This window comes from Anomaloglossus baeobatrachus, chromosome 4 (genome assembly GCF_048569485.1).
Source record: "Anomaloglossus baeobatrachus isolate aAnoBae1 chromosome 4, aAnoBae1.hap1, whole genome shotgun sequence".
NCBI lineage: Eukaryota > Metazoa > Chordata > Amphibia > Anura > Aromobatidae > Anomaloglossus > Anomaloglossus baeobatrachus.
Window position 1 is genome coordinate 535949387 of NC_134356.1, and position 288358 is coordinate 536237744.

The 288358-nt window shown below is 43.8% G+C and overlaps 2 protein-coding genes across 6 annotated transcripts in view; one reads left to right on the top strand and one right to left on the bottom strand.

Annotated features, from left to right (window-relative positions):
* Nucleotides 1-31960: 31960 nt before the first annotated feature.
* On the top strand, nucleotides 31961-175197 carry DET1 (DET1 partner of COP1 E3 ubiquitin ligase). 5 transcript variants are annotated; one of them, XR_012752885.1, is made up of 7 exons: nucleotides 31961-31997; nucleotides 51730-52835; nucleotides 88185-88375; nucleotides 106777-106968; nucleotides 160166-160288; nucleotides 172647-175057; nucleotides 175108-175197. XR_012752885.1 is itself a non-coding variant. In XM_075342819.1 (6 exons), the coding sequence occupies exons 2-6, from the start codon at nucleotides 51738-51740 to the stop codon at nucleotides 172834-172836; spliced, it is 1794 nt and encodes a 597-aa protein (XP_075198934.1). In that variant the 5' UTR covers nucleotides 31961-31997; nucleotides 51730-51737; the 3' UTR covers nucleotides 172837-175197. The 5 variants fall into 5 exon arrangements, 4 of the variants coding, with proteins under 4 accessions (XP_075198934.1, XP_075198935.1, XP_075198936.1 ...); XM_075342819.1 differs by having other exon boundaries at nucleotides 172647-175197; XM_075342820.1 differs by having other exon boundaries at nucleotides 51730-52829; nucleotides 172647-175197.
* A 99728-nt stretch (nucleotides 175198-274925) lies between these two features.
* MRPS11 (mitochondrial ribosomal protein S11) overlaps nucleotides 274926-288358 on the bottom strand; it is an 85908-nt gene continuing 72475 nt past the window's right edge. The window contains exons 5-6 of the mRNA XM_075342823.1: nucleotides 287792-287857; nucleotides 274926-275358 (exon numbers count right to left, since the gene is read on the bottom strand). Of these exons, the coding sequence (XP_075198938.1) occupies nucleotides 275251-275358; nucleotides 287792-287857 (174 nt within the window). The 3' untranslated portion in view covers nucleotides 274926-275250. The remainder of the gene's footprint in view (nucleotides 275359-287791; nucleotides 287858-288358) is intronic.

Here is a 288358-nt window from a genome sequence, read left to right on the forward strand (position 1 = left end):
AAAACTTTTTACCGCTATATCAACTAATGAAAATGATAGCTTAGAAATACAAATTATTATAGAATCGTTGATTTTCAGCATGAGCATTGGATTGATGCTGATATTACATAGGTCGATATCATCGGAACTGAAGGAGACAATCATACCTGTGTCAAACAGGAGAAGACCAGGATGAAAAAAAGCAGAAATTTAGTAAGAGGGAGACCAGTTAGTAGAATTACAGTTGACCAGTGCCAAATTTATTGATATTTGTAAAAAGTTAACAACCTGATGCATTATAAAGTGATAAATAGTCCCCCTTCTTAAACTCTAAAGGGTACTTTACACGCTGAGACATCGCTAGCGATTTCTAGCAATGTCGAGCGCGATAGCACCCGCCCCCGTCGTTCGTGCGACATTTGGTGCTCGCTGCCGTAGCGAACATTATCGCTATGGCAGCGTCACATGCATATACCTTGTCAGCGCCGTCACTGTGACCACCGAACAATCCCTCCCTCAAGGGGGAGGTGCGTTCGGCGTCATAGCGACGTCACTAAGCGGCCGGCCAATAGAAGCGGAGGGGCGGAGATGAGCGGGACGTAACATCCCGCCCACCTCCTTCCTCCCGCATTGCCGGTGGACGCAGGTAAGGAGATGTTAGTCGTTCCTGCGGTGTCACACATAGCGATGTGTGTGTAATGCCCCTGTAAACGGGTCGTTACAGGGTATTAAATGTTACCCCATTTTTCCCGGGCAGGAGGAAGAAGAGTCCCCACAACATACACTCACATCACACTGGCAGGAAGGAGTTAATGGCTTTTGCAGCATGAAGTTTTGAGTCCATGACTCATCCTGTCTCATTAATGAGCAGGTGGCTGGACACAGGCAGGTCCCCATGACAACCAAGGGGAGGGGGGCCTGAATAGGAGTGAGTTTAGTGCAGAACACACAGAAAGTTTGTGAGAACGTCAGAGGCTGCAGAGGAGTGCAGACGTCCAGAGACCAGCTCCTGTTGAGGAGATGCTACGAGACCAGGGCTGATAACACCTAGAGGAGGGGAATGGAGCTGAGGACTGGGGTTCCCTGGAGAAATTTGTACCCGGTGGCGGTTGTGTTAGGTCCGCTACCGGGGATGAGAGAGACAGAGAGGCGGCGAGTTCCCAAGATGCTCTATGCCACGGGGACGGCACTAACGCACCGAAAGGGAGAGACCCCCAAAACACCTCACTGGACACCCCTTCCTCCTACCTGCCCGGGACCAACCAAAGGCTACAGACGGCGAGGACCAGCACCCGGGTGCGATGTGAAACGAACTTTAAATAAAGAACAACTGGAACCGCACACCGTGACTCCTGTGAGTAATACCGCCGCACTGTGCCCCCGGTGTCCCTGAGGACTGTTGCCCTGGGTCTCATAAACCTCCCGGGGCCACCCCGCTCCACCCGTGGGGAGCGATTCCATCCGGCTGCCCGTAACACCTGCCTTGGAGAGAGACTGCGCAGCAGCGGCTGAACACCTGGCCGCAAACCACGGGTGGCGCTGCAAGCATCCCCTGACCCCGTCCCGTACCGTTTCCTGGGGGAGAGCGATGATAAGCTCCCCATAAACCCCCTACCCTCCTTCCATCCCTTTTGTAAGACCGGACTGACGGTCGGACTTTCCTTTTATTGAAACCCGCCGGGGGTCACGGAAGCCGGGTCGGGCCACTCACAGCATGACCCCGAATACCACCGGCCCGGTGACCGTGCGAGCCCTGCAAGCCCCGGCGTGGGCGTTTCATGTGTTGCCGCAAGAACGACGAACAACATCGTACCTGCAGCAGCAACGATATTAAGGAAAGAAGCGACGTGTCAACGATCATCGTTTTTGGCTAATTTTGCGATCGTTGATTGTCGCTCCTTGGTGTCACACGCTGCGATGTCGCTACCGGCGCCGGATGTGCGTCACTAACGACGTGACCCCGACAATATATCGGTAGCGATGTCGCAGCGTGTAAAGCACCCTTAACTCCATCCATAATCTATATAAAATCACTTTTATAGTACTTTATGTGCCATATGTACATATGTATGAATAGCTAGCTTCTCACATGTGTATATATTACGCGGTTGGATGGTTAGAGTAAAACAAATAACAGCTCCAACGTCTCCTGAGGTCCTCTGGGCAGATGACAAGGCCAAAAAAAGACAAGCGACCGGATGGCACAACTTCAGAGCGACAAAAATAAATAAAAAACACAATCGGTGGTTTTAGCAGCACACCACCGAGTACTGAACCTCTCCTGTTAACAACGCAGGGAGTCCTGAGGGGAACCGTCCGTGTACATAGGGGGTACACCAAGATGATAGGCTAGTTTCACTGAGCTGCCACAGAACGTCTGGAGTGGTAGGTTAGAAGCGGGATTACTGGCCCTGACTGTGCCTCACCGCGAATCTTGGCGTAACGAGCACCGGACGCCTAACATATCATAGTATCATAGTATCATAGTTTTTAAGGTTGAAGGGAGACTCTAAGTCCATCTAGTTCAACCCATAGCCTAACATGTTGATCCAGAGGAAGGCAAAAAAAACCCCAATGTGGCAAACAAGTTCAAATGGGGAAAAAATTTCCTTCCTGACTCCACATCCGGCAATCAGACTAGTTCCCTGGATCAATACCCTGTCATAAAATCTAATATACATAACTGGTAATATTAAATTTTTCAAGAAAGGCATCCAGGCTCTGCTTAAATGTTAGTAGTGAATCACTCATTACAACATCATGCGGCAGAGAGTTCCACAGTCTCACTGCTCGTACAGTAAAGAATCCTCGTCTGTGATTATGATTAAACCTTCTTTCCTCAAGACGTAGCGGATGCCCCCGTGTTCCAGTCGCAGGCCTAGGTGTAAAAAGATCTTTGGAAAGGTCTCTGTACTGTCCCCTCATATATTTATACATTGTAATTAGATCCCCCCTAAGCCTTCGTTTTTCCAGACTAAATAACCCCAAGTTTAATAACCTGTCTTGGTATTGCAGCCCACCCATTCCTCTAATAATCTTGGTCGCTCTTCTCTGCACCCTTTCCAGTTCAGCTATGTCCTTCTTATATATCGGTGACCAGAATTGTACACAGTATTCTAAGTGCGGTCGCACTAGTGACTTGTACAGAGGTAGAACTATATTTTTTTCATGAACACTTATACCTCTTTTAATACATCCCATTATTTTATTAGCCCTGGCAGCAGCTGCCTGACACTGTCCACTAAAGTGAAGTTTACCATCCACCCATACACCCAAGTCTTTTTCTGTGTCTGTTTTACCCAGTGTTCTACAATTAAGTACATAATCATAAATGTTATTTCCTCTACCCAAGTGCATGACCTTACATTTATCTACATTAAACTTCAATTGCCACTTCTCAGCCCAATCCTCCAATTTACATAAATCTCCCTGTAATATAAAATTATCCTCCTCTGTATTGATTACCCTGCAGAGTTTAGTATCATCTGCAAATATTGAAATTCTACTCCGCATGCCCCCAACAAGGTCATTTATAAATATGTTGAAAAGAAGCGGGCCCAATACTGACCCCTGTGGTACCCCACTATGAACTGAGACCCAGTCCGAGTACGTACTATTAATAACCACCCTTTGTTTCCTATCACTGAGCCAGTTTTTAACCCAGTTACACATATTTTCCCCTATCCCCATTATTCTCATTTTATGTACCAACCTTTTGTGTGGCACCGTATCAAAAGCTTTTGAAAAGTCCATATACACAACATCCACTGCATTTCCCTGGTCCAGGCTTGAACTTACCTCTTCATAGAAGCTGATCAAATTAGTTTGACAGGATCGATCCCTCATAAACCCATGTTGATACTCTGTCATAAGGTTATTTTTCTTGAGATACTCCAGTATAGCATCTCTCAAGAAACCCTCAAGGATTTTACCAACCGTAGAGGTTAAACTTACCGGCCTATAATTTCCCGGCTCAGTTTTTGTCCCCTTTTTGAATATTGGCACCACATTTGCTATGCGCCAGTCCTGCGGTACCGACCCTGTTATTAAGGAATCTGAGAAGATTAAAAATAATGGTCTATCTATCACAGAACTCAATTCCTGTAGTACTCTGGGGTGTATGCCATCCGGGCCCGGAGATTTGTCAACCTTAGTGATTTCGAGGCGGCGGCGTACTTCCTGCTGGGTTAAACAGGTAATATTCAAGGGTGAATTTATGGTATCACTGGTCATGTCATCTGCCACGGCATTTTCTTGTATAAAAACCGTAGAAAAAAATTAATTCAGCAGGTTGGCTTTACCCTCATCCCCTTCCACCATTTCACCAAGACTATTTTTAAGGGGGCCAACACTATTGCTTTTCAGTTTTTTACTGTTTATGTAGTTAAAGAATATTTTAGGAATATTTTTACTTTCTCTCGCAATGAGTCTCTCTGTCTCAAACTTAGCTAACTTAATTTGCTTTTTACATATTTTATTTAATTTTCTATAATTATATAATGCCTCATCACTACCTACCCTCTTTAATTCTTTTAAGGCTTTCTGTTTTTCTTTTATTGCTTCCCTTACAGCTCTATTTAGCCATAGGGGTTTCCTCCTATTTCTAGCATGTTTGTTCCCATAGGGTATATTTTCTGCACAAGCCCTATTCAGGATGCTCATAAAAGTCTCCCATTTGCTTTGTGTACTTTTATTACTTAATACATCATCCCAGTTTATTGCACTAAGATCATCTCTCAACCGTTTAAAATTTGCTTTCCTGAAGTTTAGTGTCCTTGTAGCCCCTCTACTAGACATCTTACTAAAGAATACATGAAAACTTATTATTTTGTGATCACTATTCCCCAAGTAACCCCCAACTTGTATATTTGATATGCGGTCTGGCCTATTGGTTAGTACAAGGTCTAGTAGTGCTCCCCCTCTTGTGGGGTCCTGTACCATTTGTGAAAGGTAATTATCTTTCATTGTTATCAAAAATCTATTTCCTTTGCTGGAACTGCAAGTTTCTGTTCCCCAATTTATATCAGGATAGTTAAAGTCCCCCATAATAATTACCTCTCCGAGACTCGTTGCTTTATCAATTTGCTTTATGAGGAGATTCTCTACCTCTTCCATAATATTTGGCGTCTTATAACACACCCCTATCAGTATTTTATTATTCATTCCCCCCCCCCTTATCTCCACCCATAGGGACTCTACATTCTCAGTACCCTCACATATGTTGTCACGCAGGATGGGTTTTAAGGATGATTTTACATATAGACACACACCTCCCCCTCGCTTATTTGTACGGTCATTCCTGAATAGGCTATAACCCTGTAAATTAACAGCCCAGTCATAGCTCTCATCCAGCCATGTCTCTGATATCCCCACTATATCATAATTTTCTTCCAACAATATTAATTCTAATTCCTCCACCTTATTTGTGAGGCTTCGGGCATTAGTGTACATGCACGTTACGTATGACTCTGTACCTGTATTCCTGCTTACTGTATTAACTGTCCTAACCCTTCCCCCTGTACCACCCCCAATTTCATTACTTGTGCCCTGGTCACTATCTGCACTACATTCCCCTTCTATAAAGTGAATACCCTCGTCCCCCATTCCTAGTTTAAACACTCCTCCAACCTTCTAGCCATTTTCTGCCCCAGCAGAGCTGCACCCTCCCCATTAAGATGCAGCCCATCCCTAGCATAGAATCTGTAGCCAACTAAAAAGTCGGCCCAATTCTCCAGGAACCCAAAACCCTCTTTCCTACACCAATTCCTGAGCCACCTGTTAACCTCCCTGATCTCTCTTTGCCTCTCTGGTGTGGCTCGTGGCACAGGTAGTATTTCTGAAAATACCACCTTTGAGGTCCATGCTTTAAGCTTACAACCTAATTCCCTGAAATCATCTTTAAGGACCTTCCACCTACCTCTAACTTTGTCATTTCTGCCAATGTGTACAATGACCGCTGGGTCCTCCCCAGCCCCTCCCAGTAATCTGTCAACCATATCAGCGATGTGCCGAACTCGAGCGCCAGGAAGACAACACACTGTTCGGCGATCCCTGTCTTTGTGACAGATTGCCCTATCTGTCCCCCTAATAATTGAGTCCCCCACTACCAGTACCTGTCTTGCCTGCCCTGCACTCCTATTCCCCCCCTTACTGGAGCAGACACTCCTCTGGCATTCAGAGGTCATGCCTTGCTGCAGCAATGCTACCCCTGTAATGACATCCCACTCATCTGCCATATCACACAGCACTGACACACACTACAGCGCTGCAGTGTTGCTGAAGCTGCACTATGGCTTCACTGCTCTTCAGAAGCCACAGAGCCAATATGATACACGCGCAGCAATGTGCACCGTCCAGGGTCTTTTAAAGACTAAGCCCTGCCCCAAGCCAAGCACCAGATGGCAAAGGCACCGGCAGTGGATACTCAGGCACCGCCACAACACCAATGACATCATTGACGGCCAATCAGCGGCCGCCAAGTCACCGCAGATGTCATCAACGGCCAATCAGCGGCTGCCGTGTCATCGGTGACGTCAGTGGCGGCCAATTAGGAGCCGCTGCATTATTGGTGATGTCACGCACATGTGCAGTAGCGGGAATCTCGCACTTAGAGCCAGGAAAGGCAGCGGAAAACCACTCATGCGCGGTGGGGCAAAACAGGAACTTAGCCTCCCTCAGAACGAAAAAAGACCCTGGACACCTGGTGCCTAGCAGCCAAGCACCTGGAGTGGCGGACAGGTGGTGCAGGGGAGTCAGCCGACACCACCGCAGGGGATGAGGATGTGGCAGGAGTGGTACCTCCGTCTAGGGTCCCCCACTCTGACGCTCAAAAGCCGCCACTAAGTCGGGAGCCACAACCTCCTCAGCCGGCACTCCGGACCCAAGCCAGCCCAGTCCACTAGGTAAAACAGTCTTCCCGGGACCTGATGGTAATGGTGCCGGCAGCTGCCAAGCGCCTGGAGTGGCAGACAGGTCGCGCAGGGGAGTCAGCCAACACCACCGAAGGGGATGAGGACGTTGCAGGAGCGGTTCAAGGCTCAGACGAACAACGAACCGTAACAATATGTCTTTATTTATATACAAACTTGGGCACTGGTCCAAAATAATTGATTTAAATGAAGTCAGCCTAAAGGCTACTTTACACACTGCGATATCGGTCCCGATATCGCTAGTGTGGGTACCCGCCCCCATCTGTTGCGCGACACGGGCAAATCGCTGCCCGTGTCGCACAACAGCCGTCACACATACTTACCTGTCCGGCGACGTCGCTGTGACGGGCGAACCGCCTCCTTTCTAAGGAGGCGGTCCGTGCGGCGTCACAGCGACGTCACTGAAGCGTCACTGAACCGCCGCCCAATAGCAGCGGAGGGGCGGAGATGAGCGGGACGTAACATCCCGCCCACCTCCTTCCTTCCGCATAGCGGCCGGGAGGCAGGTAAGGAGAGCTTCCTCGTTCCTGCGTCGTCACACGCAGCGATGTGTGCTGCCGCAGGAACGAGGAACAACTTCGTTACTGCTGCAGTAACGATTTTTGAGAATGGACCCCCGTGTCGCCGATTAGCGATTTTGCACGTTTTTGCAACGATGCAAAATCGCTTATCAGTGTCACACGCAACGGCATCGCTAATGCGGCCGGATGTGCGTCACAAATTCCGTGACCCCAACGACTCCGCATTAGCGATGTCGCAGCGTGTAAAGGCCGCTTTAGTCTCACCCATAACATGTTTTTCATAGCTAGAAAAATGGGATGATAAAAATGTATTTAGAAGGGATATTGTGCCAAGAAAAAAACTGCTTGCACATACTTATACAATGTATCTTACCAGCTGTATCCATTTTACATTGGGCAATAAAGAGTAATTTACTCTCAGTGATGTGTAAATCAGAATAAATTCATATTTGGTAGTTTGCTCGACTTTGGCCAAGAAATTTGATTTCCATTACATTTATTTGATACTAAATAAATCTATTTTATTATGCTGTGAATTTATGTAGACCTCAGAGCATAATAAATATAGGGTTTAAAAAAGATATTCCCTTCACCTCTCTCCTGTCTCGCCAACACAGCTCCCCGCTTAAGCGGGCTTTACACGCTACGATATCGCTAATGCGAAGTCGTTGGGGTCACGGAATTTGTGACGCACATCCGGCCGCATTAGCGATGCCGTTTCGTGTGACACCTATGAGCGATTTTGCATCATCGCAAAAACGTGCAAAATCGCTCATCGGTGACATGGGGGTCCATTCTCGAATATCGTTGGAGCTGCAGGTACTAAGTAGTTCGTCGCTCCTGCGGCAGCACACATCGCTCTGTGTGACGCTGCAGGAACGAGGAAGCTCTTCTTACCTGCCGCCGGCCCCAATGCGGAAGGAAGGAGGTGGGCGGGATGTTACGTCCCGCTCATCTCTGCCCCTCCGCTTCTATTGAGCGGCCGCTCAGTGACGTCGCTGTGACGCCGCACGGACCGCCCCTTTAGAAAGGAGGCAGTTCGCCGGTCACAGCGACGTCGCAGGGAAGGTAAGTATGTGTGACGGGACCGGCCGATGCTGTGCAACACGGGCAGCGATTTGCCCGTGTCGCACAACCGATGGGGGCGGGAATGCACGCTAGCGATATTGGTACCGATATCGCAGTGTGTAAAGTAGCCTTAAGTCCTCCACTGGCTTCCTCCAGCTCAGATCTGCAGGACAGGCAACATACCTTTTTGTATCTTCTTGCACTCTTCGCTAGTGCTTCCTATGTTAAATAGGCCTCAGGTGACGAATGTCATGAGGTCAGAATATACACTGCCTAAGGCCTCTTTCACAAGTACGTGCCTCCGGTACGTGTTTAGAAGTTTTCTCACATACCGGAGACACGTACACACGTGGACCTATGTATTCCTAATGTTTTGGACACACGTAAGTATTTTTGAACGGAACGTGTGTCCGTTCCGTACTTACGTGTGTCCGTGTGTTTCTCACGCCGACATCTGTTTTTCTCCGGCATCACGGGTGTCACACGGCCCGCACCCGTACCACACGGATGTAGTATGGAGGCGGTCCCATGTGACACGCGCCGGAAAAACACGTGTCATTATTTTAAAATAAAAAAAAAACACATACTCACCTCCATAAGCCCTGCAGAATCTTCCGCTGCAAACAGTTGCTGCCAACCGACGCTCATTATGAGCGTCTTAAGGAGGTGGGCGTGATGTCATGGGCGCTAATCTTCGCCCCTCCGCTCGGCCGGAAGCAGCATCAGCGGGGAGCGGGCGGGGCTGGAGCCGAAGATCAGTACCCTGGACAGCAGCAAGGACCACGTAAGTGTTAAACTTACCGGTTCTCCGTGTGTTATCGCGGATAGCACACATAGAACACACATGGCCCGCACGTACCGGAGACACGTACTTACCAAACGCAACACGCAAGGAAAATACGTGTCTCGCGGCACGTGCGTGATTTTCACGTGAGTGTGAGAGAGGCTTATGGTGCTAACTAGGCTTCAGGTGATACACGTTGTGATGACATATTGTATATTGCTCAGTCTTCTCTGTCTAGGAATCTCCTACACTCAATGAAAGAAAACAGGAAAAAAGTCATGGAGACCTGAGTCAAAGGCATCTGATTATCTCGAAATTTCTTCTGACAATGACCTGAAACATACAATGTCACTGGTATACATGCAACGTGCACAAGCATGTTCACACTGTGATCATTTAACAGGCAAAAACCTAAGAACAAAATTAACATATACCCTACAGTAAGTAGTAATAGTACACATAAATAACATAGGGCATTTAGTAAACACTGTTTTTGATCAAAGTGTACCCCATTCGGGACAGTTCTATTCTCTAGTACTAAAAGCTCACCTTATGTCAACCAATCTCAATGTAGGTGGAGCTAAGCAGGACTGGGGCCAAGTGTTCAGACATCTGTCCATGGGAAGCTATATAAATTAAATGCCTGGCTCAAAAAAGGAGGCCATGCCAATGTTTGTACAAAGTAGAAGAGACTACAATAAAACTAAAGAAATGAGACAGAACATAAGATGGTATACATGCAACATATAGGAGCATATTCACACTGTGGCCATTTAACAGGCAAAACCGAAAATAGAAACAAAATCAGCATATACTCTGCAGTAAGTAAATAGTACATAGAAATAGCATACAGTTATTGCCGAAACTGTTGGAACCCTTGAAATTATTCCAGAAAATAAAGTATTTCTCCCAGAAAATTATTGCAATTACACATTTTGTTATACACATGTTTATTTCCTTTGTGTGTATTGGAACACCACAAGAAAAAACTGAGGAAAAAAACGCAAATTGGACATAATTTCACATAAAACTCCAAAAATGGGCTGAACAAAATTTTTGCCACCCTTAATTTAACTTAATATTTGCTTGCATACCTTTTGGAATAAATAACTACAATAAATCCCTTCCTATAATCATCAATAATCATTTTACACCTCTCACCTGAATTTTGGACCACTCGTCTTTTGCAAACTTCTCCAGGTCTCTCATATTTGATGCTGCCTTCTCCCAACAGCAATTTTAAGATTTCTCCACAAGTGTTCAATGGGATTTAGATTCAGATTCATTGCTAGCCACTTCAGAACTCTCCAGTGCTTTGTTTCCAACCATTTCTGGGAGCTTCTTGAAGTATTTGGGGGCCATTGTCCTCCAGGAAGACCCATGACCTAGGATGCCCACCCAGGTTTCTGATACCGGTCACTACATTGCAACCGAAAAATCCTTTGTAATCTTCAGATTTCGTGATACCTTGCACACTGTCACCCAGTGCCAGAGGCAGCAAAACAACCCAAAACCATATTTGAACCTCCACCATATTTGACTGTAAGTACTGTGTTCTTTTCTTTGTAGTCCTTACTCCGTTTTTGGTAAACAGTACAATAATGTGCTTTACCAAAAGGCTTCAAATTCGTCTCATCTGTCCAAAGGATGCTTTCCAAGAGACATTTTGGCTTACGTACATTTTGGCAAACTGCAGTCTACCTTTTTTATGTCTGTGTCAGCAGTGGCCCTCCTGATCGCCTGCCATAGTGTTTCATTTAATTCAAATGTTGATAAGCTGACACTGGTACACTCTTAGCCTACAGGACGTTTTCTTCCTGGCTATATACGGCTCCATGGTAGTCCGTAGGGATGAGCGAGTACTACCATGTTTGGGTGCTCGATACTCGTAACGAGCAGTTGGGGTCTATTATGGGTGCAACTCGAGTACCCGAGTATAATAGAATTCAGTCAGGGACTTGAACATTTTTCAAGGAAATCTTGCAGAAAAATGCTTGAGTCCCCCAATGATTTCCAATATACTCGGTATTCCAATCACACCTATCCGAGTATCCAAGCACTTAAGCATAGTAGTTCTCACTTTTAACTAGTATTCAGACTTTTTAGTTTCTCCAGAGTTCTGTATGTTACTTGTTCCCAGTATTCAAGGACCTCTACGTGTACACCTGCGGTTTTCAGGATGTCTTGGCTTTTTGCAGCTTCCAGTTCCACAGTTATCTATTTGCTTGCAGTTTACAGTATTGCACTACCTGCCTGCGATTTCCAGCATCAACTGTCTGCCTACTGTCTCTAGTCCCTCTGCTGTCTGTGCCCTGTGCGCTTCACCCATCTGCTGCACTGATGCCGGGGCTAATTTGCTCACCTGGCTTTTGGGCATAAAGGATTTTCCTCACCTAGTGAATGCTCTAACACTTACAGTCATGGCCGAAAGGGTTGGCACCCTTGAAATTGTTACATTTAATTATTTTGCCAAGAAAATTATTGCAATTACACATATTTTGTTATACACGTTTATTTCCTTTGTGTGTATTGGAAAACACACAAAAAACAGAGAAGAAAAGGCAAATTGGACATCTGTAAGTTCACACAAAACCTCATAAATGGGCCATACAAAATGTTGGCTTCTTTCCAAAATTGAGGGTACACAACCTTGTTTTAAGCATTTGATGCTTGTCAAAACTCTCCTGTGGCATGTAACAGGTATGGGCAGTATGAAAATCACACCTGAAACCAGATAAAAAGGGGAGAAGTTGACTCAATCTTTGCATTTTGTGTGCCACACGAACCATGGAGAAAAGAAAAAGGAGAAGAGAACTGTCTGGGAACATGAGAACCAAAATTGTTGAAAAATATTAACAACCACAAGGTTACAAGTCGATCTCCAGAGATCTTAATGTTTCTTTGTAAACAGTGCACAACATAATCAAAAAGTTTACAACCCATGACACTGTAGATAATCTCTATAGATGTGGACGACAGAGAAAAATTGATGAATGGTTGCAACGTAGGATAGTCCGGATATTGAATAAGCAAACTCAATCAGGTTCCAAGGACTTCAAGCTGTACTGTAGGCTCAGGGTGCATCAGTGTCAGAGTAAACTATTCATAAACATTTTAATTAAATAAAACGCTATGGCAGGAGACCCAGGAAGACCTCACTGCTGACACAGAAACATAAAAGGCTAAACTACATTTTGCCAAAATGTACGTGAATAAGCTAAAATCCTTCTGGGAAAGCGTCTTGTGGACAGATGAGACCAAGATAAAGCTTTTTGATAAAGCACATCATTCTACTGTTTACCGAAAATGGAATGAGGACTACAAAGAAAAGAACACAGTACCTACAGTCAATTATGGTGGAGCATCAAAGATGTTTTGGGGTTGTTTTGCCTCTGGTACTGGGTGCCTTAAATATGTGCAAGGCATCATGAAATCTGAAGACTATCAAAGGATTTTGGGTTGCAATGTAGTACCCAGTGTCAGAAAGCTGGGTTTCTGTCCTAGATCATGGGTCTTGCAGGAGGACAATGACCCAAACATACAGTCATGGCCAAAAGTTTTGAGAATGCTACAAATATTAATTTTTACAAAGTCTACTGCTTATGTTTTTCTAATGGCAATTTGCATATACTCCAGAATGTCATAAAGAGTGATCAGCTTAACAGTAATTACTTGCAAAGTCAATATTGGCTAAGAAAATGAACTTTAACCCCCAAAACACATTTCAACATCATTGCATTCCTGCCTTAAAAGGAGCAGCTAACATTGTTTTAGTGATTGTTCCATAAACACAGGTGTGGGTGTTGATGAGGACAGGGCTGGCGATCAATCACTCATGATTAAGTAAGAATGACACCACTGGACACTTTAAAAGGAGGCTGGTGCTTGGTATCATTGTTTCTCTTCAGTTAACCATTATCTCTAAAGAAACACGTGCAGCCATCATTGCTCTGCACAAAAATGACCTAACAGGGAAGAGTATCACAGCTACAAAGATTGCACCTCAGTCAACAATCTATCGCATCATCAAGAACTTCAAGGAGAGAGCTTCCATTGTTGCCCCAAAAAGGCTCCTGGGCGCCCAAGAAGGACCAGCAAACGTCAGGACCGTATCTTTAAACTGTTTCAGCTGCGGGATCGGACTACCAGCAGTGCTCAGCTAGCTCAGCAATGGCAGCAGGCTGGTGTGAGTGCTTCTGCACGCACTGTGAGGCGGAGACTGCTTGAGCAAGGCCTGGTTTCAAGGAGGGCAGCAAAGAAGCCACTTCTCTCCAGAAAAAACATCAGGGACCGACTGATATTCTGCAAAAGGTACAGGGAGTGGGCTGCTGAGGACTGGGGTAAAGTCATTTTCTCAGATGAATCCCCTTTTCGATTGTTTGGAACATCTGGAAAACAGCTTATTAGGAGAAGAAGAGGTGAGTGCTACCACCAGTCTTGTCTCATGCCAACTGTTAAGCATCCTGAAACGATTCATGTGTGGGGTTGCTTCTCAGCCAAGGGAATCGGCTTACTCACAGTCTTGCCTAAAAACACAGCCATGAATAAAGAATGGTACCAGAATGTCCTCCAAGAGCAACTTCACCCAACTATCCAAGAGCAGTTTGGCGCCCAACAATGCCTTTTCCAGCATGATGGAGCACCTTGCCATAAAGCAAAGGTGATCACTAAATGGCTCATGGAACAAAACAGAGATTTTGGGTCCATGGCCTGGAAACTCCCCAGATCTTAATCCCATTGAGAACTTGTGGGCAATCATCAAGAGACGGATGGACAAACAAAAACCAACAAATTCTGGCAAAATGCAAGCATTGCTTATGCAAGAATGGACAGCTATCAGTCAGGATTTGGTCCAGAAGTTGATTGAGATTATGCCAGGGAGAATTGCAGAGGTCCTGAAGAAGAAGGGTCAACACTGCAAATATTGACTTGCTGCATTAACTCATTCTAACTGTCAATATAACCTTTTGGTACTCATAATATGATTGCAATTATATTTCTGTATGTGATGTAAACATCAGACAAACACAATAAAAAACCAGAGGGCAACAGATCATGTGAAAATATAATTTTGATGTCATTCTCAAAACTTTTGGCCATGACTGTACTTCAAGAAGAACCCAGAAATGGATGGAAACAAAGAGCTAGAGTTCTAAAGTGACAGTAGTGAGTCCAGATCTAAATACTATTGAACACCCGAGGAGACATCTTCAAATTGCTGTTGGTAGAAGGCAGCCTTTAAATATGAGAGATCTGGAGCAGTTTGCAAAAGAAAAGTGGTCCAAAATTTTAGTTGAGAGGTGTAAGAAACTTGTTGATGGTTATAGGAAGCGATTAATTGCAGTTATTATTCCAAATGGTGTGCAGCCAAATATTAAGTTGAGGGTGCCAACAATTTTGTCTGGCCCATTTTGGGGGGTTTGTAGAAATTATGTCCAATTTGCATTTTATTTTAATTTTTTTGCGTTGTTCCAATACACAAAAATGAAATAAACATTTCTATGACAAAACAATATGTGTAAGTGCAATAATTTTCTAGGAGAAAAATTTAATTTTCTGGGAGAAAAATTTAATTTTCTGGAACAATGTCAAGGGTGCCAACACTTTCAGCCATTACTGAATATCCCTCTATGAAACACAGCCTATCAAAACCTCAATCACATACAGCCTATACCCCCATGTACCCCTCTATAATGCACAATCTGCACCACTTTCAGTCATAGAGGCATGTTGGGGTGGGCTATTGCCAATTTTCACAGCATTGTGAGTGGCAGCTGTAAGCACGCCCGACTTTACGAATGACAAAGAAAGAATGAAATTCATTTTCTTTCAGCAACCACATTTTTAGTATGGACAGTACTAACAGAATAGAATAATTTACAGACGTTATTAAAGGAATAAATGACTTTGGGCCACTGACATCCCACTAAAAACACACTTGGGTGCGTGCCCACGATCAGTGTTTGCAGTGTTTTGGACGCAGCATGCTTCAGCTTTGTCCAAAATGCTGCGTTGTGCAGTACAAGCATAGTAGACAAGATTTTTTTTAAATCCTTTGGTCACTGTGCTTGTTTTTTCCGCAGCAAACACTGACCTGCGGAGCGTCTTTCTGACGCGTTTTTGCTGCTGAATTGCATGCTCCTTGATCCGCTATATCCAACTCTTCCAGCTGACCTAGTGAAGGGTGGTTCGATGGGTAATAATGGGGTTAGGGCTAGCTGTATATTATCAACTGAAATCATTATTACTCAGCGAGCCACCGGCATCAGGGCAGCTGGAAGAATTGGATACAGCGCCAGATGATGGCGCTTCTATGAGAGCGCCATTTTCTGGGGCGGCTGCAGACTGCAATTCGCAGCAGAGGGGCTCAGAAAGCTCGGGCTAACCTGTGCTGCGGATCCAATCCCCAGCTGCCTAGTTGTACCCGGCTAGACACAAAAATGAGGCGAAGCCTACATCGTTTTTTTTTTTAATTATTTCATGAAATTCATTAAATAATTAAAAAAAGGGCTTCCCTATATATGTAGTTCCCAGCCGGGTACAAACAGGCAGCTGGGGGTTGGGGGCAGCCGTACCTGCCTGCTGTACCTGGCTAGCATACATAAATATGGCGAAGCTCATGTCATTGTTTTTGTTGTTTTTTGGCAAAAAAAATAAAAAATGCTTCCCTGGATTTTCCATTGCCAGTGAAGGTAACATCAAGCAATGGCGGTTAGCAGCCAGTAGCTGCTTGGATTACCCTTGGTTAGCAATACAAAAAATGCAGCGGGAGCCCATATATATTTTTTTTAATTATTTATTTAAATAACTAAAAACAAAATGGGCTTCCCTGTATTTTGATTGCTGGACATCACAGTGCTGTAAAAATAAATCTTTAAAAAAAATCACGTAGCGCTCCGTGGTAGTTTTGATTCTCAGTGCAGATAAAGCAGACAGCTATGGGTTGCCACCCCCATCTGCCTGGCGTTACCTTGGCTGGCAATCAAAATACAACGAAGCCCATTAATTTTTTTTATTTAAAAAAGTAGTTAAAAAAAAAAAAATTGGGTCCCCCCATTTTTGATAGCCAGCTAGGGTAAAGCAGACGGCTGTATCCTGAAAACCACTGTTGGCAGCTTTACCGTGGTTGGGGATCCAATGTGTAGGTCACCCCAGGTTCTTTTTTTATAATTATTTTATAAATATTAATTACAAAAAAGTAGGGTCCCCCCCAAATTGGATCACCAGCCAAGGTAAAGCGAACAGCTGTGGTCTGGTATTCTCAGGGTGGGAAGGTCCATAGTTATTGGCCCTTCACAGCCTAAAAATAGCAGGCCGCAGGCGCCCCAGAAGTGGTGCATGCACTAGATGCACCACTCCTGGCGCTTCACCCCAGCTCATCCCGTGCCCTGGTGCAGTGGCAAACGGGGTAATAAATGGGGTTGCTACTAGCTGTAAGGTCACCTGACATCAAGCCCAGCAGTTTGTGATGTCATGGCGTCTATCAGATACCCGACATCACAAACTGTCAGTACTAACAAAACAAATAGACGAAAAAAAATGTATTTGAAAAAACACTCCCCAAAACATTCCCTCTTTCACCAATTTATTGTAAGGAAAAAAAATAAGGGGGTCCCACGATGACTCTGGACCGTCTAGAATATGGGGAGGACACGCTCAGGGAACGTATCCCCCATTTTCTAGGAGTGCAGACCCTCCATGTGAGGAGTGTGGGTGCAATGAATCTGCACCCACTCTCCACGGGTCCACAGCAGCAGAGTCCATGTCGTAACTGTTGCTACTAAAGCTGGAATGCCCTGCTCATGAGGTAAGGGCATGCCTAATCAGGAGAACTATTCTACATTTCCAAATATTGGTATTTGCTGATATTATTGCTATTCCACCTACTATATATTGGGGATAGGATCTTGGAGATGGAATACCCCTTTAAGTCCAGTTATCCAGCTGAATGAATACTAAACAGAGCTCGCTATTTAGACATGTTTTCTTGTGGCGTATAACGGACTCTATTGTTTGGTAGTCGTTCATCAGGGCAACAGAAATAGCAAATCCCTCCATTTGTAAATGTAGTATAGCTCTCCTGATCAACTATGTTCCTTACCTCATGAGCAGGGCATTGCAGTAGCTTACAGATGCATGGTTACCACCACTCACTGTGTCTGAACACAGGAAGCTGAGCTGACAGCCGCTCTGTGCATGCGGCAGTGTCTATTGTGAAGGAGGGAGCCGCGGGGATCAATGCTGCACAGGTACCGTGGGACACCCGGGAACACCGGTGGGGTTATAGGGGGTGACCTGGCAGGGCCTGGGGAGCAGTTTTCTGTCGCATGTGTCATGGCACATGCGACAGAAATCAGAGGAGCAGGGTGAATGCGGCCGGTGCGCTGCTGTGCGGGCGGCCATCTTGGATTTCCGGGAGGGGGTCGGGGGGGGCACTTTGGTGACACCGGGGGACCGGAGGGGACCGGGGAGGAGATTTATCTCCCCTCTGACATGTTTGTTCATGCCAGATGGGAGATAAATATTTTTTACCGGCGCTGTCATTTACTGTAACGTGATCACCGGTATACGGTGTGTACCGGTGATCACGTGAGCGGGGATCGGAAAAACCGGCCTGAATCATGATCTTCAGGGTCTCAGCTACCCCTAAAACTCCGGAGATTTTCTGACGCTGGGGGGCACTGTTCACTTATTTCTGCCTGCTGTTTATAAATGGCAGATCAGAATAAGGCTACATTCACACAACCGTTCCGTTTTTGCGGTCCACAAAAAACGGTCTGTTTCTTTCACGGGTGCATCCGTGTGGCATCCGTTTCCGTTCCGTATTGTTAGGTCCGGGTGGTGGATCCACTGGGCCGTGCACCCCACCGGAGGCCTGGGAGCACGGTAGCCGGAGCACTAGCGTGGCAGGGACTGCGTCCCACAGGGGATGGGTAGACCAGTCACTGGGGCTTCAGAGTTCCTGGAGACAGTGCAGGAATCTGGCACAGGTGCCGGGTAGGAATGTCAGGCAATAGTATTGATCACAGGACACAGCACAAGGGGGACCTGAGCACCTAGCTTTCAAGACAAGGCTTACAAGACACGTTGATCAGGCCCCGCCCACATGGCAAGGCCAGTCTTATATACCCAGCACAGCCTCATGTCATATCCTGCTGCAGCAGTGCTGGGCCCATAAGACCAGGTGAGTGGGCGCGGCCCGACCCTATACAGAAGCATGAGTCAGACACATGAGACTGGGGACAGGACACAGGAAAGCACGAGCGGGAGTGGCAGCCGTGACCGGTGGACACGTGGACCGGATCAGTGGGTAAGGAACGGTGCTGTGCAGGTGCGACCAGATCACTGGGTAAGGAGCGTTGCCGAGGCATCGGGAGCGTGACACGTATACGGTCCGTATGTCATCCGTTTGTCATCCGTGCGCCTTCCGTTTTTTTGGCGTACTGCCAAAAAACTGAAGGAGGGAAAATACATAAATTTGTACACTTCATATCAGTCTTTTCTGTCATTTTAATAGCAGAAAGACACATAATGTCCCACTCTCCTGCATTTTGTAATTTTGCACCCTTTGGTGCCTTTCATGTGGCACTAAGGGGTGCTTAGCCTTGTATTTACCAAAAAAGTAAATAAATTTAAAAAAAAAATAACTTTGGGTTCCCTCTATTTTTGTAGCCAGCTAGGGTAAAGCAGACAGCTGCAGCCTGCAGACCACAGCTGGCAGCTTCACCTTGGCTGGTAATCCAAAACTGAGGGCACCCCACGCTGTTATTTTAAATTAAATAAATAATAATAAAAAAAAAAACACGTTGGGGTCCCCCCAAAATTGGATTACCAGCCAAGCTAAAGCAGACAGCTGGGGTCTGATATTCTCAGACTAGGGAGGTCCATGGTTATTTGACTCTCCCCAGCCTAAAAATAGCAGGCCGCAGCCGCCCCAGAAGTGGCGCATCCATTAGATGCGCCAATCCTGGTGCTTTGCCCCAGCTCATCCCGTGCCCTGGTGCGGTGGCAAATGGGGTAATATATGGGGTTAATACCAGATGTGTAATGTCACTTGACATCAAGCCCTGGGGTTGGTGAGGTCAGGCGTCTATCAGATACCCGACATCACCAACCCAGTCAGTAATAAAAAAAAAATAGACGACAAACACAATTTTATTTGAAAAAACACTCCCCAATACATTCCTTCTTTTACCAATTTATTAGAAAGAAAAACAAATCCAGGTCTGCTGTAATCCAAGCGGTTCCCATGACGATCCATACCATAGTCACTGTCCCAGTCCATGAAGAACAGAATGTTCCCCATTGGCTGGGAGAGCAATGCAGTGACCTGAGCTAACATCAATAGGTCAGCCCAGGTCACTGCAGGGCATGACAAGTGCTGCTGTCAGGAGCGAGGTACATTACCTGCGGTGACGATCTCCTGCACTGCTGACAGCAGACCTGTCACTGAGTTCAATGACCTTCCCAGCCAAGTATCGCGAGAGCCTGTGACGTCACCGCTAGTGACAGTCTCAGCCCGCAGTGGGGTTATGTGTGCGGAGTGCGAGGTGGGCAAAGCGTAGCGGGGTAATGTGTGCAGAGTGCCAGATGGGCGGAGCCTAGCGAGGCCATGTGTCCAGAGTGCCAGGTGGGCGGAGCCTAGCTGGGCCATGTGTGCAGAGTGCCAGGTGGGTGGAGCCTAGCGGGGTAATGTGTGAAGAGTGCCAGGTGGGCGGAGCCTAGCGGAGCCATGTGTGCAGAGTGTCAGGTGGGCGGAGCCTAGCTGAGCCATGTGTGCAGAGTGCCAGGTGGGCGGAGCCTAGCGGGGCCATGTGTGCAGAGTGCAAGGTGGGCGGAGCCTAGAGGGGCCATGTGTGCAGAGTGCAAGGTGGGTGCAGCCTAGCGAGGCCATGTGTGCAGAGTGCCAGGTGGGCGGAGCCTAGCGGGGCCATGTGTGCGGGCGTCGGAGTGCAAAGTGGGTGGAGCCTAGCGGGGCCATGTGGCGTTGAGGACGTCAGTGTCGTGGACTGCATGGCTGGGGACAGGTGAGTATGAGTGTGTGTGTGTGTACATGCCGCGTGCAGGAGGGGGGCGGAGCAAGCTGAGCGGGGAAGTGTCGGCTTCCTGCACACGTAACTAGGATAAATATCTGGTTACTAAACAAAGCACTTTGCTTGGATACCCGATGTTTATCTTGGTTACCAGCTTACCGCAGGCTGCCAGCGATGGCTCCTGCACACTGTAGCTGTAAAAAGCCCTGCTTTTGCTGATAGAATCGTTCTCGAACGTAACTCGAACTGTCGAACTTTTAGCAAAAAGCTCGAGTTCAAGTTCTAACTAGAACACCCCCCAAAATCACTCGCACCGCGAACTGGAGAACCGCGAACCGCGCTCAACTCTACTTACCAAGTGTCATGGCATCTTCTGACTCTGCTCACACTGCAGAGTCTGACATATCAACTGGTGCTCTTTGAGTTGCTCAGTTAGAGCTGGCCGTCGTACATTTGTGAGTTTACTAGTGGTCAGTCTAGCAGGAGTTAATTCTTGCTGACCTGTGAATTGCTGCTTGAGTCACGGGTTTCTGGAGTCCTACCACAGCCGCCTCCACCCTTTAAAAGATGGTGGAACTTGCTCTTTCACGCTGATAATAGCTTATGCAATTCCGGTCATACTGCATGAAGATCCAGCTTCTGGTGTACTGCTGTATGCAAGTCTGATGTGTTGTGGAAATACAACAAAGTGAGGAGAATCCAGCTCTTCAGGTGAGAAAAGACTTCAGGACTGTCTTTCTCACCCGAAGAGCTGGATTCTCCTCACTTTGTTGGATTATTTTGGGTCGGGGCAGTGCCTGTCCGTGCTCCAGGGAAGACGCTAAAAGGAGTGGGTTCATACATGGTGAGCTGAATATCATACATATGGAGTTGTGGAAATACATTTGTCGTTTATTATTTCCTCCCTTTTCATTATTTACCTCCTGAGCACGTTTTGTCTATAGCCGTGTAAGTGTTAACTGTGAGTTTTGGCTTCTCCCTGTCTTTTGTGTGAACCACTCCAGTCCCAGCCTTCTTCTGGATTATAGGTGAAGGGGGTATAAGGTGTTGTGCACACGCTGCGGTTTTCACCACGGTTTTGCCATGGTTTTCCTGCAGAAAGTGTTCATAACATTGCTGCAGTCCTTCCCCAGCAAAACCTATGGTAAAATAAAAATGCTGTGCGCACACTGCGTTTTTTTTCACCAACAGGTTTTGCTGCAGAATTTCTGCAGCAAAAAGAATGAGCATGTCACTTCTTTTCCGCAGATACCTGCGTTTTTTGCCATAGATAATGGTCAAAAACCGTAGGGAACAACCCGCGGAAAAACGGCGGCAATACCGAGGTAAAACTGCATGTGGTTTTTGGGTGCAGTTTGCTGCAATTTTTTACCGCAGGTGTGGTAATCTTTCAGGTGGTCCAGAATTTTCTTAAGAAAATTCCATTTTCTAGTGTGCACAGGGTCTTAAACCAGGGCTATTCAGGAGTTAGGGCTAGGCTGGCAGTCCAGACCTCGCCACCTTCAGGCATACCTCTGGAATAAGGGACAGTTAGGGACTCACCTAGCCTGAGGGACAGTTTAGAAGTCCCTTTCCCACTTCAACGTCACCCATCGTGACAGAGGCTTTTGCTTTTCTCCTCTGACATTGGCCAATCAAAATATGGCTAGATTGACAAAGAAGTTCTGTGTTATATGTCCTATTGGTTGAAAGAACAATATGCACCATTAATACCAGGGCGGGGGGCCATAACTTTGTAATGGAGGGTTGCAGAAGAAAAAGAAAAACTGCTCCAGAGTTATTGCAACCTCACCAATTGGAGGAATTAACTTTATTACTCCTGGCAGCATTCAGCTTTCAATCAACAGGGTGTTGCTGGCGCAGGTTCAGTTACTGCTTTGTATAACCATGCTCCCTGCATTGACTGACAACTGCTCAGTGTTAGGGGTGCTTCACACACAGCGAGCTCACTACCGAGATCGCTGCTGAGTCACGCTTTTTGTGACGCAGCAGTGACCTCATTAGCGATCTCGCTGTGTGTGACACTGAGCAGCGATCTGGCCCCTGCTGCGAGATCGCTGCTCGTTACACACAGCCCTGGTTCGTTTTCTTCAAAGGCGCTCTCCCGCTGTGACACACAGATCGCTGTGTGTGACAGCGAGAGAGCGACGAAATGAAGCGAGCAGGGAGCAGGAGCCGGCGTCTGACAGCTGAGGTAAGCTTGTAACCAAGATAAACATCGGGTAACCAAGGTGGTTACCCGATATTTACCTTAGTTACCAGCCTCTGCAGCTCTCACGCTGCCTGTGCTGCCGGCTCCGGCTCTCTGCACATGTAGCTGCTGTACACATCGGGTTAATTAACCCGATGTGTACACCAGCTAGGAGAGCAAGGAGCCAGCGCTCAGTGTGCGCGGCTCCCTGCACACACAGCTAAGCGGTGTGCGCTGGTAACTAATGTAAACATCGGGTAACCATACCCGATGTTTACCTTAGTTACCAGTCTCCGCAGCTTCCAGACGGCAGCTCCGTGCAAGCGCAGCGTCGCTTGCACGTCGCTGCTGGCTGGGGGCTGTTCACTGGTCGCTGGTGAGATCTGCCTGTTTGACAGCTCACCAGCGACCATGTAGCGATGCAGCAGCGATCCTGACCAGGTCAGATCGCTGGTCGGATCGCTGCTGCATCGCTAAGTGTGAAGGTACCCTTAGAATGAGCTGTCAGTCAGTGCGGAAGGGGTGCAGTTACAGAGCCACTTTCCATACAATGACACGCGCCGGCACCACCCCTATGACTGAAAGCTGAACGCTGCTGGGAGGAAAAAAGTTCATTGCCTCCTGGCAGTGGGGTTTAATATACAGGGGCTGAGCAGGTTTCAAACACTATTAACCTGCAGATTAACCCCATATCTGCAGGTTTTTTCACATGACAGGTTCCACTTAGAGGGAACCAGTCATCATGTTTTTCCTATAAGAGCCGGTACCATCGTTATCTTGAGCCTTTTAATCTATTCGTAATAAGACCACTACATTTCCAAGGCAGGGCCGTATACCTTGTAAAAAGATACTGATGTTGTCCTGGATGGCATTCTAATGAGCAGTTCGTTGACGTCTCCGAATCATATCCAGTGCTCCCTCTGCACCTTGTGGCCTCTACATTCTACGTATGATTAATGTACATAGCAGATAAAGTCTCACTGGAGCAGAGCACTTGGCCATGCACAACGGAGGGGGCTTTGCCAGTAGCATGGATGAAGAATGAAGATGTTACCCAATCATTCATTAGAGGAGGGCTGGCATCACAAAGCAGAGAGGGTCATTTAACCCTTTCAAAACACCATAGGAAACTGTGAGAAGTGTCTGTCTGCCCACTTTGATGCCAGCTTATGCTTAGACCTGCCTATGAGGAGCGGAGCTTAATGTGGGACGTCCTTATATGTTTGTATTGGTGGAAGATCAGGGGCCCATAATCATTCAACCCTTTAAAATCACTATTCAAAAAGGTGAAACTGGCTTTCGGCCTCCGTTGATGCCCAGAACTCATTTGGGTGGGTCAGGGCTGTGGAGTCATTAGGCCAAACCTCTGGCTCAGACTCCTCAATTTCCCTGATTTTAACTCTGACTCCGACTCTCTCATACATGTCTCATGTTTGTGAAAAATTCTCTGTAGTAAAATGGTAACATCGGGCTTTTAATCATTTTTATGATACAATATCAAGGTGTTTAGATAGAACATGAAATATATTTATGGGAATACAAGTTTAGAACATAAAATACTTTACTAAATTGTAAATCTGCAATACACAGTGGAGTAAGTGTGAAAAAGTTTTAAAGGAAAAAATGTACTGAATAACATTTGTGCAGTCTATGCATTTGTTCTGAGAAATAGTATCTCCTCCATCAGATCCTCCTTCATAAGGGCACTCAATTCTCACCTAATTATTTTAAGGCTGGAGAAGAACTTCTCTACACTAACTTGGGTTGGTGGCAAAGTGGTGAGCACATGGGCAACATCTCTAACAATCTCGGGGTATAAAGGAATTACCTCATGCACAATTTTGATGAACGGTTGAATTCTTCTACGTCTTTAAGACCAAGTTAAAAATTTGGCTGAAATATAATCAGTTTGCTATAGGAATGGAATCTTTTTCCCTGCGGCAATGCTTTGATGCTCCATGTCACCAAATACTTTTCAAAATTAAACTCCTCAGCTGATGAGGCTAAAGATACAGCAGCAGTAGCACTGGCAGTGCCCAAGTACTCTTGCCAGTCCTGTAGCCCACTCATCTTAACTGCTATCTCTGTCAGGGCTTCTTTTCCATTAGTAAGCTGTTGGTCATCCAGCAGTATACGATAACTTGTGTCCACATACACAGCTGCCAGAAGAATTTTTTTTTTCTAATAGCAGTGTCTCACTCTGTTTCATTGAAGCAGCAATGCCATCTGCGAGGAAACCTCCTCTTTGGGCCAGGCAAAACAGCAAGTTCTTCCACTCCTTTATGAAAATTCAGGGAGTTAAATCTTCAGCTTCTAACGTTTTAGTCACTGTAATGGGTGATGAAGTAATTCCTTGAATTCCACAACCTGTGTCCATTGACCTTCATTTACTGTTACCTTAGGGTTGGCCACATCTACAAGAAAGTGTTTCAGCTCAAGCAAATGCTCAATCATTAAATAAGTGCTGCCCTACTGAGTGGCTTGATTGACAAATGCCCCTTTTCCCGCACGTCTCTTCAAGATGGAATTGTGGCGCCCCTGAGGCTTTAGTCGCCACAGGGTACTGCACCTCACTTAAGGTGCAGTATCCATCTCGGGTAAGGAGGGGGTTAATTACCGGTGTTTTCACATTTACACTTTACATGCAGCTTAGGAGCCTTCTCATTGGGGGGATGGACTAGGGTAGGCTGGGAGGTGGCCATCACGATGCATGGGACTCTTCCGGTCACTAGGACAACCATCTGGGGGCAGTCACCACTTGGGGTAGAAGTAGGAGCAACCTGTACACAATCTGCAGTGAAGTTAAGCCGGGACTTCAGTTCTGGTGACACGACAACACTCTATTCTTCTTCACTCTTTTCACGGGGCCTGAGGCTTGGAGCGGGACGCTCAGCCCGGGTTCCTCACTCCTGGTAGGGCATCTCGTAGAAAGGACACTTTCAAAATACCGGTGGCTACCTCTAACTTAACCAGGATTGGCTGAAGCCCACCATGGCGGTGACCGGTACCTCCCAGGCAATTAGAAACAGTGATTAAAAGACCTGGAACCGCAGCAGCTGACTGAGCCTTTTGATTGCCGTCGCACAGCGCTTCGGCGCCAACGCCCACCACTACTCCCCTCATCATCCTCCCCGGCCGGGGCCCACTCCACTTGTGAGGAGCAGAACCATCCTTGCTGCTACAACCGTCTGCCCCGGAGCACAGCGACAGCAGCGGCGGCTAATCCCTGGCCGTGTACCACAGGTGGCGTCACGAGACAATCATCCTCACCCTCGTCCACTACTGGCATCACGAAACTGGGCAGGGCCACACGTGACATCCCCCGACCATTCACTGGCCTGGCGAAGAGTATCCCTCCAGGCCCCGTGGGGTACTCCACTTTGGCGTCATGAACAGGATAACGTGACCGCAACAAATGGGTACCGTGTGCCTTACAGAACTGTATTAAAACGTATTGCTTGAAAAGAACAGTCGCCATTAACCAGTCTGCGCAGGGGAAAAAGGGGCGTGCCATCGTGGGCGGCACCCTCAAAAGCGCGCAAAGAGAAACATTACTGCCGGAGGTGGATCCTACCACCCTGTGTCAGCAGGCAAGGGTGGAATGGCAGGACGTGTCTATTAAGGAGGAAGATCAGCATACCCCAGACACTGCACCCGTGACACCTGAGTTGCTGGACTCACAGCCTTGCAAGCCTTGCACTTCAGGACAGGAGTGGGCACCGAAGTGCTCAGAGGAAGCGCCCCGGCTGAGTGTCGGTGGGGATGGACTGTGATCTGACTAAAGCATACCCTGAGACTTTCATGATGACACCTTTGCCCCCCGAGTCCTTGTTGTCAGTTTCATTGCCCGGGGCACTGTGACAGAACTGAGAGTGAGGTGGTCATGATCCTGCCCTTGGGGAAAGGTGTACAGAATTGCTGCCTGGGAGTTGTCCCTGGTGGGGAACCTGTTTCCGATCCTAATACCGATTTGTCACTGTTGAAAGCAGGCTGGACATTTTGCTCGAGGATGTCCTTTGAGTACCCAGAGCCAGAGGGCTGGGACCAGCCCTCTGGCACCACCAGAAGCCAAGCAAGAATAACTGTTCTTATATGCACATGCTGATGTTTTATTGCATTGATGATACTGATGAGCGGTAACTGTTTAAATGTTTGAAACTGTTGATTGATGGTGCCTCCCATAAAAGGGGAGATTGTTAATTTGTTTACTTGCATATAAAATGCGGTATACCATTGTTACTTTATTGCAGCCCGGGAGTGCTGCTATTCGCTATGGGGGAATGTGGCGCCCCTGAGGCTTCAGTCGCCACAGGGTACTGCACCTCACTTAAGGTGCAGTATCCATCTTGTGTAAGGAGGGGGTTAATCACTGGTGCTTCCACATTTACTCTTTACATACAGCTTAGAAGCCTTCTCACTGGGGGGGATGGACAAGGGCAGGCTAGGGGGTGGCCATCATGATGCATGGGACTTTACCGGTCACTAGGACAACCACCTGGGGGGCGGGCACCACTTGGGGTAGAAGTAGGAGCAACCTGTACACAATCTGCAGTCAAGTCAAGCCGGGACTTCAGTTCTGGCGACACAACACTACTCTCTTCTTCACTCTTTTCACAGGGCCTGAGGCTTGGAGCGGGACACTCAGCCCGGGTTCCTCACTCCTGGAGGGGCATCTCTTAGAAAGGACACTTTCAAAATACCGGTGGCTACCTCTAACTTAACCGGTTTTGCCTGGAGCCCACTACGGTGGTGACCGGTACCTTCTGGGTAATCTAGATACAGTGAGTAAAAGACCTGGAACCGAAGCAGCTGACTCAGCTTCGGCACCAACGGCCACCACCACTCTCATCATCCTCCCCGGGGCCTGCTCCACCTGTGGGGAGCAGAACCATCCTTGCTGCTACCGTGTTTTTCCAAAAATAAGACACTTGTCTTATATTTTTTTTGCCCCCCCAAAAAAGCACTAGGGCTTATTTTTGGAGGAGGTCTTATTCTTGGAGAAACATGGTTGGGGGTAAGTTTACCCCTCAAGAAAGCAGACTCCCCCACTTCCCAGGAGACTCATACTCACCAGACCCGGACGTCTGCGTGGCTCCCAGGTCCTTTCTGTGATCTCCGGTCGGTGCTGCATGCCGTTCTCCCCTACTGCTGGCTGACACACTGACACACACAGCCCGATCGCAGACACACACAGCAAATCACACACACAGCCGATCGCAGGCACACACAGCCGATCGCAGGCACACACAGCCGATCGCAGACACACACAGCCGATCACAGACACACACAGCCGATCACAGGTACACACAGCCGATCACAGGCACACACAGCCGATCGCAGGCACACACAGCCGATCACAGATACACACTGCCGAACGCAGACACACACAGCCGATCGCAGAAAAACACAGCTGATCACAGACACACACAGATCACAGACACACAGCCGATTGCACACACACACAGCCGATCGCACACATCACACAGCCGATCCCAGACACACACACAGCCGATCCCAGACACACACAGCCGATCCCAGACACACACAGCTGATCCCACACACACACAACCGATCGCACACATCACACAGCCGATCGCACACATCACATCCATCGCTTACGGCCGCAGGTCACGTGTCCCGCTGCAGGTCCTGTTCGTTGCGCTCCACTGCCCTGCCTCTCAGGATTCTGCCGGCGAGAAGACATCGGTGTCACTGGATGAGGTGTGTATTCGATCAGATGTGTGTGCGATCCGATGTTTGTGTGTGTGATTTGATGTTTGCGTGTGATCCGATGTTTGTGTGTGCTATCTGATTATGTGTGCGATCTGACTGTGTGTGCGATCCGATGTTTGTGTGTGAGATCTGGTGTGTGAGTGAGATCTGATTGTGTGTGTGTGATCACTGCAGGTCCTGCCGCTCAGCATCGGGTGAGTGTAATTGCTGGGTGCCGCTGTCTATAATGAAGTGTCCTGCAGTATTTGTAACCTTTTTTAGCTGCACGGACACTTCATTATTGATCCGGGACTAGGGCTTATTTTCAGGGGAGGGCTTATATTTAAGCCTTGCTCCGAAAATGCTGAAAATCCCTGCTAGGGCTTATTTTTGGGGGAGGGCTTATTTTTGGAAAAACACGGTACAACCATCCGCCCCGGAGGACAGCGACAGCAGCGGCGGCTAATCCGTGGTCGTGAACCGCAGGTGGCGTCACGAGACAATCATCCTCACCCTCGTCCACTACTACCCTCATCCTCCCAATCCAACCATCTACACCCTTCTGTGGCCACCTCGGAGTCACGAAAGCGGGCAGGGCCACCCGTGACATCCCCCGACCCTTCACCGGGCCGGCGACGAGTATCCCCCCCCAGGCCCCATGGAGTGCTCCAGAATCAATTTTAGGGGTTCTGGCAGCAATAACCAATTCCCCCACTTTGCCAGTCAGACATCAAGCATGTTCTTCCTGCAGATTATCTCTTATTGCCAGCTGCAGCGTCTGCAGAACACAGCGGATGTGATAAATAGGAGAAATATGAAGCAGATTCAACAAGATCTAATTCTAAAGGATCATTTTGCTGTTTATTGAAAGTTTACACTGCTATAAAGGGAACCTGTCATCAGAAATTTAGCTTGGAACCTAAACGTTTCCCCCTCTGCAGCTCCTGGGCTGCATTCTAGCAATGTTCCTGTTGTTTATGTGCCCCCTTTCTGACCAAAATAAAGACTTTATAAAGTGGTACCTTTTTGTATTCAGATCTTGATAATGGTACACGGAGGAGGCGTCCTGAGATATGAAATGGAGCGATGGGGGACGGCCTAAAGCGACAGGAGGCAGCCTAACGGCTACCAGAGAGCCCGCCCCCGTGTACCATTATCAAGATTTCAATACAAAAAGGTACCACCAAAGTCTTTATTTTGGTCAGAAAGAGGGCACATAAACAACAGGAACATTGCTAGAATGCAGCCCAGGAGCTGCAGAGGGGGAAACGTTTAGGTTTCAAGCTATATTTCTGATGACAGGTTTCCTTTAAGGCTCTGTGCCCACGTGTGCGTATTGCATGCAGTTACACTGCGATCTGCACCGCAGCGTAACTGCATGCGTCCTGTGTCCCCAGCACAATCTATGAAGATTGTGCATAATCCATGCCCACGTTGCGTTTTAGAACGCAGCGATTTGCATGTCACTTCTTTCGTGCGCTCTGCATGCTGTCTCCAATATGTCTATAGGGAGAGGCAGCATCCAGAGCGCACAAATTCTGCAGTCACCGAGGCTTCAGAACGGAGCTTTTCAGCTGCGCTCTGAAGCGCACATGCAGTGACTTTACGCTGCGGTGCAGAGCGCACACACGTGGGCACATAGCCTAACGGTTCCTTCCTCACTCTAGAGTTTCTAGCAACTCTGAGATGATTCTTTGTGTCTTTGTTTTTACCCTTCGGCTGCTTTCACACATCAGTTTTTTTTGCATCAGGCACAATCCAGCTCAAAAACCTATGCAATGGATGCGGCGAAAAAAACCGGATCCGTTGCATAAGTTTTTCCATGCGGCCCTTCCGTTTTTTGACGGATGCGGCTTGATACTGAGCATGCGCAGTGCAAAAAAACCCGGATGCGGTTTTTGCCGCAGGACGCCGCATCCGGCGTCCATAGGCTTGCATTGTAAATCGCGCCGCATCGCATCGGATCCTGCGCGATGCGTTTTTTTTTGCCGCGCAAAAAAACGTGCCAGGCGACGTTCCATCCAGCCGCCGCATGGGCTAAATATGCCGCATCTGGCAAAAAACGGACGCAACGCCATGCGGCACAATATGGCGCTTATAAAAGTTTATGCGGAAAAAACGCAACCGGCGGCAAAAAAAAATGTTTGCGTTTTTTCTGCAAAGTGCCATATTGTGCCGCTCAGCAAAAAACGGATGTGTGAAAGGGGCCTAATCTGTAGAGGAGCTTCACTACTTATATCATGTAGCTGAAGTGCAGCACAGATTTATCTCAACTAAAAGCCTACGTTTATCAGGAATAAAACAGATATACAGTATACAGGACATTTCATCACTTTCCCAAAGTCTTATGAAACAATATTCATCACTCTGCATTGCACCGCTGTCCCCAATTATTGTATATTTTAGGAGTCGGGCCATGTTATAGACTCCGCAGCCCTGACTAGGACGCAGTGAGCTTTATGCCATCATTATCGGTGATGGCGGCAGATCAGTGGCCACCAGTGACCCATTTGCCCTTGTGAGCGCTGGCCGCTGTGATGCTGCGCCCTCCTGTGAGCGCTGGCCGCTGTGATGCTGCGCCCTCATGTGAGCGCTGGCCGCTGTGATGCTGCGCCCTCCTGTGAGCGCTGGCCGCTGTGATGCTGCGCCCTCCTGTGAGCGCTGGCCTCTGTGATGCTGCGCCCTCCTGTGAGCGCTGGCCTCTGTGATGCTGCGCCCTCCTGTGTGATGCTGCGCCCTCCTGTGTGATGCTGCGCTCTCCTGTGTGATGCTGCGCTCTCCTGTGTGATGCTGCGCTCTCCTGTGTGATGCTGCGCCCTCCTGTGTGATGCTGCGCCCTCCTGTGTGATGCTGCGCCCTCCTGTGTGATGCTGCGCTCTCCTGTGTGATGCTGCGCTCTCCTGTGTAATGCTGCGCCCTCCTGTGAGCGCTGGCCGCTGTGATGCTGCGCCCTCCTGTGTGATGCTGCGCCCTCCTGTGTGATGCTGCGCCCTCCTGTGTGATGCTGCGCCCTCCTGTGTGATGCTGCGCTCTCCTGTGTGATGCTGCGCTCTCCTGTGTAATGCTGCGCCCTCCTGTGAGCGCTGGCCGCTGTGATGCTGCGCCCTCCTGTGTGATGCTGCGCCCTCCTGTGTGATGCTGCGCCCTCCTGTGTGATGCTGCGCTCTCCTGTGTGATGCTGCGCCCTCCTGTGAGCGCTGGCCGCTGTGATGCTGCGCCCTCCTGTGTGATGCTGCGCCCTCCTGTGTGATGCTGCGCCCTCCTGTGTGATGCTGCGCCCTCCTGTGAGCGCTGGCCGCTGTGATGCTGCGCCCTCCTGTGTGATGCTGCGCCCTCCTGTGTGATGCTGCGCCCTCCTGTGTGATGCTGCGCCCTCCTGTGTGATGCTGCGCCCTCCTGTGTGATGCTGCGCTCTCCTGTGTGATGCACGGATTCACTTTCTGCGACTTTTTGCGGCAGAATCTGTGGCCGATAATCATTTCCCACCCGTCTGTGCCGGTGTGGAGGGCCCTGAAGTTGATGAGGGGTCTCCCTGAGTGGCGTCTCTTAACCCTTTGATAGCACGCTGTGGTGCCCCGTGTATGGTATGTGGGGGCCGCACTGTATAGATTCACTGTAAGCTTGAAGGAAACACACAACGTCCTATGTGAGCCTCATCCCTGGCAGGAGCCGGCCTCGTGCCCCACACTGCACCTCACTTCCTGCACCGCCCCTCAGGCAGGTCACATGGCCATGACGTCACGAAAGGTCCTTCAGCCGCTAGGATTTCTCACGTCCCCGGTAAGTACGCGGAGCTCCCAGCGCTGGGAGTAATGGCGCTGCTCATCGGCTCCGTGCGTCCGCCCGGGGCACAGCCTCCTCCGGGGGCGCACTGCTTACTCTGCTTGGTGCCGTAGTTAGTTTGCTGCTACTTTGTAGTGTCTGTGGGGGGAGTGTCCCTGCGCCCAGAGGAGTGCGTGTTACCTGCTGCACAGCTGAGGGTTTGTCACAATGGTCTCCTCCGGATACATCTGATACCAGCAGAGAAGTGTTTGGGTTGGTTTTGGAGAGTTCCCAGACTGACTACATGACGCCTGTGTGTACAGGGCACACTCACTGACTACATAACGCCTGTGTGTACAGGGCACAGTCACTGACTACATAACGCCTGTGTGTACAGGGCACAGTCACTGACTACATGACGCCTGTGTGTACAGGGCACACTCACTGACTACATAACGCCTGTGTGTACAGGGCACAGTCACTGACTACATAACGCCTGTGTGTACAGGGCACAGTCACTGACTACATAACGCCTGTGTGTACAGGGCACACTCACTGACTACATAACGCCTGTGTGTCCAGGGCACAGTCACTGACTACATGACGCCTGTGTGTACAGGGCACAGTCACTGACTGCATAACGCCTGTGTGTACAGGGCCACAGTCACTGACTACATAACGCCTGTGTGTCCAGGGCACAGTCACTGACTACATAACGCCTGTGTGTACAGGGCCACAGTCACTGACTACATAACGCCTGTGTGTCCAGGGCACAGTCACTGACTACATAACGCCTGTGTGTACAGGGCACACTCACTGACTACATGACGCCTGTGTGTACAGGGCACAGTCACTGACTACATAACGCCTGTGTGTACAGGGCACAGTCACTGACTACATGACGCCTGTGTGTACAGGGCACAGTCACTGACTGCATAACGCCTGTGTGTCCAGGGCACAGTCACTGACTACATAACGCCTGTGTGTACAGGGCACACTCACTGACTACATAACGCCTGTGTGTACAGGGCACACTCACTGACTACATGACGCCTGTGTGTACAGGGCACACTCACTGACTACATGACGCCTGTGTGTACAGGGCACAGTCACTGACTGCATAACGCCTGTGTGTCCAGGGCACAGTCACTGACTACATAACGCCTGTGTGTCCAGGGCACAGTCACTACATAACGCCTGTGTGTACAGGGCACAGTCACTGACTACATAACGCCTGTGTGTACAGGGCACAGTCACTGACTACATAACGCCTGTGTGTCCAGGGCCACAGTCACTGACTACATAACGCCTGTGTGTACAGGGCACAGTCACTACATAACGCCTGTGTGTACAGGGCACAGTCACTACATAACGCCTGTGTGTCCAGGGCACAGTCACTGACTACATAACGCCTGTGTGTACAGGGCACAGTCACTGACTACATAACGCCTGTGTGTCCAGGGCCACAGTCACTGACTGCATAACGCCTGTGTGTCCAGGGCACAGTCACTGACTACATAACGCCTGTGTGTACAGGGCACAGTCACTGACTACATAACGCCTGTGTGTACAGGGCACAGTCACTGACTACATAACGCCTGTGTGTACAGGGCACAGTCACTGACTACATAACGCCTGTGTGTACAGGGCACAGTCACTGACTACATAACGCCTGTGTGTACAGGGCACAGTCACTGACTACATAACGCCTGTGTGTACAGGGCACAGTCACTGACTACATAACGCCTGTGTGTACAGGGCACAGTCACTGACTACATAACGCCTGTGTGTACAGGGCACAGTCACTGACTACATAACGCCTGTGTGTACAGGGCACAGTCACTGACTACATAACGCCTGTGTGTACAGGGCACAGTCACTGACTACATAACGCCTGTGTGTACAGGGCACAGTCACTGACTACATAACGCCTGTGTGTACAGGGCACAGTCACTGACTACATAACGCCTGTGTGTACAGGGCACAGTCACTGACTACATAACGCCTGTGTGTCCAGGGCCACAGTCACTGACTGCATAACGCCTGTGTGTCCAGGGCACAGTCACTGACTACATAACGCCTGTGTGTACAGGGCACAGTCACTGACTACATAACGCCTGTGTGTACAGGGCACAGTCACTGACTACATAACGCCTGTGTGTACAGGGCACAGTCACTGACTACATAACGCCTGTGTGTCCAGGGCACAGTCACTGACTACATAACGCCTGTGTGTCCAGGGCACAGTCACTGACTACATGACGCCTGTGTGTCCAGGGCACAGTCACTGACTACATGACGCCTGTGTGTCCAGGGCACAGTCACTGACTACATGACGCCTGTGTGTCCAGGCCACAGTCACTGACTACATGACGCCTGTGTGTACAAGGCACAGTCACTGACTACATGACGCCTGTGTGTACAGGGCACAGTCACTGACTACATGACGCCTGTGTGTCCAGGGCACAGTCACTGACTACATGACGCCTGTGTGTACAGGGCACAGTCACTGACTACATGACGCCTGTGTGTACAGGGCACAGTCACTGACTACATGACGCCTGTGTGTCCAGGGCACAGTCACTGACTACATGACGCCTGTGTGTCCAGGGCACAGTCACTGACTACATGACGCCTGTGTGTACAGGGCCACAGTCACTGACTACATGACGCCTGTGTGTCCAGGGCACAGTCACTGACTACATAACGCCTGTGTGTCCAGGGCACAGTCACTGACTACATAACGCCTGTGTGTACAGGGCCACAGTCACTGACTACATAACGCCTGTGTGTCCAGGGCACAGTCACTGACTACATAACGCCTGTGTGTCCAGGGCACAGTCACTGACTACATAACGCCTGTGTGTCCAGGGCACAGTCACTGACTACATAACGCCTGTGTGTCCAGGGCACAGTCACTGACTACATGACGCCTGTGTGTCCAGGGCACAGTCACTGACTACATGACGCCTGTGTGTCCAGGGCACAGTCACTGACTACATGACGCCTGTGTGTCCAGGGCACAGTCACTGACTACATGACGCCTGTGTGTCCAGGGCACAGTCACTGACTACATGACGCCTGTGTGTCCAGGGCACAGTCACTGACTACATGACGCCTGTGTGTCCAAGGCACAGTCACTGACTACATGACGCCTGTGTGTCCAGGGCACAGTCACTGACTACATAACGCCTGTGTGTCCAGGGCACAGTCACTGACTACATAACGCCTGTGTGTCCAGGGCACAGTCACTGACTACATAACGCCTGTGTGTACAGGGCACAGTCACTGACTACATAACGCCTGTGTGTACAGGGCCACAGTCACTGACTACATAACGCCTGTGTGTACAGGGCCACAGTCACTGACTACATAACGCCTGTGTGTACAGGGCCACAGTCACTGACTACATAACGCCTGTGTGTCCAGGGCACAGTCACTACATAACGCCTGTGTGTCCAGGGCCACAGTCACTGACTACATGACGCCTGTGTGTCCAGGGCACAGTCACTACATAACGCCTGTGTGTACAGGGCACAGTCACTGACTACATAACGCCTGTGTGTCCAGGGCCACAGTCACTGACTACATAACGCCTGTGTGTCCAGGGCCACAGTCACTGACTACATGACGCCTGTGTGTCCAGGGCACAGTCACTGACTACATGACGCCTGTGTGTACAGGGCCACAGTCACTGACTACATGACGCCTGTGTGTCCAGGGCACAGTCACTGACTACATGACGCCTGTGTGTACAGGGCCACAGTCACTGACTACATAACGCCTGTGTGTCCAGGGCACAGTCACTGACTACATGACGCCTGTGTGTACAGGGCACAGTCACTGACTACATAACGCCTGTGTGTCCAGGGCACAGTCACTGACTACATAACGCCTGTGTGTACAGGGCACAGTCACTGACTACATAACGCCTGTGTGTACAGGGCACAGTCACTGACTACATAACGCCTGTGTGTACAGGGCACAGTCACTGACTACATAACGCCTGTGTGTACAGGGCACAGTCACTGACTACATGACGCCTGTGTGTACAGGGCCACAGTCACTGACTACATGACGCCTGTGTGTACAGGGCCACAGTCACTGACTACATAACGCCTGTGTGTACAGGGCACAGTCACTGACTACATAACGCCTGTGTGTACAGGGCACAGTCACTGACTACATAACGCCTGTGTGTACAGGGCACAGTCACTGACTACATGACGCCTGTGTGTCCAGGGCACAGTCACTACATGACGCCTGTGTGTATAGGGCCACAGTCACTGACTACATGACGCCTGTGTGTCCAGGCCACAGTCACTGACTACATAACGCCTGTGTGTCCAGGGCACAGTCACTGACTACATAACGCCTGTGTGTACAGGGCACAGTCACTGACTACATAACGCCTGTGTGTCCAGGGCACAGTCACTACATGACGCCTGTGTGTACAGGGCCACAGTCACTGACTACATGACGCCTGTGTGTACAGGGCACAGTCACTGACTACATAACGCCTGTGTGTACAGGGCACAGTCACTGACTACATAACGCCTGTGTGTACAGGGCACAGTCACTGACTACATAACGCCTGTGTGTACAGGGCACAGTCACTGACTACATAACGCCTGTGTGTACAGGGCACAGTCACTGACTACATAACGCCTGTGTGTACAGGGCACAGTCACTGACTACATGACGCCTGTGTGTCCAGGGCACAGTCACTACATGACGCCTGTGTGTACAGGGCCACAGTCACTGACTACATGACGCCTGTGTGTACAGGGCACAGTCACTGACTACATAACGCCTGTGTGTCCAGGGCACAGTCACTGACTACATAACGCCTGTGTGTCCAGGGCACAGTCACTGACTACATAACGCCTGTGTGTCCAGGGCACAGTCACTGACTACATAACGCCTGTGTGTCCAGGGCACAGTCACTGACTGCATAACGCCTGTGTGTCCAGGGCACAGTCACTGACTGCATGACGCCTGTGTGTACAGGGTCACAGTCACCGACTACATGACGCCTGTTTGTCCAGGGCACAGTCACTGACTGCATAACGCCTGTGTGTACAGGGTCACAGTCACTGACTACATGACGCCTGTTTGTCCAGGGCACAGTCACTGACTACATAACGCCTGTGTGTACAGGGCCACAGTCACTGACGGCCAGAAGTAAGTTGGTGCCATTCAACAGTGGTTGTGCCCATAGCCTCACATCAGTCTGTAGACCAGCGCCCAGGACCAACTTGTCTGGGCAGACGAGTGCCCCATGGACCACACACAGGCAGCACTCTGCATCCAGAGCACATGACTGACTCCTTCAGTCCGAGCTGAAAAGATGACAGCGTGCTTTGCTTTATAGTCCATATTACAGGCCAGAATGTCCGCAATGGTCGCTTTTGACCCGTGCCTGCAATGTGGACGAGCACATCTGCTCCTTATTTTCAGTACGTCCGTTTGAACTCTGTCTTATCTAACGTGGAGAGCTGGCGGAAGGGGTGCCATGCCTGGGCGAGAAGGAACTCTATATTTGTGATGTGGATCATGTGACTGGTCGCAGGGTTCATCCGCAAGTAAAGCCAGAGTCGTGTATATGATCCCAACATCGTCCGACCACTGGCCATCCTTATCGGAGCCAGAAAATTCCATCCCAGCTGTACCGTGTGGGCAGCGCCATCCCAGCAGGTCCGCACTTCATGCGTAGAACCTATCCCATTATAGCCTCTCAAATATTTGTTTGGTGACCATTTCTCAAAATAAACTCTAAGGGGCACTTTGCACACTACGATATCGCAGGTGCTATGTCGGTGGGGTCAAATCGAAAGTGACGCACATCCGGCGTTGCTGTCGACATCGTAGTGTGTAAAGCCTTTTACATACGATTAATGAGCGAAAAAGCGTCGTTATCGTATGACTGGTGTAGGGTCCGACATTTCCATAATGCCGCTGCAGCGACAGGTACGATGTTGTTCGTCGTTCCTGCGGCAGCACAGATCGCTGTGTGCGAAGCCGCAGGAGCAAGGAATATCAGCTTACCTGCGTCCCGGCTGGCTATGCGGAAGGAAGGAGGTGGATGTTTACGTCCCGCTCATCTCCGCCCCTCCGCTTCTATTGGCTGCCTGCCGGGTGACGTCGCTATGACGCCGCACGACCCGGTCGCCGGCCAGAGCGACGTCGCAGGGCAGGTGAGTGCATGTGAAACTGCCATAACGATAATGTTCGCTACGGCAGCAATCACAAGATATCGCAGCTGCGACGGGGCGGGGACTATCACTGCAGCGTCGGTAACACATTGTTACCAATGTCGCAGCGTGCAAAGCCCGCCTTACACTTCAGACCAGACGGGCAGATTTAATCTGATTTGGGCATGAAATGCGCTCATCTGTAAAATAGGCAGCGGGAGCAGCGTCTGTCATCTTAGTGTAATTAGTATGTTACTGTTTAGGGCAGTCAGTCAGGCTGGTGGACCCTTAGGCTATGACCGCACTTTGCGTTTCAGCTGCTGTTTAGGTCCGTTTTGAACTGCAGCGTTTTCATGCAAAAATGCATGCGTTTTGATTTTCCTGCAAAGTCTATGGGAAATGGGGATTTCTTGTGCGCACTTTGCTGTTCAATACGCTGCGTTTAATTTGCATAATTTTGGGCAAAAACTCTGCGTTCAAAGAAGCAGCATGTCAATTGTTTTTGCCATTTGGGCTGCGTTTTGCTAACATTGAAGTCAATGAGACGTTGTAAAAAGCAAGAAATATCAAAATTCCAGCGTTTTACCTGCTTTAGAAAACATGCGTGTTTGACTACCAAAACGCATGCTTTTCTGACATCAAAATAATGGCATGATAAGTCCCTTTACACACACACATAGTCTGACAATTAAATTAATGAAAAATATTTTATTGCTATTTTAGCGATATATAGTATAAAACCACTATAATTATATGAAATATAACTATTTTCGTTATTTCAATAATTATAAATGTTTATTTTTTTCCCTTTTTTCATAGTGTTTGATTGTTTAAACGTTATTTAACAGTGTCTTTTGTTCAAAATGCATCTGTCTAAACGCCATGGAAAAGCATGTAAAACGCGGTAAAAACGCACGCGTGTTTACCGTGATTTAATGGTCAAAAGCAACTTTGGCAAAAGCAATTTCTGCCAAAGGATGAGTTTAGAACTGCAACTAGGACGACGCAAAGTGCGGACATAGCCTTAGGGCCGGGGACGGCCGTGTTCCCCTCCGCACAGCCTGCTGCTGCAGGATCGGTTCGCCATAGGACACAAAAAAAGGAGCCATGTGATTGAGGTCTTATTCCACTGGTGGTGGCTACTCCCTTTTCCTGGGAGTCCTGTATTGGCGGCTTCCATAAGCTCATATTCAGACATCCATATTTGATGTGTGCGTTATACCGGGTTTTACACTGAGAACATGTACCATTATAGTCTGTATAGTTCACATGTGGGAGGTGTTTTGCAGACCAAGTGGTCCTCAAGAAAAAATATACATTTCGGAGAACGGAGACGGATGCATCCTCACTGCCTCCCAGCGCTTTTTTCATTGACTGCAAGGAGATCCTATGAAACCTTCATCTTCTTTTCGTCTGTAAGGCTAAATATTTTCATAAGGCCTTGTTCAGACATCAGCTTTCCATGTGACTTCTGTCTGTTTTTTTTAACCGCTAGAGCTCAAAACCTATTAGTCTGTGGGGCTGATATCGAGTGCGCCGTATGAAAACACGGAGATGTGGCTGATGTTGGCTCAAGTCATGGATCAAATTCAACATTGCACATTCGTGCATCTGGAAAAAAAAAGTTGGACGACACTCAGATGATGTCTGATTTTCACACTCTTTTGATAAGAGACGCATGAGAAGATTTCTTGTTCACAAAAATAAAAAAAATGAATGTCTGATGGTAAATACTGACACTGACCAGGCGCTGATGAAAATCTGACTTTAAGGCCTCATTCACACATGAGTATTTTTGATCACTATTCCATCAGGATTTGCCAATACCAGGAGTGTCCCCAAAACACAGAACAGCTGTCAATATCTCAATTCTAGTTTTTCTCTAAGTTCCGCTCATTGCTTTGGCATACGCTCGGGAACTCGTAATGAGCAGTCAGACGCTCAGATGGTCGTCCCTTGAGTATCCGAATATAATAGACTCAATGGAGAACTTGAGGATGTTTCCAGAAGATTTCCTAAAAGATGCTTGAGTTTCCCATTGACTTCCAATATACTCTGTGCTTGAGTCGCGCCCATCCGAGCATTACCTGCTCATTACGAGTACCCAAGCATGGTAGTGCTTGCTTGTCTCTATTAATGAAGCCTTCTACCCATAGGTATAAACAAAGAAAGCCGTCCACAAGTGTAAAGGCTGCTTTACACACTGCGATATCATGACCGATATGACCGATATCGCTAGCGTGGGTACCCGCCCCCATCTATTGTGCGACATGGGCAAATCGCTGCCCGTGCCGCACAACATCGCCCAGACCCGTCACACGTACTTACCTGCCCGGCGACGTCGCTGTGACCGGCGAACCGCCTCCTTTCTAAGGGGGCGGTTCGTTCAGCGTCACAGCGACGTCACTGAACCGCCGCCCAATAAAAGCGGAGGGGCGGAGATGAGCGGGACGTAACATCCCGCCCACCTCCTTCCTTCCGCATAGCGGCCGGGAGGCAGGTAAGGAGAGCTTCCTTGTTCCTGCGGCGTCACACGGATCGATGTGTGCTGCCGCAGGAACGAGGAACAACTTCGTTACTGCTGCAGTAACGATTTTTGAAAATGGACCCCCATGTCACCGATGAGCGATTTTGCACGTATTTGCGACGATGCAAAATCGCTCATAGGTGTCACACGCAACAGCATCGTTACAGCGGCCGGATGTGCGTCACCAATTCCGTGACCCCAACGACTTTGCATTAGCGATGTCGTAGCGTGTAAAGCCCCCTTTAGGCTAGGTTCACATGAGCGCATGTAAAGGCCTCGTTCGTGATCGGCAGGTATCGTGCACCTGTCCTTATGAATAGAGCAGGTGCATGAACACTTTCAATCACAAGTATGGCCAGTAGGTGTGACCTCGTGTACCCCCCCTCATTTTTTTAATGCTGAAATGAGTGTAGAGAGAATCTGCCAGAAGGATCAACCCTCCCGAACTGTCTATAGGGGCACGCAGGTCCTTGGACGTGGAATACTGTGATACCTTGTTATCTATGATCTGATGACTCTAATGGTCACTGGCTTCACATTCTCCTGTGTGTCTGGAGCGGTGTCTGTGCAGAAGGAATTTGAAGCCAGCGCTACCGGTAGACGGAACAGGGGCGATCTGCGCACACCGAGACTTCATGAACGGAGCCTGACATCACACATGTAGCGAGGGGATCAGAGGTGTCGCAGAGCATGTAAATAAGCTCTGGAGGCAGAGTGTAAGAGCAGAGCCGCACTGGCGTATGACTCGCACGAGAGCAGTGAGAGAAAATCTTGAATTGCACTCAGCCCCATGTTAGACAATGCTGCAGTTCAGATCTCTGAGTTTCTCTTCAGCCCTAATCGGACTGAGGAAAAAATCTCAACATGCTGCCATTGTGTGCGAAAGCCATATCACTCACACCCATACAAGTCTATAGGGCAAGAGAAACATCGGACTGCACTCTGATGACATCCAACTGCAGTGCGATATATGCACAGGCTGACAATGGAGGAGATCGGAAGATTAACCCCTCCCTCTACCCTGCTGATGTGATCCAATCGCAAGATCGAGTCAAGGTCACATGAAACTCTGTTCACACTCGCAGCAGAGCCTGAGCCGAGGGTCAGTAGCAGATCACTTCTGATGCTCTCGCATCCAATGCCGTACACTAATGTATGTTCCCACGATGACCTTTTGGTGAGTTTTTGAATCTGCGTGTTTTCGCTGTGCCCAAATTGCAGCGTCTTACAGTTACAGCAGGGTAAATAGGAGTTGTAGATGTCTCCTGCCCGCTGTGCTTCATCTTTACGCTGTGTACACTGACCTGTGGAGCATTTTTCAAATCCACAACTTGTTAATGTCTGAGGGTACGCTGAATTTTCTGTACAGATTTTCCCCATAGACTTAATGTGGAAAATCTGCAGGTAAAAAAGGCACTTGCATTTTCAGTGCACTTCCGCAGTGGCAACGAGTAAAAACCGCATGTAATCCGCACGTAAGGATGTCAATAAAGTTTTGTCAAAACCAAATACCTGGAAGTTTCAGAATCAAAACAGCTTTATTTAAAGCATGACACCAAATGGAGACAAAAAACGCAGCATCAAAATTGTGTTAACAATGCAAGTAACATAATTTACATAATAAGTGCGGAAATTCTGGAACATCAAACATTTACCAAAAGCTCATCATGGGGACGTAGCCTTCGGAAGATCCCTGTTCCTCCTTGAGATCTTAAAGGGGTGGTTCACCCATATTTTTTATTTTCTAGATCAATATTATATTGAGAAACAATGTTTCTTTGTCGCTCCATTGGGAGACCCAGACAATTGGGTGTATAGCTTATGCCTCCGGAGGCCACACAAAGTATTACACTAAAAGTGTAAAGCCCCTCCCCTTCTGCCTATACACCCCCCGTGCATCACGGGCTCCTCAGTTTTTATGCTTTGTGCGAAGGAGGCTGACATCCACGCATAGCTCCACAGCTTAGTCAGCAGCAGCTGCTGACTATGTCGGATGGAAGAAAAGAGGGCCCATAACAGGGCCCCCAGCATGCTCCCTTCTCACCCCACTTTGTCGGCGGTGTTGTTAAGGTTGAGGTACACATTGCGGGTACACAGGCAGGAGCCACATGCTGTTTTCCTTCCCCATCCCTTATGGGCTCTGGGTGAAGTGGGATCCGAATCTGTCTCCAGGCACGGGGACCGTGCTCCCTCCGCAGCCCCTGGGGAATCTGCTGGATAGGAGCCGGGTATCGTCAGGGACAAGGCCCTGCTACTGTGAGGTACTCTGTGTCCCCGTGGGGACCGCGCATGGAGCGCTTGTGCCATACACATTCCAGCACTGCTGGGTGTGTTAGTGCGCCGGGGACTACCGCGCGGCCGCGCTTATTGCCGGCCGCGCTTATAACTTTAGTCCCCGGCTTCTGCGGCCTAGTATCGCATATTCCCGCCCACAGGCCTGCCAGTCAGGGGAAGGGCGGGACGCTGCACAGATCGTCAGCGCTGAGGGCTGGAGCATACATTAGTATCCTCCTCCCCCCTCACTCAGTACACTGGGGCACTAGATTCCCGCACTTTCTTGGGCACGCCCACGGTCCCCTCCTCCCCACAGAACGCCGGCAGCCATTCCTGTCAGCGATTCAGACGCTGGAGAGGAGAGACAACACAGGGAGACCCAGGCAGGGAATCTGGTGATCACACAACCGCTCTGAGCGGTCGGTAAGCAGCACCTGTGGTGCTGGCCCCACTGAGTGCCGAAGTGTATATATATATAGGCTTATAGGCTATACATTTGCACTGTACGGTCGCTCTGTTGATTTTTGGCTATATACCCTCCTGGATTGTTCTCAGAGGAGACAACAGCATGTCGTCCGCAAAAAGCAAGGGTGCCAAAGCACAGGCGTACTTTGCAACCTGTACCTCATGTGCAGCTATACTACCGGCAGGTTCCACTGACCCTCATTGTGTGCAATGCTCGGCCCCTGTGGCACATACTCAGCCGGAGCCTCTGCTACTGGTGGCCCAGGTGGAACCACCTGCTACCACTGTCCAGGTGACAGGGACGGAGTTTGCAGCTTTTGCTGACAAACTGTCTGAGAGTATGGATAAATGGTCTGCTAAAATACTAGAAGCCTTACAGTCCAGACCGGTGATTCAGGCCCCGGGCACTGTTCAATCTTTGACCCCAGGTCCCCCTCAATTGGAACAGCAAAGTGCCCCTGGGGTGACCCATAGGTCCCAGGGTGAGGTCTCTGACACGGACCGCAGTCCCAGGCCGCCTAAGCAGGCTCGCTGGGAAATTCCCTCCACCTCATCACACTGTTCAGGGTCTCTGCAGGAGGACTCTCTGGAGGATGAAGCGGAGGTAACAGATCAGGATTCTGATCCTGATCCTGAAGCCGCTCTCAACCTAGATACACCTGAAGGTGACGCCGTAGTGAATGACCTTATAGCGACCATCAATCAGGTGTTGGATATTTCTCCCCCAGCTCCTACAATTGAGGAGTCAGCTTCTCAGGAGAAATTCCGTTTCAGGTTTCCCAAGCGTACATTGAGTACGTTTCTGGATCACTCTGACTTCAGAGAGGCAGTCCAGAAAAACCGAGATTTTCCAGACAAGCGTTTTTCCAAGCGCCTTAAGGATACACGTTATCCCTTCCCCCCCTGATGTTGTCAAGGGCTGGACTCAGTGTCCTAAGGTGGATCCTCCAATCTCCAGACTGGCGGCTAGATCCATAGTTGCAGTGGAAGATGGGGCTTCACTCAAAGATGCCACTGACAGACAGATGGAGCTCTGGTTGAAATCCATCTATGAAGCTATCGGCGCGTCTTTTGCTCCAGCATTCGCAGCCGTATGGGCACTCCAAGCTATCTCAGCTTGTCAGGCGCAGATTAATACGGTCACACGTACATCTGCCCCGCAAGTGGTGTCCTTAACCTCTCAGGCGTCGGCATTTGCGTCCTACGCCATTAATGCTATCCTGGACTCTGCGAGCCGTACGGCGGTAGCATCCGCCAATTCGGTGGTAGTCCGCAGGGCCATGTGGCTACGTGAATGGAAGGCAGACTCTGCTTCCAAAAAGTTCTTAACCGGTTTGCCATTGTCTGGCGACCGCTTGTTTGGTGAGCGATTGGATGAAATCATTAAACAATCCAAGGGAAAGGACTCATCCTTACCCCAGTCCAAACCAAACAGACCTCAACCACGGAAGGTACAATCGAGGTTTCGGTCCTTTCGGACCGCGGGCAGGTCTCAATTCTCCTCGTCCAAAAGGCCTCAGAAAGATCAGAGGAACTCCGATTCATGGCGGTCTAAGTCACGTCCTAAAAAGACCGCCGGAGGAACCGCTCCCAAAGCAGCCTCCTCATGACTTTCGGCCTCCTCAAACCGCATCCTCGGTCGGTGGCAGGCTCTCCCGCTTTTGCGACGCCTGGCTGCCACAGGTAAAAGACCGATGGGTGAGAGACATTCTATCTCAAAGTTACAGGATAGAGTTCAGCTCTCGTCCTCCGACTCGTTTCTTCAGAACATCCCCGCCCCCCGAGAGAGCCGATGCTCTTCTGCAGGCGGTGTGCACTCTGAAGGCGGAAGGAGTGGTGATCCCTGTTCCTCTTCAGCAACGGGGTCACGGTTTTTACTCCAACTTGTTCGTGGTGCCAAAAAAGGACGGATCCTTCCGTCCTGTTCTGGACCTAAAACTGCTCAACAAGCATGTGAAAACCAAGCGGTTCCGGATGGAATCGCTCCGCTCCGTCATCGCCTCCATGTCCCAAGGAGATTTCCTGGCATCAATCGACATCAAAGATGCTTATCTCCACGTACCGATTGCACCAGAGCATCAGCGCTTCCTGCGTTTCGCCATAGGGGACGAACACCTTCAGTTCGTGGCACTGCTTTTTGGCCTGGCGACAGCCCCACGGGTCTTCACCAAGGTTATGGCAACAGTGGTGGCAATCCTACACTCTCAGGGACACTCGGTGATCCCTTACTTAGACGATCTGCTTGTCAAGGCACCCTCTCAAGGGGCATGCCAACACAGCCTGAACATTGCTCTGGAGACTCTCCAGAGTTTCGGGTGGATCATCAATTTTCCAAAGTCAAATCTGACACCGGCCCAATCACTGACATATCTTGGCATGGAGTTTCATACTCTCTCAGCGATAGTGAAGCTTCCGCTGAACAAACAGCGTTCACTACAGACAGGGGTGCAATCTCTCCTTCAAGGCCAGTCACACCCCCTGAGGCGCCTCATGCACTTCCTAGGGAAGATGGTAGCAGCAATGGAGGCAGTTCCTTTTGCGCAGTTTCATCTGCGCCCACTTCAATGGGACATTCTCCGCAAATGGGACAGGAAGTCGACGTCCCTCGACAGGAACGTCTCCCTTTCGCGGGCAGCCAAGGCTTCCCTTCAGTGGTGGCTTCTCCCCACTTCTCTGTCGAAGGGGAAATCCTTCCTGCCCCCATCCTGGGCGGTGGTCACGACGGACGCGAGTCTGTCAGGGTGGGGAGCGGTCTTTCTCCACCACAGGGCTCAGGGTACTTGGACTCAGACAGAGTCCTCCCTTCAGATCAATGTTCTGGAGATAAGGGCAGTGTATCTTACCCTAAAGGCGTTCCAGCCGTGGCTGGAAGGCAAACAGATCCGAATTCAGTCGGACAACTCCACAGCGGTGGCATACATCAACCACCAAGGCGGGACACGCAGTCGGCAAGCCTTCCAGGAAGTCCGGCGGATTCTACTGTGGGTGGAAGCCACAGCCTCCACCATATCCGCAGTTCACATCCCGGGCGTAGAAAACTGGGAAGCAGACTTTCTCAGTCGCCAGGGCATGGACGCAGGGGAATGGTCCCTTCACCCGGACGTGTTTCAGGAGATCTGTTGCCGCTGGGGCATGCCGGACGTCGACCTAATGGCGTCCCGGCACAACAACAAGGTCCCGACATTCATGGCACGGTCTCAAGATCACAGAGCTCTGGCGGCAGACGCCTTAGTTCAGGATTGGTCGCAGTTTCAACTCCCTTATGTGTTTCCTCCTCTGGCACTGTTGCCCAGAGTGTTACGCAAGATCAGGTCCGACTGCCGCCGCGCCATCCTCGTCGCTCCAGACTGGCCGAGGAGGTCGTGGTACCCGGATCTGTGGCATCTCACGGTCGGCCAACCGTGGGCACTACCAGACCGACCAGACTTGCTGTCTCAAGGGCCGTTTTTCCATCTGAATTCTGCGGCCCTCAACCTGACTGTGTGGCCATTGAGTCCTGGATTCTAGCGTCTTCAGGGTTATCTCAAGAGGTCATTGCCACTATGAGACAGGCTAGGAAACCAACGTCCGCCAAGATCTACCACAGGACGTGGAAGATATTCCTGTCGTGGTGCTCTGCTCAGGGTTTTTCTCCCTGGCCATTTGCCTTGCCCACTTTTCTGTCCTTCCTTCAATCCGGATTGGAAAAGGGTTTGTCGCTCGGCTCCCTTAAGGGACAAGTCTCTGCGCTCTCTGTGTTTTTTCAGAAGCGCCTAGCCAGACTTCCACAGGTACGCACGTTCCTGCAGGGGGTTTGTCACATCGTCCCTCCTTACAAGCGTCCGTTAGAACCCTGGGATCTGAACAGGGTGCTGATGGCTCTTCAGAAACCACCGTTCGAGCCAATGAGGGATATTTCTCTCTCACGCCTTTCGCAGAAAGTGGTCTTCCTAGTAGCAGTCACTTCACTTCGGAGAGTGTCTGAGCTAGCAGCGTTGTCGTGCAAAGCCCCTTTCCTGGTGTTTCACCCGGACAAGGTGGTTCTGCGTCCGGTTCCGGAATTTCTCCCTAAGGTGGTATCCCCCTTTCATCTCAATCAGGATATCTCCTTACCCTCTTTTTGTCCTCATCCAGTTCACCAATGTGAAAAGGATTTGCACTTGTTAGATCTAGTGAGAGCACTCAGATTCTACATTTCTCGTACGGCGCCCCTGCGCCGCTCGGATGCACTCTTTGTCCTTGTCGCTGGCCAGCGTAAAGGGTCACAAGCTTCCAAATCAACCCTGGCTCGGTGGATCAAGGAACCAATTCTCGAAGCTTATCGTTCCTCGGGGCTTCCGGTTCCCTCAGGGCTGAAGGCCCATTCTACCAGGGCCGTGGGGGCGTCCTGGGCCTTGCGGCACCAGGCTACGGCTCAGCAGGTGTGTCAGGCGGCTACCTGGTCGAGCCTGCACACTTTCCCAAACACTATCAGGTGCATACCTATGCTTCGGCAGATGCCAGCCTAGGTAGGCGAGTCCTTCAGGCGGCGGTTGCCCACCTGTAGGACGGAGCCGTTTACGGCTCTATTATGAGGTATTATTTACCCACCCAGGGACTGCTTTTGGACGTCCCAATTGTCTGGGTCTCCCAATGGAGCGACAAAGAAGAAGGGAATTTTGTTTACTTACCGTAAATTCCTTTTCTTCTAGCTCCAATTGGGAGACCCAGCACCCGCCCCTGTTCCCTTCGGGCTGTTGTTGTTTGTGTACACATGTTGTTCATGTTGAATGGTTTCAGTTCTCCGATATTCCTTCGGATTGAATTTACTTTAAACCAATTTATAATTTTTTCCTCCTTCTTGCTTTTGCACCAAAACTGAGGAGCCCGTGATGCACGGGGGGTGTATAGGCAGAAGGGGAGGGGCTTTACACTTTTAGTGTAATACTTTGTGTGGCCTCCGGAGGCATAAGCTATACACCCAATTGTCTGGGTCTCCCAATTGGAGCTAGAAGAAAAGGAATTTACGGTAAGTAAACAAAATTCCCTTCTTCTCTCAAATACCTTGATGTATGGCAATAGTGCCTGTGAGAGGTGCTATTGCAGACCACTGTTCCCCGCTCTGTGACCTCGGGGATCCGGTGACGTCACGTCAAGTTCCTGACACCGCGGCTGGCCGCAGTGTCTGTGAGTGACTGGGTATTGGGCAGTGTTTCACCGCTCGTCACAGCCCATCTGCTCCCTCCTCCCTCACAGCAGAGCGCTGCAAGCAGGAGACACACTGGGCTGTGACGAGCGGTGAAACACCACCCACAGCTCAGTGAGTCAGGAAGACTGGGGCCGGCCGCATGGATGTGACGTGTCCGGAACTTTGACGTGACGTCACCGGATCCCCGAGGTCACGGAGCCCGGGTGTCAGGCGATGGGGAACAGCGGTCTGCAATAGCGCCTCTCACAGGTACTATTGCCAACATAAGCTTTTTGAGAGAAACATTGTTTCTCAATATAACATCGATCTAGAAAATAAAAAATATGGGTGAACCACCCCTTTAATGCATATTTTACGTATTAAGAAAATTGTAGACTTCCCTGGAGTAAGACATCGGATCACAGCTAGCAAGGTATCATTTTATTCAGCTTCCTATGCTATACATGCTCATATAGACAGCTGAGGAGGGATGATCCTACAGACAGATTCCCTATCAGAGTTTGACACTTTTTGCACCTCACTATACACTTTTGGAAAGTTTAGAAAACGTATTATGGCTAAGGCTAGGTGCACTCTGTGTATGTGATGTGTACTGTAATGTCGCCATAGGTGACCACCACATGGAGGCCAAAGGTGGTTCTTTCAGCCTCTCCTTGGCCGCTATGTGACTGCATACTGTTTAACTGTATAGCAAAGACTGCAGTGGGTCTTTACAATGTTTCTTTCCAGTGGGTCCCATTGGAGGACAGATGCGTGGGCACAGTCCAGAATACCTCTGTATCCACTAAGTGTGCCTGTAAAATACACCAACTCTAACAAAGGTGTGCCCCAGTACTTGGGCTCCTATTGGCGAACATGACAAAAATCATATTTGGCATCTGACTCAAAGGAGAATGTTAGGCTGAGGCGACACTGGGATTAGTGCGAGTCCTCGCATGACACTCGGCTTACACTCACAGCATAGCGGGAGCCGAGTGTCATGTGACTGTGGTCAGATCAGACCACAGCTTCAGAAGCCTGTGTGCATGACGCATCTTACGTCAAACACACTCGCCGGTCCTGCGCATGAGCACTATAATACTTTGATCTGACCTGCTCAGGGCAGATCAAAGTGCGCCTGCGCAGGACCCGAATGCCGGCGAGTGTGTATGACGCTGGACACGTCATGCACCGAGGCTTCAGAAGATGGAGGATGAAGATGGCCGAAACAGGAGTCGCCGAGGACGAAGACGTCCATTTGAGCCAACTCCACCGCAACGACCGTTAAGGTAAGTATTATAAAGTGTTTTTTATGTTCTACACAGCGGCCTGGGCTCTTACAGTTAGGTCCAGAAATATTTGGACAGTGACACAATTTTCGCGAGTTGGGCTCTGCATGCCACCACATTGAATTTGAAATGAAACCTCTACAACAGAATTCAAGTGCAGATTGTAACATTTAATTTGAAGGTTTGAACAAAAATATCTGATAGAAATTGTAGGAATTGTACACATTTCTTTACAAACACTCCACATTTTAGGAGGTCAAAAGTGATTGGACAAATAAACCAAACCCAAACAAAATATTTTTATTTTCAATATTTTGTTGCGAATCCTTTGGAGGCAATCACTGCCTTAAGTCTGGAACCCATGGACATCACCAAACGCTGGGTTTCCTCCTTCTTAATGCTTTGCCAGGCCTTTACAGCCGCAGCCTTCAGGTCTTGCTTGTTTGTGGGTCTTTTCGTCTTAAGTCTGGATTTGAGCAAGTGAAATGCATGCTCAATTGGGTTAAGATCTGGTGATTGACTTGGCCATTGCAGAATGTTCCACTTTTTTGCACTCATGAACTCCTGGGTAGCTTTGGCTGTATGCTTGGGGTCATTGTCCATCTGTACTATGAAGCGCCGTCCAATCAACTTTGCGGCATTTGGCTGAATCTGGGCTGAAAGTATATCCCTGTACACTTCAGAATTCATCCGGCTACTCTTGTCTGGTGTTATGTCATCAATAAACACAAGTGACCCAGTGCCATTGAAAGCCATGCATGCCCATGCCATCACGTTGCCTTTATCATGTTTTACAGAGGATGTGGTGTGCCTTGGATCATGTGCCGTTCCCTTTCTTCTCCAAACTTTTTTCTTCCCATCATTCTGGTGCAGGTTGATCTTTGTCTCATCTGTCCATGGAATACTTTTCCAGAACTGAGCTGGCTTCATGAGGTGTTTTTCAGCAAATTTAACTCTGGCCTGTCTATTTTTGGAATTGATGAATGGTTTGCATCTAGATGTGAACCCTTTGTATTTACTTTCATGGAGTCTTCTCTTTGCTGTTGACTTAGAGACAGATACACCTACTTCACTGAGAGTGTTCTGGACTTCAGTTGATGTTGTGAACGGGTTCTTCTTCACCAAAGAAAGTATGCGGCGATCATCCACCACTGTTGTCATCCGTGGACGCCCAGGCCTTTTTGAGTTCCCAAGCTCACCAGTCAATTCCTTTTTTCTCAGAATGTAACTGACTATTGATTTTGCTACTCCAAGCATGTCTGCTATCTCTCTGATGGATTTTTTCTTTTTTTTCAGCCTCAGGATGTTCTGCTTCACCTCAATTGAGAGTTCCTTAGACCGCATGTTGTCTGGTCACAGCAACAGCTTCCAAATGCAAACCACACACCTGTAATCAACCCCAGACCTTTTAACTACTTCATTGATTACAGGTTAACGAGGGAGACGCCTTCAGAGTTAATTGCAGCCCTTAGAGTCCCTTGTCCAATTACTTTTGGTCCCTTGAAAAAGAGGAGGCTATGCATTACAGAGCTATGATTCCTAAACCCTTTCTCCGATTTGGATGTGAAAACTCTCATATTGCAGCTGGGAGTGTGCACTTTCAGCCCATATTATATATATAATTGTATTTCTGAACATGTTTTTGTAAACAGCTAAAATAACAAAACTCGTGTCACTGTCCAAATATTTCTGGCCCTGACTGTATATACAGCATGTTAGAATGCTGTATATAAGAACCCAATGGTGGTGGCTGCCGCTTATAGGGCAAAAAATTGGTGACCGGTTCCCTTTAATCCTTTAAAGAAATTCAGAATAGCTGTTATGTTACTTGTTGTTTTTTTGTTTTGTTTTTTAGATGAAGTTATGTTTAAGATGGATCATGACTCCCCCACTATTAGACCTAGAAGAATACAGAACCAAAATGTAATCCATCGCCTCGAACGTCGGAAAATCAGCTCTGGGAAGCCTGGATCTCACTGGCACCAAGTTCGCATTTTCCATCAGAATGTCTTTCCTAACTACACAGTGGTCAATGTGGAAAAGCCCCCTTGTTTCCTGCGCAAGTTCTCCCCTGATGGTAGATACTTTATTGCCTTTTCTTCAGATCAGACCTCTTTAGAGATTTACGAGTATCAGGGCTGCCAGGCAGCTGAAGATCTTTTAAATGGCTACGAAGGAGAAATCTTGGCAAATTCTAACGATCAGCGGTCGGTGAACATTCGAGGACGATTATTTGAGCGTTTTTTTGTTCTCCTCCATATCACTAATGTGGCTTCAAATGGGGAGCACTTGAACAGAGAATGCAGCTTATTTACTGATGACTGTCGATATGTCATTGTGGGATCAGCAGCCTATCTTCCTGAGGAACCATATCCACCTTTCTATGAAATTTATCGTAATAGCGAGTCTGTGACTCCCAACCCGAGGTCTCCGCTGGAGGACTATTCCCTTCACATAATAGACCTCCACACCGGCAGACTCTGTGATACAAGGACCTTTAAATGTGATAAAATCATCCTCTCACACAATCAAGGCCTGTACTTGTATAAAAACATATTGGCTATCCTTTGTGTACAGCAACAAACCATTCATGTCTTTCAGGTGACGACAGAAGGCACCTTCATTGATGTACGGACTATAGGGCGATTTTGTTATGAGGACGACCTATTGATATTGTCTGCTGTTTACCCCGAAGTTCAGCGGGAAACTCAAACTGGAATGGCAAATCTATACAAAGAGCCATTTATTAATTCATTGAAGCACAGACTTCTGGTATATCTATGGAGGAGGGCAGAGCGAGATGGGAGTGCTACGGCAAAAAGGCGTTTTTTCCAGTATTTTGACCAACTGAGACAACTCAGAATGTGGAAGATGCAACTACTGGATGAAAGCCACCTATTCATCAAGTATACCAGCGAGGATGTGGTTACTCTACGAGTCAACGACCCATCACAGGTACAGGTATAAAGAAATTCCTAAATTACTATCATGGGGGTGGTAGCAATTTATTTTAAAGGGGTCATCCAACATGTAGAACAATTTTGGAAGCAAGAGAAATGTTTTAAAACCCTTAAAGGGGTGGTCCCAAGGTCAAGTCATTTTCCTCCTAACTCTATTTGATGCCATAATCTAAGCTATTTTCTATTATACTTGCTTTAACAATCCCTTCCCTTTACCTCACTAGTCTTTCTAACTGCTTTTCTATATATTTTTTTTTATTTTTTTGTCTGATGACGCTTTGTTTGGGAATTTCCAGTGTATTTTAGGATATTCAAAGCGTAATTAGAGCATGGGGCAGAGGCTGCAGTCACTGCTGCATCCTCTGCCTCCTCCCTCTATTGAAGAGTCATCAGTGACGCTCGTTTCAGGGGATGCTCTGTCCCTGCGCACTGTGCTGTGCACACTGTACGCTCTGTTGTCAGCTTAGATGAATAGTAACAAGGCGCCAACAGCACAGTCATACCCTTCATGTGGAAGTCTAGTGCCACCCCCGCAGGTGACATCACTAGTCTCTACTAGGTGTTTTGCTACCGCCCTGTTGCCTGCTTATTACTATTCATTAGGTGATGAGCAAGCATTCCTGCCACTGCTCGTCACTTGATTGAGCATCAGAGTTTCCCTTTGACTTCCATTGTACTTGATCAGCCCCCCAGAATCCTGGTGCTCAATTGAGTAAGGAGCAGTGGCGAGCACCCTCGCTTATCACTACTATTTATCTAAGCTGACAACAGAGTGCACTGTCACGGTGCACATCACACAGTACACAGTGATGAGCCCCTGACTACAGCCTCTGCTCCTTGATGACGTTCAGCATTCCAGTATACACTATGAATTCTCAAACAAAGCATCATCAGCCAGGGAGTGAAGAAAAAAATAGAAAACCAGTGTAGTGAGAAAATGATATGAAATTTTTCATGCAAGTATATTAGAAAATGGCTTAGATTATGGCACCAAATAGGGAGTTAGGAGGGAAATGATTTTGCCTTTGGACCACACCTTTAACATCCTGTGATTTCAGTAATCCGCAAAAGAGGAAAAGGTGGCTCCACTCCAAGGTCCATGAAGAGGATTTATTAGTACAAAAAGTGTGCATAAAAAAGGCAGTGTCAGAGCTGGGTGCGAGCTCCCCCAGGACTACGGCCGTTTTGCGCTGACCCGTAGAAGTGCATGGTTAGCATGAAATGGCTGTAGTGCTGGGGGAGCTCGCACCCAGCTCTGTCACTGCGTTTTTTTTTATGCACACTTTTTTTTTGTACTAATAAATCCTTTTCATTGACCTTGGAGTGGAGCCACTTTTTCTTCTTTTTTGTGGATTACTTGCTGGATATCTGCCTCGTTTGAAGTGTGCCCCTCTGAGCATGTTTGATTTTCGGATCCGGAGCAGCTTTTCTCTGGCCACCCAGCTATGAATGGTAAACCCTGGTAGTGCAGGATCCATTCTTTGTTTCACTGATCCTGTGATTTAAGTTTTCATCACGTTTTGTGTATACAGGAGTTGAGCCCTCCATACCGAGCAGACGCCGGCTGTTTTTCACAGCCGACATCTGCCTCTAACAGGAGAGTGACTAAAGCTAGCTTCTATTTTTGCTGCATAACCATTTATATGCGGCTCTCAATCACTGATGGTGTCAGTTACATGGCATTTTTGCTGGTTTCTAAGTGTCCCAGGTCCTGTTTGCCCCACCAAGCAATTATGGTGAGCCATTGGGTTGCCATGGCAGCTATGAGCCTGCTTATTGCCCCCATTGCCTGCCATCTTATAGGAAAATGTCAGTTATACTATATACTGTAGGATTGCAGTTTATATTATTGTCAATCAGGTTCTAAGGGGACTAAAAATAAAGAAAAAATTGAAATAAAACTTGAAATCATCCGCTGATGGATATGGATATATATATATAAAAACCACAAACCGTATATGACCGGATCCTATGGATGTGCAACGCATGCAACTGCAATTGTTATTTTACTGGATCCTTCTACTTTTTATGGCTGCTGCGATGGATGCAGCGGGACACAGAATTTAATCAGCCGCACTGCAGTCAGCTGATCGTGAGTCAGCTGAACTCCTGCTCTCACAGCCCACACGCTGCGATGGATGCGGGTTAACAGCAGTTAACTGCTGCCGATCACGTGTGATCGTGTGCGGGCTGTGTGGTCAGGAGTTCAGCTGAGTTCAGGTCAGCTGACTCCAGTGTCTCAAGATTACTTGTTCTATGTTCCCCTGCATCCATTGCAGCGTCTGCGGGCTATGGAATTCACCTGAGTTATGCAGCTGGCACTGGAGTCAGCTGATCTGAACTCCTGACCTCATACCAGCAGAACAAGTAATCAGATCAGCTGACTCCAGTGTCGGCCAATTACTTGTTCTGTGTCTCACTGCATCCATCACAGCGTGTGCGTGCTGTGAGGTCAGCTGAGTTCAGATTAGAAGACTTTACTGCCGGCTGAACTCAGCTGACCTCACTGCCCACACATGCTGCGATGGATGCAGCGGGACACAGAACAAGTAATTGGCCGACACTGGTGTCAGCTGATCTGATTACTTGTTCTGCTGCCTGTGTGGTCAGGAGTTTGAATGAGTGAGCAGTAAAATGCTCGGGTGTTCGATGGGCAAAGCCCATGTCGATTATTCTATTTTTTTTTGTATAAATTCATTAAAAAAAAAAACCCCAAACACATAACCCTAACCCAAGCTTTCTGGGCCTCCCCGCTGCGAATTGCAGTCTGCAGCCGCCCCAGAAAATGGCGCTTTCATAGAAGCGCCATCTTCTGGCGCTGTATCCAACTCTTCCAGTGGCACGCTGGGTAATAAGGGGTTAATGGCAGCTTTGTTTTGCCAGCTAGTATTAAGCCCAAGATTGTTAATGTGAGGCCAAGTTTGACCTGGTTATTAAGAATCTCCAATAAAGGGTTAAAAAAAAGACACCACACAGAGAAAAAATACTTTTTTTTATTAGAAATAAATACACAGACACCCTTAGGGACTCCCTCTTTATTACTCCCTCTCACCCCTCCACGATCCTGGTCTTCTGTCACCGATCTAGCTCTGCTGTATCAGAAAACACTGGGGAGGGACTACTTTCTGGGCATGCTCAGTGCAGACAACAGGATCCTGTCTATCAGAAGCGGTGACTTCCAGTAGAGCAGGATCCGGTGCTCATTCAACTACATTGCAGGTACCGCCGCAATATGAGGGATCCGGTGACATGCAGTATTTTGACCGCAGTCAAAAACGCAACAAGTAGCGTTATTGAAACACTGTAAAATACCGCAAAACAACGGATCCAGTGTGTGCCGCATGTAACTGTATCTTGCCGCGATTCCATTGCAAATGCATTGAACTAACAATGCATTTGTAAAAGATCTGGTTTTGCAGCAAAAAAAATCATTTGTGCCGCATTTGAAAAAACGCTGATGTGAAAGCACCCTTATGTGTTTGCTTTTTTTTTGTTTGTTTTTTTTATATTTTCACCGTCATTTATTTTGGATAAACTGGAGAGGGAAAATTGTAGCACTTAAGACCCCATTCAGACATCAGTTTTTCCCATCTATGTTCCATCTTGGTTTTCAAACAGATAGAAAACGTAGCCATTATAGTCTATGGCAGTCATGGCGAGACCCTGCCCTTTCCAGACACAGTAGTTGGATTGATCTTACTGGAAAAATTGCAGCATATTAGACAGAGATTAGCATGGAATGCAATCAGATGTCACCCTGTAATCCACATCTACATTCCAAAGTCTGAAGATCTTGAAATCCCATAAAGATGTGCGAGTTGCTACTCTCCCCTTTCATTGTGTAGTTCTGTCCCCTTCCTGTGCAACTTCCTGGTACACATGTCCCCCTTCCTGATATATATTTCCTACATTCTGGTATATTTGTCCACATCATGGCCCCATCCTGGTAAATGTACCCCATCATTGTAAATGTACCCCATCCTGGCATGTTTCCCCCATGCTGTTAAATGACCCCATCCTGGTAAATGTACCTCATCCAGGCATGTTCCCTTATCCTGGTAAATGTCCCCTTTCCTGGTAAATGTACCCCATCCTGGCATGTTTTCCCCCATTCTTGCAGTCATGTTTACCCCAATCCTTGCAGTCATGTTTACCCCCATCCTTGCAGTCATGTTTACCCCCATCCTTGCAGTCATGTTTACCCCCATCCTTGCAGTCATGTTTACCCCCATCCTTGCAGTCATGTTTACCCCCATCCTTGCAGTCATGTTTACCCCCATTCTTGCAGTCATGTTTACCCCCATCCTTGCAGTCATGTTTACCCCCATCTTTGCATGTTTCCCCCATCTTTGCACGTTTCTCTCCATCTTTGCACATTTCCCCCATCCTTGCAGCCATGTTTTCCCCGTGCTCTGTTTGCCCCGTGCTCTGTTTGCCCCGTGCTCTCCATGTTTGCCCCGTGCTCTCCATGTTTGCCCCGTGCTCTCCATGTTTGCCCCGTGCTCTCCATGTTTGCCCCGTGCTCTCCATGTTTGCCCCGTGCTCTCCATGTTTGCCCCGTGCTCTCCATGTTTGCCCCGTGCTCTCCATGTTTGCCCCGTGCTCTCCATGTTTTCCCCGTGCTCTGTTTGTATGCCCCGTGCTCTGTTTGTATGCCCCGTGCTCTGTTTGTATGCCCCGTGCTCTGTTTGTATGCCCCGTGCTCTGTTTGTATGCCCCGTGCTCTGTTTGTATGCCTCGTGCTCTGTTTGTATGCCCCGTGCTCTGTTTGTATGCCCCGTGCTCTGTTTGTATGCCCCGTGCTCTGTTTGTATGCCCCGTGCTCTGTTTGTATGCCCCGTGCTCTGTTTGTATGCCCCGTGCTCTGTTTGTATGCCCCGTGCTCTGTTTGTATGCCCCGTGCTCTGTTTGTATGCTTGCCCCGTGCTCCCATGTTTGCCCCGTGCTGGCTCTGTCCCCCCACACCTTGGCACAGCCGCACAGAGCTTAAAAATAAAAAAAAAACTCACCTTCAAGCCCCTGCTACTCTGCTGCTGCGTCCTTAGTCACTTCAGTTCCCGCGCGGCCACAAGATGCCGGCGCCGCCTACTGACGCTCCTCCATCTCCTAGGCAACATGCCTGCGGCCCAGGAGAGGAGGCGTGTCAGAGCGAGGAGAAATGTCTCCTCTGCTAAACACCACTTTGAGCTGCTGGCGCGATCACACCGGCATTTCAAAGTGGCGCATTGAGGCGACAGCGCACGTGCCAGCAAAAAGGGCTCTGTGTGCCCAGTCTGGCACGCGTGCCATAGGTTCGCCATCACTGGTCTATGGTATTGTTAACGTCTCTGGTTTTTTTTCAGGCCAAGTATTTGCAAAAGCAAAAAAGAAACCGTGCATTTTTGATCTGAGTCCTGGATCTAACTTGCCCAATTGAGTTAGTGGGACTATTAACACTAGAAGTCCCAGGAATTTCGAGCTCCATAGGGTTCCAATGGTAGAAATGTCAAATGACCCCTCTCTGGGACTTCTAGTGTTAAAAAAATAAAAATGGACAGCACACCGATCCCATCTGTGTGTCTTCTGAGTGCTGGCTTTTTGATTCCTATATACAAATCTCTGTTGTTATTTGAAGAATGCGGGTGAAGCACTCAGATACTTGAATACTAGTAAACTGGAGTCCATTGCCCATGAGGAATGAGATGATTGCCCAGGAGCGCGCTGCCAGAAGCTAGTGTCTGGCTATGCATCATGTAGCAGGTTATAACAGCCAAAGGGGTCTACTAAGAGCTAAAGACTCTTGTTCTGAAGGGCGTGAATAAGGCTAAGGACACACAGCGAGTAAAACTGAGAGTGGAAAGTGATAAAAAATCACATTGACTTGGAACAATGTTACTCTATGGGGCAGTTCCCATGAGCGTTTTTTGTTTATTTTTTTTATCAGCCCTTATCTGATATATAATCGCAGCATGCTGCGGGTGGAATCCGATTAATTTTCTCTCGCACCCATGCAAATATTTGGGTGTGAGAGAAACCTCGTACTGCACTCGCATTACAGTGGAGTTTAGTGCAATATACGCATTAGCTGATAATGGAGGAGATAGGAAGATTAGTTTCTCCCTCTCCTCCGCAGCTGTGCTCCGATGGCAGGATTACATCACAGTATAATGACACTCGGCTTACACTCCAGCAGAGCGGGAGCTGGAGGTCATTAGCATAACTCATCCGATGCTTTATGCCAGTGTGTCCTTAGCCTAATTATGAGACTGCAATAATCATTAAGTGTGTTATTTTGTTAAATTAGTTACATTGTTCTTGTTTGTTTGATTTATTGCTAACAGCAGAAATGTTATAAATTTTGTTAATAAACCTACCATATTTTTCAGTCTATAAGGCGCACTTTTTAACAATAAAAACTCCTGCTAAAAAGTGTGTGTGTCTTATATTCTGGAGGCAGCTTCCTGTGATGGAGAACGTGGACATCAGGTCCCCCCGATCAGAGCGCTGCTCTCTCCTCCTGCTGCACACTGATCTGTGTGATCGAAGCAGTTCAGGAGAGAACTATACCAGGAGCTGAACAGAGGCGGCACCATCTGAGCAGCTTAAGGACCTTCTAACTGTTTAACTCCTTTGACTTTAGAACTTTTTCAGGTCATGTGATAAGTCACACGACCTGAAAGGTCCTAACGTTAACTATGGAAAGTCCTTCAGCTGGTGCAGCCTCTGTTCAGATCCTGATCAGGAACCGTGAGAGACGATAATGTATAATGTGTGAGAACTGCAAGTTGTGGTAATGTGTGTGCAAAACTGCATGTAGCAGAGTTGTATGTATGTCTATATATGCATGTATCAGAGATGTATGTGTGTCTATGTGGCGCCCTGGACTAGCCAGGTCGTCACAGGTAACACACAAACACCCCCACCCCATTAGACAGTTACATTAGCCAAACACAAAACCCTTGTTAACTCCCTCCAGGGTCTGATGTCCACACCAGGTGGGGCGGAGCCAAGCGGTTGGCCCCACCCACCGAGGAGTTCACAGGCTTGGAGGCGGGAAAAGTGTCAGAGTAGTTTTGGAGTTTGAAGTGTGAGGAGTAAACACTTGGGTGTCTGGGTTTGTGGCCCAGGTACTGACAGCAAGGTTGGCAGACGGTGGTGGCCTTCTGCAGGAGTGGTGAAGCAACGCGGAACCGTAGTACCGGGGTCGGGCGTTGGCCCGCCGGTACCGACCGTTGAGCGAAGTGAAGCCAGCACACACAGGCAGGGCCATCGGACCCCGACCAGGCTTGGAGCCGCCGACAATAGTCAAATCCGAATGTGACCGGAACCCCAGGGGTTTCCTAACAGCCAAAGACCCGATAGAAGGCAACCGCCCACACCATGAGGGTATACAGCTACCGCCTAAGGCTAGAGACCCAAGGGCCAGCGCCTGCAGGCAAACGGGCTCCTCTGGCATCCATACACTGGGGAGCGGACTACCGTTGGGGATCCACCGTAGTCAAACAAGTACATCAAGGTGCAGGGAAAGTCCGGGGAGTGACACTGCAGCCGGCTGTGGGACCCGTCCATCCAGCCATTTGGTTTACCGAGGACTTTGTGCATCTCTTGCTGAGTGAGTACACCCGTGCCATCCGGCACCGCGCCGCGCTGTCCCTGCAACCCTGCACCTCACCAACCCTGCTTCCCCGTCACACCACCGGGCCCCGGGACCACCGACCCCCTACCCCCGGAGGGGGAAAACAACATCCCAGCTGCTCCATACCATCGCTCCCGGGATTCCCGTCACCAGCAGCGGTGGTACCTACCTTCACCACAACCCGTGGGTGGCATCACGGACTAAATCCCCCAAACCAACCACCCCTTCCACTCACGGGCAAGGAGCGCCGCTCGAGTCCCCGGATCCAGCCCACCGCTCGAGCCACCGAGCAGCCGCAGCAGCGCAGGACCCGAGCGTTAGCGAGCGCAGCGGCGGCGTCCTCCCCGCCCGCGACATCTATACGTGCATGTAGTTTACATGTAGCAGAGCTCTGTGTGTCTGTGTATGTTGCTGAGCTGTGTGTGTCTATATCAGCATGTACCGTAGTTTGCATGTAGCAGAGTTGTATGTCAGTCTATATGTACTTATAGCAGAACTGTGTGTGTCTACATCTGCATGTAGTTTCCATGTAGCAGAGCTGTGTGAGTCTATGTGTGCATATAGCAAAGCTAAAATTAGTGCTAATGATCCATCTACGGTAGTTTACACCACCAGGGACGTTTTAATTAATAGTACAAATGTTTTTCGTATTTTCTCCTATGTAACGCTAGGGTGCATCTTATGATAACATAGTCTTATAAGTGAAAATATGGTAATTTGTAAAGTGGGCTTAATAATTGTGATTACAACTGTATATATTGATGATATGGCTGTATTTCTAGTTCACTCATCTGTGAAGACTACACATGATATTTATCACTGAGCTGCAGGATAAATTAGTCATGTGTGATTGTTGGGGTCAGACCTCTTTGTCTTCTGGGTCTCAATGAGGGTCTCAATGTTGCATATCAATGGATCAATAGTTGTGCATTCGTGACAGCTGTTCCATTAATTTCCATGGGACCTTAAAGGGGTTGTCCGACATAACAAAAATGTTTGAGTTTAAGCTAATCTGTGCTGTATTGTCATATAAATCACACCTACATTGTTATTTTTTGTTTTCTAACTTTTGTTCCTCTTGAATTATACCTTTATTCTGTGCAGCTTCTTGTTTACATTCAGCTCCAGCAAACATGACCACTTCCTGTGCAAAACCTCCCAGTCACAGCTGGCACCGCCCGGCCTCAGTGTCCAGCCCCACCCCAGTGTCCAGCCGCACCCTCTGCCCGCCCCCTGCACACACATTCCCTGTCAGTATATTCTGCCCCAGCACTGACCTCTCATCACTACAGGGCAGGACACTACAGGGCAGGACACTGCAGGGCAGGACACTACAGGGCAGGACACTGCAGGGCAGCACACTGCAGGGCAGCACACTGCAGGGCAGCACACTACAGGGCAGCACACTACAGGGCAGCACACTACAGGGCAGCACACTACAGGGCAGCACACTACAGGGCAGCACACTACAGGGCAGCACACTACAGGGCAGCACACTACAGGGCAGCACACTACAGGGCAGCACACTACAGGGCAGCACATTACAGGGCAGCACATTACAGGACACTACAGGGCAGCACATTACAGGACACTACAGGACAGGACACTACAGGGCAGCACATTACAGGGCACTACAGGGCAGCACATTACAGGGCAGCACATTACAGGGCACTACAGGGCAGGGCACTACAGGGCAGCGCACTACACTACAGCATTGCAAATAACAGCCCCACATCTGGCTCTGCACCCCACACCACATCGGGCTCTGCACCGCACACCACATCAGGCTCTGCACCGCATACACACACATCGGGCTGTGCACCGCATACACAAACATACATACACACACACACACATCGGGCTGTGCACCACACACACACACACACACCACCCCATAGGGAGTACATGCTCACCCGTCATCGGTCCCCGCCGCTCCTGCACGTTCGCGCGCTGTCTGTGCTCTAGACATATCAGCATAGTGGTGACGTCACCGCTGTGCTGAAGAGAGCTCAGACAGCGTGCAAGATGAGAAGCAGCGCTGCGCTGCTTCTCATCAGCACTTTCAAATGTACCGGCATCGGTGATCTGTGATGCCAGTATATTTGAATGTGTGATCCTGAGCAGGGGGCCCGGTGCTGGAGCTGACACCATGGCAGCCGCCGCCAGGCCACGGACCCTCACAGCAGTGCAGGGGGAGGTGCGGGGGAATGTGTGGGAGGGTGCAGGGAAGGAGGCGGGGCTCATCACACTGTACAGCCCAGCAGGGAGGCGACATGCTGTTTCCACATTTGCATGTCAACATGGCCCTGCCCATGTAGACGTGCAATGACCGGAAGCAGCAAAATCGCGGCAGGAGCGGTCACATGACCGCTCTGAGCCGGGGGAGAGGGGCTGACAGCAGGGCAGGTAAGTGGTCTCTATCTACTTACCTGCCCCAATGTAGCCCAATAGGGAAATAATAAAAAAAGCAAATTAAGCCGGATAACCCCTTTAAGGAGTTCAGTCCCATAAAAGTGAATGGGAGCAAGTAAACTTTGCAGCTTAGTATAAATATGTACTTATACAATTAGTCCCTACTGTAATCTGACAAGGCTTTTCAGGATGTAAGACCCAGAATCTTTTGTCAGGTTTCTTGTTGTCATATGATCAGTCCCTTAAATAATGAACATTTTTGGTATTGCTGCATGCATAAAGGTACTGTCACACATAACGAGATCACTAGCGAGATCCCAGCTGAGTCACGGTTTCTGTGACGCAGTAGCGATCCCGTTAGCGATCTTGTTATGTGTGACACCTACCAGCGATCAGGCCCCTGCTGTGAGGTCACCGGTCGTTGCTGATTGTCCTGGACCATTTTCTTCATAGGTGATGTCCTGCTGGGCAGGACACATCGCTGTGTTTGACACTGTGTGACAGGGTCACAGTGACTGCTGAGATCGTTACACAGGTGGCTACTGCGACCTGTATTGTTCCTGCATCGCTGGTAAGGTCTGACTGTGTGACATCTCACCTGCGACCTCCCAGCGACTTACCAGCGATCCCTATCAGGTCGCATCGTTTTCGGGATCGCTGGTAAGTCGTTGTGTGTGACTGGCCTTAACTGTCCAGACTATTAAAATATAAAAATATTTATCCTAAGGTGACTGCCAAAATAAAGAGACAAATTGAAATACTAGAACGAGTTGCTCATTTTCAGTCATTACACTTCCACCAAAAAATGCAACAATAAGAGATGAATGTTTAATTATAAAAGAAATTGGTACATGCCATATAAACTACAGCTCCATTCACCCGACAAAAAAGCAAGTCCTTACTCGGGTCCATCGAAAATAGCAACATATACCAAATATACAATAAATACTTATTAATTTGCTTGCCCCAAAATCATGCTGAAATGGAGAGTTACGATTCAGGCAACTTTTTACAGAACAATGATCACCATGTAAATAAACTCTCTCCCTCCCTCCTTGTTTGTTTGTTTTTTTTTCTATTTGCCAATTATTCACCTTTTTTTTTTTTTTTTTCCCTTTTATTTAATGAATTCCTATATGGCTGCAGTGATTATTTTGTAATGTCCAAGCCATGCCTTTTTTTTTTCTTTCTGGAGAATTGCAAATATTCCAGCTTAGTGCCCGTACATTGTGCTCAGCTCATGCTTCTGGCGACACACACCCTGTACATTGTTAATTGGGCTCCTCCTGCCACAGTAATGATGCAAATATAGTTGCTTGCGGCAGTTTAAGCACAGTAGATCTCAGAAGGAGGGCGGCATTTGGATTTGTGAGCACAGATTTCCCTGAATTTTATTTGGGGAGTGAGAGTCGTCACTTTTCCAGAGTCTTTATTCTACCAGTAACATGGGAACCAGTTATATTTCCAGTGACAGATGACTGACTTGAGTGGGGCTGTTTTTTGCTAGATAACTAAGGGGTAGAGCTAAGACTGACCCATGGATGTTCGGATTTGGCCGGACATTAGTTAAAAGTTCAGTTCAGGACCCAGATTTGACCCAATACTCCACATAAATCAATGGAGACCAAACTTCTGTGCTGTAAAATAGTCATATTAAGAGCTAGGGAGCTGTAGAAAGAAGCAAAATTGGGCAATTGCTCTGCAAACGTGGATAAGGAATAAAAAATAGATATGGGTTTCTGCCTATATTTAATAACTGTCGCAGGTAAAACAGACACCGGCAGGCTGCAACCGTCTGCTGTCAGCTTTACCTTGGCCAGTTACAAAACATAGAGGTGATCCCATGCCATTTTTTTTTCTTTTTCTTAAATTATCTAAATAAATAATAAGAAAAAGTCATGCGATTTTGTCCTATTTTTTTTTTTCAACCAGCCAAAGTAAAGCAGACAGCTGGAGGCTGGTATTATCAGGTTATCAGGCTGGGAGGGCCCGTGGTTAGTTGGCCCCTCCCAGGGTTAAAATGGCAGGTCGCAGCTACCCCCGAATTGGCGCAGCCATTAGATGCTCCAATTCTGTCACTTTGCCCGCCTCGTCTCAATTGCCCTGATGCGGTGGCAATCTGGGTAATCGGGCCCAGGGGTTATTAATGGATAGGCGTCTATTAGACACCCCCATTACAAACCCAGTAAGTAAGGAGTTATTAAAAAAAAAAAAACCAAAACACACACACAAAGAAAAGTTCTTTGTGAATGAAGACTTCCCCCATACGCCCAATGTAATCCAGTAATAAACACTGCCTTGTTCATCAATTTATTAATGAAGGAGAAATCCTGGAAGTTCCAACATAATCCGATGGTGTAATGCCCTTGATGCCCATTGATTCCTATGGAGTTTCGTTGTGAGAAGCTCCATAGGTCATTGCCTGACAGCAGCAGCCCAGAATTTCTCACACATGTGAATTGCCTCTCCAGGAAAGGAGACAAACTCAAGCGCCACCTATTGGAAGTAGCGATCCTAAAAGTCAAAATTGGCCTTTTGACAAGCCTTTTCATATGACCTAGGATATATGCCAGATCAGAATCCCAATTTGCAGACAGTGTTTTGGGGTGATTGCCCCTCGTCAGTGCAAAGTATGGGGTATCTGAAACGGCTTATGAGAAGCTATGTGGGGACCTCGGGGGAAGACTAATCTCCTTAGTCAGACTGGTTTGTCAGGTCTCCATATCAGTGGTAAGGGGACTTATAGCTGCAATGCCTCTCTGGGAATTATTCAAATTGTCTCTCCAGGAAAGAAGACAAACTCTATCGCCACCTATTGGAAGTAGCGATCCTAAAAGTCAAAATTGGCCTTTTGACAAGACTTTTTATATGACAATGTGAAAAAATGTGAAAAATTCAGGGCTGCCGCTGACTGGGAGTGACCCATAGAGCCTGATTCTGAGAAGGTTTTTCATAACGAAGCTCCCTAGGAATTAATTGGCTTTGTAAGATATTACACCATTGGATTACATCGGAACTTCCAGGATTTCTTTTGAAGTAATAAATTGATGAATGGGGAAGTGTGGGGCGGTGTTTATTACCAATTAGATTACGTTGGAAGCTAACGTCAGGAATATTTTTCTTTCAATAAGGCTACTTTCACACTTGCGTTGAACGGCATCTGTCAAAATGCGTTGTGTGCCGCATGTGACGGATGCCTTGCAAAAAAGTGTGATAATAAAGGCAACGGATTCCAGTGAAATAACGCGTTGCGTTAAGTTTTCTTTAGCCGAGAGAGCCCTCATCATCACAGCACATACCGCGACACTACCGCCCACATCATCACCGCACACATCCCGACGCTACCGCCCACATCATCACCGCACACATCTCGACACTACCGCCCACATCATCACCGCACACATCCCGACACTACCGCCCACATCACCGCACACATCCCGACACTACCGCCCACATCATCACCGCACACATCCCGACACTACCGCCCACATCATCACCGCACACATCCCGACACCACCGCCCACATCATCACCGCACACATCCCGACACCACCGCCCACATCATCACCGCACACATCCCGACACTACCGCACACATCACCGCACACATCCCGACACTACCGCCCACATCATCACCGCACACATCCCGACACTACCGACCACATCATCACCGCACACATCCCGACACTACCGCCCACATCACCGCACACATCCCGACACTACCGCCCACATCCCGACACTACCGCCCACATCATCACCGCACACATCCCGACACTACCGCCCACATCATCACCGCACACATCCTGATACTACCGCCCACATCATCACCGCACACACCCTGACACTATCGCCCACATGATCTCCGCACACACTCCGACACTACCGCCCACATCATCACCGCACACACCCCGGCACTACCACCTACATCACCGCACACACACACTACCGAACTCATCACCGCGCACACACCGGCACCACCTCACCCATCACCGCACATGCAGGCATTACCGCACCCATCATCACCGCACGCACACAGGCATTACCTCAGTGACGTCCCCGCTGACAGTGCGATTCACTTCAGTTGCTGCGTGGAGCTCACAGGAGCGGCGGTGTTCTACTGCCACTCCTGTGAGCTTCATGTAGCAGAGCTGGATGCGTCAGGGGACCTCGTGTAGATCACGCCGGACCTGGAGGGGTATTTGGGGATTTTAATAAAGTGGTGTAAGAGGGTGGATTTTTTTTGTCTTTTATTCCAAATAAAGGATTTTTTCGGGTGTATGTGTTTTATTTACTTTCACTTACTGGTTAATCATAGAATGTGTCTCATAAACGCCTGCCATGATTAACCTAGGACTTAGTGGCAGCTATGGGCTGCTGCCATTAACTCTTTATTGCCTCGATTGCCACCGCATCAGGGCAATTTGGGATGAGTCGGGTAGAGTCCTGGAACTGTCACATTTAATGGATGCGGCAATTCTTGGCGGCTGCTGGCTGATATTTTTAGGCTGGGGGGCTCCCCATAACGTTCGGCTCCCCATCCTGAGAATACCAGCCTTCAGCCATGTGGCTTTACCTTGGCTGCTATCAAAATTGGAGGGGGACTGCACGCCGTTTTTTTAAAATTATTTATTTATTGTATTGCACGATATAGACCCGCCCACTGGCGGCTGTGATTGGTTGCAGTGAGACAGCTGTCACTCAGTGTGGGGGCAGGTCTGACTGCAACCAATCATAGGTGGGCGGGGGAAGCAGTAAATACTAGATGAAATAATGAGCGGCCGGCATTTTCAAAAGAGGAGAAGCCGCCAGAGAAGTGACAAAGAGGAGAAAAAGCATGGGCTTAAAAGCACTCAACTCACAGAATAATAATAAAAATTGCAAAATTTTATTGATTTTTAGCATAAAAACATTTAAAACCAAAAAAGCCACCATCACAAAGATATATTGTGCACAAAATGTTACATCACATAATATCAAGGCATATAAGTAAAAAAATAGTGCAGATTTTTCAATCAGTACAAATACCTATAATTATTGCAAACAGATATGCCCTTATGCACTATGCAGACCTGGCCAGAGTATAAAGATATAGCAGCAATCCAATGCCAACAAATTGCACAAAGATAATCAATTTATACAATGTTGTCTGCAAATGCATCAGTAAGTATAACAACCCTATCTAAGGATATACCTGGGAGGAGATACCCATAGAAACCAGCCATATGGTAAGTTCACACAGTGCGTTTTTCGCAGCGTTTTTCAGGTGCGTTTTTGCTCAGGAGATTGCATGACTTTGCTTCCCCAGTAAAGTCTGAGTTTTCATTTTTGCTGTCTGCACACAGCGTTTTTTTTAGCTGCGTTTTTGTGCTACACACAAAAACGCAGCATGTCAATTATTTTTGCGTTTTTCACTGCGTTTTCCACCCATTTAGTTCAATGAGATGTTCAAAAATGCAATGAAAAATGCAAATTGCAAATATAGCTGTGTTTTAGTGCGTTTCTATGACTATAAAAATGCAGCTATAAACACAAGGGGTGGACAGTAAAGTGACATGTACAGGAAGATGATTCCTTCTGTCAGTAAATACAGAAGCGTGAATCCTCCCGATACCGTCACCGCTGCGTCCACCTCGCGTCCTGTGCGTGTATGCTCCCGTGCGGCGCCATGGCTGAGCAAAAGGTGGAGGCAGCTGTGAAATCAAAAGTGAACAGCAGAAAAAAAAATGTCATACTCATGTGTCTGCAGACTCCCAATGCCATGTCAGCTCCCAGCTCCTCTCCCGATACCGCCGCTCCGGCTGTGTGCAGTGTCCTCGGGCACGTCCGATGGCTGCAGGACCTGGCGATGGATCACCTGATGTGGTCACCTGACGCGTCAGCTGATCGTAAGTCTCGCGGTGACACCGGCGCCCCGCCGGCTTCACCTATCTGCTGATGCCGTTAGGAGACTTCATCCCTGATTACCAGAAGCTCCTGCAGCGATCAAACGGGATAAAACTCCGCTCCAGGAGCTGCTGGTAATCAGCACATAAGTGAGTATTTTTATTTTTTATTTTTTTTTTGCACTGATGCTTTAGTTGATTGTATAAAAGCCGTTTATACAATCAGCTGCTGTGTCAGGTGATTCACATCCTTGATCCTGACACATCATCTGATCGCTTTGCCTTCCAGCAAACCGATCAGATGATATTGGATCCGGATTGGACGGCGCGGGACCCTTGGCCCAGGATTACTGCGGAGGGGGGTTCTTTATTTCAATAAAGATGGAGTCACCAGTTGTGTTGTGTTTTATTTCTGATAAAAATATTTTTCTGTGTTTTTTTTTTTTTTTTTGTTTTTTTTTATCATCTTTACTAGAAATTCATGGTGGCCATGTCTAATATTGGCGTGACACCATGAATTTCGGGCTTCGGGCCAGCTGATAATATACAGCTAGCCCTAACCCCATTATTACCCAGCAAGCCACCCGTCACCAGGGCAGCTGAAAGAGTTGGATACAGCGCCAGAAGATGGAGCTTCTATGAAAGCGCCATTTTCTGGGGTGGCTGCGGACTGCAATTCGCAGCGGGGGTGCCCAGAAAGCGTGGGCACCCTGCACTGCGGATTGCAATCCCTAGCTGCCTAATTGTACCTGGCTGGACTCAAAAATTGGGCGAAGCCCACGTCATGTTTTTTTTTTTTTTTTTTAATTCATGAAATAATTTAAAAAAAAAAAGGGCTTCCCTATATTTTTGGTTCCCAGCCAGGTACAAATAGGCAGCTGGGGGTTGGGAGCAGCCCGTACCTGCCTGCTGTACCTGGCTAGCATACAAAAATATGGCGAAGCCCATGCCATTTTTTTTGGGGGGGGGGGGCAAAAAACTCCTGCATACAGTCCTGGATGGAGGATGCTGAGCCTTGCAGTTCTGCAGCTGCTGTCTGCTCTTCTGCATACATTATTGGATGGAAGATGCTGAGCCTTGTAGTTCTGCTCGCCCTGCCTCTCCCTCCAGCATACAGTCCTGGATGGAGCATGCTGAGCCTTGTAGTTCTGCAGCTGTCTGCTCTCCTGCATACACTAGTGGAGAATGAAGAAGGAAATGACATCAGACTTTTTTTTTCTTTTTTTTTTCTTCAACAATCTTTAATGGCATTGTTCACTGATAAAAAAAAACCACATAAAACCACAGTGAGCAAAAACGCAGCAAAAAACGCACCAAATCGCGGTAAAAACGCACCCATGTTTTTTTGTAGCAGGTGCGTTTTTGTGCGTTTTTTTCCACAAAAACACAGTGTGTGAACCTAGCCATATACTCTCAGCTATTCAGTCACTCAGGATAAACAGAGCCTGCAGATAGTGATGGTGGTTAATCACCCAGCCCTACACGTGTCGTTCACTAAAGAACTTCATCAGGGAAAAGAGGTGTGTGAAACCATTACAAACATACAGTACATATATATAGACAGAAAATCAAAGATTCAAACAAAACCGGTGTGTGGTGCTGTTTTCCAGCTGATCAGCGTCAGGAAGTTCCCCATACATAGTTACATAGTTACTTAGGTTGAAAGAGACCTAGGTCCATCTAGTTCAACCTTCCTCCACCAGTTCTACATTTAGTCACTAAGTCATTTATAACCAACAATGTTGTGTGTACTGAGGAAATCATCCAGCCCTTTTTTAAAAGCTGTTATAGTATCTGCCATTACTACCTCTTCCCCATACGCATGTGTTGAAAAGATCTATCTACCACACATGCGTGTGTTTACGCAAAAGGACTAGTAGTGAGATTCACAAAGGCACTTTACGTTCACAGTGCTCAAATGAGTATTTAGTAGCGCTTCCCCCTCCTCTTCTCCTCCCCTGCTTGCATGCAGCCCCATGCGTCCATATACTTATGTCCAAATTGAAATGTACAGATTAATATAGGGCATTATGCCAAGTATTGCACCTAAGAAGTTTGTACACCAAAAAATATGATATTGAAAACATCCTATTTATGTTTGTCGCTGGGGCCTGTTCATTGCTAACCTTTGGGCTTGATGTCCGCTGTCAGTTCACAGCTGACATTAATCCCAAAACTTTTACCCTGATTGCCACTGCACCAGGATAATCAGGAAGATCTAGGCAAAATGCCATAATTGGTGTATCCAGTGGCTGCAGGCTCCTATTTTTAGCCTGGGAAGGGCACAATAACCATGGACCTTCACAGCCTTGATTCCAGCCCCCAGCTGTTTGCTTTACCTTAGCTGGTTATCAAAAATAGGGGGGACCTAATACAGTTTAAAAAAATAAATAAAATTAAATGATAATAAAAAATGGCATGGGGTCTCCTCTTTTTTTGATGACCAGTCAATTACTTTGGTCAGCCCTCAGCTGACAGCTGAGGGCTGAAGTCCGTAGTTGTCTATTTTACCTGTGCTAGTTATCAAAAATAGGCTGGAGCTCACGTCATTTTAATTTTTTTTTTTATTGTTGATGGCAACGTACAGGTATTTTCCCCATACAATAAAGCTTGATTTGGTTGCGCTGCAGCCTTTAAGCAAACTTTATTAGCACGTGAACAATACCCTAACTCGGACACAATTTTTTTTTTTTTATAACTCTGTTCAAGTGCGAGGTCCGGATACCTGCTGTACCAACCCTCTGAAGAAAGTTGACACTGAAACACGCGTCGGGGTGGGCTCAACATGGACGCACGCACATCACCCTCATCCCCTTATCATTGACCAGTTGTTCCCCTGGGCTACAAATGTCCACTGTGCGTAAATCCCTCTGAACTTGGGGAGATGGCCAATGCTGATACTTTTCTAGTACATGTGCTTCCAATGTTTCTGATGTAGCAGCAGGATATGATGAGATACCTTTGTACATTGAATTTTATTATCTACCCATATTTGCTGCTATACAACAGTTACCTCTGCTTGCCTTACCATGTACACCTGCATTCTTGGTTTACCATTGAGTAAATACCATATCTATGCTAGCTGTATTACCCGACGTTGCCCGGGATAGTAAGTAACTATTCTTAACTATAAAAAAAATGATTTTGCACATAAAAGTCACAAATTAAACAAGCGTTACTACCAAAATCATATTAACTCACACGTAAGCTGTCCTATACTAACCCAATGTAAGTGCTCAGCAGAGAGCGCGCAGGATAAATGTGAATCGAGTATTATTGTGACTTTTGAGAGGTAGAATTATCAAATGGACAGCACTACCGGAATAGTTCTTATTTTTAGTTTTTTGTGGTTCTCTGCACGGTGTAAGTGATAACATGATCTTAGGGGTACTTTGCACTTTGTGACATTGCTAGGCATCGGCTAGCTATGCAAAGCGCGATAGTGCCCGTCCCCGTCGCACATGCGATATCTTGTGATAGCTGCCGTAGCAAACATTATCGCTACGGCAGCTTCACACGCATTTACCTGCCCTGCGACGTCGCTCTGGCCGGCAAACCGCCTCCTTCCTAAGGGGGCGGGTCGTGTGGCGTCACAGCGACGTCACACGGCAGGCGGCCAATAGAAGCAGCAGAGGGGCGGAGATGAGCGGGACGTAAACATCCCGCCCACCTCCTTCCTTCCACATAGCCGGTGGAGGCAGGTAAGGAGATGTTCCTCGCTCCTGTGGCTTCACACAGAGCGATGTATGCTGCCGCAGGAACGAGGAACAACATCGTATCTCCTATTGGTGCGACATTATGGAAATGACCGACACTACACAGATCACCGATTTTTGACACTTTTGTGATCGTTTATCGGCGCATCTAGGCTTTACACGTTGCGACGTCGTTACCGGCGCTGGATGTGCGTCACTTTTGATTTGACCCCGACGATGTCGCAGCATGCAAAGTACCCCTTAGTCTTTGGGTCAGCACGATTACAGCGATACCAGATTTATATTTTTTTTTTTATGTTTTGCTTGCATCACACAATTAAAATTATTTTTCTAAGAAATAGTTTGTCGCGAAATCTGAGAGCTGTAACTTTTGTATATTTCGTGAATAGAACCCTATGAAGGCTTATATTTTGTGCAACAAGTTGAATATTTATTTATTTTTTTTTTTATATAGTATTTTGGGATATACGTCCTTTGATCGCTTTTTATTCAGGTTTCTCAGACACCGAGTGAATAAAAATTAGCAAATCAGTTATTTTTTGTACTGTTTATTATGTGGTAAAGTGATAAGACATTTTTTTGTGTGTCAGTAGAATGAAAAAGCAACATTTTTGTTGTGTTGCCTTATTATTTTTCACTGTATTGGCCGTATGGAATAAATAAAAAACAGTTCGGTTTGTTCCGGATTCGGCAATACCAGTTATGTGTACTTTTTTGTAATCTTTATTATTTTTTTTTTTTTGCGATTTGTGTGCGCTTTTTATGTTTTATTTTCAACATATTTTATTTCACTTTTTCACCTAGACCCACTGTGGGACATGCATATTTGTCACTTTGATCACTGGTCTTGGGTGTTGCAATACTCATGTACAGCAGTACATGACAACTGTCAGCTGTTCACTGACAGCCTATTAGACCCTGCTTATAGCAGGATCTAACAGGCTACCGTACCCTGAGGGCATCAGATGACCTCAAGGTACTATGGCAATGATCAGCATCCACGATTATGATCACGGGAACTGGTCCTGCCAACGTTGTAACCCCCTTTAAACCACTTAGATATCGCTGTCTTGATTGACAGTGATATTTAGGAGGTTAAACGTCCACAATTGGTTAAAAAACTGGATGGAGTCGATGCCCATGTGTGACCGCTATTTACGTATTCTCAGTCACCTTTCTAAAATGGCGATGAGGAAATAAGGCCCCTTAACAGCTGCCATTTTTATGCATATGTGTTGATAATGGGTTAAACATACTTCAGATCAAAAATGCACCTTGTGAATGAGATTTTTTGCTGGTGCTGTAAAATGCTGTCCTTATTCTACCTGAAAAAATTGCTGGCAGTAAAACCCTATTGTGAACACGTGTTTAAATGGAGTGTACCAGATAACGGCCTTTTTTTTTTTTTTTAGAATCCTTCTTTTGTGATAAATGTAGGCCACACAGGGATTTGTGAGTGCTCTCATGACACTCTGCACACGCTCACAGCACAGTGGGAGCCGAGTGTCATGTGAATGTGATCCGATCATGCTATCAGATCACAACTGCAGATGAAAGGGAGGGATTTATCTCCTTATCTCCTCTGTTGCCGGCTGATGCGAGAATCGCACTGCACTTGCGTTACACCGGTGTACTACGAGTGCAATGCAAGGTTTCTCTCGCCCCATAGACTTGAATGGGTGCGAGTGAAACAAGCTCGCATTACACCCGCAGCATTCTGCGACTGTTTTCTCTGTCCAATTAGGGCTGAGAAAATAATCGATCATGGGAGCTGCCCCATAGAGCAGTATTGGTCTGAGTGGAATGTGATTTTATCGCATTCCACGCGCACCGTTTTTCTCGCCGTGTGTCCTAGGCCTAAATGTTTTTTTAAAGAACAAGAATTTAAAGTTTAAAAAAAGGCCAGTGTGAAAATGATTCTTTTCCCCTCACCCATGACAGCACCACGTGAGAGAGGGATCCGCCCAGCAAGGACAGGAAACTTTTCTGAATAAAAGGGCGGTACTTCTCCCCTTCGTCAGTTGGTTTCCTGTCCTTTGATGGGAGACCCCTGTTCTGTAAACCGGCGGTAAAGAAGAAGGAAAGAGAAGAAAAGTCGCCTACGTACCCAGCCCCGTCCGGTGTCTGGAAGAGCAGGGTGAGTCCTGTAGCACCGTTTTTCGGGGCTGGAAGCGCCGTCCACCTGCCCTGGGGGGTCCTGGTGTCCGTGCGGGAGGGGGCGACAGGAACCGCTCGGGGGGCTCCCGGTCCGCTGCTCCTTCCCCCCCGCTCTGCGCTCCATGCTGCATGGAACTTCCGGGTACGCGCACACGCGATGGGCACGCTGGGAGATGGAGGCTGGCCTTCCGATGACGTCACCGGATGAAGATGGCGGCGCCCATGCAACGCTGCGGTGCATTCGGCCTGCCATTCCGGTATACAGGCACTCCTGGCCGTGCACCGTGGGGAGCGGGGAGGAGCCTCACCTGGGACCGGAAGGCGGAAGATTAGGGGAAAAACTACTCTCCTGGCGCTGTCAGAGGCTGGTACCTGTGCTCTGCAATGGACACGGATGAGCAGCAGCGCTCTCCCGTGCGTCGTCAGCAGGGCAGGAAAACGGATGACCGGAGCGACACTGGTCGGACGGGCCGTGGCAGCCATGACAGCAGATCCTCCCATGACTCTACAGCACCTGTGAGACCTGTGGATGTTCCGAAACAGCCTTCAAAACCGGTACCCTTCATTCCTATGGTGGTGAGTGGATCTTCGTGAATGTCATCATACTCATGGCTCCCTTGGGGTTTTTTCTCCCCTGCTTTTGTCTACCCTTCTTAGGCCCCTAAGAAATCCATGTCCAAAAAGAAGCATAAGGAATGCCCCCTATGCAGGGAACCCCTCTCAGAGGAGTGGCACAAGAAGTTGTGTCAGGGGTGTATCCGTCGCACAATTGCGGAGGAATCCCCGGGACTCTCAGCGGACGTCCGTTCGGCTATCCGCTCAGAAGTACAGGATTCCATGAAGGCTTTCTTAAAAAAGAAAAATTCGAAACCTGTAGACTCTGCCCCTTCTTCCTACTCCTCCTCCGGTACGGCCTCAGACTCAGACTCCTCGTCCTCAGATGGTGATATGGGAGGCAGACCGTGCTTCTCCATTGACGATATAGGGTCCCTGGTCAAATCAGTCAGGGCTACTATGGGGTTGACGGAGGAGAAATCCTCTAGATCCCTGGAGGATGTGATGTTTGGAGGTCTGGAAGATAGGAAGAAGCATATCTTTCCGGTCAACAACAAAATTGAGGCACTTATTCAGAAGGAGTGGAAGCGTCCGGTCAAAGCAGGCTCTCTCCCCTCCTCCTCCAAACGGAAATATCCCTTTGATGAGGACAAAGCAGCCGTTTGGGACAAGGTACCCCGGATCGATGCTGCCGTTGCGAAGTCCTCTCGGCGAGGAGACATTCCCCTAGAGGACTCGGGTACGTTGAAAGATCCCCTGGACAAAAAAGCGGATGTCATTCTTAAGCACCTATGGGAGACATCTGCGGGGAGCTTGAGGCCGGCCATCGCAAATACCTGTACAGCCTGTTCTCCCATGATCTGGCTCCAACAGGTTGAGGATCAGTTGCGGGATAACACCTCCCGTGACAAGATCCTGTCAAAATTTCCGCTTCTCCAGGGGGCTGTAGCCTTTTTGGAGGATTCCTCAGCGGATGTTATTAGGCTGGGAGCTCGTTCTGCGGGATTGTCTAATCAGGCCAAACGGGCATTGTGGCTGAAGGGCTGTCCAGGAGATCTGCAATCCAAACACAAATTGTGTGCGGTGGCCCTGTGACTGTCACCTGCTTTTTGGGAAACAGCTGGAGGATGTGCTGGACAAAGCGTCAGAGGGCAAAAAGTCCTTCCCGAGATTCCACTCTGGTTCCTCCCGTCCTTTTCGGAGGCAGAGATTCTTCAAAGGCGGATAATTGGCGGTGGGAGCGCAGACCGAAGCGGGACTCCGGCTTCATGTTCGGGGGCGCCCCAGCCGCCTCAAAGAAGTCTGCCCAGTGACGCTAAATTCAAAAAATAATAAAGTCTGGCTCACTATTGGTGTGATAGGTACACCGAGGAAAATATCAAGTGCCCAGTGACGCCAGGCTGCCGGTCGGAGGACGCCTTTCTCACTTTCTGGAGCAGTGGGAAAGCATTTCCTCCAACCCCTACGTTCAATCCATTATCAGAGACGGTCTCCAGTTCCAATTTCTACTTCAGCCACCACAGCGTTTCGTCTTCACTCCTCTTCGGGGGTCACAGTCGGAGCAACATGCTCTGGAATCGGAAATTCGGATGTTGATTGGGAAGGCAGTCCTGTGCGAGGTGCCCGTGGCGGAAAGGGGAAAGGGGTTCTATTCCCCCCTCTTTCTTGTAGGAAAGCCAGACGGTTCCTTCCGTACAACAATAAACCTCAGACGTCTCAACCAGTTTTTCCAGTATTTCCCGTTCAAGATGGAGTCTGTTCAGTCGGCCATAAAGCTGCTGTTCCGCAACTGTTATATGGCAGTGATAGACTTGAAGGACGCCTATTACCATGTCCCTATCCATCCTCATTCTCAGCAGTTCCTGCGAGTGGCGGTTTCCATCAACAACTTGGTCAGTCATTTTCAGTTCCGAGCCCTCCACTTCGGGCTCTCTGTCGCCCCCAGGATTTTTACGAAAATAGTGGCGGAGATGACTGCTAATCTACGGATACGGAATATTCTGGTGGTTCCTTACCTGGACGACTTCCTGGTGATTGGGAACTCCAAGCGCAATGTGCGGCTCATCTCCAATACCTTCAACAGTCTCTACAAGACCTGGGTTGGATGGTGAATTACGAGAAGTCCCGGATGGACCCGGTCACGATTCAATCATTTCTATGTCTTAAGGTAGTGTCACACATAACGAGATCGCTAGCGAGATCGCAGCTGAGTCACCGTTTGGTGACGCAGTAGCGATCCCGTTAGCGATCTCGTTATGTGTGACACTTACCAGCGATCAGGCCCCTGCTGTGAAATCGCTAGTCGTTGCTGAATGGTCCAGGTCATTTTCTTCAAAGGCGACGTCCTGCTGGGCAGGACACATCGCTGTGTTTGACGCTGTGTGACAGGGTCACAGTGACTGCTGAGATCGTTATACAGGTCGCTACTGTGACCTGTATTGTTCCTGCATCGCTGGTAAGATCTGTCTGTGTGACATCTCACCTGCGACCTCCCAGCGACTTACCTGCGATCCCTATCAGGTCGCATCGTTTTCGGGATCGCTGGTAAGTCGTTGTGTGTGACTGGGCCTTTACTCTCAACTCAGTGTGTCAGCAGTGCCTTTTGCCAGCAGAAAAGATTCGGAGGGTTTCAACCTTGGCCCGGCGGGCGATCCACCATCCCAGGATGTCTCTGAGGCAGGCTATGTCCTTGCTGGGTACTCTGACCTCTTGCTTCCCGGCGGTCCCATGGAGTCGGGTCCACTCCAGGGCTCTCCAGTGGCAGGTTCTGTATGCCCAGAAAGCATTAAACGATTGTTTAGAAGGGGTCGTCACCCTGTCCTGGGCGGTCAGAAGCTCTCTCCTCTGGTGGACGTCCGTGGACAATCTGTCTGTAGGTGTTCCCTGGCTACCTCGGGACCGGAGGGTGGTCCCTACCGATGCCAGCCAGTCCGGCTGGGGGGCTCACCTTCTTGAGCACATTTCTCAGGGATGGTGGTCGCCGCGGGAGGCGGCGCAACCCTCGAATCTCCGGGAGCTGTGGGCGGTGGAGCGTGCCCTACACGACTTTCTCCCTCACCTTCGCGGGCGGCATGTTCTGGTCATGTCCAACAACCAGTCCACAGTCTCATATGTCAACCACCAAGGGGGCACGAGATCCCCATTACTCATGCAGGTTTCCTATAGACTGTTTCTCTGGGCAGAACAGCATCTTCTCTCCCTCTCGGCTCTCCACATCAAAGGAAGTCTCAATGTCACGGCAGATTACCTCAGCCGCCATCACCTGCGACAAGGGGAATGGTCCTTGAATCCTCGGGTCTTTCGACAGATAGTGACTCTCTGGGGCTTGCCACAGATAGACCTCTTTGCCACCAGACTGAACAGGCAGGTAGTGCAGTTCTGTTCGCTAAGCCCCTCGGACCAGCCCTTCGCAGTAGACGCGCTACAGGTTCCATGGACCTTCAGACTAGCTTATGCGTTTCCTCCGATTATCATGCTGCCGGCCGTTCTGCAAAAAATCAGGGAGGACCGGGCGAGGATACTTCTTATCGCCCCCTTCTGGCCCAAACGACCATGGTTTTCTCTCCTAAGGGCAATGTCTGTCACGGATTCCTAGGGTTCTGCCGGAAGTTCCGGACCTGTTAGTACAGGGACCAGTATTCCACGCGCAAGCGAAAGGATTCCATTTATCGGCTTGGAATTTGAAAGGTCGCTGTTGAGGAGCAAAGGTTTTTCCCCTGACCTTATTTCTACTTTGTTGAAAAGCCGAAAACCTGTTACCACCAAAATATATGGGAGAGTGTGGCAAAAATTCCTGCAGTTCTCTGATGGTCCCTTGGGTCCGGAGGCTCCTGTTGAGTGCATTTTAGAATTTCTTCAGAAGGGGTTTGATCTGGGGTTAGCGGTGAACACTCTCAAGGTTCAGGTCTCTGCCTTGGGGGCCCTGTACAATTGTAACCTGACGGCCAACAAGTGGATTAAACGATTTATTATGGCTAGTGGTAGGACTAGGCCAGTGGTCATACCAAAGGTTCCTCCCTGGGACCTGAACTTGGTCTTGGATGCCCTCACGGGACCCCCCTTTGAACCCCTGACTAAGCTTTCCCTGAAATTGCTTACCCTGAAAACCGTAAAATGCTAGTCGCATTAACCTCGGCACGGCGGATCAGTGATTTGCAGGCCCTGTCAGTAGTGCAGCCTTACACTCAGGTCCTTGAGGATAGTCATCTTGCGACCGGACCCAGCGTATCTCCCCAAGGTTGCTTCTCATTTTCATAGAACGCAAGAAATAGTCCTGCCCTCGTTCTGCAGCCGTCCCACTAATGAGGGGGAACGTAGATTTCACACCCTAGATGTACGCAGGGCCCTCCTACACTATCTTTCGGTCACACAGGCAGTGAGGAAGACACAGTCATTATTTATCTCCTTTCAGGGTAGTACCAAGGGTCAGGGGGTGTCCAAGAGTACTATCGCTAGGTGGATTAGGGAGGCCATTGCTTTAGCCTACTCCTCCAGTGGAGCGCCTGCTCCGGAGAACATCCGGGCCCATTCCACCAGAGCGGTGTCTACCTCCTGGGCTGAACGTGCACAGGTATCTATTGAACAAATTTGTAGGGCCGCTACCTGGTCCTCACAATCTACTTTTTTCCGGCACTATCGGTTGGACCTATCCTCCTCGGCTGCTCTTTCGTTTGGTAGGAGGGGGCTTGAGTCGGTGGTCCGTCCCTAAATGGGTTTCTCTGGAAATCTCTCACGTGGTGCTGTTATGGGTGAGGGGAAAACACAACAGTTACTTACCGGTAGCCGTTTTTTCCAGAACCCATGACAGCACCCTTATATTCCCTCCCTTTCTCATCCTTGGTGTGCACTTTTACGGTGTGCTTGTGGGTGTTTAGTGGTGGTGGAGTAAGTTCTAACGATTGTTGGAGGTCTTCTTATTTTCGGTAATCAACTGACGAAGGGGAGAAGTACCGCCCTTTTATTCAGAATGGTTTCCTGTCCTTGCTGGGCGGATCCCTCTCTCACGTGATGCTGTCATGGGTTCTGGAAAAACAGTCTACCGGTAAGTAACCGTTGTGTATTCTTGCTCTGAAGGCAGAAAAGGCAATGGATGAGCATAGGAAATGTTTTACACAAGAGTGACCAATGCCTTAGGCGGGCTTTGCACACTACGACATCGCAAGCCGATGCTGCAATTCCGAGCGTGATAGTCCCCGCCCCCGTCGCAGCAGCGATATCTTGTGATTGCTCCCGTAGCAAACATTATCGCTACGGCAGCTTCACATGCACTTACCTGCCCTGCGACGTCGCTCTGGCTGGCAACCCGCCGCCTTCCTAAGGGGGCAGGTCGTGCGGCGTCACAACGACGTCACACGGCAGGCGGCCAATAGAAGCGGAGGGGCGGAGATAACCGGGACGTAAACATCCCGCCCACCTCCTTCCTTCCGCATAGCCGGCGTGAGACGCGGTGACGCAGGTAGATGTTCCTCGCTCCTGCGACTTTTCACACAGCGATGTGTGCTGCCGCAGGAACGAGGAACAACATCGTACCTGTCGCTGCTGCCAAATTATGGAAATGTCGGACCCTACACCGATGATACGATAACGACGCTTTTCCTTTCGCCACGACAGCACCCACGAGAGAGGGATCCGCCCCCTTCAGGACAGGAAACCTACAGATAAAAAGGGGCGGTCCCCCTCCCTCATCAGTTGGTTTCCTGTCCTGGAAGGATCGGAACCTACCATACCTGGGTCTAGGAGTCCGTGCGGTGTCTAAGGGAACGGCGGAGCTCAGGATTCCAGAAGCACGGTCGGTGGAGCTCCCCTCGTGGACTCCATCCTCCGGTGCATCCCGTCCTCTTTCCCTCGGCTTGGCCTGATCCTCCGGGGAAATGACGCCTGCAGGATCGCGCCGGTAAGTAGGCTGTTCGTGGAACGGTGCTCTCCCTGTGCTGCATGATTCCAGCTCCTTCGGGATTGTGGAGCGTGTGCTGGGGGGGGGCGTGTCCGGATACTGCCACGTCAGCTCACGCGCGAATTCCTGCAGGGACCCGGAAGTGAAAGGACACTTTTGGGTGAACGGATGGCTGAGTGACTCGTGGACTCCTCCTGATGACGTGTCTGGACGGGCCGGTGAGTCGCTGTGTGCGGTGAGTCTGGCGCTTCCCCTGCACCGCGTGCTTACAGTAACGTGTACGCGCGCGGGGGGGAGGCGTGTCCGGGACTTGCTGCGTCAGCACTCGTTGCCTCAGCGTGGCAGAGCTGCAGGAGTGGTGAGGATTAAGAAGCGGGCTTCCTTCCTTTCTATTTGAATCATCAGTGGCAAGGCTGCTTCTACAAAGATGGGAAGTCCCCGCGACTCCCCTGCCCGGGACACCTCTCCGCCCAGAGATGCCGCCCACCTCCTTCCTTCCGCATAGCCGGCGTGAGACGCGGTGACGCAGGTAGATGTTCCTCGCTCCTGCGACTTCTCACACAGCGATGTGTGCTGCCGCAGGAACGAGGAACAACATCGTACCTGTCGCTGCTGCCAAATTATGGAAATGTCGGACCCTACACCGATGATACGATAACGACGCTTTTGCGCTCGTTAAGCGTATCAAAAAGGATTTACACACTACGATATCGACTGCAATGCCGGATGTGCGTCACTTTCGATTTAACCCCACCGATATCGCAGCTGTGATGTCGTAGTGTGCAAAGCCCGCCTTAATGTGAAAAGTTGTCGTGTTTTAGGAGTTTATCCATTAGTTGTAAGAACATAAGTATTTCCTATAAAAAGAAACTATTCCTAATATATTCATGGAACAATCAGTATTTATATTGAATCATATTTATTATGAAATGATTTATTTTTATTTTGTCACTTTCGTTTTTCAGCATAATTTCCGTTCTGTTCATTTGGCCTCGAATGGTAAAGGTGACAGCCAGAAATCAGCAGTTTGGACTTAGTAAACCACTTTGGTTGTGTTAAAGCTGTTAATTTGCTTTGTGCCCTCCTTACTATTTTGTCTTTCAATCATGCCATGCCAAGTACACATTAAATGCTCTTAGAAACGTCTAACGTTTTAAGAAAAAAAAAAACGTTGGGCAAAAATTACTTGTTGGAAGATTTGGTAATGATAAAGCTGTATGTTAACCCCTTAACTCTGAGGTCATTTTTAGTGGCAACTTTTTTTGTTTTTCACAATTCCCACCTTCCAAGAGCTGTAACTTTTTTTATATTTCCATACACAGTCATTTGTTGAGAGCTTGCTATGTGCGGGACAGATTGCCTTTTAAAAGGAACCTGTCACCGAATGTTTATAGTACTCCTCTAACGGTCAGGGTGTCACCGGGGTACTGCACTCCTATCTCTTTTGGTGCAGAGCTCAACCCCCCCCATGGTTCTGGGATCCTAACCTTTGGTATTGCTCCATCAGCATTCAAATCCTAACCACACCTCGCACCACACCCTGTGAGTGGTTAGGCTGGAACAGGGCCACTCGCCTAGGGGTCAGGCAGACTGGTAGGAGGGGCTGAGTCAGAACAGTGGTAGCCCTCATAGAGTGAGGAGCTGAGGGAGTTGGAGCTCCCTGGGAGACATTGGCTAGGTCACAGATGGTGGTCTGGGACCGGCGGAGTCGGAGACCTGGTTGCAGGGTATTAGAGAGGCGTGCCAAACTCCGTTTGGGAGAACGGTTGGCACCGGAAAATTAGTAACCGAACCAGTACCGAGCACAGTGGTGTACTGGACCCTAGATCAGGGAGTAGCTTCAAGCAACCTGATAATTAACCTGTGGAGGATAGTCTCTTTATGAACTTTCCCCAAGAGCTGAGAGATTGAAGGCATCAACACAACGAGGGGGATAGGGCTTTCCAGCTTATGTGGCCCACTGAAATCCCAAGTGTCATCCATCGAGAGCACAGCTCCTCTATAGGGAGCAGAACCCCGACAGCTTCAGGCCCAGGGGTCACTCAGAACATCTAAATTCTAGTGCATAGAGGCAGGTTACAGGCAATCATCAATACCAACGGGAGCGGACTCCCAGACTAGCTCCCTTGAAGTGGCAGTGGAACCCAGAGACTTGGTTTACTACTGTGTCAGAGTCTGCTTTATCGTCGCATTAACACTACCACATCCTGAGTGAGTACACTGCCTTCCCCTGCGTCCAACCTGCACTACACTCCCCTACACTCCACTATCCATAGTCCCGGGGCCTCCCCTACCCTTGGAGGGAACGTCATCTGGCTGCCCCGCTCCATCTCCCCCGGGTACTCCCATCGGCAGCGGTGGTACTCCCCTTACCGTGAACTACGGGTGGCGTCACGAACATTAATCCCCTACAAATAGCCCCCCTTTCATTTTTGGGTGTCCCCGAGCCCCCGGGTCCGAAGACCCTCGAGCCACAGCAACCCCTGATCCGAGCAGTCCGATTGCTGCAAGGGCGGTACATACACACAATCCGACATTGAAGTCCCGCGCAGGCGCACTACAATACTGTGATCTGCCCTACTCAGGGCATGCGCAAGACTTCAATGTCAGCTTGTGTGTATGATGTAGTACGTGTCATCGACACTAACTTCAGAAGAAGGAGGACACAGATGGCCGAAAGAAGAGGCGCGGACCCGGAGAATGGAGATGCCCATCCAACCAATCTTCTCTACACCGACCGTTAGGTGAGTATTACAAACATCCGGTGATAGGTTCCCTTTTAATAGCACCATGTAATTGATTAGAAAAACAACAGCTAAGGGTTTTGGTTATTTTTTGATTGAAAGGTTTTTTTCTTGTTTTACAATGTCCACTATGTAATTAAAGGAGTTTTTAAGAACTTTTATATACAATCAGTATATTATATAGGATCATCCATGTCAGACATGTGGTGGTCTGACTGATTAATGGCAGTAATTATTGAAAAAGTTATCAAAGGAAGCGGTCGGGATCAGAGTCTTCCAGCTATTGTATCAGAATGTCAGTTGTAAAATACTGCTAAATTATTATCGAATAGTGATGAGCGAGCACTACCATCCTCGGGTGCTCGGTACTCGTAACGAGCAGTTGGATGGACACAACTGGAGTACCTGAGTATAATGGAAGTCAATGGGGAACTTGAGTATTTTTCCTAGAAATCTTCCAGAAGAATGCTTGAGTTGAGGCCGGTGTGACTATAAGGCTATGTGCGCACACAGCGGTTATTTTTTTGGTTTTTTTTTACGCTGTATTTTTGTGCGTTTTTGGCCACAAAAAAAAGCACCTGCGGCAAAAATGCACCGGTAAAAAACGCATGCGTTTTTACCGTGTTTCGGTGCATTTTTGGCTGCATTTTGCTGTGTTTTTGATCACTACGCTTTGGTGCGTTTTTCCGCAGTAAAGAATTGGCGTCCATTTTTTTTTATTTTTGGCTCAAAAATGCAGCTAAAAAAAAAAGTTGTGTGCGGACAGTAAAAATGAAAAGTCATAGACTTTGCTGGGGAAACAAAGTCATGCAGTTTTGAGCCCAAAAACGCACCCGAAAAACGCCTAGTGCGCACATAGTCTTAGGCTCTATGCACAGGTTGCTTTTTTTCTGTGCTTCTTTTCTGCACACAAAAAAGCATGTTTTGGCAGGAAAAAAGAAGTTGAAAAATTACGCATTTTTTATTGCGTTTGTGCATTTTTCCACTTGTGTTTTTTCCTGCTTTTTGTGCTGTAGTCATGGCGATCCCGTGGGTTCAGGCGCTGCTGATGTTACACCCGGGACCTGGCTCTCACTGCCCGAAGCGGTGCCCGCACCACTCATGGCAGTTTAACCCCATGCTGCGATCAGTGCAGTGCAATATATGCACAGGCTGATAATGAAGGAAATAGGGATATTAGTCCCTTCCTCTCCTCCGCAGCGCTTGCCCCTCCCCCCCGGCTGTAATGCGATCTCAGGATTGCTTGACACTCTGCTTACACTCCAGCAGAGCGGAGCAGAGTGTCGTGCGATGCATTCGCAGTAGTGCTCATGTGGCCCCAGCCTTAAAGCACCATTTCAGCTTTGAAAAAAGAAAAATAAACCTCTGGAGTGGTGCTTTAACGGATTTCAAACATAAGTTTATCGTGTCCGGAGCCCATATATACCACCTATTCCTAACTTTTGGTGAGTAGTTAAACTTATATAAAATGTAAAAAGTTCACTCTACAGTGATATTTTATCCTGAAAGTAGGACGTTTCAGTTGAAGCGTGCAATGGTGATTTCCTCATCTCAAACAATTTATTGAAACAAAAGTCAACATTGGTCATTATAACCCCCAAAATGTCAATGTCTCAATAACTTATGTGGCCTTGAGTATCGATTACACCTTGACAGAGAGGCGTCATGCTGTTCACAAGTGGAGCTATTGTCTGCTGTTCTTGAACTGCGGCCCTGAGGTTATTGAGGTTTTGGGTTACTGAGGTACGGCCTCTGCACTCAGCTGATCTCATAAGATTTCCATGGGATTCAGGTCTGGAGAACGTGCAGGCCGCTCCACTTGAGATACCCCAGTCTCCAGCAGCCGTTCCCTAATGATGCAATGACGATGAGCTTTGTTGTCCATGAAGATGAAATTAGGCCTGTGTTGTTCATGTAGAGCACAATAACTGGATTAATAATGTTATTCAGGTAGTAACGACTGGTCACAGTACCATTCTCACACTGTAGGGCAGTTCTGTATTGATTAGACACCACTGCCCACTACCACCAAAGGCTCATCTAATAACATCAGTGGCTAATTCATAGTGCTCTACTTGATGTCTCCAACATTGTTGGTGGCCATCATTTCTGCTCAGCGTGAGTCAACTTTCATCTGTGAACAGCACTGAGGATCACTGGTCCCTTGTCCAGCAAGACAATGACATTTGTGCCTGATAATGTGGTCAATTACCCTTGCAGGTCGTCTAGTATGTAGACCACACTGATGTTTATTGTTTTGCATGATCTGATCTTACACTTGGGTGCCTTTCACCTCCCTTAAATGTTCTTGGAGTTGTGTGGCATTTATCATCTGGTTCAAAAGGGCATTGTTCACAATGAAGCAGTCATCAATGTGGGATGTGACCAAAAAATGTCTACTTTTATGCCTTTCTGTGGCCACTAGTGCCAAGGATGCTAGCAAGGACATTGGGTTATGTAACGCTTAAAACTGTACCCATCTTTTATTTTTTTTTTATATTTGTAGGTGGTACCTAACATGAATCAGAGTAATGAGGGTCTTGGTCTTGAGATCTCCATTGATCTCTCACAAAGTTCAGAGCTTCTTTCTGAGTGTGCACACTCAGAGCAGTATACAGGCTGCATAGAAAGTCTATGTGATCATAATCCATTCTGTATGGTCATGGGGCCTACAAAAAACTCACCAGCACCTCCTAACAGAATGAAGCAAGTGTGAACAGGTGCAAGTTGCTGTACTGCATAGTTACAAACAGAAGAGTACTGCAGCACTCTGTAAATGCTAAGATGTATGCAAAAACTGAATACTGTATATGAACATTGGAATACTCTTCTAATGTGAAGGTACTTGGTGCAGAAATTTCTGTGCAAAGTACCTTCATTTTATAAGAGAATTGCTGCTATAGCATACAATCTAAATGTCATATATTGTATACAGTGTGTCCACCCATATCCTGTCGACCACCATTAACTTGAGAACGGCGGCAGCTATAGACATAGAAGTGGTGTCTAGGTATAGTAAAGTAGCCATTCACTACGCAATGAAACCACCTATAGCGCCCCTGGTGGAAAACAATGGAGTTAGCATTTTTATCTTGAAAACGGAACGAGATAGAGAAAAAAAGTGAATTACAAAGTTGTAGGGCATCATCAATTCAATACGAATCGACACCTTGCATACAGAAATGCTATGATATGAAACCCCAAGGGCCCCCCTCCCCCAAAAAAACATTGAATGCTGGTCACACACATGGCGCTCATTTAACTTTGATGCTGAAAGTGGCCACCGTCAGCTGCAATGCACATCTGGACTCTGGACAGCATACTGTATCTTGCTGCACATTGTGCAATATGGTAGGTGACACGTTTGCACAAGCATCTGTGATACATCGTCGTAGGTCCTGCAATGTTGGTGGAGGGGTCGCATACACCTGCTGTTTGATGTGACCTCACAGAAAGAAGTCCAATGGGGTCAGGTCAGGTGAGCGTAGAGGCCACTCCATGCAGCCACCATACCCAATGACTTGTAGGAAGATCTGAGGTATCGCTTCATGTCCACAGACTTGTGAGTTTTACACATTCTAATCATAGCATTTCTGTATGCAAGGTGTCGATTCGTATTGAATTGATGATGCCCTACAATTTTTTATTCCACTTTTTTTCTCTATCTTGTTCCGTTTTCGATATAAAAATGCTAACTCCGTTTTCCACCAGGTGGCGCTAGATGTGGTTTCATTGCGTAGCGCATGGCTACTTTACTATACCTAGGCACCACTTCTATGCCTATAGCTGCCGCCGTTCTCAGGTTAATGACGGTGGACAGGATATGGGTGAATACACTGTATACAGAGTGCTGCTGTATTCTTTTATTAATTTGCGGATCTTGGTACTTTTATGCCAGAGTGGGTAGATCTTTGACAAGGCACGGCAAGATTTAGGACTGGAGTAACGTTTCTGTCAGTGGTACACAGCAGTTAGGAGTACAAAACGCCAGGTCTTAATGAATTGGACCCAAGGACTGTCCTTTGCGTCTCACCGCCTGTGTGCGCGCACTTGGGCAGCTCAGCGCTTCTGAGCAGTGTCCTGCAGAGCAGCTTTCTGAGCAATCGGTGTGAATCTCGGGACCCGAACCTGCTACATGTTTGTAGTGCTGATCATTTAGATGAAACATTGTAGGTACTCTATAAGTGTGCCCTTAAATTTTTTGAGCAGCATAAAATTGTCATTTTAGAATAATGTCGCTTATTGACCTCAAACTATTTTTGAGAAAACAAAGAAAGAAAATAAAATGTACAAAAGTGCAGCAGAAAATGTCCCATTACATAGTCGATGGTATATTGTGAAGCTTTTATTCTGGACTTGTTTTTTTGTCTTCTCGCAGCCCTCTTTTTTTGTGGTGTATAATATGGTTACCACAGAAGTAATTGCAGTCTTTGAGAACACGTCCAATGAGCTGTTGGAGCTGTTTGAGAACTTCTGTGACCTTTTCCGGAATGCTACTCTTCACAGTGAAGCCGTGCAGTTCCCCTGCTCTGCCTCCAGCAACAACTTTGCCAGACAGATCCAGCGCAGGTCAGATATTCAGCTTTACAGCTGTATTTCCATCTCGTATCACTTTTGCTAGAATATGCCATCACTTTATGTTCATTGGGGATCAAGAATAACTGCCGAAATGCCATTGTCACAATTGACAGCAGCATCTAAGGGGTTTAACTGCTGCGATCAGCGCTGGCTCTCTTTGATAATGGTAAATTTATGTCAACATACTTTGTGTTTATTTATAACAATATCAGAAATTTGACAGATGTAAAACATTTTTACTATTTTAAAACTTTCATTATCCCTTTATTCCAGATATTCATATCACATAAAGCCTGCTTTACACCATACGATCCAGCATACGATATCGTATGCGATCGTACCTGCCCCCATCGTATGTAAAGCACGTTCAATTTGTTGAACGTGTCGCACAAACGATTAACCCCCGTCACACGTACTTACCCGTCCATACGACCTCGATGTGGGCGGCGAACATCCACTTCCTGGAGTGGGAGGGACGTTCGGCGTCACATCGACGTCAGGCGGTAGCCGGCCAATAGAAGCGGAGGGGCGGAGCTGAGCAGGACTTAAACATCCCGCCCACCTCTTTCCTTCCGCATCGTGGGCCGGGAGCCGCAGGACGCAGGTAAGAGCTGTTCATCGTTCCCGGGGTGTCACACACTGCAATGTGTGCTACCCCGAGTACGATGAACAATCTGACGTTCAATTCATGAGGAATGAACGACGTGCGTGCGATGAACGTTTTACCGTTGAATCGCACGTAGCTGTTACATGCTACAATGTAACTTACGATGCCAGATGTGCGTCACTTACGACATGACCCCGCCGACACATTGTAAGATATATTGTAGCGTGTCAAGCGCCCTTAACACACTAAATAGTTATTAAATAGCATTTACCGCGTGTGTGCTTTACATCAGCGCCATTTTTAAAATGTTATTTTATATTGTTAAAATTTGAAAAGGTTTAAAAATGTACTCGCAATTTTTCATTTTTTTTTTTCAAGGAAATTTACAAAACGTATATTTTTTTGGGGGGGGGATCTATTTAGTTTTGAAGTGACCTTATGGGACCTATATATTGAAAATCCCCCCAAAGTGACACCATTTTAAAAACCGCGCCTCTCAACATATTCAAAACTGCTGTCAGCAAGATTATTAACCCCTTAGGTGCTTTTCAGGAATACATAGTTGCATAGTTACATAGGTTGAATAAAGACCTAGGTCCATCTAGTTCAACCTTCCTCCACCAGTTCTACATTTGGTCACGAAGTCATTTATAACCAACAATGTTGTGTGTACTGAGGAAATCATCCAGCCCTTTTTTGAAAGCTGTTATAGTATCTGCCATTACTACCTCTTGTGGTAGGGCATTCCACAGTCTGACTGCTCTAACTGTAAAGAACCCTTTCCTATTTAGCTGTCGGAATCGCTTTTCTTCCATTCGCAGTGAGTGCCCCCTGGTCCTTAGTATTGTCTTTGGAAGAAATAAGTCATGTGCCAGTCCTTTATATTGACCACACATGTATTTATACATATAAATGAGATCTCCTCTGAGACGTTTTTTTTCTAAGCTAAACATATCCAACTTTTTCAACCTGTCATCATATGGGAGGCCTCCATTCCTTGTAATAGTCTAGTTGCCCGCCTTTGAACTGACTCTAACTTTAGAATGTCCTTTTTAAAATGTGGAGCCCAAAACTGGATCCTATATTCCAGATGTGGCCTTACAAGTGATTTATAGAGGGGTAACAATATGTTGGGATCACAGGATCTAATCTCTCTTTTTATATACCCTAAAATCTTGTTTGCTTTAGCAGCTGCTGCCTGACATTGAGTGCTGCTGCCCAGCTTATTTGTAATGAGAATACCCAAGTCCTTCTTCTGTTCTGTATTCCCCAGTTTACTTCCATTTAATGTATACGCAGTTATAGGATTACTATGTCCTAGGTGCATTACTTTACATTTATCAACATTAAATCTCATTTGACAAGTATCTGCCCAGTCTGACATCTTATCCAGATCTTTTTGTAATATTGTACTATCAAGGTCAGTTTTTAATATCCTACATAGTTTGGTGTCATCAGCAAAGACTGACACTTTACTATCAATCCCATCCACAATGAATGAATTCAAAATGGCATGACAGGAAAGAAAAATGTTTTTACCACCTAAATGTTGCCAACTTCTGAACAGGTCACCACCTCTGGCTGACGCTAATTCCGTTATTAGGCCGTGAATTGCCATGACAGTCATAAGCACCACTTAATCGTGATCTCAGGGTGCCGATGGGGTTAAAGAGGGAGCCCCCACATTGTTACCCATCTAGATGCCATAGTCACTTTTGACAGCAGTATCTAAGGAGTTAAAAACATATGGTTATTGTCTACACTGATCTTGGCCGATGCAGCAGGGTGACAGCTATAGTGTACAGCCGACAGCTGTAGCATTTTCATCCCTTGTGGGGATGCTATTGTCTTTGTTTAGTAAAAACGGGTATTGGTCACCAAAGGGTTAACTCCAAACTTTAAGTGCATGCACACATCCATTATATGTGTACGGAAAGGGTCGCCAAGGAGTTAAAAAAAAAATTGCTGGGTTGAATATGAAACTATGTAATATGACATGAGATTGTACATCATTATTCTCTGTAAGGTTGCCCATAGACATTACATTACAGTTGGTGAATTCTCCAGAAAGCACAGAAGTATGGCGGCCCCCCCAAACAAAGGATGGGATAATGAAGACTAAAGGCGCCGTTACATGCTACGATTTATCTGACGATCTCAGTACCGATGTGACACGCCCAGATCGTTGTTATGATTTGCCGAGATCGCTCATAGGTAGTTTAGTAGCAGTCACACGTACACATCTCACAAACGACACATTGTTCAGCGATTTATATTGTTTGACCAAGGCGGTCGTGTGGATGTTGTTCGTCGTTGACAGGGTGTCAAACGTAGCAATATGTCTGCTGCGTTCCAAACGATGAACAATATTTTGAAACTGAACGACGTGTCAACGAACAACGATTTTCAACCTATTTGCGATCATTCGGAGTCGCACGTAGGAGTCACACACAACAACGTCGCTAACGATGCCGGATGTGTGTCACGAAAACCGTGTCACCGACGACATATCATAAGATAAATCATAGCGTGTAACGGGGCCTTAACACAATGCGTTTGCTCTGCAGGGAGATTAGCCACTGTTAAGTGTCTGGCCACATTTCTCTCCCTCCTTTTCATTAAGAAAAAAGTAATCTTGGTTGATGTTCCCAATAATAGTTAACAAGGTAGTACTCTATTAATAAAATAACATGTAGCACACTCCCCTCCTGTCATTTCCTTGGACCTAGTGTAGGACAATCCAGTAGTTAGCTCCGGAAGTGATGACTTTGCCATCCAGTTGTCCACAGGACCACTGAAACCCGTAGCTGAAGTGGTCTGGTGACAGGAACAGCGTCTCTCTGGATATGTCTCTGATGACATGCTATTCACATGAATGCTGCAGCCACAAGCTTCAATGGTCCTGAGACCACCTTCAGCGCGGTCATTACTTCTTGATGCCGAGGACTGATGCACCTGTGGGATCCTTAGGGATGACAATAAACAAGTATGCCTCCTTTCCCTTTTTTTTTTTTCTTTTTTTTTTATTACCTTCCATGCCTTTAAAAAATAAACAAAAGAAGAATGCCAGATGATCCTAATACATATAATACAATAAGGCTATGTTCACACACTACGTTTTTTACCTGTGTTTTTGGTCCATTTTTGCTGCAGAAATTTCCTGAGAAATTCTTGTAACCTTTCTGCAGACATTCCCCAGCAAAACCTATGGCAAAAAAAAATTAGCTGTGCACACACTGCGTTTTTTTTCTTAAGAAAATTCTTTCACTAAATTTTCTTAAGAAAAAGAATGAGCATGTCACTTCTTTTTTGCAGCTAACTGCGTTATATCACTCTATTGACTGTAATGTAATCATGAAATAGCGCAGGAATAACGCAGGTAGCAAGTGATGTGCGTTATTCCTGCGTTATTCCCGCGTTATTTCGCGTTTTTGGGACATAGTGTACTTCCCTGCCCTGCGTTTTGCAGGGAAGTGATGTCACTAGGACAGGAAGAGGAAGAAGAAGAGAAAAAAAAAACCATGTGCTCCGCTGTATTTTTACCTTCCAGCCGAGGTAAACACACAGCGGCGGCCCGGTATTCTCAGGCAGGAAAGGGCAAGGGACAAGGTTAAAGTCCCCCCTCCTCCTGCAGCCGAGAATCTCAGCCGTAGCTGCCCCGGGACTGTTGCATCCATTATGCGACAGTCCCGGAGTGTCCCCGGCTCTTCCAGATGCCGTGATGCGGTGGCCATCCAGGTAATAAGGAGTTAACGGCAACCAATAGCTGCCGCTAAGTCCAAGATTAGTAATGGCAGTGTCTATGACACGACGTCACTAATCTGTAAGTGAAAGTAAAGAAACACACACACACACACACACCAAAAAATCCATTATTTTGAATAAAAGACAAAAAGCCCCCTCTTTCTCCAGTTTATTAACCCCTCCCAAAGACACAGCTCCGACGTAATCCACAGCGATGTACTGCGGCGCTTCTAGCCCTGCTCCAGCCGCGTGTGACAGTTGTCCACGCAGCCTCGGTCAGGGAGCGAGTGCTGAATGCGGCTCCTGAGCGAGGCTGCGGGTAACTACAGGACATTTCTCACGGCCGGTGATGTGAACACACTACCAGCCGCGAGAAGTGCAGTGTGTGGGGGGAAACATAATAATTAAAGCTGGAATATCTGTCTGTCTGTCTGTCTATATCTATCTGTCTATCCCTCTATTATCTATCTATCTTTCTATATCCTATCTATCTATTCCCCTAAATATCTATTATCTATCTATATCTATCTATCTATCCCTCTATTATCTATCTAACTATTCCCCTAAATATCTATTATCTATCTATTCCCCTAAATATCTATTATCTATCTAATCCCCTAAATATCTATTATCTATCTATTCCCCTAAATATCTATTATCTATCTATATCTATCTATCTATTCCCTTAAATATCTATCTATCTATCCCTCTATTATCTATCTAACTATCTATTCCCCTAAATATCTATTATATATCTATCTATCTATTCCCTTAAATATCTATCTATCTATCCCTCTATTATCTATCTAACTATTCCCCTAAATATCTATTATCTATCTATTCCCCTAAATATCTATTATCTATCTATTCCCCTAAATATCTATTATCTATCTAGTCCCCTAAATATCTATTATCTATCTATATCTATCTATCAATCCATCTATCCCTCTATCTATCATCTATCTATCTATCTATCTATCTATCTATCCCTCTATCTATCATCTATCTATCTATCCCTCTATCTATCATCTATCTACCTATATATCCCTCTATCTATCTATCATCTATCTATCTATCTATCTCTGTATTATCTATTTTTTTTATTTTTTTTTTCCTTTTCAACGTTCTTTATTGCTGTAAAGGCATTAAAAAACACAGGAACCAACCTGAAAAAACCCCCACCAAAACGCACCGAAAACACACCAAAAACGCACCAAAAACGCACCTGCGTTATTGGTGCGTTTTTTAACGCAGGTGCGCTAATCCTTCACTCTCAAGAAATGTTTTAAGAAAAATCATTTTTCTAGTGTGAACATAGCCTAAGACTACAAAAAATGTGGAAACCACACAATGGAGTGATAAAGTCCAAAATATCTTTATTAGAAAAGTTCACAAACAGTTAAAAAAGTGGGAAATGCACTTGCATAATTCCCCAAAGTGTGGTGTCCCTTGAAAAAGGTGATCCGAAACAGCTGTTGGGCTTGGACCTAGGACCGGCTTTCTCCCCCCTATCACAGAGTACTGGTATGTTGCTGGGTTTACCCTGAATATGTTTATATTGATTTGATGAGAGATTCGCTGTACCCAAAGATATATCTCTATATCGTTTATAGGGGGGTTTGTACAATGTTAATATTGACTGGCATCAGGCACTTTGTTGTACTAATTGAGTATTTTTGCCTATAACATCCAGTCATCTATACTTTGGCCCTGGTCCCCACGATGTGAGGTCTTTCTTAGTGTCCTCCTTATTTATGTTACTTTGGGGAATTATGCAAGTGCATTTCCCACTTTTTTAACTGTTTGTGAACTTTTCTAATAAAGATATTTTGGACTTTATCACTCCATTGTGTAGTTTCCACATTTTTTGTAGTATATATAGGAGTATGTCCTGTCATCAGGAATCCAATATTTTGGGGATATTACCTGTTTTCTGATATGTATACAGTTGGATATATGTGTGCATCCCCATTTCCCATGAAAATTGTTTCAATAGCCTAAGACTGTAGATTTTTGAGCTACAGTGAGAGAAAGGGAAAGTTCTGGGTGTAAGTGCTTAGGTAAAAGCTGTTCCATTATACAATAGTTCGGCAATAATAATTTGTCAGAGTCTATACAGAATACAACACCTGCCCCATACACCCCCATTAGCACTGGGCAAAAACTTTACATTTATCCAAACCAAAATAAATTTATTTTAAAAAGTATCAGTTGGCCAATCCAAAATATAACTTAGCCTGATATCACATATACAACTCCTAAACTGGTACTGAAGCCAGGCAGAGTGATGTCCTCTTAGAAAGTGTCGCTCGCAGCATAAAGTTTTAAAACCCCAAAACTATGAAGTAGTATGCACAATGGGCATACTTGCAGTATCTGAGACCAGAAAGTGACTTGGCGTGACCGCCCAGTGATAGTGGGCAGATTGGAGACAGTGGGTGGGATCAGCTAGAGTTATTGACCAGGATCGTAGATGGCGTGTGCATGACCAGCTTAGGTGGCTCTGCATTTCTTTTTGCAGCACAGTGGAATAAACATTAATTTTTACATCCACGTGGTCATGGAGTTCTTTATAATACAAGCTTGGGAATTGGGGTAAGACACCCAGGCGTGGGTTGGTGCAGAGGGTGGGGGCAAAGCCCCCCTTGCAGAATTTATTATTAATAATTTAATTATGCAAGGGAGATTTTGCCCCCACCTTCAACCCTCCCCCTTCTCCACCTGGTCTTACCCCCCCCAGGCCACCACTTCTATTTTAAAGAACTCCATGGCCACGTGGACTTACGCCCACAATCTTTGTTCCCACCCACTAACTGGCCGATCCCACCCAGTGTATTTACTCCACCCAATATCTCTGGGCGGTAACACCCAGTCACTTCCGGTCCCTGATACTGCAGAATGTGCGTAGTCTATGGTGGGTGGTTCTGTCACCCTCAGTAGACATGCGGTACTGGCTTAATTTACTTGGCATAATGTGGTATACAGTCTTAAGAATAACAAAGTACACACTCTTTGAATTTTGCTGTTTTAGATATTGTGGCATAATAAAGAAAAAAAACAGGCCCTTTGAAAATCATAAAAATTTGATAAAAACAACCTTAGGTGAACAACAACACATCACAAATTACTCAGTGTCCATTATTTTAAAAAAAAATAGACCATAATGTAGAAGAGGTGTTTGTAAACTTAGGTACACCCTTATCGCTTAGGCTAGGTTCACATTTTCGTCAATTTGTATCAGTCACAATCCGCGGCTCTGGTAAACAACGGAATCCGTTTGTCGGATTCCGTTGTTCCCATAGACTTGTATGAGCGACGGATTGTGACTGATGATGCTGCGTTGCATCCTCCGCCTGACTAATCAGTCATGGAATGACTGACCGCCGGGTGGCAGGAATGCAGCTTGTAACGTTTATTGAGCAGCGCAATCCGTAGGCTCTCTCTGGCTCCCTGCACACGTAACCAGGGTACACATCGGGTTACTAAGCAATGCGCTTTGCTTAGTTATCCGATATTTACCCTGGCTACGTGTGCAAGGAGTCAGCGCTAAGCGGTGTACGCTGGTAACCAAGGTAAATATCGGGTAACCAAGCAAAGTGCTTTGCTTAGTTACCCGATATTTACCCTGGCTACGTGTGCAGGGAGCCCGGCACTGACGTCCTCAGCGCCATGGCCCCGCTCGCCTCCACCCACCCCGCGCTCTGCCCCCCGCACACATTCTCAGCGGCCGAATGATCAGCTGATTACCCGGCGGCCGGCTGCTGTGAGCGATCGGCTGATAACCCGGCGGCCGGCTGCTGTGAGCGATCGGCTGATAACCCGGCGGCCGGCTGCTGTGAGCGATCGGCTGATCACCCGGCGGCCGGCTGCTGGGAGCGATCGGCTGATCACCCGGCGGCCGGCTGCTGGGAGCGATCGGCTGATCACCCGGCGGCCGGCTGCTGGGAGCGATCGGCTGATCACCCGGCGGCCGGCTGCTGGGAGCGATCGGCTGATCACCCGGCGGCCGGCTGCTGGGAGCGATCGGCTGATCACCCGGCGGCCGGCTGCTGGGAGCGATCGGCTGATCACCCGGCGGCCGGCTGCTTGGAGCGATCGGCTGATCACCCGGCGGCCGGCTGCTGGGAGCGATCGGCTGATCACCCGGCGGCCGGCTGCTGGGAGCGATCGGCTGATCACCCGGAGGCCGGCTGCTGCGAGCGATCACCCGCTCTCATTAGCCGGCCGCCTGGAGATCATCTGTTCGCTCTCAAAAGCCGGCCGGCTATTGTGAATGATCAGCTGATCGCTCTCTCTTTTACAACGGAGTCCGACAATGAATTCTAGTTATTATCATCCGTTGTACAACGCATCCGTCAGAGGCGTCAAGCAATGCATGTGACTGATGCAAAACAACGGAAATGTGAACCTAGCCTTACATAGTAATGAAAATGCACCAGTCTGTAATATTTGGGCATGTGCTAACAACATGCCAAAGCGAAGACACCAGCAAACGACCTTAGAGAAGCAATTGCTTCTGCCCATCAATTTAGGAACAGTTATAAGGCCATTTCCAAATAATTTGGAATTCGTTATTCTACAGTGAGAAAGATTATTCACAGGAGTGGACGTCCCATTAATCACAGCTCAAAATGAGACTGCAGTTTTCAGAGAAAATGCAAATATCTCAAGAGCCACAGCTCAGACCCTAAAGGTCTCCGCATGTTACAAGTGACCTGTCATGTGATTCATCCTGTCCTAACGGTGAGCAAATTCGAATCCTGGCTGTAACATTGCAGCCAGGTATAATTTTCTTTGACATTTTCCAACGTTTCAGAGAACATATAGAAGAGCAGCCAGATATTTTTCCTCTGAACGATGTTAGGGACTGATAGTCATACAGGAAACCATTACTCCACATTGTTCCTGCTATACTGTAGGTGGTTTCATAGGCTGTTGATTCATGGCATGTGCTTCATTTTTCACACCCTGCTTCTGCATTTTGTCTTAGTTTTTGTTAGTGAATAACACATTCTAATTTATCTGTTAATCTGAGGCTGTATTTAGCTAATTTCAAGAACCTTTGAAGGGAACATGTCAGGTCCTCTGTGCACCCAGCACCACGAGCAGTTCTGAGTGCATATTGCTAGTCCCTGCTTAACTTTCCCAGCCTATAGTAACATGCATAAAAAGAATAAAGAGATCTTTAGAAAAAAAGTATTTCTAAAGATCCTCTGATATGCTAATGAGCACATGGACTAGTCACAAGGACATAAGTTCCTTAGCCAGTCAGCCTACAGGGGCGTGATAACAAGCTAAGTGGGCTAACTAGCCAGGGAACTAACGCCCCTTCCACTAGTCACAGGCCTTAATTAGCATCTCACAAAGGATCTTTAGAAATCTTTTTTCTAAAGATCTCTTTATCTATGCTACTAGGGACAGTTAGGCAGGGATTAGCAATATGTACTCAGAACTGCTCATGGTTCAGGGTGCACTGGGGACCTGACAAATTCCCTTTAAGGATCAAGTTCTTTTGTTTTAAAGGGAATCTGTCACATGTAAAAAAAAACACAATATTAATCTTCAGGTTTATAGCCTTTGAATCCTGCTGGTGCCTGCACAGTAAATCCTGTTGCTGGGAGGAAAAAACTTCAATCCTCCTGGCAGTGTTTGGGTCTCAGCCACGGGGGGCAGGGTCATTGCGGGTTCAATCACCACTCTGTGTATTGAGAGTGCCAGCTGTAACCGCACCTCCCTCACTGACTGACAGCCAGCCACTCAGCATTAGAGAAAGCTATCGGTCAGTGCAGGGGGTGCGGTGACAGCCGCTGCTCTCCATACACAGAGCAGTGACTGTACCTGCGCTGTCTCTGTGACTGCAACCCAAACACTGATGGGGGAATAGCATTCATTTCCTCCCGGCCTCAGGGTTCATTGTGCAGGCTCCTGGTAGGTTCAGAACCTTATTAACCTACAGATAAACATATCTTCAGGTTAATTGCATTTTACATGTGACAGTTTCCCTTTAACCTCATAACGACGGCCGTACGACTTAAAGCGGCGGCAAAACAGGGTACTTATTCTGTTCCGCCGCTTTAAAGCGGCGGCCCGAAAAAACCCTGTAGCGCCCCCCAGCGACCGAAAATCTCGGGGGTTTCAGCTACCGGGGGTAGCTGAGACCCCCCAGATTATGAATCGGGGTGTTTTTTCTGGACCCCGTTAATGCGATCACCGGTATACACCGTATACCGGCGACAACATTAAAAAAAAATAAATGGCCGGTAAAATTGATTTATTTCTCATCTGACGTGATCAAACATGTCAGATGAGAAATAAATATGAGCCCTTAGTGCCCCCAAAGCCCCCGGTACCGGAGAAATCTATCCAACACCCCCCCCCTCCGGAAAATACAAGATGGCGCCGACGCGCGCTGAAAACTCCCGCCGCCTATCTCTGGTCCCCGGAGCCCCCTCCGGTTCTCCAGAGCCGCCTCCCCCCTCCCCCCTCCGGAGCGTGGAAGATGGCGGCCGCATTCATCCTGCTCTTTCTGCCGCATGTGACACGTCACATGCGGCAGAAAGTTGTCCCCAGGTCCCGCCGTCACCCCCCGTCACCCCCCCCAGCCCCCGGTTTTACGTTACCTGGCTGCTGGTGCTCCGGCCCCGCGATCACGCCGCCTCCTTCTTGAAACCTGGCGGCGCATGCGCAGACAGCGGCTGTCAGCTGGATCCCTGCAAGCAGGGACGCTGACGTCGCTACTGCACAGGCTGCTCCACTGTGGACCGGGGGAGGGTGAGTGAGGTAATCTGCAGCCACACTCCTCACATGGAGAGACTGCTGTTCTAGAAAATGGGGGGTACGTTCTGTGAGCGTGCCCCTCATATTCTAGAATGAGGTTACTGCAGGTCACTCTGCCCTAGGTTGGACCGGGGCAGTGTGAGTGCAGTATTCTCAGATTACTGCACCCACACTGCTCATGGAGAGCTTGCTCTTCCAGAAAATGGGGGATACGTTCCCTGAACGTGCCCCCCATATTCTAGAAGATCCAGAGTCGGCGTGGGACCTCCAAAATGGATTACAGCGACCAAAATTTATTTGTTTTCAATAAATTGGTAAAAGAGGAATGTTTCGGGGAGTTTTTTTTCAAATACATTTTTTTTTTGTCTTTATTTTTTTCTATTACTTGACTGGGTTAGTAATGTCGGGTATCTATTTAGATGCCGTGACATCACTAACCCCAGGGCTTGATGCCAGGTGACATTACAGCTGGTATCAACCCCGTATATTACCCCGTTTGCCACCGCACCAGGGCGCGGGATGAGCTGGAGCGAAGCGCCAGGATTGGCGCATCTAATGGATGCGCCACTTCTGGGGCGGCTGCGGCCTGCTATTTTTAGGCTGGGAAGAGTCCAATAACCATGGCTCTTCCCACCCTGAGAATACCAGACCCCAGCTGTCCGCTTCACCTTGGCTGGTGATCTAATTTGGGGGGGACCCCACGTTTTTTTTTTTTAAAAAAACCGCCTGGGGAGCCCTCCAAATTGATCACCAGCCAAGATGAAGCTGTCAGCTGTGGTTTGCAGGCTACAGCTGTCTGCTTTACCCTAGCTGGCTATCAAAAATAGGGGGGACCCCACGTCGTTTATTTTAATTATTAATTTTTTGGGGGGCTAAATACAAGGCTAGGCACCCTTTAGTGCCACATGAAAGGCACTAAAGGGCGCCAGCTTAGAATATGCAGGGGGTGGGACGTTATATTTGTTTGACATCTATCCATTCATCCATTGTAGCATTTTAGGCTGTGTGCCCACAATCGGGGTTTGCAGCGTTTTGGGCGCAGAGTGTGTCCATAGTGTTTTCCCTGCGTCCATAGGGCTGCGTTGTGCAGTAGAAGCACAGTGGAAGGATTTTTAGAAATCCCGTGCCCACTGTGCTTCTTTTCTCCGCAGCATACACTGACCTGTGGTGCAGCTTCCCGAGCCTCAGCATGTCAATTTATGCTGCGGAGATGAGTGTTCTCTGCAGGTAGCATAGAGCTCCACAGCGGCCTGAACCCAAATCGTGGGCATGGGCAGCTGCGTTCAACCGTGGACAACACTCACATCTCTGCAGGAAGGCTGACACTGTATACTAGACGCCGTGTCGCTGGATCATGGCCACATAGCCTAAAAGTGAGACATTTGTTGCTACAGCAACATTTTTGTGAAGTACCTGTGGATTCAAAATGCTTACTATACTCCTGAATAAAATCCTTCCATTCCAAGCCCTCCCATTTATCCAAACAGAGGTTTTTGGCCACATGTGGGGTATCCCTGTGCTCATAAGACATTGGATAACAACCTGTGGGGTCCACGGTTTGTTGTTGTCTCTTGAAAAAGTGAGAAATTTGATGCTGAAGCAACATTTTTGTGAAAAAAATGAAAAGTTTCAATATGGCAACCTAAGCTTATCAAATTCTGTGAAGTATTCGTGGATTCAAACTGCTCACTATACACCTAGATAAAAGCCTTGAGGTGTCTTGTTTCCAGAATGGAGTCACTTGTGGGGGACCGCCACTGTTTAGGCACCTCAGGGGCTCTCCAAATGCAACCTGGCGTCCACTATTGATTCCAGCCAATTTTGCAGTCAAATGGCACTCCTTCCCTTCCGAGCCCTGCCATGTGCCCAAACAGTTGATTTCCACCATATATAAGGTATCGCCAAACTCAGGAGAAATTGCACAATAAATGTTATGTAAAAAAAAAAGCTACCTGGTTGAAATAACAATTTTGTGGTAAAATTTTTTTTTTTTTTTTTCATGGCTCAACGTTATAAAATTCTGTGAAGCACCTGGGGGTTCAGGGTACTCACCAAACATCTAGATAAATTCCTTGAGGGGCCTAGTTTCCAAAATGGGGTCACTTGTGCGGGGTTTCTGCTGTTTAGGTAACTTAGGGGTCCTCCAAATGTGACATGGTGCCCGCAATCTTTTTCAGCCAAATTTCCTTTCCAAAATTCAAATATTGCTCCTTTCGTTCCAAGCCCTCCCATTTGTCCAAACAAAGGTTTCAGACCACATGTGAGGTATCACCGCGCTCATAAAAAAGTGGTTAACAAACCTTGAGGTCAAATTTTTGGAATTACCTCTTGAAAAAGTGAGAAAATTGATGCTAAAGCAACATTTTTGAGAAAATTATTAAAATTTTCAATATGACAACGTAACGTTAACAAAATCTGTGAAGTACCTGTGGATCTAAAATGCTCACTATACCCCTAGATAGAAGCCTTGAGGGGTCTAGTTTCCAAAATGGTGTCACTTGTGAGGGATTTCTTCTGTTTAGGTACCTTAGCGGACCTGTAAATGCAACATGGTGCCCGCAATCTATTTCAGCCAAATTTGCTTTCCAAAATTCAAATATTGCTCCTTCTGTTCCGAGCCCTCCCATTTGTCCAAACAGAGGTTTCTGACCATATGTGGGGTATCGGCGCACTCATAAGAAAGTGGGGAACAAGTTTTGGGGTCCATTTTGTTGTGTTATTTCTTCTAAAAGTGAATAAATTTGGGTTAGAGCAACATTTTTAGGTAAAATTTAATTTTTGCTTTTTTTCATTCCACATTGCTTTTGTTCATGTGAAGCACCTGAAGGGTTAATAAACTTCTTGAATGTGGTTTTGGGTACTTTGGGGGGTGCAGTTTTTATAATGGTGTCACTTTTGGGTATTTTCTGTCATCTAGGCTTATTGAAGTCACTTCAAATGTGATGTGGTCCCTAAAAAAATGGTTTTGTAAATTTTGATGTAAAAATGAGAAATCGCTGATAAACTTTGAACCCCTCTAACTTCCTAACAAAAAAAAATTTTGTTTCCAAAATTGTGCTGATGTAAAGTAGACATGTGGGAAATGTTATTTATTAACTATTTTTGTGTCACAGAAATCTCTGGTTTAACGGTATAAAAATTCAAAAGTTGAAAATTGCTAAATTTTCAAAATTTTTGCCAATATTCAATTTTTTTCATAAATAAACGCAAAAAATATTGTCCTAAATTTGGTACTAACAAGAAGTCCAATATGTGACGAAAAAACAATCTCAGAATCACCGGGATCCGTTGAAGCGTTCCAGAGTTATAACCTCATGAAGTGACACTGGTCAGAATTGCAAAATTTGGTCTGGTCATTAAGGTGAAAATTAGCTCCGTCACTAAAGGGTTAAGAAGTATGTCCTGATAAGTAAAACCATAGAATTCTAGGAAGATGTGCTTAGCTCTTCCCATTTTCCCATGCCAGCTGCAGTGCCATGTGTTGCAGATGTTGAAGACAAGGCCAGTACATTCTCACTATGCAGGCGCCAGCAACTGCTGCATCCACTTATAAAGATTAGTAGCCAACCATTGGGCAAATCATGAGGGAGGTAGGACTGCAAACCACCTTCATGACTATTCACAGTGTGCGATACATTAGAGCTGTATTTCTGCTGCAAGGGATCTTTCAGTGAGATTTTTTTAAATCAATTTCCATTCTATATATTGCTGTGATGGTGGGTTAGGGGATGTACACTAATGGCAAATTATCTTTTAAAGGGAACCTGTCACCAGGATTTTCCCCTATAGGGTCATTCCGTGTCAAGTGGACCAGTATTAAAAATCGTCCCCACTCGACGTTCTCCGATTTTGCTGAAAATTTATAAGGATGTACATGTATGTTTGAAAAGAGGTTCTGTAAATTTTTAGGGCCAGATCTCAAATATATTGGGCACTGTTGACCTTTTCACTGGAGGCCCCCCCCAAGGCTGCGGCTTCAGCTAAGAGGATTTTGCAAACTTTGGCACATAGCCATTAGAGTTCTATACTGGCTATGATGCTGAAATTTGGCATACTAGCTCAACTTTTGCTGCTAAACGAGATAAAATTATTACCGGCTATGACAAAACAATATTTCGGCCGCAATTTTGTGTCAAAGTAGCTTGCAAAACGCCACGCATAAAATTTATGCCAAACTTTGCCCATATATAACTCAAGACCAAAAACCAATAGGAACTGGTGCTTTACCCTGTACAACAAACATCTACATGACTTTGCATTGCTGCAATATCACGGTCAAAGCATATGTATTTGTGGAAATATTCACACCCACATATGATGAAAAACTTAAAAAAAACGAATTTTACCTATTTTTAGGTCAAATTTCCCAAAAAGGTACTCCTAAAATATATTAATTCTGTTATCATTTGAAAGAGCACATTTTTCTCTACAAGGATCATTGGGGTTTTTTTTGGAGTCTCTCAGTTTAAGAAAAGAAAAATGCCACTGAACATGGTGTTATTTATTAATACGCAATGAATGCTAACTGCACTATTCAAACCCTTGCTCTGGTCCATGGTGGTTATACCACAACCAATTCCCTAAGAATTGGTATTATAATCCTATTAAGAATTGTAATAATGCTGTCTTTCGAGAATTGGCAGCCCCATCGCCTAGGAGCCATGGCCGATAGCCGTGCAAGGCCAGCCGCGGGCGGTCTCTTTATCGCAGGTTCCGAAGCCTGAGGGTGGGTGTCTTTGCCTAGGATCCCAAGCCTAATATTGGGTATCTTTTGTTGGTTCCCAAGCCATAATGTTCAGTCTAAGTAAGTGGTCTGGAATTGTTGCTGAATTTGCAGCATAATGGGTTCAGAGAAGCTGTATTGTCGGCCCATTGCTGTTGCAGCTGGTGCTGGAATTATTGCAATGATCGACTGCTCGGGAATCCAGCATGTATCATTTCTCACAGGCCAGTGAAAGAAGCTAGCTGGTCCATGAGGATGCATAAAATGTATTAATGCATCATGGTCGTCGACTGAAATTTCAGAAATATTTCCAATCCACCAGTTCCTATCGTAAATGCAGGCAATGTATTGCCCTGGCTGGAGGTTTGCAATTGGCACAAAAGGCATTTCTGATCTGACAGATCCATCTACATGGGCAATGAAAGATGAAGGGTCATTTGACACCCTTGAAATGCGAATCTTTTTGTCATCAATTTCATTCTCCATCACTAAAAAATAAATAATATATGCATTAAAATGTAACAATAGTCAATAGGTTTATAGGTTTTTGATTATAATAGACATTGCTAGCAACAATACAACTCTGTAACATGTGATTAGAATCTGAAAATCAAACACAAAATCAATGCATTACGTGCATACATAACACCATGTTCAGTGGCGTTCTTCTTTTCTTAAATGGAGAGACTCCAAAAAAAAACCCCAATGATCCTTGTAGAGAAAAATGTGCTCTTTCAAATGATAACAGAATTAATATATTTTAGGGGTACCCTTTTTGGGAAATTTGACCTAAAAATAGGTAAAATTCGTTTTTTTTAAGTTTTTCATCATATGTGGGTGTGAATATTTCCACAAATATATATGCTTTGACCGTGATATTGCAGCAATGCAAAGTCATGAAGATGTTTGTTGTACAGGGTAAAGCACCAGTTCCTATTGGTTTTTGGTCTTGAGTTATATATGGGCAAAGTTTGGCATAAATTTTATGCGAGGCGTTTTGCAAGCTACTTTGACACAAAATTGCGGCCGAAATATTGTTTTGTCATAGCCGGTAATAATTTTATCGCGTTTAGCAGCAAAAGTTGAGCTAGTATGCCAAATTTCAGCATCATAGCCAGTATAGAACTCTCATGGCTATGTGCCAAAGTTTGCAAAATCCTCTTAGCTGAAGCCGCAGCCTTGGGGGGGGGGCTCCAGTGAAAGGTCAACAGTGCCCAATATATTTGAGATCTGGCCCTAAAAATTTACAGAACCTCTTTTCAAACATACATGTACATCCTTATAAATTTTCAGCAAAATCGGAGAACGTCGAGTGGGGACCACTGGTCCACTTGACACGGAATGACCCTATAAGCTGCAGCCAGCACCAGTGAGCCCTTATATACAGCATTCCAGAATACTGTATATAAGAGCCCAGACCTTTATAATACTCGCCTACGGGGCGGTTCGGTCCGATGGGTGTTGCTGGTCTCAGTCCAGCGCTTCTTCCATCTTGTGGGATCGCCGTCCTCCTGCCCAGCCCCATGTGCATGACGCGTCCTGCGTCATTTACAGAAAGGCCTCCATTGCGCTCCTGCGCATGCGCACTTTGATCTGCTCAGCTGATGGCCAAGCAAAGAACTGTAGTGCGCATGTTTGGCCGGTCTTTGATCTTTCCTCGCTCCTGCCCCTTAAAGTACTTTGCTCTGCCCTCAGCAGGGCAGATCAGAGTGCGCAGGCGTGCAATGGCGGCCTCCGTGTGAATAACACAGGATCGCATCATGCACATGGGGCTGGGCAGGAGAACGGTGAGTGCACAAGATGGAGGAGGTGCCGGACCAAGACAAGTGACACCCATCGGACTGGACCGCCCCATAGGTAAGTATAATAAAGGTGTTTATGTTCTACAGAGCAGCCTGGGCTCTTATATACAATTTTCTAGAATGCTCTATATAAGGGCTCACTGGTGCTGGCCGCAGCTTATAAGGGAAAAACCTGGTGACTGGTTCCCTTTAAGAAAGTAAATTATAAGCAAAGATAGTCTAGTGGAAAATAAGCTAAGCTTTAAAGTGTAACCGTCATTTTCATTTCTATTTCATAAATCAATAGTTGTTATTGATGAGATTCTATGATGATGAGGAGGGAGGAGCTAAAGGAAGAGCTCCGCCCCCTCCTATCTTCATAGAATCTCATCAGTAGCAGCTGCCATCTCGTATCTCAGTAATGGGAAAGTCCTCACTGTATACAGATTTTGCCTCAGAATTGAGAATTTTGATGATGACTGATCAATTCTGCAGAGAAAGAGGCAGATTTATGTGAGAAGACATATCACAAAGTTTCTTATCTTCATGTATTCTATTGATTTATGTAATAAAAATGAAGCCGACGGTTACACTTTACAGCATCTGCCGCTAGACGATCCTGCTAGTAATTGCCGGTATTGTTGTTGTGACCTGTATACATTGTGTATTCTGTTTCTTCTTGTTCCATGTATAGAACATCGTGTCATGGCTCTTTTATTACTGATGCACCGTGCATTAACATGAATCTCTCTGCTTTTAGGTTTAAAGATACAATTGTGAATGCCAAGTATGGAGGCCACACGGAAGCAGTGAGAAGGCTCCTGAGCCAGCTGCCGATCAGCGCCCAGTCTTATAGTGGGAGTCCTTACCTTGACCTGTCTCTCTTCAGCTACGATGATAAGTGGGTCTCTGTTATGGAGAGGCCTAAAACCTGCGGCGATCATCCAATCAGGTACGGCGAAGCCCAGTGCGTCCGGCAATGCTGTGTGTCTATTATCATGTATTGCCTATTATCCTTGTGGATGTCTTGTATTGTAAGACAATGCTTCTCACATTCCTTTACTTATCTCACTTATATGTTCCTGCCACATGTCTAACTTTTTTTTTTTTAACCCCATAGATACATAATTCTCAACAATATTTTCCAAAGCCCATAACATTTTTCAGTGTGTGCAATTGTTTGATCACATTATTTTATATATTAACTTCTCATTTTGGGGGGAAAAACATCTAATTGTGATATTTTATATTTTGTTTCTATACTCAGCATTTACACTTAGGGGTACTTTGCACACTACGATATCGCAGGTGCGATGTCGGTGGGGTCAAATTGAAAGTGACGCACATCCGACGTCGCTATCGATATCGGAGTGTGTAAATCGTTTTTGATTACGAGCGCAAAAGCGTCGAAATCGTATGATCGGTGTAGTGTCAGTCATTTCCATAATTTCGGAAGGTCGATGTTATGATGATGTTCCTCGTTCCTGCGGCAGCACACATCGCTGTGTATGAAGCCGCAGGAGCGAGGAACATCTACCTGCGTCCTGCGACTCACGCCGGCTATGCGGAAGGAGGGAGGTGGGCGGGATGTTTACGTCCCGCTCATCTCCGCCCCTCCGCTTCTATTGGCCGCCTGCCGTGTGACGCCGCACGACCCGCCCCCTTATGAAGGAGGCGGGTCGCCGGCCAGAACGACGTCGAAGGGCAGGTGAGTGCATGTGAAGCTGCGTAGTGATAATGTTCGCTACGGCAGCTATCACAAGAGATCGCAGCTGCGACGGGGGCGGGGACTATCGCGCTCGGCATCACTACCATCGGCTTGCGATGTCATAGTGTGCAAAGTGCCCCTAACAGTAATGTGTAAATTCATCCTGCTACAATGTAATATTACACATCATGAGTCTGGAAATACTTATTATTTGTGTGTTTTGTTTTGTTTTTCTCCATTAACCCCTTGGCATCACAGCCAGTTATGGCAATTTTATTTATTTATTTTTTTTTTAATTTTTGTATTGTCGTGTTCCAGGAGCCATATAATTTTATTTATTAATTTTTAATATCTTTTTGGCGACCGTCATATGAAAGCTTGTTGTATTGTATTTGTCAGTGGAATCATTTTAATCATTTAATCATTTTAAGTCTACATCTAACTTACTGACAAACGTTTATTAACTCTATATGGAGAGGAATGTAACAAACCAGGAACGAGTCAGATTCCTGTATTTCCATGCGGCAGGCCGTGCCGGGTGATGCGGTGCGAGTCACTCGCCAGTGTAACTCGAGCCTTATTCTGTTGCTCAGTACAATGATGGCGATACCAAATTTCTAGAATTTTATTTGTTTCATTTTGTTTGCACAATAAATACAAACTTATAATATAAATCACTTGGTTTTGCATAACAAATTATATGTTGTTGATATTTTGTGGAACATGCAATCTTTTGATCACTTGCAATTACACTCTTTGGGAGGCAAAATGAACCAAAAACTTTACTTCTGAGACTGTTTTATATTTGGTAAACACTATTTCCAATTAGGTATAGTTATGTTGTCTCTGTGTTCTGTGAGTCAACATGCCACCTTTTTGCGCCCCCCCCCCCAAAAAAAAATAGAAATATGCATATATATATATCTATCTAATTGTCTAATTCTGTCTGTCTGTAACGGAAATCCCGCGTCGCTGATTGGTCGCGCCAGCCACCTGCGACCAATCCCGACAATTGCTGCATGATTTGAACCACGCTTCGCTGATTCGCCGCACACAGACACTGCCGCACACAGAAGTCTCTATATACACCCCAGCAGCCTTTATATACACCCCGGCATATACACCCCAGCAGCCTTTATATACACCCCGGCATATACACCCCAGCAGCCTTTATATACACCCCGGCATATACACTCCAGCAGCCTTTATATACACCCCACAAGCCAAAGCCTCTATATACAACCCAGCAGCAGCCTCCAGCACACAGTAAAAAAATAAATGATTATACTCACCTTGCACTTTCTTCTCTTTTCATACTCTGTAGTACTTTCTCCCCCCCTCGCTGGCCCTGCAGGCTGGGAGATGCAGCTGCTTCCTATTTCCTCCTCTGCATGTCCCTCCCACCTCTCTGCTCAGCTGCCTCCGGATTGGATGTGGGTGTTGGTGAGGGAGTGGTGCGGGCAGGCCCCTTAGATACCCGACTGCGGCCTTAGCAACATGACACAGACTGTCACTGAACCTGTATAAGGCCCTGTGCGCACTGGAAAACAGAATTTTCTTAAGAAAATTCCGCAGGGTCTGAAAGATTACCGTACCCGCAGTAAAAAACCGCTGCAAACCGCACCCGAAAACCGCATGCGGTTTGCCGCGGTTTTACCGCGGTATTGCCACAGTTTTTCTGCGTGCGGGTTGGTACATGTGTTTTACTGCATTCACTGCAATAAAGCACATTGAAAAAAAAAAAAGTTCCTTCTGAGATAGATAGTAGATAGAGGACAGATCACTGCATTTCTCCCAAGCAGTAATGTGGTGTTCACATTACTGGCTGTGGGAAATGACCTGTGGGTACCTCTGCTGTCTCGTTGCGAGGCTGCATTCAGTGCAGTGTGTCAGTTGTGGCTGGATGCAAGCGTCGCAGGACGTGGATTACACCGGAGCTGTGTGTTTCGGGGGTGGGGGGGTTAATAAAGGGGCTTTTGTCTTTTATTTAAAATAAAGGATTTCTCGGTGTGTGTTTTTTCACTTTACTTACGGGTTGATCATGTCAGCTGTCACATAGACGCTGCCATGATCAAGCCTAGACTTAAATGGCAGCGATCCGCTGCCATTTAACTCGTTATTACCTGGATTGCCACCGCATCACGGCATCTGGAAGAGCCGGGGACACTCCGGGACTGCCGCATAATGGATGCGACAGTCCCGGGGCAGCTGCGGGCTGATATTCTCGGCTGCGGGAGCGGAGGGCATTAACCCTGGCCCTCGCCCTCCCCAGCCTGAGAATACCGGGCCGCCGCTGTGTGTTTACCTCGGCTGGACAGTAAAAATACAGTGGAGCCCACTTGTTTTTTTTTTTTTTCTTTATGCCCATTTGATTTGTATGTGTACTCTATATATCTGTGTGTGTATTCTATGTCTGTGTGTGAGTGTGATCTGTGTGTGTTTACTCTCTGCTCCGCTTCCTCTTCCTGTCATAATGACATTACTTCCCTGCAAACCGCAGGCAGTGATGAACATTATGTCCCGAAACCGCAAAATACCGGAGGGAATAACGCAGGAAAACGCAATGAACCGCACAGAATTTGCTGCCTGCGTTATTCCCTGCGGTATTTCACGATTACTTTGCAGTCAATGGAGTGAAAACCCGCAGATATCTGTGGAAAAGGAGTGACATGCAATTGTTTTTGCTGCGGGAATCCCACAGCAAAACATGCAGCTGTCAAAATCCGCCTAGTGCGCACAGCTTTTTATTTTCCCATAGGTTTTGCTGGTGAATCACTGCAGAGATGTTATGAACATGCAGCGAAACATGCAGGAAATCCGCGGCAAAAACCGGCAAGTGCGCACAGGGCCTTAGAGAGCAAATGCAGGGGAAAATAATGATCGCGGCGTGATGGCACGATGTGTGTGGATGGCGGTGGGTACGGACGCCGGCCCTGCGTAGTTCACTCATGTTTACTAAACAAGTGTGATGTAATTCACTCATGGACAAATTCTGTCAGTCACAGTGTCACGTAGTTGTCACGTTTACTCAACACGTTCTGTCATTGCCACGTAATTCAAGCAAGAGTGATCACTGGATCAGCAAAAGGAAACAAAGTGTTCATTCCACGCATTGATTCATGTCCTTCGGACACCGGTCTTCGGTCTTCCATTTAGGCTTCGGCGTTGACAGTTTCCAGTAAAACCAGCATTTGCCATTACCATAAACAAGTCACAAGGTCAAACTCTACACCGTGTTGGCATATATCTACCAGAGCCCGTTTTTGGTCATGGACACCTCTACGTTGCATTTTCAAGAGTTAAAATGAGATCCAACGTCAAGGTTAAAGTTTTTGATACCCCTTTACAAGGAAAGTTGCTTATAGATAGTCAAAAGGTATTCACAAGAAATGTGGTGTACAAAAATATTTTAGGTTGATATTGTTAACTAATATATTATAGTGTAGATGTACTTCTTCCGTCCAATGATTTATTTAAATACAGTTAGATATTCATGTAATAGTTTATATATTTTGATCTGTTTAATAATTTCGTTCAGTTGTATTAAGTTCTATGAACAATAACATTTAATGATGTATATATTTTACCCTGTATATTCATTGCATTATTCTTAAATCTTCATGAATAAAATACATACATATTCTAGAATACCCGATGCGCTAGAATTGGGCCACCATCTAGTATATTATATTTGCCCCTATATTCTGATATCTTGCTTTTTTTTCAGTATATGAAGGTGCATGTGGGTGTCTTTTTCTGAACAAGCTGTAATTTTTATTGGTGCCATTTTTGGGTATATGGGACTTTAACACTTTTTATTTTATTTATTTATTTTAAGCCATGAACAAAAAAAATAAGAATTTTGCAATAGATTTTTAATATTTTATATTATGAAGCTTACCGTACAGTATAATTGACATGTTAGCTTTACTATTACAGTATAATTAACATGTTAGCTTTACTATTACAGTATAATTGACATGTTAGCTTTACTATACATGACATTCAGTTCATATATTTTACTTAATATTTTACTACTTTTGCACACAAAAAAATAATAAACTTCGTTATATTTTGGGAGCAATAACGTTTTAATTTCTTCCATTATAGAAGACTTGTTTTTTACATATCATGCTTTCATTTTTATAGGTAGCATCTTGAGTTACATATGGTTTATTTTTTGTTTTTTTCATTTTTTTTTACGAAGTATATAATTTTTGGTGATGGAAGATGAACATTTAACAGCAATTCTCCCATACTTTTTTCATATATTTATCTTTTAACGCCATTCACCGTGCACAAGATAGTTTTATAAATAGGATTGTTCCAAATTCAGCAATACCAAACGTACTTGTTTCTGTGGGGTTTTTTTTTTTTTTTTTTACTGATAGGCTGATGGATACGGCAAAGCCTCCTTGTTTCCATTGTAACCATAGTCATCCCACAGTTGCATAATAATGGTGCCGATGGGCTGATAAAGGGAGTACTGGTGCAAGAGATCTGTCTTGTCTCCACTCACACAACAAGAGGCTGGCTGGGTTTATTAGCCGCGGATAGCATGGGCACAATTCCTGAGCCCGTGCCCTCTCACTGATGTAATTTTGTAAGCATTTAGGATTCCATTTTTTTTTTAATACCTTTTTTAGTTAATAATTTAAAAAAAAAGGTCTTTCCTGGAATTTCCATTGCCCGTGAAGGTAACACCAAGCAATGGGGTTATCAGCCAGTAGCTGCTTGGGTTATCCTTAGCTAGCAAAAGAAAATGCAGCGGGGACCCACGCATTTTTTTTTAATAAAATAAAAAAAAAAAAAAGACGTGGGCTTCCCCCAATTTTTAGAAAAAAAAAGGATTTCCAGCATTGGAGAGACGGAGAGATGTATTAAAACTTAAGACGTTTATTTAGTCCATTAAAAGCAGAATATCACACACGAGGGCATTGGGGCACACAGTGTGCCCCAATGCCCTTGTGTGTGATATTCTGAAAACCTGACGAATTTTTAAACTTCACTTTCTTGGATTTGAAAGCCTAAACATCTGAGCTGACCACTAATGGTATGTAGATAATCTGACTGATAGTGCCAGTACTGCACTGGCTTTAGGTTATATACGAAAAATCCTGATGTTTGGTTCCCTTTAAAGGCTTAAACACCCGATCCCTGGATTCTCTTATCTGGGCCATTAGAAAGTGATCCCAGCTGTCATTAGACAGCCAATCATCAGTTATAGGACACATGTAACTGCCCTCAAAAGCAGTGCCTAAAAAAAAATGTATTAATATGTTTAATACACTTTTATAGAGTACCATCTTCTGATTGTAACTTCTGATTGGCCGGACATTACGTCACAAAATGTCAGACATGTATTGAGTTGTGACCTCTGGCGCTCTCCGTGAGACACCGGAGCAGCCGAGAGGTTACAAATCGTAGCAGACTGACCAAAGCGGCGGCAGTAGAAGGTGAATATGCCGGAAAGTGGGTACATAACATAGGGCTTGCATTTAAAGCACCACTCTAGCGGTGCAATTAACAAAAACAGTGGAGTGGTGCATTAACTCTAAAGTTCCAGTTGGGGAAAACATTATAAATAATTGGATCCGGTGTCCTGAAGTCATATCCTGATTAAGATTGAACAAATCTGCCGAAATTTGAATGCAGCAGATAGACTGGAATTAAGCTGAAAAATTTCCATTGAATTTATTTGATAATATTTTTATATTTTCCTTATTATGCTGGAAGGTTTCCGATCCCATCTATACTCGCCCAGTTCAGTGCAGTGACTTCCTCCAGCACCTGATTATTTGCTGCTACCAGCACAGATCACCGTGATGTCATGAGGTGCCAGAGGAAGAAACTGTGCTGGATAGAAGACAGCCAGATCAGAATCTGTCTCCAACGGGTGACATTTGACGGCTGGGTAAGTATATATTTTTTTTCTTTAACCCTTTCCTTAACTTTATTGAGCCATTTAAAATTGCTTTTTTTTATTTGTAAAATTTGAGGCAAATTTGCTCCATCTTGACAGATGTGTGAGATGTGTCGCTAGTAACGATGAGCGGGCGTGCTCTATACTCGATCGAGCATCGGGGGCTCGGCCAAGTATCGCAGGTGCTTTGATGTGTAGTTTGTGAAATATCTGACACACAGCGCTGGCTTGCTTCAGTGAGTGTTGGGAGTCGGCACTCTAGTGAAGCCATCTCTGGCTCTCATTCAGCCTCCGCCGGCCGCTATGAACAGTGAGGTATGCGCGGTGTCACTGGGTATTCATTAGCATTCTAGCACGCCATTTGGGTGTACTAACATGCTCTGTGGGCCGACTATCTAAGGGGAAAAAATGCCCTTGGGACTAGTCCCCGCGCACATTAACATAAGATAAAAGATCTTTAGAAATATTTTTCCTAAAGATCTCTTTATCTATGCTAGTGTATACAGGGACGGTTAGGCAGGGATTAGCAATATGCACCTAGAACTGCTTGTGGTTCTGGAAGCATATTGGACCTAACAGGTTCACTTTAATTATCTGACAAACACTATTTAACTGTCAGCCTAACTTTCCAGTTTGCACAGACTTTTCAAAAATGGTGTGCCGTTCTAAAATAACTGAAAGTCTCCTGCAGCAGGTTGTCCATATGAAGGTTAAAGGGGTGACCCTATTAGCCATAGCAAGAGAAGTTGGTCGCTCCAAGTGTGTGATTTTGAGAATATTGCATCTTTACAACATCACAAACTCTTTCTAGTACCTCAAGAAGGCTGGTCACCCTCGAAAGACAAATGCAAGAGAGGACAGGATAATGCAGAGAATCTCCATGGGTAATCGTTTCAACACTGCAGCTGGAATTGCTCGCCAGTTCAGCACTGAACAGGCTAAGGATCTGTCTCGTCATACAGTGTCACAACATTTAAGAGCATTTTGACTGAAAGTCCACTCTGCAGTGACCAAATGTCTCATTAGTGGAAAGAATCAAAAGATTAGACTCAACTTTGGTTGTGTGGACAGAGGAGAAGTGGTCCACAGTTCATTTTAGACTGAACCCAAAGAGTGTTAAGAATTCATTGAAAGGTGGCAGAGGAAGTGTCATGGTTTGAGGAATGTTCTCTGCAGCAGGAGTTGGATCTCTTATACAGCTACATGGCAGAGTGAATGCAAGTGTGGATCAAAACCTTCTTCAACAACACGTGGTTCCTTACTTGCGTTCATCACTCAATGAGCCAGCAGTTTTCATGCAGGACAATGCTCCCTGTCAAACAGCAAAACAGGTAAAGCAGTTCCTTGAAACAGAAAACATTGTAACAATGAAATGGCCAGCCCAGAGTCCTAATATAAAGCCAGTAGAAAACCTCTGGAAAATCCTTGGTCACGTCATGTTATGGCCACGAAACCCACAACAGTCAAAGAACTGTGGAAGAGACTGGAAGAAGAGTGGACCAAAATCACACCAGAGCAGTGTGAGAGACTAGTGATGTCCTGTGGCCGCAGATGTGCTGAAGTCATTCAAAGCAAAAGCCTGTACACATGCTACTGATTAGTGACACTTGTTACCTTCAGAAAATATATATGTATATAGTACTTTTATATTATTTTAACACAGAAAAAAACAATACTCAACGTACATCGGGGGACACTTTTGTTTTTTTAACTTTTTTCACCTGATAGCTCTTACATCTTATAGTTCTACTGAAAGATAACACTTTCTTCTACTAACTTCCATGTGATTTAGTGACTGGAGCATTGGATCTGCTTCTATACCCCCTTAGATGAGCAAATTAGTATGTTTTCTTGTTCTACCGTGTTTACCCGAAAGTAAGACAGTGTCTTACATTCTTTTTTACCCCCAAAAGTCCCACTATGTCTTACTTTCGGGTTATGTCTTATATTGGAAAAAAATCCCACAGCAATCGTAGCAAGTCTCCATGCAATGTACCGTATGGGGACTTGCCGCAATTGCTGCACATGAGGGCACTGAGGCTGCGTGTTTTTGTATGTTGTCCGTGGTCCTGATGGACCACGGACAACATTACTGCAACATTTCTCGGTGGCCGAGTGTTCGGCTGAGCGCCCGACCGCCGGCATGTGACAGCTGTCAGCTGAGCGCTCGGCCGCCGGCATGTCAGGGCACTCAACTGGGCGCTCGGCCGCCGGCATGTCAGGGCACTCAGCTGAGCGCTCGGCCGCCGGCGTGTCAGGGCTCTCGGCTGGGCGCCCGACCGCCGGCATGTGACAGCTCTCAGCTGAGCGCTCGGCCGCCGGCATGTCAGGGCACTCAACTGGGCGCTCGGCCGCCGGCATGTCAGGGCACTCAGCTGAGCGCTCGGCCGCCGGCGTGTCAGGGCTCTCGGCTGGGCGCCCGACCGCCGGCATGTGACGGCTCTCAGCTGGGCGCTCAGCCGCCGGCATGTCAGGGCGCTCGGCTGGGCGCCCGACCGCCGACATGTGACGGCTCTCAGCTGAGCGCTCGGCCGCCGGCATGTCGGGGCGCTCAGCTGGGCGCTCGGCCGGTACTGTAAAGAAGAAAAAAAAATAAATAAATAAATAACGCTTTCAGTTTACTATGTCTTACCTCCGTGACCCAATTCCACCGCAGCGTGACCGTTAGGTAAGTATTATAAAGTGTTTTTTGATGTAGTCACAGCGGCCTGGGCTCTTATATACAGCATGTTAGAATGCTGTATATAAGAGCCCTGTGATGGTGGCCGCAGCTTATAGCCAAAAAAAGGGTTGACCGGTTCCCTTTAACGTTTCTTGTTACGTACATATTGCGTAAGCTGCACACACTATTAGTCCCATGGGAAAGCTCCAATTGTAGCACTTGTAAAGCTGTCAAAATAAAGATGTGATAGTGCTGTTACTGCAAAGAAGAATTACCCACATTCTGCATAAAGGTGTCCCTTGGCGCACCTGTGTCACACCTAGCTTTTGAATACATAAACTCCATGGTGCTCAATAATCCCCCTCAACATGCCATTTACCTAGTCCAGAGCTTATATAGAATAAAGAACGGTAAGATTGTGCATAGTCTCCTGAGCTGTGGATACCCGTGTGTTAATTTCCCATAATCTTGCATTTCGGACCACATTTAGTGTTGGTAAATAAGCGTAACTGCCTTTCAAGTGGTCTTGATTACTAGCTGTTTAAATGATATTTTTAGTTTTCGTTGGCATTGTCAGAAATTGCCCAGAATTTGCCTCGTGTGCTGCAAATTGCTTCACATCAGAGATTTCCAAACATAATTTTGCTAATGTTTTGGGAAGGAAAAGCTTTCCTTTTTAGTACTGGAAATGGAATCAAAACAGCAAATAAACGTAATGGCCGCCTTCAATTACACACAAAACATCTCTGTGATCTCTAATGGGAAGAGCAGGAATTCCAAGTCAGAATCATTTCTCTCGTTCTTTCCATTTCGTACATGGATGCATGTTTTTGTTTTCCTTTCCGGTTCTCTTGGAACGTACCTAAAGCCAAGTTCAAGATCTTCTGTATAGAGAGGTATGAACAGCTGGAGAGCTTTTAGCCATTGCATAAATCAGCGATGTAAAAGCATAAAGCAGTGCAGACATCCTATGTATGTCAGCCCTGATTATTATTCACATTGCTTTCTGGTGTTCTTACACTATTAGAGGAATGTTTGGATGTGTACTTAAAGCTGTTATGCTACCACTTGGGCTAAGGAAATAATCGAATCTCAACTATCGGCGCTGTGCACATTACTATGTGAATTTTAGTAATGAGTGGAATTCTCCACTTAGAGCCCAGGAATACACCGCTTCATGGCTTGTGAGTGCTTAGAAATTGTACGACACTCCTACAAAAACTGATCAAATGGCTCCATTGTCTGCTGTGGCTAGTGTGGAGATCATAATGTAAAGATCTGTAAGGTTTCTCCATCTCCATCCCCCGATTCAGGTTGTCTTACTTTTCTTCTCCTTTTAAGGTCTTTTTGAAAATAATCCTACAACTGCTGCTATAGTAAGCTATACTGTGGCCAACATATGGACTTTCACTTAAAGAGACAGTATATTACAAAAGTGAGTATACCCCTCACATGTTTGGAAATATTTTATTATATAATTTCTTGGGACAACACTGAAGATCTGACACTTTGAATCAATGTAAAGTAGTCAGTGTTCAGTGTAAATTTGATGTGCCCTATAAACTCAACACACAGACATTATTGTCTAATCCGCTGGGAACAAAAGTGAACACATCCCTAAGTGAAAATGGCCATATTGTGCCCCAAGTGTCAATATTTTGTGTGGCCACCATTATTTTCAAGCACTGCCTTAACTCTCTTGGGCATAAAGTTCACCACAGCTTCACAAGAGTCACTGGAATCCTCCTCCATGACGATATCACGGATCTGGTGGATGTTAGAGACCTTGCGCTCCTCCAACTTTTGTTGAGGATACCCCTCAGATGCTCAGTAAGGTGTAGGTCTGGATACATGCTTGGCCGGACCAGCACCTTTTACCCTCAGTTTCTTAAGCAAGGCAGTGATCGTCTTGGAGGTGTGTTTGGGGTTGTTATCGTATTGGAATACTGCCCTGTGTCCCAGTTTCCAAAGGGCGGGGATCTTGCTCTACTTCAGTATGTTGCAGTACATGTTGGCACTCATGGTTTCCTCAATGAACTGTAGCTGCCGGCAGCACTCCTGCAGCCCCAAACCATGACAATTCCACTACCATGCTTGACTGTAGCCCCAAACCATGACACGACCATGCTTGACTGTAGGCAAGACACCCTTGTCTTTGTACTCCTCACCTTGTTGTCAACACACTTGACACCATCTGTACCATAGAAGTTTTATCTTGGTCCCATCAGACCACAGGACATGGTTCCAGTAATCCATGTCCATAGTCTGCTTGTCTTCAGCAATCTGTTTGCAAGCTTTCTTGTGCATCATCTTTAAAAGAGGCTTCTGGTAGGAAAACAGCCATGCAGAGCAACTTGATTCTATGCGCAGCACCCCCCCACCCCTTTTAAGTTCTGCAGCAATGCTGGCAGCACTCAAGCACTCATACGTCCTTTTTTTTTTTTTTTTTTTTTAATGAAACAGCCTCTGAATATGATGTTGAGCACAAACACTCAACTTCCTTAAAGACCCTGTTACACGCTACGATTTATCTGACGGATTCCGTGATGCACATCCGGCATCGTTAGCGACGTCGTTGTGTGTGATAGCTACGTGTGACTCCGAACGATTGCAAATAGGTTGAAAATCGTTGATCGTTGACACGTCGTTCAGTTTAAAAATATTTTTCATAGTTTGGAACGCAGCAGACGTATTGGTACATTTGACACCCTGCCAACGACAAACAACATCCACACGACCGCCTTGGTCATACAATATATTTCTGAATGATTTTGCGCCGCTTGTGAGATTAAGTGTGACCGCTACTAAACGACCTATGTGCGATCTTGGCAAATCGTAACAACGATCTGGGTGTGTCACATCGCTAATGAGATCGTCAGATAAATCGTAGCTTGTAAAGCGACCCTTAACTCGTTTTAAATTCCACTATCCACTTTATCATATGAAGTAAAGGTAAGCCGTAAAAAAAATTCCAAGTGTGCTGAAATAGCAAAAAAAATGAGGTTCTGCAATTTTTTTTTTTTTTTTTTATTTACAGCATTCATTTTATCATAAAACTGACCTAGCATTATTATTCTGCAGATCAATATGATTATGTAGATACCAAATATGTATAGTTTTTATTTAATTTAACTGATGAAAAAAATCTGAACTTCCCAGAGCTGTAATGTTTTAAATATTTGGGATATGGAGCTGTGTGAGGGCTTGATTTTTGCACCCCGAGCTAACATTTTTATTGATATTATTTTAGGGTATACACTGTAATGCCTGTACCGGTATCCCCACACTGTCATGCCCCTCTTCCCAGGCAGTGACTGCCCCGTCCCCGACTCCTGCTGCCGACTCTCGGGGCCTGTGCATGCCGCACGGGTCTTCTGGGAGTGTCGTTAGGGCACATGCGCTGACACGCCTGCTTTCTTAATGGTATGCCCTAACTTGGAAGTACCTCTCAGTCATAGGTACAGTGCCTTGCGAAAGTATTCGGCACCCTTGAATTTTTCAACCTTTTCCCACATTTCAGGCTTCAAACATAAAGATACAAATTTTAAATTTATGAGGAAGAATCAACAACAAGTGGGACACAATTGTTAAGGTGAACTATATTTATTGCTTAATTAAACTTTTGAAAAAAATAAAAAACTGAAAATTGGGGCGTGCAATATTTTTTGTCCTTTTTACTTTCAGTGCAGCAAACTCACTCCAGAAGTTAGAGGATCTCTGAATGATCCAAAGTTATCCTAAATGACTGATGATGATAAATATAATCCACCTGTGTGTAATCAAGTCTCCAAATAAATGCACCTGCTCTGTGATCGTCTTAGTGTTCTGTTTAAAGCACAGAGAGCATCATGAAGACCAAGGAACACAACAGGCAGGTCCATGATACTTTTGTGGAGAAGTTTAAAGCTGGATTTGGTTGCAAAAAAGATTTCCAAAACTTTATAAACATACCAAGGAGCACTGTGCAAGTGATCATATTGAAATGAAAGGAGTATCATACCACTGCAAATCTACCAAGACCCGGCCATCCATCCAAACTTTAATCTCAAACAAGGAGAAGAGTGATCAGAGATGCAGCCAAGAGGCCCATGATCACTCTGGATGAACTGCAGAGATCTACAGCTGAGGTGGGAGAGTCTGTCCATAGGACAACAATCAGTCGTACACTGCACAAATCTGGCCTTTATGGAAGAGTGGCAAGAAGAAAGCCATTTCTCAAAGATATCAATAAAAAATGTTGTTTAAAGTTTGCCAGATGCCACCTGGGAGACACACCAAACTTGTGGAAGAAGGTGCTCTGGTCAGATGAAACCAAAATGGAACTATTTGGGCACAATGCCAAATGATGTTTGGTATAAAAGCAACACAGCTAATCACCCTGAACACACTATCCCCACTGTCAAACATGGTGGTGGCAGCATCATTGTTTGGGCCTGCTTTTCATCACCAGGGACAGGGAAGATGGTTAAAATTGATGGGAAGATGGATGGAGCCAAATACAGGACTTGAAGAAAACCTGTTGGAGTCTGCAAAAGACCTGAGACTGGGACAGAGATTTGTCTTCCAACAAGAATATGATCCCAAACATAAAGCAAAATCTACAATGGAATGGTTTTACAAATAAGTGTATCCAGGTGTTAGAATGGCAAAATCAAAGTCCAGACCTGAATCTAATCGAGAATCTGTAGAAAGAGCTGAAAACTGCTGTTCACAAACGCTCTCCATCCAACCTCACTGAGCTCGAGAATTTTATTTTTTGCAAAAATTTTAAATAAGCAATAAATATCATTCACCTTCACAATTGTATCCCACTTGTTGTTGATTCTTCACAATAACATTAACATTTTTATCTTTATGTTTGAAGCCTGAAATGTGGGAAAAGGTTGAAAAATTCAAGAGGGCCGACTACTTTCGCAAGGCAATGTATTTAAGGCACTCTCCCCTTTAGGTAGGTGGGGGTACCTGGACAACGTGTTCCTAACGTTGCTAGTTCTCGGGTCTCTTTATACCGCTGCTACGATTATTGCACTGTGTGCTGTATTATTGTTGCTCTTCTGGGTTCTAGTGCATGATGACTTTGCTGCTGCTGCCACTATCCATACCTACTACTACTGCTGCTGCTGCTGCTGCTGCAAACTGTCCACACAGCCATTCTTTTATGTTACCGGGCGCTGCTGCTGCAACCACCCATCTTGGCCTTCGCTGCTGCAACTACCCATCTCGGCCGCTTCTACTGCAACTACCCGTCTCTGCCGAAACTACAATACCGGCTGCTGCTCCTAATGTCAGAGACTATTGTAGTATATCCATGGTGCCAGCCGCCAGGGCACCGTTATCCCCTGGAGCTGCCCTTGTCGGCTACCTACCCGCATGTTAGCCTAGTTGCACCTCCAGTGGCTTTAGTGAAGACTCGGTAGCCATTCAGATTTGCTCCTCCAGGTCAGTACTCAGTGCCTTTGGTCCAGTGGAACAACTTACCTGCTGCTTGCCCTGCGAGCATGACATATATGATGTTTTGATTGCCTGTTATTACATTTTTTTTCTGTTGCTGCAAAGGCCTAAAAAACGGTAATCTTGTCGTTTTGATTTTTTTCTGATGACACGGTTTACTGTTGGGTTTAATTTATTTTTTGATAGATTGGACTTTTATATAAACACAGTGATATCAAATGTGTATTTTTTAATTTTCTTTTTTTTAATGTGGTAAAGGGTTATGTGAACTCATATTTTTAAAACTTTTTTCTACTTTGTACTGTACTTTGAACCTGCAAGAGTCTGACCACTTTTTCTATATACAGCAATGCTGTATACGGAAGAAATCACAGTCTCCTATGAATGCCAGCCACTGGCTGGTTATCACAGGAGTACCATGGTGACAGACACGGGGGTCATCCACTGACCAATGGCTGTCATGACATTTATTTTATTTATTTTACTCACTTAGGCTGCTTTCACACATCCATTTTTTGCTGAGCGGCACAATACGGCGCTTTGCAGAAAAAACACAACCGTTTTTTTTTGCCGCAGGTTTGCGTTTTTTTCCGCATAGACTTGCATTGGCGCCGTATTGTACCGCATAGCATTGCGTTGCGTCCGGTCTTTGCCGGATGCGGCATATTTAGCCCATGCGGCGGCCGGATGGAACGTTGCCTGGCATGTTTTTCTGTGCGGCAAAAAAAAGCATTGCGCCGGATCCGGCACGATGCGGCGCGATTTACAATGCAAGCCTATTGATGCCGGATGCGGCGTCCTGCGGCAAAAACCGAATCCGGCCGCCGGATACTTTTTTTGCACTGCGCATGCTCAGTATCAAGCCGCATCCGTTAAAAATTTGGACGGGTCACATGGAAAAACTTATGCAACGGATCCGTTTTTCTTCGCCGCATCCGTTGCATAGGTTTTTGAGCCGGATTGAGCCGCACTGCAAAAACCAGATATGTGAAAGCAGCCTTATATAGCACTATTAATTCCACAGCACAGTGTTTTACTGATGTGATCATCTCATCAGTATCCCATGGCTGCACGCCAATGAGGACTCACAACAGCATGCCCCCCTGCCAGCATGCATTAAATGCCGCTATCTGAGATTAACAGCATTTAACAGGTTAACAGCCACAGGCGGAGTGCCGCTCCACCCATGGCTGTTAGAGGCAGATGAAGACTGAGTAATTCAGCCTTTATCTGCAGGGAAAGATTCAGGATCGGCGTATGAGCTCACATCAAAGGCAGGGAAATGACTCATGACGTGCATAGCAGGGTTAATGCAGCAGTCAGATGTTAGCCAGCAAAAGATAGGCTACTGCAACTTGTTGGCCACTGCTTCATGACTGTCCCTCAAGTTAAAATTTGCCAACCTGCTCCTAATCTTATCCGTAATGCAGGTTTTGTAATACCTTGTGTAGTCACATCCACCCCATGTCTTACCATTGGTTTCTTAGTTCTCTTTCCATACAAAGACCAGTCAGAACAGAATTCCAGCAGTGGCCTAGTGGTTGCAAGTACAAAGGCGCTGCTGAACAAACGTAACAAGTGTCCATTAGATGGCTCCAAATGTGCCACTTTTATTAAGACGCCTTCAAGGGTTAACAAATTGGCACAAATCGCTCCATCTTGGCACAATATGCATAAAGTAGGGATTGCCACTTAATAAATGTTGGCTGTTTTCTCTGAATAGTGACCATTGCTGAGTTCGGCCTCCCTCCTGGTTGCTTTCCGGGGCCATCTCTCTGCTTGTTGAACCTCTTTAGTCATTTTTTCACTTTTATACAAGGTCCTGTGTGTCCTGTATTCTGCTGCTCTATGTCTCGGTCTTCATTCTTCTTTCAGGTAGTATGTAGTGCACAATGTTAGTGCCCCAATCACAGAGACGGAATCCCATAATAATTATAGTGTCATTTGGGACGGGAGTTGAATTTATGACATCTATTCTCTGTAGTGACTCCTCTATACTGCCCAATTCTAGTTGTGGTATATTCAGGGTAGTAGTGATCATTCCCATCATTATCACTGTGTGAGGAGAAATTCAGACAAAAAAACCACACAACACGATATATATATATAAATTTATGTTTGTTTTTTATTAGAAGATCAATAAGCAGCATTGTATTGAAAGTATACTGGCCCTTTGAGAAATTACACAATGGTCACAGTGCCTCTCAGGTGAGCCCCCGTGTGGACTACAGAACCAGCTGCAGTCATTGGGGACCAGCTGAGAGGCACTGGACCCAAAGATCCAGAGGAAGGTGAAGAAACCCCCCGGAGAGTTCTGCCTCAGGGGGGAGAAAAATTCCTTCCTGACCCCAGTTCTGGCGATCGGATATTTCCCTGGATCACGTCACTCCTGCTGCAAATTGCAATATGCCCACAAACACACACATACACACTCACATCAAGACACACATACACAAACACACACCCCTTCATTGCTGCAGCGCTGCAGACAGAAACACTCACCCCTTAATTGCTGGGACTCCACACAAACCCTCACAAATACATCCTTTCATTACCTGGACGCCATACAAACCCTCACACACCCCTCTAGTAGTGGGGTCAAATAGACACTGACACACAGTCCCTTTATTGCTGGGGCCACACAAGCAACCTTTCATTGCTTGGAACACACACACACACACCCCTTCAGTGCTGCAGTTCTGGGAAGCAATGACACACACACACACGCACGCACGCACGCACGCACGCGCACACATACATACCTTCTAGGTCTGAACCTGAAAATTCTTCTCACTTGATAATTGTAGGTCCTTTGACAGCCTTGTGGAAGGGTCAAGAAGAAATAAAAACATGCAGCTAGTTATTGCTTGGAAAAATCATGATGAGTCCATACAGAGCACACTGCTGATCTGTTCCTCATCCTGCTGTGCTGTTTGTGCTGTGCAGCGAGTCCTTCTTCACCCCTCTCCGATGTTGCCCGATCCTCCAGTATTCAGTGAAGAGCTACCTACCTGGACCTCGTCTTCAAGCTGTGACACAAGATGGCTCTGGATTAGAACTTTGTACATTCTATAGCATTTGTGATGTCATGTGAGGTCTATGATATCAAGTGCACTGTGATGTTATGTGCCTTGTGATGTCATCATACCTGGAAGCAAATCAAATTCATTTTAAAACAATAACTTTATTTAATTAAAACCACACACAATTGAATACAGCACAATAAAAATTTGCTATAACGTTAGTCATAAATCAATATATACCTTAGAGGGGGAGGGGCCCAGGATGGATTCCCTAGACTTCCCCTACCTGGCCGCAGAGGTTGGTACTATGCAGAGATTGGTCGCCCCACCTTCTTATAGACGATTGGCTGTCTCGAGCATGGCCCCGCCCATAGAGGCCAGCATACTATTCAGGCCTCGGATGGAAATGAGCCCTGACTGCCTAGCGTGTGTTCCAGCTAATTGTAGGGAGTTTTCTTCCTGGGGACACCATATGTTTACAGGTATAAAAAAGTTACCTTTTGAATACAACATGGTCTATCTGGCTATATGAGCCTCAGGTCCAATTTGGGATGCCCCTGATGAAACCCCTGGCATTTGGAAAGGGAGGAGAAACGCGTCAGGCGTGAGGCTACTCAGGCTAAGTTATTGTGTCATTTGGCACATCAGTTATGCTGTGCAATATTATTTGCCATTGAGTATATTGTGCTTTTTGCTATTGAGCATTATTTGTCATTTGGCAAGTATGATACTATTTGCGTAATGATCTGTTACTGGGCATGACACTAATACATCTCATGTTATTACATATGACATTGGTAATACAGGCAGGGTCGGATTGGGGTGCCAGGGGCCTACCAGGGAAATTATCTCAAGGAGCCCACACAGTAGCTACCATAAATGTTTTTATTACTTGTTCATTTTCGGCTTCTCTCAGTATAACTTGCGCCTTTTAGCAAACTCTACAGTGCGCAAAAAAGAACTGTATTGTGCTCTGCATATATCACAGGATTTATTGTAGCATCTTATTTATTGTAGTTAATAATGAAATCTATTATTTACAGTCAGTTGCAGTTTTTCTTACACACGGACATTCCTTGTCTTAGGAAAACCACGAAGTCCATCAGGAAAACAATATTCAATGTGAAGCAAAATGCTATCCAGCATCTTCAAATGGAAAAGTTTACTAAAATGAATCCCCCTATGCCACCATCTATCCACCATATAGGGTCTGTCCCCACTGACTTAGGAAATCCCCTATAGAGTCAGTATGTTGTGGTGTGAAACATTACCACTCCAATACACTTTTCCATTTGGAGACTGGTGAATATTTGCTTCACTTTAGTCTGACATGTATCTAGTTTTTTCTGTCTTTGTTATCATAGGGGTATCTGTAGCGCCCCTGAGACCCTCAGGGCACTACAGGGAACTGCATCCTCTTGGGGATGCAGGACCTACCCCCTGGGACCTGGAGTGCCAGTGCCGATTCCACCAAAACACGACCAAAATCCTAGTTCTCAACTGCACACTGGCAGACTGATAACCACGGTTCACAATCCTGGACCCCAACAGTTCTGACCACACCCTGTGGGAATCACAGAGAGATGTTATGGGTGCGGCAACCTGGGCACCTGCAATCCAGTTGTCGCGCAAGGACTTGGAGGGACCCCCACGCACCTCCACCTTATCCGGTGCATTTTGTGCATTCCATCCTGACTGAGAAAGAGCTAGCACCACCTGCACTGGAGTGTACCGCTATCCCCTGGAGCACAAATGCCCCTGTTGGAATGTATGGCCTCCGGTCTTTGTCACCAGGTTCTCCTACTGCCTTCTCCAGAATGCACATTAGGAGGAGTACAACGCAGAGGAGATGTTTTCGATGTGGGTAGCCTGGGCATTTGCAAGACACTTGCCCTGTTGGTCGATTGAGTAATCATCCTGCGCATTCTCTACAGCCAAATACCATGGAGGAAGAGTTCTCACCCCTTCAAGTTGACTTTCCTAATGACTCAGACACTCATGGTCGACCACTAGGGGTTTTTGGGGTGCGAGAGACAGCCCCGAGTTCCTCTTACCATCAAAGTAAGCACTTACAGGAGGTTGTGCTGGATGGACAGAGAGTCATTGGATTTTGTGACTCTGGGGCATTTCTCATAAGAGCTGATCCCCGAGTGTTTCGGGACCAGGGATTGTTATTGAATTGGCTGGAGCACAAAGGAGGGATATCCCAAAGGTGACTGTAGATCTGGACTTTGGCTTTGGGGTCAAGCAATGTGTGGTTAGGGTGATGAGCCGGCCTGCTGAAATTATGTGGGAGATCGACAATGCCGATTTTGTGGGTGCAGGAAACACAGTTTAAGTGAAGGAGAACACAAAGGGAAGCTTGTCCTTATAACCCTACTGCTGTACAAGGGACTATCCACAGCTGAGCAACATGGACTTAAGTGAGGTGGCCAGAGGTCTGTGTAGACACAACCTGGTCACACAACCACACAAGCTGAGCGGCCTGCTTTCTCACTTCTTTCCCTTTCACATTAGGTAAGACCCTATTGCACTTGTTTTATCCACAGCTTTATAAAGTATAAAATTCAAGAATAGGTGACGCCTGGAAGGCAACTAAAACTTTTGTAGATCAAGTTTAAAAAAAAAAAAAATCTAAAAAGTGCGATTAAAAACAAATGTTCCAGTTGTTCCCGGAGTGGTGTACGTGTGAATATTTGTACCTATTATTTGGTTGGGTCGCCCCACAGACCACATTCAGTCCTATTATACATGCCAAGAAAGCCAGCTTGTTGCTAGGCAACACATCATATTAAAATCGGCACAAACACTCATTCTAGACCTCGGTTTGAAAGAATGAAAACAAGGTACATACATTTTATTGAATTTTTCATGTTGAGGAGCGGTTTGTCTGCCCAGTAGATTATTTCTACAGTCGCGTAGTAAATTAAAGTAGAGGCATTTTTAATTACAGCAAATTAGTACTTTTATTGCGGTAAAGTGATGTAAAGATCATTTCTGGCTGTGAACGTCCCCGTTCATTTCCATAGATAATCTCCAAAACCTTCCTAAATACAGGCTCCATACAATGCATTTTTTTTTTGTCAGGATTGGCAGATTACGATGAATGAACCTCTTTGTAAGCAGTTTATTCTTCTGGAATATTAATGTAGAAATAATGTCATAAAAGTTTTATATTTTTTCTGATATCTCTTTATTTATATTCATCTTTTTCTTTACTACCTGACAAGCGGACCATTTTATGTGTCTCCTATTCATTATGAGCAACTTGGTGGGAAAAAGCGGATCTGTGAAGTAACGTCCTTTTTTCTTTTTTATTCTTTTTTTTTTTTTTCTTTATATTTTTTTTTTTCTAAAAAAAAAAAAAAATAAAGCTTTTTAGCACTTCTTCTTCAACCCCTTCATCACCGGCCTAGTGTGCCTGTATGTGGGGGAGTCGTACAAAATGCACATTGGCTATATAATCACTCATCTGACAGCCCTCTAGGTCCTCATTCACAGCTCAGTATTTTACAGCGGTGTGTGTGTATGCCAAAGCCAGGAGTGGAACTTACACAGAAAAACTAGAATTGAGAGATTGACACCTGTTCTGTGGTTTGGAGACACTCCTGGTTTTGGCATACAAATACTGATCAATTATACTGATCAAAAATACTAATGAAGTACTGATTAAAAATACTGATGCATGAATGAGGCCTTAGGTGTATCAGCAACTTTAGGGTTCAAATACATGAGTAAACATCAGACGAGCTATCTGATTATTGATCAGATCACACTTGGACCAATGTTATTCATTGGGACACTTCAAATGACTTTTTTGCACTGACAGAACCTGTGTGTGGATAGAAAAAAAAAAAGTGCAGCATGTTGCAATTTCACTCTGAAATCAGACGGGTGGAAAAAAAATCGAATACGAAGCCACAGTTTAGCACCGAATTTTTACGGATACATTACAAACTGTAAATGGACCTGTAAAAGATTAATAGCTGCTGAGTAAAACAAACAATGGATTACCCCGGTATATACGAACAACCCACTTATGACAAGCAGGAAAACAATTCGTCCCATTCTTCTGGGTGAAAATCGGACTGATTTTATATATCTAATATATAAACGTGTGTGTGTGTGTGTGTGTGTGTGTGTGTGTGTGTGTGTGTGTGTATGTCCGCTAAAGGAATTTGCACCGTCACCTTTATAATCACGAAATTTTGCACCGCCACCTCATTTGACTCAGGGAACGTCATAGACTATGTTTTGAGGGGAAAATTTTAACCCCGCACTTTAGTTATTCACCATAAAAAAAAACCTGCTTACATTAAAGTCAATAGAGCTAGGAGCTACATATCATTAATAGAAGCTCTGATTGGTTGCTATAGGCAATGATGGACATTCTTAGTATAGGACAGCTTATGTATCAGGTAATATGATTTTGGTGGAGAGATGGATAGAGAGACAGACAGACAGAGAGAGAGACTGACAGGGAGAGAAACAGAGAGAGAGAGACAGGCAGACAGGGAAAAAGACAAATGGGTAGAGAGAGATAGGCAAACAAGGAAAGAGACAAATTGGGAGGGAGAGTGAGAGATACAGCTACTATCCTTGGCAACGGGTACTACAGCTAGTGTGCGCATGCATACATATATACAGTGCCTTGTGAAAGTATTCGGACCCCATGAATTTTTCAACCTTTTCCCACATTTCAGGCTTCAAACATAAAGATAAAAATTTTATTGCTATGGTGAAGAATGAACAAGTGGGACACGATTGTGAAGTTGAATGAAATTTATTGCTTATTTTAAATTCTTTTAAAAAATAACGAACTGAAAATTGGGGCGTGCAATATTATTCGTCCCCTTTAAGTAAATACTTTGTAGCGCCACCTTTTGCTGCGATTACAGGTGCAAGAAGCTTGGGGTATGTGTCTATCAGTTTTTCACATCGAGAGACTGAAATTCTTGCCCATTCTTCCTTTGCATACAGCTCAAGCTGAGTGAGGTTGGATGGAGAGCGTTTGTGAACAGCAGTTTTCAGCTCTTTCCACAGATTCTCGATTGGATTCAGGTCTGGACTTTGACTTGGCCATTCTAACACCTTAATACGTTTATTTGTGAACAATGCCATTGTAGATTTTGCTTTATGTTTGGGATCATTGTCTTGTTGGAAGACAAATCTCCGTCCTAGTCTCAGGTCTTTTGCAGACTTCAACAGGTTTCCTTCAAGAATGGTCCTGTATCCATCTTCCCATCAATTTTAACCATCTTCCCTGTCCCTGTTGAAGAAAAGAGGCCCAAACCATGATGCTACCACCACCATGTTTGACAGTGGGGATGGTGTATTCAGGGTGATGAGCTGTGTTGCTTTTACGCCAAACATATCGTTTGGCATTGTGCCCAAATAGTTCGATTTTGGTTTCATCTGACCAGAGCACCTTCTTCAACATGTTTGGTGTGTCTCCCAGGTGGCTTGTGGCAAACTTTAAATGACACTTTATATAGATGTCTTTGAGAAATGGCTTTCTCCTTGTTACTCTTCCATAAAGGCCAGATTTGTGCAGTGTAAGACTGATTGTTGTCCTATGGACAGACTCTCCGACCTCAGCTTTAGCTTTCTGCAGTTTTAGCCAGAATGATCATGAGCCTCTTGGCTGCATCTCTGATCAGTCTTCTCCTTGTTTGAGATTAAAGTTTGGATGGACGGCCGGGTTCTGGTAGATTTTGCAGTAGTATAATACTCCTTCCATTTCAATATGATCACTTGCACAGTGCTTCTTGAGATGTTTAAAGTTTTGGAAATCTTTTTGTAACCAAATCCAATTTTAAACTTCTCCACAACAGTATCATGAACCTGCCTGTTGTGTTCCTTGGTCTTCATGATGCTATCTGCGCTTTAAACAGAATACGGAGACTATCACAGAGCAGGTGCATTTATACGAAGACTTGATTACACACATGTGGCTTATATTTATCATCATCAGTCATTTAGGACAACATTGGATCATTCAGAGATCCTCAATGAACTTCTGGAGTGAGTTTGTTGCACTGAAAGTAAAGGGGACGAATAATATTGCACGCCACACTTTTCAGTTCTTTATTTTTTAAAAAAGCTTAAAATAAGCAATACATTTTGTTCAACTTAAAAATTGTGTCCCACTTGTTGATTCTTCACCATAACATTAACATTTTTATTTTTATGTTTGAAGCCTGAAATGTGGGAAAAGGTTGAAAAATTCAAGGGGGGCGAATACTTTCGCAAGGCACTGTGTGTGTGTGTGTGTGTGTGTGTATATATGTGTATATAATATATATTTATTTATTATATATTAAATTAGTATATTGCATTACACACGCACATTTGTGTGACCCTAGCATTAAGCTGACCATCCAAAGTAGCATCAAATAGATATTGCCGTATACTGTTCTTTAATGCTGCATAGTTGGCAATGTGTAGACATTCTAATCCTGTAGAGAAATGTTGCATGCATGTCAAATTGACACAAAGATAAGGGGCTTGGGGGATCTTCGTTATAAGGAAAGATAAAAGTAATTACATGAATTTGGACAGACGACTACAGGGGGACATGATTAACTTGTACAAGTAAATACAGTAAATGACCCATACAAAAAGTCTGGTCAAATGCTGTTTAATGTAAAACCCCCTTAAAGGACAAAGGGGCACTCCAAACGCCTGGAAAAGGGTTTAGTCTCCATATAAGACTAGTTCTGTACCACAAGAACTAATAATTTGTGCTACAGCCAACCTTGGGCTTGTCACAGCAGAAACCGTCAATGGTTTTAAAAAAGGCTTAAATGATTTCTTGAAGAAAATAACATATACTTATGTACGTGTATAGAATTCTTGTTCTGAACGTTGCTCCTATCGATCGACACGCGGGATCAGGATGGAAAAACTTGCAGATAGATGAAGCTTTATGGATGTAACTATAACCCATTCCCTTTATCATTACTCATCCCTCAGTTGAACTTGATGGCCATGTCTTTTTTTTTCCACTGTACTAATTATGTAACTGTGTAATAGATCTGTATATTGTAATCCTGCGAGGGCAGGGTCCTCTCCCCCTCTGTACCAGTTGTTGCTGTTAGTTTATGGATGTCACAAGGAGGTTTTTGCAAGCATCACAGACTGTCATAGAGGTGTCAAGATCTGTGTAAACTACAGACTCTTGCACTCTGCCTTCTAACGTCTTTGTTGTATGTGATCAGTGCAGGAAGACCCAGGCGTCGACCAACAAACTTCTAGTTCATAGGCAGGCTAGCAAGCATTAATCTTTGCTGGGCTGCTTGTTAATCTCCTTTTAGTCACATGCTATGGGAGTGCCACATTCATACCTCTCCAATACAGTGTGTCCACCCATATCCTGTCCACCGCCATTAACTTGAGAACGGCGGCAGCTATAGGCATAAAAGTGGTGTCTAGGTATAGTAAAGTATCCATGCGCTACGCAATGAAACCACCTATAGCGCTACCTGGTGGAAAACAACGGAGTTAGCATTTTTATCTCAAATGGAACAAGATGGAGAAAAAAGTGAATTAAAAAATTGTAGGGCATCATCAATTCAATACGAATCGACACCTTGCATACAGAAATGCTATGATAAGAACTTGTAAAACTCACAAGGCTGCGGACATGAAGCGATACCTCATGAAGACCTTCCTACAAGTCATTGGGTATGGTGGCTGCGTGGAGTGGCCTCTACGCTCACCTGACCTGACCGCATTGGACTTCTTTCTGTGAGGTCACATCAAACAGCAGGTGTATGCGACCCCTCCACCAACATTGCAGGATCTACGACGATGTATCACAGATGCTTGTGCAAACGTGTCACTTACAATATTGCACAATGTACAGCAAGATACAGTATGCTGTCCAGAGTCCAGATTTGCATTGCAGCTGACCGTGGCCACTTTGAGCATCAAACTTAAATGAGCGCCATATGCATGACCAGCATTCAATGTTTTGGGGGGTCATGGGTTTCATATCATTTCTTTATGCAAGGTGTCGATTCGTATTGAATTGATGATGTCCTACAATTTTTTTAATTCACTTTTTTCTCTCTCTTGTTCCGTTTTTTAGATAAAAATGCTAACTCCATTGTTTTCCACCAGGTGGCGCTATAGGTGGTTTGATTGTGTAGCGCATGGCTACTTTACTATACCTAGACACCACTTCTATGCCTATAGTTGCTGTTGTTCTCAAGTTAATGGCAGTGGACAGGATATGGGTGGACACACTGTATATGCTGGCTGGACCCTTCCATTAGTGCCAGCTATAGTTTATCTATACTGGTCTAGTGAGGTGGTTTGATCCAAACTTACTGGTAGTTGTACTGCTTTATTGCTGTGTTCAGTTTTGTGGTATTAACACTTGTTCTTTGTTTCTACAATCCTTTTCTTGTTTGACTTTTTAGTCTCCTACTGTTTGTTCCGGTGAGCTTGCAGTGTGTCTGAGTTTTGTTTTTTTTTCCCTGTCTGTTTAAATCTGTGTTGCCGTCACTCTTGCCCCTTCCTCCCTGGGGGGGCCAAATTAACTCTGGTCAGGAGAATAGCCAGGCACAGGGATCAGACCTCTCCAATTCTGATGACAGGGATAACCTAAGGTCCCCTAGCGTAAGGCACAGTTTAGGAGTCCCCTGTCCCTCACTATCATGTAGTCACATTGTGACAGGTATTTTATATACAGTTTGGTTCAGAAATATTTGGACAGTGACTGAATCTTCATGATTAGAGTTATGCCTGCCACTGTTTTTCATTTACAGCACAACTCAAGCGTTTTTGGGTTTTTTTGGGTTTTTTTTTAGCGCTGGAGTGGGGCTGTAAATGAAAGTCCCCTGTCATATATACACATTGTTAAAATTGTTGGTACCCCTCGTTTAATGAAAGAAAAAAAAAACACTGGTCACAGATATAACTTGAATCTGATAATAATAAAACAAATATCTATGAAAATGAACAAATGAAAATCGGACATTTGTTTTTCAACCATGCTTCCACAGAATTTAAAAAAAAAAAAGAAAATAATGTGACAAAAGGGACATTTTAAATCAAGGTGTGTCTATTAATTAGCATCACAGGTGTCTACAATCTTGTATTCAGTCAGTAAATCTGAATATAGGGCTACAGATCCTCACTGTGCTGTTTGGTGACATGGTTTGTACCACACTCAACATGGACCAGAGGAAGCGTAGGAAAGACTTGTCTCAGGAGATTGGAAAGGAAATTATAGACAATCATGTTAAAAGTAAAGGTTATTAGACCATCTCCAAGCAGCTTGATGTTCCTGTGACTACAGTTGCACATATTATTCAGAAATTTAAGATCCATGGGACTGTAGCCAACCTCCCTGGATGTGGCCGCAGGAGGAAAATTGATGACAAATCAAAGAGACGGATAATACGAATGGTAACTAAAGAGCCCAGAAAAACTTCTAGAGATTAAAGGTGATCTTGAAGCTTAAGAAACATCAGTGTCGGATCATCCGTCGTTGTTTGAGCCAAAGTGGACTTCATGGGACACGACTAAGGAGGACACCATTGTTGAAAAAAAAAACATAAAAATGCCATAATGGAAGTTGCCAAACTACATGTTGACAAGCCACAATGCTTCGAGGAGACTATCCTATGGAATGATGAGACAAAAATGGAACTTTTTGGCAAGGCACATCAGCTTTATGTTCACAGACTGAAAAATGAAGCATACCAAGAACAGAACACTATCCCTACTGTGAAACATGGAGGAGACTCTGTTATGTTCTGGGGCTGCTTTGCTGTATCTGGCACAGGGTGTCTTGAATCTGTGCAGGGTACAATGAAATCTCAAGACTATCAAGAGATTCTGGAGAGAAATGTGCTGCCCAGTGTCAGAAAGCTTGGGTCTCAGTCGCAGGTCATGGGTCTTGCAACAAAATAATAACCCAAAACACACAGCTAAAAACACCCAAGAATGGCTAAGAGGAAAACATTGGACTATTCTGAAGTGGCCTTCTATGAGCCCTGACCTAAATCCTATTGAGCATCTTTGGAAAGCGCTAAAAACATGCCATTTGGAAAAGGCAACCTTCAAACACGAGAGAACTGGAGCAGCTTACTCTTGAGGAGTAGGAAAAATACCTGTGGAGAGGTGCAGAAGTCTCATTGACAGTTACAGGAATCGTTTGATTGCAGTGATTGCCTCAAAAGGATGTGCAACAAAACATTAAGTTAAGGAGGAGGGCGCCATCATTTCTGTCCAGGCCTAGTTCATGAGTTTTATTTAAAAAAAAAAATAAAATTCTGTGGAAGCAAACAAGCAATGTCTGACTTTCATTTGTTCATTTCAAAGAATTTTTATATATTATTACTTTTGTCAGATTCAAGTTATTTCTGTGACTATTGTGGGTTATTCTTTCATTAAATGAGGGGTACCAACAATTTTGACCACGTGTGTACTTGCCTTTCGGCGGATTCACCTTTTACTGGCAGTACTTCGCACACGCGGTGCCATCTTGTGACTGCAAATTCTGAGTGGCCATAAGTTACAACTTATGTCACACGTTCTCAATGCATATCTACAAGAGCCAGAAAGAGGCACCTATAGACTTGTATTGAGTTGTGAACTCCGTCTGGAGCACTTTGTGAAATACCGCAGTAGTTTGCAGGTCACGAATAGTTGGAGGCTGACCAGAGCGGCGGCGATAGAAGATGAAGATGCCAGAAGGCGAGTATAAGACGGGGGACTTAATTTAAAGCACAACTTCGGCGCTGAAATAAAACAATAAAAACGCTGGACTGGTGCTTTAAAATGATGAGATGCAATTGAAGTGGAGACATTCAGGTTTAATTAAAGGGGTTGAACAAAATATCCTGTCAAACTTCCTCATTTCTGGGGCACCGGAAGTAATTGGGCAAATTAGCTTACCATAAAAAAATGTTCATTTATAACCCATTCACACTATTGCCATGTCTGTGCTTTTGGTTTTTCCTCCCCTTCTTCCAAGATCCATAACTTTATTTTTCTGTCAATTATAGCAGTGTGAGGACTTCTTTTTTCCAGGACGAGCTGCATTTTTTAAAGACAGAATACCGTACATTTTACCATATAGCGTATTGAAAGACGAAAAAAATTCCAAATGCAGTTAAATTTGCAAAAAAAAAAGTACAAGTCTAAATTTTTATTTTTTTTTCTTTACTGACCAGACAGTATGATTCTCCAGGTCATTATAAGTACATAGATACCACACATGTATAGTTTTGTTTTTATTTGGTGAAAAAAAAATTCTAAAATTTAAAAATTAAAATAAATAAATATATATAATTTTTCAAGACCCGTAACGTTCTCATTTTTCACAACCGGGGGCTGTGTGACGGCTTCTTTTTTGTGCCCTGAGCTGATCTTTTTACCAATAACATTTTGGGGATAGATAAGATGTTTTGATCACCTCTAACTGCATTTTATTGCAATGTTGCGGCCGCTCCCAAAATTGTAATTCTGGAGTTTTTAATTTTCTTTTGTTAAGCTGTTTACCGATGGTATTAATTTATATTTTGATAGAGTGGACATTTCTTAACACAGCGATACCAAATATCTGTGTTTTTTTTTAATTATTATTTTATTTTCAATGCAGCAAAAGGGGGATGATTTTAACTTGTTTCGGGGTTTTTTCATTTTTCTTCATATTTTTTAAAACTTTTTTAAACTTTTTATGGTATACTAGTCCCTTTAGGGGAATTGAAACTGCGATCGTCCAATTGTTTCTGCTATACAGAGCAGTACAGCATCAATCCTCTGTATAGCAGAAATCATGGTCCCCTATGAATGATGGCTCACATCCAACATGCACAGGAGGATCGTAATGACAGACCCAAGGGTCATCAGCTGACCCCTAGCTGTCATGACAACACATCGGCGTCCCACGATTAAATCATGGGTGCGCTGATGAGCTCAAGGAATGACGCACCCCCCTGCTGATGCATGTTAAAGCCTGCTGTCAGAGATTGACATCAGAATTGAACTGGTTAACAGCCAGGGGCATTCTACGATCCACCATGGCCGGGTCATTCCATGTCACGTGGATCAATGATTTTTACCTCTATATTTTTAATTCTTTTGAGATTTTGTTATTTGGTAATAGTGTGTCAGTGAATGCAAAATGTGAAGAAAAAGAAATTCTAGATATTTTTTTTATTTTTAATTGATTTTCAAAGTTCGGAAAAGTGCGACTTTCGGTGTTGCCTGCCCTTACATCGCTCCTCATAACTCAGGCTAGAAAAAATATAGAGAAGCAAAATAAAGACCAATCTACTCAGAACTGCACAGGCTTTCAGCAGATATGTCACAAGAGTATCTTTGTTAACCCCTTCACGACCGCGGGCCGTAAAATTACGTCCTATTTTAACGTGACTTAACGACCAGGGACGTAATTTTACGGCCTAAACTTCATTTGATTGCCGTGGCCATAGCAACGGCTTTCAAATGATGTCCCCTGCTGTTTCTTACAGCAGGGGACCTTTGCTTGACCCCAGGGGGGGTGGCATCGCCACCCCCCCATAGGCGATCGATGTGATTGGCTGTTCAAATCGGAACCGCCAATCACACTGATCACGCTGTTTTCGGCAAAAAAAAATGCCAAAAATAGCGTGATCTTGTAAAATCCAGCTAGGACCGGAGCTGCAGCAGCTCCAATCATTGGCTGGAAGCAAGCAGACACCGTGGCCCCCCCTGCAGCACTGATTGGAGCGATCGTGCAATGACGCGCAATCGCTCCAATCAGTGTGCAGTGGGGCGGTCTGATCTGCCGGTGGCCGCCCTCCCCAGGCCTGTGCTGGTCTGGGGACCCTCCCCCAACATGTCTGCAGCGTGCAGCACTGGCTGGTACTAGTGGTACCACGCCACTGCTGCTGCTGCCGCTGCTGTCACGTCGCAGGAGCGGTGAGTATTGTGCTCACCTTGCAGCCCCTGCGCGTGCCCCCCTGCGATCTGCCCCCCCCTGACATCCCGATCTGCCCCCCTGACATCCCGATCTGCCCCCCGCCATCTCTATTCTGTAGCTCCTCCGGTATCCCTCCTCCCCTGCTCTCTTGCAGCCCCTGCGCGCTCTTGTGATTTGCTCCTGCGCGCTCCCGTAATGGCCCCTGCCCGTGCCCCCCTGCGATCTGCCCCCCGCCATCCCGATCTGCCCTCCCGCCATCCCGATCTGCCCCCCCGCCATCCCGATCTGCCCCCCCACATCCCGATCTGTCCTCCGACATCCCGATCTGCCCCCCCAGACATCCCGGTCTGCCCCCAGACATCCCGGTCTGCCCCCAGACATCCCGGTCTGCCCCCAGACATCCCGATCTGCCCCCAGCATTCCCGATCTGCCCCCATCATTCCCGATCTGCCCCCAGCATTCCCGATCTGCCCCCAGCATTCCCGATCTGCCCCCAGCATTCCCGATCTGCCCCCCGACATCCCGGTCTGCCCCCAGACATCCCAGTCTGCCGGCCTCCCCCGTGATCTCTATTCTGCAGCTCCTCCGGTATCCCCCTCCTCTGCTCTCCCCCTCCCCCTCTGCTGTCCCCCTCTGCTGTCCCTCTCCCCCTCTGCTCTCCCCCTCCCCCTCTGCTGTCCCCCCGACGTCCTCTTACCTGTCTTCACCGGCTGATCACTTCTGCCTCCATCGCTGGGTCCTTCTTCCTGGGTCTTCTGCTGAGCTGTCCAACTTCCTGCCTGCTGGCTGCTGCAAAGCTGTTCCTCCTGCAAATCCTCTGGGTAATGTGAGTATAACTTTTTTTTTTTTTCTTTTTTTCCTCTATCCCCTGTCAATTCTTACACCTCATGCGTCCGTGCTTCCCGCCGAGCGCTGATCAGGGATGCAGATAACGTATCTGCATCCGTGGTCAGTTTTCGGCGGGACTTTTTTTCCCGTATTCCCGACGCTTTTTGTATTGCATCTGTCCGTGCGTCCCGCCGAGCGCTGATCAGGGATGCACATAACGGATCGGCATCCCTGCTCAATTTTTGGCGTGACAAAAAGCATCGGGGATACGGAAAAAAAAGTCACGCCAAAAATTGAGCAGGGATGCCGATCCGTTATGTGCATCCCTGATCAGCGCTCGGCGGGACGCACGGACTGATGCAATATAAAAAGCGTCGGGGATACGGAAAAAAAAGTATTGCATCTGTCCGTGCGTCCCGCTGAGCGCGGATCAACATCCCTGCTCAATTTTTGGTGTGACTTTTTTTTTTTTTTCCCGCATCCCCAGCGCTTTTTGTATCTCATCCGACCGTGCCTCCTGCAGCGGCCGATCAGTGCACTGCGTCTGTGCGTTTGAAAAGTCAAATGGCGTTCCTTGTCTTCTGAGCCCCGCCATGCGCCCAAACAATTGATTTCCACCACATGTGAGGTATCTGCGTACTCGGGAAAAATTGCACCATACGTTTTATGGTGCATTTTTTCCTGATACCGTTGTAAAAAGAGAAAAAAAAAAACTACCTTGTTGCTGCAAAAATTTAAAAATTTTTTTTAAAAAAAAATAAATAATTTTCACGGTTCAACGTTATCAACTTTCAGTGGAGCCCCTGGGGGTACAAGGGGCTCACTAAACATCTAGATAAATTCCTTGAAGGGTCTAGTTCCAAAATGGGGTAATTTGTGGGGGAGCTCCACTGTTTAGGCACCATGGGGGGGGGGTCTAAAAACGTGACATGGCGTCCGCTAATGATTCCAATCAATTTTGCTGTCAAATGGTGCCTTTCTCTTCTGAGCCCCGCCATGCGCCCAACAATTACTTTCCACCACATATGAGGTATCTGCGTACTCAGGAGAAAATGGACAATACATTTTATGTTGCATTTTTTCCCGATACCCTTGTGAAAAAAAAAGCTACCTAGTTGAAGCAACAGTTTTGTGGTAAAAAAATGTTTTTTTCTTTTCACGGCTCAACGTTATAAACTTCTGTGAAGCCCCCAGGTGTTCAAAGTGCTCATCAAACATCTAGAAAAAATATTTGAGGGCTCTAATTTCCAAAATGGGGTCACTTGTGGGGGAGCTCCATTGTTTAGGCACCTCAGGGGGTCTTCAAACCTGACATGGCGTCCGCTAATGAGTGCAGCTAATTTTGCATTCAAATGGCGCTCCTTGCCTTCCGAGCACTGCCGTGTGTCCAAACATTTGATTTCCACCACATATGAGGTATCTGCGTACTCAGGAGAAAATGGACAATACATTTTATGTTGCATTTTTTCCCGATACCCTTGTGAAAAAAAAAGCTACCTAGTTGAAGCAACAGTTTTGTGGTAAAAATTTTTTTTTTTCTTTTCACGGCTCAACGTTATAAACTTCTGTGAAGCCCCCAGGTGTTCAAAGTGCTCATCAAACATCTAGAAAAAATATTTGAGGGCTCTAGTTTCCAAAATGGGGTCACTTGTGGGGGAGCTCCATTGTTTAGGCACCTCAGGGGGTCTTCAAACCCGACATGGCGTCCGCTAATTAGTGCAGCTAATTTTGCGTTCAAAAATTCAAATGGCGCTCCTTGCCTTCCGAGCACTGCCGTGTGTCCAAACATTTGATTTCCACCACATATGAGGTATCTGCGTACTCAGGAGAAAATGGACAATACATTTTATGTTGCATTTTTTCCCGATACCCTTGTGAAAAAAAAAGCTACCTAGTTGAAGCAACAGTTTTGTGGTAAAAAAATTTTTTTTTCTTTTCACGGCTCAACGTTATAAACTTCTGTGAAGCCCCCAGGTGTTCAAAGTGCTCATCAAACATCTAGAAAAAATATTTGAGGGCTCTAGTTTCCAAAATGGGGTCACTTGTGGGGGAGCTCCATTGTTTAGGCACCTCAGGGGGTCTTCAAACCCGACATGGCGTCCGCTAATTAGTGCAGCTAATTTTGCGTTCAAAAATTCAAATGGCGCTCCTTGCCTTCCGAGCACTGCCGTGCACCCAAACAATTGATTTTTACCCCATATGGGGTATCAGCGTACTCAGGAGAAAATGCATAATAAATTGTAGGGTGCACTTTCTCTTTTCTCCCTTGTAAAAATGTAAATTTTATGGCTAAAGTAACATTTTTGTGTTAAAAAGTAAAATTTTCATTTTTTCCTTCCACATTGCTTTGGTTCCTGTGACGCACCTAAAGGGTTAATTAACTTCTTGGATGTGGTTTTGAGCAGTATGAGGGGTGTAGTTTTTAGAATGGGGTCACTTTTGGGTATTTTCTGTCACCTCGGCCTCTCAAAGGCACTTCAAATGTGATGTGGTCCCTAAAAAAAATATTTTGTAAATTTTGTTGGAAAAATTAGAAATTGCTGATGAACTTTGACCCCTTCTAACTTCCTAACGAAAAAAAAATTTCTTTCGAAAATTGCGCTGGTGTAAAGTTGACAAGTGGGAAATGTTATTTCGTAACTATTTTGTGTGACATATCTCTCAGATTTATGGCCATAAATTTTCAAAGTTTGAAAATTGCGAAATTTTCCAAATTTTCGCACAATTTCCTAAATTTTCACAAATAAACGCAAAAAATATCGGCCTAAATTTACCACTGACATGAAGTACAATATGTCACGAAAAAACAGTCTCAGAATCGCCAGGATCCGTTGAAGCGTTCCAGAGTTATAACCTGTCAAAGTGACACTGGTCAGAATTGCAAAAAATGGCCCGGTCATTAGGGTGTTTTAGTGGCCGGGGGTGAAGGGGTTAATATGTTATCCGTGCGAACACAAACACAAAATTTTAAAACTAATTTCTGAAAAAAACGTTTAATTTAAAAATTTCAAAAAATTCACATGTGCCCGCTATGTTCCTGGCCACATCTGTACCAAAATTCAAGTTTGGATCGCAATGAATCATATTTAAAAATATGGAGGTAAGACAGAGCTTCAGAGCGTTCATGTGGACGCCATGCCTGGACATGGTCACTTTTGAACAAAACGTTCTCTACACAGGTATCAAGGGAGTTGGTGTGCTACAATATTGAGGTGTTTAAAGTTTGAGTAAATTTATATTAATAGTTTAATGCTTTTCTTATTAAGGGCTAATACACACACAGCACTATTCTGAGTGATCATTGTTCAGAAAAACACCCCCCATTAATTTCAATGGGGTGTAACACATACAGTATTTTTTTTAAGCACTCAGAGTGAGTAAATCACTGCTTGCACAACTGTTAAATGCTGCATTTATTGCAGTGATCTATCACTATATGAAAAAAAGCTGCCATTGTTTTCACTAGTGATTAAAAAAAAAACTTATATAGTTAAAATTGGGTAGAAAAATGCTGCTAAAACCGCAACGTTTATCCGCAGACAGTTTAAGCTGTGTGTGCTTGCCCTAATACTCACTTTATAGTAACAGTTATATCTCAAGTATACTGTAAACTTTTATTTTTATTACCTATCTTCCTTAATATTATCGGTATTTTTCTCACACAGCAATGCCTGCTAATTTTCAAGGAACAGCATTTTATAATATATGCTGTTGTAATCCTTTTGGAAAAAAACTGGACACACAACAAGAAAAAAAATCTTAGGCCTGTACAAGATTGATGGATTTATATGAAACATCCAATCAATGCAGGCGTGAAAATTTGTGACAGTTGTAGAAAGCAACTTGCAAAAGAGAAAAATACTCTGCAGGCAGAACATTTCGAAGAACCTGTTACTTGCAACACAGAGAATTTTATATATCCGGATCTAGCAATAGAGTATTTGAATAAATCACTTTCTAACTTCGAAGAATCGCCCATTGCAAAAAAAAAGCCATTATCCAGGATATTGCCAACAAAAATTAGAAAAAGTTACAAAAAAGATCCTTAATCTGGTAGGTGACACAGTAGAAGGTGAAGAAAAAATTACTGATTCAGAGATCATTCTGCAGCTTAAAGCTAAATTTAAATCCACCCATAGCAGAAGTGAACAGTTCATCATACTAACTACACTACCGAAGAGTTGGATCCCAAGTTGAATTTCTGCACAAATATAACCAAGAACACAAGTAACACACATTCAATTTTTCACAATTTTAAAACACATTTTTTTCACAATTGTGCATCACAATTTTGAATTTCATTTCTCCAAAACAAAATATAAAGAAACATAGTCTTGTGACATATCAACTGAAAGCCGGTACCGTTCTGAGAGAAATGATGCCTCTCCCACCTCTTTATCTTACGTCTAGCCCGAGATATGATAAAGAATGTAAAGCCATACCAGGCCAAAATTCACGCTTTTTTTTAAACTTTAAAAGTCTATAAAAAATTAACTGATGAAGAAAAAAAATTCAAAACTTTTAATTTGTTATTAAATAAAGTGGTACTTCATAAAAAAAAATCTAAAGACGTCAGGTAAAAAAAATATTCATATTTGGATCACTTGACATGGAATGACCCAGCTGTTAAGTCGTTGCGTGTAAAGCAGCCTTATCTGATGATATATCATCGGGATCACGGAATTCGTAACGCACATCCGGTGTCGTTAGCGACTTCTTTGCGTGTGACACCTACGAGCGACCGCTAACGATCCAAAAAGCAGCAAAAATCGTTGATTGTTGACACGTCATTCCTTTCCCAAATATCGTTGCTCATTTTGGACGCAGGTTGTTGGTCGTTCCTGAGGCAGCACACATCGCTATGTGTGACACCCCGGGAACGACGAACAACAGGGTTCCTGTGTCCTCCGGCAACGAGGTGGGAGTGACGTTAATGCGGCTACTTTCCACCTCTCCGCTTCTATTGGTGGCCCCGCTGTGTGACGTCTCTGACACCGCACGAACCTCCCCCTAAAAAAGTTTGTTCGCCGGCCACAGCGACGTCGTTAGGAAGGTATGTGCATGTCACGCGTACTAGCGATATTGTTCGCCACGGGCAGCAATTTGCCCATGACGCACGATGGGGGTGGGTGCGATCGCTAGTGACATCGCTAGCGATATCGTTGCGTGTAAAGCGGCCTTTAGAGGCACATATTGGATGATCACATCAGCCGGCATATGCAGGGAAAACTGCGGGCTCGGCGTGCGAGCCCTCCTCAAAGACAGGGACACGACATATGATGTATATGTCATATGTTGTGAAGCGGTTAATATTTTTGAGAGAATCTTTTGCAGGTAATTACTATCTGAAGTCTAGAAGCCTTGGCCGTCACCAAATGCTGGGTTTCCTCCTTTGTGATGCTTTCCTAGCCCTTTACTGCAGCTGACTTTAATTGTTGCTTGTTTGTTGGTCTTTCTGCCTTAACTTTTCTCTTAAGCTTCTGAAATGCTCGATGGGGTTGAGATCTGGTGATTGACTTGACCATTGCAGAATGTTCCACTTCTTTGCCTTAAAATCCTTATATGTTGTTTTTGCAATATGTTTTATGTCATTGTCCATCTGTACTGTGAGGACCTGTCTAATCAACCTTGCTGCATTTGATTTAATCTGAGCAGAAAGTATAGCCCTGTACACTTCAGAATTCATTTAGCTGCCTCTGTCTTCAGTCACATAATCAGTAAACACTAGTGACCCAGTGTCATTGGAACCCATGCATGCTCGGCCATCGCACTGCCTCCACCATGTGTTACAGAGGATGTGATGTGCTTTGGATCATGAGCCGTTCCAAGCCTCCTCCTGACTTTCTTCTTCCCATGATTCTAGCACAGTTTGATGTTCGTTTTTCTCTTTCCAGAACTGGGCTAGCTTCTTTACATGATTTTGCAAAAGTCTAATCTGACCTCTCTATTTTTAAGGCTGATTAATAGTTGGCACCTTGTAGTGAAACCTCTGTAGTTGCTCTCATGAAGTCTTCTTTTTATATGGTAGACTCAGAAACTGAAATACCTACTTCCTGGAGAGTGTTCTCTTGGGTGGATGTTGTGAAGGGGTTTTTGTTGACCATGGAAAGGATTCTGTGATCATTGACTTCCATGTACGTCTAGGACATATACTCCTTTTTGAATTCCAATTCTAACGAGAGCACTTTTTTTTTTTTTTTTTGCAGAATGTACCAAACTGTTGATTTTGCGTTTCTAACATTTCAGCTATCTCTCTGATTGATTTCTTAATTTTTTCAGCCTAATAATGGTTTGTTTCTCTTCCATTGAGAGCTCATTTGACCACATGTTGTGGGTTTACCGCAACAGCTTCCAAATGCAATTCCCACACCCGGAATCTGCTCCAGACCTTTTATCTACTTAATTGATTATGGATTAATGAGGGAATAGTCCATGCAGCCCATTAAGCCTGCTTTACACCATACGATTAAGCATACGATATCGTATGCAATCGTACCCGCCCCCATCGTATGTGCGGCACGTTCAATTTGTTAAACGTGTCGCACAAACGAGTAACCCCCCCGTCACACGTACTTACCCTTCCATACGACCTCGATGTGGGCGGCGAACATCCACTTCCTGGATTGGGAGGGACGTTCGGCGTCACATCAACGTCACGCGGCAGGCGGCCAATAGAAGCGGAGGGGCGGAGATGAGCGGGACGTAAACATCCCGCCCACCTCCTTCCTTCCGCATAGCCGGCCGGGAGCTGCAGGACGCAGGTAAGCTGCTGTTCATCGTTCCCAGGGTGAAACACACTGCGATGTGTGCAACCCCAGGTACGATGAACAACCTGACGTTCAATTTTTAGGAATTGAACGACGTGCATGCGATGAACGTTTTACCGTTCAATCGCACGTAGCTGTTACATGCTACAATGTAACTTACGATGCCGGATGTGCGTCACGACGTGACCCCGCCGACACATTGTAAGATACATTGCAGCGTGTAAAGCGGGCTTTAAGGAGCTTTGGAGATAATTGTCCAATTAATTTTGGTCCCTTGAAAAAGAGGTATCTACATATTAAAGAGCTGTAATTCCTAAACCCTTGTTCCAATTAGTATGTGATTACCCTGAAATTAAAGCTTATTCTGTACTTTAAGCCCATATTGATTATATAACTGTATCTTGACTATGTTTTGGTAAATAGCTAAAATGCCAAAACTTGTCACTGTCCAAATATTTCTGGATCTAACTGTATGTATGTAAACCTCTTTACATGTACAGCACTGGAATAAATGATGCTTTAAAAATATCAGGGCAGCCTATAGAATTTCTGAGACTACTGATAAGACAAGACAAATTATCACCTTTTTTGTGGTACATCAGGTGAATGAAGTTGTCTTATGTATACAAGTGCATAGGAAAGGCAGGGATGCACAGCCCAAAATCAACACATTTGAGTGCAGCCTATGTGTAAACTAATGATGCAAGCAAAAAGGGAGAAGAAAGCACACATATATAAGGCGCACATCAGGATCGTCTAATCTTAAATGTAATACATTTTATTGGGTCAAAGAAGGGGACAGACAAGGACATCATAAAAACCTTTAAAATACACATGTAACATATGACCTCACTGATGCTCCAATAAAGATAAATAACATTCCATATAATAGTTCAATCGACAGTGTATAACATGCAAAGCACCCTCTTAGTCAAAAATGAGGACAAATACCAAGTATAACACTTAATACCTGAGTAGTATATATCATAAATGGAGCCCTCAAGTTGGTAGTCACACAATTATATCATGACTAAGGACTGCGCCCATATCAATAATATGCAGATCCGGCCCCTCCAATGCTATCCTGGCAACGTATTCAAAGCAATGTGGATTAGATATAGCAGAATATAGTTGCATGAAAAGAAGGATGCATGGCTAAATATATGTGGAACAACAGGTCCCAGCCAGGACGTTCCACTGTAGTCATGCAAACAAAGGTCGCCAATCACACTAGTTGCTTAAGCGATCTATAGCCAGGGATGCCTGGGCAGGTAGGATTATAAATGCAAGCAAGGTACATAGGCACTCCGCCCATACAAAGTGCATATGAGTCAAATGTAAAGGGAGAATCACCTAGACATATAAATTAATCATGCAAGCAGTATGGGCGCAGATGAGCGCGATTACCAGCCGGGCCCGGCGCAGTTAAAGAGGGTATGCATGGATCATACAAGGAGCAGGAGTGGGGTCAGGGAAACGGCCCAACGCGTTGCGCTGACTAGCAGCTTCGTCAGGGGAGGTATGTAACATAAGACCCACAGTAAACATATATATATACACAGGTAATAATCAGATGATTACCTGCCTGTTGCCGCTCAATTGATTACAGCTGCCTGCAGCCACTGGGCGACCCAGCGGTCTGCTGATGGAGAGGCGAACGATCGCACAATGCATGGTGACGCCCATACAGACGAAACCGGAAGTCTCGAGGAGCACATGACGGTGCAGTAGCCATGTGCACACAGCCAGGAAATTGAGTGTGTAAACATATCGTGACGCGCATGCGCGAGCCGTGCATGTTAGGAGGCGTCCCTCCCAACAAAGGAGGCGTCCCTCCTCTGAGCACAGGCCGATCAAGTGCAGCACATATAGTCAAGGGGAACAGATAGGCACGAGCGCAAGTGCCGAAGCAGACAGGACTCCGCGTTCAAGCCCAGATAGCACACAGACAATTATTCCCAAGGGCACACAAGGGCAGATCCATAAATGCCAGCTGTATTTAAAATAGGGGAAGATAGGTTCAGTAAAAGAATAGGACTATACATTTTTGGGACAGAACCATCATGCCAGTACTCAATGGTACATATGGGTAATCATTATTGCAGGCTTAATTAAGATGTAAAACAATGGTCTTCAAGTGGGTATATGACAAGTGCCAACACGATCCCAATAAAGAATATATGGTCAGAATGCAAATCAGCATGATATATTTAAATAGAACATCACCCCAAACAGAACTTAGAATTTGTAAAAAATCATTGAAACAGCCATAAATCAGTATAATACCCATAGGGCCAAAGACCCCTAAGTATCCGTCCCAAAGTTAACTCCCGAAGCATCATGAGGGGGGGGGGGGGAATTTCTTTATATATACATGATGGAGGCCTTCAGTCCCCATATAAAATGCCCAGGGACCAGATAAAGCTTGATCATGGGCTGGATCAGATGGTATTGCTGATCTAGTCAAAGATACTACACTCTGCTCGTACTGTCCTTTCTGATATAACAGGACAAAGGCAGAGGGCACAAATCATATATACCGACATAATGTCCAGTACAAAATGTATAAGTCCCAGTCGATGTTAACCCCCAAAAGTTCATCACAGGTTCCATTGCTGGATTCAATCTTGATCTTTTCCATCCACTTTTCCACTGATCATAGATTGATCTCTTTGTTCTGTTATGTCATTCCTTGCCGTTGTTCTCTACATCAAGGATAGCCCATAACGCCGGATCTCGATTAGATCTCATCAGAATGTGAACTGCAAAGGAACAACAATCAAGACCATAGTGAGCAAATTCTCTAACAATGGCCACCAATAATCTAGCCAAGGAAGCCGGTGTATAGTAGTTCCTCATTAAGCCCGTAAGGGGCGAGTGAGCCAAGATGGTAAATCCATCTTGATTCTGCTCGAAGGAGCGCCTTGTGAGAGGAACCGCCTCTACCGATTTCGTGAATCTTCTCCAGGCCCACTACCAACAGGTTTCTGCTGGAACCCGAATGGAACCTCAGAAAATGAGATGCTATCGAGGTAAGGGTCTTACCTTTCTTCAGGTCAGTTGCTGCTAGATTGATGGTGGAAATGTGTTTTTGAATTCGCTTTCGGAGCTCCTGAGACGTCTGGCCCACATACACCTTAGGACAATCACAAACAATAGCATAAACGACATTAACCGTCTTGCAATTGATGTAAGAATGCAAGGTATATTTTTTGTTAGCGTCACAGGGATCCACAAAATGCTCCCTAGTGGGATGTATATGAGGGCACACACTGCACGCTCCACACGGAAAAGAGCCCTTCAAGACAATGCCCCTCTGCAGTCTCACTGTGGGCCTGCGAAAGTGGCTACTAGTGAGCATGTCTCTAAGCCGTGGTGCACGTCGTGCCGTGAGGAGTGGCGTGTCACTCACCAATGATGACACTTGGGGGTCCGAGGTGAGGATCGCCCAGTTCCTTGATAAGATCTGTTGCACCTGCTTCCATTGGTTATTATAGTCTGTTACTAGCCGGAGTGGTTGGTCTCCCTTTACCGGTTGTTTCTGGATGAGAGATTGTTGAGTCTCATTCTTCGCCCTCCTGTAAGCATTAGAAATAACACTGCGAGGGTAACCTCGTTTCCTAAAACGATGCATTAGATCGTTTGCTTGTGTGCAGAACTCTTCAGACAGAGTGCAGTTTCTACGTACCCTTAGAAATTGGCCGATCGGAACTCCTCTTCTCGTGTGAAAGGGATGGAAGCTGTCGAAGCTGAGCAAGCTATTCGTAGCCGTCGGTTTGCGGTATAGCCCAGTTTCAAGGCGTCCATCCTTGATTCTAACTTGAAGATCTAAGAAAGTAGCTGTAGATGGTGAGATGGTATAGGTGAGGAAGATATTCATGCCATTATCATTCAGAGATCTCAAGAAATCATGACATACCTCCTCAGAGCCGGACCAAATGAATATCACATCGTCAATGAATCTTCTCCAATGAGTGACAAATCTTTCAAAGAATTCGGAGCGATAGACTACCGTTGCTTCCCACCATCCTAAAAATAAGTTTGCATACGAAGGTGCGAATCGCGCCCCCATAGCCACGCCAGATGTTTGTCTATAATATTGGCGATCAAATAGAAAATAATTATGGTTGAGAGCAAAGGAGCACAGATCCAGCAAAAAGGAGTCATGCATCCTATCCGAATTACCTTGTGCGTCCAAGAAGTACGTGAATGCCTTGATGCCATCCTGGTGCGCAATGTTGGAATACAGGGCTTCTACATCACATGTTACTAGGAAGGATCCAGATGGAATCATAACCGATGTACTGCATTTGATGAATTCTGTCGAGTCCTGCAAATGTGAAGGCAACCTTGACACCATTGTCTGCATGAAAAAATCCAAGTAAGTCCCCACCATCTCACACAGGCTACCTATACTTGACACAATAGGTCGACCCGGGGGTATATCAACATTTTTGTGCACTTTGGGCAACATATAGAATGTGGGGGTTACTGGTTGTTCCACCCACATGAATTGTTTTTCTCTACTGGTTATGACACCCAGAGTGCACGCCCTGTCTAATAACGTCTTTAGTTTTTTGGAAAAGACCAAAGTTGGGTCAGAAGGGATCTTCAAATAGAATCTGGTGTTATCAAGCTGCCTTTTGGCTTCCCTCAGGTACATGCTTACTGGCCACAGAACCACGTTGCCCCCTTTATCTGCTTCTTTAATGATAAAGTTGGTATTATTACGAAGCTGTTGTATAGCTCTTCTCTCAGGGGGACTTAGATTCTGGCTAGTACCTGGGTCAGCAGGTAGTCTGGAGATGTCATATTTGACTACCTCAAAGAATGTCTTAATAGCAGGGGCCAATGAGAGCGGTGGTATGGCTGTAGACTTACGCTTCAATGGGAAAGGTTTCCTGCCCGTGGGGTTCTCACTCTCACGAAGAAGGTCAAGAAGGTCATAGAAGGTCTGACGATCTGTTTCAGGAAGATGGTTGATGATATCGGGCTTTTTGTACATAGTTCTAAACACCAGATTCCTGCAAAATAAGTAAAGGTCCTTAGTGAAAGTGAATTTGTCAAGCACATTCATGGGAACGAAGGTAAGGCCCCTCTGTAGCACCGAGGTTTCACAGGTAGACAAGACATGGTCCGACAGATTAATAATCTGCAATGAATCATTATCGTTACCTGTATTGGAGGCTACAGGAACAGCTGGAGTGATGTTAGGGGGGACCATTGTCATAGACGCCTGTAATTCCTGTTCGGTCGAAATGAATACTGGGCCCGGGGCTTGTTGTTTCTCCTTCTGAGGTTTCTTGTGCTTCCTGCCCCTTCTGACCCGGTGTCCACGTCGCTGCTTGTATTTGATAAAAAATCCTCGCTAGTTGTGGGGTCATGAGTAGAATTCTCCTGGGGTGCAAAATTCCTGGAGTTGGGTTGTGTCCCTCGTCTCAGATTGCCATGATGCTTCCATTTGAAGGCAACTCCTTTTTCAAAATCACTACGATCTCTGTTTAATTTATGCTTTTTCCTCTGTATGACATCATTCTCGTATTTATCCAAAGAATCCTTCATCTGTGTCAGAAAGGGCTGTACCTGTGACACCTTATCAAATTTATTAAGATCGTTTTCCTTCAACTTGATCTCCATTTTAATATTGGAGAATAGTTCCCGGTCATGTTCAAGTAGTAAATTAATAATTATATTTGAACATTTCAAAAGACCTTGCTCCCATGTGGTCTTAAAAGATGACGTGGGTTCCCATGCGGGAAAGATTTGCACTCTTAACCCCCGAGGGCAGATGTTTGCTCCCAAATACTCCTCTAGACTTCTAATATTCCAGTATAAACCAATCCCTCTTTTGTGTAGGGCCAGCAACTCTTGTGAGCACTTGGAAAAATCTGTGTCTACTGCAGAATTAATACCCATAGAGAACGGGTTATCAACCCCTTGTGCGCGCCATGACGCCTCTCTAGCTTCCCAAGCCATGCTAATATTTATACGGCAACAAGGCAAGAATGGAAGTAACAATCATGCATAGAATTAATATCAACTGTCAATAATAACCCACAAATGGGCACAATCACTATATGCGGAAATGTAATATGGCGTGCTATCCCAAGAACCTGGCAAGCCAGACAACAACACTAGTGCATAGGAAAGGCAGGGATGCACAGCCCAAAATCAACACATTTGAGTGCAGCCTATGTGTAAACTAATGATGCAAGCAAAAAGGGAGAAGAAAGCACACATATATAAGGCGCACATCAGGATCGTCTAATCTTAAATGTAATACATTTTATTGGGTCAAAGAAGGGGACAGACAAGGACATCATAAAAACCTTTAAAATACACATGTAACATATGACCTCACTGATGCTCCAATAAAGATAAATAACATTCCATATAATAGTTCAATCGACAGTGTATAACATGCAAAGCACCCTCTTAGTCAAAAATGAGGACAAATACCAAGTATAACACTTAATACCTGAGTAGTATATATCATAAATGGAGCCCTCAAGTTGGTAGTCACACAATTATATCATGACTAAGGACTGCGCCCATATCAATAATATGCAGATCCGGCCCCTCCAATGCTATCCTGGCAACGTATTCAAAGCAATGTGGATTAGATATAGCAGAATATAGTTGCATGAAAAGAAGGATGCATGGCTAAATATATGTGGAACAACAGGTCCCAGCCAGGACGTTCCACTGTAGTCATGCAAACAAAGGTCGCCAATCACACTAGTTGCTTAAGCGATCTATAGCCAGGGTGCCAGGGATGCCTGGGCAGGTAGGATTATAAATGCAAGCAAGGTACATAGGCACTCCGCCCATACAAAGTGCATATGAGTCAAATGTAAAGGGAGAATCACCTAGACATATAAATTAATCATGCAAGCAGTATGGGCGCAGATGAGCGCGATTACCAGCCGGGCCCGGCGCAGTTAAAGAGGGTATGCATGGATCATACAAGGAGCAGGAGTGGGGTCAGGGAAACGGCCCAACGCGTTGCGCTGACTAGCAGCTTCGTCAGGGGAGGTATGTAACATAAGACCCACAGTAAACATATATATATACACAGGTAATAATCAGATGATTACCTGCCTGTTGCCGCTCAATTGATTACAGCTGCCTGCAGCCACTGGGCGACCCAGCGGTCTGCTGATGGAGAGGCGAACGATCGCACAATGCATGGTGACGCCCATACAGACGAAACCGGAAGTCTCGAGGAGCACATGACGGTGCAGTAGCCATGTGCACACAGCCAGGAAATTGAGTGTGTAAACATATCGTGACGCGCATGCGCGAGCCGTGCATGTTAGGAGGCGTCCCTTTCCTATGCACTAGTGTTGTTGTCTGGCTTTCCAGGTTCTTGGGATAGCACGCCATATTACATTTCCGACTATAGTGATTGTGCCCATTTGTGAGTTATTATTGACAGTTGATATTAATTCTATGCATGATTGTTACTTCCATTCTTGCCTTGTTGCCGTATAAATATTAGGATGGCTTGGGAAGCTAGAGAGGCGTCATGGCGCGCACAAGGGGTTGATAACCCGTTCTCTATGGGTATTAATTCTGCAGTAGACACAGATTTTTCCAAGTGCTCACAAGAGTTGCTGGCCCTACACAAAAGAGGGATTGGTTTATACTGGAATATTAGAAGTCTAGAGGAGTATCTGGGAGCAAACATCTGCCCTCGGGGGTTAAGAGTGCAAATCTTTCCCGCATGGGAACCCACGTCATCTTTTAAGACCACATGGGAGCAAAGTCTTTTGAAATGTTCAAATATAATTATTAATTTACTACTTGAACATGACCGGGAACTATTCTCCAATATTAAAATGGAGATCAAGTTGAAGGAAAACGATCTTAATAAATTTGATAAGGTGTCACAGGTACAGCCCTTTCTGACACAGATGAAGGATTCTTTGGATAAATACGAGAATGATGTCATACAGAGGAAAAAGCATAAATTAAACAGAGATCGTAGTGATTTTGAAAAAGGAGTTGCCTTCAAATGGAAGCATCATGGCAATCTGAGACGAGGGACACAACCCAACTCCAGGAATTTTGCACCCCAGGAGAATTCTACTCATGACCCCACAACTAGCGAGGATTTTTTATCAAATACAAGCAGCGACGTGGACACCGGGTCAGAAGGGGCAGGAAGCACAAGAAACCTCAGAAGGAGAAACAAGAAGCCCCGGGCCCAGTATTCATTTCGACCGAACAGGAATTACAGGCGTCTATGACAATGGTCCCCCCTAACATCACTCCAGCTGTTCCTGTAGCCTCCAATACAGGTAACGATAATGATTCATTGCAGATTATTAATCTGTCGGACCATGTCTTGTCTACCTGTGAAACCTCGGTACTACAGAGGGGCCTTACCTTCGTTCCCATGAATGTGCTTGACAAATTCACTTTCACTAAGGACCTTTACTTATTTTGCAGGAATCTGGTGTTTAGAACTATGTACAAAAAGCCCGATATCATCAACCATCTTCCTGAAACAGATCGTCAGACCTTCTATGACCTTCTTGACCTTCTTCGTGAGAGTGAGAACCCCACGGGCAGGAAACCTTTCCCATTGAAGCGTAAGTCTACAGCCATAACACCGCTCTCATTGGCCCCTGCTATTAAGACATTCTTTGAGGTAGTCAAATATGACATCTCCAGACTACCTGCTGACCCAGGTACTAGCCAGAATCTAAGTCCCCCTGAGAGAAGAGCTATACAACAGCTTCGTAATAATACCAACTTTATCATTAAAGAAGCAGATAAAGGGGGCAACGTGGTTCTGTGGCCAGTAAGCATGTACCTGAGGGAAGCCAAAAGGCAGCTTGATAACACCAGATTCTATTTGAAGATCCCTTCTGACCCAACTTTGGTCTTTTCCAAAAAACTAAAGACGTTATTAGACAGGGCGTGCACTCTGGGTGTCATAACCAGTAGAGAAAAACAATTCATATGGGTGGAACAACCAGTAACCCCCACATTCTATATGTTGCCCAAAGTGCACAAAAATGTTGATATACCCCCGGGTCGACCTATTGTGTCAAGTATAGGTAGCCTGTGTGAGATGGTGGGGACTTACTTGGATTTTTTCATGCAGACAATGGTGTCAAGGTTGCCTTCACATTTGCAGGACTCGACAGAATTCATCAAATGCAGTACATCGGTTATGATTCCATCTGGATCCTTCCTAGTAACATGTGATGTAGAAGCCCTGTATTCCAACATTGCGCACCAGGATGGCATCAAGGCATTCACGTACTTCTTGGACGCACAAGGTAATTTGGATAGGATGCATGACTCCTTTTTGCTGGATCTGTGCTCCTTTGCTCTCAACCATAATTATTTTCTATTTGATCGCCAATATTATAGACAAACATCTGGCGTGGCTATGGGGGCGCGATTCGCGCCTTCGTATGCGAACTTATTTTTAGGATGGTGGGAAGCAACGGTAGTCTATCGCTCCGAATTCTTTGAAAGATTTGTCACTCATTGGAGAAGATTCATTGACGATGTGATATTCATTTGGTCCGGCTCTGAGGAGGTATGTCATGATTTCTTGAGATCTCTGAATGATAATGGCATGAATATCTTCCTCACCTATACCATCTCACCATCTACAGCTACTTTCTTAGATCTTCAAGTTAGAATCAAGGATGGACGCCTTGAAACTGGGCTATACCGCAAACCGACGGCTACGAATAGCTTGCTCAGCTTCGACAGCTTCCATCCCTTTCACACGAGAAGAGGAGTACCGATCGGCCAATTTCTAAGGGTACGTAGAAACTGCACTCTGTCTGAAGAGTTCTGCACACAAGCAAACGATCTAACGCATCGTTTTAGGAAACGAGGTTACCCTCGCAGTGTTATTTCTAATGCTTACAGGAGGGCGAAGAATGAGACTCAACAATCTCTCATCCAGAAACAACCGGTAAAGGGAGACCAACCACTCCGGCTAGTAACAGACTATAATAACCAATGGAAGCAGGTGCAACAGATCTTATCAAGGAACTGGGCGATCCTCACCTCGGACCCCCAAGTGTCATCATTGGTGAGTGACACGCCACTCCTCACGGCACGACTTGCACCACGGCTTAGAGACATGCTCACTAGTAGCCACTTTCGCAGGCCCACAGTGAGACTGCAGAGGGGCATTGTCTTGAAGGGCTCTTTTCCGTGTGGAGCGTGCAGTGTGTGCCCTCATATACATCCCACTAGGGAGCATTTTGTGGATCCCTGTGACGCTAACAAAAAATATACCTTGCATTCTTACATCAATTGCAAGACGGTTAATGTCGTTTATGCTATTGTTTGTGATTGTCCTAAGGTGTATGTGGGCCAGACGTCTCAGGAGCTCCGAAAGCGAATTCAAAAACACATTTCCACCATCAATCTAGCAGCAACTGACCTGAAGAAAGGTAAGACCCTTACCTCGATAGCATCTCATTTTCTGAGGTTCCATTCGGGTTCCAGCAGAAACCTGTTGGTAGTGGGCCTGGAGAAGATTCACGAAACCGGTAGAGGCGGTTCCTCTCACAAGGCGTTCCTTCGAGCAGAATCAAGATGGATTTACCATCTTGGCTCACTCGCCCCTTACGGGCTTAATGAGGAACTACTATACACCGGCTTCCTTGGCTAGATTATTGGTGGCCATTGTTAGAGAATTTGCTCACTATGGTCTTGATTGTTGTTCCTTTGCAGTTCACATTCTGATGAGATCTAATCGAGATCCGGCGTTATGGGCTATCCTTGATGTAGAGAACAACGGCAAGGAATGACATAACAGAACAAAGAGATCAATCTATGATCAGTGGAAAAGTGGATGGAAAAGATCAAGATTGAATCCAGCAATGGAACCTGTGATGAACTTTTGGGGGTTAACATCGACTGGGACTTATACATTTTGTACTGGACATTATGTCGGTATATATGATTTGTGCCCTCTGCCTTTGTCCTGTTATATCAGAAAGGACAGTACGAGCAGAGTGTAGTATCTTTGACTAGATCAGCAATACCATCTGATCCAGCCCATGATCAAGCTTTATCTGGTCCCTGGGCATTTTATATGGGGACTGAAGGCCTCCATCATGTATATATAAAGAAATTCCCCCCCCTCCTGCATGATGCTTCGGGAGTTAACTTTGGGACGGATACTTAGGGGTCTTTGGCCCTATGGGTATTATACTGATTTATGGCTGTTTCAATGATTTTTTACAAATTCTAAGTTCTGTTTGGGGTGATGTTCTATTTAAATATATCATGCTGATTTGCATTCTGACCATATATTCTTTATTGGGATCGTGTTGGCACTTGTCATATACCCACTTGAAGACCATTGTTTTACATCTTAATTAAGCCTGCAATAATGATTACCCATATGTACCATTGAGTACTGGCATGATGGTTCTGTCCCAAAAATGTATAGTCCTATTCTTTTACTGAACCTATCTTCCCCTATTTTAAATACAGCTGGCATTTATGGATCTGCCCTTGTGTGCCCTTGGGAATAATTGTCTGTGTGCTATCTGGGCTTGAACGCGGAGTCCTGTCTGCTTCGGCACTTGCGCTCGTGCCTATCTGTTCCCCTTGACTATATGTGCTGCACTTGATCGGCCTGTGCTCAGAGGAGGGACGCCTCCTTTGTTGGGAGGGACGCCTCCTAACATGCACGGCTCGCGCATGCGCGTCACGATATGTTTACACACTCAATTTCCTGGCTGTGTGCACATGGCTACTGCACCGTCATGTGCTCCTCGAGACTTCCGGTTTCGTCTGTATGGGCGTCACCATGCATTGTGCGATCGTTCGCCTCTCCATCAGCAGACCGCTGGGTCGCCCAGTGGCTGCAGGCAGCTGTAATCAATTGAGCGGCAACAGGCAGGTAATCATCTGATTTATTACCTGTGTATATATATATGTTTACTGTGGGTCTTATGTTACATACCTCCCCTGACGAAGCTGCTAGTCAGCGCAACGCGTTGGGCCGTTTCCCTGACCCCACTCCTGCTCCTTGTATGATCCATGCATACCCTCTTTAACTGCGCCGGGCCCGGCTGGTAATCGCGCTCATCTGCGCCCATACTGCTTGCATGATTAATTTATATGTCTAGGTGATTCTCCCTTTACATTTGACTCATATGCACTTTGTATGGGCGGAGTGCCTATGTACCTTGCTTGCATTTATAATCCTACCTGCCCAGGCATCCCTGGCTATAGATCGCTTAAGCAACTAGTGTGATTGGCGACCTTTGTTTGCATGACTACAGTGGAACGTCCTGGCTGGGACCTGTTGTTCCACATATATTTAGCCATGCATCCTTCTTTTCATGCAACTATATTCTGCTATATCTAATCCACATTGCTTTGAATACGTTGCCAGGATAGCATTGGAGGGGCCGGATCTGCATATTATTGATATGGGCGCAGTCCTTAGTCATGATATAATTGTGTGACTACCAACTTGAGGGCTCCATTTATGATATATACTACTCAGGTATTAAGTGTTATACTTGGTATTTGTCCTCATTTTTGACTAAGAGGGTGCTTTGCATGTTATACACTGTCGATTGAACTATTATATGGAATGTTATTTATCTTTATTGGAGCATCAGTGAGGTCATATGTTACATGTGTATTTTAAAGGTTTTTATGATGTCCTTGTCTGTCCCCTTCTTTGACCCAATAAAATGTATTACATTTAAGATTAGACGATCCTGATGTGCGCCTTATATATGTGTGCTTTCTTCTCCCTTTTTGCTTGCATCATTAGTTTACACATAGGCTGCACTCAAATGTGTTGATTTTGGGCTGTGCATCCCTGCCTTTCCTATGCACTTGTATACATAAGACAACTTCATTCACCTGATGTACCACAAAAAAGGTGATAATTTGTCTTGTCTTATCAGTAGTCTCAGAAATTCTATAGGCTGCCCTGATATTTTTAAAGCATCATTTATTCCATAGTGCTGTACATGTAAAGAGGTTTACATACATACAGTTAGATCCAGAAATATTTGGACAGTGACAAGTTTTGGCATTTTAGCTATTTACCAAAACATAGTCAAGATACAGTTATATAATCAATATGGGCTTAAAGTACAGAATAAGCTTTAATTTCAGGGTAATCACATACTAATTGGAACAAGGGTTTAGGAATTACAGCTCTTTAATATGTAGATACCTCTTTTTCAAGGGACCAAAATTAATTGGACAATTATCTCCAAAGCTCCTTAAAGCCCGCTTTACACGCTGCAATGTATCTTACAATGTGTCGGCGGGGTCACGTCGTGACGCACATCCGGCATCGTAAGTTACATTGTAGCATGTAACAGCTACGTGCGATTGAACGGTAAAACGTTCATCGCATGCACGTCGTTCAATTCCTAAAAATTGAACGTCAGGTTGTTCATCGTACCTGGGGTTGCACACATCGCAGTGTGTTTCACCCTGGGAACGATGAACAGCAGCTTACCTGCGTCCTGCAGCTCCCGGCCGGCTATGCGGAAGGAAGGAGGTGGGCGGGATGTTTACGTCCCGCTCATCTCCGCCCCTCCGCTTCTATTGGCCGCCTGCCGCGTGACGTTGATGTGACGCCGAACGTCCCTCCCAATCCAGGAAGTGGATGTTCGCCGCCCACATCGAGGTCGTATGGAAGGGTAAGTACGTGTGACGGGGGGGTTACTCGTTTGTGCGACACGTTTAACAAATTGAACGTGCCGCACATACGATGGGGGCGGGTACGATTGCATACGATATCGTATGCTTAATCGTATGGTGTAAAGCAGGCTTAATGGGCTGCATGGACTATTCCCTCATTAATCCATAATCAATTAAGTAGATAAAAGGTCTGGAGCAGATTCCGGGTGTGGGAATTGCATTTGGAAGCTGTTGCGGTAAACCCACAACATGAGGGTGCTTTGCATGTTATACACTGTCGATTGAACTATTATATGGAATGTTATTTATCTTTATTGGAGCATCAGTGAGGTCATATGTTACATGTGTATTTTAAAGGTTTTTATGATGTCCTTGTCTGTCCCCTTCTTTGACCCAATAAAATTTATTACATTTAAGATTAGACGATCCTGATGTGCGCCTTATATATGTGTGCTTTCTTCTCCCTTTTTGCTTGTCTTATGTATACAGTCTCTGTCTCTATATCATATTAGGATGGCGTTTCACTGTTCGGGATTCCCCTTCTATTAGATTATACAGACACTCAGTATCTGGGTTTTGGAAGAGTCGATACTTGGCTTTGAAATTGATAAACATTATCTAAGGTGTTAAAATAGTTAATACCAAAATCCCTAGCAGTCTTGGACAAAGAGTAGTTGATATTGAATACCTGGTGCCCAGTAAGGTAGGCTGTGATTACAGAGGCCATATGAGTGATAGAAGAAGGGTCTTAATTCCGCGCCAAGGACTCAATGGATCCAGGAAGAGATTAATGCTTCTTTAATAACATGCACAAGTCTACGCGTTTCTGGAGACACAGCTCCCTTCATCAGGACATTGGCAAGAGAACATCAAATTTGATTGCGCTTTTCTTTCCACAGTTTCTCAATTACAGAGGCCATGGCACAGTGCTGGATCTTTCTACCATAGACACACATAGCACCTTATGGCCCACCTTACTTATAATGGGATCCTTCACGTTTCATTAGTGTCATTTACATTCAAAACAGAGACCAGAGTGCTGGATCCATTGCACCATCGATACAAATAGCACGTTTTACCCGCTTTTGCTTTGTGTTCATTTTCTTCCAAGCTTCTCGTACCAACATTAAAAAACAGCAGACACTCGGATGACACATTTATTTACATCCGAGTGCTATATGTTTTATTTCACAGCAAATCATCAGCAGGGGAATGTAGTGAAATTATTCAGGATGATAGATACTTGCCACCTGATGGATACCTGGATTATTGCTATGCAACAACCAAGACACAATTGATGGTAAAATCTGGTTTAAGGTATGTGCACACATCTTTTTCAGCCATTTCCGCTCCTTAACCCATCTGAAAAAAGGCCTAAATAAATTCTATATAGAATGAACACATGCATTGTAATGTAGAAACTATTTGCTGTGTATCTATTTTAGTTTTCTGAGATTGTTTAACCACTTTAGGCTTCCAAAGACGCAAAGCTGTTAAAAGAAGTGACCTGACAATCTAGGAGGCTTCCTCCTAGAAGCTGCTTACTAGTTAATACAAGTTAAAGAGCACCAACAACTAGGATTTTCCTATATAAACTAAAGCCAGTGCTTTATTGGCGCTATCATGCTGATTCTATACTTACCTTTAGTTGTGCCATCGGATATATACTTTCTGAAATACAGGCAAGTAAAGTTTGTGAAATGTACTATTATTTGATTGATAGCTAATAATAATAATAACTTTTATTTCTATAGCGCCAACATATTCCGCAGACCTTTACAATTCAGAGGGAACATGTACAGACAATATGAGACAATACAAAATAACAAAATTAAGATATCAATAGGAGTGAGGGCCCTGCTCGTAAGCTTACAGTCTATGAGGTGAATAGGGGAGGCACAAAAGGTGAATGGGGGAGAAAAGCTTGTCATATATGGTCCAGCCATCAATTTAATAGGGTATTGAAAACCAGCTGCAAGGACCGGTCGCCAGCCAGAATTTATACACACAGAGTGTAAAAAAGTACATGGAGAGGAATGCAATCAGTAGATACAGGGGACAGGAATTGGAAGTAAATTTTATGAAGGGCAGAAAGGGACTAGATTAGATCAGGGCGGTGAGGTGATAGGCTAGTCTAAAGAAATGCGTTTTTATTGCCCGCTTAAAGGTGTGGATGATGGGAATGAATCAAATTGTTTTTGGTGTGTTCCAGAGCAATAGGCGCAGAATATTTAAAAGGTGGGTCGGGTTTTGCTAGTTATTCCTGCCCCTGTCTGCTTGCCTGTCCTTCCTTCCCCCTGTCCTTCTTCCCTTTTGTAATAAGAGAGACAGGAGTAGGAAGGATAAGCAGGCAGACATGGGCGGGAATAACTAGCAAAACCCGATATAGCACTGGCTGTAGTTTATATAGGAAAATCCTGGTGGTTGGTCCTCTTTAAAGAAAATGAGTGGTGGCAAAGATGGAACAAAAACCTTTTAGAAAACGACTTAACGGACACAAAAAAAACCTTCAATGATTTCTGAAGCATCTTCCTTGTCGTGTAAGCTTCTGTTTCAAAGGCATTATTTCGGCATAGCCTAAGTGTGTAGAAAGCCAGAAGAAGTGCGATCTGCTTTTGGTCACATTTTTGTAGGTGAGTAATCATTCTCTAAATGGTGTGAAATACCCTACTTCAGAAATCTGACAAAATAGTTATGTAAAATAAATGAATGACAGAATTGTAGAAGGCCTACATACCTGCTTTTCTAAGAATCCTGTCAGCATAGTCCATTGAACTGCATTTTAAAGTGGTTCTCCAAGATTTATTTCAAAATGGCCACCATCACATATTTCAGGTTGCTAACAGTCCTGGACACACAGCACGATGGGTTGCAGTGTGAAGGAACTTCTCAAGACAGATGTTTGAGTGATGATAGAGCTAGATCCTGTCAAGCTGAGGAGCAGCATTGTGATCGAGCAGAACTGTTCTCACTCAACCTGACAAGTGAACAACTGGACATGGAGTGGGGAAGAAGCAGGAGTACAAAGAAGCACTCTTTGGCTGACTGAGAAGAATGTGCCTTATTCTCCCACTTCAGTCCTGTTCCGTGCTCTTTTTTTGACTTCACTTTGATCAGTCAGTCCCTGGGCCCTGCTGTAAACATGTCAGCCTCATGGAGCAGAACTGAAGTAGGAGGGAAAAAAAAAGCCCTTCTGCTTAGTCAGTTGAGTTTTTTTGTTTCTTTTCCTCCTGCTTCAGCTATGCTGAATATCCAGTTGTAAACCTATCAGGCTGCATGAGATCAGTTCTGCTCGTTCACAATGCTGCTCCTCAACCTGACAGGACCATGCTCTAATCGCTCAGAAACCTCTTTCTCCAGAAGTGTTAAGGCTGCTTAATGTCTGCCAGGGACAGATTGCAGGATTTTTTACAGTTTTTTTGTAGAGAGGCAGGTTCAGCTGATGTTAGACGGGGCTGCCATTCTTGCGCTTTTTATCAGGGTGCCATTGCCAACCTCCTCGGCTAGGTAGGGTATGTTCCTAGAGCCAATTTGAGGTTGTTGTGTAGTGGTATCTTTTGCTGCAGCATTTTTGTTATGTATTTTTGCCACCAGTTTTCCATTTGACACTCAAGTATTTTCACTACCGGTACTAATTTTAACATGGGAGTGTTCTATTTCTTTGTGTTTCTGACTTTTTAATGCATATTTATTAAACTTCATAGTTTTAAATGGGGATTTTTTCATGTTAGCACTGATGCAGAGTAGTCCATCTGTAGTCCATCAGTCACTGAGTGCAGCAGGAGAGATGTTCAGCGGAGTCCACTTTATTTTTTCGTATCTCTTGTAATCCGAAGAACACCAGTTTTAAATGAGATGTTTTGGCTAATAGTAAAGTAAAGCTGCCTACTGCACTTACGTATGAGAGAATTTTCTGTGGCCGCTTTTCTTTAACTAGATCTTAGGGAAGTTGTTCTGGATGGAGATTTCGCTTTATAACCTCTCCACATTTCTAATTCTTCAATTTGGTTGGAATTTTTTTTTTTATATCCTTGCCCACATTCATTGCTGTTCTGTTGACATTTTAAGAGGTAATATCGTAACTTTTCATCAGTAAAGAAACTCTCTGGCACTTTACACATGTTTTTATTTTTAACCCATAACTTGATTGGGTAAGGTGACAGAGTGGCAGGGAAAATGAGACCTACCCCTGAGAATAGGTCCTAGCAGTATTTTTTGGCCTTTTTCAAGTATGCTCTTATAATTCGAACTGGGCGGTCTCGCAGAAAACCGGGACCGGTGGGTCCCTGTTCTCTTTTTAAATAAATCCAGATCCAGTCCGGAATCCGGCCCCCATATAAGTCTATGGGGATCAGAATCCGGAGATTAAAAATGGTGATAGAAGGGATAAAGGAATGGGAGCGCAAGCGGTGGACTTACCAAGGCTCCGACATGGCTGTATGCTGCTCTTAGGCCCCGCATTCACTTCCTGAGCCGCTAATTAGAGTCAAACACTGAGTCAGATGCGCCCCCACCCTGAGTGGTAGCATGTCAGCTGACTGCATCCAATCCAGGCGCCAGGACAGCCAGTGGGCGGGGAAAGCCGTGTAACCGAAGAAGCCCGTACACTCTAACATCTACCATGAGCCTAGAATGTATGAGCTCATTCCAGGTTAGTGGGCGTGATTTGCTTGGTGGGCGTCGAGATGCTTCCTTTTGTCCACCCCCTGCACCCACCTATATGGGGATCTTACCCCCACACCCCTGCTTCTATAAACATCTCCAAGCCCACTTGGATTTAGAAAAATAATGTTTGTTTATTTTGGCTGGAAACGTCACACGGCATTTTGAACATGCCCCTATCATGGATAAGGGGGCGTGTTGACATGACGTCATATCTGGAAGGAGCCCATACACTCTAGCATCTACCATCCGTATCGTGGTATAAAAATAAATAAAACAATTGGCGTAGGGCCTCCCCCTCCATATTCTGCTACCCAGCACAGATAAAAGCCCATGGCTACAGCCCCAGCCCTGTGCTTATCTTGAATGTGTCTGTGTATGAAAAGAACAACTGCATGCGGCTTTTTTTTAGTTAAATAATTTAAAAAAGTGATGTGCGGTACTCCCCAATTTTGATACCCAGCCATGATAAAGCCCGACAGCTGGTGGCTGGTATTCTTAGGCTCAGGAGACCCAGCCTAAAAATTTCAGCTTCCAGCCGCCCATAATTGCCGCATCCATCAGATGTGACAAGTCTGGTGCTTTACCGGCTCTTCCCATTGCCCTGGTCCGGTGGCAATTGGGGTAAAAAGGGGTTAATAGCGCACAGCTGCTACTAAACACTCGGAATCTTGTACCCGACACCCGGACACCTTTGAAACTGCGAGGATCCGGACTTATAGTCCAGGTCTGCCCATCCCTACTTATAAGCCCTAGTCCAATAATAAGCACTAGTTGCGTACCATTCTATAATAGTATCCTGAAATAGGGCCTGGGCAGGCCTATCACAATATGTAACTTTTATTGGTGTACGTTACTCCATTGTGTTGTTGTAAGCCCCGGAAGTTTATAGTCAAAATACCGATTAGTTAATGGAAAATGAATATTCACACGTTCCAATCACTGATGCCAGCACAGAGGGTTAGGCAGGGAAAGAGAGTGAATATTCATTTTTCATTAAAGGGAGACCCAATCAATGATATCATTACAAAATGTAAAACATCCCCTGAAAATAAGCCCCAGCTAATCTTTTGGAGCCAAAAATAATATAAGCATCTGTCTTATTTTTGGGGAAACACTGTACAAATACCCAGCCCAACGGCCACCTCACACTTAGATTTTTGCAGGAAATTCACGTTTTGTCTTGGATTTGTTCACTGAACATTGTAGAGTGAGTTGGGCCGAGTTAATTATAGGTATAAATCTCAAACATCTAGATTTTGTTAGGTTGTCCGGCCTGTACATTTCTAGTCATGATCATTCCTCCATTTGATTTATTTATTTTTTTTAAATAATTGATATTACAAAGTTAAAATTATATTGGCTAGAATGTGAACATAACATGCAAGGTGATTGATTAGCAGAAAGGTCAACTTCTTGTACGTATGTTCCCATTTACGACAGCACAAATTACAACATTTATATAGTCTTATCTGCAATTTTAATGTTTCCTATGTTTTCTCCTCTAACCATTAAGCAAGATCCTTTTTTTCTCTGCCAAAATCCTATAAAGGAAACCTTGATATTTAGCTACCCAGACTATGGCGTCCTCACTATTGTGCCGCCACTTCATACACTGCCTGTGTTCCTAATTATCAGAATATTCTATTAAACAACATGATAAGGCACGGTAAAATCCATTTTCCAGCTGTAGCATTACACCAAAACACCCCTGTCACTGCTGCATGGCTTCTTCACCCGCCATTGTCTTCTCGTGAATACAAGGAAACTCTGGTTACCATGGAAACCTTTGCTTTTATGGTACTTATGGTGAATAGGCTACACTTCACGCCTGCCTCTCTCATCTACACAGAAACCTACTTCTCGCCAAGCCTTGCCCATCTGCTCGAATCCTGCAACGCACGTAGGAGAAAAAAAAATGAAATGATGATTACGATATTGTAGTATAATCACTGAATAACTGTATGGAGGCATAAAAGCTTACACCACAGTTGGAAATCACCTGAATTGTGAGATTTATCTCTTAATTGTCTTTTTTTTTTCTTTTATAGTTTTTTTCATTTAAAACTATTATTTATCCTTTTTGTTATCTGGATTTATTTTCCAGGGATTTTTATCACAATAATATTGCATACTTTTTATACCCCGCTATCTTAAAGGGTCTGTTATACAAGATAAGTACCCATCGAGCTTCATCTAATGTAACTGTAGTAATTAGAAGTCTATTTATTCCGCAGATAATAATATTCTGTGCTGGTTTGTAGACTCTGACTGTGACCTGCGATCATCACCAGCCCTCTAAATCTACCCTTCACTTGCCACAAATGTCATTTTCACATGGTGTACAAGGTGTAGACCTACTGTTCTATGTATCTGCATGCATCAGATATGGACCCTTTTTCTCTCTATGTAAATTGTCTTTTTAGCCAACTGGATGCGGCCCTCGATAATACTCAGCCTATGACCACAACTACTTGGATAAATTCACTAGATTTTTATATAGGGAAGAGGGGGCATATCTCAGGAATGGAAAAGAATAGGAATAAAAGAAAATCAAGGAAGAATTCAGGAGAGAAGCAGCAATTATGCAAAATAAAAAAGGACACATTTACAGCAAGTGAAAGGATTTTTTTTAGATTCCTCTCCGGGTATGTTTGTGGGTATTCTGACCAATAAAGCATATTATATATACGGTACATGCATACATACATACAGCTCTGGCAAAAATTAAGAGACCACTGACTGCACAGTTTTATAAAAATTCACCTTCTTTACATGTCTGACAGCCATTCCATTCCAGTGTCAGTTGAATTCCAATCAGAATACACCTCATTCTAGGGTAATGTGCTTCTGATTAGGTGATCACCTGAACCAAATCTTATTTAATGAGGGAAAGTATAAAAGACGCTGCTGTGGTCTTCACAATCCTCTTGCAATAGGACAAGCTGGATGGCAAAACAAGTGCTAGTAATATCTCAAAAGCAATAGGAATGAAAAAATAACTTTTAACCATGCAGTCTTGAGTGAGCAAAAGACAGACACAAGTCTGGCTTTATTAGCAGAGGGATATAGTGAGCATCATGTTGCCTCCATCCATAAAATTTCTAAGACGGCAGTCAATACAACATGGTCAAGCAGCAGACATTGGGGACAACAAAGCTACAGACCGGCAGAGGGTGAAAGCAACTCTCCACTGACCAGGATGCCTGTCATGTTATTCAAATGTCACTCAGCAACCACAGGATTACATCAAGTGACCTACAAAAGGAATGGCAAATGGCAGTTGAAGTGAAATGCACGGCAAGAACAGTTTGTAACAGGCTCCTAGAAGCAGGGCTCAAGTCATGTAAAGCTAGAAAAAAGCCTTTTATCAATGAGAAGCAAAGGAGAGCCAGGCTGAAGTTTGGCAATGACATAAGGATTGGACCATAGAGGTAATCTCCTCTGATGAGTCTAATTTTCAGCTTTGCCCACCATCTGGTTGTCTAATGGTTAGACGGAGACATAGAGAGGCGTACAAGCCACAGTGTCTTGCACCCATTGTGAAATTTGGTGGAGGATTGGTGATGATTTGGAGATGCTTCCGCAAGACTGGAATTGGGCAGATTAAACTTTGCGAAGGATCTATGAATCAAGCCACATACAAGGTTATCCTGGAATAACAGTTGCTTCCTTCTGCTCAGGCAATGTTCCCCAACTCTGAAGACTTTTCCAGCAGGACAATGTGCCATGTCCCACAGGTAGGTCACTCAATGTGTGGATGAAGGACCACCACATCAAAACCCTGTCATGGCCAGCCCAAACTCCAGACCTGAACCCCATTGAAAACCTCTATAATGTAATCAAGAGGAAGATGATAGTCACAAGCTATCAATCAAAGAGGAACTGCTTAAATTTTTACACCAGGGGTGGCATAAGGTCACCCAAAAGCAGTGTGAAAGACTGGTGGAAACCATGCTGAGATGCATGAAGGCTGTGATTAAAAATCGTGGTTCCACAAAATATTGATTTCTGAACTCTTCAAAAGGTAATACATTAGTATTGTTTCTAAATGATTATGAACTTGTTTTCTTTGCATTATTTAAGGCCTGAAAGCACTGTGCATTGTTTTGTTATTTTGACCATTTCTCATTTTCAGAAAATAAATACAAAATTTATTGCTTGGAAATTTGGAAATAATGTCAGTAGTTTATAGAATAAAAGAACAATTTACAGTTCACTCAAAAGTATACCTATAAAGAGAAAAATCAGAAAAACGGAAAATTGTGCAGTGATCTCTTAATCTAATATATAAAGCTGAATGTGTGTATGTATGTGTATATGTATGTGTGTATGTCCGGGATTGGCATCTGCATCGTTGCAGCTACAGCCACAAAATTTTGCACACTCACACATCTGGACCCCAAAAGCGTCATAGGCTGTAGTGTAGATGTTGTGAGGCGAAATTTTAACCCCGCGCGTTCCAATTTACCAATCAATTTTGCCCCTTTCTACATAATGGGGAAAAAGTGAAACGAAAAGTGTATCCGCACCGTCGCATTTACAATCACGAAATTTTGCACAGACACCTCATGTGACCCAGGGAACGTCGTAGACTATGTTTTGACAGGAAAATATAACCCCGCGCTTTACAGTTACTCTCCAAAAAACATGCCTTCATTAAAGTAAATGGAGCCTGGAACTACAGGTTATTAGTAGGAGCTGTGAGTGGTTGCTATAGGAACAAAAGACATTCATAGTATAAGAAGCTTATATGTGAGGTGATAAGATATCGGTGGGGAGACGGATAAAGAGACAGACAGGAAAAGAGACAGACAGAGACAAGCGGTGAAAAAGAGAGACAGACCTGGAAAGAGACAGACCTGGAAAGAGAAAGATGGGGAAAGAGACAGACAGGCATGCAGACAGGGGCAGAGACAGGCAGACAGGGAAGGAGGAGACAGCCAGAGAGACAAAGATAGATGGGGAGAGACACAGACCTTGATAAAAACAGAATGGGAAAAAGACAGAAAAATAGAGACAGACAAAGACAGGCAGACAGGGAAAGAGACAGACAAGGAAAATACACAGAGAAAGAGACGGGGAGACAGACCTGGGAAGAGTCAGATGGGGAAAGAAACAGAGAGATTGAGACAGACAAAGAAAGAGACAGGCAGACCGGGGAAGGAGGCAGACCGGGGAAGGAGGCAGACCGGGGAAGGAGGCAGACGGAGCACATTACTTGGCCAATTTAGTTAAATCTGTGTGGAATATCTGTGATGTTGAAATATATGTTGTGAAATGCTTCTATTAGCTTAGTTTTTGCCTTTTAATAATTACATTTCTATCTAATTGTTTTGTGGTTTTTGTGTGCAGAATACATTTTTGTTAATACATTCTATTTTGTTAACAGCAGTTATTAACCCGGGCGAAGCTGGGTAGTACAGCTAGTAAAATTATTTTTATATATATATATATATATATATATATATATATATATATATATATATGTATGTATATATATATATGTATGTATATATATATGTATGTATATATATATATATATGTATGTATATATATATATATATGTATGTATATATATATATATATATGTATGTATATATATATATATATATATATATATATATATATATATACAGTTAGGTCCAGAAATATTTGGACAGTGACACAAGTTTTGTTATTTTAGCTGTTTACAAAAACATGTTCAGAAATACAATTATATATATAATATGGGCTGAAAGTGCACACTCCCAGCTGCAATATGAGAGTTTTCACATCCAAATCGGAGAAAGGGTTTAGGAATCATAGCTCTGTAATGCATAGCCTCCTCTTTTTCAAGGGACCAAAAGTAATTGGACAAGGGACTCTAAGGGCTGCAATTAACTCTGAAGGCATCTCCCTCATTAACCTGTAATCAATGAAGTAGTTAAAAGGTCTGGGATTGATTACAGGTGTGTGGTTTTGCATTTGGAAGCTGTTGCTGTGACCAGACAACATGCGGTCTAAGGAACTCTCAATTGAGGTGAAGCAGAACATCCTGAGGCTGAATAAAAAGAAAAAATCCATCAGAGAGATAGCAGACATGCTTGGAGTAGCAAAATCAACAGTCAGGTACATTCTGAGAAAAAAGGAATTGACTGGTGAGCTTGGGAACTCAAAAAGGCCTGGGCGTCCACGGATGACAACAGTGGTGGATGATCGCCGCATACTTTCTTTGGTGAAGAAGAACCCGTTCATAACATCAACTGAAGTCCAGAACACTCTCAGTGAAGTAGGTGTATCGGTCTCTAAGTCAACAGTAAAGAGAAGACTCCATGAAAGTAAATACAAAGGGTTCACATCTAGATGCAAACCATTCATCAATTCCAAAAATAGACAGGCCAGAGTTAAATTTGCTGAAAAACACCTCAAGAAGCCAGCTCAGTTCTGGAAAAGTATTCTATGGACAGATGAGACAAAGATCAACCTGTACTAGAATTATGGGAAGAAAAAAGTTTGGAGAAGAAAGGGAACGGCACATGATCCAAGGCACACCACATCCTCTGTAAAACATGGTGGAGGCAACGTGATGGCATGGGCGGGCATGCATGGCTTTCAATGGCACTGGGTCACTTGTGTTTATTGATGACATAACAGCAGACAAGAGTAGCCGGATGAATTCTGAAGTGTACCGAGATATACTTTCAGCCCAGATTCAGCCAAATGCCGCAAAGTTGATCGGACGGCGCTTCATAGTACAGATGGACAATGACCCCAAGCATACAGCCAAAGCTACCCAGGAGTTCATGAGTGCAAAAAAGTGGAACATTCTGCAATGGCCAAGTCAATCACCAGATCTTAACCCAATTGAGCATGCATTTCACTTGCTCAAATCCAGACTTAAGACGGAAAGACCCACAAACAAGCAAGACCTGAAGGCTGCGGCTGTAAAGGCCTGGCAAAGCATTAAGAAGGAGGAAACCCAGCGTTTGGTGATGTGCATGGGTTCCAGACTTAAGGCAGTGATTGCCTCCAAAGGATTCGCAACAAAATATTGAAAATAAAAATATTTTGTTTGGGTTTGGTTTATTTGTCCAATTACTTTTGACCTCCTAAAATGTGGAGTGTTTGTAAAGAAATGTGTACAATTCCTACAATTTCTATCAGATATTTTTGTTCAAACCTTCAAATTAAACGTTACAATCTGCACTTGAATTCTGTTGTAGAGGTTTCATTTCAAATCCAATGTGGTGGCATGCAGAGCCCAACTCGCGAAAATTGAGTCACTGTCCAAATATTTCTGGACCTAACTGTGTGTGTATATATATATATATATATATATATATATATATATATATATATATATATATATATATATATATTCTTAAATTGTATTTTGTGCTTTGGGTTGGTAGGAAATTGTATGTAGAAATGATCTGCTTTTATTTAAGACAATATCTGAATTTTGACAATGTAGCAATTTTTTAAATTGTAAACTTAACGTCCTTACATTAGACACTCATACCATGCAAATAATATTTTCCATACGTCTACTTTACATCAGAACCCTTTTTGTGATGCCCTTCTAGAGTGTTAAAAGGCTTAAAGGGATTCTGTCAGGAGGATCATCCCTCCTAAGCCGTCTATATGGGCATGTAGGTCATAGGAAGCTAAATAAAATTATACCTTGATATCTGTGATCCACTGTCTTCTTGAGAAATCTGTAAACTTTTCTGTAATATCCCTCATGTCATTTTGACGAGGGGTAATGGGTAGAAAAGGACCACAAACTTTATTGTCCAATTTCCATATCTTGTCAGAAACTGCTGCTGGACAGTTGGCAGAATTCAGAAGGGAAGAATCGCTTTCTGGTTTTTGGCTTGGAAATTTGGCTGGAATAGATGGCGGACACCATGACACATTTTTTGTAGTGCCCCACTGTGGAAACTACATGCCTTACAGAACTCAACTAAGGTGTGTTGATCTTTTTGAGTTCACAGACTGCCTCATAGCATTTTATAACATTGGGCTGCAAATGTTCCACATTCCTCTCCCCAATGTCTCCAGCCAGATGACTTCTTCTGTGTTATGAGAATCCATCACATGTATAATGATGTTCTCTTTCTACACTACACAAAGAAACTAAAGTGCTACATAACAAATTTGTGGTTTGGAGTCCATAACCTAGGAGGTGATAGGTTCCCTTTTATGGGTTATGAGATGGACATGCAGGTCAGAAACATGCCATTTTGAAGGTACAGTAACCGGACTGTCCATTGCTCTTAACATCATCTTTTTCTGGTGAAGACTGATTTTTCTACTTAAAATTGGTCATCACATCTTTCACTTTAAACCAAAGATAACAAGAATGCAATAAACCCTATTTATCAGTCCTACAATCTGAGGTGTGACCATATCACCTTCCAGTTCTTTGCGTGTTGCCTACATAGACATGCGGAAAAGAATTTTCATGACATTTTTCCAAAATTTAAGGCACCACATCGTTTTAGTTGTCATGATTTCCGCCAGTTGTCCACAGCAATCACTGCTCTTACTCTTCATTTATGCCCTTTCCTTTTCAACATCGTAATTTTGACTTATTTGTAAGAAAAGTATTTTATCACAGCACTGAATTAATGTGACAGGATGCATCTTTCTATTGGTTACATCAGTATCCAAGAGCTTGGCAAAAAAAAAAATCAAGTGGTATTCCCCAGCTAAGCATTTTATAGCAGATCTTCCAGATTGCCTTCAATGATTGACAGGTCCACCTCTGGTGTGTTAGGGTCATGGACAAATTGTCTCCCCATAACCAAAACTTAATGAGATCCGTCTGTGCTGCCACTCACGCGTCTAATGAAGCTTGGATTTTTAGGTTTGCCAACCACAGAAGAGGGAACCTGTTCCAAGTGGGTTAGAAAATGTTTTTTTCTGTTGCCGCCTATAGGTGGCCTTATATTACTTTAACTAGGTTAAATAATGTTTAGAGTGATAACATTTCTTAGTCTTCTAATTCTTTGCTTTTTTTTTCTAGGTTCTATGCAAGAGATTCAGGACTCTTAAAGTTTAAAATCCAGGCTGGCCTTCTTGGGCGACCCATCAATCACACTGTGCGTAGGCTTGTGGCCTTCACATTTCATCCATTTGAGCCATTTGCAATATCTGTGCAGAGGACTAATGCAGAATATGTGGTGAACTTTCATATGAGACACATCTGTACGTAGAAGATTCCAGATCTAGAACCTGCTGCCTTAATGCCATCATTTTCTCTTCTTTTTTTTATAACTAGAAACTAAATTAGGTTCACCTCTAAAGCTCACAGTACAAATCATGAATAAAAAACCTGGATGTGAAAATACACCACAATATCTGTAACTCCGACACCTTAAAAATTGTAACTCACCACACTTAGGATAAAGTCTACCTCCAGGACTCCGTAAAGTCATCTTCTGCCTCTACTGGTAGTAGCAAAGAACCACATCCCGTTCGACTTTTCCTAATGTCAGTACGCAATAGCCCTTATTTTACTCACAAGAATTTTCTGGAAATATTCATTGATGTCCTCTCACTAAGATCATCATGTTGAGTTGCATCGTCATCAATGGGGGTCCATTGGTTGGACAGCAGTTTGCCAAGGTACTGCACTGTGTACATGTTGTTGTGCCTGGTACTGACAGTCAGCTCCATTAAAACGTAAGCCGATGACATGCCAACTGCATTATCTTGCTTTTTTTTTTTTTTTTTATTGAGACCAATGAAATTTGGGATAAAAAGTAATCACCACATCATTGTAAGTATGCAGATTGCATTTGGAGTGACCAAGTCACGAGCGCTGGGAGTGTATAAACAGCAGAGTCCTAACACTGAGTACAGTACGCATTCTTAGAATACTGAATGTCAGTGTCATTCTATAAATGTTCTGAACAAGCCCGCTAAAGTGAATAGTTCTAAATTGGTGGATTAGACTTCACTGCGAGCAAAAAGTGCCTTATCCCTGGGGGATTGTATCACTGATCACACATTGATGGCCAATAAAGGTGCATAGACCAAAAAAAACTAAGCATTAAAGGGAACCTGTCACCGGGTTACCACCTAATCTCAGAGCAGCATAACGTAGGACCAGAGGTCCTAATTCCATGTGCCACTTACTGGGCTGTTAGTGTAGTTTCGATAAAATCACTGTTTAATCAGCAATGGATTTTCATTACAAGACTACTTTGCTTGCTGCCAGGTAGTCCAGCATAATCATGAGCTGTGTATAAGTGCTAGATCTGCTGCAGATAAAACATTGATTTTATCAAAATGACCTCAAACAGCTCAGTAAGTGACACATCACTGGAATCAGGGTCTCTGTCTCCAAATTATCCTGCTATCAGATGGGGAAGCAAAAACCTGGTGACTGATTCCCTTTAAATGTAAATTTGGCTGTTTTAGGCCTCATTGCATTGATCTTTCCGTTTTTTGTAATACGTGACAAAATTGTGTTCATATCGGTGTGCTGGATCAGATTTTCATCAGTGCTTGGTCTGTGTCTGTTTTTACTTGCAGTCATTCCTCATACTGTAAAGATAAAACATAAATAAAAAGGCAAAGCTTCCCCTACCTAGTACAATGTTAAAAACTGTCCTACAGACCTGTATGGGTGATTTTGATCAAAATTTAAAAAATAAACATATGACCAGTACCATAGACTATAATGTTTACATTTTCTATCTGTGGAAAACACAGAACATATATCTGAAAAACGGATGTCTGAATGAGGCCTTAAAAAGAACACATTGCTTCTTTGCCACCCGGCTACCTGTGTGCTGCTCCTAATGACACCCAGTTCTGTGAGTTCTCCCTTGTTACAAGCAGAGGCAGATTTTCCTCTGCACCATCTGAAGAGCACAGGGCAGTAAATCTGGCCTGATCTAGTGACACGGCCGCTTCTGAGCAGCACGTGCAAGCGCACTCTCCTTATCCCAAAAACTGGCTACCCCTTATACCCTGCAGAGATGGCTGGTAACCAAGACAACAAAAAGGAAATTACAGAATTAAAATTCCCCCTGCCTTCGTGAGAACTGATATTTTAATAAGAAGTAAATTGCAATGTTGCTTGTTTTACAGGCACTTTTTATCTACTTAACAATTGTGTATGGCCACCTTAAGAATAGACCCGCAATGTGTTTTCCTGAAAAATTACAGACTAGGCCATGCAATGTGAAGGAATCCCTGACCTGCTAAGCTAGTGAGTTCAGCAAAATGATTTTATCTGGCAAACCATGGAGATAGACAGAGAATTCCTCACACTTCACTTTCTTCTTGACCAATTCAGTGAGCAAAAGGAAGTCCTATGCAGCCCTGTAGGAGGAGTAGGGAACACATACAAATAAATGAATCCTTTCTCCTCTCCTGTCATTTACCTATTCCCATCCATGATGAATGACGACAGATCTTCCCACTGTGACAGTTCTATTAAATTGTGTTATTATAAGAACAATTCTCACATGAAGAGCCATGTAATAAACACTCTGCCGTCATGTATATACCGGCAGAGTGCATGCACTACTCATTTAGCAGAAGAACAGGAGAACAGCGAGTATGATGCAAAAATACAAAATTTATTAATGAAGGTTGCACACGTATAGACAGCAAGGAAGGGTTAAAAACAACTACCAATAAGTCATGGGGGGCACAGAGTACAAAGAGGCATATAGAAATTGCGTATGGTCACAACTAGCCATGGGAGAGGTGAAACCCAGGGACCTATCTTCTCTGTTAGCCGTGTGAGAGGTGACACCAAAATTAATTTAGGGTAAACAGAGAAAAAAGGGGCTCACTGGGGGGCCACTATGTGGGGGGGGGGGAGTTTTTTTAGTTAGTATCTGCCAACTCAGATGCCTCTTTGTACTCTGTGCCCCCCATGACTTATTGGTAGTTGTTTTTAACCCTTCCTTGCTGTCTATACGTGTGCAACCTTCATTAATAAATTTTGTATTTTTGCATCATACTCGCTGTTCTCCTGTTCTTCTAAATTGTGTTATTGAAAGTTTTTTGGGGGGAAATCTACAATATGTGAGTGAAGTGTCATCTACAGATATGGAAATGTAAACATTTGTTCTATGTTGCTTCTGTCAGTTTCTAGTACTGTTGCGGTAAGGAACCATAGTGCCCATCCTGCTACATCTTTAGACATTGACTTTATTTTTACATCAGTTAGCAGAAGCCATTACTGAAATTTGAGCAAATGGATTTGTAAGACCTTGGTCCAGTGACCACGTTGGTAGTTCATGGTCGACAGATCAGTGTCCAATTGATCCTTCTCTACTTGCCAGCGTCCCCCCTCTGATTAGTAAGACTAGAATGACATGGGTCGGTCTCACCACAATGCTAGACCTATTAATTAGAAGAGGAACCAAGGATACTAGTAGGTTTGAGGGGGCTCTCAACTGGAGGCTAGAGAATAGTGACATGACTGCTGGTCCACGGTTCTGCAAATCTTTCCTAATCGTTGACCATTTGAACATCAGGGTTGTAGACCTAAACGCCTGGGGGATTTGTTGCTTAGAGGCGTGCTGCAGGAACCCTTTCCTTCATTTGAGCTCCAAAGACCATTAGTTATAAGAACTTAGGATCTTTAAAGGGTATATTCAGGACTCTTGAAAAACCAAAAAAATGTGCCCAAGCACCAACAGGGTGGGTATTGGCTACCTGCCTGTTGAGCCTGGCGTCGTTCTTTACCGGTACAGAGCAGTCAAGACCACTCCTACCAGTGATGTAATTGCATCATCAACAGCACGGAGGCTTCTTTTCTACTCTTCTCTGTAGACTGGGTGGGACAGCCAACATCATACTGATTGACAGCCATCTCACTGCTACCTAACTGTTGGAGCAGGCTGTCACTCGGCATGATGTTGGCTTTCCCGCTCTGTCTACAGAGCAGAGCATATGACAATTCTCCCCTCTGTAGACTCAATGTAAGCGGAAGCAGATGAATCACCAGCAGGAGCGATTTTAATTTATTTTTTTAAACGTTCCAGATACACAATATATGTATTAGCTCACCGTGTAGAAGCTCAATCCCGGTTTCGTCCTGGAGCATGGACAGGCACTGCCACAGCCCGATATAGCATAAAAGAAGAAAGGATGTCCAGCTCTTCAGGCAAAGAAAACCAAGGTCTTTATTTTATCATGCAGATGCAACGAATGACATGACCAGCACTACGTGTTTCAGGTGAAACACTCACCCTTAATCATGAACGATTAAGGGTGAGTGTTTCACCTGAAACGCGTAGTGCTGGTCATGTCATTCGTTGCATCTGCATGATAAAATAAAGACCTTGGTTTTCTTTGCCTGAAGAGCTGGACATCCTTTCTTCTTTTATGTTCCAGATACACCCTTTTAAGTTAATCACTATCAGAAAATCTTTGACATTTCATAAAGGCCCATTAGAATATATATTCAGTGTGGGTCTGAGAGCAGAGACCTTCACCAATTCCAAACATAAATGGACAGAAGCATTCAGACAAGCATTGCTCTTTTCGACGGAAGAATGGTTCATAGACGTTTCATTGGGCTGGTCTTCAATCTCAGTGGAGCTGGCTGCTTCTGCCTCTATTTTTGGTGATTTATGGGGGTCTCCGCACAAAGACCTCCACCTGTGAAATTTTCTGACAAGTCTCAATGACATCAGAAATTCTGCAAAAGCATATTTAAACATTAAAATCATAGAATTGCATAATGGCAATCAATTCCAATCATTGGGATGTTAGAAAATACTAAAATCACACCTTATAATCCTTATAATGTATTTGTGTAATAACGATTATCTTTAATGTTTTAGTTCATTGTTATGAAATTGCACTCCTGCTTTCTATCTTGGCTACCTTTTTGGCTTTTAATGGAATGAACATCTTGTCTCTTATTGACAGATCCTTGAGTCTGATAACCAGACCTAACTGTCCTGTAATCTGGTGGTCACATTAGAATCTAATATATAGTTACATTATATTCAGTAATGGAGTATCTCTGTGAGTTGCCATAGCCCTGCACAACGCAGTGTACTGATTTATGCTGTGGATTTCCATAGCAGACTTGCTTCTTTTGTTTAATATATGGATGAGATTTCAGCAAATTCAATTGTAAAAGATAGTTTATTTCCTGGAAATTGTGTAAAATTGATAACAAATTTCACCCGTCTCAATTGAAAAGCTAAAGTCTGTTGAAAATCTGAAACAAACTCGGCATGTAAAATGTGTGGCTTTTACTGCAGATAATCTTCTGAAACATCTGAAGCAATTCTTCTCCACCCTAAAAAGCTTGACAGGGTATATGAGCGAGTGATTGAAAATTAGAACATAAGAGATTCCTCGTCTAAGTACTGAATGACAACTGGAGAAGTTTGCTGTGCAGTGTGCAACGTGTAGGACATGAATTAAAACCTTGTGCAAATGTTAAAAGGGTTTCAATGTCCTTTTCAATTCGAAGAGAAAAAATGGATCAGTTATTAACATGCCTGTAAAGCCACCCATATACATATAATTCATTTTTTCAGTCACATCCTTGTGCCTCAAAGCCATCACCACATGCTCAATTTGTTTACATAAGGTACTTCTGGTCTACTCAAGACTGCATTTCCCATGTTTCTTTCCACTTTGCTACACCTATAAGCTTTACATTGTTGTCTGCACGCTGCTCCCTCTGAGCCCCATCGTCCACGACTTTAGGAGCACTGGTATGTCTAAATTACCCTTCACCCTACTTGCCCAACCACCAAGAACAGCTTTCTTGAGACTGTTCTTCCCCAATTAGATCACTCAGTCATCGCTCATCCACTTCACTCTATCAGACATTGAGAAATGTGTCTTTATCTCAGTTTGCCCTTGATTGCTGCCACCTAACCCTTACCTGACTCATCACCACCATTCCACACTGTGCACCCACGCACTGCCCACCATGGTAAATACAGTCTAGAGTTGACAGAATAAACTCCAGACCACGGTACAGCTGCAACGTCTGTTGCTTCAGGGTTAGAGCCCTGTGACCCCATCCGCAAGTGGCCGGCATCCCAAGATCCTCTTTTAATGAGCCGGCCTAGCCTGATATTGTGTGGCATATGCTGCAACAATGATGTTATGCCAGGCAAACTAATCAAAATAGCCAGGGATGCTTGCAGGTAGGAGGTTGCTTGCAGGCCTCTATTCCAACAACCACAAAAAACTGACCTGGACACTTGACCAGGCGGCTTCCTACAAATCGACTTGCTCATCTCTAGTAGCCATGTTCCCTGTGAACAGTGACATGTTGAGCTATTTCAGCCCAGCTCCACTAGTTCAGAAATTACCCTTAGGGAAGTGTGCCCAGGACCTGCGACTTGCCGAGCTCAGTACTGGCCGGGAGTATAGGGCATAGTGCCGGATTGGCAGGTCACAGGGAGGCCTGCATTGGGTAAATAAGAAATATGTTTACCATGAGAAGAGAAATAATTTTAACAAATAACTGCTGTTACTAGAAAACCCCTTTAAAATACGATCATCATTGTACCTGCTTTTTGAAAAAAAAAAATAGGTGTGAACATATGTGACGTGACTGGTTATGGACAATCACTTCTTCACTTTGCCTCTGCACTGCTTTCTATACGTCTTCGTCATTGAGTGAACATGTAATGTGGAGCTAATCGTGATCCTTTGTGGTGGAGATCTGTGAGTAAATGTATATATACTTGCATTGCATTCCAAAGGGGTCTCATTGAGCAGCTTGATGCATACCGGGACTTCAGGATTTTCCATTCATTGTTGGGTTACTCATTTAGTACAAATATTAGAACATTTCCAGACTTGTCAAAAACAATCAGCTAGTCCCTATTAATGACAGGCCATTAGAAAAAAACTCTTATTCTCTCTATTGTATAGGTATGTACTTTTTATTGCTTGGATTAGAACCGAAAAATGACTCAATTTGGCTGATTGTTGGCCTGATCCATCATGATGGAGAAAGACGATTCTCACTCCTGCCATCAGCAGAAATATCTGTGTTCCTCTGATCAGCATTGTTGGTACTTAGGTCTCTGTATCACATTTAGAAAGCAGTGTTAAATGTTCGTCTGTCTAATTTTTGCCGGTTCCAAGGACCTCGCCAAAGATGGCACAACACAATAGTAAATCAATTATGATCCGTCTAACGCTCTTTTGTGTCTTTCCCTCCCAGCGCTATTGAAGGCCTTAAAATGAAGTAATACACATAGATAAAACCTCTAAAGCCGAATGTGGGAAAACCTTGTAACCTATTGTGTTTGATAGTGCTGTAAAACCAAATGCAAAAGTCTCTTTAAATGACAAATATATTTAGTACTAAGGAGAAATCCATTTTCTGTAAAGCAGCTCCTATAAAGATCCTCACTTCATGTCAAACCTTTCAACCTCGAGGTTTAACGGGAACTCTGTCTCTATTCAGCAAGTCTTTGTCTTCTGAAGGTGAAATCTCTGTGTGGGCGTGATAAAGCTCAACACATATTTTATTTAAAAGAGGCATTTTCATGTAAGCCTTTAAAGATATTTTCTGGTTTGCTTATTTTTATTTATGTATTTTAAACATTTTTTTTATTTCTTTAAGACTATTCTCTGCTAAGGAAAAAAAGCAATTTATTTTTTTTTCTTTAAGCCAAAGGTGGTATTTTTAATGTATTCTGTAGGATGACCGTATTTTACATGGATGAATTATAGTCTTATACAATAATGGAATTTTGTATACATATGTATAGATAGTAAAATATTTATGTTTTTATTTAAATAAAGGGTTTTTTTTACTTATCTTTGTCTGGTTTTGAGTCTCGTTATACAGTAAATACCTAATTGTTTTAACAATGTCGTTGGTATTAGGGAAGATGTATAACTAGCGCAAAGGTAAAGAAATTGAATAATACTTTTACTAGTACAATGCCCTCAGGAAATGGCATATTTTTGCTATGAGCCCCACTTTTCCTTTACATAAGTTTTGCTAAATCTCCCGCAGCCTATGCTGATTTGGGGCTCATTTACTGGATATCATGGTTGGTCACGACCGGTTAAGTGAGGGTGCTACAGTAGTGGAAGTCCACCCAAATGTAGAAGAAAGTAATCCCTGTACTCCAAGTGATGCGGCCAGGAAAATTAATTTAGACTTTATTGAAGTGTCAGCATATAAAGGTAGGACTTGTACCTATTATAGTCTACGGAGCTGTTCACAGGACCATGTATTTTTGTGGATCAAGTGGTTCACAGAAAACCAAGGAGACATGGATAAAACCTACCAATACAAGTCTACGAGTCCATGAAAAAATTGGACAGCACTTCCATGTGCTGTCCAATTTGTTTAAGACTGTTTGGCGAATCTTGAGAAACCTACATAGATTAGTTCAAGGGACCCCTGCACTGTGGCTATTAGCCCAATGTGCACAATAAAATACATAAATAGTACTGTAATGCGGTGTGCATATCAGGTAATTCAAAACTGTTAACTTTTCTTTTAAAATTCATACCCTGGTATGAGATGGACCTCTGGGGGGCATATCCCATAAGTGGCCGAGAACTTGTGCAGACAGTTAAAGGAGAGGATGCTCCGACCATGTCTGGATACTTATGACCATGTGATATTTCAGTTTTTCTTAATAAATTTGCAAACATTTCTACATTTTTGTTTCTTTTCTGTTAAATGGGGTGCAGAGTGTACATTGAGAAAAAAATGATCTTTTTTGAATTTACCAAATGGATGCAATGAATCAAAGAGTAAAAAATATAATACTTTACATACCCACTGTATATGTAAAATAAATTACAAAGGTGAGTACACCTCACATTATTGTAAATATTTTATGTAGTCCATGTATAGCTTGTACAGCAGTGTAAATTTGGTGTGTCCTCTAAATAACTCAACACAGCCATTAATGTCTAAACCGCTGACTAAAGTGAGTATACCCCTAAGTGAAAATGGCCAAACTGTGTCCAAAGTCTTGATATTTTGTGTGGCCACTATAATTTTTAAGCACGGTCTTAACTCTCTTAGGCATGGAGTTAACGTGAGCCTCACAGCCATTGGAATCCTCTTTCACTCCTCCATGATGACATCACGGAGCTGGTGGAGGTTAGAGACTTTGCAATCCTCCATCTTACATTTGAGGAGGCCCTACGAATTCTCAATAGGGTTTAGGTCTGGATACATGCTTGCCCCCTCCCCCCCCACACACACACACACAGCCCTTTAATCTCTGCAGCAGTGCTGGCAGTATTGATATGTCTTTTTTGAAAAGACAACCTCTGGATATGACAATGAGCATGTGCACTCAGCTTCTTTGGTTGAACTTGGCGAGGCCTGTTCTAAGTGCGACCTGTCTTGTTAAACTGCTGTATGGTCTTGGCCACCGTGCTGCAGCTCAGTTTCAGGGAGTTGGCAATCTTCTTATAGCCTACGCCATCTTTATGCAGAGCAACAATTATTTTTTTTACAGATCCTCAGAATTTGCATAAAAATAAGCCCTCACGTAGCTCCATTGGTAGGAAAATAAAAGTTACGGGAAAATGACGAAACAAAACTCATCTTTGCGCTGGCACAATGTGTTGTAATGGAGAAAGCGGTGTAAAGTATCTGGTCATTTGCCTCTTCAGATGCTGCCATCTTAGGCTGTGTGCCCATGCTCCTTATTTGCTGCATTTTTTCATGCATTTTTTGTTGCAGATGTTAATCAATATTACAATGAAAAACACATCCCAGCAAAGTCTATGACAATCCTGACTTGCTCTGCACATGTTGCAGATTTTTTGTCTTGCAGATTTTGGTGCAAAAAAACCCTGCAGCATGTCAACTCTTTCAGTTTTTTTTCCTGCGTCTGATCTAATCCACGGCAGTGCTTGTACTCAATCACTGCAGTACGTTAGATCTGTCAGGGCTGCACTCGCAGCATGCATCCGGTATGGTCTGTGAGGCAATCCATAGCTCAGTAACCCAGGGTCTTCATGGTGACGACCCAGGGTTGCAATCGCAGCAATCGGGTCCCTGTGATCGCATTACAGGGACCCAATCACCAGGTAGAGGTAAGCAATTCCTCTCCCTGAATGCTGCGATTACATTGATAGTAGCATTTGGGAGGTTGAAATTGCCGGGAGTGGTGCACTCACTGCTCGTGACAGTGAGAGCAAGGTTTCAGCTGTAACATCAGGCGGAGATCTGGTTACGATTGAGCGTGTACAGTGCAGGAACCCCCATGATTGCCATGACCTAAAAACTCTGGAAAAAAAAAAGCCATAAGAAAAAATGTTTTTTTGTACCACAACATGCAGTTTTGTGGTCAGAAATTCTGCACACATCTGCTAGGTGGGCACCTACCCTTATAGATGTGGCTGAGGGCGCGGCTTTAAGACGGCACACTCCAGGGTATGAATTAAAGGACTTGAATATTCCTATGTCCTCACTCAGTGTGAACTTACACTAACAATGTGTGAGATAAATATGGATTACGACATATCGATGTGACAAGTAGTCTTTACAGCGCACCATAAATCAGCCGGCCACTGAGTAATGGCAGAATAAAAGCAGAATCAGAGGTTCCAATAACCATGATGGCGATGATGATTATGTGCATTTGGAAAGCAGATGGTTCCTTTATTTTAGTGCGGGTATTAAAGTCTAATTGTTTATCACTGAGCCTAAGGGAAAGCATCTTGAGGCCGGCGCGGTTTATTTGGCAGCCAGCTGCCACATTCTCTGCTTCCTTGTAGCTTCCAGTAATCAAGGACGGGGTTGGGAGGATTATATGTACCTGCTGACCTTGGTTACTGTACGTTGAGGTACAGAATGTCTCTCCTCCCTCTAGACTGACTTGATATTTTAGCCTTTGCTAATCACTGTAACTATGACGACCAGTTTGGCTGCAACACTAAGAATAGCTATTAATAAGGAAATAAATTAGTTTGGTCTGTCCTTTACTAGGTATGGATTTGCAGACAAAAATATTTTGTACAAACAGGAAAAGAGAAATGGATAAAAAAAAATCTATATCTTTATTGTTTTATTGCATTTTTAAAAGGAACTTTTATACATTTGTAAATATTTAATAAACCTTCTATTTTACTAAGTTTATTATTGAGTATTTTTTTTATTTTTAAATTCACAGTAATAATTATATTTATGCAGCGCAAACATATTCCTGTCAATCAAAGTGCTGGGGCATGGTTACAGTGTAGCGACAGGTGACTAGCCGGACTGGCATGCCTGCATGGCTGAAAGCCAACAGCTGCAGGGAGAAATAAAGTTCATTTTTTCCCTGGTGCCACACTTTCAATATAGTAGCCACACAATATTGGTGGCCCCACAAGGAAGATAATATCGAAACGTGCGTCGGGGTTGGACACCCCCCCGATACCTGCGCTCGACACCTCTTATCATGGGTGAGTAAAAATGACGGAGGTTAGAATTCCTTAGGAATCTGTTCAGCTAGTGTTATTGTGTGTATCTAGGTGTATGAATGCTACTTGAGCACCACCTAGTTGCTGTCTGTGGTACACTGTGTTAATCCTATTTGAACTCAAGATCACCAGGGTTTTTCATATACTTTAACTCCCCATGGAGGTGGTTATTGCGCTCAGGTCCCAGTGTGTTGTCCCATCATAGGGCTTATTCGTAGGTCCCCACTTTTCCTGTTCACCTTATTGTTATTATGCAATGTGATTTATGTATGTCTAATTGTTAACCCCACATGGGATATATTTTTATATATTGAATTGTATTTTCTACCTCAATAAAATTATTGTGATTTCTAGACGGTTTTGGTACATTTTCTTATTTGTGGGGTTTTGATAGTCGGCCAAAAAAACCCACCCTTTCTCTCCCTTTTTTTTTTAAATCAATTTCATAATCTGCAGATTAAGGCTGAGGCCACACGGGGATTACTGCGAGTGCTCTCATGACACTCTGCACACGCTTGCAGCACAGCGGGAGCCGAGTGTCATGCGACTGTGGTCCGATTGTGCGATCAGACCACAGTTGTGGAGGGGAGGGACAGGCGCTGCAAAAGAGAGGGAGGGATTTATCTCCCTATCCCCTCCATTGCTGGCTGATGCGAGAATTGCACTGCACTTGCGTTACACCGATGTAAATACAGTAAATATATTGGGCAGTCCGGTGCAATTAACTAATTGGCCACAACAAGGGTGCACTGTGCATCCTAATTAACATGTTTGATTAAACTTGCCTATCTGTAGAATGGGGGCACTGATTAGAATACTAAAGACACAATATTTATAGGAGCTATATTCCCTACAAGGCTGTGTGCTTAGTTGTTTTTATATGTATTTTGTAGATGCGTTAACCCCTTCCCAAGCTTGGACATACCAGTATGTTCTATTTTGCTGTGACTTCATGACCTTGGCTGTACTGGTACATCCTGGCGCTCGCGCATGCATAGAAATTGTGCACGAGCGATCACCACCAGGAGCTCGGCTTACATGACAGCCAAAACCCAACTCTCACAGACAACATTTAGGAGGCTATGAGAGGGAAGGAGCTCCCTCTATTGTCAGCACCCCGGTGAGGTCATCTCAAGAACCCAATCATTATCATGGCAACTCAAGATCGTCATGACAATCTCGGAGTCAGCCAGCTACGGCAAGCCTTTTAGACAATGTCAGGAGTAATGCATTTCCATGCTAGTGCATGGAAGTGCATTACATCAGTTAAATGAGTAATGAAAGTTAAAGTACCATAGAGAATGCGTAAGTAAAAAAGACAGAAAAGTTTTTCAAAAATTGTAAAAATATTTTTTGCAAAATAAAGTAAAAAAGTGAAAAAAAACCCAATAAATACATATTTGTAAAAGCAAAAAATAAACAAAGTACACATATTTGCTATCGCCATGTCCGAAACAACCCGATCAATAAAACGGTCACACTAACCCTTCCCGTTAACACCATAAAGAAAGTGGCATAAAACTATGCTTTTTCATAAAACCGCCAAACAAAAGTGGGATAAAACGCAAAATTAAAAAGAAGAATTTGAAATAAAAATATCTCTGGAAACATCACATCGTACCTCAAAAAACAAGCCGCCAAAGTGACCCATCAGCAGAAAAATAAAAAGTTATAACTCTTGGAACATAGTGATTCAAAAACCAATTCTTTTTTCTAAAAAATGGTTTTTATTGTGCAAAACATATGTAAAAAAACCTGTGTAAATATGGTATCACTGTAATCGTAATTATCTGAAGAATCAAGCTGCTATTACTTTTACCACACAGAAAAAACCCCAAAATAAATAATTCTTGAATTGCTGATTTTTGTTCATTCTGCCTACTAAAAATCAGAATAAAAAGCGATTAAAAAATGGTATGTGCCTGAAGATGGTACTAATAAAAATGTCAACTCATCCCGCAAAAAAACAAGCTGTCACATGATTTTTTTTTTGGCAGAAATACAGGAAATATATAGGTCGCAAGAGATGGCAATGCAAAAACGTTTTATTGCTAAAAAGAAATAAAAAGCGTGTGTGATGGCAACCAAACAAAAACTATATAAATCTGGTATTGCTGTAATCCCACTGGCCCAAAGAATAAAGCCATGTAGTCATTTAAGTCACATCGTCAAGGTAGTGAAAAAAGGAATTAAACCAATTCTTGACCTGCTATAGATTTTTTCATTCTTCCTTGCAAAGAACACAGTAAGGTGCGGCTCACATTTATCCTGCACTCTTTGCTGAGCACTAACACCAGGGTTTCCATGTAAATACTTGAAATAAGGGATTCAGAACCCCTGATGAAAGATTCCCTATAATGAGGCAGTCACTGTGGACTCTGACCTACAATTCAGCGGAATCCCACTTTTTAGCCATCTTTTTAGGCGGGCACAAAAGAGCCGTCAGCCACAGGTTTTTGCACCTTTGAAAAGCTGGATAACGCTAAACAGAGACCAAACAGAGTTTGGAGTAACTCTACCTACCTCATTAGTGAATGGATCCATCAGGGGCTTCATCTGTAAGTGCTCAGCATAGGATAAATGTGATAAAATGTGAACTGATCCAAAATGCTCTGTACCCCAAATGCTACTTTTAAGAGTTTCAACACAACCCACAAAAACAAGTCCCCTCTTGAGTCCGTCACCCTTTAACAAAAATATAAGAGGTGTCCAAGTTACTGGTAGCACACAGGCTCTAGAAAAGCAACATAACTCCCACCAAAAGAAACCTAGCTAAATCTGTGCTCCTAAATCCAAATGCTCCCTTTCCTTATGAGCCTCACAATGTGCCTAAACAACAGATAGCATCCACATGTTTGACATTAACATATGAAGAGAGACCACTTATTTTATGGATGTGTGGTTCCAGAAGCACAAGCTGGGCACAATGTATTGGGCACTACAGTGGCATATTTGCAATTTTCCACTCTGCAACTTCCCCTGCTTGTTTGTTTCTGGAAAATCCCGATAGCTTAAAAATAGTCACTAAACATATAGATGAATTCCCAGAGGGGTGTAAATTCTAAGAAGGGGTCACTTGTGGGGGGTTTCTGCTCTTTATGCACATCAAGAGCTCTGCAAATAGAGTTCTCAAATTATTCTAGAAAAATCTGTGCTGCAAAAGTCAAAAAATGCTCGTTCCCTCTGGAGCCCTGTCATGTGGCCAAACAGTACTGTACAGTACATAAAGGGTATTGCCATGCTCAGCAGAAATTGTATAACAAATTATGGGGTCTTTTATAGCCAATTTTCCCTTGTGAAAATAAAACATCTGGGGCTAAAACAGTATTTTATTGATAAAAAATTAAATTAACTCGACCACAGAATGGTATAAAAACATTTGGCACACCTCTGGTGTCAATATCCTCACTTCATCACTAGATGTATTCTCTGAGGAGTGCAGTTTGTAAAATGTGGTCACTTGTAGAGGGTTCTGACCTCATGGGCTCTGCAAAAAAAAAATAAATCAAAATCAAATCTTTATTTTTATATAGCGCTAACATATTCCGCAGCGCTTTTACATACATCAGGAACGCTGTCCCCATTGGGGCTCACAATCTAGAGTCCCTATCTGTATGTCTTTTGGAGTGTGGGAGGAAATCGGAGAACCAGGAGGAAACCCACGCAAACACGGGGAGAACATACAAACTCCTTGCAGATGGTGTCCTTGGTGGGATTTGAACCCAGGACCCCAGCGCTGCAAGATTGCAGTGCTAACCACTAAGCCACCGTGCCGCTCTGCTAATCTGACGTGACCATTCCAGCAAATTCTGCATTCCAATATGGCATGAAAAGATGTTTCTACTCACATATAGGATATTGGCGAACTCGGGAGAAATTGCATAACAAATTATGTGGTCCATTTCCTCCTCATAGCCCTTTTGAAAATTAAAAAGTTGGGGCTAAAACAACATTTTAGTGGAAAAAAATATTTTTAGTTTCCGCAGCACAGTGATACACAATTCTTTGAAGCATATGAGGGTTTCAAATGCTCACTACACCCATAGACAAATTCCTCAGAAGGTGATCTTTCCAAAGTGGGGTCATGTGTGGGTTGTTTCTGCTGTTTTGGCACCATAGTGGCTCTTCAAATGTGACATGGCACCTTGTTGTGAATGTCAGTTATGCTTTGGCCGCTGGGAGGCTCCCTCTTGTGGCCAGTAATGGTTTGGACATAGACCAGGTGTGTTTAGCAATAGGCGTTTCCATTGCTAACTCTCTGCTTATTTAAATCCTGGTCTGATAGCAGGCTATGGCGGATGTCAGTTGTTCTTTGTTCACCAGCCTGCTTCATTCTGCTCCACACAACATCTACCCCAGATAAGTGCTTTGCTCTTTATTTGTTGTTTGGTTCTTTTTCTCTTATCTGAGTTTGTCATTTGCTGCGGTTGTTTTCAGTTTATTTGCATGCAGGGATTTTCCTCTCAGTTGCTTAGCTGGGAAACTCCCTGCAGTTATGTTTGGAGTATTGCTCCTATAAGTCCATGTGTTTGTGTTGCGTTGTGTGTTATGATCCGGAACCATGGAAGACCACCACAAATCATTGGTAAAAGGTGACAAGAGTATTGGAAACTAATCTGGCCGCCATCCCCTTACTAACCATCAACACTAGAAGTAGCCGAGGGGTGAACTAACATCCTATGCACCGCGAACCAAACCGGAGAACTAGCTATCCTAAAGGAAGGAAAGATTAATAACTCTCTGCCTCAGAAAATAGACAAAGAATAGCAAGCCCCCCACATTCAAAGACTGCGGTGATATAGGAAAACACAATACACAGATAGATGATAGGATTAGCAAAAGGTGAGGCCCCCACTGACTAAAATAGGAAAGGACAGGAAAGGGGCTGATGGCGGCCAGAGAAAAACCCTGCAAAATTCCAAATTCCTGATAGTACAAAAATGCCCTCAGATCGCTCAATCTCCGTTCCATACCAGGCGCTCTTGTCATACCAATGAACAGAAAACAAGAATCATTACAAATTTAAAAAGCCATAAACACATGGACTTATAGGAGCAATACTCCAAACATAACTGCAGGGAGTTTCCCAGCCAAGCAACTGAGAGGAAAATCCCTGCATGCAAATAAACTGAAAACAACCGCAGCAAATGACAAACTCAGATAAGAGAAAAAGAACCAAACAACAAATAAAGAGCAAAGCACTTATCTGGGGTAGATGTGGTGTGGAGCAGAATGAAGCAGGCTGGTGAACAAAGAACAACTGACATCCGGCATAGCCTGCTATCAGACCAGGATTTAAATAAGCAGAGAGTTAGCAATGGAAACGCCCATTGTGAAACACACCTGGTCTATGTCCAAACCATTCCTGGCCACAAGAGGGAGCCCCCCAGCGGCCAAAGCATAACTGACATTCACAACAGTACCTGCAGTTGTCTATTCATGCCAAAGATGCGCGCAAATAGCTCTCCTTCCCTCTCTGAGTCCTGCTGTGCACCCAAACAGTAGTTTTCCACCACATATGGGTTATTGCTGTGCTCAAAAGAAATGGCACAATAAATTGTACAGTCCATTTTCTCCTGTTTTCCTACTAAAAATGAACAATTCGGGGCAAAAGCAACATTTTTGTCATAAAAATGTGATTTATTGTATTTTCACTGCTCAACGTTAAAATATTCTGTAAAGCATCTGTAGGTTCAAGATGTTCACCACATCTCTAGTTATATTCCTTGAGGGTATAGTTTTAAAAATGGGGTTACTTGTGGGGAGTTTCCACTGTTAAGGCACATCAGGGTCTCTGCAAATGCAACATGGCTTCAATTCCAGATGATTTTACATTCCAAAAGTCAAATGGTGTTCCTTATTTCCGAGGCACATATGGGTATGGGGTATCGGTGTACTCAGGAGAAGTTGAACAACAAACTGTATGGTGCATTTTTCCTGTAACTCTTGTAAAAATAAAACATTGGAGGGTAAAGCAACATTTCTGTGGAGACAATGTGATTTATTTATTTTTTTTTATTTTATTTTTACGGCTCAATATTATAAAATTCCATGAAGTACCTGAGGGTTCAAGGTGCTCATAATGCTTCTAATTAAATTCCTCGAGGGGTCAAATTTCCAAAATGGGGTCACTTGTGGGGCATTTACAAAGTTTAGGCACATCAGGGGCTCTGCAAATGTGACATGGTATTTATCGATCCCAGCTAATTTTGCCTTCCAAAAGCCAAATGGTGCTCCTTCCCTTCTGATCTATGTTGTGTTCCCAAACAATAGTTTTCCACCACATATAGGGTATCGGCGTACTTGGGAGAAATTGTACAATGTGTTTTTTCTCCTGTTAACCTTGTGAAAATAAAAAAATCGGGGCTCAAGTAACATTTTTTAGAAAAAGTTAAATTTTCATTTTTTCCTTCCACATTACTTTAATTCCTGTGAAGCACCTAAAGGGTAAATAAACTTCGTGAATGTAGATTTGAGCACTTTGATGGGCTCGGTTTTTAAATTGGTGCCACTTTTGGGTATTTTCAGTCACATAGGCCCCTAACAGTCACTTCAAATGTGTTTTGGTCCGTAAAAGAAATTGATTTTGTAAATGTTGTTGGAAAAATGAGAAATTGCTGATAGACTTTTAATCCTTCTAACTTCTTAACAAAAAAAAAATAGTTTAAAAAATTATGCTGATGTTAAGTAGACATGTGGGAAATGTTATTTATTATTTTGTGACATAACTGTTTTAAGGGCCTAAACATTTAAAGTTTGAACATTGTGAAATTTTCTCCAAATTTTCAATATTTTCACAAATTAATGCAAAAAATATTGTCCTAAATTTACCACAAAAAGTACAATGTGTCACAAAAAAATAATTTCAGAATCACTGGGATCCGTTGAAATGTTCCACAGTTATTACCTCATAAAGTGACATTGGTCAGAATTGTAAAATTGGCTGGTCAAGAAGGTAAAAATAGGCTGGGTGGTGATGGGGTTAATTTCCTGCACATTGATAAGGGTCTGTAGACCACCACCCCTGTCTGATGGCACACACATCAAAGTACGGGTTCAATAGAAAGCATAGGCCTTTTTTAGTCTATGCTTTTCATTGAATTCATATTGCCTAGAATCCACTGATTTGCAAGCAATTAAAATGTTTGAAAGATATAAAAAAAATACTGCTGAAAGTTTACTTACTATTTAAAGGCAAACCCGTCATTCATGCTGCCGAAAGCGCAGGCAGCATGAATCGGAGCCTTGGTGCACGATCACAGACAGGTATATTTTTGTTAAAAATTCTCTAGGGAGAAATTATAGTTTAAAAATTTGGCAGGGGACCATGGCCAGAGAAGAGACTAGTTTGCGCTGTTCCTGTCCAGCTCTTTCCAACTCTGCTGCTGGTGATAGCCAGGTGTTTCCCTAGGTACTGATGAGGCAACTGTACCAAGCTGTGCTCACACGACCAGATTTTAATTCATGCCAGTGATTCGGCATGAATCATATGACATGTGATTCATTTATATTGTATTCTAAATTGGATTGGCAACCAGTGCAGTGACTGGCACAGAGTGGAGTCATCAATGTATCTGCTGAACATTAATGGACCTGATTTCTGCATTCATTAGAGAATGGAGAGGAAAGAGTTTAGTGACTGGAAGACCAACTAATATTGAGATGCAATAAGTAGGATGAGAGTTAACCTATGCAACCATAAGTGTTATGGTTTTTCTATGTTGCCCCCAAAAAGGGCTGATTCTAGAGATATTTTTGAAGAGCAAGTGACATGAGAATTCAATTATTGGATGTAGGGAAGTACCAGCATGACCCTAGGACAGTGGGTGTACTATTCTGGAATGAGAAAAAATAAATTTAAATGAAAGTTAATAAAAATATTTTATCAAGAAAAAAGCTTATTAAAAAGCTTGTCAAAGTCTGGATTCCTATGATTGAGCAGAATTCAGCGTACTACCCAATGACTGAGAGAAGTAAGCTGCAGCACAGTTCTCTCTCCTCCTGCTTGACATTGATGCTGGAGAGGAGAAACGGGTTAATTCCACGCTGCTGCTGAAGTAATAGACTGTTGATTTAATCAATTCTTTATTTTCGAGGTCTGTGTTTCAAACGTCAGAGCCTCCTTTATCAGGACAAAGGAAAAATCAACAGTATACATTGATACATTGTTGATCTTTCCTTTGTCCTGATGATGGAGGCTCTGACCTCTGAAACACACGGACCTGTAAAAAAAGAATTGATGAAATCAACAGTCTACTATTTCGCCAGCAGTGCGGCATTAATCCCGTTCCAGCATTGAAGTTTAACCCATGTGGGGCTGCGGCAGCCACCATTACCTCAGGCTTGCATAGGGGTTGTGACTTACACAACCTCTTAAGTTGAGTGTCTCTTTTTGTACATCTCCCTATAATATTTGGTAAGACGCTATTGGAGCTCTTTTCCCTTCAGCTTTCCTGCTTGACATTAGTCAGTCTGATCCATGCAGGACAGGAGATAAAATTAAACAGGAGCTGCACATCACTAAAGCCTCATGATTGTTGCATGTCCTGATTAGCTGAAGATCCTTATGTAATCCATCATACGCCTCGAAGAATCTGAAATATATTGCAGTGCATACACAGTGTATGTGTAGCAGAGGTTTGTGTAGCAAGGCTGTGTGTGTGCAGCAATAATGTGTGTATGAAGCAGAGCTGAGTGTGCTTGTACTGTGCATGCAGCAGTGTTGTGAATATGTATACGCAGCAATGAGTTTAAATTATGTGCCTGCTATAAAGTTATAAATGATAATACACATGCTCCAGGGAAACACTACATATAGATCGATTATTTCCTTGGTCTATCCTAGTGCAGGAAAATTACTGATATTGATCCTTCCACCTTCTTACAACCCCAGAAAGTTTTAAATAGAAGGAAATATATTTGTCCTATTTTCTGTTATCTATTGAGGAATGTCCTGCCGATATGCTGCTGTTATTCTGCATTGAGGATACAGTGCCATGGTTTCGGCACTGCATCCTCAATGTAGAACAAGTGCTGCTGTGATCGGTGAGTTCATACCTCCATCACGCAGTACTTCACTGTCCAGCCATGTGTGCGTCTGTACATTGCAGGAGAAGGTGGGCGGGCCTGAACTAGCTCTGGCTGTCACATGACCGGAGCTCGTGCAGGCCCCGCCCACCTTCTGCTTTTGGCTCCACTGCGCTCCTCTGCAGTAGAGGAAGTGACTCCGGTGTCTTCTATCAAGGCAGGTAAGTATAGGATCATGCGAAAAAATCTGCAGGAATAATTGACATGCTGCAGGTTTTTCCGCAGGAAAAAAACGCAGCATGGGCACAGCACTCCCCAAATGCCATAGAAATGGCTGCGGACTCGCTGTACTGCGGATTTTTGAAAAATTTTCACAGCGTGGGCACATAGCCTAAGGAGGGCTTTACACACTACGACATCGCTAGCAATTGCTAGCGATGTCGAGCGCGGTAGCACCCGCCCCCGTCGTTGTAACGATATGTGGTGAACATTATCGCTACGGCAGAGTCACACGCACATACCTGCTCTGCGACGTCACTGTGACCACCGGACAATCCCTCCCTCAAGGGGGAGGTGCGTTCGGCATCACAGCGACGTCACTAAGCGGCCGCTCAATCAAAGCGGAGGGGCGGAGATGAGCGGGACGTAACATCCCGCCCACCTCCTTCCTTCCTCATTGCTGGCGGGATGCAGGTAAGGAGAGGTCCCTCGTTCCTGCGGTGTCACACATAGCGATGTGTGCTGCTGCAGAAACAAGGAACAACATCGTTACTGCAGCAGCAATGATAATTGAGATTAGGGGGGGATGTCACCGATTAGCGATTTTGAATGTTTTTGCAACGATTCAAAATCGCTAATAGGTATCATACACAACGACATCGCTAACGCGGCCGGATGTGCGTCAGAAAATCCGTGACCCCCCCCCCCCCAACGACATCGCTTTAGCGATGTCGTAGCGTGTAAAGCCACCTTAAGACTTTTTCTATGTTCACAAATTTGTCTAAATCTGTGTTGGTGATCACTTCTCCATTGTCAAGATAATCCATCCACCTCACAGGTGTGGCATAATAAAATGCTGATAAGACAGAGTGATTATTGCACAGGTGTGCCACACCTGTGCGCTGGATAATAATAATGTTTATTTATATAGCGCCAACATATTCCGCAGCGCTTTACAATTCTGAGGGGACATGTACAGACAATATGAGACAATACAAATAACAAAATAAAGATACCAAGAGGAGTGAGGGCCCTGCTCGTAAGCTTACAGTCTATGAGGAAATAGGGGAGGCACAAAAGGTGAATAGGGGGAGAAAAGCTTGTCATATATGGTCCTGTCATCGATTTAATAGGGGATTCAAAACCAGCTGCATGGACCAGTCGCCAGCCAGAATTTATACAGGTACATAGTGTAAAAAAGTACATGAAGAGGAATGCAATCAGTAGATACAGGGGACAGGAATTGGAAGTCAATTTCATGAAGGACAGAATGAGACTAAATTAGATCAGGGCGGTGAGGTGATAGGCTAGTCTAAAGAAATGCATTTTTAGGGCCTGCTTAAAGGTTTGGATGATGGGAATGAATCGAATTGTTCTTTGTAGTGTGTTCCAGAGCATTAGCGCAGCTTGGGAGAAATCTTGAAGACGGGAGTGGGAGGTTCGAATTATTGAGGATGTCAGTCTTAGGTTATTAGCAGAACGGAGGGCACGGGTGTGGTGATAGACAGAGATGAGGGAGGTGATGTAGGGTGGTGTGGAACTGTGGAGAGATTTGTGGGTCAGTGTGATAAGTTTATATTGGACTCTGTAGCGGATAGGCAACCAGTGCAATGACTGGCACAGAGCAGAGGCATCAGTGAAATGGTTGGAGAGGAAAATGATCATGGCTGCGGCATTCAGAATGGAATGAAGGGAGAGTTTAGTAACAGGGAGACCAATTAGTAAAGAATTACAGTAATCCAGGCGAGAATGAATAAGAGCGACAGTAAGAGTTTTTGCAGAGTCAACGGTAAGAAAAGATTGAATTCTAGAGATATTTTTGAGGTGATGACATGAACGAGCGAGTGAACAAATGTGAGGAGCGAAGGAAAGAACGGAGTCATATATAACCCCAAGACAGCAGGCATGGGAAGGGAGGAAATATTAGAAGTTCAATTTTTGACAGGTTCAGTTTTAGATAGAGGGAGGCCATGATGTTGGAGACAGTGGACAGACAATCACTAATGTTTTGTAATAAAGCAGGAGTGATGTCAGGAGATGATGTGTACAGTTGGGTGTCATCAGCATAGAGATGGTACTGGAAACCAAATTTGCTGATGGTTTGCTTAATAGGGGCCATGTATAGAGAGAAAAGGAGGGGGCCTAGGACTGAACCCTGAGGAACCCTGACCGTAAGGGGAAGAGGAGAGGAAGATGAGCCGGCAAAAGATACAGTGAAGGAGCGGTCAGAGAGATAGGAGGAGAACCAAGAGAGAAAATAGTAGGAGCTGGTGTTCCACAGTATCAAATGCAGCAGAGAGATCCAGGAGGATCAGCAGGGAGTAGTGACCATTCGATTTAGCTGTTAGTAGATTATTAGAGACTTTAGTAAGAACAGTTTCAGTAGAGTGTAAGGAGCGGAAACCGGATTGTAGAGGGTCGAGGAGAGAATTATCTGACAGATAGTGGATTAGATGGGAGTGGACCAAGCATTCCAGGAGTTTGGAGATGAAGGAGAGATTAGAGACTGGTCTGTAGTTAGCGGCGCAGTTTTGGTCCAGGGATGGTTTTTTAAGTAATGGGTGTATGCTGGCATGTTTTGAAGAAGGAGGGAAAGACACCAGAGTGGAGATAGAGAGATTGAATATTTTAGTTAGGTGCCTGGTGACAGCTGGGGTGACAGATTTAAGGAGAAAGGAGGGAATAGGGGCACTGGTGTAGGTAGTAGGGCGAGAAGATGCGAGAAGCCTGATGACTTCTTCTTCTGTGACCTGATCAAAGAATAAAAGTGAGCTAGAGGAAGTGTAGGAGGGTGGACAATGTTTGGTTTTATAAGGCTGTGACACAATTTCCTGGCGTATATGATCAATTTTTTCTTTAAAATAATTGGCCAGATCGTCTGCGCTGAGGTTGGTGGTTGGGGCCAGAACTATTGGTCCGAGGAGGGAGCGGAAAGTATCAAAGAGTCGTTTAAGATTGTTGGCTAGAGAGGTGATGAGGGTGTTGAAGTACGCTCGTTTGGAGAGGTGAAGGGCAGCATTGTATGTTTTGAGCATAAACTGATAATGGATGAAATCTTTGGCTAGATTGGATTTTCTCCACAGACATTCAGAGTACCTGGTGGATGTATTATCTCAGCAAAGGAGAAGTGCTCACTTAGGCTATGTGCGCACTAGGCGTTTTTTTCACGCTGCGTTTTTATGTGCGTTTTTGTCTAAAAAACGCACCCGCGGCTAAAAAAACGCGGCAAAAACGCATGCGTTTTTGCCGCGATTTGGTGCGTTTTTTGCTGCGTTTTTGCTCACTGCGTTTTTAATCAGTGCACAATGCCATTAAAGATTGTTGATGAAAAAAAAAAAAAAAAAAAGGTCTGATGTCATTTCCTTCTTCAAAATGTTCATTGTATGCAGGAGAGCAGACAGCTGCAGAACTAGTGTATGCAGGAGAGCAGACAGCAGCTGCAGAACTACAAGTCTCAGCATCCTCCATTCACTAGTGTAAGCAGGAGAGCAGACAGCAGCTGCAGAACTACAAGTCTCAGCATCCTCCATTCACTAGTGTATGGAGGAGAGCAGACAGCAGCTGCAGAACTACAAGTCTCAGCATCCTCCATTCACTAGTGTATGCAGGAGAGCAGACAGCAGCTGCAGAACTACAAGTCTCAGCATCCTCCATTCACTAGTGTATGGAGGAGAGCAGACAGCAGCTGCAGAACTACAAGTCTCAGCATCCTCCATTCACTAGTGTATGCAGGAGAGCAGACAGCAGCTGCAGAACTACAAGGCTCAGCATCCTCCATCCAGGACTGTATGCAGTTTTTTGCCCAAAAAGAAAAAAAAAATGACATGGGCTTCGCCATATTGTTGTATGCTAGCCGGGTACAGCAGGCAGGTACGGGCTGCCCCCAACCCCCAGCTGCCTATTTGTACCCGGCTGGGAACCAAAAATATAGGGAAGCCCTTTTTTTTTAAATTATTTCATGAATTTCATGAAATAATTTAAAAAAAAAATGACGTGAGCTTCGCCCAATTTTTGAGTCCAGCCGGGTACAACTAGGCAGCTGGGGATTGGAATCCACAGTGCAGGGTGCCCATGCTTTCTGGGCACCCCCGCTGTGAATTGCAGTCCGCAGCCACCCCAGAAAATGGCGCTTTCATAGAAGCGCCATCTTCTGGCACTGTATCCAACTCTTCTAGCTGCCCTGGTGACGGGTGGCTAGCTAGGTAATAATGGAGTTAGGGCTAGCTGTATATTATCAGCTAGCCCTAAGCCCGAAATTCATGGTGTCACGCCAATATTAGACATGGCCACCATGAATTTCTAGTAATGATAAAAAAAAAACACAACACAGAGAAAAATATTTTTATTAGAAATAAAACACAACACAATTAGTGACTCCATCTTTATTGAAATAAACCCCCCTCCGCAGTAATCCTGGGTCAGGGTCCCGCGCCGTCCAATCAGGATCCAATATCATCTGATCGGTTTGCTGGAAGGCAGAGCGATCAGATGATGTGTCAGGATCAAGTGCCTGAATCGCATCACACATCAGCTGATTGTATAAAAGCCGGTTATACAATCAGCTGATGCATCAGTAGAAAAAAAAAAAAAAAAAAATAATACTCACTTATGTGCTGTGGTGATTACCGGCAGCTCCTGGAGCGATCGATTGGACAGGAGTCTGATCCTATACGATCGCTGCCGGAGCTGCCGGTAATCAGCTGATGAAGTCCCCTGACGGCAGGATCAGCTGATAGCCGGCCGGGCGCGAAAAAGCCGGCGAGACTACGATCAGCTGATGCGTCAGGTGACTGCATCAGGTGATCAGCGCCAGGTCCTGCAAGCAAGGTCCTGCCGGCCGGGGAGACTGCACACAGCCAGAGCGGCGGGACCGGGAGGAGCTGGGAGCGGGCATGGCACCGGGACCCTGCGGACAGGTGAGTATATGACATTTTTTTTTTTTCTACTGTTCACTTTGGTTTTCGCCGCTGCCTCCACCTCCCGCCCAGACATGGCGCCGCACGGAGCTGACATGCACAGGACGGGAGGTGGAGGCAGCGGTGACGGTACCGGGAGGATTCATGCTTCTGTGTTTACCAACAGAAGGAATCCTCTTCCTGTACACGTCACTGTAGTGCCCACCCCTTGCGTGTATAGCTGCGTTTTTAGTCATAGAAACGCGGCTATATGCGTTATTCATTGCGTTTTTAACATCTCATTGAATTCAATGAGTGAAAAACGCAGTGGAAAACGCAGAAATAATTGACATGCTGCGTTTTTGTGGTCACCACAAAAACACAGCTAAAAAAAAACGCTGTGTGAGGACAGCACTTCTGAAAACCCATTGACATTGCTGGGGAAGCAATGTCACTGCGTTTTCAGCACAAAAACGCGGTAAAAAACGCCGCTAAAAACGCGGCAAAAACGCCTAGTGCGCACATAGCCTAACACAGATTTAGACAATTAGTGAGCAATATTTAAGAGAAAAAGGCCTTTTCTGTACATAGAAAAGTCTTACATCTTTGAGTTCAGCTCAAGAGAAGTGGGAACAAAAACAAAAGTGCTGCATTTATATTTTTGTTCATATATTTGGTTATAGAAATAGATCTTTTGGCTATGGTAGCGGCACTGTATAATCTGCACCTAATACCTAAGGGCAAGTAGTCATTATATGCCTAGTGTACTCATAATATAATATCCAAAAGTGGAGATGGAGTGATAATGTGGAGAACTCTTTGGCAACTATCACTTAGAATTACACTTTGATTAGTGGGAAAAATAATAGTAAGCAAGTAATTATACTGACCCTTTCTGTACTCCTATTTACCTATCATTGTAGAGATTGGCACCCTAAAGTTCAATGTGGTATCACTGCTCCTCTACTGATAAATCTACAAAGCCATGTACAATCCTTAAAGTAATAAAGCTGAATAACATGCACTGATGAAAATGTGAATATATGTATAAATGAAAGTGAATCATCCATAAATGATCAGCCATTGATATAGATTATTAATGGCTAGTAAATTAATCAATCTCCATATTGTAAACCAAGGGCATGTAGTCAGCAACTTAAACTGTTCCCCTTAAACTTCTTTAGATAAATTGTGACATTGTTATGGCGTGAGGTACAAAAATAAGATATATATATAATATATATATATATATTTTGTCCATTTCTGATGCATGTTCCGGACTTCCATAGTCACTTGCCTTTCAGCCTATGCATTTCCCCTTTTTCTTTTCTCCAAATTGTTCAGAGATCCCTTTGGGAACTACACATTGGGCGGCAACAATGGGCCCAGGGTTTGTGCATATCCATGTGACCAGATGAAGGTCCTCTTTAAGCCCACACTTTAAACTTCATGGTTTATAATTTAGGGCATTCTTCTATTGTGTTTTTATTAGTATTTGAGCTATAGACATTCCACTCAGCCAAAACAATCACCAGCCTAATATTATGTAGGTCTATTTATACACCTGTAAAGCCATGTGCACCCAAGGAAAAAGCAAAAATGAGCAAATATCCTAAAGAGTACGGAGTTAACATTGTTTTGATAAAAAAAAATGTAAAAGCCTTCCCACCACGTCAAGGTGACCCGTATCTGCATGGTTCTAGCATCTAATAGTTAAAACCTTACCATATGTCTAGTGGCATAAATGTGAATAAGAACTGAGTAGGACCAGGGCCCGATATGTACACCCAGCAGTGAGAAGCAATAGGGATGATCGAATACCTCAAATATTCGGCTTTGCGAATATCTGACGTATAGGTTGCCGCTATGCGAATATTCGATGCACAATATAAATCTATGGGAAGGCTGAATAGTTCCGAATAGTTGTTATTCGGATTTCCCATAGACTTACATTGCGCATCTAATATCCGCGTGTAGTCGAATAGCGGCAACCTATTTGGCAAATATTTGCGAAGCCGAATATTTGAGGTATTCGATCATCCCTAGTAATGTCCAGATCAATGAATGGAAGGCCACACTCTTGTTTGCATTTCATCGGGTTTCTATCTGTCAAGGCATGGACTCCAATGGTTCCCTGAAGGTGTCCTGTGGTATCTGGCATCAAGGCGTTAGCTGCCTTCAAATCCTGTAAGTTTTATTTTTTCATCATCATATCCTACAGGTGTTTGAGTGAGATTGGGGAAATGTGGGAGCAATGTCAAGACCTTGGGTTCTTTGACATGTTTCTTAAACCAGTCTTGAACACTTTTTGCAGTGTGGGAGACAGCATGATTCTGTTGCAAGAGGCATCTGACATTAGAGAATACAGTTGCTGGGATGTTTTCTACTTGGTCCTCAATAATTTTTGAGTTGATGTAGATGTGTCAATATAAAAATCAAATGAATGTCAAGGTCCAAGGTTTCCAAGTAAAACATTGCCCAGAGCATCACACCACTTTTGCTGGCTATCTTCCAATAGTGAATCACATTACAAAACTGGGTATCCACATGATATAATAAATATGCTATTTATAAGACCATAACACCTTCTTTCATTGCTCACGTGCCTATTGTAGGTGTCTTCATCTTGACAGGAGTCAACATGGGCATCTCAGATGTTCTGACCTAGTTGTTACAATTTATCAAACTCACTCCTTAAGGGCGCTTTACACGCTGCAACATCGCTAGCGATCGCACCCACCCCCGTCGTTTGTGCATTGTGGGAAAATCGCTGCCAGTGGCGGACAAAATCGGAGGTACGCGTCACACATACTTACCTTCTAAGCGACGTCACTGTGGGCAGCGAACAACTTTTTTTTTTAAGGGGAGATTCGTGCACCGTCACAGCGACGTCACACAGCGGCCCGCCAATAGAAGCGGAGGGGCGGAGACCAGCCGCATTAACGACACGCCCACCTCATTGCCAGAGGATGCAGGAACGCTGCTGTTCGTTGTTCCCGGGGTGTCGCACACAGCGATGTGTGCTGCCTCAGAAACGTCCAGCACCAGCAACGATATTTGGGAAATGAACGACGTGTCAACGATCAACGATTAGGTGAGTATTTTGGATCGTTAGCAGTCGCTCGTACGTGTCACACGCAACAACGTCGCTAACGAGGCCGGATGTGCATCACGAATTCCGTGACCCCCAACGATATCTCGTTAGTGATGTCGTTGAGTGTGAAGCGGCCTTTACTCTTGCAGATTTCTCAATCGTTCAACAAATGACTAGTTATCTAGTAAACCCTATCACCGAGGATCCTGGAAATTAAGACATTCACGAGCCTCCCACTCAATGGCCAAATATTACTGATCTAGCCAATTGAACAGATTTCATCAAAGCGCTCTACCCAACTCTAATCACTACCTATCTCAATCTGGCCAGTTTTTCTAACTTTATGCAAATGAATGAGGAAATCAAATGCTAAGATGACAGATATTGCAGACCAGGGGTCAGCAACCTGTAGCTCAGGAGCCACTTGTGGCTCACAGGCCCATAAATGTGTCTCGCGGCTGTTTTCCAGCTTGGTGCATTAGCATCAGGTCTAGCAAACACCTATGAAGAGCAGGTCTCCAGATAGTGACTTTTGTAAGCAGCCCCGCATAAAAGATCAGATCAGAACAGAAAGGAGAAGGAACCCCTGGGTCTTGATATACTGCCTCAGTGTGATTTCTGTGGAAAAGCTTTGGCTCTGGGTGTCATTACTGTGAGGGACGGAAGCTGGATGTGGATCGTTACAATCTCTCAGAGCTGAATGTGGCTCACAAGGCATGGACTTCATTGGTACTCTGAAGATGTCCTGTGGTATCTGGCACCAAGGAGTTAGCTGCCTTCAAATCCTTTAAGGTTTTTTGTTTTTATCATCATATCCTGCAGATGTTTGAGTGAGATCTGGGAAATTTTGGAGCAATGTCAACACCTTGGGTACTTTGACATGTTTCTTAAACCTGTCTTGAACAATTTGGTTGGGGACCTTTGTTCTAGACAATTCAATAAAAATACATAAAGCATATACTGTATATTAAGACTCCACTTGACTGTAGCATTGATCCTAAAATTGTAAAACATACTGTAACCCCTCATGGTATAACATAGGCTAGAGTAGTAATCTGGAAGGGAACAAAGAGGTTAAAAATCCATTCCAGATTCATCTTTACTTACGGGTGCCAAAAAAAAGAAGGAAAAAAAAACACATTAGGTACCTAGTGAAGCAAGTAGCACTGCCTGATTTCAATTCAGGTCACTTACTTTTAATACACCCTACAATCGTTTTGTCTTTCCTGCGACACTAACTTATCCTCTCCCCTAGTTAGAGTAAATCAGGAGGCGATAAGAGAGGCACACGCATTCGGGAGACGGCCTTTTGGAAACCAGTTGCCTGGTTCTTTGAAATTAATGGATTGATTTGTCAGTGGTGACCCAGTTAAGCTCTTAATAGCACCTTCAGCGCTGATTACAGGGAAGGTGAGATTGCCCTAAATTGCACAGAATGCTCCTTTGCCAGCCATGAAATAGGGCACTGAATGCTTTGCTTTGATGCTGTGAACTTAAAATGAGAGAAAGAGACACTAGTAGATCCGTGTTTTGGAAAGTTACCAAGTACGGCCGCAAGAGTTGTTCTGCTAATTTCACAAAATGTGTAGAAAGGATCTTCAATGGCATAAAAACATCATTTACATGAACGCGAATACTGACAGTGTTTTTTAACCCCTTAAGGACTTGCTCATTTTGGGTCTTTAGAACAAAGCACATTTTTTTTCCTTTTGTTTTTCTTTCCATAGCCATAGTATTATATCTTTTTCATCAACGTTGATGTATGAAGACATGGGTTTATTTCGGGATAAATTGTATTTGTCAGTAACAGCATTTATTTTTTGTGTGACGTGAAGTTTTTTATGGTATCTTTTTCAGGTACATAAGACTTTTTGAATAATTTTTATTACATTTTTTGGGAGGTGGAACGCACAAAAGAAATATTTATTCTGGGTATTTTTTTTTACTTTAATTTAAACATTACTAACGCTTCAGTTTAATTTACTAAATAACTGTATTCTGCAGATCGATAACAATACCCAATTTTTATAAAAAAAAAACACTATTGACAAAAAAAATATTTAGAAAAATTTTTTTTGTATGATTTACTATACTTTTGGAGAACCATAGTTTTTTACCAGAAGCAGAGTTATATAATCAAATATAAAATTTTGTTGGGTAAACTGTAGTTTTCACTTGTGCCATTTTTGGGTACAAACAACTCTTTTATTCCATATTTTGTTAGGCTGGATGAGCAAAAACAAGCAATCCTTGTATAATTTTTTTGCATTTTTTTCTCATTGTGTGCACCATCCGGGATACTGGTATAATTTCATTGTATGGATTGATATCATTATAGTGATATTCAGGTCACATAGATTTTCTACAGGGCAGTATGGTGGATCAGTGATTAGTGCTGTTGCTTTGCAGTGTTGGGGTCTTGGGATCAAAACCCACCAAGGACAACGTCTACAAGGAGTACCAGGAGTTTGTATGTTCTTCCCATGTTTGTGTGGCTTTCCTTTTAGTTCTCTGGTTTCCTCCCACACTCCAAAGACATACTGATATGGAATTTACATTGTGAGCTCCAATGGGGACAGTGATTATGATATTTATAAAGCGCTGCCGTATATGATGGTGCTATATAAGCAAAGCATAATAAACAAATAAACGTTAGTTGTTTTTCACAAGAAGGTCATCTTTTAAATGTGATCAGTCACCTGGGAAAGCTCTATATTCCTACAAATATACAGTTAATCTGCAGATTATAATCTACAGCATTACAATGCTGCCTAGCCACCTTAGTGAAAATGTTACTATAGGGAGAAAATTATTATGTTTCCTTCCAAGGTCCGCTAGCTTTCAGTTATTAAGGAGTGTATGAAGGGATTACAGTCAATGCTCATTATATTGTGAGTGGTAGCTGTAACCACGCCCAGGCACATTGACAGCTATCTCTGCAGTGCATCTGTGCATGCCAGGATGTGCTACCACCCACAATACAGTGAGCAATGTCTGTAACCAGTCCATGTATGCCTCCACGACTGAAAGCAGTCAGCTCCTGGGAGGAAATAACTTCATTCTCTCCTTGCATCCACACTTTTGGTAAGATGGTCAGATGGCATTGTAACACTATTGACCTACAGATTTACCCTATATCTACAATTAAACAGCGTTGTCCAAGGTGATGGATTGCCTTTAAAAAAAAATATATTTACATTGTTTTGGATCATGTTCTGAAAGTCATACATTTTTCATTTTATAATATAATGAGCTGTATGCGGGTTTGCTATTTTTTTTTTGCATATGAAGCTCCAGTATTTAATAATACTATTTTGAGATATGTACTACTTTTTGATCACTTTTTACTTACTTTTTTTTGTGAGCTAGGATGAGTAAAAATGGCAGTTTTTGCATTTTTTTGTCTGCAGGAAAAAATAATGATATAGTGTGTGTTATTATGAATGCAGTAACAATTCAACAGCTTCACATTAACAAACAGTCAACAACTAAACACAGCGAGTCCAGGAAAAGCCTCCAACCTTGGAGAGCAAAACTGGGACACTGGTAGCTACAGGGAGGTGATAAATTATTATTTTTTAATACTCACCTCGCTGTCCTGTCTTCTTCTTTCCTTTGTCGGGCGCGGCCCATCTTTGTCCTCTTCATTACAGGCCAGCATTTTCGGTCACGACCATGCTGGAGCTTACTGTGCCTCATTAGCTTGCGATGATGACGTGACCTTATCCACACAGTGAGCTCCAGTTTGGACATAGTCAGGACCCTTGCTTATAGTGGAATGGCTGGAGATAGGTTGTGCCCAAGGATGAAAAAAAGGACAGAATGGCGGCTGGAGGCGTCAGTGATGAGGAAGGCATGTCAGGGTTTTTTTTGAACATTCAACATTCGTAACTAGGGGCTGTAAGTAAGTCAGATGTTCGTAAGTCGGGGACTGTCTGTACTTCGGCTTATTCACATTAGGATAACGACCATGATCTAATATATTGTTTCATAATCATTACATTTGAACACCCAAAGGAAAATAATTTCTGTCCTCTGAAATTAAATTTCATATTACGCGCCATTTGTGATCCATTTATAACCCAAGACAGTGGTCCCAACACTATATTGCAGTAATTATACAAAACTGACAACAGAGAAAACAACACTAAGCTATAATAACATCTATGCGTTTAACAATATTGTGTGTCTACATACATTAAAGATAATACCCATACACCCAAAATCAACTATACATACCTACAAAAACCCAAGCAAAATAAATTCAAGTCAAATTTATCCTTTTCTGTAAATAGGACAAATCTGTAAAAACATTAGGTTTTAGGTAAAATCATTCTAAGATGAGTGTTACGGTCGCCGAGGGTCGGCACCACTGGGCCATGCACCGGACTCCCCTGAAGGAGAAACCAGCAGCAAACCCCTATACAGGAGCTTTATGGCACAGCAACAGGGGACCTAAGTGCACGGCAGCCAGGTACCTGAGGTGATTGTCTCTTACGAACAGGATTAGTCTCTTAAGTCCACTGCAGGTGTGCTTGGTTGTAGCAGCACAGTGATAGTAAATTGGACATGGCGGCATGGATGGTGATGGCTCTGACGAGGCAGCACGAGGTAATGGCTTTGACGTGGCAGCACGGAGGTAGTGGATCAGATGTGGCAGCATGGATGTGGTGGTAGAGAGCAGGCTCTAGGATGAAACAGAGGTTAGACACACAAGATTGGTACTAGGACTAGACACAATAAAATACAGGGACCTGAGAACTAGCAACGCACAATAGGCAACATTGCTCAGGCGCTTCCTGTAAATGGAGGCAGTCTTAAATACCTTAGGGTAATAGGTGACCTAGGAATAGCTTCCAGGTAATGAAACTCCTGGCCCTTTAAGAATGATGGCGTGGCCATGCGTAGCACCCTACAGGTGCTCACAGCAGAACTGCGCATGGCCAGGTAGCAGGAGGAGGCCACAGCAGATCCCGGGACAGGAGAGGAGCGTACTGGGCAAGTGAGAGGAAGGGCACCATCGTAACCACACTGGGACCAGGTAGGTGAGAAGGAGGGCACCCCTGCTGGGAGTGGCGACGCGTGGGGTTACCCCGCTGGACCAGGCAGGAGAGAGGGAGGTTGCCCCTGCCAGGATCTGGGAGAGGAGGGAGCAACAGGAAAAGAACTTAAGTGCTACCTACTGAGGGTAACAATCCTAAAAGTTAATTTTGATCCTTTAAAGAGCCTTGCCACATGACGTAGGATAAGAAGTCAAACCAAACTCTCCATTTGCAGATGTGTTTCAGGGTATTCGCCTTTCATCAGTGCAAAGTAGCATGGCCTATAATTGTAATGATGACTTGGCATTCTCTGCAAAAAGAAATCTTACCCTTTAGACCAATATACAGTAGGACTAAGTGGCGGGATATTGTCTATTTTTGTCATGAGCACCTATATTTCACTCCAGACAGGTCGCCTTCTTTGATAACATGTAGTCAGAATATTTTGCTTTCATTTGTGTGTATTCTTGAGTGTTTTTAGTCTATTTACAATATAGAAAAATTGAGGAAGAAGGAAGTTTTATTCCTGTTACACGTGTGCTGCTCATTGATGGTGGGGAGGTAAACAGACAATTAGATTAGCAAATTGCATTTTCTGCAAATATCATTCTATTATCTAGAGCGATTTTCAGCTACAAAGGGAAAACCCACAGGGAAAGAACATTTCTGCAAACAGGAAACATTATTGTTTTGTGACATAATTGACAAAAATACATATAGCCTCCAATCCATTGATGAAGAGATTGATAAATTGATGAAATTTACAAATAAGGAAATCTCAAATGAGCAATTAGAACTAGTTTTAAGACATGGATAAAGAATAAGGAATTCTATAAATGGGAACAGGACATAATTCTTGAGAAACAGAAGAATTTCCTACCGGAGGTCACGGATATAAATCCAATAGAATTTTTTGCTGGCAACACCAACATCAACCAAAACACTTGAGGTCCAAAAGTTCCTCTGAAAGCTCCTTTGCTGACAGCAATATCATTATGAGTGAAAGGGATAGCATGAGAGTTATCACATCAAAAAATATGGCACAAAGAGAAAACATTCAGGTTAGAGATGTGTGGACCCATGGCAGTTCGGCTTCTGCAAGTTGACCCGGACTTTAGAAAAAGTTCAGTTCAGGACCCGGACTTTACCTGAAGCCCATTGGAAGTCACTGATTTGTCAGTTCAGCTCTGACTATACCCATGTATAGTCAGACATAAACAGATCACTTTCGGGGAGGCGTATTTTCATTTTTTTTTTGTACACACTACATCCGATCATGCTGTTGTTACCCCCAGTATGGGCTGTTCAAACACTACAAGTGGCTCACACTGGGCCGAACTCTGAGTGTACCTGAGCACAGTGATGCTCGATAAAGGGGTTTGCATAAGTAAAGCACCCGAATTGTGAACTCGAACACTGATTTTTTTGTAAAGTCTGTGTTCGGCATGAACTATAAAGTTCTGGTCCACTCATCTCTAAATATGAGGTCTTATCATTGTTCGTGGCAACAAGAGGCAAGGGAGCTCCATAATAGAAAACATTCTTTTTTGTATCTTTGTAATGTTTTCCAAGATTCCTTTTTTATAACTTTTGTTGTAGTATACCCTATATACCATAGATATGGATTCCTTGCATTCAATGTAATACCTCACATAATATGTATCACAGTGAGTGAAAATATTAATATTACTGGAATGTACCTTTGAGTTCAATTTTGCTTGATTTAAGGAATTTCTTAACTGCCTGTATGCCATCTGTATGCCAGATAGAAAAATATAACGATTCCACATTGGTTGTGACCAAGACCATTAGGGTCCATATGTATGTGGCCAATGCTTTGAAGAGTTAATATCGGAAGGTAGATTGGACACCAGTTGTTTGAAAAAAGTGAAGAATTTCACATATAGGTTCAGATAAGCTCTGATTACCTGCAACTATAGACCTGCCAGGAGGATCCAATGAAATTTTGTGGATCTCAAGACTGAGGTAGAAATCCTTGGTTGAGACTCATGGATAAAGTCTAGTAGTTTTTTTAGGGACAATATTTTAAAGGATGGCTTTATTTAGGATGTTCAACAGTTCCTTTGTAAAAAAAAGAAAGTAGAGTAGGAACAAGTTTTTTATAATATCTAGAATCATGTAACAGTCTACCCTCTTGTTTCTCGTATAGTTGGTTGGGTCAGAAGAACACATTGCCCCACATATACGCCGGCTTGATAACAACATTCCTCAAAGATTGTAGTTTCCTCACGGCCTCCCTTTCAGTGTTAGTCAAATTAGATGGGTCCCTGCAGTGCCCAACCATTTTTTCAACATCAGCTGTGACAAATTTAGTGACATTTTCTACCACTGGGCAAATATTAAAGACTGGAAATTTTTTAGATTTAACACAAAAATGTAGAGGAAATGTTCCTTCCTTTGAGGAGATAAAATATATCTTTGTACCGTGTTAGCCAATAGAGATAAAAAATTGTTCTGCTTCACATAACTTGTTTTATTTACTGCCCCATTCTATGTCCTGTGGTGTATAAATATGTGACTCTTCAGATTTTGTGTTATATTGAGCCTGAAGAAGAGACCTGAGTAGCCTCGAAAGCTTGCTATTATTACCATCTTTTCAGTTAGCCATTAAAAGGTATCAACCACTGAGGACTTCAGTTCTTTTAAACAATTTTTTTATCTCTACTGGCTAACACGGTACAAAGATATATTTTACTTGTATCAAAATGGAGAATACCAGAATGTACCGCATCTTTATGGAACTAAAGACACTTCTGAAGAAACGTGCACAACTGGACAGCGACATATTTTTCTTATCCAAATGCAAAAAGGAGAATCTGATCCCCAAAGGACTCTGGATAACAAACCCAATTCCACATACCTACAATACTCCTTATTCACATACCCTTTGTCACAGGACTTCTGAGAGACTAAAGGCCCCGTCACACTAAGCAACATCGCTAGCAACATCGCTGCTAACGAACAACTTTTGTGACGTTGCTAGCGATGTTGCTGTGTGTGACATCCAGCAACAACCTGGCCCCTGCTGTGAGGTCGTTGGTTGTTGCTGAATGTCTTGGGCCATTTTTTAGTTGTTGCTGTCCCGCTGTGAAGCACAGATCGCTGTGTGTGACAGCGAGACAGCAACAACTAAATGTGCAGGCAGCAGGAGCCGGCTTCTACGGAGGCTGGTAACCAATGTAAACATCGGGTAACCAAGAAGCCCTGTCCTTGGTTACCCGATATTTACCTTTGATACCAGCCTCCGCCGCTCTCACTGTCAGTGCCGGCTCCTGCTCTGTGCACATGTAGCTGCAGGACACATCGGGTTAATTAACCCGATGTGTGCTGTAACTAGGAGAGCAAGGAGCCAGCGCTAAGCATTGTGCGCTGCTCCCTGCTCTGTGCACATTTAGCTGCAGCACACATCGGGCTAATTAACCCGATGTGTGCTGTAACTTGGAGAGCAAGGAGCCAGCGCTAAGCATTGTGCGCTGCTCCCTGCTCTGTGCACATGTAGCTGCAGCACACATCGGGTTAATTAACCCGATGTGTGCTGTAACTAGGAGAGCAAGGAGCCAGCGCTAAGCATTGTGCGCTGCTCCCTGCTCTCTGCACGTGTAGCTCCGTGCGGTGGTAACCAAGGTAAATATCGGGTTGGTTACCCGATATTTACCTTAGTTACCAAGCGCAGCATCTTCCACGCGGCGCTGGGGGCTGGTCACTGGTTGCTGGTGAGCTCACCAGCAGCTTGTGTAGCGACGCTCCAGCGATCCCTGCCAGGTCAGGTTGCTGGTGGGATCGCTGGAGCGTCGCAGTGTGACATCTCACCAGCAACCTCCTAGCAACTTACCAGCGATCCCTATCGTTGTTGGGATCGCTGGTAAGTTGCTTAGTGTGACTGGACCTTTAGGAACCACCTTTTGCATGTCTTCTACAGCATCAAGAGTAAAATCCAGAGGTAATTTGAAACACAAAGGAAGACACTTCCAGAAAGCACAGAGCAAAAAGTACAACACTACTACAGACTATGAACCCTTCAGATCCACAACAAGGAAAAGAAACTACATAGACTGCGCCTCAATTCAGGACTTAATACAAACAGGTTGAGAACAAAGCCAAAACCTGACAACTTGGACAACCACTCCATTCAAGACACAAAAGCATCTAACTGTGTTATCAATATCTCGGATTATAAACCCAACAAAGTGGAACTTGCTGTGCTTTCTAGAGGACTCTCATTTTGTCCTACTAAAGCTCTAGATAAAACTGAACTCTGCAGCTCTAGACAAAACTGAACTCTGCAGCGACATGGAAGATTACTTCAGGAGACTACGTCTGAGGGAATACTTTAATGATGCAGATGTTTCAGAATCCACTCAGACTGAAGGAAGACGGATCTTGACAACCAGGAAAAGATCAGATTGGACACCTCCACCAGGACGCAACCCTCATTTGGATAACTATATAGACACTTTCAGACATTTGGTAAAATCCACTATCCTAAACACACACAGGAGGCAACCATCCAACATCAGTGCCCAGGAGAGAAGGGCCATAAAATCTTTGAAAACCAACAAAGAAATCATCATTAAACCTGCAGACAAGGGGGGTGCAATAGTCATGATGAACAAATCAGACTACATGAATGAAGCACACAGACAACTGATGGACACACGCTGCTATAAAAAATTGGAGTCTGACCCTATACAGGACTATTACAAAGAACTTAACAAGTTGGTCTCTTGTCTGCCTGACATATCCTCAACAGCTGATGAACTGATACCGGTAAGTCCAAGAATAGGCACATTCTACATGCTTCCCAAAATTTACAAATCTGGAAATCCAGGAAGACCCATCATTTCATGTGTGGGCACCCTCACTGAACAAGTCTCTGGATGAGTAGAGGGTATCCTTAAACCCTTGGTAAGGGATACAACCAGCTACATCCAGGACACCACTGACCTATTGAAAAAACTATCAGCAATAGGTCCTCTTCCAGAGGGAACCATCCTTGCCACCATGGATGTGGAATCCTTGTACTCGAATATTCCACACCAGGATGGATTGAATGCCTGCAAAGTCTTTCTGGAAAATCCAGGAACTGATGCCGATTCTGTGGTGAAACTTACAAAATTCATCCTCACCCATAATTACTTTGCATTTGACAATGACATATAGCTACAGGAAACTGGGACTGCAATGGGAAGCAAAATGGCACCACAATATGCAAATCTTTTCATGGCCAAGCTTGGGAGTGACTTTTTATCCTCTTTTCCTATCAGGTTTCTGACCTACTACCGTTACATTGACGATATTTTAATCATCTGGACAGAGTCTGAGGAGCAGCTGAAGACCTTCCATGAACACTTTAATCAGTTTCATCCCACCATCAACCCAACACTCAACTACTCCAGCACTGAAATCAACTTCTTCGACACCATCATTAAACTATGGAACAATGAAATAGAGACATCCCTGTACAAGAAGCCAATTGACAGTCCAACATACCTGAATTGGGGCAGTTTTCATCCAAAACACATAAAAAACTCTATTGTATACAGCCAGGCTATCAGGTACAATCGGATATGTTCCAACAGTACAGATAGACAATCACTTTGAGGGCCTCAGAAAGACCTTTCTGAATCAAGGCTACCACCCAAGAACAATTGAAAGCCAGATTACAAGAGCCACCAGAATATCAAGAAACCATCTTCTACATTATACAACTAAAGAAGAAAACAACCGGGTCCCTCTTGTAATCACCTACAATCCACATCTGGAGGTGTTAAGAGGAGCTACACGGAAACTACAACCATTACTGCAAAAAGATGCCCGGTTAAAATCTATTTTTCCAGACCTCCCACTTTTGTGTTTTAGACAGCCCCCAAATCTAAGAAGCATCATTGACAGAAGCTCCCTGTACTCTCCAACAACAACAGGAACACTTCCCTGCAACCAGAAAAAATGTAAGACCTGTCCATTTATATTGTCAACGGACAAGATAAAGATTCCCAGATCACATCAGGACTACAAGATCCCATGTACCTTCAGCTGCACCACAACTAATGTGGTGTACTTAATTATATGTACCAAATGTCCAACTGGGGGTCTGTATGTCAGGGAGACAGGACAACAGCTCAGGACAAGGATGAATTCTCACTGCCACACAATTAAGGAAAAAAGAATAGATCTACCTGTGGCCAAACATTTTTGTAACCCAGACCACAGCATCATGGACATGAAATTGCTGGTATTGAAAGGAAACTTCAAGTCCCAGAGAGATAGGAGACTATGGGAGTACAAACTTATGATGACCTTTGACACATTCAGAGCAGGAATGAATGTGTGTCATGGATTCATGTCTTTTTACATCAATTAAGAGATGTGCTCCTCAGACCATCCGTGGGCATAACAGCCTGGACCAGACTCTAATCAGAGGAAAATAAAACTTTCACACTGAACTGCAGCAATATTTATGGCTACAACAGTTTGTCCACTTGCCATACTGATAGTTCTGCTTCACATGACTTGTTTTATTTACTGCCCCATTCTATGTCCTGTTGTGTATAAATATGTGACTCTAAAGATTTTGTGTTATACCATGCCTGAAGAAGAGACCTGAGCAGTCTCGAAAACGTGCTATTACCATCTTTTCAGTTAGCCATTAAAAGGTATCAACCACTGAGGACTTCAGTTCTTTTAAACAATTTTTTTTCCTTTGAGGAATCGTTTTTGTCTTCTAGAGATTGGGCAATGCATCCCTTTCTTCATTTGTAGATAAAATCTCCTCAAAATTAAATGTAAAATGCTATTTATTCAAGATCAGCTTTCTTGCAAACAAGTGTACATGTTTACCTGTCGTGATTAGGTTAATAGGTTGAGAGTGAGAAAATGTTACGATTAGGGATGAGCGATTATACTTGTTCCTACTCAGTACTCGCCGAGTAGTACGGTATTCGGGCTACTTGTTACTGCGCGAGTATTCTTGTGATTACTCGTTAAGGGTAGCGAGTAGGGATGGGCGATCCTGAACTATAAAGATAGATAAATGACATTATTAAAAAACATTATGATCATACTTACAGGTCCCGCAACACGTCCTGCAGACTCTGCCTCCCAGCGCTTCTGCTTCTGCGTCTGTCCGATCATTGCTGTGCCGCCCGGTAATCAGCACTGACTACAAAAGAACCTTCAATGACATCATAGCCATGGAACCCAGTCACGTTTGAATGATATATTACTTCATTGGCTACAAAACTGGTCACATGACTATGACGTCTCAAAAATTCTGGTAACTGAACTTTGACAGTCACTGTGCTAGTGTCGCATCGGCATCAGCCGGTACGGCAGCACGCTCTCCTGACAGGAGAGGTCGGCGCTCGTGTCCGGAGAGTGTCAGTCCGTTCGGGGAGATGACCATGTGAAACTGCACGAGTTACACGTAAGTGGATCTCCGGCCTCAGTGTCAGCCTGCATCTCACTCTGTATAGCCTCTACTGTACAGAGTGATGTAGGAGAGTTGACATTGTTCATTGCTCTTTGCTTTTCACACTGTATAGATTGTCTGTACAGAGTGATGTAGCAGATGTGACATTGCTATACCTGTGGACTATGGATTTTTTTATAATAAAGATGGAGTCTCTAAATGTTTTATTTCTAATAAAAAAAATTATTCTCTGTGTTGTTTTTCTTTTACTGTTTACTAGAAATTCATGGTGGCCATGTCTAATTTGGCATGACACCATGAATTTCGGGCTTCGTACCATCTGAGAACACAAAGCTGGTATTAACCCCTTTATTACCGAGTGTGCCACCGCCATCAGGGCCACTGCATGAGCCGAGTAAAGTACCTGGAAATAGCGCTAAGAAACAATGTGTCATTTCCAGGGGCGGCTGCGGGCTGCCGAGAATCCCAGCCTCCAGCTGCCTGGCTTTATCTGACTGGCGATCAAATTACTGCGGGAGCCCACGCATTTTTTTTTATTTTTTGAAATAAAAAAAAAATAATGGACTTCCCTGTATTCTGATTGCCAGCCAAGGTAAAGCAGGCCAGATGGGAGTGACAGCCCGTAGCCGTCCGCTTTATCTGCGCTGAGATTCAAAAATACTGCAGAGCACTATGTCATTTTTTTAAATTATTTATTTATTTTTATACAACTATATATTGTGTGTGTGTGTATACTAGTATTTTCAGAAAATAAATACAAAATGTATTGCTTGAAAATTCAGAGACGTTGTAAAAGAACAATTAACATTTCATTCAAAAATATAAAGAGAAAAATCAGAAAAACTGAAAATTTTGCAGTAGTCTCTTAACTTTTGCCAGAGCTGCATATATATATACAGTCAGGGCCAGAAATATTTGGACAGTGACACAAGTTTTGTTATTTTAGCTGTTTACAAAAACATGTTCAGAAATACAATTATATATATAATATTGGCTGAAAGTGCACACTCCCAGCTGAAATATGAGAGTTTTCACATCCAAATCGGAGAAAGGGTTTAGGAATCATAGCTTTGTAATGCATAGCCTCCTCTTTTTCAAGGGAAATTACCAAAAGTAATTGGACAAGGGACTCTAAGGGCAGCAATTAACTCTGAAGGCGTCTCCCTCGTTAACCTGTAATCAATGAAGTAGTTAAAAAGTCTGGGGTTGATTACAGGTGTGTGGTTTTGCATTTGGAAGCTGTTGCTGTGACCAGACAACATGCGGTCTAAGGAACTCTCAATTGAGGTGAAGCAGAACATCCTGAGGCTGAAAAAAAAGAAAAAATCCATCAGAGAGATAGCAGACATGCTTGGAGTAGCAAAATCAACAGTCGGGTACATTCTGAGAAAAAAGGAATTGACTGGTGAGCTTGGGAACTCAAAAAGGCCTGGGCGTCCACGGATGACAACAGTGGTGGATGATCGCCGCATACTTTCTTTGGTGAAGAAGAACCTGTTCACAACATCAACTGAAGTCCAGAACACTCTCAGTGAAGTAGGTGTATCTGTCTCTAAGTCAACAGTAAAGAGAAGACTCCATGAAAGTAAATACAAAGGGTTCACATATAGATGCAAACCATTCATCAATTCCAAAAATAGACAGGCCAGAGTTAAATTTGCTGAAAAACACCTCATGAAGCCAGCTCAGTTCTGGAAAAGTATTCTATGGACAGATGAGACAAAGATCAACCTGTACCAGAATGATGGGAAGAAAAAAGTTTGGAGAAGAAAGGGAACGGCACATGATCCAAGGCACACCACATCCTCTGTAAAACATGGTGGAGGCAACGTGATGGCATGGGCATGCATGGCTTTCAATGGCACTGGGTCACTTGTGTTTATTGATGACATAACAGCAGACAAGAGTACCCGGATGAATTCTGAAGTGTACAGGGATATACTTTCAGCCCAGATTCAGCCAAATGCCGCAAAGTTGATCGGACGGCGCTTCATAGTACAGATGGACAATGACCCCAAGCATACAGCCAAAGCTACCCAGGAGTTCATGAGTGCAAAAAAGTGGAACATTCTGCAATGGCCAAGTCAATCACCAGATCTTAACCCAATTGAGCATGCATTTCACTTGCTCAAATCCAGACTTAAGACGGAAAGACCCACAAACAAGCAAGACCTGAAGGCTGCGGCTGTAAAGGCCTGGCAAAGGATTAAGAAGGAGGAAACCCAGCGTTTGGTGATGTCCATGGGTTCCAGACTTAAGGCAGTGATTGCCTCCAAAGGATTCGCAACAAAATATTGAAAATAAAAATATTTTGTTTGGGTTTGGTTTATTTGTCCAATTACTTTTGACCTCCTAAAATGTGGAGTGTTTGTAAAGAAATGTGTACAATTCCTACAATTTCTATCAGATATTTTTGTTCAAACCTTCAAATTAAACGTTACAATCTGCACTTGAATTCTGTTGTAGAGGTTTCATTTCAAATCCAATGTGGTGGCATGCAGAGCCCAACTCGCGAAAATTGTGTCACTGTCCAAATATTTCTGGACCTAACTGTATATATATATATATATAAAGCTGAATGTGTGTGTGTATGTCCGGGATTGGCATCTGCACCGTCACATCTACAGCCACAAAATTTTGCACACTCGCACGCCTGGACCCCGAGAGCGCCATAGGCTATGTTGTGAGGTGAAATTTTAACCCCGCATGTTCCAATTTACCAATCAATTTTGCCCCTATCTACATAATGGGAAAAAAGTGAAACGAAAAGTGTATCCGCACCGTCGCATTTACAATCACGAAATTTTGCACAGACACCTCATGTGACCCAGGGAACGTCGTAGACTATGTTTTGACAGGAAAATTTAACCCCGCGCTTTACAGTTACTCTCCAAAAAACATGCCTCCATTAAAGTAAATGGAGCCTGGAACTACAGGTTATTAGTAGAAGCTGTGATTGGTTGCTATACGAACAAAAGACATTCATAGTATAAGAAGCTTATATGTGAGGTAATAAGATGTCAGTGGGGAGATGGATAGAGAGAGACAGACAGAGAGACAGATGGACAGAGACAGACAGACAGAGAGACAGACAGAGAGACAGACAGGGAAAGAGACAGACAGAGACTGACCTGGAAAGATACAGACCTGTAAAGAGACAGATGGGGAAAGAGACAGACATACAGACAGGGACAGAGACAGGCAGACAGGGAAGGAGGAGACGGCCAGAGAGACAAAGATAGATGGGAAAAGACACAGACCTTGATAGAGACAGAGAAATAGAGACAGACAAGGAAAGAGACAGACAGGAAAAGACACAGACAAAGAGACGGGGAGACAGATGGGGACAGAGACAGACCTGTGAAAGAGACAGACCTAGAAAGAGACAGATTGGGAAAGAAACAGAGAGATAGAAAAAAAAAGAGACAGATAGAGACAGACAGACAGGGAAAGAGACAGACGGAGCACATTACTTGGCCAATTAAGTTAAATCTGTGTGGAATATCTGTGGTGTTGAAATATATGTTGTGAAATGCTTCTATTAGCTTAGTTTTTGCCTTTTAATAATTACATTTCTATTTGTTTTGTGGTTTTTGTGTGCAGAATAAATTTTTGTTAATACATTCTATTTTGTTAACAACAGTTATTAACCCGGGCGAAGCCAGGTAGTACAGCTAATATATATTATTTATATATATATATATATATATATATATACATATATAATGTACACAATATATAGTTGTATAAAAGTAAATAAATAATTTTAAAAAATTACGTAGCGCTCCGTGGTATTTTTGATTCTCAGTGCACACATAAAGCAGATTACAGGATGGGTGAGAGAAAACGGGTTAAATGCTGCGCTAGAATAACCACGAATCCAAGAGATGCGATGAAATTCTTTCCTTTATTGGCACGAGTCAACGCGTTTCGAAGGCATAGCCGCCTTCTTCATCAGGACAAGACAGTACAAGAAAGAACAGCATGACCAGCGAGTTCGAGTATTTCACTACTCGCTCATCCCTAGTTACGATACAGATTGTCCAGCTCAAAAATCTTCAGAAAAACCTCTTTATTAGTTCCTTAGGCGAAACATAAAAACTTAGAAGTTGCAGCTCCTCAGATAAAAACAGGGCAGACGTATTTCAGCTAAGACGCCTTATTCATTGAAAATAAAAAAACATAGATGTTACAACTATCTTATATATTTGATATTTGATATATTTGAGACATTTTCAGAGCCTTACATTGTGCAGTCATAAAAGGATGAAGAGAGAGGTTGATTACCTTACGTTTATCCGCTCTTTTATACTTATTGTCGCTATAGTAACTGTCTTAATTAGTGATGGGTAAACCCAAACTATAAAGTTCGGGGTCCTGAGCATGGACTTCTCACACCCTTTCTGACAGCATCTGTAATTGGTTGCAGTCAGACTGTCGGCATGCCCTCTCACTAGCTGTCTGGATCCCAGAAGTGCACGTAAAAATAAATAAATAATTAGCAAATTGCATAGATTCCCCTGTATTTTGATACCCAGCGCAGATAAAGTAGACAGCTGGAGGCTGTAGCCCCCAGTTGTGCACTTTATCGTAGCTGTGTATCAAAATATGACACACCCCTTTTTTTAAATCACCCTAGCCCTCACTAACACCATTTTTTAATACTTAAGTGCGGGTCCCTTATACTTATAATGGGTTTGGCATCTAGGGTCACGTTCAGGTCAAGTCCGGTCCCATACTGGAGTTTTTTTTGTTTTTTTTAAAGCCCGGCCGGACCTGCCAAACCTGAACATCTGTGGGTTCATCCATCTCTACTTATCACTCCTCACTCATTTGTTATCCACAGCCATTATTCATACTTTATAGTTAGTAACTCACTTTTTTGTAATTGCCTATTTGGATATTTTAGAACCCATATAGATGATATTTTAGGATTCATATTTTATGATCTGAATGACATACTTTATGAATTGTTTGTCTCCTACTACACATATGTAATCTTTTATATAATGCATCCAGGGTTTTTGATGGCACACTTTGCTTAATCATGTCTTACTCATATCATATTATCCTTTTTTGTTTTGTTCTTCAATATATATGAATTTATTATGATGTATTGTCTTTATCTCTTCTTCTTTCTGTTTCTCCATTCCCCCCCCCTTCCACTGTCTTTTTACAGGGTTAATACAATTTCTGGCATCATACCCTGTGATGGCGTAGGTGTGCAAGCGCCTCTGACATGCCTCCGTGTCTCATTGCCTACCGCACACGTGATTGTGGTGCGTTCCAGCGTTGCATGAGCAAGGAGTCAGATTACTGACGTCACGCTAGGGAACCATGCGTCATTTGTTGCCCTGCATCTCACCTGATGGTGGCGTTAAAATCTCCCATTCATCAGCTCTTATATTTAATGATGCACTCATCCTCTACCCAAACATGCCCCCCAACGAAGCAGTGCGAAATGCACTTCGGGGTAGAGGGAAACAGATGCCCTTATTCTGCCGCCACAAGGTTCTACCAGGTTCATCAGGCTTTAATAGACTGTACACTTGTCCACAGATGCCTCCATTCAATCGCACTGTGCTAGGGATTGTTTGCAAAGAAGAATGGGCAAAAATGTAACCTCTAGATGTGCAAACCTGGTAGGGACATACCTCGAAAGACTTGCAGCAGTAATTGCAGTGAGAGGTGGACCTACAAGATATTGACTCGGGAGGGCGGGGTGACTACAAATGCTACTCACAATATTCAGATGTATACTTTTTTTAATATCTAGAACACCATCTATCTTTCCTTCACTACACTTCACAATTTTATGTAGTATATCACATAAAATCCTAATAAAATACATTTAATTTTGTGGGTGTAATATGAAAAAATGTGGAAACGTTCACAGGGTGTGAAGACTTCTTCAAGGTACTGTCCCAAGCTATGTAACTATGTAAGTATGATTAGTTTTGTGCGCACCATATATTTTGCGATGTAACAACAGTTGAATAGTTGAAACTGCAATAGTATAATTCATAAATAGAGAGATCACTGAGGCCAATATATAAAAGATTTTTGTTTAAAGTAAATTCATAAGGACACAATAAATGTTATTGAAAGTATTTCTACATCAAGTACCCTTCTATAACATATATGAATTACATTGCTCCTATCAATAATAAAAATCAAAATAAAATATACAGAAAAATAATGGGATTAAAATAAATATAATAAAAGTAGTAAAAGACTAATCATAATGATAAAGAGGTGGTTCACTACTTAGCCTTAGTGGTCACATCGCTGTAAAACTCATAGAGAAGGCTTTTATCAAATACCTTGTGTAGTGCATTCTGCCTCTGAGCGGCGCTATTACTGTCTGCTCATCCCTATCCATGACCTCTGTGATCCGGTGAGGTCACTTCAACTTCCAGTTGACCCGACATCATCGTGGCCAGCCCCAGTCTCCCTGCATGACTGGGCTGTGGGTGGAGTTTCACCGCTCGTCATAGCCCAGCATCGGTCTTGCTTGCGGCGCTCTGCAGTGAAGGAGCGAGCGCGTGAGATGCTGGTCTGTGACATACACGTTTCAATAGCTTGAAACAAGTAAGGGATCCCTTAGCAACCAAATTTTAATTTTTAATATGCTTCAATAAAGAAAATTTATCTTAAGAAGAGGAGACTTCAATTTTGTGCAGATGCTGGAGAATTTACAATTATTGTCATCTTGACGTCACCTGAGAACCAGCTCATGGATTGGACTGTGCATTGCTGAACATGAGTCTTGGTCATATCCGCCTAGCTGTGGTGAGCTGATCAACAAAAACCCTTGTAATTATATTTTATCGCAGATTGCACCTGATGGGGAGTGACCTATGAGGCGTCATTCTCCTATCAAAGCTCCAGAGGTTGTATTACAGAATTGGTGGCTATCAAGAGAATGCCATGAAGTATGTCGGAGCTGTGGGATTTTTTTTTTAATAATAAATTGGCGAATGAGGGACAGCATGTCTTGTTTTTATTTCTCTCTTTTTATGTCTTTCAGGTTTCCATTTGTGGCCTACATCGGATTCGGATCTTCATGGCTTTTTTTATATATAAAATGAACCAGGGCAAGAGTCAGGGGGAGAGAGTGTTTAAAATTAAATTTGTCTTTTTTTTCTTTTAACTTACTCAGTTAGTAATGGGGGTGTCTGATATTTGCCACTCCTTTACTAACCCCTGGACTTGATACCAGCTTACATTACAAAGCTGACATGAACCCCATAAAAATTACCCTGCCACTACACCAGGGCAATCGGAAAGAGCTAGGCAAGGCTACATGTATTACGCCAATTCTGGGGTGGCTGCAGGCTGCTATTTTTAAGCTTGGTAAGAGCCAAATAACCATGGACATCCCCAGCCTGATAATGTCTTCCCACAACTGTCTACTTTACCTTGGCTGTTCATCAAACATAATGGTTTTTTTTATATTTATTTATTAACAGGTACAGTAAACTACACATGGCAAATAGATATCCATCAGATATATAATTAGTGCCTTACGTGTGTAGATTACTGTACTTATTAATAAATGAAAGAAAAAAAAAACGGAGTGGCATCTGCCCTATTTTTCATAACAAGCCATGGTAAATAAGACGCTGCCGGCTGATATTATCAACCTGGGAAGGTCCATAGTTATTAGGCTTTTCCAAGCCTAAAAATATCAGCTTGCAGCCATCCAAGAAATGGCGCATCACATTAGATGTGCCAATTCTGGCACTCTGCCCGATTCTTCTTGTTGGTCCTGGTGTGGGGTAATATTTTTTGGGGTTGATGTCAGCTGTGTAATATCAGCTGGCATCAAGCTCAGAGTTTAGTAATGGAGAGGTGTCTATCATACACCCCCATTACTAACCCAGTTAGTTAAAAGAAAAAAAACACACAAACACAGGAAAAATTATTTATTTGAATAACCTTGGCTGGTTATCAAAAATGGGGGAGACCCCATGTCATTTTTGAAAAAATGCATTATTTATTTATTTATTTATATGTTTATTTATTTATTTAGTTAGTTAGTTTCTAGCAGCGACCTGGATGTCAGAGATGCATCCAGGCATCTTCCCTATGCTGTTTCCATCCATTTCAGTGATTTTTCTGCCTCCCCAGCCTTATTGTTAGGGTCTCCTGGAAAAATGCTCAAGGTTGCCATTGAATTCCATTATACTCGTTACTCGAGTTGAGCCCGTCCAAGTATCTGACCTGCTCGAATTGAGTAATGAGCACTCAAGCATTTTAGTGCTCACTCGTCACTATTGACTAGCATCAACAGTTAAATGCTCTGACAGCTCCTTATCAGGCTTCCACCAGGGGGTGCAGAAGCAAAATGGAGATTGAACTCCAAAGAGCAGTTAGACTAAAGTCCACAAGGGGGGTGCACGCACCAATGAAAGGGTAGTCAGCAAGCCTAAGTCTAAACCAGGAAGTCATATCTGAACAGGGGAGTGAGCAAGCCATAAACACGTGGCAGCATGAATGTCAGAAACAAAGAGGTCACATCAAAAGCCAAAAAGAGGAAGTAGAGCCGTGGTCAGGAAACGTTACCGTGGTCAGAGGCTGGGAGAGCAAGGAAGTACAAAGAAGGGAGAGGGGACCAAGACACAGAATGAGACCGGGGTCAGGGAGACAGGGCAGACAAACAGTACAAGGGAAACGAAGGTCAGGGAGATGTAAACTGGGTAGCGGGAAGGATCAGGGCTAACTGACAAGAACCAGTTGCGCATGCTGCAGAACAGGAACTATTACTGGCGGCGTTTCGGAGGTCTCCACACCATAATAAAGCGGCGTGAGTCTTGAAACGAGGCACAATAGAAAAGACTCATCCCACCTGACTTAATCCTGTCAGAGCCAGGCTACAGTCATGAGCCATGACACTCTTGGCTGGAAACAGGGTATTTATTTATAAAGGGGTTTGTTTGATGCAAGTGTTTGTGACCGGTCACTGGCTGTCACTATTTGTGGGGCAGTTTTACATCTGTCAAATTGTGAGAGTTCTGCTTTTGCAAGTCTGACTTGATAAGATATACATGCCACATCTCATATCCACCCAAGACCAAGTCTGTGTAATGTTTTGTGCCTCCTAGGGTCACTATCTCTTACTGTTATTTGTACATATTCACAAGTCTCAGCATGAAATAAGTAGTCAAAGCAAGAAGTATATAATCAGTAAAATACTATGGCTGCCATGGTACAGTCACGAGTCCTCAGAACACACTACGCCATCGTGTTAGAATATGTATCTCTGCAAGGAGCGGATAAGCAATAATACAGTTTAAAAGCAAACTTTTTTTTCAATGATCAGAGGGAGTAGAACACGAAATATTCCATATTTTATTTAAATAATCATAAAAGCCTGATGTTCTTTTCACATATATGTCAAGCACTACAATTTCTAGCCTACTGTGATCCACACAGCACTTTCAGAATAAGGATTGTGGGTCCTTCAGGTAAAAATCGCAGGTTATTCCGTACACCGGCTTTAGTCTGGCCTCCAATTACAGATTTCTCAGCAATGTGCAAGCATCGAAATCAAGTTCTACACTAGATGGAGAGTTAATCCAAAGCTGATTTGCTAGTCCATGGTCTTGAAGTACCCGTACTCCATGCTTCCTTCTTTTCAATATCAAGCCTGTATTTCTTGTAAGTGCCTTTTCTTAACCTTAAAATCAGCACTTCTCAAATGTAGCGACATTAATTGTCTTCATCAGATAAGAATGCAAAGCTTAATCCCTGCTCCCGCTTTCCAACGTCTTTAAGGCATCCTGTTAGATTTTGTACCCATTATGGCCCTGCTAGCAGGAGCAGCATATGACAGAAACTGATCAGAATTACATGATGGTTATTATTCCGGCTGATAATGGCACTTAGCAATCATGTGCAACTTGATTGTCAAGTATACAATTACCCAATTACAATTGGTGCCAGTGGTAACTGAACCACACCATACAATATCACAGCTCCAGTACATTCTCTGCCCTGACATATTCCTTGGGTACTAGGAACTGTCTAGTCTGCCCAGCCCCAAATCCACATTACTAGTTTTTGATTTATGCCATTGTTTCAATGATTATGTTACATTCTTACAGCTTTTGATTAAGACTGTTCCAAACTCTTTATATAGTCGGAGGACCCAATTCATAAGACTGGTGTTATACAAGTTATACATGTTTTGGAGTAGAATGTGACCTTTTTTTTTACTAGGAAATCATTAATGCACCACTCCAGGTTTTTGTTTTTTTTTCCAGTGCTGGAGGGGTGCTTCAAATGTAACCCCCTGCCCTTGGTCTTATACACACCTTCAGGCGCCTTCATCATTTTTTGGCATCAGTGTGGTCCCACGGTGCCATCTTGTGCCCATAACTTCTGACTGTCAGAAAGTCAGAAGATTCATCACAAGTGCTCAATATAATTCTATGAGAGCCAGAACAAGGCTCTTATAGACTTATATTAAGTTGTGAGCTCCGGCTCACTCCATGAAACACTGGATTTGCTGGCAAGTCTCTAATCACCGGAGACCGAAGGGAGCTACACTGGAAAAAGATGAAAACACCAGCAGGTGAGTATAAGACATGACAGGGGTTGTACATTTAAAGCACCACTACGCTGGGAAATAAAAAAGAAAATGCTGGAGTTGTGCTTTAAGATGCATGTGCCAATTAAAGAATTCAGCTCATCTTCATAGTGGCATGTCCCTCGATGAACTTTGCCATAAATGTTACTTCAGTCACGGACTATAGTAACATTTTTAGTGTAAAAACCCCCACTATTATTGATGAATTTGATGAGCAGGTGTCATGCCCTGTTCCGACTCTGCCCATTTTGGCAGAGATGCTCAAAACTGGCCAAAAGTTACAAAAATGTTGTGACTTTTCAAATTGTTAAAAGAAAAAGGTTTTGGTACTGTGTTAGCCAGTTGAAAAATGATTGCTTAAGTGAGAGAAACAAAATTAAAATTTTGTAGTTGTGATACCTTTTAATGGCTAACTAAAATAAAATATGATGATGTTATAAAGCAAGCTATCAAGACATCTCAGGTCATAGCATGCCTGAGGAAGAGACCTGAGATGTCTCGAAAGCTTGCTTTATAACATCATCATATTTTATTTTAGTTAGCCAATAAAAGGTATCACAACTACAAAGTTTTAATTTTGTTTCTCTCACTGAGAGCAATCAATCATTTTTCAAATTGTTTTACGCCTGTTTTCTGATGTTAAGGAAAAAATTAAGAGACAAACACCCATAGGGTGACACTGTGTGGGAGGGTGAGGTGTTATCCGATGGAGTTGTGAATGTCACAATTCAAATTAAAGCCTCTGTTAACATAAGTTTTTGCATTCCGCCAGCGGGTAGGAGTTTATTCTGATGTAAACACTTTATTTACCAATACGGATCACAAAACAAATTCACTTATAGAATGTATCAGCCCCCTCGATACAGGCTGAGGCAATACAGGTGCACTATACTGATGAAACAACCACTCACAAACCTAAGGCGGGCTTTGCACGTTGCGACATCGCAAGCCGATGCTGCGATGTCGCACGTGATAGTCCCCGCCCCCGTCGCAGGTGCGATATCGTGTGATAGCTGGCGTAGCGAAAATTATCGCTACGCCAGCTTCACATGCACTCACCTGCCCTGCGACCGTCGCTCTGGCCGGCGACCCGCCTCCTTCCTATGGGGGTGGGTCGTGCGGCGTCATAGCGACGTCACACGACAGGTAGCCAATAGCGGCGGCGGGTCGAAGATGAGCAGGTTGTAAACATCCCGCCCACCGCCTTCCTTCCGCATTGTGGCCGGCGGCAGGTAAGGAGATGTTCCGCGCTCCTGCGGCTTCATACACAGCGATGTGTGCTGCCGCAGGAACGAGGAACAACATCGTACCTGTCGCGGCATTATGGAAATGTCGGTGAATGCAATGATGATACGATAACGACTTTTTTGCGCTCGTTCATCGTATCATCTAGCATTTACACAGTACGATGTCGAAAGTGACGCCGGATGTGCGTCACTTTCGATTTGACCCCACCGACCTTGCACGTGCGATGTCGCAACGTGCAAAGCCGCCCTAACATTCATGGAGGGTCAGGTTGTCTAGTATTAGAAATGCACACAGATAAGGCCTGTATAGGGCACTGGTAACACAGATGAGGTGCACAGTGTCTGGCTCTCCCCATCCTCTACAGACACACTGAACATGTACTGAGCGGAGTGTGGTGTTGCTTTGCTATCACACTCAGCCCTGTGTCAGTAAGCACCACTTGGCTGCAGCACGGAAGGTCTTACGTAAACAGGGCGGAGTGGAATAGCAACATGTCATACTTCTGTGCAAAGCACATCCAACTAACAGGGTAAAAGTTAAAAATAAAGACAGGGCATGTATATTTATAGTTTTGGCAAGTGTTCAGCGTCAAAAAAACAAGGCATCCATATTTTTTGATATGATGAAATGAATCAGATCCTGAAACATGTAACCTTTTAAGAAGCTGTATAAAAAAATAACTTCTTTTCCTCTATCTTTGGTTTGATGCTATATTGTGTTGGAGTGACAGCACCAATTTGGCATTTTTCTTCTTATATATGAATCTACTCTGGTTTGAAGAATGTTCCAAAACTGCTCTGGGGAAAAGTGGAGACACCAGGTAACAGCAGTCACTATTCTTCCTCCTATGACTAAGTTGGCAGTGCATGACATGATTATGGGATATCAATGAGTTATAATGGCACCTAGGGTCTGTTGAAGTCCCCCACATGTGCTATTTTGATCCTACTATGAAGCCGAGTGTTTAAGCTGCAGTAGAACTATATAGGTTCAAATTGGCTAAGGGAATGAAGAAAAATTCTTTGTTTTAATAGTCAAAAGAAAACACATAAAAAATAAACATATTTTGTATTGTCATATCTATAAATATTAGATATATCAAGATATAAAATTATTTTGAACATTAAACACTGAAAAGAAAAGAAGTTGAAATTCAAGAAAAGATTATTTTTAGATCGCTGCACACCCTCCTTTTTTAGGAGGGTGTGCGGTGATTTAAAAAAAAAAAAAAAAGCAATATATATTCAAAACATAATATGAATAAAAATGTAGTATTATTAAAACAAATCCAAAAAGACAACGGTGGAATTTTATTTTTATCCCCAGTTTCCCACACTTGCAATTTATTTTACTGTATATTACATTGTAAAGTTAAAGGGGCGGTCCGAAGGCTGAAGAAATTTCAACCTAAATCCCTTTCTATTTATTGCCCATATCTAAACTAATTGCAGTGCAGAGACAAGCACTTGACGTCACTGTGGGGGCGGTCTCTGTACGCTGCCGGGTACTCTTACACTGCACACTGTTCTGAGCCGACAACACAAAGCGTGCTGTCCCTGTGCAAATTGCATCATGACAGTTGCAGGGACCAGACCAGCCACTGAAACGAGGGTTACTGATGACACTTCATCTCAGAAAGAGGACAAGGGCTCTATCAGTGACCGCAGCCTCTGTCCCTTGATCACACTTTGTTTGAGTATCCCAGCATGCACTGCGATTTTCAAACAAAGCGTCATCAGAGCAGAAATAGGGAAAAAAATGAATAGTCGTTAGATAGTGTAGTCAGGAAAAGGGTATTAACTTTTCAATTCAGCCATATTAAAAATTAGTGTAGATTGGAGCAAAAAATAGATAGGGATTTAGATATATATTTCTTTAATGGTGTCATTCTAAGCTACAACTATGTTGATGGACAAATAAAAAAGTTATGGTTCTTAGAAGGAGAGTGAAAAATGATAGCGCAAAAACTGGAAATGTACTAGACCTAAAGGTGTTAAACTGTTTCTATTAATTAATAATATTTTTATTTCCAACCAAATATATGGCTAGAGAACCAGATGAAACAATCCGGTGGCATAACAGTATAGGTTTTGGGTTTTCGTTCTGATTGCATCTATGAATAAAGATAGGTCAAAATTGTTAAGAAAATATCAATAAATCAGTTTCATGTTTTTGAAAGCAAAGGAGGAAAGGCAGCTCACCATTGATTCCAAAGGATCCACAGATATCCAGATCACAGTGGCTTGCGTCCACTATAGCAAGGCAGAAAATTGAAAAATAGATTCCATTATTAGATAATTGAACTCCAACAATAAAATGAACGCATACTTCGATCCTCTGGCCTTGCTTACGCGTTTCGGACCTCAGTCCGAATTTGGGAGTTCTCGTACCTGAAGGCTCAAAGCTGGAGAGCTTTTGAAAAAAAACAAAATGTCGCCACTAGGCCGAGTTTACTGCAAGCTATATAAGAGATTTGGACCGATTTAGATAATATAAAATGAAATTAGACATATACTTCACATGAAAGGGCATGATGGGGACTCTGGGTGCTGTGAGCCACACAATTATGTTTTGATACAGAAGATTATCATATTTTGTGCAAATGAATATGGAACAATTTGTCATTTGTTTACAGCCTTTCTTTTTGGTGAAAGTTGCCAATCGCCTCTTCAATGTTAAATGTAAATGGTGCTTTACACGCTGCGACATCGCTAGCGATTGCTAGCGATGTCGAGCGCGATAGCCCCCACCCCCGTCGTACGTGCAACATTTGGTGATCGCTGCCGTAGCGAACATTATCGTTACGGCAGCGTCACACACAGATACCTGTGCAGCGACGTCGCTGTGACCGCCGAACAATCCCTCCTTCAAGGGGGAGGTGCGTTCAGCGTCACAGCGACGTCACCGCGACGTCACTAAGCGGCCATCCAATAGAAGCGGAGGGGCGGAGATGAGCGGGACGTAACATCCCGCCCACCTCCTTCCTTCCGCATTGCCGGTGGACGCAAGTAAGGAGATGTTCGACGTTCCTGCGGTGTCACACATAGCGATGTGTGCTGCCGCAGGAACGACAAACAACATCGTACCTGCAGCAGCAACGATATTAAGGAAAGGAGCGACGTGTCAATGATCACCGTTTTTGGACGATTTTGCGATAGTTGATTGTCGCTCCTTGGTGTCACACGCTGCGATGTCGCTACCGGCGCCGGATGTGACCCCAACGATATATCGGTAGCGATGTCGCAGGGTGTAAAGCGCCCTTAAGGGAAATAGTATGCACAGGCTCAGACAGAAGTGGATATCCCACTGGTGTTCCCTCTCAGAACACAAACACTTTAGAACCCCCGTAACAAAAAATGATGCAGTTTATGTGAATAGTTAATCTTATCCCATGGATTTCCTATAAAAATGTAAGTAATATGGCTTGAGCCAGTGGACTATGGATAGACCAGAATTGCTTTAAAGAACAGTAAAAGAGGAAAGTACATGATGTAGCTCAACTCTTCAAGAGTCAGGAGAAAGCATGAAAATATATTATTATGCTTAGTATATACAATCCTCAGCGCACATTGTACTACTTGCACAATAAATACTGAAAACGCAGTTATGAAGTCAAGGACATGTTTGTCTTGTTAAAGAAAAATACTGAAAGAAGCTCTTATGAAAAAGTAACGGATGGAAAAGGATTTCTTAGGTCATGAATTTTATAGAACAAGAGGCATGGAAATATAAAGATAATAAAAAAATTGAGGGTAATAAACTACATGGCAGAGTGATAGATAACAGATATATATATTCTGAACTCCTACTTGGATACCTCAGCTGACAGAAATGTACCCCTTAGCAATGACCGCCGTACATATACTGAGGAAGTGTGATGTCACTGTATGGATGGGTTGAGAAGCTGAGGCAGCTCCACGGCGCACTGGTATCATATCACAGCTATGGTTTCAATATTTTTATTGTTAATTAAAACATATAAAGTTAACATATATCATTAACAAGTTAAGACATTGGAGAAAACTGTAATCAATAACCAGTTTAGACATTAACCAAGCCATTTTGGGGAAAAGGGGAATGGAGGAAAGGAAGAAGGGATGGGAAGAACTTTATTGGGAAAACATGGGAAAAAGGGAAAGTGGGGGTAGGAAAGGATGGGATAGAACCACAAGTGAAACACATATTTACAACTGATTCTATGCAATGCATTCACATTCGTCATTTATGGAAATGAGAATTGTTTAGTCTATTAAATAATATATGTGAGTAGAAGAGAAAGGAGGAAAGGGAAGAAACTGAAGGTAAGAAAAAATAAAAAGGAGATTAAGGCTTATGTCAGAGGACTATAAAGTAGTGATCATGTAGATTATCATTCCGAAACTTAAGACTCGGAATTTTTCTTATGGGACACCCAAGTATCCCATCTCCTTTGGTAAGATTGAAATGAGTCTTTATATAATGCATGGTTAAATTAAATTTCATGGTGAATAGATAACTTTTTAGACACTTCAGTGATGTCTGGGACATTATCCTTTCTCTAATTTGCTAAAAGGAGTTGTTTGGTAATCAAAAAGATATGATTACAATCGAGATTTGCCACCAATCTATTTCTTCCATCTTAAGAGACAAAATAGCCATTTGAGGTGATAAGTTTACATTTGTTTTAATGATTTTGTTGACCAGGTCTGACACTTCTTTCCAGAGACGCCCAATTTTTGGGCAGATCCAAAGAATATGGAACAATGTTCCCTTCTCATTACACCCTCTCCAACACTGAGAAGAATTTTCCGGGTTAATTTTATATAGCTTGGAGGGAGTGAGATACCAGTTCGTCACAACCTTGTAAAAAGATTTGTGTAATATGGCAGATATCACAGCTGTGTTACATTGCCGGCATTCAACAGAACTAAGGCGATCGGAGTTAGCTCTGATCACATAAATCACTGCTATCAGGCATGACAGCAGCATTTAAACATCTTCGACAAGGCAGTCAATTCTGACAGCCACTAGCACCCCACTCTACGTGATGTCAGAGTATTGGACAGTGTCCATGGCAGCAAGGGACCTTCTGAAGGCACCCATGTCTACATGTAAGATCTCATATGGAGACCGGCATGTGGCTGGACTTCATAAGTCGTCAACTATTTCAGAATACACTTCACAATTATTGCTTTGCAGTGTATTTCATGTTATATATACTATGTTTCCCTGAAAATAAGCCTTGCCCAAAAAATAAGCCCTAGCAGGATTTTTCGACCTTTTTGGAGTAGGCTTGAAATATAAGCCCGACTCCAAAAATAATCCCTTGTTGCGTCCTCAAACTAACAGTATCCTGAAATTGGACTTGTGCAACCCTATTTCAGGGTACATAACTATTATTGTCCCCTTGAGTTGCTGTAAGTCCCGGCTAATTAAAAGAATTAATATTTACCCTCCTCTCCTGTAATCCTGCCAACCGCTCTGAGTCCTGCACTGCACCCATACTCTGCCTGCTGTACTACCGATACTGCCCGCCCAAGATCGCATTGCAATCATTGGTGACTCTCCTGAGCTAATAGTAACAGCTGCATAGATACACATGCTATTACTCTCAGATCAGGAGTGCCACCGATGATTGCAATTAACAAGCACATGGCTAATTAAGAGATTAATTTTCATTCTCCTCTCCTGTAATCCCACCAACCGCTCTGAATCCTGCACTGTACCTCACTCTACCTGCTGGTACTGCCAGCTCGAGGATCACAACACAATCATCAGCGACTCTCCTGAGCTGAGAGTGACAGCTGCACAGACCTACAGGCTGTCCCTCTGTGGATCTGGAATGCAGCTGATGATTGCAATGAGTAAGCACATGGCTAATTAAGAGAATGAATATTCACCCTCCTCTCCCATCATCCCGCCCACCGCTCTGAGTCATGCACTGCACCAGTACTCTGCCTGCTGTATTACCAGTACTACCAGCCCGAGGTCAGCATCACAATCATTGGTGTCTCTCCTCAGCAGAGTGGTAGTGTGTATGTCTATGCAGCTGTTACACTCAGCTGAGGAGAGTCGGCTATAATTATGATGCGATCCTAAGGCAGTGTGCAGGTGCAGTGCAGGATTCAGAGTGATGGATGCTATTACAGGAGAGCCAGGTGAATATTTATTCTCTTAATTGCATGCACATTCCATGCACTTACTCACCATTATCATCGGTGGCACTCCAGATCTGAGAGTGACAGCATGTATGTCTATGCAGCTGTCACTCTCAGTTCAGGAGTGTCACCGAGGATTGCGATGCGATCCTGGTACAGTGATCCTGTATTGGTACAGCAGGCATAGAGTGTTGGTACCATGCAGGACTCAGAGCAGTGGGACAGATTGTGGGTGGGGAAGAGGGTGAATATGCATTCAGTTAATTAGCCAGCACTCCTGATCTGAGAGTGACCGTGTGTGTTTCAATGCAGGTGTTACTTTCAGCACAGGAGAGATACCTAGAATTGTGGTGTGACCCTAGGGCACTAACACAGCAGGCAAACAGAAAACACCCTTGAAAATAAGCCATAGTTCCTTTTTTTAAAGCAGAAAAGAATATCAGCCCCTGTCTAGTTTTGGCAAAACATAGTGTATATATATATATATATATATATATATATATATATATATATATATATATACACTGTATATACAAAGGAGATCAAAATTAGAGAACAACACACTATATCCTAAATGTTGCGGTCATTGTGTAGTGCTATGTGATTATATCCTAACATGAGTAAACTAGCAGTATTTTAAGCTTATTTCATAAATTGAATTTATTCCAAAGCACATAATAGAAATGTAAGATAAATGTAAAGGAACACTGATCAAAATTAGAGAACACTTTCAGATACCTGCAAGTTATTGGTGTTAATCTAGCACCTGGTGTTAATTTCCTTAATTATCTGACAAACCCTATGTAACTGGCAGCCTAACTCTCCAGATTGCTCTGACTTTGCAAAAATGGTGCGCTATTCCAAAGTGACTGAAAGACTCTGGCAGTAGGTTGTACAGATGAAGGCCAAAGTGGTGAGAGACGTTGCCATGGCAAGAGAAGTTGGTCGTTCTAAGTCTGTGATTTTAAGAATATTGCATCTTTACAAAATCACAAACTCTTTCAAGTCTCCCAAGAAGACTTATCACCCTTGAAAGACAAATGCAAGAGAGGACAGGATAATGCGGAGAATCTCCATGAGTAATGATTTCAACACTGCAGCTGGAATTGCTCACCAGTTCAGCACTGAACAGGCTAAGGATCTGTCTTGTCATACAGTGTCACGACATTTAAGAGTATTTGGACTGACATCCCACTCTACAGTGACCAAACCTCTCATTAGCAGAAAGAATCAAAAGGCTAGACTCAAATTTGGCGAGGAGCATGTTGTGTGGTCCACAGTTAATTTTAGTGATGAAAGCAAGTTTAATTTATTTGCATCTGATGGGAAACATTACGTTCGTCAACAAACTAGGGAAAGACTGAAAAAGTGTAAGAAGTCAGTGAAAGGTGGTGGAGGAAATGTCATAGTATGAGGAATATTTTCTGCAGCAGGAGTTCAACCTTTCATACAGTTACATGGCAGAGTGACTGCAAGTGTGTATAAGAACCTTCTTCAACAACACGTGGTTCCTTATTTACGTTCATCACTCAGTCAGCAATTTTCATGTAGGACAATGCCCCCTGTCACACAGCAAAACAAGTAAAGCAAATCCTTGAAACAAAAAACCATTGAAATAATGAAATAGCCTAATAGAAAACCTATGGAAAATCCTTGCTGACAACGTTATGGGCAAAAACCCCACAACAGTCAAAGATCTGTGGAAGAGACTGGAAGAAGAGTAGACTAAAATCACACCAGAGCAGTGTGAGAGACTAGTGATGTCCTGTGGCCGCAGATGTGCTGAAGTCATTCAAAGCAAAGGCCTGTACACATCCTACTGATTGGTGACTGTTGTTACCTTCAGAAAATTGAGTTTTAACCCCTTTACGGTAATCATCGCTGGCTGCGGCGGTGAGCCGGTGGGGATGGCACTGTTCCCCGCCACAATCAGAGGCCCTGTGATGCGATCACGAGGAGCGATGGTTTCCATGGTAGCGACGGGTCATGTGCGTCAGCTCTTAAAGGAGCAGTGCAGTTTTGCTGATCAGAGCTGTATAGCTCTGATCAACAAAAATGCACAAGTGATCAGACTGCATAAATTCCCCTAGGGAGACTAGTAAAATAAATAAAAAATGTAAAAAAAAAAGTTTTTAAAAATATGAAAAAATTAAGAAAACCTAAAAGTTCAAATCATCCCCTATCGCTCCATTGAAATTAAAACAGTTAAATAAAATAAAAATATACACATATTTGGTATCGCCGAGTTCAGAAATGCCCAAACTATGAAAATATAAAATTAATTAATTTGATTGGTACATGGAGTGGCAAGAAAAAATTCCAAACGCCAAAATTACATTTTTTAGTCATTGCAATTTTTTTTTTAAAATGCAATAACAAGCGATCAAAACATAGCATCTGCACAAAAATGGAATAATAAAAACATCAGCTCAATTCAAAAAGTGATCAAAATAGAAGAAAAAAACAGAAGTTGTGCACTGCTTACCACTCTGTGGAAAATGCTGCAAGAAAGTCCTTTGGCTCAATTCCATGTAGAGCCTGTCTTGTGGGTGCTTGAAGTGCAGATCAGCTGCTGTATCCTCACATTGGACTTGGCTGAAAAAAACAGCTGACGGCAAGTGGAAGTCCTGAACTACCGTGGTGCTATATGCCAAGAAGCCAGAGCAAGTACCAATATCATAAAAAAGAGAAGTTTTGGCAGCACTCTGCGGTGTCAAGAAATCTATTTTATTTTTCTTTTTTGCAGACAGGTGATACAAACATGAGGGAGCAGGGGGAGCGGAGCACAAGGACGACGGTACCGTTTCGCACCTCTAGGGGTGCTTTCACGGGTCCACGACCCGTGAAAGCACCCCTAGAGGTGCGAAATGGTACCGTCGTCCTTGTGCTCCGCTCCCCCTGCTCCCTCATGTTTGTATCACCTGTCTGCAAAAAAGAAAAATAAAATAGATTTCTTGACACCGCAGAGTGCTGCCAAAACTTCTCTTTTTTATGATAAAAACATCAGCTCAAGCTGCAAAAAATAAGCTATCACTAAGCCCCAGATCTCAAAAAATGAGAACGTTACAGGTGTCTGAATATGGGGCAAAAAGTGCAATTTTTTTGGGGACAAACTTCTGAATTTTTTTTAATCCCTTAGATAAAAGTTAAAGTAGACATGTTTGGTGTCTACGAACTTGTACTGACCTGAGGCATCATACTGACACATCAGTTTTACCATATAGTGAACACAGTGATTAAAATATCCAAAAAACAATTGTGCCATTGGTTTTTTTTGCAATTTCACCACACGTGGAATTTTTTTCTTGTTTTCCACTATGGTAAACTAATAATTTTTTCAAAAGTAATAATCGTCCTGCAAAAAATAAGCCCTCATATGGCAGGATTGACGGGCCGGACTGGTCCAGGGATATCAGCTGTGGCGGGGTCCGGTTCCATGACCCTGGTGGTGTCTAATGAAATAAATAAAGGGGGTTTTAAATAAGAGAAAGTAAAATAAAAAGAGTTTTTGTCGACTATGCCACTTGCGGTATGCGGCCAGGTTATAAGGGGAGGCTGCCGCTGCAGGTTTCTGCTGGGGATCATGGAGTGATGCAGCCTGGATGGTTAGAGCCCTCCGCAAGCAGGGACAGGCCCCAGCAGTGTATGATGGGGGTAGTAGTGGAGAACAGTCTATGTGAGTGCACGTCGCCAAGGAAACAGTCCACACCAATATTGTAGTTTAACTTGCCTTTCTTTACTTTGCTGTGGTGGTACCTGCACCCGCGGGTGCGGGTTCCAGGTGTACCCGCTCCCCTTGTTCTCCATGCCAGCTGTGACCTGGGATCGCTGTCCTCCATGCACACTTGTTGTGATAGGACGTCCGTGGCCTGGAGCTACTTGGAAGTCCCTTCTTTTCTCTCTGGACCCTAATGCAGGCAGCCTGGACTATTTAAAGGGTTCAGTCCCCGGTCCCCTCTTTGCTGCTTGTGCTTCAGACTTTTTGGGTTGGTGATGGGCCCTGGAGATATTCTTGCCCAGCAGAGTTAACAGCTGACTATAAAGTGTCCCACTGTCCTAGGGTCCAGCACAAGGCCCCGCCTTGTGCTGAGTTCTGTGAGCCTTGGTTCCGAACTTCCACAGGCCCTCCATGGTACCTGGAGTCTGCTGCTTCCACAGGTAACCCACAGTGCCTGGAGTCCCGTTCCGTACTCCACAGTTCTCACTCCTTGTTACAGCTCTCCGTGGTCTCTGCAGGTCACTCTTTCTGTACTTTCCACTTTCTACTACTTCCGACTACTACTCCTCTCCTCCTTCACCTCCTTCTCCTCAGACTTTCCTAACCGACTCCTTCCACTTCCTCCTTTTCCAACTGACCACTTGCCCCTCCCCCTCGTTGGGTCTCTCCCTAAAGGCTGGGTGGTACTATCCAATCAGTGCCCTCCCCTTTTACCTGTTACTAGGCAGTCTCCCAGTTTGGTATTGAGGCTGTGTGTGTAGCCTGATGGTGCTGGTGTGTTTGCTCTAGCACGGATATTCCGGGTTTTGGGTTTCCACGGGTTACATTTGTGGCACCTGGTACCTCAGGGGTGCTACACGTATCCACAATCCAAGAGGGGTCGAGGTCATCAATGTCAGCCTATCACTTATCAATGGCGGTATACAGCGAGTGGTGGTAGGAGAATGTGCGAATACACAATCTCAGAAATAAACAGAAAAATATACTCAGCTCACCAGTTCAGTCATTTGGATGGAAATCAGTCTTTTTTAATCCACTCTCGGAAGAGGCAGGAGCCACCACACAGCAGTGAAAATGTACAGGAGAAAGATTCCAGGAAAGGATCACGTTGAAGCGTAAGATAAAAATTCACTTTTTATTATAAATATACTGTAATTAAAAAACAAAAGTACTGAAGTAATCCTGGCAATACGTTAAATGCAGTCCATAGAGGAAAAATCAGATAACGCGTTTCAGCTTAAAGAGCCTTCATCACGAGCTAAGATCTTAGATCGTGATGAAGGCTCTTTAAGCCGAAAAGCTTTATCTGATTTTTCCATCATGGACTGCATTTAACGTATTGCCAGGATTACTTCAGTACTTTTTGTTTAATTATATTTATGATAAAAAGTGAATTTTTATCTTATGCTTCAACATGATCTTTCACTTGACTCTTTCTCCTGTTAAAATACACAATCTTGAAATGGCAGCAGGGAGGAGACGTCACTAGAAGTTTTCATTTTATTTATAATACACCTACCAATGTTTAATTAAGACTATGGTGGTCACATCTGTATCATTAAGTGAAAGTTGGTTAAAACTTACCAATGCTTTAAAGGGAATCTATCAGCAGCTTTTTGCTACCTCAATTGAGATCAGCATGATGTAGGCAAAGAGATCCTGAATCCAACAATGTATCACTTAGATTACTCAGTACAGACGTTCTGCCACAATCAGAACTTTTAGATTTAGCATGAAGCAAAGCTGAATATGCTGTCCCCCCCACATCATGCTCTCTATAGACATTGAGCTTTCACAGTGAGGTATCACTCAGAGGAAGGGTTGTGCCAGACTGCCATGCATATGACATTGTAGTCCAAGTATTGATAAGTCCTGCTTGTCTCCTACTGCTCACACAAACATTTCTAGAAAACAACAGATCGGACCTTGACCAGACAGTCATCCCTGAATTCATGTTTTAACCCTTGGGCTATGTGCGCACACTGCGTTTTTTTGACGCTGCGTTTTTGTGCGTTTTTGGCCGCTAAAAACACACAAAAACGCACCTGCGTCGAAAAAACGCGGCAAAAAACGCACGCGTTTTGCCGCGATTTGGTGCATTTTTTTGCTGCGTTTTGCTGCGTTTTTGCTCACTGCGTCCTTATGCGTTTTTTATCAGTGAACAAAAAAAAAAGGTCTGATGTCATTTCCTTCTTCAATGTGTTCGTGATTCTCCACTAGTGTATGCAGAAGAGCAGACAGCTGCAGAACTACAAGGCTCAGCATACTCCATCCAATAGTGTATGCAGGAGAGCAGACAGCAGCTGCAGAACTACAAGGCTCAGCATCCTCCATCCAATAGTGTATGCAGGAGAGCAGACAGCAGCTGCAGAACTACAAGGCTCAGCATGCTCCATCCAGGACTGTATGCTTGAGGGAGAGTCAGGGGGAGCAGACCTACAAGGCCCAGCATCCTCCATCCAATAGTGTATGCAGGAGAGCAGACAGCAGCTGTCGAACTACAAGGCTCAGCATCCTCCTTCCTGGACTGTATGCAGGATTTCTTTGCCCCCCCAAACAAAAAAAATGACGTGGGCTTCGCCATATTTTTGTATGCTAGCCGGGTACAGCAGGCAGGTACGGGCTGCCCCCAACCCCCAGCTGCCTATTTGTACTCGGCTGGGAACTAAAAATATAGGGAAGCCCTTTTTTTTTAAATTATTTCATGAAATAATTTAAAAAAAAAATGACGTGAGCTTCGCCCAATTTTTGAGTCCAGCCGGGTACAACTAGGCAGCTGGGGATTGGAATCCACAGTGCAGGGTGCCCATGCTTTCTGGGCACCCCCGCTGTGAATTGCAGTCCCGCAGCCACCCCAGAAAATGGCGCTTTCATAGAAGCGCCATCTTATGGCGCTGTATCCAACTCTTCCAGCTGCCCTGATGCCGGGTGGCTCGCCGGGTAATAATGGGGTTAGGGCTAGCTGTATATTATCAGCTGGCCCTAAGCCCGAAATTCATGGTGTCACGCCAATATTAGACATGGCCACCATGAATTTCTAGTAAAGATAAAAAAAAAACACAACACACAGAAAAATATTTTTATTACAAATAAAACGCAACACAATTAGTGACTCCATCTTTATTGAAATAAAGAACCCCCCTCCGCAGTAATCCTGGGTCAGGGTCCCGCGCCGTCCAATCTGGATCCAATATCATCTGATCGGTTTGCTGGAAGGCAAAGCGATCAGATGATGTGTCAGGATCAAGTGCCTGAATCCCATCACACAGCAGCTGATTGTATAAAAGCCGTTTATACAATCAGCAGATGCATCGGTGCAAAAAAAAAAAAAAAATAATACTCACTTATGTGCTGATTACCGGCAGCTCCTGCAGCGATGGGGCGGGAGTCTGATCCCGTCCGATCGCTGCAGCAGCTGCCGGTAACAGGGATGAAGTCTCCTGACGCATCCGCTGATAGCTTAAACCGGCCGGGCACCCGCGTCACCGCGATACTTACGATCACCTGATGCGTCAGGTGACTGCATCAGGTGATCCATCGCCAGGTCCTGCATCCATCGGAGGTTTCCCGGCCGTCTGCACACAGCCGGAGCGGGGGTGGCGATACCGTGAGAGGAGATGGGAGCGGGCATGGCACCGGGACTCTGCAGACAGGTGAGTATAACTTTTTTTTTTTTTTTCTACTGTTAACTTTTGTTTTCGCAGCCGCTTCCACCTCCCGCCCAGACATGGAGCCGCACGGCAGCTGACATGCACAGGACGGGAGGTGGAAGCGACGGTGACGGTACCGGGAGGATTCACGCTTCTGTATATACTGACAGAAGGAATCCTCTTCCTGTACACGTCACTTTACTACCCACCTCCTGTGTTTATAGCTGCGTTTTTGGTCTTAGAAACGCACCAAAACGCAGCTATTTGCGTTTCTCATTGCGTCTTTCAACATCCCATTGAACTCAATGGATGAAAAGCGCAGTGAAAAACGCGGGAATAATTGACATGCTGCGTTTTTGTGGCACCACAAAAACGCAGCTGAAAAAAAACAGATGTGTGCGGACAGCAAAAATGAAAACTCATAGACTTTGCTGGGGAAGCAAAGTCCTGCAGTTTTGAGGCCAAAAACGCACCCGAAAAACGCGCAAAAACGCCGCGAAAAAAAGGAATGTGTGCACATAGCCTTGCAGTGTGCTGTCTTTAGCTTACATAGCAAAAACCTGCTGACAGATTTCCTATCACCAACACAAACTACTGTAATTAAATCATTCTACTTGCAATTATGTCCATTCATCCACTGGAATTTGTGATCTAACCTGTTACCATTTTCAAAACCTTGACCCTAATGGAAAAAAAAAATATTTAAAGAACTTGTGAGCATGTCATATGCATGTAAATACCTTTATTACTGAATGTGGAACATTTTATTTCAGGTCCCAATCAGCACGTTTGTGGCCCATTGTAATATGTCCTAATTAAAAAAAATAAATAAATAAAATTAGTATTTTATTCAAAGTTAAAAAAAAAAGTAGTCTCTAGATGACTGTGATTCAATTTGAGGTTTTCTCTTTAATTAATAGGACATTTCACAGTAATACAATTCATATACTAATGTACCTTTATATAGGTGATTAGTGGGTTCTATTTCTCACATTCATATGGTGCCGAAAAGGGAATTAGGCAAATTCTTAATACACTTTTTGAATTCTTGCTTATAGTAGAACATAGTAACAAAGAATAACTTTTTGCTCTTATTTGGTTTTCAATAATAATTTTCTTTACTTTTGTTGAATTGTGCTTTATACTTATTGTTTTGGAACTAGTAATAAAACTACCTGCGGTTCAGAAAGAGCAATCCGTAACAATATCACTTCTAGTATTAAACCTCGACAGAAAGGCATCATGGTGACACCAAGACACACGCATGGACCGGCTATATAACATCCATCCCCCAGCGAGTCTCATCCCCAAGAGCAGCAGATGATCAGGACGAGAGAAACAAAGGACAACGTAAGAACGAACAAAAAGAAAAAAGCAACCCGGCTTTTACAAAACAATCACTTGCATGGTCTGAAAAGAACCTAAGAGCACTTTGCTGTATGGATAAATTGATGCTCAGTCCTATCTCGCTTCCTGTTTTTCAGCTGTATAGAAGAACTGAAGTGGTGGTGGTCGGAGAAAAGAAAAATGAAAACGTCGGGAGGGGGGCAAAGAAAGAGCGGGGTTGGAGAAGTATTCTGCTAAGCAAGTCCTTGTTCCTCTGCAGCCAGCTATTAGCCGGCTCAATAAAAAAGACAGCAAGCGAACCTTGCAGTCATTGAGTGCCAATTAATGTCTAAAATGCAGAATGGAATGGAGAGTATTATGCAAGCAGAAGGAAAAAACAATGTGAGTGCCCTTTACCTTATTGTGACCTTTTAGGTCGTGCGTATGTAATTTGGATATGTCTGTATCAAAAAACAAAAAACCAAGGTCACATAGCCAAGATTTAGATGTACCTACTTAATGCTAGACAGTAACGCTTGTACCCCTCTAAAACATAACATTTCACGTGTATATATGCATATTCATGTATAATCTAGATAAGAAAGGTGACAAATTTTGTATTCAAATATAAGCCAATCTGACAAAAATCTGTAGTGGAATTCGCTATAAATCATTATTTCTATTCATCATTCGGAATACGACACGTAACAATAAAACTGGAAAAATCCCATTAAATACCAGAGGTGTGTCCTCGTCTATGGGTGCATTCATGTGTTCCACTAATGATATTCTTACATTTGGCTTTGGTTTTGTTGGTGAAATACTGATAAAACAGGTCTAGTGCTCAAGGAACTCTATTAGAACAAGCACTGAGGATTTCCCACAGGAAGAAGCCTGTGGCGGATACTAATAAAGCAATACTAATTAGATCACTTGTGCGCTATTAACAAAATCATGACCTGTTGGGGTTCCTTGTCGACTGCAACTTAGAAACACTGAAATAAATCATTTTCTGTGGGCATGTATTAATGAGTTAGAATTATCTTATCCAGTGGTAAATTAAATTGTCTGTTTCATACAAGACAATGAGACAATGAGTGTCGTGGGGACTATAGGAAATCATGGCACGTCCATGTGTGGGATCTGAGTGTATTAAAAACACACTTCTATAATTATTTAGATAGATTTAACAATAAGATGCACAATTTTACAAAATTGGAAAAAATTTGTAAATTGAGACAAATTTATAAAAATGGTGCTTGTGGCATGGAGCAATGTGCTGAATGATTTTGGTTTAGCCTTATTATTAGGGATGATTGAATACTTCAATTATTCGGATTCGCGAATATTTTCCGAATATCTCGCCGCTATTCGATGCACAATGTAAGTCTATGGGAAGCCCGAATAGTTCTGAATAGTTGTTATTCGGGTTTCCCATAGACTTACATTGAGCATCGAATATTCGCGAATAGTCGAATAGCGGCGAGGTATTCGGAAAATATTCGCGAAGCCGAATAATCGAAGTATTCGATCACCCCTACTTATTATGCATTTTACAATTTCCCCCATTCTTCAACCACTTTAACACTTGTAAATGAAGGTAGAGACATGGAGAAAACACAAATTGGGGACAGAATAAGAACTCCAAATTTTTTGTCAAAATTTAAAAATAATACAATTTTTGCCCTATATTCAAATCCCTTGTTACCTTATATTATTTTTTGCATATAGTGAAATTCTGTAGAGAACCTAAAAAAATAGTTGACATTTCCAAAACTAAATAATAATATTAATAATGAATTTTATTATTATAGGTTCCCAATGTACTGGTTTTCTTAATGGTAACATTGTATGCATGATCACGCTACATTCGGAGACAAATGATACATAAAAGCACATTATACCATGATTACACCACCCCTAGGCACATGGCATGTACAGAATGCATTGTAAGAAAACAGTGCAAGTGTCACAGGTATCAGCTGGGGCTAGACGACAAGGAACGTGGAGAATAATCTAATTGTTCATAACATCCGTCAAACAGGAATTTTATAAATGTTTTTTCTCAAATACAAGCAAATGGTACGAAAGGGGTTTTCCCCCGAACAAAGTAAATTTTAAAGTTGATTTTAATCAATAGATCATATAATAATAATAATAAAAATTTTCACAATTGTATGTTTTTAAAAAAATATTCCTGTGCTGGGATAATCTAAATGTGTCTCTGCTATGTACTGTGTAATGGCCATGTCTGACCAACTGTACAGGGACATGGTCTGACCATACCACATCTCCTGGGCAGGGGAGGATGCAAAAAAATTATAAAGACATTACAGCACAGGATTGCAAATTATTCTTTCTTAAAGGTAAATCAGTTCTTAAAAACAGGCAGGGAAATTATTTACCTCACACAAAGAATCTGTATACTCTTTTGCATTCTCCCCTACCCCTGAGATGTGGTATGATCAGACCATGTTCCTCTATGGTCAGACACGGCCATTACACAGTACATTGCAGGGGCACATACATAGGATTATCTCAGCACAGGAACATTTTTTTTAAACACATGCAATTATGGAAAATATTATTCCAAGAACTATTAACTAAAATAAACTTTAAAATGAATGTTGTTCATGGGACAACCCCTTTAAGCCTTCACCAATTTTTCAGATGACTAGTGATGGGTGGACTCTGACTGTAAAAGTCCGGATCCACGTGGGTTCAAAAGAACCTGATCACTGACCCCAGCCCCAGAGCTCTTAGGGAACTCTGGGTAACAATCCAAGTCTGGCCACCCAGGTAATAAAAAAGAAATAAAAGAAAAATGAAAGAAAATAAGAATAAATAAGCACTTTAAACTTACCAGCCTCCGCATGGCTGTACACTGCTTCTAGGGCTGCTCACTCTACTTCCGGGGCTACTCATTTTCTTCATTCATATGCACTGCTTACACCATCCACCAGCAGTTACCGTATCTCTGATTGGTTGCAGTTAGGCAGTGCCCCCATCCTGTGTGACAGCATGTCTCACTGCGTTCAATCAGTGGCGCTGTCTGTTTCTAGATTGGTGTAAATAAATACATGTAAACAAATTGGCGTAGGGTCCAATTATATTGATACCCAACCGTGTGCTTATCTCAGCTGTGTATCAAAATAAGAGGGACCACATGCTGCTTTTTTTAAAAAAAAATAACTTAAATAAATAATAAAAAAACCTGGTGTGCATTCTCCCCTAATTTTGATACCCAGCCATGATAAACACGACACTTAGGAACTGGTATTCTCAGGCTGGGAATACCCATGCTTATTGGCCCCATCCTGCCTAAAAATAGCAGCCTGCAGCCGCCCATGTTAAGAACTTTACCCAGCTCATCCTGATTGCCTTGGTGCGGTGGCAATTGGGCTAGTAAGAGGTTAATACAAGCTCACAGCTCCATTAAGCCCTAAATTAGTAATGTGAGGCATCTATGAGACTCCCATTACTAATCTGTAAGTGAAAAAAAGTAAACACAAACGCCAAAAAATCCATTATTTGAAATAAAATACAAAAAACACATCCAATTTTACCTCTTTATTAACCCCTAAAACACTCAGTTCCAACATAATCCACACGAAGTGCAACAAAGATTCCCACTCTGCTACATCTGAAGTGACAACATGTGGGCATAGAACATGACCGTGAGCTTAATTATTAAATGAAAAAAATAAAATAAAAATAATTTAAAAAAAGCAGCATGCAAGGTCCCTCTGCTCACACCAGCACATGTCCACATGTCCAGGCCCATTTGAAATTCAGCAATGACTATTTGGATGATCTTGAGGAGGCATAGGAGAAGGTATTATAGTAAGATAAGACCAAATTAGAACTTTTTGGTATCAACTCCACTCACCATGTATGAAGGAAGAAGAAGGATGAGTACAACCCCAAGAACACTGACCCAACCATGAAGCATGGGGATGGAAACATCATACTTTGGAAGTGCATTTCTGCAAAGGGGACAGAATGGCTGCACCGTATTAAAAGGAGGATGGATGGGGTTGTGGATTGCACAGTTTTGGCCAACATCTTCCCTCCCTTGGTAAAAGCATTGAAGATGAGTCATGGCTGGGTCTTACAGCATGACAATGAGTCGAAACACACAGACAGGGGCAACTAAGAAGTGGCTCCATGAGAAGCATTTCAAGGTCCTGGAGTGGCCTAGCCAGTCTCCAGACCTGAACTTAATAGAAAATCTTTGAAGGGATCTGAAACTCAATGTTGCCCAGCGACAGCCACAAAACCAGAAAAATCTGGAGAAGATCTTTATGGAGGATTGGGCCATAATCCCTGCTGCAGTGTGTGCAAACTTGGTCAAGAACTACAGGAAACATCTGTAGCTGCAAATATTAAGTATCAAATACTTATTTAATGCAATAAAATGCTAATTAGTTATTTAAAAATCATACAACGTGATTATCTGGATTTTTTTGTGATTTTGTCTGTCACAGTTGAAGTGTACCTACAATAAAAATTACAGACCTCTCCATTATTTGTAGGTGGGAAAACTTGCAAAATCGGTAGCGTCTCAAATACTTATTTTCCTCACTCTGCATTATACCAACTGCTACTTTGGCAAACAATGCCTTAGTCCCACTTTACTATATCAAATGAATACTGTGATGACGAGTAAAAACATTTTTATACATATAATAAAAAATAAATAAATAAATTCTAGGTTTTAATTCAGATATACAGTATATCCTTTAACTAAGTGGTTAGTAGGCACAGACAAATAACAGTCTGCTTTAGTGCAGCAGTATTATAAATATAGCTGTAGTTTTGCTCTAATGCAAAATCATCAAGAGAGTTGCTGCTGCAGTCCGCAACACAATCAATAAAGTTGATTTGCAGCCTATGTGTTATAATTAAAACACACAACCCTCCCCTCAAATGTTTAGGTGCACACCGTTATCTTCATGGATGATGGACTAATGGCATTTCCAAACTGTTATGTTCCACTAGTTACTAAGTTATTTTAATATAGTACAGTATAGCATAGTACAGTACAGTACAGTAAAGTTGAGTATAGCATAGCATATTATAGTATAGTACAGTATAGTATAGTACAGTATAGCACAGTATAGTATAGTACAGTATAGTATAGTACAGTATAGTACAGTATAGTATAGCACAGTATAGTATAGTACAGTATAGTACAGTATAGTATAGTACAGTTTAGCATAGTACATTATAGTATAGTATAGTACAGTTTAGTACAGTGTACGTAGTACATTACATTATAGCATAGTACAGTATAGCATAGTACATTATAGTATAGTACAGTATAGTATAGTACAGTACAGTATCGTACAGTATAGTACAGTATAGAATAGTTGAGTACAGTATAGTATAGCATAGTACCGTACAGTATTGTGCATTACAGTATAATATAGTACAGTTTAATATAGTATAGTTTGGTATAGTACAGTATAGTACAGTATAGTATAATACAGTATAGTACAGTTTAGTATAGTATACTAAAATACAGTATAGCATAGTACATTATATCATAGTATAGTACAGTATACTGTAGTATAGTTTAGTATAGTATAGTACAGTATGGTACAGTATAGCATAGTACAGTATTGTACAGTAGAGTATAGTACAGTATACGGTAGTACAGTAGAGTACAGTATAGTATAGCATAATACAGTATAGTACAGTATAGTACAGTATAGTAGTCCAGTTTAATATAGTATAGCATAGTATAGTACAGTTTAGTGCAGTACAGTACATTATAGTATAGTTTAGTATAGTATAGCATAGCATAATACAGTATAGTACAGTAGAGTAGTCTAGTTTAGTATAGTATAGTATAGTACAGTTTAGTGCAGTACAGTACATTATTGTATAGTATAGTTTAGTATAGTATAGCATAATACAGTATAGTACAGTACATTATAGTATAGTTTAGTATAGTATAGTATAGTATAGCATAATACTGTATAGTACAGTAGAGTAGTACAGTTTAGTATAGGATAGCATAGTATAGTACAGTTTAGTGCAGTACAGTATAGTATAGTATAATTTAGTATGGTATAGTAAAATACAGTATAGTACAGTAGAGTAGCACAGTTTAGTATAGCATAGTATAGCATAGTATAGTACAGTTTAGTGCAGTGCAGAACATTATAGTATAGTTTAGTATAGTATAGAATAGCATAATACAGTATAGTACAGTAGAGTAGCACAGTTTAGTAAGGTTTAGTGCAGTACAGTACATTATAGTGTAGTTTAGTATAATACAGTGTATAGTATAGTAAAGTGGGAAAAGATAATTGTTTGCTATAGGAGAATAATTTAATTTTTATATCTAAAACTGTTTCGAAAAAAAAGATCTAAACTCCACAAAGATACATTATCAGAATAGTCAACAAAGACTTTTTGACCTAAGAACAAAATGATTCCTAAAAACTTAACTTTTATAACTATTTTTTTAATATATCCTTCTATATCGATTGGGCCTTAGCGCCTTTTTCCTGACACTGACCTACAAATGCATTGTTTTCTTTCACACAAATGATGGAATTTAGGATCTAAAACGAAAATGACTCATAATTAAAGGTATAATTTCTGAAAAATTAAAGCAAATAAAAAACTGATTTTCAGTACCTTCTACATTGTCAACCAATGACATCAAAAAGACAAACATTATAAAATCTTATTGGATGTAGTGTTAGTGGACTGGAAAGCTATAGCTTAATATTTTGTAAAATGTAAAAATCTAATCAGAAAAACACTTTTCACAGCTGTTTTTTGTTTTTTTTTTATATTACATAGGCCATTGAACAGCCAGCAGATTGGTGGGGGTCCAGGTCTTTAAAATCCCACCAATCACTCTAAAAAAAAACCCCACCTAGAAGTGTTCAGCTTAGGAGGTAGGAACAAATTGCTCCTTCCTTAGTGCTCAAGCACAGCCAGCAAATTAATTATACTAATTGCACATAAAAGGTGTAAATTGCTACAGAAATGTCCTACAGTATCTGGAGTACATTTCTTGTGTTGGTGTATGGCAGTTGAAAGGCGCACCAAATACACCACTCTCGTTGGTCTCTAGCAGTTTATGACCTGCCGTCATCTCCAGTGTTTCATAGAACCGGATGTCACAACTCAATACAAGTCTATGAGAGCCTTCTTCTGGCCTCTTTCTAGCTCCCATAGACCTGCCTAGCTTATGACTTCCAGCCAGTCAAAAGTTGCACTCACAAGATGGCGCCATGGGACTGGAGTGACGCTGAAAAAAGGTGAAAGCGCCACAGGATGAGTATAATGAGTATAAGGCCGGAGCAGGAAACACCAATTCAGTGGTGAAAAAACAAACAAACACTGGGTTGGTACTTTAATATTATAGCAAGATCTGGTAGCCACATTGTGGTGCAAATTCAATGATAAATGTCCCCTGATGTGTATAACCACTAAACCAATGTTATACAGCACCAGCTTAGTGAATGAGATTTTATAACATCTGATTTATACATTGAGAAAATCCACGGCAGGAATTGACCAGAGCTACAGATTTGACATGAACAATGTGTCATTTTATGCTGTGGATATTCACCACTGATTTCATCCTTTGAAATATAAAGGATGAGGTCAGTGGCAAAGCTGCATCATTTAGGTAATAGTAAATGCAGCAATATCTGCACAATATTTACGTGGATATTACCGCTGTTAATTTGCTGTGGGATTTCCATTGTAGAAATTCTGAAGCAAATTCATTATATAAATGTACATACTATATGTACTAATAGTGGTGGGGGTCATACAACAGTTATGTGTGATATTGGAGTGATATCAAAAGAGAGCAAGCTTTGCCTCACATCCTCCCATATACGTTTTACAGAAATCTCTCTGCCACCTATAAGGTCATAACATTTTATGAACTGCCTCATTTTGTTAGTGGTGGGGAAAGAAAACCATAGTCAGTCAGGGGTGATACAAGGGGAGTCAGTCAGGAGTGATACAGGGAGAGAGAGGCTCAGTCAGTCAGGGGTAATACAGGGGGAGAGAAGCTCAGTCAGTCATGGGTGATACAGGGAGAGAGAAGCTCAGTCAGTCAGGGGTAATACAGGGGGAGAGAAGCTCAGTCAGTCATGGGTGATACAGGGAGAGAGAAGCTCAGTCAGTCAGGGGTAATACAGGGGGAGAGAAGCTCAGTCAGTCATGGGTGATACAGGGAGAGAGAAGCTCAGTCAGTCAGGGGTGATACAGGGGGAGAGAAGCTCAGTCAGTCATGGGTGATACAGGGAGAGAGAGGCTCAGTCAGTCAGGGGTAATACAGGGGGAGAGAAGCTCAGTCAGTCATGGGTGATACAGGGAGAGAGAAGCTCAGTCAGTCAGGGGTGATACAGGGGGAGAGAAGCTCAGTCAGTCAGGGGTAATACAGGGGGAGAGAAGCTCAGTCAGTCATGGGTGATACAGGGAGAGAGAAGCTCAGTCAGTCAGGGGTGATACAGGGGGAGAGAAGCTCAGTCAGTCAGGGGTGATACAAGGAGAGAGAGGGTCAGTCAGTCAGGAGTGAAACAGGGGGAGAGAGTCTCAGTCAGTCAGGGGTGATAAAGGGGGAGAGAAGCTCAGTCAGTCAGGGGTGATACAGGGAGAGAGAGGCTCAGTCAGTCAGGGGTGATAAAGGGGGAGAGAAGCTCAGTCAGTCAGGGGTGATAAAGGGGGAGAGAAGCTCAGTCAGTCAGGGGTGATACAGGGAGAGAGAGGCTCAGTCAGTCAGGGGTGATACAGAGGGAGAGAAGCCCAGTAAGTCAGGGGTGATAAAGTTGGAGGAGGTTTAGTCACTCAAGGGTGATCCAGGTAGAAGGGGTTTAGTCAGTCAGAGGTCAGATGAAGTCTTCACCAAATAGCTTCAAGGCTAGATTACACTAAACACGACATATGTGATTTGTGCCTGAGAAAGGAGTTGGATAACTCTAAAATGGCTTGACAAAGAACGCAGGCAGCGTTCGAAACGCGTAGCCTTACGCCGCATATGGGCTCCCTATTTTTGTCATCACATTAATTTTACGTCCTTTAATAAAATTTTGCATCAGTTTTACTATTACTCCGGAAGCTGGATTTTTTCTTTCTTCTATAACTCTAAAATGCATAGGATGTAATAAATCGCAATGAAGGAATTTGATTTCTCCAGCTATCCATTGGGCAGCACAGATTTAGCCATTTCCACATTCATCATTTATTTATCCCCAAGGGTTTGAAGCAGCCATGTTTGTCTATGTAGTTGTGTCTCACACAACTATTTACAGGTAAGCACCATGTCAGGTTTCCAGGTTTTCCAGTTCTCTTTTGAATGAGCTTGCCCTCAGTTAACATGGAGTTTAAGGTTCTGTTGCCCTACTTCCTGTCCAGCTGCTTAAAAGGCCGCCTCTCAGCCCAGTCCAGTGCCTGAGTATACTGCTTGCTGTGTGCTCCTGCTTTGCTGTTTCTACTTCCTGATTGCCTTGGATTCTCCTGAAACTCTACCGACCGACTCTGGACCATACCCGGTTTTCTTCAAGCTGTGCCCGGACTCCGTCTGCCGTCTTTGATCAGCACTCTGCCCGGTTCGTAACCACTCTGGACAATCATCCCGTACGGACACTCCTGGACTATACCACTTGCCCCTTGTGTACCGGCTGCCGCACATTTAGGCCTTCCGGGGTTGATTGCCGGACAGTCCCTGTACAGGGGTTCGCTCTGGTGGTCTCCCTGGGGGAGTCCGGTGCGTGGCCCCGGGAATCCCCTTCGCTCCGTTTTGTGTGTTGTTTTACTGTGTTTATTCCCGTTGTGTATCTACCGTGGTGACATATTATATAACATCTTGTACCAAGAACTCGTCTCTGTTGTCATTGCCCTAACGCAATCGAAATCCTCAGAACATACAGTAGTATTACATTACACACCACCAAATTTATTGCTGATTTAATCTCATGATAAGACCCTATTATGCTCTTCTTTTTTTTTAGTTTTGGGGTGAAACAGGAGTAGGGGCTGAATCAGTCAAGGCTGACTCAAGGTGGAAGAGGCTTAGTCAATCAGGGGTGATACAGGGGGAAGGGGCATGGTGCAGTCATCTTGGGTAACACAGAAGGAAGGGGGTGGGGTGCAGTCAGTCAGGGGTGATAAAAGGGAAGAAGGGCTTGGTCAGTTAGGGGTGATAAAGAAGCAGAAGGCACAGTCAGTCAGGTGTAATAGGGGGGGTTTACTCAGTCAGGCTAATAGAGGTGGAGGGGTGCAGTCAGTCAGACTACATACAGGGAAGGGTGCGCTTTCTGAAAGGGGTGATTTGAGGAGAGGTGTGCAATCAGTCAGGGGTGATATGAGGAGATGGGGAAGTCAGTCAGGGTTGATACAGGGGGAGGGGTGTAGTCAGTCAAGGGTGATACAGGGAAAAAGGGCACAGCCTATCAGGGGTGATACAAGGACTCAGTCAGTCCGGGGTTATAAAGGGGGAGGGAGCGCAGTGAGTCAGGGTTGATATAGAAGGAACCATAGTCAGTCAGGGTTGATAGAGGGGTAGGGGGCACAGATAGTGGTGATAGGGGGAGCAAGGGTGATTTAGGGGAGGGGGCGCAGTCAGACAGTGGTGAAAACAGAAATGAGGGCATGAGGCCCTTATTCATCAGTAAGTGACTTAGCCCCTTTCCCCTTTATCACCTCTAACTAGAGGCCCCCCATTTACACTTACTCACTGTTATGGTATGCTGGCAGGGGGGCCCTTCCTTAGTCATTGGTGCAATAGCAGGTTCATTGCCTGAGCTGTGCTGTACAGCTGGGAGAAGTCACAAACAAAATTAACATTCATTGGCTGCGCTGCGGCCTATCAGTGCTAGCATTATCAGCATCAGCAGTGCTCTCCTTGCTTGTTCAACTCAAGGAAGAGTGGTGACATAAAAAGCCATCAAGACGAAACAGTGTTCTGTTCCTTACCAATAGTCAGCAGCATCTGTAGCAGATGATCCTGTCAGCAGGAATCCTCTGGTCCTCCAGTGAGTCAGTTTGACCCTATATATAGATACCGTGTTTCACCAAAAATAAGATCTACCCCGAAAATAAGGCCTAGCAATGGTTTTTTTGGCCTTTTTGAAGTATGCTTATAATATAAGCCCTACTCCAAAAATAGGCCCTAGTTGCATACCACACTATAATAATATCCTGAAATAGGGCTTCGGCAGCCCTTTCAAGATATGTAACTTTTGAAAGTGTACATTGCCTTGTTGTGTTGCTGTAAGTCCTGGACATTTATAGACACATGCCAGCTAGTTAATGGAAAATTAATATTCACCTCTTCCCCCGCCCATCCGTCTGCATCGGTGTTAGTGACTGGAACGTATGTTAATGGCAAATGAATATTCACCCCTTCCTCCCCCCTATACTCGCACCCACCCTTCTGTACTGGCATTAGTGATTGGATCGTTTCTTACTGGCAAATTAATATTCACCCCCGCCCATAATCCCGCCCCCCTCTGTGCCGGTGTTAGTAATTTAGTCAGACTACCTTTATTATTGCCCGAGGATCGCATCACAATCCTTGGACTGGTGTGTCAGCATGTATTTCTATGCAGCTGTCATGCCCAGGTGAGGAGAGCCGGTCCGAGTATTATGATGTGATCCTCGAGCAATGATACAGCAGTCAGACTGAATCACTGGCACCTGGCACAGAGTGGTGGTGGGATTATGTCCAAAGGAATTGGGTGAATATTAATTTTCCATTAACAAACGTTACACTCACTGACACCAGTACAAAATATAAGATATCCCCTGAAATAAGCCCTAGCGCATCTTTTGGAGCCAAAAGCTCTTGTCCTATTTTTGGGGGAATACCATATATATTTATGAAAAAAATATGAAAATGCAATTTCTAACTGAAAATGATAATATTGATGCTAAAAAATACCCATTGTTGCATGGTTTTAGTCCAAAATACACTTGTGAATACACCTATTATACCTGGACTAATGCTCTGTATATAAAATATGTGGTCTTCTATTGTTATCACAACATATGAAAACAATTTGAAGATCGAGGAAGGAACAATTTTGGAATCTTTTCCCTTTGTGGCCTCTTTTGAATTCCATCCCGTTTTGAGCACAATACATACAGTAGAATGGATCTTCGTAGAGTGGAAATAAGCATTATCCAAAAAGCCTTGGGCTTGTATTGATAAAATAGGATATTAAACTTTTTGCCTAAACTTTTCAATACCAACCAGATGACTTATGTGCCACATTGTTGGATTTCATTTGCACGCTGGTCATATTTCTTTTTATGATCTGTAAGGGTCTCCACTCATGGCCTAATAGCAACTCTTGAAATCCCTACAAGCTTAACAACAGTGCGCGCCTCATACATAAACAAACAAAAAAAAAATCCTACGGCATTGATGCCTATAATGAGGCCTTGAGTGAGTTAAATCCAAAGTGGTTACCATGGCAGCCCATCTCTTTCTCTCTTAAAGAGGAAAGCACCATTAGGTAATTATTAATAACAGTGCACTGGGCTAAGCCAAAGCTCACGATGGCTTATAGATGCAGCTGAGAACGCATGTACCAATGGTCCCTTATGTCAGGCTGCTTTTATCTATGTAGAGTATAATTCATTGTCACAAGTGAAAAAGGTGATAAAAAAACACAAGTGGAAAAACTTGTTTATTTTGGAAAGATGAGAAAAATTAAAGCCTGGATGAAAGTCACATGTATTATAAGAGCCTTATATATAAATATATATAAATACACTCAAAAACTGTATGCACACACATTTGTATACATACAACCTTTAGCTTTACAGTATTTTTTTTTTCTATTTTTTTTGTAATACGCAGCTAACAATTACTTAGTCATTACAGAAAAAACCTTACCCACCAAGAGTTTGCTTTTTCTATTTTTGAGTTGTGCACACTTACTCACCTGCTTTTGCTTTTATCTGCAATTCTGGACGACCTTTATGAAGGACCTTAATCTACAATCACAATATAATAGTACTTAGAGGTAAAATATCAAGGCAAAAAAAAAAGCAAGTCCCATAAAAAGGTTAGCAATCTCGGAGTCCTTTATTCCGCCCTTTTTCAGGAGCACACAAAGTGTATGGCATACAGGCTCGATTGTCTGGACTTAGGGCCATGTGCTTAACTACAGCTCTTGAGTGAAAGATAATCTCCAACCCATTACCTAGGTATTTTCAGATTTTTTTTCCATCACTTAGGTACAGTCATTTAAAGAATCTTCTTTATTTTCTGTGTGTACTGTATTTTTTTTGCCAAAAGAAAGGGTTAAGGGTCATCCAACTGAATGGTCAAAGGGCAATATCATATAAAGTGGATAAAGCCCCAATTTTTTATTTTTTATTAGAAATAGCTTCCCAATTTAGATATATACTGTATTACGGTATATTATAGTTCTAATCTAATGGAAAAAATATTGCAAAGGAATTTTATGTATATTCTGTATAAAGGTATGGGACTTCTATAGTGTTACTCTTAGAAGTATTACTATGACATCGACTGTGAAAAGGAAAAAGAAAAAAATGAAGTATTGCTGAAACAGAGGTGACAATTTTAATTTTAATCGACTTAGCTAATGTTGCAGTTTACATTTTCACTAAAGTGAAAATTACTTTTTACATTTTTTTTTGACAGGATAAAAAAAAACAACACTATTTGCATCTTGCTGATAGAAGCAAACAGTAGGGAATGTCTGTGTTTCAAATCACTATAAATCACAATAAATAGTGTTAGTAAAAATCTTTAAGGTAACACTTTTTTTTTTTTTTTTTTTAAATCATCATCTGAAAAGTATATACAGTCATATGAAAAAGTTTGGGCACCCCTATTAATGTTAACCTTTTTTCTTTATAACAATTTGGGTTTTTGCAACAGCTATTTCAGTTTCATATATCTAATAACTGATGGACTGAGTAATATTTCTGGATTGAAATGAGGTTTATTGTGCTAACAGAAAATGTGCAATCCGCATTTAAACAAAATTTGACCGGTGCAAAAGTATGGGCACCTCAACATAAAAGTGACATTAATATTTTGTGGATCCTCCTTTTTCAAAAATAATAGCCTCTAGTCGCTTCCTGTAGCTTTTAATGAGTTCCTGGATCCTAGATGAAGGTATATTTGACCATTCCTGTTTACAAAACAATTCCAGTTCAGTTAAGTTTGATGGTCGCCAAGCATGGACAGCACACTTCAAATCATCCCACAGATTTTCAATGATATTCGGGTCTGGGGACTGGGATGGCCATTCCAGAACATTGTAATTGTTCCTCCGCATGAATGCCTGAGTAGATTTGGAGCGGTGTTTTGGATCATTGTCTTGCTGAAATATCCATCCCCTGCGTAACTTCAACTTCGTCACTGATTCTTGCACATTATTGTCAAGAATCTGCTGATACTGAGTTGAATCCATGCAACCCTCAACTTTAACAAGATTCCCGGTGCCAGCATTGGCCACACAGCCCCAAAGCATGATGGAACCTCCACCAAATTTTACTGTGGGTAGCAAGTGCTTTTCTTGGAATGCCGTGTTTTTTTGCCTCCATGCATAACGCCTTTTTGTATGACCAAACAACTCAATCTTTATTTCATCAATCCACAGGACCTTCTTCCAAAATGTAACTGGCTTGTCCAAATGTGCTTTTGCATACCTCAGGCGACTCTGTTTGTGGCGTGCTTGCAGAAACGGCTTCTTTTGCATCACTCTCCCATACAGCTTCTCCTTGTGCAACATGTGCTGTATTGTTGACCGATGCACATTGACACCATCTGCAGCAAGATGATGCTGCAGGTCTTTGGAGGTGGTCTGTGGATTGTCCTTCACTGTTCTCACCATTCTTCTTCTCTGCCTTTCTGATATTTTTCTTGGCCTGCCACTTCTGGGCTTAACAAGAACTGTACCTGTGTTTTTCCATTTCCTTACTATGTTCCTCACAGTGGAAACTGACAGTTTAAATCTCTGAGACAACTTTTTGTATCCTTCCCCTGAACAACTATGTTGAATAATCTTTGTTACCAGATCATTTGAGAATTGTTTTGAGCAGCCCATGATGCCACTCTTCATAGGAGATTCAAATAGGAGAACTACTTAAAAATGGCCACCTTAAATACCTTTTCTCATGATTGGATACACCTGCCTATGAAGTTCAAAGCTCAATGAGGTTGCAAAACCAATTTAGTGCTTTAGTAAGTGAGTAAACAGTAGTTAGGAGTGTTCAAATCAAGAAATTGATAAGGGTGCCCATACTTTTGCACCGGTCAAATTTTGTTTAAATGCGGATTGCACATTTTCTGTTAGTACAATAAACCTCATTTCAATCCAGAAATATTACTCAGTCCATCAGTTATTAGATATATGAAACTGAAATAGCTGTTGCAAAAACCCAAATTGTTATAAAGAAAAAAGGTTAACATTAATAGGGGTGCCCAAACTTTTTCATATGACATATATCTATATCTATATCTATATATACTCCGTACGCATCTACGCCCCCTCCAACCTTCAGCTGGCTGTCATTTACCGCCCTCCAGGACCAGCCACTGCCTTTTTTGACCATTTCACCACCTGGCTACTACACTTCCTTTCCACTGACATCCCCACCATCATCATGGGTGATTTCAATATCCCCATTGACACTTCCCACTCATCTGTCTCCAAACTTCTAACACTCACTTCCTCCTTCAGCCTCACCCAATGGTCTTCTGCAGCTACTCACAAAGATTGCCACACGCTGGACCTCATCTTCACTCGCCTCTGTTCCCTATCTAACCTCTCTAACTCGCCTCTTCCCCTGTCTGACCACAACCTACTCACATTCTCTTCCCTCTCTTCTCCAAGTATCCAACCCCCCCTCCACAAATTTTCACACCCTCGCAGAAATATCAAACACATTGATTTACACGCCCTTTCTCAGTCCCTTCTCCCCCTCACAGACATTGCATTTCTACATGATGCAGATGCCGCTGCAACTTTATACAACACTACAATCTCTGCAGCTCTCGAATCAGCTGCCCCCCTCACACACACCAAAACCCGCACAATCAACAGGCAACCCTGGCACACAAGGCAGACTAAAGAACTTAGACGGGCTTCCAGAATTGCTGAGCGCAGATGGAAGAGGTCTCATTCCACTGAGCACTTCATTGCATATAAAGAGTCCCTCACCACTTTCAAGTCCACACTCACTGCTGCAAAACAAACCTACTTCTCATCCCTCATATCTTCTTTCTCTCACAACCCTAAACAGCTATTCAACACTTTCAATTCTCTCCTCCGTCCTCCGGCACCACCTCCCTCTCCTCTCATCTCAGCTGAAGACTTTGCCTCTTTCTTCAAGCGGAAGATTGACAACATCAGAGCAAGCTTTGGCCCACAATCACCACAGCCCCTCATCATAGCTACTCATCCCTCTTCCTCCAAATCCAGCTTCTCCACCATGACAGAAAACAATCTCTCCACTCTACTCTCAAGATCACATCTAACCACCTGTGCACTGGACCCGCTCCCATCGCACCTCATCCCCAACATCACCGCAGTCCTCATCCCAGCCCTAACCCATCTCTTCAACCTATCACTAGCAAGTGGTGTATTCCCTTCATGCTTTAAACATGCCTCTATTACACCCATCCTCAAAAAGCCCTCTCTTGATCCATCCTCTGTGTCAAACTATCGCCCCATATCCCTTCTCCCCTACGCCTCAAAACTACTGGAACAGCATGTCCATCTTGAATTGTCCTCATACCTCTCCTCCTGCTCCCTCTTTGACCGGCTTCAATCTGGCTTCCGACCACATCATTCTACCGAAACTGCCCTAACCAAAGTCACCAATGATCTACTAACCGCCAAAGCCAAGCGACACTACTCTATCCTCCTCCTCCTGGACCTGTCTTCTGCCTTCGACACAGTAGACCATTCCCTCCTACTACAGATTCTCTCATCTCTGGGCATCACAGACTTGGCCCTATCTTGGATCTCCTCATACTTAACCGACCGAACTTTCAGCGTCTCCCATTCTCACACCACTTCCTCATCTCGCCCCCTATCTGTCGGTGTCCCTCAAGGCTCAGTTCTTGGACCCCTGCTGTTCTCCATCTACACCTTCGGCTTGGGACAGCTCATAGAGTCCCACGGCTTCCAGTATCATCTCTATGCCGATGACACACAGATCTACCTCTCTGGACCTGACATTACCTCTCTACTAACCAAAATACCACAATGTTTGTCTGCTATTTCATCCTTCTTCTCTGCACGATTCCTAAAACTTAACATGGACAAAACAGAGTTCATTGTCTTTCCTCCTCCTCACTCATCTCCTCCAACAAGCCTTTCCATCAAACTTGATGGTTGCTCACTCACCCCAGTCTCACAAGCTCGTTGCCTTGGAGTGACCCTCGACTCTGCTCTATCCTTCAAGCCACACATCCAAGCCCTCTTCACCTCATGCCGATTACAACTCAAAAATATCTCCCGGATCCGTGCTTTTCTTAACCAAGAATCTGCAAAAACATTAGTGCATGCCCTCATCATCTCCCGCCTCGACTACTGCAACCTCCTGCTCTCTGGCCTCCCTTCCAACACTCTTGCACCCCTCCAATCTATCCTAAACTCTGCAGCCCGCTTAATCCACCTCTCCCCTCGCTACTCCCCAGCCTCGCCACTCTGCCAATCCCTTCACTGGCTTCCCATCGCCCAACGACTCCAGTTCAAAACATTAACCATGACATACAAAGCCATGCACAACCTGTCTCCTCCCTACATCTGTGACCTAGTCTCCCAGTACCTACCTGCACGCAACCTTAGATCCTCACAAGATCTCCTTCTCTGCTCCTCTCTTATCTCCTCTTCCCACAATCGTGTACAAGATTTCTCCCGTGCATCCCCCATACTCTGGAACGCTCTACCTCAGCACATCAGACTCTCCCCTACCGTGGAAAGCTTCAAGAGGAACCTCAAGACCCACCTCTTCCAACAAGCCTACAACCTACAATAGCCCTCAGCCCAGTAGACCACTGCGCAACCAGCTCTGTCCTCACCTATTGTACCATCACCCATTCCCTGTAGACTGTGAGCCCTCGCGGGCAGGGTCCTCTCTCCTCCTATACCAGTCTGTCTTGTACTGTTAATGATTGTTGTACGTATACCCTCTTTCACTTGTAAAGCGCCATGGAATAAATGGCGCTATAATAATAAATAATAATAATAATAATATCTATATCTATATATATATATAGATATATATATATATATATATATATATATATATATATATATATATATATATATATATATATATATATATATATATATATATATATATTCTATGCCACTTTCAATCTAGCTTAGCCAGGTTAGGACAATTAACATGTTGGTTGGTAATAAATAAATACCGATAACAATTAAACCACTGGCTAAGCTTATGTAGTTCCAATTTGTGCACCAGAACAAATCGGACTTGATGATGCAGAAGCTTTACTAGAATTCTTAAGACATCCCGTGGTTAGGTAATTATGTAGTTTCAATTTGTACCTCCAAAACAACTCTGACTTGTTGAGACATGAACTTCAGGAGACCTCGGACTATGACTAAGATGCTAGCAGCAGATCCTTTAAGAGCCTGTAAGGATTTCTTGGATTGGACTTGTTGTTCAGTAAATCCCACAGATGTTAATTCGGTTTGGGATCTGGAGAATTTGACTGTTAAGGGTGAGGACACATAATGAGTAAAACGGAAAGAGTGGAATGCGATAAAAAAAAATCGCATTCCACTCGGACCAATGTTACTGTATGGAATCGCTCCTATATGCATTTTTTTGTGCATCCCACAAACCTTAAAAAGGGCATCCCGAAAGGGCAGTTCCTAAGATTGAAGAGGAACTGCTCAGAGGAGGGGCTATTTCTGAAACAGGCAAAAGACCTAAATGAACGTCTAACAGACAGAGGATACCCCAGTAAAGTTATAAATCAGGCATTTTCAGAAGTAAGGTGCAAGGATAGAACCAAAATCCTGAATACTCCATCAAAAAGGGATGAAAAAGAGGAAACCATTAGGTTCATCACAACTTACAACAATGGTGCAGAGGAGATACATAATATACTCAGAAAACATTGGTCCATCTTAAAAATGGATGAGGATATTGCTCCATTGATAACAGAGTATCCAGCGGTTACCTATAAAAAAGCACGCTCGTTAAAGGAAAGATTGGTACATAGCCATTTTTCTACCTCCGATATAAACAACAGTCATAAAAAAACTTGGCTCTTAAATGAGGTGAAGGGCTGCTTTAGATGTGGGAACTGCATAGCCTGTAACTTTATAAAAACGGGGAAGCATTTTTTCTCGAATGTCACGAACAAACAATACGAAATTAAGACCTTTATCAATTGTAAATCCAGAGGAGTCATTTACAAGGCCACTTGTAGGTGTAGTAAGGAATATGTAGGAAAAACTAAGAGGGAACTGAGAAGAAGAATAGGAGAACACCTCCGGGACATCAGATTAAAAAATGACACCTCATTGGCACGGCACATAAATGATGAACACAAGGGTGACCCCAAGTTCATCTCCTTCCAGGGAATTGATTTGATACCAGTACCAATAAGGGGGGGGGGACTGGGATAAAAGCATTTTGAGGCAAGAAACCAAATGGATCTATTGGCTGGGCACCACGAAACCAAGGGGTCTGAATGAAACTCTGTCCTTTGCACCCTTTGTGTAGTGTCTAGGCCTAGTGAGTAGGAGGGTCAGTCGTCGGCCGAGTGGGGGCACCACTCACCGTTTCTTTAGGGTGCCGACCCCCACATGATAGGTAGGAATGAGTCCCTATGTAGTGCCGTAGACTAGAAGTTAGTATGGTGGTGGGTTCCTGCTTTTCCATATTCTGTATACCGTAACTGGCCCGGCTGTGCCTATGACATATCCATTTGGAGATAAATATGACCCGGTTCTGTCCCCAATATTAAATTGAAAAAACTGTCACTATATCTAATGTAGGTTGAGCAGTTTCTGCTCTTATGGGTTTTAGCACATATTTGTACAATTGACTCCTTTTGGGGGGTTTCTTCTCTTGTGTCCGTTTTTATTACAGAAATTGAGCTTTTCCGTGCCGCATAGGTAAATGCTGGTTTGCTGTACTTTTTCTGGACCTACCTGTCTGCTATGTGATAATTATCACACTGCAACGGGTTTCCTAATACTGCATGGTATTTTGGGGAGTTCATCCCGTATTCCTTGCACCATTTACCCAGTTGAGAAATATGGGGTTAATAAATTTGAGGTTTGTAAGGAACGAACGCTCTCATTGCGACCGCGCAGGCGCAATGGGATGCGTTCCACCATGCTGTATGGTGACGCGCACGCGTCACCGGGTGACGCACGCAATTTCCGGTCAGGTGACCGATGGACGGATGTGACGTCACACGCCGCGGCGGCGGCTTTAAATACCCACTATTCAGCATACCGGGTTTGGCTGTGTTTGTCGTGACACGTGGGAGGCCAGAACCGCAGTAAGTAGGCTATAGTGGGACATGAACACCGCTGGCCCATTGTTCAGAGTGGTTGAAAAATTGATTCATTTTCTTTTTTGATAGCATGTGTCCATTGATGTGAGGACACTGTTTGGATCCATATACGCCGCTCTCCTGATGAGAAGGGAAACGCGTTGAGAGTGGAGCGCTTTATGTAATCAGTGGTGATAGATAACTGGATCCTATGAAGTACCTGAAAAAATCGGGGGAACCAGGAATGACCCACTGATCTGACGATCAAACAGTGACCAGAGTAGGAGAATGTTTTGACTCCAAGACAACAACACCTATACCGTGGTGAGATTGTTCCATTTTTCACTATATCTAGGCATCTCTGACGGTGGGTGGGAGATAGCAAGGTATTATTGCTGTTTAATTTATGAGTCACTGTTTTGATGGGTTGCGGATATACCGAGTAAGGGTTAAACTCTGATATAAGGGGATGTTGACATATCCTGATCTATCAGTTTCCCTGCAATGAGATGATGTGCAGTGCACACGGGTGGTATATCCAAAAAGTAGTTTTGTGTATGGGACTAAATTAAGGGAGAACAACTGAAGTGTGTCTATGAAGGATTCTCCCGTCCTCCCATACGATGGCATTTGCTAACGTTTGTATTTTATCATACACAATCACGTTCTTTTAAATAGTATTTAATAAAAGGTATATTTTAGGCGTATTTTGTTCAGTTAGTGGTACATCGCTAATTAATCAATTTGTACCTCCAAAACAACTCTGACTTGTTGAGACATGAACTTCAGGAGACCTCGGACTATGACTAAGATGCTAGCAGCAGATCCTTTAAGAGCCTGTAAGGATTTCTTGGATTGGACTTGTTGTTCAGTAAATCCCACAGATGTTAATTCGGTTTGGGATCTGGAGAATTTGACTGTTAAGGGTGAGGACACATAATGAGTAAAACGGAAAGAGTGGAATGCGATAAAAAAAAATCGCATTCCACTCGGACCAATGTTACTGTATGGAATCGCTCCTATATGCATTTTTTTCTCAGCCCTAATTGGACCGAGAAAACAATCGCAGCATGCTGTGGGTGGAATCCAATTAGTTTTCACTGGCACTCCTTCAAGTCTATGGGTGTGAGACAAAAATTTGCATTTGCATTACACCGAAGTGCAGTGTGATAATCATATCAGCTGATAATGGAGCAGATGGGGAAATTAGTCCCTCCCTCTCCTCCGCAGATGTGATCTGATCGCAGGATCACTTCACAGTATGACACTTGGCTTACATTCCCAGCAGAGCAGGAGGCGGGGGATCATTAACAGTCTCCCTTTAGACACTGCATTTTTGGAACAACCCACAAGACCTTCCATTTTAGAAATTTTCTTACCCAATCGTCTAATTCTCAAAATTTGGCCCTTGTTTAAATTTCTCAGATTACCATTTCTTTACTTTTTTTCTTTTTTGAACACATCAACTTCAAGAACTGACTGTTGAATTGCTGCCTAAAATATCAGACCTCTTTAAAGGTGCCATTGTCATTACATACCATTAGTTTAATGACCCACCCTAACATAAAAAGGTTTGAACAAAGTGTAAAGCAATCCTTGAACTACTCATCTCAATCACTGTGGTATGATGGAGTTTGGAAAAAACAAAAGCGTGCATCGTTCTGACTCGCTGAAAATACATTAACAGGGATCGCGCCAGATAGTAATTATTTTTAAGTGTAAAATGTAAAACATATATGTAACATTTAAAGTTATTTGGGGTAAAAAAATAACCTTTACTCGTTAGTATCTAGAGAAAAGTCCTTTATTGGCAAAAAAAAAAAGAGAGCCTATTCTTCTACTCGGATAATTTCTTTAGGGGACTGGAGAAGATGGGATAAAAAAGGTCTACGACAATTGAGGACTACACTTCAATTTTAAATCGAATTTTCCTTCAAGCATACAAAATTAATATTTGCGGAGACCAGATGTGAGTTGGAATATGAGACTAATTCTTTATTTCTGTGCATATTTTTATTGCTGGCTCCAGTGTAAATGGTGACCTACCCACATTAAAAAACAAACAAAAAAATTGTTTCTTTTCTTGACAGTCTGTTGATGATTTAAATCACTGTAAAGCCTTACGCATACAAGTCATATAAAAGGTATATATAAGGTATAGAAGCACATTGTTTTCCTACAGTCTTTGCAATGGACTCATGGGTATTGATGAGCGAGCGTGCTCACCACTGCTTGATACTTGATTGAGCATCGGGGTGCTTGGGTACACTCACTACTCAATTGAGCATTGCGGGTGCTCGAGCACCATGCTCACGTCCTCGCTCCGCATGTTTCTCGGCTGATACACAGCTAATAAACATGCAAGATTTGACTATCATGCAGGGTAATGCCATAGCTATGTTGACTACTAGAATTACTGTGATTGACCGGTCGCATCGCGTCATCGGATCTTATTTGAGACTCGGTGGCATGATGATCTGCACACTCTCCTCTGAAAGCAGTTCAGGGAGAGTTGATGTAGGAGGGAGAGCTTAGATTAGAGCAGGGTTTGTACACTTGCACCCTTTAATGCCTTACATGTGGCACAAAAGGGTGTTTTTAGCCTTGTTAAACTTAATAAATAATAAAAAAAAAATGTGGCCTATTTTTGATAACCAGGTGAGGGAAAGCAGACAGCTGGGGGCTGAAAATATCAGACTGCAAAGGTCCATGGTTATTTGGCCCTTCCCAGCCTAGAAATACCAGCCCACAGCCACCCTAGAATTGGCGCATCACAATCGAGATATTTTTGGTGTTGATGTCAGCTGTTTAATGTTAACTGGCATCAAGCCTAGGGGTTATTAATTGAGAGGCGTCTATCAGACACCCCCATTACTAACTCAGTAAGTAAAAAGAAAAAAAAAAAGAAAAATCACAAAATAGAAAAATAAAAGGGAAAAAAAATATTCTACCAATAAATACATATATTTATGTAAAAACATAAATAATCAAAAGAAATACACGTTTAGTGTAGCCACATTCAGAACAATACGCTCTATATAAATGTCACACTAGTTGCGTTAAGCTGCATGTAAGTGTAAATGGTATAGCTGAAAACGTAACCTGTCCCACAAAAAGCAAGCACCCAATCAGCTCCATCAGCAGAAAAATAACAAAATCTATAGCTCTCACAATATAGCGATGCCCAATTATTTCTCCTATAAAAAAATTTGTGTAAAAGAGGCATAATTTAAAAAAATGCACATAAATGTGGTATTGTTGTAATCGTTCTGACCCAAAGAATAAAGTTGGCATTAATTTTACCACATAGTGAACAGCGTGAAAAAAACGCCCAAAAATTCCTTAATTGCTGTTTTATGTTTATTCTGCCCCTATGTGCCTGAAAATAGTACCAATAAAAACATCAAATCATCACACAAAAAACAAGCCCTCACATGACTCTGCTGGCAGAAATACAGAATAATTATAGCTCACAAAATATGAAGAAAAACTTTTTTTGTTTAAAGAGCGTTTTTAAGTGTATGAGATATAAATCTAGTATCAATGTAATAACACAGATTTGAAAAATAAAGCTGCCTAATCACTTACACCACAGAGTGAACCGTGTAAAAAATAAAAAGCAATTCTTGACCTGTTGTTGATTTATTCATTCTTCCTCCCAAAGATCAAAGTATGGTGCAGCTCACATTTATCCTGTGCTCTACGCTGAGCGCTTACTGTCATGCGGTGTTCGGCTTTGCACTCGCTGGGTGTTGTGATGGCGTCGGACTCTGTTCACACCTCAGAGACTAACAAGCAGCCTGAGGTTTCTTAGTTGTACAGCCTGACACGGACATCAGCTGTGTTTTGCTTTATTGCTCTACAGTCCAGCAGGAGTTAATTCCTGCTGGCTTGTGAACTGTTGCTAGGAGCTCAGGCTGCTAATCACCATTCACAGCCACCTTCACTCTTTATAAGATTCTGGATCCAGTTGCTTGTCGCCAAATATAGCTCAGCATTGCTCATGTGATATCAGTCCTTATTGTAGTGATCCAGAGCCTGGTGATCTATTGTGTGCTTTCCTGTGTGGTGTGGAAATATCCCTGTTGTTAGTTTATTTCCTCCGTGTTTTATTTTCTCCTGGGTTTGTATTGTCTCTCCCTCGTGTCTCATTGCAGCATGCATGAGTTTTGGTTCTTTCCCCTTTCTGTGTTATTTGTGGGGTTTACTTCTCCGATCCCGGCCCTCTCCTGGGGTGGGGGAGAGGGGGTGTAACATCAGGGCTTAAACAGGTGTTAGGGTCACGCTGGCGGCCTATACCTAGCTACCATCAAGCTTACCTCTGGGCTAAGGGACAATGTAGGGTCCCTAGTTTTAGGATCAGTTTAGAGGTCCCTTTTCTGTTACCTGTTCCCCATGACACTTACATCGGGTGTCATGTATATCTCTGAAATACTTAATTCAATCGGAACATTCCCTATAATGAGGCAGATGGAGTCACATTGGCGTCAGTTTGTGTTATGATCTTGCGGTGTCTGTCTTTTCAGTGGTGCATAAAAGAGTGGTTCACCACAGTTTTGTGCACTTCTGAAAGGTACAAAGCTGAACAGAGGCAAGACGGAGTCCAGAATAACTCTGCTGCCTCATTATAGTGAATGGATACCTCAGGCAGGTCATTGGAATCCCATTATTTGGAGATTTAGATGGAATCCCTAATGTAAGTAGTCAGCGTAAGGCATGGGATAAATGTGATCCAAAATTTTATGTCAAATTTGCCCAATAAAACCTTCAATTCAATCCACAAAAAAAAAATAAGTCCCCACACTGGTCCGTCATCTGTAAATGGAAATATAAGGGGCTTCCATGTTACTGGTAGCACAAAAGGCTCTGAAAAAAAGTGGTCTGACTCCCTCCCACTAAAAAGAAATCCATCAAAATCTGTTCTCCAAAATCCAAATCCCCCCTCCCTTCTGAGCCCCACAGTGTGCTAAACCACATATACCATCCACATATTTGGCATTTCTGCAGTGAGGAAGCCTGCTTAATTTACAGTAGCATGACCTGAGCACAATCTATGGGCATTACAATGGCAGATTTGCAATTTTCACTCATCAACATCCATTGCTGCTTGTTTCTGGAAATCACTCAAGGAGTCAAAATCATCGCTATACCTGTAAATAAATTCCTGGATGGGTTTAATTTCCAAAATGGGGTCACTTGAGGGATTCTGCTCTGTTGGAACTTGGGGGTTCTGAATCTGGAGTGTCCGCAAACTATTGAACAAAAGTTTGTACTCTAAAAGTGAAATAGCGCTTCTTCCCTCCTGAGTCAAATTTTGGTACCATAATTCAATGAGAGGTGAAGTTTAAAGGATGGGGGTCACTTAAGAAGGATTCTGCTGTTCTGGTACCTCAGGGGCTTTGCCAATGTGATATGGCACCCTCAAATCACTGTCTTAAGTGAAAAATGGCGCTCCTTCCTTTTTGAGCTTTGCACAGTGCCTCACAAGTAGTTTTTAACCATATATGGGGTATAGGCAAACTCAGGAGAAATTGCACAAAAAAGTGTATCATTTGATTTCTTCTAGTGTTTACTCAGCTCAATGTTAGACAATTATCTGAATTGCTTGAGGGTTAAAAATGCTCACTAATCTCCTAGATAAATTCCTCGAGAAGTCTAGTTTCCAAAATGGGGCCACTTGTGGGGAATTCGCTGTTTTGCCATGTTAGGGGCTCTTAAAATATAATATGGTGTTTGCAATCTATTGTAGTCAAAATTGCGTTCCTTCCGTGCACCCAAACAATAGTTTTCCACTATATATGGGGTATCAACGTCGACGTACTCAGGAGAAATTGCACGAGAAAATTTATGGTGCATTTTTTCCTATTATTCTTTTGATAATTAAAAATTTGAGGCTAAAGCAACATTTGTGGAAAAAATGAGATTTTTTTATTTTCATGGCTCAACATTATAAAATTCTGTGGACCCAAAATGTAGTTTTCCACCACATTGAAATTGCACAATTCATTTTATGGTGCTTTTTCTGCTGTTACCTTTGTGGAAATAAAAAAAAAATTAGGACATACGTAACATTTTTGTGGGAAAAAGTAAAATTTTAATTTTTTCCTTCCACGTTGCATTAATTTCTTGGAAGCACCTAAAGGGTTAATAAAGTTCTTGACTGTGTTTTTGAGCGCTGTGAGGGGGTGCAGTTTTTAAAATGGTGCCAATGTTTGAGTAATTTCTGTCACATAGGCCTCTAACAGTCAATTAAAGTGTGATGTGATCCCTAAAAAAATTGGTTTCGTAAATTTTGTTGGAAAAATGAAAAATGTCGGGTAAACTTTTAACTCTTCCAAATTCGTAACAAAAAATCTTTACAAAATGGTTCTGATGTAATGTAGAGATGTGGTAAATGTTATTTATTAACTATTTTGTTGGATATAACTCTGGTTTAAGAGCATAAAAATTAGAAGTTTGAAAATTGTGAAATTTTTGCCTAATATTGTCCTAAGTTTACCTGTAAGATGAAGTACAATATGTCATAAAAAAAGATTCTCAGAATCACTGGGATCTGTTGAAGCGTTGCAGTCCAGAGTTATTAGTGTACTGTATATAGTGACATTGGTCAGAAGTGAAAAAGTTGTCCTGGTCAGGCAGGTGAAAACAGGCTTCGGAGCGAGGAAGTTAAGGGGTTGTGCCATAGACAATATACATTTTAATAAATAATCTTGGAATAATAATATGTTTCACAATTTGATGTTTGCAAAAAAAATGTTTTTGTGCGTAGATAATCTTATAAATATTTCCCTGCTATGTACTAGGTTATTTTCCATCTCCAACCATGTGGAGGAACTTCATGGTTGTGCATACACAGCTCCTGGCCAGGGGCTAAAGAATATGTGAATAATACAGTGACACAGCATGGAGTCAGCTATTTGCGTGAAGGAACACATTTCTCTGCCTGTTTGTTTTGTAACAGGAAACGAGTGTTGTGTCATGTAACCAGCTCTTGGAACTCATGATAAATCAAGTCATTGACATATGAGCTCTAGTGGCACCTTATATGCAATTTGCTAGAGCTGTCTGGAATCACTGGATCTGGACAGAATTAGTGTTCCTGCGCTCCTCTGATGCTGCAGAGGTAAAACGGTCTCTGCCAAAAGCACTGGAGAGTGCACTGTTCAAGCTAGTGGCACAATCATAGTCCGAACTGTCAATCAATTCAGAAGCCATATTGTTAACCGACTTCATACAACCCCTTTAAAATGAGTTAAGATTTATTAAAACACATGAACCATCAGGATAAATCTGGCGCATTTTAAGACTAAGAAGTTGACAGTAATTATAAATCTTTACCCAAAAACGGACAATTTTTGTAGAACTTAGCATTACAACAGGTTGTTCTAATAAAGGTGGTCTGAAGGCAAAGTCATTTTCTTTCTAACTCCCTCTCTCTTTGATGCCATAATCTAAGCTATTTTCTAGTTTCTTGCTTTAAGAATTCCTTATGTTTCCTTCTATACTCTAATTGCTTTTCTATTTTTTCCTGTTCCTGTCTGATGACTCTTCATTTGAGAATTCCCAATGCATAATGGGATACTCATACAAAGCATCATCAGGGAACAGAGTCTGTGGTTACTGGCTATGGCAGTGACCAAGAATTATTAAACACAGCATCACAAAACAGGAAGTGAAAGAGAAAAAAAATAGATAAGCAGTTAGAATAATAAAGGAAGGATAGGGATTTTTTTTTTATAGCCAGTATAATGGAAAATAGCTTAGATTTTGGGATCCCATGGATAGGGAGTTAAGAGGAAAATGACTGCCTTCAGCCCACCCCTGTAAGGTTAGAGAAAAGACATGTAACTACCTGAAATCTAAGGATGGACTTTTGTTTTTTGTTGGGTTTTTTTTTGTGAAGATCAATGCTATTTTTAGAGCAAAGTTTCCATGAACACTTTATGTTCTTTATATCTTCTTGGCTCATAGGTCCACCAATATTAAAGAGCAAAAACCCCTTCAGCTACTTTACCTTTACCCTAGGTATATTTTCCTGTTGGTACAATGTCCATTTGAACTGAAATTTGGAAGGTTGTGCTTTGTTAGGGTATTTGCACACTTAGGGTCTGATTCATCAAAACCTGCCTTGTTCATGCCGGTCTTGAAATGTCCTTGAAGGAAGCGCTCCTGATTCACAAAAAGGCGTAAGCAGGAGCATCGGACACGTTGTGTACATATCTGTGTGCGCCTTGCTACAAATCCTACTTTAGTCCCTGCTGGAGTAAGATTTGTGGCATAGCGAACACCACCACTCATCATGAATTTGACGTGCTACGGTTTCCACTCCCCTGTCCTGCTCTAGCTCTGCCCACTTTGACAGATCTGGGCAAAAATAGCAAGAGAACATCACAAGTCGCAAAATTTTAACAGCCTCAAGTTGCACCAAAATGATGAGACTTTTGAAAGCTTTTAATGCCAGTATAGCATAAAACGTTTGATTACTTGGACCCTAAAGGCCACTTTACACACAGCGACATCGCTAGCGATGTTGCTGGTGAAAGCACCTGCCCCCGTCGGTTGTGTGACACGGGCAAATCGCTGCCCGTGGCGCACAAAATTGTTAGTTACCTGCCTAGCGACGTTGCTGTGGCCGGCGAACTGCCTCCTTTTCTAAGGGGGCGGTTCGTGCGGCATCACTAAGCGTCCGCCCAATAGAAGCGGAAGGGCGGAGATAAGCGGCCGTAACATCCCGCCCCCCTTCCTTCCTTCCTCATTGGCGGCGGCCGCAGGTACGATGTTATTCCTCGTTCCTGCGGTGTCACACATAGCGATGTGTGCTGCCGCTGGAACGACGAACAACATTGTACCTGCAGCAACGATATTTGAGATTAGAACGACGTGTCAATGATCAACGATATGGTGAGTATTTTTCATAGTTAGCGGTTGTTCGTACGTTTCACACTCAACGACGTCGCTAATGAGGCCGGATGTGCGTCACAAATTCCGTGACCCCCACAACATCTCGGCGATGTCGTTGCATGTAAAGCCCCCTTAAGAGATTTTTGATGATGTTTTTGGAGCAAAAACTCTAAAAAATATGTGGGTTTCTGTTCTAAAAAGCATGCAAAAAAAAACCCTCAAAAAACCCCTGTGCCCCTACCCACACGGAAACTCTCCAAATCCTCCTGCTCAGTTTCTGCTGTGTACACCGATCAAAAACAATCTCCATGCACATACACCCTTAGTTTGTATAGGTAATACAGTCGCTTCCTTCCATTGAATATGCATTGAAAAGTTTTAGGCTATGGTCACACACATTGTTTTTGCTGCAGCTACCGTATTTTTCGGGCCATAAGACGCACTTTTTTTCCTCCAAATTTGGGAGGAAAGTGTGGGGTGCGTCTTATGGTCTGAAGCTGCGGGGTAGGGAGGGTCGCTGCTGCAGGACGCCGGCTGCTGGAGAAACCACGTGTGCCCGCTGCTTAAAGTAAACGAATATTCATTAGCTGCTCTCCGCCCACCTCTCTCTGGAGTCAGCGGGGGTGAGGAGCAGCTAATGAATACTTGTTTAATGTAAACAGCGGTCACACGTGGGAGCTCCAGACGCCGGCTTCCTGCAGAGGCTGGGGAGACTGTGTGTCCGCTGTTTAGGAGGCAGGAGCAGGGTGCCGTTGCAGTTATGTCTGGCCCGGGGGAAGTGCAGATCGGCATACCTCCACAGCACAGCCGCAGTCTCTGTGCTGAGGGCTCAAATTATTTTCACTTTGTTCCTGCCTCTGCTCTAGAAACGAAGTCTCTCGTAACAGCAGGACCTGTAATGATGTAATGAAGAGGGGTGGGCCAGAACGGCACAGTGCCCTGCCTCTTCATTACATCACTGCAGGTCCTTGAGATATGGGAGACTTTATTTGTAATGCCAGGATCAAACTGAAGCATGGTGATCAGCACATCAGTACAAGTAAGGCAATAAATAATATAGTATAGAGGCATTACTGTACACCTGGATGGGGTTGGATCATATATATACACACACACACACAGTATATAACTATATATATATATATACATATACACACACACACACATTATATAACTCTATATATATACACACACACACACACAGTATATGACACTATATATATATATATATATATATATATACACACACACACACACATACAAACACACCGTATATAACTATATACACACACACACACTGTAACTATATATACACACATACACACACACACACACACCAGATTGGAGGATCACACATATAATGATGGGGAACATACATATTCCACGATGGGGGCCATATATACCTGGAAGGTACCCAGAATGGGGGATATGAGGACAGAATTTGGGGATATTATTACCTCAATAACACTGTCAGCAGTAAAATAACAGTGTGTGATGACCACATTCTTTTACTTTAATTTTATTTTTTTTTCTATTTTTTCCTCCTCTAAAACAAGGGTGCGTCTTATAGTCCGGTGCGTCTTATAGTCCGAAAAATACGGTATATCTGCAAAAAAAATCTACTGTTATCATGAAAACTGCTGTGTACAATAAGCACGTTCTTACATGCACTTTTGCAGCATTGTTTTCTATTGATTTGAATGGTTGAAAAACACTGCAGAAACAATGAAAGAATTGACAGGCTATGTTCACAAATTGTGATGTTACAGCATTTTTTTTGCAGGCAAAACCTGCTCTCTGGGCAATAAAGAAGCTGATTACAAAAAGCAGGTTTAGCTACTTTTACTTTTGGGCAGCACTTTTAAATGACAAAATTAATTTTATCACCTGATGCAGTAGAAAGCGGAACAAAAATTCCAAGTGTGTTTGCAATTGCAAAGAAAAAACAGTGGAATTTCACAATTTGTTTATTTACCATGTTCACAATATGGTAAAACTGACCTGGTAATAGATTCTCCAAATCAGTAGGATTCCGCAGATACTAAATTTATATATTTAACTTTTATTTCAGTGGTGACAAAAAATTCAGTATTTGTATAAATAAATAAAAAATTGTTTGTGTCGCCATTTTCAGAGACCCATAACATTTTCAATTTTAGGGATCTGGGGCTGTGTGATGACTTTTTTTTGCGCCCTGGGCTGACATTTTTATGGATACCGTTTTGGGGAAGATACAATTTTTTTATTACCTCTTATTGCATTTATTGCAATGTTGCTAAGGCAAAAACTTAATTCTGGCATTTTGATTTTTTTCTCGTTACGCTGACTGGATAATTTATTTTATATTTTGATAGATTGAACTTACAAATGCAGCAATACCAAATGTGTATGTTTTTTTATTGTTTTATAACTAATGGGGCAGAAGGGGAAGTGATTTGAACGTTTATTTATTTTCATATTTTTATAAAGAAGTATTAAAACTTTTTACTATATTTGTTAGTCGCCTTAGGGGACTAGAATTTGTGATCATCCAATGGCTGATGCACTAGTATGTATTGCAAAAATCAGTTTCCTATGAACGCCAGATAAATGTTGGCTTTCATAGGATAATGGTAATGACAAACATGGGAGTCTTCAACAGACCCTCGGCTGTAATGGCAACCGATTGGCTCCCTGCAATCATGTCACGGGTGCGCTGATGTGTGCCTGGACTAGTACACCTCCATGACGGTGCGGGTTAAATGCCACTGTCAGAGATTGACAGAAGTATTTAGCATGTTCACATAGCTCTGCGCCACTGATGATGGCAGAATAATTCAGCCATCATCTGCTGGGAAAGATGCGGCTATGGAGTACGAGCCTACATCAAAGTCAGGGACATGACGTAAATATCATATGTCGTGTAGGTGTTAAGTTGCATTAAAAAAAAAAAAAAAAAAAAAAAAAAGCAAAAAATGCACAGTAAGATCATAGTTGTACTATGGATTTAAAAAAAAACCCAAACAAACAAAAAACCAGCTCAAAATAATGCAAGGAAAATATAAGCACAGTGTCTGAATAAGCTTTACTGGAGAGACAATTTGAATATTTCTTAGAGGGGCGTGGCAGCTATAAGTCCCCTTACCTGGCAGCCAGACTGGCTTGCAAAGTCTCCTTAAGGAGAATAGTGTTCCCCCGTGGTCCCCACATAGCTTTCTCTTGAGCCAGATCAGACACCCCCATACTTTGCACTGACGAGGGGCAAGCACCCCGAAACACCGTGTCTGCAAATTGGGATTCTGATCTGGCTTATATATCCTGAGTCATATTGCAAAGGATTGTTAAAAATCCACTTGTGACTTTTAGGATCGCTACTTCCAATAGGTGGCGCTGTGTTGAGTTTGTCTCCTTTACTGGAGAGACAATTTGAATAAGCTTTTAGAAGTCTTATATACTTTGTTGCTACTGTAAGACAGTGTTTTTTTCACTCAAAAAATACATGAGATAAAAAATGGCGAATGTAAACATGCCCTTACGAAGGATGCAGAAATCCTGTACAAAATAATTTTGCAAAGATTGCTTAATAGGTTTCTTTTGTAATAGGATTATATAGCTGAATCAATTTTCCATCAACAACCACCATCACTATGGACCTTTGTTGTTCTAATCTTGTACTTAATTAATTTTGTCTAGATGTATGAAAAATGTTAATTGTAAAAGACAAAAACCTCCACTCAAATGTATATTTCAAATAGCCGGTACTTCTGACTCACCACTCTTTATATGGATCCACAGACTGGGAGAAATGGCTGGCAACCACCGGTACAAATCCAAGAAAAAAAAAAGAATAAAATCCATTCTTCTATAAAACATCCAAATTTATTGAAGTATTTAAAATCCTCTTTAAAAAAGCCTTTGGGAAAGGACTACTGTCCGAAAGGCGCAAGGCGAGCCAAGGAGCCCGGAACATGTAATTGTTTTTAAAGAGGATTTCACATGCTTCAATAAATTTAGATGTTTTATAGAAGAAAGGACTACAGGATATTTTTGTTTTCTTCTTTTACGTCCAATATTTGATCTTCAACATAGCCTGTAGGTTTATAGTGACCATAACATTTTTTTTTTTTTTTTTTTACATAATTGCCCACTTTTGAACTAACAAGAAGTCTAAGGAAAAGCTAAATACTGTATATTGTGATGGATATATATATATATATATATATATATATATATATACAGACACACACACACACACACACACACACACACACACATACAGGATATATACAATGCTAAATGTATATATAAGTGCTAAAAAAAAATAAAAAAAAAAATAATAATGTCAAACTGTATAAAAAAAAAACCTTAGACTAAAACAAAATAGTATTTTGGCACAACGTGGCACAAAATAGTATTGCCTCAATGCCATCACATGTAAACAATATATTATGCATTTCTCCATGGCGTACAAAAAAATGCCACAAATGCAATTATGAACAAAAAAGAACACGTAGTATCATTCACAAATTACCTGCAGTTTAAAAAAAAAAATAAAACAACAACACGGAAGCATTAAAAAAAACCCCCAATATTTAGCATGTACTGGAGCATTGGTTAAATGAGCAGTTCTAGAAAATGTTGTCTGTTACAGTAAAAAAAAAAAAAGCAGATATCAACTAATATGCCTTAAAAAACCCTTATGTCCATGTACTGTAAAAACCACGCAAAATAGGAGCATATTTCAGAATAAAATTACGGCTATTTTTCTACAGCTAGGTAGTAGTGTGGAAAAAGAACAATCAGGCTGCACAATGTTAGAAAAAGCTATGCAAATTTGTAAAAAAATGTCAATTCTAAATTCACTCTAAAGATATTTTTTTTTTTTGAATGCTGAAGCTTTTTTTTTTTGTGGTTCCAGTTTACAATGGCTTTTCTGCAGTATGTTGCCAGGGAATAACCTATTGTTTGTAAAAGCAATTTTCTATGTGGTGATTTTTATTACTTGTAATTTTTGAAGAGAATACAAATTCTCATGTAATTTTCAAGGACACAGAAGAAAAGAAGAAATGCACGAGGCTCGGGCTACACAAAAGGTGAGCTCAAACATTTTCCTGACATTTTATTATAGCCATCTTAAAAGCAAGAAGAGAAAAAAAGGAAAAAAAACACCTTCACGAAAATCTCAGCCCCGTGTCCATGTTAACTATTTCGTTAAGGTGCTACAAAAAGCCATCTGTACATACATCAAGCAAAAAATAAAAAAAATAATCTGTTTTTCACGAAGGATGATGATATCATGGCACAACAGTGTGCGATTAGCCAGGAGGAACCCTATGGGGTGAAGTGCTGATTCTTCCTTATGGAACGTTCTGTAGGAAATACCGCAGGGTAGTATTCATCTCCCCCACCGCGATCTTGTTTACAATCGTCGCGCTTTGCGTGGACGGCACCCATTGTGAGGGATGGGGGTGTTGTCTGTAATGGATATCACTTCCAGTCCTCCCATGGTTAACCCTTTGATGGCATGCTGTGAAATAAAAAAAAAAAATAATAAATAAATATAAAAAAACCCCATTCATCTCACAACTTTTCTATGGCTAGTTGTGTAGAATAGTTTATTATATGTGTAACCCTAATTTATTTTACAGACAGCAGATATAATAGAAGTAGCACTACTCATCTAACCAATCACCTGTCCCCTTTCTCCGGTGCTCTGCCAATGTCTATTCACCTTGCTCTAGCGATGATGTTGTGTTGACACAACATGTGACCGCTGCAGCCAATCACTGTCCACAATGGTAATGTCACATCAAAACTACAAGCAGTGATTGGTTACAGTGGATAAACGTCAGCATGGTCCAGACTGGTAAACAGAGGGGAGAGAAAACAGAACAATCGGCATCGGGAGCTTGGAAATTAGGACGGTGATTATTACAATTTTTTTTTATAATTTTACACTAAACAGTTAATATACAAGTCTAAAAATAACAATTGTAACTGGGAAAACATTTTAAATCAAGACTATATGTTACACATCACGAAAAAAAACCCACAACTAAAAAATAGCAATTATATCAAAGGTCAGTTCTGTCTGCCTGAGCCTCTATATAAGGCTGGGGCCACACCAATGGCAACCAATGCGAGTGCAGATGCGACTCTCGGCTCCCACTCTGCTGCGAGTCTAAGCCGAGTGTCATGCCACTGGGATCCGATCCTGCGATTGGATCACAGCTGCGGAGGAGAAGGCAGGTGCTGTGGAGGAGAGGAATTAACTTCCCTATCTCCTCTATTGCCAGCTGATATGATTATAGCACTGCACTCCGGTGACATCCGAGAGCAATGCAATGTTTCACTCGTACCCATAGACACGTATGCGTGCGAGTGAAAATGGATCGGATTCCACCCGCAGCACCCTGCGACTGTTTTCTTGGTACGATTAGGGCTGAGAAAATAATCGCAGATGGGACCGGCCTGATAAAGTAAGGCTAATTTCACACATCAGTTTTTGGCATCAGGCACAATCCGGCGTGTGCCTGATGCAACAGATCCGGCGCAGAATATGCAAAAACTGATGTGCCTGATCCTTTTTTTTCACGGTTCCAATATACCTGATCCGTCAAAAAACGGATCCGGCGCATCCATTTTTGCATCCTTTTCGTCCGTTTTTCTGCTGGATCCGTTTTTTTCAATACATTGTAGCATGCTAAGTTTACAAAAACGGATCCGGCGGCAGCATCCGTTTTTTACCGCATTGCGCCGGATCCGGCGTCCATAGGCTTCCATTGTAAAACACGCTGTATTGCGCCGGATCCGGCGCGATGCGGTTTTTTTTGCCGGACAAAAAACGTTACAAGATACGTTCTCTCCGGCCGCCGCTTTAGGCAATTATGACGGATCCGGCAAAAGTTGGATGCAACGCAAGGCCATCAGGCACAATCCGGCGCTAATACAAATCAATGGGGATAAAACGGATCCGGTGCTGGATCTGTTTTACCCGTTTTTTTCCGGATTGTGCCTGATGGAAAAAACTGATGTGTCAAATTAGCCTAACATGGGTCCAGGTGGAATGTGATGTTTTATCGCATTCAACTCGGACCGTTTTATTCACTGTGCGTCCTAGACCTAAAACATGGAGCCATCCACTGAGTGCAGACTTTGAGGTATACATAGAAGATGTAGACACAAAACATTAATGGTCCAATCAACTACTGCACATGTGAATTTTGGGCATTTGCACCAAACTTATATTTCCATTTTTAACTTTCTGAAGTCTATTTTGCCTGTTTGGTTTTTTTTGTTCTCCAGTGCGGGCATGGTTTGGCATTTCCCGATTTTTTCATTTCATTCATCACTTACGACTTTTTAAAATGTTTCAAAACATTGTTGCAAATGTACTCCTGCCCCCATCCTAGAAGGATTTTATACAGACTAATAATTTTTGAGCAATCTTTTGCTACAATTTGAATAATGTGTGACTTTTTGCTTAAGAAAAAAAATAAAAAATGGTTAAAAGGCAGAAAAAAAAAAATGACGAATCACATGAATCAGCAAGTACCACAAAGTTAAAAAAGTGACAAAAAACTGCAAATGACGAATCAGTCCCTAAGACATTTAAAACTAAAGCACTGGGATCATAAAAATTTGTGACCCTTTAACTCTTTATTGTGGATAGTTTTCATATATTTTTCGAGACACAACCACAATACTGACATTGACGTCTCTAACGGAAGACGTCTCCCCTCTGCAGTTATTTTCCATTGAATCCATTATTGATGCCAGCAGTGAACTAATCCTGAAGGTCATTTATCCATCATATTTATCAGAATGGCGGATAATACATGCACCTCATATCAAAGGACAAAGACAAGTTACAGCAGTAATGTACATTTATGTAAGTGGATCCCCTTTCCTACAAAATATTTCTAAATGAGTCATTTCAGATGTCCTGAACAGACAATATCCCAATAATATTGCCAAAAATGAAGCAGATGTGTCTTCTTGTTACCATTTTCAATCCTTATCTTTTTCATGGAAGAGTAAGGGTATGTCCAGACGCTGCGTTCTTCATTTGACAAAAAAAAAAAAGCACCCTCTGGCAGACTGACAACTGTAAACACTGCATTTGACAAAAAAAATGCACCCAAAAACGCATGTGTTTTGAATATGTTTTGTATGCATTTTTGACAGTGTGGTCTCACGGCGATTCAGCTCTGCTACATCCCTGTTCTGTCACAGCAGCATATAGCATGACTGCCCACTGACAGCAGACAAAGATGCACAGTGAGAATGAACTCTGGTGAACCCCTGTCATAAGTGCCGCAACGCAGGCACTAGTGCAGGGCCTGCAGCTGTGAGGTCAGAGGTTCACCCAAGGTCATTGTCATCACGCGTCTCTGTCTGTGTCACGTCCTGACTTGCGGTCACAGGTGAAGGACTCACCTGTGACGGCAAATCACCTGAGTGACGGCACCACTGATCGCGCGGCTCACTTCAGTCACTCGGGTGCTTTGTGGTCACAAATGGAGGACTCCAGCGGTGGCTGTGAATAACCTGAGTGATGTCACCGCTGATAGTGCGACTCACTTCAATTGCTGTGTGGAGCTCACAGCGAGCAGTCATGCTCTATGGCCGCTCGCTGTGTCAGATGTAACAGTGCTGGAAGCGTCGTGGGACCTCGCGTGGATTACGTCGGACCTGGAGGGGTGTTTGTGAAGTTAGTAAAGTGGTGAAGAGGGTGTTTTTTTGTGGTTTATTTCAAATAATGTATTTTTGGTGTTCGTGTTTATTTACTTTCACTTATAGCTTAATGATGGGGCGGGGGGGTGTCTCATTGAACCTGACATCACTAAGCTGGGACTTAGTGGCAGCTATGGGCTGCCATTAACTCCTTATTACCCCAATTGCCACTGCACCAAGGCATTCAAGATGAGCCGGTTAAAGTCCCAGGGCTGTCGCATCTAATGGATGCGGCAATTGCGGGCGGCTGCTGGCTGATATTTTTAGGCTTGAGGGGCTCCTAATAACGTGGGTCTCCCCAGTCTGAGAATATCAGCCCTCAGCTGTGTGGCGTTATCTTGGCTGGGGAGCAAAGTTGGGGGGGGACCGCAAGCAGGTTTTTTAAAATTATTTATTGTACTGCACGATATAGACCTGCCCACCGGCGGCTGTGATTGGTTGCAGTCTAACAGATGTCACTCAGCGTGGTGGCGTTTCTGACTGCAACCAATCACAGGCGCCGGTGGGCGGGGGAAGCAGTGAATATGAGATGAGCTTACTGAGCGGCAGGCACTTTCAGAAGCAGGAGAGGCAGCGGAAGCAGTACGACAGCCGTGCCACGCCAGTGATCGTCGAGAATGAAGGAGAGAGGGGGAGAGACCGAGACAGAGAGTGAGTGTGTGTGTGTGTGTGTGTGTGTGTGTGAGAGAGAGAGAGACTGACAAAAAGAGAGAGACCTGCACTTTTGTTGACTGGAGCCGATCCAAATTGCAACCAAAATGCAGTGCAAATGCACAGCTAAATATTTTGGTTGTGTTTTGACACACCTCTTTCATTTCAATGGGTGGAAAATGCAACCAAAACGCAATGAAGAAGTGGCATGCTGCTATTTGTTACGCAACGATTTTGACAAATATTTGTCAAACAAAACGCTGCCTAAAAAAGGCAAAGCGCGGATGGAAATTTCTGATTTATCATAGACTTTGCTGGGGAAGTAAAACACATGCATTTTGACAACGACACAGTGCAGTTTAAAACGCAACCAAAACGCAAGAAGAAAAGCAACGTGCGCACATGGCCTATTCGGAGGCCTGCAGGACATAGTTTCCCATGCTTAGTGATCTGATTTTGGAGCGGTACACATGCATATTCCACTTCCCATTAATTTCAAAGGGAATCTGATCTGTAGTATATATGATGTGTATCTTTGTGCATTTGAAATGGGCTTTGCAAAAAAAAAAAAAGTACATGCAACGTCACTTCTAGAAATGGCTTCTATATGGAATCTGCTATTGGTAGACACCCGTGGAATAACCTCATTGATAAGGGGCTCTCTAAAGTACAGATCGTCAAAGGGCAAATCTTCGGCAGAAATCCCAGCTCAGTCTCAGTCTTTCGATCATGGATTCTGCTGAGGATTTTTTCATGCGAGAAATGTGTTGTGTGAACATACCCTTAGATGTGCCATACAATTGCAGCATCTCACCTATGTAAGGCTATGTGCGCACGTTGCGTACTAGCCCTGCAGAAATTTCTGCAGCGATCTGAAGAGCACATGTGCGCTTTAGATCGCTGCAGAAATGTCCGTAGTGAGCGCCGATTCCATGCGCTCTGCCTGCAGCTCCTGCCATAGACAGAGCAGGAGCTGCCGGCAAAGCGCAGGAAAGAAGTGACATGTCACTTCTTTTTGCGCAGCGCTTCGGCAGTAGCCGAAGCGCTGCGCTCTGAGACGCCACGTGCGCACGGCCCCTGCACAATCTCCATAGACTGTGCAGGGGACGCAGGACGCATGCAGTTACGCTGCGCTGCAAAGCGCAGCGTAACTGCATGAATTTACGCAACGTGCGCACATAGCCTAAGGATCTCCAAAGCTGTTCAGCTAGTAAAAGTAATGTTGGCTTTTGGGTATTATTGGATATTATTAAAACAATGATTGCTTATAGACAGAGACCGCTTGGAGGTTGACATTTACACTGCTCCTGCCTGATTAATGGCACCCTGTGCAGACAGCCCTAAACTCTTGCTCCTTTTTATGCCCCTTTACTGGCGTTTATTAGAAAGACTTCCTCTATATCCTCTGCCAGGATGATTTATACGTACAGTATTTACAGCACATATTTCCTACGCATAGGTTATAACATATACTGATATTACATATAATTGGTCCTTGTTTACAGAAAGATATAGAAAAGGTTTTTACAGGAGCTGATAAGCGGACACTTTTTCTTTCTTGCTTTTTCTCTCCACAGTCTATTAACTGCCTCTAACAACCAAACTAAAATTATTACAGGTGCAAAAATCACTAAAATAAAATGATCTTTATTCTACAGTCAAGTTAAAAACCATCCAAATACACAAAGAAAAACATTGGCTGAAGAGGAGCAGTGGTCATAAGCATATTTAATAGTTGGATGTGCATCACGGTATAAGTTCACAAAATACCAAGTATAACAAGCTACAACCACACCCTACTGAAACTGCGGATGGTGATGACAGCAGCCTTTGATCATGTGCCAGGTAACATACCAAGTATGATGTTAATAGTTTCATACATGGTACAACTCCTTTGGGGTCATATAATACTGATATTCCTCAACCGTCCCCTACACTCCCAGAAAAAGCATGTTTGCGAAACAGGTGTCAGAGCAAGGGGCAGAAGAGCAAATCATGGATGACATCATGAACCTGATAGCAGCCTAACTGATAAAGTTGTGTTTACAAGTGCATATATAATACCAGTGTGGTGCATTTATTCTTGCACACATCAGTGGGGTATACGTGTACATTAGTGTGATGACTATTTTAAAAATTTTGCAAAACGAAAATGAAACCCCTTACATTCGAGGAACAATTGCATTCAAATGATATTAGTATCATCAAATTTGTAAAATATTCAAAAAAGTTGCCCCTCTTTTTCATTTTAAAATAACGATTTTTTTGAATCCAAGTATTCCATATGTTGAAAAGCTCTCCAATCTCACGCGGATGCCAACAAACTGCCAAATTCTTGGAAACTTCAGTTTTCTGTTCAACAGCGAGAAACGGCGACTGGATCGAATAAAAAATATGATAATGGATATAGAATTGCTCTGGAGGGAAACTCTAGACTTCCCACTTTTATCCAGTGCACTCATCAGAAAGAAACTCAATCGTCTGATTGATCTAAATGACAAAAACAAAAAGAAACCTTCTGATAAATTCACTGCAACACGTTCTCAGTTATTTGATGTCACCAACGTTAATGGAGAATGGGAAAACTCGGAGGATAAAGAGCTCTACCTGAGGCAAGTTGAGACTGGAGGCAAGGTTGGTTATTCAACGCTCAAACAAGCTCCTTTGGAATCAATTCATCCAAGAAAACGAATCCGACTATCAATATTTCAAGCTCAAGCCAGCACTTCGCAATCGCAACCCACACATGATGCTTTCTCTGAATCTTTACCCGAGACTCCAAAGCCAACCTCTTCTTCCGTGTCATCTTCTCCTGAACGCACACCGAAATATAAAAGAGCAAGCACTACAACAGCGAGTTTACTGGTACTGAAAAACAACATTTCTACACATGAAGCAAATAAAGCGCTTGCAACCATTGCTGAACAAGGTCATGATGTACCGGTTCCAAGTCAGTCGGGTGTCTGGAGATGTACACTGTACATTGTTATACTGGGTGTTTTGTGACCCTCATTTATTTTATGATCCAACTAGAAAATAAGTTTACGATCACGGCCTTCAGCCGCCGTTGTTTGTATAGGTCTTTTTGTATTTGTGTTGTTTCTTACAAATAATAAGCTGCTATTAAAGGGAACCTGTCAGGTGCAATATGCACCTAGAGTCATCAGCACTTCTGGGTGTATATTGCTAATCCCTGCCAAACCGTCCCTGTATACACTAGCATAAATAAAGAGATCTATAGAAAAAATATTTCTAAACATCTTTTATCTTATGCTAATGAGCATGGGGACTAGTCCCAGGGGTGTTATATCTCCCACCCAATTAGCATGTTAGCACGCCCACAGGAGTGTACTAACATGCTATTCAATGCAGTGTCACCAGCGGTGCTGTGCGTACCTGTGTTCGCTGTGACCGTGCTTCTGAATACCCGGCACTTCCAGCCATGTGCAGTAGTCATGACACGTACACTAGGCTTCATACTGTACATGACCGTAAGTGCCCGGCATTCAGAAGTGCGGTCACAATGAACGCAGGTATGCACGTCACCGCCGGTGACGCTCCATTGACTTGCATGTTAGTACACCCCTGTGGGCGTACTAACATGCTAAGAGGACAGACTAGTCGGGCGAACGCCCTTGTGACTAGTCCCTGCGCTCATTAGCAAAAGATTAAAGATCTTTAGAAATACTTTTTCTAAAGATCTCTTTATCTATGCTACTAAATACAGGGACTGTTAGGCAGGGATTAGCAATATGCACTCAGAACTGCTCATGGTTCTGAATGCATAGTGCACCTGACAGGTTTCCTTTAATAAAGGTAATTTCTTTTTGCATTTTCAGTCACTTTTGTTTTAAATCCTACTTTGGTTGTTTGTCTCTAGTAGTTACTACCTGTATTCTACAATTAGACCTATACTTATACCCAGGTTATGCCTTCATTATAGGTACGGTAACTTGTTAACGAGGTTTATTCTTTACTCTACATATACAGGTTGCAGTTCCTTCTCTTTTTTTCCCCCCTCAGTATTTTTAGCCAAAACCAGGAGAAGGTAAAAAATCCAGAAGTGGTGATGTGTTTCTCTTATACTTTTCCTCTGCTTGTTTCACTCCTGGTTTTTTTGCTACAAATAAAATGGAAAGTATAATAGAAACACGTCACCACTTCTGTATTTTTTACCTTCTCCTGGTTTTGGCTACAAATACTGATGTAAAAAAAACTCACCAAAGGCTATGTGCGCACGTTGTAGATTTAGTGCAGAAATTTTCTGCATCAAATCTGCACCTTTTGGCAAAACGCATGCATTTTTCTTTAATTAGTGAAAGGGCTAAAACAAAAAAAGCAGGAAAAAAACACCAAGAATTGACATGCTGCAGATTATTTTCTGCACCAAATCAGCAAAAACAAACAAACAAAAAAATGTAAGAACAATAAAGTGGAACCTTGGATTACGAGCATAATTTGTTCCAGGAGTGAGCTCTTAAACCAAGTTACTCTTATATCAAAGCAAATTTTCCCATAGGAAATAATTGAAACGCAGACAATTCGTTCCACAACCCAAACATATTTACTGTATCCATACAAACCTATTACTGAAATACAAAATAATGTGCTGTATGTATATAAAATTACAGTACACTTATACAAAATACTGTAGAATAAAAAATATATGAAACAAATTAAACTGCACGTTCGCTTACAATAGAATTGTTGGTGTGATAGGTACAGTATAAGCAATGTGCTGCACTGATTAGCAGAAAGAAAATACAATGCTATATCCACAAATGCAAATTAATAGATATGCTATATAGTATATACAGTACAATGGTATACTATATACAGTACAAATTCACAGAAAGGCACTTCCAGAGTGAGTCAGAGCGCGGTGAAAGGACAGAACCGGAGGTGTGCACGGTGAGTATTTGCTCTTCTTGCAAATCATTGCTCTTAAACCAAGTTACACATTTGTAATAATCTTTGCTTGTCTTGGAAAACGCTCTCAAACCAAGTTACTCTTAATCCAAGGTTCCACTGTACTTCAGAATTGTCATTGACTTTACTGGCATAAAGATAGACATTCAGATTTGGGCCACAATCTGCACCAAATCTGCATAGAAAAAACGCACTGTGCGCACACAGCCAAATATTCAATGTGTTCATGTGCCCTGACAGCACGATCTAGATGCATGTATACATCAGACATCCAATCCAGCGTTATATGTCCACACATGAATACTATAAGGTCCTGAGCATCTAGATGGGAGAAACAAGGGTAATGTATTGGAACAGTTTAATCAAGGCTGTGATAAATAGGCTGCAGATCAGTTACGTCTGTCACTAGGAATACAATGGTTAGCCTTACAAATAAAGGCTGGAAAATGGGGCATCTCACACGGTTCTAGCACAGACAAAAACATGAGAGGCTAAAAACTCTACACTTATAGGTAGTCTGCTTTTTAGCTATTCTTTTTTTTTTTTTGTTGTTATTAGACCGATCTGCTGATTTGACAAAGAATCACGCTGTGCTGGAGAACAGCACTTTCATCCATGAGGAGCACTCAAGAGTTAAAACACGCTAATAGCCGGGCTCCTTATGTGTTGGTGGCACCTTGTGGTTTCCGACCATGCAGATGCCTCTCTGACCCTAGATGTGACATCTACCAGTCTATGGTTGTAAGCACAAATAGCTATTGACCTTCACCTTACTGTAGGTCTCCTCACATCAGTAAATGTCAATTGAGGCACTTGACATACATAAATTAGAGGTAAAGTACATGCTTTGAAAGGTTATGTGCAGGTTTGACATCAAATTTGGTCCCAAAAGAGCTGTCAAATTAACTTCCCGGCCTGATACAGACATAGGCATTATCACCATTATGATCAGTTGACTGTCTGGAAAAAAGAAAGCCACATGGGCAAAACCTCCCACACGTTTTCTAAATTTCCATTTTTTGTGCTTTTATTATATTTTTCTTTTAAGACACATTGTGTAAAACATTTTTGAATATTGTAAAAATGGGCAGACCAACTTCAGGAATGTCTGATTTTTCATTTTTTTGTGAGCTTTCGTTTTTCCTACTCTTTTACAAGAACCATAATGTTTTATTTTTCCATCCGCATAGCAGTATGAGGGGTTTTCTTGCAGAATGTTTTTTTTGTTTTTTTTTCAATGACACCGTTTATTTTACTGCATCAAGCGAGTACTAAAAAAAAAAATCAGGAAAAACATTTTTTACAAGTGGGGTGAAATTGTGGAAAAAATGTATTTCTGCATTTTTTTTTTCAAGCTTTTTTTTTTTCCTAGAGCATTCATTGTGCAGATTAGTCACACTAGAAGAATTTAACCTTTAATTGCATACAGTATATATCACAGTCTCATTAAAGCTCATCCTAGTGCACTGGAAGAGTATAGAGACAGAGGTGATGGCTGACATGCTAACCGATCAGTACGTTACGAGTGGCCAGTGTTTGCTGCCGGTAAGCATACACACTGGTGATGGCACCATTTAAAATGCCGCTGTTGGTGACTGGCAGCAGCATTTAAATAGTTAAACTGCAGTGATGACAAATAGTGCAGATTGATGCTGTTACGGGCAGATGCTGGCCATGTATTACAGCTGGCATATCTGCTCTGTATAGAGCGGGCACAGCTCATGAGCCTGCTCCGTACATGCGCACCCTGGATGTGACATACATGTATCGCAAGGTGTGTAAAGGCGTTAAAGAGAACCAGTGAGCTTTTAAATGCTGTGCAATCTATGGGCACATATCAGGGAAGGAGCTGAACAGATTCATGTTGTATTTTCCTTATTGTAATCCCTGCCCATTCTGGGCTCAGCAGTCTGCTGGGTGGTCCTGATGAGTGACGGACAGCCTGCTATGTATACACAAGTAAATATCAATCACGGATTAGGAATGCCATGCCTAGAACAGGGATTTCAATAGCTAATAAACAGGTCATACTGATTCTTTTGCCCCACACATGCAGTCATGTGCAAAAGTTTTAGGTAGATGTGGAAAAAAATGCTGTACAGTTTTTGAAGGAATTCGGCAGGGAGGATGTCCCAAACATCTTGTCAATTTTGGAGGGACGTAAGCATGCTGTGTCCTTTATCCTCTGCACTAAGTTTCCTTGGCAAAACACTGTGTCCATGGTCCAGCCCATTTTTTTGGTTTCCACAGTGCGGAGAACTACATAAAAATACTTATTGTGCAATAACATCAGGGAGGACCGGTCCGATTGAGTACACCTTGTTGCTGGTGTTTTTGATCACAAACCGTGTTTACTAAGTGCCCTATGTGAGTCATGGCTTTTTACTTATTTAATTACCACAGTGTAAGTGCTCATTTTATTGTTATGGTTGCTTTGATTTGTTTAATGGCCAGTGTGACCATGCTCTTATTCGTGGCATGCATACCAACATTTTATTCCCTGGCTCATTTTTTCAGATTTGAAATACAGACATATACTTATCCATCGTGCAATACTATCAGAGAGTCGCCTGACAGGCTCCAAATGTATTCTGCAGCAGGACAATGACCGCAAACACATAGCCAATGTCATTAAGAAATATCTTCAGCCTGAAGGAGAACAACAAAACCTTTTTCTAAATCCCTTCTGTTGTCAAGTCTGCCTGTGAGCAGCGCTATAACTGTCTGCTCACTTCCCATCACGCGACCCGAGCTGCAAAGACCCCTGATGTTCAGTGATATTACGTCAACTTCTGGAATTTGAAAGTGACCCAGCATCACCAAGGTGAGACCCAGTCTCCATGAGTGACTGGGCTCACCGCACATTACAGCCCAGCATCGCTCGTGCTCTGTGGTGAAGTAGCGAACGCGCAAAATGATGGGCTGTGACGTGCGTTGAAACTCCACCCACAGCCCAGTACTCAGGAAGACAGAGTCCCACCTTGGTGATGTTGGGTCAACTTCCACTTCCGGAAGTTGATGGGACATCATCGGACATCAGAGGTCACTGCAGCCGGGAAGGAAGGGGGGGTGTTTCACATGATGGGGATGAGCGGACAGCGATAGCGCCGCTCACAGGCAGAATTAACAACAGAAGGTACTTAGAAAAAGCCTTCTGTCTCAGCTTTACATCGATGTGGCCACTATGCTTTGTAGTGGACAACCTCTTTAAAGTGATAATATGGCCTCCATGGGAGCCCTGATCTCTACATGGAGTCTTTCTGGGACTACTTGTAGAGACAGAAGGATCTCCGCAAGCTACATCCACAAGAGATCTCTGGTTAGTTCTCCATGATGTTTGAACCAACCTCCCCCACAGTTCATTTCAAACCTGTGTGCAAGTGTATCTAGAAGGAGTGATGCCATTTTGAAGAGAAAGGGCGGTCACAGCAAATATTGATTTGATTTAGATTCCATCTTGTTCCTTCACCTTGTTTTTATCCAGTAACAAAATGCAAAATATTACTGATAATTTTGAAAGCATTCTTTGCAGTTAAAACACAGTACTATTAACATTCTGTTGGAAGACCAGGCATCATGTTCTTCGTGATCGGATCCCTTTAAATAGCAAAGTATTATCGATGTATCTGCACAATAATGCTTACCACTCTCCCAGGTCCCATGCCTTTTACCACCACTCTGACATGGACAACTCCTTTATCAACAGCTTTCTGGAAGAAAAGAATAGAGCACGATTGTTTAAAAGAAAAAAAAAAAAATTAAATTAATATTATATATACACATACATACACACACATGCATAAATGTATATACACATATACATACATATTCAATAAGCAACAACCCTCCCCCCCCCCCAAAAAAAACCCCACACCAACTAAGGCTGCTTTCACACTACGTCTTTTTAACATGCGTCCTGAACGTTTTTTTAACGCAGAAACGGATCCAGTGCAAATGCGTTTTCATTTTAATGCATTTGCAATGGACTCGCGTCAACATGCGTTCACCTGCGTTTGCGTGCGTTATAGTGAGGATCCAGCGACTTGCAGTTTTTTAACATCTTTCAAAAACGCTACTTGTAGCGTTTTTGAGCTGCGTCCAACTTCTGCAAATTGCTGGATCCTGACTAAACAGCACGCAAACGCATGTGAACGCTGGCGTGCTGATAGGCAGGATCCTGCTTGCTCTACTGAGCATGCCCAGAAGCCAGC

Excerpts from the sequence above, each read along its gene's own strand:
- DET1 (XM_075342819.1), top strand. The coding sequence starts at position 51,738 with ATGTTTAAGATGGATCATGACTCCCCCACTATTAGACCTAGAAGAATA. Across the intron at positions 88,376-106,776 it reads GCCAGACAGATCCAGCGCAG|GTTTAAAGATACAATTGTGA; the intron begins GTCAGATATTCA and ends CTCTGCTTTTAG. Across the intron at positions 106,969-160,165 it reads TGCGGCGATCATCCAATCAG|CAAATCATCAGCAGGGGAAT; the intron begins GTACGGCGAAGC and ends TTTATTTCACAG.